Here is a 288,358-nt window from a genome sequence, read left to right as displayed (position 1 = left end):
ACAAAATGCTTTATTCAAGTACAACAGATCTCTATCTTACCACAAAGATCCAGCTTGTTAAATTATACCCAATAATCATTTGTTTCGATTTTTTGGTTTTTTAAAAATTTTATTTTATCATTTTAACATTTACTTACATGAGTACACATTATTTGGGGCACCTACCCGCCCCCAACAATCACTGTACATTGTAATTCTGTCAACCCCCTTTAGCCTCCTAAGCCTCTTGCCTACCCCTGACCTCAGCACTGTACGCTGGACCTGGGGATAGGAATTTCTCACAGCAGCCTCAATAAATATTCAACCCCAAAGACTGATACTGCCTCTACTGTAGAGCTGACTCACTTTCAGTCTAGTGAAAGTGTGTTCTTCTCTTAATAAACTTTACTATCACTTTTAAGGCAGGATAGATAGAAGAGGAGATAGGAATATTATATTTTTTAATAAATATTAAAAGGACCAGACTCAGACATTGAAACAAAGAAGTAAAAACTGAAAAGTCAGCAAAGCTAGTCCCCTCCTTCTCCTTTTAGATGCTAAGTTACAAGAACAAGGAGACTTACAAGGGTTAACAGTGGCTGCCTTTCTCTTTGAGATGTTAACAAGCTGCTAGGCTCCTTGAATAAGCAGAGGGAAAAGGGAAGTCCTAAAACCCACCTATTGTGCTTGTGTTTTGGGTGGGCCTACATAACATCTCCATATTTTAAAATAATAAACAGCACCCATCTTGGACACCTAGAATCATTGTCTAATGATTAGGGTTGCGAGACTTCTGACGATGTGAATTCCCCTAGCTCAGAAAAGTACAGGACCACTGATACAGGACCACCTTTTTGAGCCTTTACTCCCATTTCCTAAGTGGGGAGCAGGATATGTGTCTCCCTATTTTCCCTCACTTCTTCTTACTATATACTCTCATACTAAAATAAATCCTTGCTAAACTTCTACCTTGTGAGACACCTTGAAATACTTCTCACCTTTGTGGATCTCAAGGACCTATGATAGTACATAGAAACTGGGTAGCTGTGAGGGCTCCTCACCCCTTCTCTGGTAGCAACTTTCACTATGTGGCATGTCTTGCCTGAATTCTCTCACAAAATGCAGGAAAAATTGAGGTAGCTGTGTATAAGATGCTTGATAATAACTTCACCCATCAGAGAAATAGAACAAAGAGATCTTAGAAAATTGTAACACAACGTGTTCATTTTCTTTATCTGTAGCTAATATTACAGTGGAGAAAAACCACAGACACCAGGAACTTCAATCCACAGTAGAACAGGAAAAAAACCAACTAGACCTGTTTCACAGAAAAACACCTTAAAGCGGCATTCACTCCATCCTTTGGAAGAAACAGGGTTCATTCACAGTTCTGAACTCACTGGGAGGAGCACAATGTTGCAGATATTCACTAAATGTCATTAATTTCTTTTCTTAAGTGATTATTACTCGTGGAAGTGAAATTAATCAAATATTTGATGGAAAAGGAAACTGAGCTGATACAGGACTGACGATCAGAAGGAGTGTTTGGAATTTGATTCGAGTAAAATAAATGGCATTGTTACCTGGATGAGTGGTCTAAGAAGACACGAGACAAGAAGATTCCAATATTTTATGTCACCTGTACAGAGAACTGGACAGAGACACACATTGCAAAACAGTGGCAAAACTTTATTTAAAGAAAAGAGTAAGAGGAAGCACCACAGGAGAAAAAGTGATAGGCTCCTTCCAGGTGGCATAGAAGCATTGGTCTCTTTGTTTAAAGACCAGTTTATAAGTTGTAAAGCAGGAAAACTCTGGGCAGTCCTTTGGCAGGGGCTAGGGTGGCTGGCAGGTTTACTTAACACAACCTTATCACAAAACACAGAGTATTCTTATGCTAATATATGAGGTAATTAAACTGCTTTTGCCGAAAAGCATGGACTCCTTGCTCAGGCCCACAAATTAACCAAAAATAGTGAAAGGAATATGAGGTCTCAGCGGGCCCCAACCCCCTTGTTGGAGAAACCAGTACCAAACATCCCATGTAGATAAGATAAGCAATGAGGCAGGGCTCAGTTAGGGCATATAGAATGTGAGGAATGCAAGATGTGAGATACGAGCAAGATGTGAGATACGAGCAAGATGTGAGGTACGAGCAAGATGTGAAGTACGTGCAGGATGTGCTCTGCCTGCTTGTCTAATGTTGATAACAAAAATATGCACGCCACTGCAGTCTATATAAGATTTCCCCCTAAGAGGCTCAGGGTCTTGCTTTCCTAACCGGTCCTGCGTGTCCGTGTGGGAGCTCGACCCTGGCTAGCCAGTCCAATAAACTCTGCTTTGTTGATTGCATTCACGCCTGGCTCTCTGTCTCTCGGGGGAATAGGATTCCGGGTCCTAACATTTGGAGGTCCCACCGAGATTTCATTTTCTCGAGAGACAGAACCTGCCTGCGAGAAAGCAGGGGCGATCCCAAGTCCTAGGCGTTGGGAGGGGATCCCAGACCCTCATTTGGAGGAACTTGAGTGTTCCATTTGGGCCGCGGCGGGGATTCGGCCAATCCCCAGGGAGATTCATTCTGGGAATCTCGCAAGGAGGACCACAGGGTCCTATTGGGAGAGGCTTTCCTCTCATTTGGGCTCGAGCATTTTAGGAACCCTGGCGCCAGGTGAAGAACTAATTGAGCTAGTCGACCGACCACCCGTCAAGTAGACGCCTTTCGGCCTGATATCCCAGTTGGACGGTGAGGAGGTTGAATGGGGTGCGCACCAGTGTGAGAGAAGGACCGGTCCGAGCGAGTGCTGGAGAGTGTTGTGTGTGTGTGGAATTATTGTTGCCTTTACCCTTTTTGTTCTATCTCTCTTGGTGTTTGAGTCTCCTTCCACAATGGGACAGGGACAAACAACCCCAAAGTCTCTGATCCTTTCTCACTTTCCAGAAGTTAAAGAAAGGGCCTTAAATGTGGGTCTGGTCATCAAGAAAGGTAAGTTCGACACCTTTTGTTCTGCAGAGTGGCCCACCTTTGGAGTCGGGTGGCCCATTCAAGGTTCCCTCTCCCTAGACCTGATCACTAAGGTTAAAGCAGTCATTTTTCAGCCAGACAATCGAGGCCATCCAGACCAAGTTTCTTACATTTTGGTTTGGGAGGATCTGGTGAGGAACCCTCCCCCTTGGTTAACAGTTTTTCTGACCCACCCCTCCAGTTCGGCCCCCGGGGCTAAAACCCCAGTCACGCCCGCCTTGGTCATAAAGGAGGAGGAAAAACTTCCTCTTCCCACCTTGACCGGTCCTCAAATTAGGGCATCTCCTTCACCATCTCCGGTCTTACCAGAGAGTTCCCCCCTTTACCCATCCCTCGCAGGGGCAGAGGAAGATCGGCCGCCTCCATACGTGACTCCCCCTGGCCAAGCCAGTGCCCCGGAGGAGGAAATTTCCTCATCCTCCTCAACAGGACTGGCAGCAGGAGGAGGAATGGGTCGAAGACTTCGCCCCCGAGGGATCCGGGAAAGGGAGGGGGAAGACGGGCCCCCCTCATCAACACAGGGGGAGGAAACTGTCCCTACACTTCCAGTCCGGATGGTGGGCCAAGGGGGACCGGGAGGAGGGCAACAGTTTCAGTACTGGCCCTTCTCCTCCAGTGATCTATATAACTGGAGGACGCAGAACCCGCCCTTTTCTGAAGACCCCAAGTGTCTCATAGATCTCCTGGAGTCCATCATGCATACACACCGCCCCACTTGGGATGACTGTCATCAGCTGCTCAATACTCTTTTTACGACGGAGGAACGAGAGCGCATCCTCAACGAAGCGAGGAAGAATGTCTTGGGGGATAATGGGAGACCCACAACTCTCCAACCGGCCATAGACGAGGCTTTTCCCCTACGCCGCCCTGATTGGGATTTCGGGACCGCAGAAGGTAGGGAGCGTCTTCGGATCTACCGCCAGACTCTGATGGCCGGTCTCCGAGCGGCCGCTAGAAGGCCCACCAATTTTGCAAAAGTAAAAGCAGTCATTCAAGGGGAAAACGAAAGCCCAGCCGGTTTCTTAGAGCGCCTCTATGAGGCATACCGTCAGTACACCCCGATTGACCCTGAGGCGGACCTCCACCGGTCTGCTGTGGTACTCTCATTCATTAATCAGGCAGCCCCAGACATTAGGAGAAAACTCAATAAACAGGAAAACTTAGGGGAGATGACTATAAGGGAAATGCTACAGGTAGCAGAAAAGGTCTTTACCGCTAGGGAAACTCCAGAAGAAAGGGAGGAAAGACAGAGAAAGGAAGACAGGGAAGCCCAGGAGAAATTGAGAAAGGAGGACCGGGAGTTCCAGGCTAAGGAAAACCGAAAGCAACAGAGAGAAATGGCTCGTATTTTCCTAGCGGGTGTCCGGGACCAACCCAGAGGAGGGGGCCACGCCAGGACCCCGGATAAGGAACACTGTTTTTACTGTAAGGAAACGGGGCATTGGAAGAGAGAATGTCCTAAGTTAAAGGGAAGAAGAGGGTTTGGAAGGAGACTGGGGGAAAACAGGGAAAGGGAACGAGCAGTAGAGCAGGCCAGAGTCCTACTAGCCGGAGAAGAGGACTGAAGGAGACGGGGCTCAGACCCCCTCCCCGAGTCCTGGGTAACAATGCATGTGGAGGGGAAGCCGATGGGGTTCATGGTGGATACCGGCGCCCAATATTCGGTTTTAAACAAGGCACATGGACCTTTGAACAAGGCACGAACAAGTGTTGTTCAGGGGGCCACCGGTACGCAGTTATGTACATGGACTACCAAAAGAAAGGTGAACTTAGGAAAACACCAGGTCACACACTCCTTCTTGGTCGTCCCTGAGAGCCCCGCTCCCCTGCTCGGACGGGACCTACTCACCAAAATAGGGGCCCATATCCATTTTGAACCAGATGGAATAATTGTGACTGATCGAGAAGGGAGCCCGATTCATGTCTTGTCCCTATCATTGGCTGACGAGCATCGTCTGTTTGAGAGTCAACAGGAACCAGGAGGGGACATGACTCATTGGGTAAAAAGATTTCCCACGGCCTGGGTGGAGACTGCGGGAACCGGCCTCGCCAAACACCTCCCGCCCGTAGTTATACAATTGAAGGCTTCTGCTCTCCCCATTCGGGTGAAACAGTATCCTATGCCTGAGGAGGCCCGAAGAGGCATAGCCCCTCATATCCACAGGCTAATAAAGGAAGGAGTACTGCGACCTTGTCAGTCTGCCTGGAATACTCCTCTGCTCCCTGTCCGAAAGCCGGGAAGCGGGGACTATAGGCCTGTGCAAGACCTACGAAAGGTAAACGAGCGGACGGAGGACATTCATCCCACCGTTCCAAATCCCTATACCTTGCTCAGCCACCTACCCCCCTCGCAAGTATGGTATACAACCCTTGATTTGAAAGATGCTTTCTTCAGCATTCCATTGTCAGAAATTAGTCAGCCGCTATTTGCTTTCGAATGGCAAGAAGATGGGGGCCAATCCGGACAGCTCACTTGGACCAGACTGCCGCAAGGATTTAAAAACTCTCCCACCCTGTTTAATGAGGCCCTGAGCCAGGACCTGGAAACTTTTCGTCGGAGCCACCCACGAGTCACTCTATTACAGTATGTTGATGACTTACTGTTAGCGGCAGAAACCCGAGAGGAGTGCATCAAGGCTACTGAACACCTGCTAACGGAATTAGGCCCCTGCCTTAGCCTTGCCAGATCCTACAAGACCATTCACTCTGTTTGTAGATGAGAAAAAGGGGGTAGCCAAAGGAGTCTTGACCCAACAGCTAGGTCCCTGGAAGAGACCAGTGGCATACTTTTCCAAGAAATTAGACGCAGTAGCGGCAGGATGGCCCCCCTGCCTCCGCATCATAGCGGCCATTGCCGTGCTGGTGAGAGAAGCCGATAAACTAACCTTTGGACAGGCCCTCTGGGTAACGGCCCCTCACCCGGTGGAGGGAATCCTTAAACAACCCCCTGGGAAATGGATGACGAATGCCAGGCTCACCCACTACCAGGGGCTCTTGTTGGATTCCCCTCGGATCACATTCACAGATCCCGTAATCCTGAACCCTGCCACCTTGTTGCCTAACCCGGAACTGCAGACACCTGTCCATAACTGCAAAGAATTCCTCTCCGAAGTTACACAGGTACGGGCTGACCTAAAGGATACCCCCCTGTCCGGCTGCAAATTAAACTGGTACACGGATGGAAGCAGTTTTTTCCAAGATGGAGCCCGAAGGGCAGGGGCAGCTGTAGTCGACCAAGAAGGAAATACGGTATGGAGCAGCGCCCTCCCACCCGGAACATCAGCCCAAAAAGCGGAATTAATTGCCTTGGCAGAGGCCCTGGAGAGGGCAAAAGGAAAGCGAGTCAATATCTACACCGATAGCCGCTATGCTTTCGGTACCATCCATGTCCACGGGGCCATCTATCGCGAAAGAGGATTCCGCACAGCAGAAGGAAAACATCTAAAGAACCTAGCCGAAGTCCAGCGTCTATTAATGGCAGTGGAAAAACCGAAGGCAGTGGCAGTGATGTATGTCCCAGGCCACCAGTCTGCCAAGACGCCGGAAGCTGTCGGTAACAACAGAGCAGATCAAGAAGCAAAGAGAGTAGCAATGGTGAGTCCTCCCATGGAGACAGGGCAACCTTCCACGTTGCGGCGATAGACGTGCCGGTCCCAGAGCTCCCTCCGCTACCCCCCCGACCAGAATACTCCACAGAGGATTTCACTTGGATGAGAGCCCACTCCCCCTTTAGAGAAGGGGAAGACGGATGGAAAAGCGACTTGGAAGGCAAGTTAATTCTGCCTGAAAAACTCGGACGATTCCTGTTGGCTAACTTACATAAGTCCACCCATTTGGGGCGGAGAAAATTACTAGACTTGTTGACATCTGCGCAGCTCCGATTTCCGAACCAGACCATAGCAGTCCGCCAAATTGTGGAAGATTGTGCCAGCTGCACAATCATGAAACCAGGACGAAGGGAGGGGCACCATACAGGTACTCGGGAACGGGGGAGGGCTCCGGGAAGAAGTTGGGAAGTGGATTTTACTGAGGTAAAACCGGGAAAGTTTGGGTACAAATATTTGCTGGTATTCATAGATACCTTTTCAGGCTGGGTGGAGGCTTTTCCTACAAAGAAGGAGACGAGTCAGGTAGTGGCAAAGGCTTTGCTAGAGGAAATCATACCCAGATATGGGGTGCCCGAGGCAATTGGGTCAGATAACGGTCCGGCTTTTGTTAGTAAGGTCCTGCAGGGACTAGCCCAGACTATGGGGGCCAATTGGAAGCTACATTGTGAATATAACCCCCAGAGCTCAGGGCAAGTAGAAAGGATGAATAGGACACTAAAGGAGACTTTAGCCAAATTGGCCCTGGAGACTGGCGGTGATTGGGTGACGCTCCTTCCCTTGGCCATCTTCCGAGTCCGGAACTCCCCCTATGTCCATGGGCTAACTCCCTTTGAGATCCTGTATGGGGCTCCACCCCCCATCATTCAGAGGACCTTAAGCCCAGAACTAGGTGATCTGGCTCCAAATTACCTGACCATGTTACAGGCTCTAGCTAAGGTGCAACAACGGATTTGGCCCTTAATTCAAGCATACCACGCTGTTAAGAGGGACCCGGCTCCGGAACATGGCATAGTCCCGGGTGACATGGTATGGGTTAAAAGGCATCAGTCCAAAACCCTAGAGCCTAGATGGAAAGGACCTTATGTTGTACTGTTTACTACCCCTACCGCCCTCAAGGTTGATGGCATCGGACCTTGGATCCACCACTCCCACGTGCGTCGAGCCAATCATCAAAAACAAGAAGGGGTCAAGGAGTGGACTGTACGGCGGCACCCAGACAACCCATTAAAGCTAAAGCTTTTGTGGCCCCGGGAACATGCAGAGCCTTCAGGAGCAGCCACGGATGGGGTGGCTGATCGCTCTGATCTTGCTCAATGCCCAGAGCGGGAGCCTCGCAGAAACCAACCCTCACCAGCCCTATAAGCAAACCTGGATACTCACCGATGGGGAGACTCATACCACCCTCAACGAGACTACTCGCACTGCCCCCATAGGAACTTGGTGGCCGGAGCTTCAGTTCTGCTTCAGAGACATCAATCCTGCCTACAAGTCTACTGCCCCGGAGTCAGCCTGACGTTATGGGTTTTATGCCTGCCCCGGCCACAAAAAGAACCAGGAATGTGGGGGGATACAATACTCCTTCTGTAGGTCATGGGCATGTGTCACATCCAATGATAGTGAATGGAAATGGGGGATATCAAAATCAGACCTAGTCAAATTTGCCTTTGTAAATGGGATATTAAGGGGGCACAGAATTCCAATACCCACCCATAAATGCCAGCCCACGGATCTAGATAGAATCAAGGTCACTTTCACTGAAACTGGCAAGAAGGACACCCCTGGGTGGATACAAGGTAAGGTATGGGGACTTGTATTTTATAAATATGGTGGACATGCTGGCTCGACCATAGTGGTCAGATTAAAAATTGAGCCCATAGGGCCACCGTCCACAGCAGTAGGCCCCAATAAGGTACTTAGGCCGCCCAATGTAAAGCCATCTCCCCAACCTTCCACAACTCACCACCTTCCCTCAACCATAGCTCGGGCTAATGTTACAACTCCAAGACCATCAGAAACCAGCCCTCCCCTGGTGAGGCCCAGTCTCATGACCGCATCTAAGGACCCCCTCTGGGAGCTAGTGGGTGCTGCCTTCCTGACGTTAAACCACACCAACCCTAACATGACTAACTCCTGTTGGTTATGTTATGATGTGAGGCCCCCATTCTATGAGGCAATAGGGCTAAACACCACTCACGATACCTCATCTGAGGAAAACCCTAGTCAATGTTCCTGGGGAGACCGTAAGAGAGGTCTGACCATACAGCAGGTAAACGGCCAAGGAACCTGCTTAGGAAAAGTGCCAAAGAACAGACGGGACTTATGTACTGTTATTAACGCCAGTTCTACCTGGGGAAATGCTATTAAATGGGTAATTCCAAAGGACAATGGGTGGTGGCTATGCTCGCGGTCCGGACTCACCCCATGCCTATCAACTAAGGTGTTTAACAGCTCTAAAGAATTCTGTGTTATAGTGGTTGTGCTGCCCTGCATCCTCTATCATTCGGAAAAAAGTCTATATTCATACTGGAATATAAAAACAGGTGAGAGAAAGAAGAGAGAGCCTATTTCTACACTAACCATTGCTACCCTACTTAGCCTAGGGGTGGCTGGGGCAGGGACCGGCATAGCCTCCCTGGCTACTCAACATAAAGGGATGTCTTCACTGCGCGCAGCCATAGATGAAGATATAGAGAGAATAGAAACCTCCATTAGCCACCTAGAAAAATCCCTCACTTCCCTGTCTGAGGTAGTACTTCAAAACCGACGAGGTCTGGACTTGTTGTTCCTCCAAAAAGGGGGACTATGCGTTGCTCTAGGGGAAGAATGTTATTTTTACGCTGACCATACCGGAGTTGTTCGTGACTCCATGTCTAAACTTCGAAAGAGCCTGGAACAAAGAAAACGAGAAAAAGAGGCAGGGGAAAGCTGGTTCGAGTCTTGGTTTAACCAGTCCCCATGGTTGGCTACCCTTTTATCTGCACTGGCAGGGCCAATAATAATCATCCTACTGCTTGTTACCATAGGACCCTGGATTCTAAACCGACTTATGACTTTTGTCAAAAGTCGAATTAATACTATCCAACTTCTGGTCCTCCGCCAACAATATCAGGCTCTTCATCCTCTCGAGGATGATTCCTCAATTTAGGCCATAAGAAAGGGGGGAATGAAAGGAATATGAGGTCTCAGCGGGCCCCAACCCCCTTGTTGGAGAAACCAGTACCAAACATCCCATGTAGATAAGATAAGCAATGAGGCAGGGCTCAGTTAGGGCATATAGAATGTGAGGAATGCAAGATGTGAGATACGAGCAAGATGTGAGATACGAGCAAGATGTGAGGTACGAGCAAGATGTGAAGTACGTGCAGGATGTGCTCTGCCTGCTTGTCTAATGTTGATAACAAAAATATGCACGCCACTGCAGTCTATATAAGATTTCCCCCTAAGAGGCTCAGGGTCTTGCTTTCCTAACCGGTCCCGCGTGTCCGTGTGGGAGCTCGACCCTGGCTAGCCAGTCCAATAAACTCTGCTTTGTTGATTGCATTCACGCCTGGCTCTCTGTCTCTCGGGGGAATAGGATTCCGGGTCCTAACATTAGGAGACAAGTATGGCATCTGTAAGGATATATAGGCCCCAAAATGTCCACGTGGAGAGGAGTGATCTGGCCAAGAGATTCTTTATTGCCAGGTGGGTGAGGGAGAGAGCAGAGAGAGCCGAGAGAGAGAAGGAGAGAGGGGCAGGGGCTTAAATACCCCTCAGTGAGACTCAGCATGATCTGATTGGTTAGGATCTTATGGTTCACGCTGATTGGAGGATGGGGCAAAAGGAGGATTCAAGCTAGACTTGAGGCTGGACTGTGACCCTAGAGAACAGGAGCTTAAGGGTGCAGTAAGAACTGAAACCTATCGGCGCCATTATTGCTAACATTCCTCCCTTTTTTGTTTGTTAAGGAAGGGGGACGTTGTGTTCGCTCTGGCTTCTTTGAGCTGGCAAGGGGTGGCGTAGGGGAAGGGAGGGTTAGTTGGCAAACAATGTTGGGGTGCTGAGCCTCATGATGGCCTACACCCAGGCTCAAAAATGAAGATTTCCTCTTCCCTGAAGTTGATGAAGGTCTCTTGTAGCCATAGGTCATAAAGAGTCTCGAGCCAATCCTCTGACCTCTGCATGGTGGGTGTCAGCCAACTATCCTTGTGTTTCGGAGAGGTTGGTATCCCTGGAGGTACAACTGGTTAAACTTTTGATTAGCAATAGCAGACATGTGTGTGATACAAGGGTGGAAGCTTAAGAATAGGAGAGCAAGAACACAGGCATTAGGATGGGCATTGGCCAGGAGAACCACTGTGAAATGTTGTTCCCTAGACAATTTCAAGAGTCCTCCAATTCTCTTCTCCATTTTCTAATTGTTTCTTGAGAGGTGCCACCATTGGGGGAACCCATTGAGCTTGACAGCAGTGGGTGTCATGAGAATGACCAGATGAGGGCTGGTCCATTGAAGTCCCAATGGAGAGGGTAGAAGATCCTTTTGGAGAACAAGATGCCCTGGTTTAACAGAAATTGTTATAGGGTGGGGCAGGATCTGGTTTGCGTGCTCTCCGAGAAGTTCCCTGAGAAGGCAGGTAGTCAGCCAGAGGAGCAGAGTCTGTTGGAGGCAAGTTTTCTAAGAGAAATGGGTGGTCATACATTATCTAAGACCCAAATAGGAATATTAGGAGGAGCATAAAAAGGTGTCTGCTCAGGGACTGCATCCTAGGGATCTAAATTCTGCAAAATCCTATAACTGCCAGGAAAGCTGTAAGCTGTTTTATGGTATGGGGGTTGGGAAATGGAAGATTGGGTTGATGCATTTATGACTCAGGGAGTGAGTCTGACCCTTTAAGGCCACACCTAGTTAGGTGACCTGTGGGAGGCAGGGGCTGTCAGGATTTAAATGTAACACTCTTGGATAAAAGAAAGCTTTAGCTCATTATTTTATATAAATTGACACTTTTAACCTTTTAAATGTTCGTACCATATTTAGATAAAGTATAATAACATAACACTGTTACAAGGTGGTCATTTAAGCACATAAGCAAATATGTAAATGAACTCTGATTTAGTAGTACTTAAAGTTTGACAAGATCAGCAGAAAACACAAATAATTTCTTTGATAAAATCTTTCTCTGTAACAGTTTTTTATAGATGTTACTCAGAGCAGAACAATATTAAGATAACCTTGTTATTTCATAAACAGAGGATTTGATTTTAGTTTGACATGATCCTAAAAATCTTTTAAGCACCTCATAGATTATATTCAACTTTAACTTTATCACACATCAAAGTGTTTTATTATACACTTTTAAAATTTACTCAGACCTTCATACAACATACTAAACCCTTTGATGGTTTGTCCTTATCCTTCCTATTTGAAACAATCTTTAGGACAAACCCTTTTTTACAAAATCCTTTCTCATCCAAAAACCATTCCTTTTTCCTTTAACTTCTCAAAAATACATTTATTACCTATCTATATGCTTTCCAGTTGTTTACTTTGTAACTTGTATTTTAAAATTAACTTTTATAAGAATTTTAAATTTATTATAGGGGCTGGAGCAACTAATTAGCAGCCCTTGTTTTTTAAGGAATTTATGATCGGCACAAGGCCTCATCTCCCTCAGGCTTCAGGGGATTTTGTTTTGGGTGTGGAAACTGTGAGGGATTTTTGAGTTTTACTTGAATAGGGAGGGCCATCCTGGCTCACCCTACACTCTTCTCATCAGTCCACACTGTGGAATCTTCTTTGTTTCTGAAGGAGGGGGCAGCAGAGATAGCTGCCTGGGGGGAGGAGAATTTGAGCTTTTAATTGAGATAGTAAATCCTGTCCCAGAAGGGACACTGGAGTTTCAGGTACTATGAGGAAAGAGTGACAGAAGAGGAGGTCTCCCCAAGAGCAGGCCAGAGGCCAGGTAAACTAGTGCTCTAGGGGCTGGCTAGATTTGCCCCGAAGGATAACTTTTGTCATTGGACTGGGGACCAGGAGAAAAAGGTAAAACAGAGAAATGGGCTCCACTGTCTAGGAGGAAAATGGCCCTTGTTTTCCTGCCATTATGGCTTCTCAACATTGATGCCGAGAAGTGGAGTGTGGCCAGGAGGCTTGGACCCATAAACCCATAGGAAGAGGCACCTCGCCTTCCATCTAGTGACAGGGGCACTTAGACCTCCAGTGGTTACCCTTGCAAAGAGGGCAGGGTCCTGGATGGGGCGGGGCTGTCTCCCGGGATGTCCCCCTTAAGCATTCTCTGCAGAAGTGCCCCTCCTGTCCACCACGGTAGCAAGTTCAGGATGCAGGCCCCAGTCGGGTGGGGCCCTCTCTGAGAGCAGCAATAAGGCCATGGTGTCTCTTATCTTTTTCTCTCCTGTTAGTAAGGTCCCGGACATACAGATGTAGCCATAAATACAGACGTGGCTAGCTGTATTACGTGGTTCAATGACTTTTCCCTTCAGCCACAGTCCAAATTTTTTATGAATATCTGGGGCTGACTGTTAGAAATTTATCTTTGAGGAGAACCTCAAAGTCATGTTGTGATTCTGAGTCCACCGTGGTATGCTTTCTTATAGGTTGTTGCTGTAAAGTAAAGTTGTTATTTTACATTGACACCTGACACTCTGGAGAGCAAATCTCTGAACTGTTCTGGGCCTCAGTTTCCTCACTTGAAGAATGAGGGATCTGGTCTAGGTTAAACTACGTTTTTCCACTATGAGATGGATTTTATTTATTTTATTTTTTTTTTTAGTAATGCTGGGGAATTGAACCCAGGGCTTTGCACATACTGGGCAGACATTCTCCCCTTGAGCTACTTCCACAGCCTCAAATATTATTATTATTATTTCTTACTTTGGCTGTACTGGGCTTGAACTCAAGACTTTCTGCTTATAAAGCGGCACTCTACTGCTTGAGCCACATAATCATTTCCAACCTGATGCACGGATGACACGAGCAGGAATTTCAGATGCTCAGGGTTCTTGAGCCTGCTCTGAGAATGAAAGCACAGACAGACTCTAACAGCACAGGTCGGAAAGATTTTCTTTATAGAGAATTCAGTTGGAGAAAAGAGAAGAGAAAGACTGCAAATTGGAGAATGCATGGGGACCCGGAAACCATCGTAGGTCAGGGTGGGGAGTGGGTTTTATAGCCTAGTTTGCATTGCCTGAGGGTGGAGATGCCTTTCAAATGCAAACAGGCATTTTCCTAGGGAGGAGAAGTGTCTCCTTGACCACTCATCGCCCTTTTGGGACCTCCCGCAGTCTGTACTTCAGTCCTTCAAACCTGAGTGGCCTGGGCCAGAACCCATTGCTTTTCTAATGAGAGAAATTTGTATAGGGGACTTCAGTTTACCTTTTTTTTTTTTTTTTTTTTTTTTACTTTTATAGAAAAGGTTTATTGTAATTTAAGGAGCCCTGTGAAACCACTTCTCTTGGTCACCCAAGGCATACTGAGGCCAGGCTTCAGTACAAAGCTTCCAACATCTACCAGCCAGAAGACTGGAAGATTCAGATTCCATCTAGAAAGAACAAAACGTTAGGATCCTGTCTTTTAGCTAACAGCAGGCAGCCTCTTTAATAAAGGCTATCTTTTTAACAAAGAAATCATTTGTAAAGTTAGAGAAGGGCATTCAGAGGGCATTTCAGGCCACTAACAGTGCCATACGGGACAACTAGTGTTAATATTTGGAGGGGAAAATTTATGCTGAGGCCAAAGGTATAGAAAATTCTAAATGAGAAATTTAGAGACCACAGTAATGTCTATTTAGTTATTTCTGGAACTATAACCTTGAGCTAACAATTGACTCACAAGGGTCTAATGCCCTGAGGTGTGAGGTGGGGCTAGGAGCAGGACTTGTGCATCGCACCACTCCCTCCACACACACCTGGGACAAATGACCCTGACTGCCTTGGCCTGATCCTGCGGCCTGTCGCCCCTCCCCACTTCCTGTGTACTCTGCGTGCTTTTATTCTAGGGGAAGTGGTGGTGGACTGCAGCCATCGCCACGTGTGGCTGGCAGCCAGGATTTGCTGGGTCCTCTCTATGGATTTTCTTAGCTATGGCAGGCATTTTTGCTGTGTCCAGAAGCTGGCATCCTGTGCACAGGTGCGCCTGTTTGCTTTCCCTCCTCCCCTTGTGGGGTTGGAGTTAGAGCATGAGCATGGCAGCCACAGTTTTTTTGTAAGTGCCTTTGTAAAGCAGCTGATTTAAAGTTATGTTAGACTGAGAGGCCTGGCAAGCTAGTTGGAATAACTTAAGTCATAAGATACCATGCTACAGGTTTTTCATGGGAGGCAAGGTCCCAGTAAGCTCAGGGAAGGGAAGGCAGACAGAGACAAAGGACATGTGGTGAGACCATGGAGGAGGCAGAAAGGTAAGGGAGGTAAGGGAGGGGAAGGCAGAGCCTGGAGGCATGATACAGGCTTAAGGGATTAGCCATCACCTGTGTCTCCAGGTTGCTCCCATTGATTGGTACTGGCAGGCTTTCAGCAAAATGAAACCTCCACTCTCAGGTCACCGAATAAAGCATGAGCTCTCTCAGAGCTGGAATCGCCTTGAGGCCAGAATTGGCAAGGAGTGGCTTGCTTAACTCCATGACAGGGAAAGTTTTTCAGGAAGATAAGAGGAGATAGGTATTGTAAGCAGTGCAAGAAGTCTGCTTACATGGGGAAGGAGGAGGTTTGGAGAGGAATTGGCTGATTTAGAAACTGGTTTACAGGATGATAGAATCTGTGCAAGGGAACAGAAAGTACAGAGGGAGGATTTGAAGTCAGAGAGCCAGATTTAGACGGAGGTATGAAAAGGCTTGGACATAATGGAATCTCTCCCCATTGTCCCGATCGCTCACAGTAGTTATATGTCCCATAAAAGGTTGGGATTTAAAGACCCAAAAAGGGGCCAGTGACTGGTTGTCTAAAGGATAAGTGGGCCAGGTTTGAGTGCAAAAGCGGATCAATTTTTTTGGTTTTATCTCTGGGGTCAAACCCAAGGTGTCTAAATTATTGAGGAGGCATCTCAATGGGGAGTCAGATGGCAAAGAGGATGTAGAGGCACCCATTGTGTGGGATCTGGTCCTGAAATGGGAGAGGAGGATATTATGTACTGTGAAGTGTCCTTACACAGCACAAATACCCAACAACAGCACAATGCCCATGAAAATCAATCGTAATTGAGTTCTCGTGGCATGCTGGGCCGAATGGCCGAGAGCTATGGGTCACCTGGGCCCAGGCTTTTTGATGAGGGGTCTCTGAGACCCATGACAAAATGGATCCAAGCCCAGCAACTGAGGGAATCCTTCTGCCACCTGAGCCACCCAGAGATAGCCAAACAGGGGGAGTGTTTGAAAACCCCGGAGACACCAAAGGGAGAGACCACAAAGGGAGCCCGAGAAGGGTATGTGGACTCACCAAAGAATGTCCAGTGTTGGATGCAAGCAGGGCGATCGGGAAGATGAGTCCTGGCCAGTCACGTCCTCATGTGGTCCTGGGGTGAGTGGAATCGGGGTCCCACCAGGATTAGTGGGGAAACCTGCCCCGAGTCATGGCACCAAATGTAAGGAAGTATAGGCCCCAAAATGTCCACGTGGAGAGGAGTGATCTGGCCAAGAGATTTTTTATTGCTAGGTGGGAGAGGGAGAGAGCAGAGAGAGCCAAGAGAGAGAAGGAGAGAGGGGCAGGGGCTTAAATACCCCTCAATGAGACTCGGCATGATCTGATTGGTTAGGATCTTATGGTTCATGCTGATTGGAGGTTGGGGCAGAAGGAGAATTCAAGCTAGACTTGAGGCAGGACTGTGCCCCTGGGAGGCAGGACCATGACCCTAGAAAACAGAAGCTTAAGGGTGCAGTAAGAACTGAAACCTATCGGCGCCATTATTGCCAACAGCATCTGTCCTTCATTTTGTATGTCTTTGCTCTAAGCCATTCTTTTCACACTCACCTTGAAATCACCTCAGATTCCAGGAAAGACAGATGATAACATCTCCATGACAAGGGACCAAAACTACCCCCAACAGTAAAGACTCCTCAGGATGGGCCACTGGCTAGGCAACAATGACTCTAGATTACAACTCCAGAACCTCTCCCAGAACAAGGACTGAAATAATGACCACCTAGACCACACCTCTGACTAGAACTGTTTAGCTATTCGTACCTTTTGTCCCCTGCTCCCAGTTCTCTTGTCTACTTAAACAAATAGCCATGTCTACACCCCAAAGAAAGCTAATGATGGGCTAACTTCTTACTATGCCTCTTCCCACAGAAGGTCCTGAGCTTCATAATAAGTCTCCTTTGTCTGCTCTTCAGCACACCTCTTTATTTGGCTGAACCTGAATTGTGGAAACCCAGAAGTTTGGGTCTTGGGTCTAAAACTCCAGTTTCAGCTTTTTCCATATTCCAAGTTCCCTGAAGCATATGAAAACCATTTTGTCACAAACCAAAATGAAATTAATAGTTACCCCTGGACAATGATATTAAAGGTGAGTTTTACTTCTGCCATATTTTCTCTTTTTAAATTTTCCACTTGCAGAGTGGCTCAAGTGGCAAGAGTGCCTGCCTAGCAAGCCTGAAGTCCTGAGTTCAAACCGTAGTGCAACCAAAAATACATATATACATATAAATTTATTTTTATAAAGAGAAAAATAACATGTAGTTTTTAAGAAGATACATATATAAGGGACCTCAAAAATGTATAGAACTCAAGTTTATAATTCTTATTGGGGACAAATAAGTGACAAATTGAAGGACTTGTTTTGCTCACTTTGAGGCCAGTTGGGAATAGAGGATTGCAGGAGAAAGAAATTTGGCCTTTCTGTGTGCAAAGGCTCATGTTTTCACTGAGAGATGTCAGTGGTATTTTAACTCTGCCCTGGATGGCAAAGGTTCCTGGTAGATGCAGGCATCATGTGGGCTCTCCTGCTATTTAAAATCCACAACTCATTTTGCAAACTCTGGGAGCTCTGTTACTCAGCTTTTTGGGCACCAGGGGTGGCCCCTCCTGTGTGTGGTATAAGCTGCTTGCAGCATTTTCTACCTCAAGTCTGTTCTGCCCTTTCTCTTGCTAATGCAACATTATTGCCTCTTAAGCTCTTGCCAGCCCCTTAGTTCAAGCAGAATTATCTCCCAGTGCTATTTCCTAGATTATTCCCCCGCCCCTTCCCTACCACCTCTCAATTCTGAATTCCCAGCAGGCTACAACCAGACCACAATTTGGGAGGTCAAAGTGTCAAAAGTGTGAGTGTGCTATCACAAGGTAAAAACCTAGGAATTATGAAAGTACTCACTCTGCAATATAGATGGATCAGGAGGACATTATGCTAAGTGAAATAAACCAGGCACAGAAAGACAAATACCATGTTTTCTCTCATTTGTGAAATCTAAAGATGTTAATTTTGATAGGTAGCAGTTACACATAAGTGATGGGGATATGCAAAGGGAACCTAGAATGGAGGATTCTTTAAGGTCTTGAGTCCTTGAGGTGGTGGGGGAAATGTTAGATAGCAGGTGGAATGTAAGTGTTGGGTCTGGGGACCTAAAAGACAGATGTGTGAGTCAGTATCCCATCCCCCATGGCAAGCACTAGGGCCCTGCACTGTGAGGAAGCTCATAAATCTGCATTCCTGCACCCTGAGGAGGAGATACAGGGTCTCATAAATCTGCCACAAGGCTGATAAACAAAACGCTCTCAAGGTTGTTTCTCCCCAGTAAAGGGTAAACAGACCAGCTCATCAAAGAGAGCCCATGCACATGAATCCACAGCCAATGATAAGAACCCACCTAACACCCTAACCCTAAGTTAAAGCATCCATAAAAGCCCCAGCCTTCACCTGAGCAAGGAGCCACCGGTTTCTGAGCTCCACTGCACTGCCCTAGCTGTAGCCTTTCCTTTCTCTACAATAAATCCTACTTTGTGTACCTGCCTTGTCTCACAAGTCAATCTGCTGCCTCACGAGCCAGTTCTCTGGCCTGTGAAGGCAAGGACCCTCAACACTGGCCTGCATTTTACACTGGCACGTAACATAAGAGATCACAAAGTCTCTGAGGGAAAATATGGTAATTGAACTTTCCATCTCACAGGTTAAGATCAAAATAGTTCACCAAGGTCACAGGATGTCTGTCGCAGGATGTTTTTGAGTCCCCCCACTCACCTAAGGCTTTACTGAAGACTAAGATGAGTGACAGCATCTTTAACTTAACAAAACAAAGGGCTGGAGGCATGGCTCAGGGGTAGAGCACCTGTCTAGCAAGTTGAAAGCCCTGAGTTCAAACCCTAATACCACCAAAACAACAACAGCACCAACACTAAATCATTCAACTTAACAAAACCAGGACCCAGGGCCTAAACTGTACCATAGGAGTCAGGTGAACTCTATGTACATTGTAGTTCCACAAATCTCCCCAGCCTCAAGCCACGGTAACCAAGAAAAATAGGTTGCCAATTTGCTTAATGTGACCTCTGCCTTGTGGACTGGTCCTGGAGAAGGACCTAATGCTCCAAGCCCCTAAATGTCAATAAAAACCTGTGCCAGGGTAAACATACTGTTGTTCTCACCATAGAGACTAGTCACTTTCAGTCTATTGAGAACGTATTCTTCACCAGGCACTCATGGCTCACATCTGCAGCTACTTGGGAGGCTGAGATCAGAAGGATTGCAGTTCAAGGCCAGCCCAGGTAAATAGTTCACAAGACTCCATCTCCAAAAATGGACTGGAGGTGTGACTCAAGCAGTAGAGGGCCTGCTTTGTGAGCACAAAGCCCTGAGTTCAAAACCTTAGTCCCACCAAAGAAAGAGAGGGAGGGAGGAAGAAAGGGAGGGAGGAAGGGAGGAGGGAGGGAGGGAGGAAGGAAGGAAGGAAGGAAGGAAGGAAAGAAGGAAGGAGGGAGGGAGGGAGGGAGAGAGGGAGGGAGAGAAGGAAGGAAAGGAAAGAAAATGTATTCTTTTCCCAATAAACTTTATTGTCACTTTCACTATTTTGTGTCTTGACTGAATTCTCACTGGATGTAAGAATTGACATAGCTGTGCAGAGCTTCCTGTAAGAATTTCATAGAAGTAGTAAAATAGTGGGTCACTAAAGACTAGGAAAGTAAAGGGGAAGGAGAGATGAGGAGAAGGAGGTGGGATAAGGAGTTCCAAAATTCAGTTAGCTAGGAGGAATAAGTTCTAGTGTTCTACAGCATAGTAAATTGACTCTTGTTTACTATTGCTTAGTATATATTCTATTTTAAAAAACTAAAAATGAGTTCAACTGCTCCTAACACAAAGAACTGATATATGTTCAAGGAGATGGAATGCTAATTATCCTGATTTGATCATTACATGTTGTATACGTGTATCAAATTATCACACCACATCCTAAAAAGATGTATAATTACATTTCAATTAAAAATGTTTAGGGGGGCATGGCTACACATGCCTACAATCCCAGCAATCAGAAGGATGAGTCAGGAGAATCAGCCTGAGGTAAGCCTGGCTACACAATGAGATCCTATGTCCAAAAAATTTTTTTTAAGTTTACACTTTTGAATATCAAGTAGTGAGTTAAGCAGTGAGACAAGAGTCCTTGCTCTGCCATTTACTTGCTGCATGACTTCTGCCAGATAGATTACAAATCTTACTAACTCAAGCTTCCTTCCTTCCTTCCTTTCATTTTTTTTTTTAAGATGGGTTCTCAGTAGCCTAGGCTAGCATTGAACATCAATCTTCCTGCCTTTGTTTCTTGAGTGCTGGGATTACACACTTGGCAGGTTTTTCATTTTTAAAATGGTAATAATAAATAAAACCTGCTTCACAGGGTTGCCTCACAGCTTGCTGTAAGGATTAAATGAGATAATATTTTAATATGTTCTGCATAACATATTAAAAACCTCAAAAAACAGCTGTTTATTATTATTACCTACTGAAATTCTAGAGGAAGGGATGTCCTGACCGAGGAACCAAAAAGAGCCCTGGATTGTTTCAGGAGACCTAAGTTCTTCTTGTTGAACCTCTGTCTGTGTTGAACCAGACAAGGTCCCACCAGGAAGCAGATGATGCATTCAAAGGGTGAATTACAGTCTTTCATTGATGGCTTACTTACAGAGGTATTGTGTGTTAGGTTTTTGTCACTGACAAAATACATCAGAAAATCAACTTTTAGGAGAAAAGTTTTATTTTTGCTCACAGTTTCAGAGGTTTCAATCCATGATCACTGTTGCTTTGAGCCTGTGGAGGGGCAGAACATCATGGCAGAGCATATGTACAGGAAAGCTGTTCACCTCATGGCAGCCAGGAAGCATGGAGAGACAGAAAGGAGCTAGGGTCCCAGTGAGATATTAGGAGTCGGGAAGATAGGGAAAAGCCAGGCAGATAGGGAAAAAGTTCAACACACTTTTGTGTTGACTTTTGTGTTTAGAGTCACACACTAAAACAAAGAAAGAAAGTTAGTCACAAAATGTTTTCATTCCTGTTTTACCTTACAACAAGTGTTCCAGAATGGGGCAGTAAAACAGGATGATCTAAGGTTCACCTATGCAGAAGGGGAGTCAACGGGTGGTGGGAGAAGCAGTTTGAGGACTATTTATGGGAGTTTGAGAACCAACCCCTTCCAAACCCCGTAGTTCACTCAGGACATGGCCATAGAAGAATCCAATAAACCTGCATTGGTTCAATAGCTAGTCAACATATGAAAGTGGGTAACACCTTACTCTAGTGAATAAAAACCTCCTAGACACTCTGGACCCTTAGTGAGACAAGAACCTAGAAAATTGACTCTCCCTCTGGCTAAACACCTAAGCCTTGCAAGGTCAAGTGGAGGCTTTCAGTCCTGCATAAATCTCCCATTTCACCAATATCCCCTTAAGGGCAAACCCCAGTGACCTAAATTCCTCCATTTTTAAGCCCTACCTCCTAAAGGTCTCACCAACTCCCTGGATCACTACTGGCTGACCACCAATTCTTTAGCATATGGGCCTTTGGGTGACATTTAAGATCCCAACCATAACAGATAGGCAGGGCTAATGGAACCATCAGAAGGCAGTGAGCATCCAGGGTCTTGGGACAACAGGGAGTCATCTCTACCCACACTTGCCTGAAGGAGAAAGATGTTACTACACACTGGTATGAGCTGGAGCCCTGGAAGAGAAGCCATTCCACAGGTGCTGTGGTTAGGGAGGAATTCAGGCACTACCAAAATTTCAGTACAGCAGGAATAAGCAAAGGAGTGTTATTTAACAATTTGTTTCCCCTCTCTTAAGAGAGACCACCCCTAAAAAAGAGGTCTTTTTCTGTTTGATGTTGCAGAGCCAAAAATGAAAGGAGCCTGAGCAACAAGAGCACAGGGTTATTCAGTGGCCAAAGAATGGAGAAGTGAGGGATCCTATCTCACAAACCAACTTGTCAACCCAGTTAGGAGTTAGGGGCAGGGAAGTCAGAGAAGTAGAACAAAAGAAATGAGGGTTCCAGGGGTTCTTGGATGAGGATGAAAGGTAGGGACCTGGGGCCCTGACTGCACCAAGGAATTATCAGGACTTTTTAAAATAGGTTCAGGCACCCTCTTACACTGTTGGTGGGAATGTAGACTAGTACAACCACTCTGGAAGAAAATTTGGAGGCTACTTAAAAAGCTGGACATCGATCTACCATTTGATCCAGCAATACCACTCTTGGGGATATACCCAAAAGACTGTTACTCCAGAGGCACCTGCACATCCATGTTTATTGCGGCACTATTCACAATAGCCAAGTTATGGAAACAGCCAAGATGCCCCAGCACTGACGAATGGATTAAGAAAATGTGGTATCTATACACAATGGAATTTTATGCAGGCATGAAGAAGAACGAAATGTTATCATTCGCTGGTAAATGGATGGAATTGGAGAACATCATTCTGAGTGAGGTTAGCCTGGCTCAAAAAACCAAAAATCGTATGTTCTCCCTCATATGTGGACATTAGATCAAGGGCAAACACAACAAGGGGATTGGACTATGAGCACATGATAAAAGCGAGAGCACACAAGGGAGGGATGAGGATAGGTAAGACACCTAAAAAACTAGCTAGCATTTGTTGCCCTTAACACAGAGAAACTAAAGCAGATACCTTAAAGCAACTGAGGCCAATAGGAAAAGGGGACCAGGAACTAGAGAAAAGGTTAGAACAAAAAGAATTAACCTAGAAGGTAACACCCATGCACAGGAAATCAATGTGAGTCAATGCCCTGTATAGCTATCCTTATCTCAACCAGCAAAAACTCTTGTTCCTTCCTATTATTGCTTATACTCTCTCTACAACAAAATTAGAAATAAGGGCAAAATAGTTTCTGCTGGTTATTGGGGGGGGGAGGGAGGGGGCGGAGTGGGTGGTAAGGGAGGGGGTGGGGGCAGTGGGGAGAAATGAACCAATCCTTGTATGCACATATGAATAATAAAAGAAAAATGAAAATAAAAAAAAATAGGTTCAGGCAGAAACTAAGCCAATTAAATCTTGAGTCTTTGGCGGTGGTTTCTGGGCTGGCATTTTAATGAAAATGGTTCTAGATCATTCCAAAGGCAGCCATGGTTGAAGACCCGTGGGTGAGGAGTTCTGGCTGCAGATGAGATAGTTAAAGTGGGAGTCAGCTCACTTATTTCTCCAGAGCCTGGAGTCAGAGCAGCTCTTAGAATTTCAAAGCTTCTGCTTTTGCTGGGTAAGCAGCCCTGACTGTAGGTTAGGGAGTGGGGCACGGTGGGGGACACCCATGGCCTCACCACAGGGTCCAGTAAGAGGCCCAGAATCTCTGGCAGCCAAAGTGACCTGTGAGCTCCTGCACCAGCACCCTTCCTGTTTCTGGCAGATGCTGTAACTTTGGGGAGGGAGAAGCATTCACACTTCTTCCCCACTGAACCAATGTGACCCCAGAGGCAGATTCTTTGAGCTGGTTCTTTGTGCCTGGAGTTGCAGCCCTTTGTGCTGAGCAGCCACTTTCATCGTGGCGACAGCTGCATTTTAGCGTACTCCATCACTTCCTAATGCATCCTCTGAAAGAGTCCAGCTGTTCCTTTCCATCAGCCACTGAAAAGGATGCCTTTTATTTGAGGAAAGTACAAATGCATTAGGACTTGATGTCTCCCAGGAAAAAAGGGAGGGGAGAGGGAGACAGTGCAGGCTGACGTTGACATTTGCTGCTAGAAGTTGGGTTCACTAATTATAGCTATTTAAAAAAATGTTTGTAGGAGAGTGACAGGGCAGGCCATGGAAACACTGCTAGGTATGGTAACAGATATTTCTCACAATGAAGCTCTAAAATACTCCATTGTTTTGCCTATGTGACTGCTATAGTCTGAATGTGTGTGTGTTCTGCCAAGTGCTTATGTCAAAATCTAATCCCCACTGCAAGGTGATCAGGTCGTGCCCTGAGTGAAGAGGATTAGTACCTTTATGAAAGAGGCCTGGGCCAGGGTTGTTTGTCCCTTCCACCATGGGAGGTAGAAATTGCCATCTATGGAGTGGAGGGTGCCCTCACCAGACACGGAATCTGCTAGAGTCATTGATCTTACTTCCCAGCCTCAACAACTATGAGCAATTCATTTCTATTATTCAATCTCCAGCACGGAAGGAAGGAAGGGAGGAAGGAAGGAAGGAAGGAAAAAGAGGGCTGGAGGTGTGTCTCAAGCAGTAGAGTACCTGCTTTGCAAATGCAAAGCCCTGAAACCCCAGTTCCATTTACAAAAAAAAGAAAAAGAAAAAAATGATGTTTCTGTTGTTTTAAAATTACCCAGTTGTCCAAGGTATTTTGCTGTAGTACTGAGGACTAAGAACTAAGTCAGTGGTCAGCATCACTTCTACGAAAGGTTATAGGACAGTGATGTTTGGAATTATCTTTCTCTTTTCTTTTTTTCTTTTGGTGGTCCTGGGGTTTGAACTCAGGATCTCATCCTTACTAGGCAGGTTCTCTACCACTTGAATCACTCCACCAGTCCTGGAATTGTCTCTTGAAGTAGAACTTTGTATCAAAATTCTTAGCTTATAAAACATGTTTTAAACAATATTATATTCTAAAACCAAGGAAATGTTGCTCAGTTACAACAACAAGATCTCTTTGCCCAAAGACACTCAACTACAGAGGTTAAAAAAAAAGTGTCAAATTTTGGTTTGCAGTAGAAGAAGAATGATTTTGACAATGTAGACACTATAATTGTGAAGTAAGTTCTGTTATCAACTGTTCAAAGTTAGCAATTTGCTACTGTTGCTTTATACAATTTGTGTAGGCCTTAAGAGTTCAATAAACAATGAACAACAACATCAATTCTTGAAATTAAAATTTTAGTGGAGAATATGATGTTAAATAAATAATTCATTACAATAATGGTAAGAGGTCCAAACATACATGATCATCTCTTTTTCTTTTTCCTTAAAAAACAATTATTTCCAGGCACTGGTGGCTCATGCCTGTCATCCTAGCTACTCAGGAGGCAGAGATCAGGAGGATCAAGGATTGCAAAACTCTTTTTGAAAAATGCCCACACAAGGCTGGTGGAGTGGCTCATGCAGTACAGCACCTGCCTAGCAAGCATGAGGCCCTGAATTCAAAACTCCAGCATCACTAAAAAAACCGTATTGCCCTGACATCAGCCCCCAGTACCACTGAACGTGTATATCACACACACACACACACACACACACACACACACACACACACACACACACTTATTGCCTTCCCTCCTTCCCTCCCTTTCTCAAAAAGCCATGAAGCAGGGTAAAGCAAGGCAGGGTAGCCCAAATGGAGAAGACAGGCCTGAGCAGAGACTGCAGTCTGCACAAGAAGGGACAGTGGTCTAGCAGGGCCGAAAGATACAGGAGGACTGAGCAGCTGAGTAAGTACAGTGAGAGTAAACTGGAGCCAGTTTTCTCACAGGGCATCATAAATATAGAAAGAAGAAGTCCTTTAGATATGGAATTGGACTTGGAGGTATTTTTATGAGCTCTTGGTTTTCAAGATAGATAGATGATATATATAGAGAGAGAGAGAAAAAAAAGAGAGAGTTATAAATTGTGAATATGTGTACATGCATATACATAGTTCCTAGTTCTGTCAACTGAAAGGAACTAGGAGCAATGGTGCACAATGAACAAAAAGCAAACCTATTGTCCAGGTCTTGGCACCATGGTCTGTCCATCCTCTCTTATCCAGGGCTCCTTGAAAAAAAGAATGGCTGCTTCTAGGACTGAGGCAGGGAAATGACAAGCTGAGCCTGGACTACTAAACTTTTTATGCCCAATAGCAGGGAAGTGCTCCTGAATGACGCTCTCATCAAAGGATGCGAAAGCTTGAAGGGGCTCCCACTAGCCAAAGCTGTCCAAGCACCAAAACAAATGCCAGTGCAACGAATCATACGCTACTGAACTGAATTAGGAAACTGTGAGTCCACACTGGCATAAATAGATGAATTAATAAGTGTGAAGAGAAAGTTTCTCTTCACAGTACAAAGCTGACTAGTAAATATAGAAAACACGGTAGAATTGGAAAATAACCATTTGGGATGGGGGCCGTGACTCAAGTGGGAGAGACCATGTGTTCAAGCATAAGCTCTGTGTTCAAAGCCCCACATCATGAAAAAAAAATCACCGTTTGTCATCAGTAATGATTATAATTAATTAGACAAGATCCATCAATGGATGCTAAAACTCATGTGTGAAAATGGAATCATTAGCAGGCAATCCCATAACCTCAAAATTTCTCTGCACGAAGTTTTTAATTCCTGATATGGTAGGTAGAATAATAGAGCCTCCTCCAAGATGTCCATGTGCTCTTCCCCAGGACTGGTGATCGTGTTACCTTCCATGGCAAAAGGGACTTTACTGGTGTGTTAATGGTTTTGAGGTGGAGAAAATATTCAGGGGTGTCTGATATGAGGTCCTTATATGTGAAAGAGGACAGCAAGAAAATCAGTGGACACAATAAGATGGAAGGGGAGCAAGGATCAGAGTTAGAGAAAGTCTGGAAGATGTTCTGCTGCTGTCTTTGAAGATGAAGAAGACAAGAGCTGAGGAAGGTAAATGGCTCTGGAAGCTGGAACCAGGGCTGGGGATGTGGCTTAGTGTCAGCACTTGCCTAGAAGCTGGAACCAAGGCAAGGAAACAGATTCTCCGCAGAGTCCCCAGAACCCCAGAAGGGACACATGAGACCTATTTCAGACTTCTAACCTTCAGGACTGTAAGATTTTTCTTTAAAAATGTGTTGTTTTAAGTCACTAAGTTTGTGATCATTTTTTACAGAAGCAAAAGGAAACATAATCGCAAAAGGAAAAAAGTAACTTCACAGTAGAGAAATCTGACAGAAATTACTGTAAAGTGGTCAAAATTAAAACAATATCAGAAACAGACACACAGTGTGTGACCCCAGATAGGATGCAAAGAAAAAAACACAGCATCTGTTAGGTTTTAGCCAAAAATGCATAAACTGAGTTTTGTGAGACAACATCAGACAAACCCAAATCAAGGAACATTTTACAAAATGGCTCTTAATTCTTTAAAAATGTCGAGGTTATGAAAGTCAAGAAAAAAAAAAAGAGAGAAATGTTCCAAATTGGAAGACACTAAAACAAACATGACAACTGGAACACCATATGACCCTGTATCGAATCATCTGGTATAAAGGAGCTGCTGATTCAATTGGAAAAACTTCAATGACGTTGCTGAGAGGAGGATATAGGGGAATTCTTGTAGTATTCTTGTAACTTTTCCATAGGGAAGTATTTCAGTTGGAAAAAAATTAAGTAGATGACTGACAAGATAATATGTCTTGTGCAAGCTGAGGGTGTGTCTGAAAGGAGTCAGTGTTGGAAATGTGGACCCCAAAGTGACCACGCGGAGAGGAGTGATCTGCCCAAGAGACTCTTTATTGCCAGGTGGGAGAGGAAGAGAGAGAGAGAGAGAGAGAGAGAGAGAGAGAGAGAGAGAGAGAGAGAAAGGGAAAGAGAGAGAGAGAGAGAGAAAGGAAGAGAGAGAGAGAGAGAGAGAGAGAGAGAGAGAAAGGGAGAGAGAGAGAGAGAGAGAGAGAGAGAAAGGGAGAGAGAGAGAAAGAGAGAGAGAGAGAGAGAGAGAGGGGCAGGGGCTTAAATACCCCTCAGTGAGACTCAGCATGATCTGGTTGGTTAGGATCTTATGGTTCATGCCGACTGGAGGTTGGGGCAGAAGGACAATTCAAGCTAGACTTGAGGCAGGACCGCGACCCTGGAAAACAGAAGCTTAAGGGTGCAGTAAGAACCGAAACCTATCAGCGCCATTATTGCCAACAATCAGAGTGCTGGGTGGGAGGTGGGTGGGAGGCGGGTGGGCAATCTGAAGCAGGTGGCTCTGGACAAGATGGTGTGTCTGTAGGATAGGGTGAAGACTACTTTAGGGATAATTAGTTTCCCTGATTTGACCCTTGAGGGCCTGGATCCCAAGCAGGAATTAGATTCCAGCAGTGTTTGCCTGAGCACCTTGCCTTGCTTCTTGTGGCACTGGCCTGTCTGCTTATACTACTGGGATGATGCCCCTCAAAAACTCCTCAGAAAGCTGGACTGAGGCACATGGGAGTCTTTTTTTAGAAAACTGGTTTAACATTAATGCGATGCTGATTTTAACTTCATATGGCCAGCAGATGGCAGCAGACAATTCTGGGAAAGAAAGCAAGGCACAGGAGAGGTGAAGGCCTGGCTGCCCTGGGCGCTGTGCCCTCTGTGAATTAAAGGCTCCTGCCAGGCAACCTCACTCTTGGGAAATAATGAGGGAAGGAGGAGGAGGGCTGAGAGGAAAGTCTTCACTTCATTTTTAAAGAAAGATGCTTGTATTTCCTTCAATAATGTAAAAGAGAAAAAAACCCATCATTTATTGGAAGCTGAATTAGATGCCTGGAGAGTCCCAAACGTTGAGAAAGAGTTGAGGGACAAAAATAATAAAAATAGAAGACTGGCCCTGGGCTGGTGGAGTGGCTCAAGTGGTAGAGCACCTGCATAGCAAGTGTGAGGCCCTGAGTTCAAACCCCAGGGCCACCAAAAAAAAAAACAAAAACAAAAACAAAAATAATAAAAATAGGGACTCGTTTATTTAGTTCTAAAATGGGGGCACAGGTTGTGAGAATTAGACGAGCCATATATGTAGAGTTTACATGTGGTAAATACTCAATAAAAATCAGCTGCAATTATTGTCATCTACTGAGTACTTACTATAAGCCAGTAGTGTTTTATACGTGTTGCATCATTTATTCCTTACTCTAGTCTTATATATATATTTTATTACTTCGATTTTAAAATTTCAGGGTCAGAACATATAAGTAGTTCTCTTAAATACATTCAAGAATTTACTAGAGGATAGGACAGAAACAGTGCACATTCAGTAAAAGTTAGCTTTTAAAAAAAAATTATAACAGTCAGTAGAAGCAAAGGTTTTGCATCAGATTTAACTGGGTTGAAATCCTGACTCTGTTCCTAAATAGCTATGTGACTCCCTGGACTCAGTGGCTGTCAGTCTGTCATCACCTGATGTGATACTAGCATAGAGGAGTATTCTCTAAGCATAATGTGAGTATTGTTCCTTCTAGAAAGACAAATAGTTGTGGTTGTTGACTGTGTCCTACACCACATTCTGGTCAAGTTGAACTGTTTTTTCTGAACCTCTCTCACTCTTTTTAATTGTTTTGTTTTGTTTTTTTTAACTCAGGGCCTCACACTTGCTAGGCAGGTGCTCTACTGCTTGAGCCATTCTACCAGCCCTTTTTGTGTTGGGTATTTTCAAAATAGGATCTCTGTAACTATTTACCCCACTGGTGTTCTTGCACCTTCTCATTTTGTTTATATGTTTTCTTATCCTCATCAATCCTAAATTTTGAGTTGGATTCCTTTATTTTGCTTGGTGAAACTGGGGTTTGAACTCAGGTCTTCATGCTTGCAAAGCACACCTCAAGTCTGTTTTGGGCTGGCTATTTTGGAGATGAGGTCTATTTGCCTGGTGTGGCCTTGATCTTCCTGATCTCAGCCTCTCAAGTAGCTAGGATTGCAAGTGTGAGCCACCAGCTCCTGGCTTTTTTTTTTTTTTTAATTATTATTACTGGGGGCACATTGTGATATTTACAAAAGTTCTTATAACATATCATAGTTGAATGTGCCCCTCCCTCACAGGTCTCATTTTCCATTTCCATACACGTGAACGTAATATCTCCACCATGGTCACTCTCCCGCACTCTTTTCAAGACAACCTGTTGCTACGCTGTCCAGGATGACTTCAAACTCGGGATCTATCTGCCTCAGCTTCCTGAGTAGTTGGATGTAGTTGCCACTGCACCTGGCTAATTGCATTCTTTATGTCAATGAAGAAGATTGGTAATCTACAGAGGAAATACCATATTTGGAAATTTTAATCAATAGCAAAGATGAATGCTTGAGTGAATTACTTAAAAATCTGAACCAATAGAATCTAAATGAATGTGAATTTATTATATTTGGAAACAAGCACTTCTTCTCCTTCACCTTCTCCTCCTTCTTTGATAGGCTCTCACTGTGTAGCCCAGGTTGGCTTTGAACTCATGACCCTACCTCAGCCTCCTGAAGACTAGAATTAGTGGCCTACCCCACATGGTAGTGGGAGGGGGAGCAGTTCAACAGTAAAATTTACTTTAAGATTAACCAAAGTAGAATCATCCAATACATTAACCAATACATTTCTGTGGAAATCCTTACTGAAGTATTGATACTGAGTCATCTTTAATTTTGTAGGCTGTCTCAGTGTCTGAAAGTGAGCCATCCTGGGGAGTGGTGTTCCCCCAAGAATGAACACAATAGGTAAATTCCTCATTTACTTGTCTTTTCCTCATGAATCTGTGAAACTTTTTTTTTTTTTCAGCACTGGGGTTTGAACTCAGGGCCTACACACTTGGTAGGCAGGTGCTCTTACCACGTGAGCCATTCCACCAGCCCCTTTTATGTGATGGGTTCTTTTGAGATAAGGTCTTGGGAGCTACTTGCCTGGCTGGCCTCAAACCTCCTTTGATCCTCCCGATCTCTGCCTTCTGACTAGCTAGAATTACAGGTGTGTGTCACAGGTCTGGATGAATCTGTGAAATTCTTGACACTTGGGTTCAGGCTGTATATCCAGGGCCAATTTCAGTCCAAGAATAGTTGAGATATTCCATAAATGTTTATTAAATGGAAGAGTGAAAGAAAAAGCAATAATAATTGGGAAAACTATATTTATCCTTTTATATATTTTGAGAAAAAAAAAACCCAGGTGTCAGTTATTGTGCTGTTTTTCACCCATTTCTGCCACATACACACACACACACACAAAAAAAAAAGGAGCACTAAAATAATTTCTGATGAAGGGCTTTGGTTCCTAGGCTGAAAGAAGTCTAGCCCTGTCACCTGTGCCTGGCATTTAGCAGACATTCAAGTCGTGTGGGAATGGATATGAAAGTGGGTTAGGAAACACATTAGAAGAAATTCTTGAAAGAGCCAGTGAGAAACAGAGAGAATTGCAAACTAAACCGAAGGCAGAATAACCCTCAAAAGGTTACGATTCTACTTCAGGAACAAGAAGCTCCTTCAATGTATGAATCAAAACTCTGGGATCGTAGTTGGAAAAAAAATTGGCAGCAGGAAGCAGATAGGCAAAAATGAAAAGGAGGCAACTTGCATCAAGGTAAGGCCTGATACTGAAATTAAGAAACAAACAAAAAACAGTGACTTTTGCCACCCATAGTCATCAGCAAAGGACAGGGAAGTCTGCAGAGAAGACTAAATCTATGCAGAAGGTATACATCAAGACACTGAGGAAATTAACCAGCTTCCCTGCCTCAACCGAAGGCCACCCCAGGGGCTTCCATATCACCAAATGAAGAAGGAAGTGAAGGTGCTTCTTAGAGCAGTTTCTAGGACAGAGTCTAATAGGAAGCGATCGCAGGAGTTGCTATCACTAAAATTAAGTCACAAGAGAAGAGCACATGCAGAAACAGCAGGAAGGGGAGCCTCACAGGACAAAAATCTGTTCTGACCCTCTAGGAGATGCAATCTCCTCCAGTGATGAGCGCCAGTGCCCACTGCTGTGTCAGGCATCACTCCGCACCTGACCAAGCAGCTCCCCACAATGTCAACCCAAAAGGGGGAGGTAGACACCCCAGAGGTTGGGGTCTCAATATTGAGTGTAAAATATGCAGCAGACTTTGGAAAAAAGTGGTAAAGCAAAATGTGGAGCCATCTGGGGTCAAAGTTACTTCATTTCTCAAATTGGCTCGAAAATGCAAGGCAGTGGAGGTGCACCCTGCTGTCATTGCAGCAGTGAAGCCACCCAGCTGCAGCAGGAGAGCCCCGCCAAAAAGCTGTTGTCTCATTCCTCCCTGAAGACCAATTAGTCAACATGCATGAGACAGAAAAACCTGGAGACAGTTTTCTACTGCCTCCAATCCAGTCTTCTTCAGATCCCTCACCCTGGAAGTATCTAGCCCTTCGTCATCCCAAGTGGCCACAAAAACTCACTGACTCAGCTCTGCCTCAACAAGAAAGTCCCACTGTCTGTGAAGGATGATTTCGAGAAACTAATATGGAGATTTTAGGAGGTAAAGTAGAAGCTGAGAGTGACCTGGATCCTGGGAAAGATCAAGATGACCTGCTTGAGCTCTCAGAAATGATTGACAGCTGAAAGTTGTAATGAGAACACTTTAAAAACAAAAACCTGGCAGGACACCAGTGGCTCACACCTGTAGCTGCTTGGGATACTAAAACTCAGAGTATCGAAGTTGGAGGCCAGCCCAGGCAAATAGTCTGAGACCCCATCTCCAAAATAATCAGAGCAAAATGGACTGGAGGTGTGGCTCAAGTGGTAGAGTCTCAGCTTTGCAGGTATGAAGCCCTGAGTTCAAACCCCAGTCCCACCAAGAAAAAAAAAAGGAAACAAAATCAAACCCCAGACTTCATGTATTATGATATTTACATGAGGCCATCATTTCTTTAGTCTCAAATTTGCTCCAAATCAGAAGTACACCTCTGAATTATATATATGTGTTCTGAATTCCTTGGGATCAGATTTTTCAAGTCTCTTTGTTAACGACAATGGTACAATCTGTGATCAGAAGACTTCCAAGTTCTTTGTGTCCCACTTGGAGGAATCCATGGCAGTTTATTAAAAGTTAGGGAAGGGAATTACAAAAGGGAGTATGGTGAGGTCCAGGTGGAAACTGGAAGCAAAGAGAGCGTGCTTTCCCTTTTCAGGTGCTTTTAAAACTTATGCTGACCTATGGGAAGGGAAGAACCTGGTGATTCTCAACCAACAATCAATGAGTGGGGAGTGGCAAGGGCATTCCCTGGGCCAGGTGAGGAGGACATATAAATTAATTGAATAGAAGGCTCAGAGAGAGGAATTTTCATTCTGAAATAGAATATTATGTCATACATTTTCTCTGAGTCCTGAACTTTCCCTAAGTCTAGCCTGCCTCACCTTGATGACCATTTTGTCCATTTGATGCCACTGTTTAGCATCTTAGAGAAAAAGTTTTATATCCTTCTCTCCACCAAAAAGAGGCTGAGGGACACCTGAATGAAAAGGATATAAGAGAAATTTAGTAACTCCTTGAGGCGTTTGTCAGTTTGGGACTGTTTTCCTCTTTCTTGTATATATTATCTTACATATTTAACATCTGAGTTTGAAATGGATAAAAACAGCTGCTACCATTGTGAACCAAATTTTATACTACCACCAAAGAAAAATCCCTGTCTGTATTAAGTTGGACGTCTTTTTAAAGGTATTTGGAGACTCATCTAATCTGTAAGGAGGGTTGAGCCGCTCAAGAAACCTGAAATATAGACACAACTCTTTGAACCTAATTTTGATGCTTCAGCTGCTCTGTAAGCCTCTGAAGAGCAATACCTAACTTATTATTGCTGTAATTTTTTAAAGGCTTTAAAGTGTCTCTGGGGTTGCCAAAACTAATTTTCTACTTCTGGGATCCCCTGGATTCTTGATAAGAGATGGAAACATATTAGAGGAATTCTTTTTCAGCATGAAAGTTGTCTTTTCTCTTCAATACTTGCATCCTACTGGCATTAAGTTATCATAGAGACAAAAATTGGTAATTTTTTAAATTAAAAGTCTCCCAGAAAATTCTTCTTGCCTTGTATTTATTTGGTGCCTTTTTGCTACCAGAAGAAAAAACAAACTCATTAGAGCTGTCAACATTTGTCTGTGGACTGTAGCAGTACAAGGACCTGTACAGTAGCAAGGATGTTAAGATGCTCTGACACGCACTGTACACCTTACAGTTTTCTTCTTTCCTGAATTGAATTTTCTTGATGTTGGTCTCCTTCATATCACCTCAATGTTTAGACTTGAGAAGGAATAAATGCGATGGGTATAGTAATCTTGAAAGGAGACATACTGTACATAATCAGAGGGAGGAAAAAAGAACTCACCCATTTTGATATTTTGCTGTAGGTGGCCAGTTTTTTTTCTCATGGGGAAAGCTAAACCACTGGTCAATATTGGCTCCTAAGGAGCTGCTGTTGTAAGAGTCGAACTTGGTATAGTCTTGTTAGAAATATGGAAAAGAAGAAAGTCACAGGACTGCTCATTCAGTCTTGGGAAGATCTGGATGGTTCTGCACAAGCAAAAATGCCTTGAAATTTCTGTGTAGACACACCTCTACCAATCCACCTTCAGCTGACTGAATATTATATGATAGCCCTTCTCCAAAGCAGGTGTGGAATGTTCTGGTTTCACTGCAAATTTTATAAACTTGTTTCATTTTTTGTGAGCCAGTGTATAGAATCTGGGACTTTTCTATATAACCTTTATTCTTTTTTTAAAAAATAATTTTTTGTTTCATATTTAAAGTTTTTGCATTAGTCAATGATTCATCCTGAAGTTTTGTTTGAACCATTTGCCATTACAGAAAGAGAAATACTTATTTGTGCTTTAAATAAAATTGGTATAGGAAAGTAAAAAAAAAAAAAAAAAGTAGAAATGGGATAGGTAGATCTAAGTTTACTGTGCATGGAATCATAGATGCTAAAGTCCTAATAGATTATACAGTCAGAATGAAATGTTACCATTCGCTGGTAAATGGATGGAATTGGAGAACATCATTCTGAGTGAGGTTAGCCCGGCCCAAAAGACCAAAAATCATAAAAAATCGTATGTTCTCCCTCCTATGTGGACATTAGATCAAGGGCAAACACAACAAGGGGATTGGACTTTGAGCACATGATAAAAGCGAGAGCACACAGGGAGGGGTGAGGATAGGTAAGACACCTAAAAAATTCAGCTAGCACTTGTTGCCCTTAACGCAGAGAAACTAAAGCAGATACCTTAAAAGCAACTGAGGCCAATAGGAAAAGGGGACCAGGAAGTAGAGAAAAGGTTAGATAAAAAAGAATTAACCTAGAAGGTAACACACATGCACAGGAAATTAATGTGAGTGAACTCCCTGTATAGCTATCCTTATCTCAACTAGCAAAAACCCTTGTTCCTTCCTATTATTGCTTATACTCTCTCTTCAACAAAATTAGAGATAAGGGCAAAATAGTTTCTGCCTGGTAGCAAGGGGGTGGGGAGGAGCAGGAGGGGGTGGAGAGGGGTTAAGGGAGGGGGCGGGGGGAAGGGGGCAGAAATGACCCAAACATTATATGCACATATGAATAAAATTTAAAAAATATATTGGCAGAGATCTTGGAGGTCTGTAGTTCCATAGCTAAAAAAACAAATATACAAACAAACAAACAAACTTTTTATCTTTCATCTTTTTTTGGCAGTACCAGGATTTAAACTCAGTGTCTCATGCTTACTAGGCAAGAGCCATTCTGCCAGTCTAGTCCTCTCTTATACTGAATATTTTTGAAATGGGTTCTCCCTTTTTGCCTGGACTGGCATGAACTGCAATCTTCATGATCTCTGCCTCCCAAGTAGCTAGGATTACAGCTGAGACCCACTTGCACCTGGCTAATCTTTTTTTTCCTTCCTTTTTTTTCAGGCACTCTTATTCTTTACATATTAGACTTAAGAAGAAGCCCAATAGAAAGCAATGGAGATGATGTGTTAGGATGGATGCAGAGGGAGCACTTTTTGGTGCCTTTTTGCTCTGTGGCAGACTCCAAGGCATTCCCTATGTTCTACTGAACACAGTTTGAAAATCACTGGTGTTGAATCTGTCTGTTTTACAGTTGAACAAACTGAGATTCTACAAGTAAGTAAGTAACTTTCTAAAAAGCACCAAGTAAGTAGTGGCAAAGCTGGTAGATAGGTCAGGCCTCTGGTCCCCACCCCAGTGCACAAGCATCCTCCAGGCAGTAAAAGTGCAGTAAGGAGTTCCCAGATATGAGGTTCTACTAGATTGGAGAGGCAGGACAGCATAGTTTGTTTAGAGTTAGGCAGATTTAGGTTCCAGTCCTCTGGGACTTAGAGAGCAAGTTTATTTTTATGGTTTTCTTTTTTTGGTGGTACTGGGGTTTAAACTCAGGGCCTCGCAGTTGGTAGGCAGGAGCTCTACCACTTGAGCTACTCTGCCAGCCCCTCTTTTTTGTTATTTTTGTTGGCTTGCTTGTTGAGGTGCTGGATATTGAACCCAGGGCCTTCTGCATGCTAGGCAAACACTGTACTACTGTGCTGTATCTTTAACCCCTCAGGACATGTCTTTTATTAAACCTCCAATCTGTTGTTGCATCATTAGTAAAATGGAAATTAAAAATGCCTGGTTTATAAGAGCTGTTCAGGGGACACACATGGTAATGTTAATTAAGTGCTTACCATAGTTTCTGGCACCAAATCTCATTATACCAAATCTCATTAATACCTTGTCATCATTACAAGTGGTGACTGCCTAACGGTGTCTGAGATGACAAGAGTCTCACTGACATGCCTTGAGAAATGTCCAAGGTCAGAATGGAAACAACCCTCAGCTGAAGGCAGCAGTATTACAATGACCCAATTGTTATTTGGGGCTTCCTAGCATCTTTACCCTTGGAGCACCACTTCCTTGCTCTGTCTAGGTGTCTTAGATGTGGCTGCCACAACGACAACACCAGGGCTGATAGTGTGACCCAGCCCAAGCCAGACAGTACAATTCTGTCCAAGGACTGGTACCTCACCTGAGTTGTGAGGTGAGAATAAATTCAAGGGCTTTTTCAAGAGTTACCAGAAAGGCAATGTTCTTTTCAATCAGGGCTATTAGTAGACAGGAATATTAGCATGGAATGAAGCCTGAGAATAAGGTCATCCTAGGAAAAGATCATAGCCAAGAGATGGCTGGCAAGAGAATCCTGATGACATCATCTCAGTCCTGGAGCCAGGAACTGACACATTTTTCTGGAAAGGGCCATACCATAAATAATTTAGGTTTTATCAGATATAAATATTCAGGTTTTATCAGATAGAAGGTCTTTCTTGCAAGGACTCAACTTCAGTTGTGGCTTTAAAGCAGCCCTAGACAAAATGTAAAAGGAGAGGTGTGGCTGTGTCCCAATAAAACTTTATTTACTGTTGCTGGGCCTGCCTGGGACCTCAGAAAGGCAGCTGCGGATGTGGGCTCAGAGGTGTGTGTGTTGGTGGGAATGGGGTGGCGGGGAGGAAGTGCCATGTGCTGGGCCACCATGGGGCTCTGTAGTCCTGTGGCGCTGCTGGCCACCCACGTGGTGATTGCATTGGAGTCCCTGAGTTTGGTGGTCCCCATCTGGGCTGAGTCAGCCCTCACCTGCCACCTGTCTTATACTGACTTCTACAGCTTTGCAGAGTGCTGCCATCATTGTAGCGTGTTGTCACGTGAGTGTGTGTGCCAGCTCTCTCTTCATGTCTGATGAGAGCATTGATGCCATCCACCCCTTTCTACATGACTACAAGCAAGTTGATGGAATTTATTACCACAAAGTCATCTTTATCCTTCTCAGCAACACAGGTGGGACCTTCTAAGGCGGCTCTGAACTTCTAATGGGCAGGAAGAAAGAGGGAAGAGATCCAGCTGCAGGACCTGTAGTCCATGCTGTCTGTCTGGTTTGTGCATCTGTCAGGCCGGAGGCACAGTAGGCTGATAGACAGATACCTCATGACTACTTTATCTCTTTCCTGCCCCTGGAGTATACATGCAGATGTGTGTATGGACAGAAATGCTGTTGATGAAGACATGGTCACCAACATGGCAAAGGAAATGACACTTTCCCCCGAAGATGACAAGGGCTTCAAGACTGTGCAGTCACAGCTAGATTTCCACCGACTGCTGCTGGTGGGGTAGACAATCCCGGAGGCTCAGCACATCAGGGCCTTGCCTGGCAGAAGCACTTTGAGATCGCTCTGGGTTTTGCACCTTTGCACCTGTGGACTTTTGGAAACTAGAAGCTCCTGAGAGTTGGTTTTTGAAAAGAATCTAGTCTGTCGGTGTAGTGTGACAGCAGCTGGACTCTTACCTGCAGTTGAAGGTGAGCTTTTAAAATGTCCTTCACACTCATGGCACTAATCTGGAGTCGAGTGCCTGAAAGCAGCTGTGCCCCTGAGACCAAGCATCCTGTGTGATCAGGCACCCCACATGCTTCAGCAGCCACTGCCACAACTAACGGAGTTCAAGAGCCCTCCTGCAGTCTGCTGAGCATCAGGTTTTCACCCGCCAAAAGCATCCTTCTGCTGTGCTGTTCCTTTGCATGGAGCATTCATTGATTTGAAACTGGTGGCACCAGTAGGTGTCAATGGTGTCTGTGGGGAGGATGTGGCCCTGCACCCTGACACTCTCAGCCTGAACTGTACTGTCAGCATTGAGTGGTGGGGCTCCCTCTGATGCCCCTACAACAGAGCAGGACAGACAGTTGCCTGGGGACTGTTCCTTGCTCTGGCTTCTGATGACAGCCCTGGCCATGGGGTTCCCTTGCCCATCCTCCACTTTGTATTGGTCCCAGTCTTCTCCATGCATCTCCTGAGCATTGGTCACTACCATGTTTACTCCCAACCACCTCAGAATGAGACTGTTGGCTTTGAATTGAAGTCCTTGGTAGTTCCCATGGTAACACATTTGCCTGTAACACTTGATAGGAGGGTCAAGCTCTACCTGCAGAACCATTGGAGTCCATAGGACAGGCTCCTTCCTCACAGCTCAAACTGAGTTTCAGCCTGCTGATTGCATTGCCAAGAGGTAGCCTGCTACACAGAGATGCTTGTGTTTGCAAGCATATGTGTAGTCTAAATAATGCTTTTACTTCAGAATCTTAGGTGATAAAGGATAAGATACTGTATATTTTACCTGGGAAGGACACAAAGTGGAATAATTGCTTATTCTCTTCTCAGGTTCTCTTAAATAGTGTACATTTCTATTTGTAAATGCATCATAGTACAATATGCTCACAATCTTAGATCAAAACAAGGTCACCTGAAACCATGGCTGGTCCTGGGTGACCAACCCTGTATGGCAGCACCAGGCTAGACTGCCCTAATCGCTGGGAAATAAAACTTAGATTCTAGCTGGTGTGGATCCTTTTGTCCTGTAGTTACAAACATGTAATTATAACAATATGTAGCATCTTTATATATGTAAAGTGGTAGAATGACTATTTTTTTTCACAGTATTGGCATATGAACTCAGGGCCTCATGCTTGCTAGGCAGGCACAATACCTCAGGAGCCATTCCTCCAGCCCTTTCTTATGTTGGGTATTTTCTTTCTTTCTTTCTGTCTCTCTCTCTTTCTTTTTCTTTCTTTCTTCTCTCTCTCTCTCTCTCTTGTGGGGGTACATTGTGGCATTTACAAAAGCTCATAAAATATATCAAATATATCATACTTCAATTCACCTCCTCCATCACTCTCCTTTATGCCCCCCATTCCTGGAATAGTTTCAACAGGTCTCATTTTTCCATTTACATACATGTGTGCACAGTATTTGCACCATATTCACCCTCCTACACCCTTTCTCCACATCTTCCCTCCTCCTACTGGTCCTGCCCTCCTGTTCTCTAAGTATGTAAAAGAAAAAAAAATGACATTTTTGTCTGTTTAAGATAGGTGTCCGGGGAGTTTCCTTGTGACATTTGCACATAGATATCTGTATTATATCTGTTGGGTATTTTTGAGGTAGGGTCTTGCTGTCTTCCACCTGAACGGTGATCCTCCTGATCTCTGCCTCCTGAGTAGCCAGGATTACAGGTGGGAGCCGCAGCTCCCAGCACAGAATGACTATTTTCACAACGTGGAAATGCATCTTAAGGTATCACACTTAGTCTTTTAAAATGCCAAGGAGAGACTTAAAAGTTTTGGGATAGATTCTTCCATTGGAGTTAAGTCACCTTTCCTTTATAAACTTTTGGGTATCTGGTCAAGAGGAGATCAGGTTTACAATTATGCAATAAACTCAGTATCTATCAGCCATTTGGGACTGTGCTACTGATTCGTAAATTGAAAAGGCCTCAGTTGGCTCTGAACTAGCCTTCCTGCCCCTCAGAAGATGTAGACAAGAGCTTGAATTGACCGACTTTATATCAACTAATGAAGCCTGTGTTATGCTGCAAAATGAGTAAATAAAACTTTATTTACAAAAGCAGGCAATAGGCTATGGTTTGTCAGTTCCTGCCTTTGGCCATGCCTAAAGTCAGACAACGTCTCTGGGCTTTTCAACTAAATTCTCTTTTGATTTAGGCTAGATCAGTTACATTTATATCATTATATTGGAAAGAGTCCTGATTCAAGCTTCTATTTGATAAAATATGGCCTTAATTAATCTGATAGGTTGCAGATTGCCTAATGGTAGAGAAATCGGTCATTCCTGTCATCAAATGGAAAGTTTTGGAAGAAAAAGAAATTCTCTTTCTTTGTAAGTTCATTCTGCAATTGCTAGCTGTTTGAGGTTATGTGTTGCTGTCACAGAAGTTGGATTTTAACTGGCATTTATCTCCTTCTTGTCACAAAGGAGAACAAGCACCCTCATGGGTCTTTGCTTTAGAGCAAGCAGTCCGACAAGAGACCAAAGTGAATTACTGCAGACAAAATGATCCCAGAAGCTGTCATCCACAAATATTTAAGAACCCTGTAGAAAGGTTCTTATTTAGTTCCCGTAAAAGGGGGGTGAGGCTATGTGATATGCAGGGGAGGATGGCATCTTTACAAAAGACAGGTCCAAATGTTCCTGTCAAGGGAATTTATCACCTTCTTAGGAGATGACTTTGCTATATGGAGGAGCTCATGTTCCCTGGATCAGGCTGCTTGTTCTATCCTGTCTAATTTCTTGCAGTTACTCAGACTTTCCTGGAATTAAGCTGATTTATTTGAAAGCTGAATGTTGCAGTCCTGATCTTCAAAGCACAATGGAGTTCTTGCTGGCAAGTTGCATATATTATATCTAAATATCTACTTACAAGGACTTTCAGTGTTCACTGAGCCAAATGTGCTAGGACCAGCAAAGAACTGAACAGATGACAGCATCTTTCCCTGAAAATTGAAAGACTATCAACAGTGTGGGATATAATCAGAGGCTAAATTGTATAGTGCAGACTTGTAACGTCTCTGTTAGAAGAGTGAGATTAATGTGGACTAGAGGATTTGAGCAGGCTTCTTGAAGGGATGAAGGCTGAGGACATTCCAGGTGGGGAGGATTACTGGAGTAAAGACCTGGCCCTGTGGATGAGCACTGCATTTAATTAAGCAATACTCCTTAATTAACGAAGCTCCTTTGTTGGTGGACCCTGGACCAAGTCCTAGGAGAACAGAGCTGTAAGAAGAGGACTCTGCACTTTTTGTCTAACAGGCTATGAGGGAATGCCACTTTAAGGCGACAGAATTTATTTCTATCAATTCTTAGTTGGAGGGAAAGTGCAGGTCAGTGAACTCTAGGATAACGGAAATGATGCTCCTGCTTCCAGGAGAGACTTGGTGGGAATCGCTGGTATTTCCTTCTGTAGTCTAAGAAGGGATGGGGAGAGGGGAAAATGAAATCAGAGAGGGCAATATGAGTGCAGGAGAGTGGTCAGAGGGCTGAACTTAGGCCTTGTTTCATCTTGTATTTGTTTTGCCTGATGTTCTAACAACTTGGTCCTCACTTATTTCGAGATCAGAGCAGCAACTGTTTTGTATGTTTAAAACCCTGCCAGACAAGGACCAGTGGTTCTTGAGCCAAACTGAACTGGTCCTGCTAAGCTGGTCAGGCCCCTGGTACCACCAATCCCATCCTCCTACACACAAACACACGCACCTCAAAACTAAAACCAAACCAAACTAAAATGAAAAACCCTCTACGATCTCTGGATGAAAAAAGTAAATTCTTCCCTTCTTGTGAGCTCTGATGTTTCCTTGAGTTCTGTACAAATGGTCGGTGTAGAGGGTCAATAAACTGCTGGTGGGTGCCACAGGGAGGAGAGACCCTTAGAAGGCATGGAGGTGACACTTCCAAGTTAGAGAAACAGAAAAGGGAGCTTCGGAAAACTTTGAAGATAAAACTAAGGTCACTTAGTGAAAGGTAATTTGCATCATGTTGAGAAACAGATGTAAAGGAGCTTCCAGGAACATCTATTTTCTGGACTGAAAGTACATCATGTTGGGCGACTTACCCAAGGCCCCAGAGCTCAAAATAAGGAATGATTACTGTTTTATTATGCAGGGGCTAAGTGGTATACAAAATACCCTATAAATGGGCCCTGATCTCAGAGTGTTGGACAAGAAGTGGAGCGCTCTGAGAACAGCTCTGTCACTTTATAGCTGTACAGAATGTCCACGAAATGGTTTTTGGCCAAGGCAATGCTTAAAAAGTTGTGGGTGTCTTTATATGGGAAATGTGCTTTCTTTTTGCCAAAGTTGTCTTTGCTTCCTGCTAATCCTAGCCAATCTTTGTGTTACCTGCCTGGCCTGTCCCTGTTGCCATTTGATTTCTGAAACTTGAAAGAAAGGGGGGATGACAAGGTAACCTTGGCATCACTGCAATAGCACTGGAGTAGGCACAGGAGTAAACAGTGAAGAAAGATGGAAGAGAACTAGGGAATAGTGTTTTGGAAACAAATGGTGTTTCAATATAGCAGAGAAACTGATACATATTCAAATTGAATGAGAGCCAAGGATTAGTAATTAGGAGACTATCGATGGGAGGAAAGTTTCTGTGACAGACTTGCAACAGAAAGTATATTATAATTAAATGTAAAGAACTGAAATAGGACTAATTGCTAGTGCAGCTTTTAATCATGTATAAAATCATGATTCAGATGTGGATCCCAAGTCTTCTACTGATAAAAAGCAATCACCATCAGGTTTGCGTTTCCAGAAAAAATAAACTTTTAGTGATGAATTGTAGCTACATTACATACTGACTCTGAGGCTGATGGAAGGACCTTAAGTAAGATCACTGGAGAATATGAAAGAGACGCTAAGTAAAAAACATGTTACTTTCTTGGCTCAACGAAGCACAAGGTGTTCTAGAGGCTGTTAGTGCATTTTACATGGTTTCTTAATTTCAGGAAATTCTGACTCACTGCCCCATAGTGTAAGAAGCAAAGACTGGTCTCAAGTTACAATTCTGCAAACCAGCTTTGGGCAGAACATAGTTCTTCCTGGAGAAATGTCTGTTTAATTCTTATTTAATTTGAAAATGTATTGTTATGTGTACATTTTCTTTTCTTTGAGGAAAACCAGGCTTTATTTGGGATGTTCTGGAAATAGTTAAGACTAAATGGGCAAGGCAGCACCTCCTGGCTTAACTTTTAGATGGGAAATGGATACCATCATCCAATTGCCACAACCTCTGAGGTCTTGAAAAATGGTCCATGAGGAGCGTGAACAAAGTAAAACTAGAAAGAAGTTAGAAGAAGTTTGATAAACCATGATACTGGTGTTGGGTAATCCAAGATGCTGCTAATATCACTGAAATCTTAGCTATTTTCCTATTTAATGTTCACAATAACGTGGTGTGTGCATAATAGCTACCATTAACTCTATTTCACATAGGACAATTACATAACAAAGAATAATTAGATAACTTAACCAAAGACACACAGTCAATAAAATGAAGGTCCAGAGTTAGACTCTAAATAGGAAGATCAGTGAGGCACCCGTGGCTCATGCCTGTAATGCTAGCTACTCGGGAGGCAGAGATCAGGAGGATCATAGTTCAATGCCAGTCCAGGCAAATAGTTTTTGAGATCCTATCTCGAAAGTACCCAACACGAAAAAGGCCTGCCAGAGTGGCTCAAGTGGTAAAGTGCCTGCCTAGCAAGCAGTAGTAACTAGCAATGCCCAGTACTGCCAAAAAAATAAAAATAAATATAAAATAAATAGGAAGATGAATCCATTTTCTTCTTCCACTTTCCCCTGCAATTCTTGCAAAACTTCTTCACAAATCCAGTACTCAACACCATCTGCTCTCCAGGCCTGATGAGTGGCCTAGCTACTATGTCACTGAGCAAGGTGAGGCCTTCCACCTTTCCATGTCAGAATCCCACCATGTTTCCATGGGCTTCCCCATCCTTACCTCTTTTTCTCAGGCTCTCTTCCTTTTGTCTCCTTTATACTTTGACCTCACACATCTATTTCTCTTTTTTTCATTGGGCTCTTCTTAGTTTATAAGTATACGTGTTCTTCTCCGTCTAAAAAACTCCTCCTTTGATGCTCAAATATAATCAAGTTCTTCCCTATCTTATTTCAATTTTTCCAAACAATTGTCTCTACTTCCCAACTCTTAATTTCTCTTCAACTAGCATCTCTCCACTTCCCTGAAATCTGGTGTATGGCAGTATCATGGGCTGAATTATGCCCTCCCCCCAATTCATACATTGAATTTGAAAAGTTACTTGCTAAACTAAATTAAGCCATAATTTAAATACACTAAAATTAGGCTTATGAAGAAAAGGACATAATGTGCTAGTCCGTGAAGATTTCCTTAAGAATGTAATTCCTTTCTTATTTATTGTTTAGAAATTGTGGGTGGTGGGATCTTAATGAGGGGTAGACTAATGTTGATCAATCATGGCGAAGGAAGAAAGAAGTGTTGAAAAGGTAAAATCCAAAGAAATTTTTCAACTTCAACTTGTAGAACTCTTGGACAAGAGTACAGGGGAGACAAACCTCCAATGCACTCAGTGGCTATCAGAAAAACAAGTATGAGGACAAATGGTAAAAACAGAGGACAGAGGGACTACCTGTGGAGATGACTGGTACCAAGAAGTAGAAGAGAAAGGAGCCAATTTATAGCTTCGTGCTGAAGTCACAGGGAGAGCAAACAATAAAAGTCAAGCACCAATGGAAAAACTTAACAGGCAGTAAGGCAATCTCAGTTGTAGCTACCTTCTTCTCCCACTCTGAGCTACTTGCTGCCAGGTACCATGATTCTAGCAAACACTATATTATTGTGGAAACCTGAAGATGTCACTTGCTTTGTTCTATACTGATAGTGATCTATTGAAAGTTATTCAGAACAAATCCTTCAGTATTCTCAAGTGCATCCACTTAAGAACTGAGGTGTTAGATCTATTTTTTTTCTAGTTTGCAAACATCTATGTAATGTCAGACAGGATAAAACACCCAGCTACACTGAGGACAGATTACATTCATCACTGCCTTCTGTTCTAACAGACCAATAACTCTGTTGAAAAAGATTATATTAATTTGACAAGAGGTGTTTCTTCCAGAGCTAGTTTATTACCCAGTAACTTTTTCACTTTGGTTTGTAAATCAATTATAAAATATATTTTCTGCACTATTGTTCTGACTTTCTGAAACTTAAGAACCTATCACCATTGTTTACACTCAAAAGGACTTTTAAAACAAACATCTGAGAAGTCTTTCCTTGTAAACAGTGTTAAGTGGCTCATTTAATCAGCTTTGATGGTATATTCTATGTACGCCAAACATAAACACAACCCCATGTGTTACTGCTAATGAGAAAAACACAGCCTCTTTAGTAAAGGTGGCTCTTGAGAAGGAGCTGTCAAGTCTGTTCAATACCAGACTGACAAATCTTGGAACACAAGTCGTATACTGAACATAAAATAGTCTAGGCTTATGTTCATCTTTTTCTTGCAATCTTTGTAAGTGAAGATTAGTCATTTATGCACAGAATATTGCAAGAGGTGACCTCATCAGTGTTCGCTGGAGAAACAGAACCAACAGAATCTGTCTAGCCATATAAATTCTAAGGATTTAATTTTTCTGTCTTAAGGAATTGGCTCATGCAACTGTGGGACTTGGGAAGTCTGAAATCTGAATCGGCCAGAAGGGTGGAAACTCAGGCAGGGTTTCTAAGTGGCAGGTTCAAGGCAGAATTCCTTCTAATTAGGGAAACCTGTCTTTGTTCTTAAACTCATCGACTGACTGGATGAGGCCTAACTACATTATGGAGGAAATTTGCTGTACTTAAAATCTGATGATAAATGCTCTCCACATCTAAAAAATACCCTCACAGCAACATCTAGTATTTGACCAAACACTTGGGTACTATAGCCTGATCACGTTTGGGAATGTTAAATTATTTAAAGCAAATCTGCACCATGAATATAATGTTTGTTTCCACCAATTACAGATAAAGTGAATGGACATAAGAACTACTGACTTGTGCAGGGAAAGTGGGAAGGTGTCTACCACCTCCAAGTTAAGGTTGAGAGGGTCTTGCTAATGCATTAAAAATTACCTTAGCAGTACAAAGCTGATTTAGTTGCTGTGTTCAAATTAGAAATCAGGGAGGAGCCAGGTGCCAGTGACTCACACCTGTAATCCTTCATGCTGAGGTGGCAGCGATCAGGAGGATTGTGGCTCAAAGCCAACCTGGGCAAATAGTCTGTTGAGACCCTATCTCAACACCCAACACAAAAAAGGGCTGGTGGAGTGGCTCAAGATGTAGGCCCTGAATTCAAACCTCAGTACTGCAAAACAAAAAACAAACACCAGGGAGGTTAAGTTCTTGTACCCAGTTAAATCACTAGAGTGCCTAACTATTACATCTGGAGGTACACCTAAAAACTCAATTTTTCAGTCTGAAAAGTTACGATTATCGCAGACGGAAAAAACTGTTTAAGGCAAAAGAAATGTGGAAGTTTTAAATCATGCCTTTTGATACCTGCAGTAGTTTGAATCTTGAATGAAGTCTTGGCCCCTAGCCTGCAGCACTATTGGGAGGTGGGGGAAGCTTTAGAAGGTGGGGCCTGGTAGAAGGAACTTAGGTCAGTGGAGGTGTGCTGTGGAAGGACATATTGGAATCCCAGCCCTTTCCTGTCACCTATTTTTCCTTCTTTTGCTTCCTGGCCACCATGAGGTGAGTCATATGCTAATCGCCATGATGTACTGCCTCATCATCGGCCCCAAATCATCAAGTCAGGCGACCATGGAATGCTGTATCTGAAACTGTGAGAAGAATAATCTTTCATCCTTCATGTTATCTCGGGTTATTTTGTCACAGACTCAAAGTTAACACAACACCCCTCTACTGAGCCTATGCCCCTTTTCTTGAATGTAGATTTTGAGTTCTTGACACGTAGAAGATGGCAGAAGTTTCTGTCAGTCTGGGCCCAGGCCTTAAGGAATTGGCAGTTCCTATTTGTAGGATGCTTATTTTTGGAACCCCAGTCACCACCATGCTGTGAGGAAGCCCAAGCTGCCCAATGGAAAGTAACTGTCAGCTCATCAACTGTGTAAGGTATCCATTTTGGAAGTGGATCCTCTAGCCCGAGTTGAGCTGCTCTGTTGATGACTTGTAAACCAGAGGCGAACTGTTCTTGAGGATCCCTGCCCAACACTACAGATCTGTGAATAAAAGAAATAGCCATTGTTTTAAACCATTAAGTTTTGGGGTGGAAATGCAGCAATAGAAACTTGGCCTTTTTTGGGGGTCTTTTTTGTCCAAAGCAAGTTGATGAGTAGTTTTTATAAAAAAGCAAATTGTGTGGGGCTGGCAGAGTGGCTCAAGTGGAAGTGCCTGCCTAGCAAGCATGAGTCCCTATGTTCAAGCCCCAGTACCACAAAAATAAAAAATATACAAAAAGCAAATTGTATAGGTTGAGCTCTTAAAGAGGTTACTGATTATCACTGACTGCATTAGATAAAGCATTTAATTGTTTCCACAGGCATAACTGTTTGCTGATTGCCCAGGATTGTCAGTTGATCTTACCGGATTTTGTCATTCCTTTGTTTAGGGGTTTTTCTTTTCTGGTTTTGTTCTAAAAGTACTTTAGAATACAGCAAAATTCTTTTTATTTTTTATTTATCATGTTATTGTACTGGGGGTACATTGTGACATTTACAAAAGTGCTTACAAAAAACACTTTTTAAATTTACCGCCTCCATCATTCTCCTTTATCTCCTCCTCCCCCAGCAAAATTCTTGATGGTAAAAAATGTATCCTTCTTTGCCTACCTTCCCAGGCTTATTTCCTACTACTCTTTTGCCTGGCTTATTGGGCTCCAGACATGTTGACCTTCTTCTAGGTGTGTGACAATGCTAGATTTTCTCCTAGATGAGATCAGAGTGGTTGCAAATCCTCTTCCTTCACTAGAAGGTGTTTTAACTTACTCTCTTCCTGAGAACTTTGGTTGATTTTTTTTAGACCTCAATTTAAAGGTCACATTCTCAAAGATCTCTAAACTTTTTGTGTCTTCTTTGTAATTTTCCTCCTAGCAAATTTTTAATATTTACTTTTGGCTGTGTTGGGGTTTGAACTCACGCCTCATTCTTACTAGGCAGGCACTCTACTATTTGAGCCACTCTGCCAGTACTTTTTTATGTTGGGTATTTTTGATGGAGTCTCGCTTTTTGCCCAGGCTGGTCTGGAACCTCGGTCTGATCTCTGCCTCCAGGGTAGCTAGGATTATAGGCACGAGCTACCAGTGCCCAACTGTTGTTTTTTTTAAACCATAACTGTTAATTGTATGCTTATGCTTTTGAGCTGTTTAAAGGCTGCCCCCTGTCTAGAAGTTGACCTCAGCCAGATGTGAAGACTTTTTTTTTTCTTCAATGACTAAAGCTGGGGGAGAGACAAATGAATAAAATGACAGCAGAGGAGCAAGTAAAATTGAGAAAGCTATAAATATCAAAGATTTAAAGAATACCAATCTGAAGACTTTAGTGGAGGGCAAAGTGCTTAATGCACCTAAATAGCTCCTGAGGATATGACTAAAATCATGAGTGTTCTTTTCAACACATCAAGAGACTCTAGGATGTGCCCTTGGGAATGCAAAATGACTATAGGCACTTTAGAAAAACCTGACACTTCCTCAAAAAGTTAAACATAAGAGGGGCTGGAGATGTAGCTTTTATGTGCACTGCCAAAAAGAAAAAAAATGTCAAACATAGTACATAACTCAGCAATTCCACTTCCATTTATGTTCAAGAGAAAACAATTACACCCAAAAACTTATACATGACGGCATATAACTACATTACTCAAAACAACCATAAACGAAAACCCAAATGTCTACCAAGTAATGGGTGGTCTATTGATCCAATGGGTACTACGCAATCATAAAGAGATGAAATACACTGTATTGTGGATGACAGTGGATGATACTTGAAGACATACTAAGTGAAAGATGCTAGCCACATGACTGGTGGACTCGGTGTGGGGAGTGGCCACTAATGGGTACAGGATTTCTTTTTGAAGTGATGAAATGTTCTAATTTTGGTTGTGGCAACAGTTGCACCACTCTGAACATATGCACCTGGGCATCTCTGGTCACACTGCCCCAACCTATCAACACATAACCTTGTTCCATGTGTTTGGTTTTTTTTTTTTTTTTGTCTCTTTTGGCGTTGGGATCAAACCCAGGGCATCGCATATGCTAGGAAAGAGCTCTACCTCTTGAGCCTCCACGAACCCTTTTTTGTATTGGGCATTTTTGAGAGGGTCTAGTGAACTATTTGTCTGTGCTGGGCTTGAACTTTGATCTGCTTAATCTCAGCCTCACAAGTAGTTAAAATTATAGGTGTTAGCCGCCAGCACCCAGCTCTTTGGGACCATTTTAAAGTAAACTCACAAACAAAAATGTAAAAATAGGTTAAAATACCAAAAATGATATTTTAATTTTCAAGAAATACTTACCTAGCTATGCAGATATATCAAATCCGTACTATTTCCTATGTATTTGTAAACATTTCACTAGTTACTCCCAATTTTACTGTCCATAATTTGGTTTTTTTTTTTTTGTGGTGCTGGGGCTCTAAACCAGGGCCTCCCTCACACATACCAGGTAAGTGCCCTAGCACTGAGTTTCAGCCCTAACCTTTAGTTTCTACAATTTTGCATTATCTGCTTTCAAAGGCATTTTCTGTATTTTATTAATTTTAGAAATCCTTTTAAAATAGAATACACCAGTTTCTTTTTTGGTGGGACTGGGGTTTGAACTCCGGGCTTTGTGCTTGCAAAGCAGAGTTCTATAACTTGAGCCACACCTCCAGTCCATTTTGCTCTGGTTATTTTGGAGATAGGGGGGTCTCACAAACTATTTGCCCAGCTTGGCTTTGAAACTGGATCCTCCTGATCTCAGCCTCCTAAGTAGCTGGGATTACAGATGTGAGCCACTGGTACCTGGCAAGCTCTTGCTTATAGTCCTCATTAGAGGCCTTTGCTAAATTTGAAAATTTAGAGGTAAATTAACTATTTTAAGTTATAAGGAATACAATTTTGATGCGGGAACAAAGTCACAAGTATCAAATGACTACTATATATCCATGTTTGTGAACTTGCATAAGCTTAATCAAATGTCAGAATTTGGCTAAGACAGTGCTTTTTAGATCGGTATTTATACCCTTTTCTTGGTAATCAGCAGTTTTGTTTCTTCAAAAAGCTGTTCTTTGATTTCAATTGCCAAAAAACCACTCTGAATTGGCTAATTAACTTGAACCTCCCAATTAAAAAAGTAGGGCTTGGCTTGGTAGTACCCTATTATTCGTAACTTGAAAACTTGAAGCTCTACGATGCTGTGTTCTTCAGCTGCTTTGATCTTGCATAATAACTTAAACACAATAGACTGTTAAGGTCACCACCCCCATGTCAGATACTCATTTAGCTGGCTCTTCTTGCCTACAAACCAAGACAATTTCTATGCCAATCTGAGAAGTTTTGAAGTTTCATCCTTCAATACCACTATTCTTCTGCATGTGATAGAACTCTTCTTTATTTTTTTCTCCCCACTGACCACAACAGGTTTAATCTCTCTCTTGTTCTGAAACAGCAGTAACTATTAAGGATCAGTCCATTGCTATCGATGATCAAATTAGACCACTGTCTGCTTGCCAGGATTTTACACTACTTTGAATAGTCAAACAATGCAGGATTATATCCATTCTTTTTACTCTCTTTAAAAATAGACTGCATTTTAAATGAACATGACACAAACTGCTAGTAAAGACTAATACTGACTCTGTTGCCAGCAATAAGAAGTTACGATAGGTTTTAAACAATATAGCCATTTTCACATTTTGGCTAAAAAAATGAAGCTTATATGAAAAATAAGAATGCATTGAGAAACTTAACATTTTTACACATGAAAGGATAAACCACGATTTCAAACTCATACAGAGTTTTGAAATTTTTTATTTATAATTTGGTCTTACAAGAGATCATTTTTAAATGAGACTTTTCTGTAAGAATATAAAGCTCAAAAATTTGCCAAACATTAGATCTACACAAATCCTTAAGAAAGGTTTTCTGTGTAGCCTTCATTAATGCAAACCTTTGTGAATATTTCATTCTTACTGAAGATCTCAAATTTGTTTCCTAACAATGAAGCTACAAAGTTTTTATGCAGTGCATTCGTTATAAACTATAAATATTTTGACTAAACAGAAAGCTGGGGAATACAAAATGAGAGCTTTGAGGCACAGGTAATCTGTTGAGGCCTGGTACATCTTACTCGCTTTGTGGTTTTCTTTCATTACTTTAGAAAGAGCACACTGCACTGAAGGAATATTATCTCCCTTATTAACCCCTCTAATTTAAAAATCTGTTGTTCATAAAACTGGGCCAATTATTACAAACTATCATTTGCATAACTAACCACAAGCCTGTTTCAAAGCATTTCATTAGTAGCATCAACAAATGCAGAAGGATAAAAATTTATAAGAAATGGGTTTAGTTAAACTTGCCAACTCCTTACATATTACGGGCTGTGTGCCTCCTCAACTTCTAATTAGATGCTTAATGCTTCACAGTAAAAGCTCATCAACAGAAGCAAGCAGAACTAAAGTACTTTCCAGGTGCTATAATATTTCATTTGATAAAGAACAGAAGGACAAAATTGAAGCAAGATTTATATGCGTTCCAATTTTTCACTCAGAAATTCTTCCACACTATCTGTGTTCCACTTGAGGATGCTCAGTTCTTCAGCAATGTTCCCGTTGTCGTCCAAAAGCTTTAGCACAGGGTCTGAACCACGAACATACTACAAAAAAGAGGGACATCGTTATGTTATGAGCTTCTCAGTCTCCACCATGACCAAAACAGCTTAATTAAATATTATAGTGATAAAAAAAACCTTTTAGCTATAACATCATAATCAAAAGATCTGAAAGGAAGTCTTTAAGTTAAATATAATTTCCTGAGTGAGAACTGAAACAAAATTACATTTTACTTTCAAAGAGAAAAATATATTGATATCAAGACGTGATTTAAGAATTATGAATGTAAAAAATAATTACTGAATACATGATTCTTTCAAACTCTAATGAGCTTAAAAATCTAATGGTGGAGGCAGACAAATTCAAAACATTTAGACAGGATGATGACACAAGAGCCATGTTTCGAAATAAGCTATGCATCAATTACAGAATCACACTGTGGATCATAAATTTTCCTTGGCTTAAGAAATCTAATGATTTTGCTGTAATCAGTTTAGAACTAGGTGGTGTTCACAAAACTTCACATTCATTAGTTGGGCCAAATATATGGAGAATTCTGAGAAATTCTGAGAAAATATGAGAATTAAAATTAACTTGTGTGTTAGGAGATCAAATCTTTGGTTTTCAACTACGTACAGCCATATAAACTAAAAATATAGCAGATGAGTAAGGGAGCTCTTAGAACCTCTTTCAAAAATTGTGCTTTTTTTTTGTTTTGTTTTTAGGACTTCTGAGGTTAATACACTTTTAGAGATTGAGACAAGTTTGTTTTTTTTTGGGTGGGAATGCAAAGCTCCACTGGTCCTGGAGACAAATTCTGGTACAATTAATTATTAATATTTAGTGTATTCCCAATCTTTTTTCTTTCTTTTTTTGTGTAGCACTGGGGGATTGAACCCAAGAACTCACACATATGAGGCAAGCCCTCTACCACTGAGCTACATCCCGTCTTTTAAAAACTTTTGCTTTGAGACAGGGTCTCACAAAATTGCCAGGCTGGCCTTGAACTTGCAATCCTATTTCCTCAGCCTTCCAAGTAGCTGGTTACAAGCATGTCCCATCATGCCAGTTTATTCCCAACCATTTGTGGAATTAAGAAATATGGGACCTCTGAGCTAATGAATCAGTTATAACAATAGCAATAATATTCTTTCAGCATTTCTGAGCAAGTTATTACATAAACTATTTCTAAGTTTTGATTACTAAAAAACTTATTTTAATCCAAAAATGTTAAAGCAGTTACAAAATATTAGCAAATCAAATCTAACAATATGTAAAAGGAATTACAACAAGCCTATTTTATTTGCAGGTTTATTACATGCAGTTTTGACCAAATGAGGCTTAAAAAAAATAAATCAAAAGAAATGTCAACAAAAAATTTAAATTCCCATATGCCCATTAGGCAGCTCAGTTGATGTGGAGAAGTTCTCAGTCCTGTGCTATCCTTAGTTATGTTCAGATCATTGTGTGACCTGCTCAAAATTTCCCTGTCCTTCATGTTGTGAAAATCTGCCTCCCAAAAAGTAAGTGGTGCCCAAAAGGCAAGGTGAAAGTGAATGTGCTTAGCCTGGGGAAGAGGCTCAAGTGGTAGAGCACCTGCCTAGCAAGCATGAGGCCCTGAGTTCAAACCCCAGTACCACCACCAAAAAAACCCAAAAAAACAAAAAAAACAATTAATTAAGTGATAAAGTGAAAATTTTAGATTTGTTGAAAGGCAGCAGGTCTTTAATGGAAGTTGGAAGGCATTATGGGAAAAATGAATCAAGCATCTGTAGTACAGTACTGAACCCTAAACAGATGCAGTTTTTCCCTCAATGGCGGTCTCCTTGGAACCATACATCTGTGTGTGACTCATTGGGATTTGTTACTGGTATGCAAGTCTGGTGTATCATTTAAAAATTAATTACTATAATCCAATACTATAACAGGTTAAATAAAGAAAACCATATAATCACATTAATTTGTGCACAAAAAGCATTGAACAACAATAAAAAAAAATCCATTACCCATTCATGATACACATTCAGCATAGTAGGAAGGGGACTTGCTCAACTTGATAAAGAATACATAAAAAGCTAGACTCATGCCTGTAATCCCAGCTACTTGGGACATTGGGTTTGAAGTCAGCCCAGGCAAAAAGTTAGTGAGAACCCATCTCAACAAATAAGCTGGGTATGATGCATGACTGTAATCCTAGCTAGGGAAGGAGGATCACAACCTGAAGCCAGGCTGGGGGTAGGGTGAGGTGAAATCAGTGGCACAGCACTTGTCTAGCATGCCAGAGTCCCTGGGTTTAATCCTTAGAGCAGTAAACAAACAAACAAGAACCCTACAACTAAAAACCATACATAACAGTGAAAAATCAGATGCTTTCTCCCTCAGAATGAGAACAAGGCAAGGATGTCCCTCCTCACTACTCAGATCGAACACTGTATTGGAAGTCCTACTAAATGCACTAAATCAAGAAAAGGAAACAAATTATACAGGTGGAAAAGGAAGAAATACAACTTTCTTTGTTCACAGATGGCACCGTTGTCTCTAAGGAACACCCCAAAGAATCAACAACAAAAAACCCCACATGGAGCTTAGTTAGGGATTATAGAGAGGTTTCAGGATACAAGGTTAATATGAAAAAATCACCTGTCTTCCTACATAATAGTAATGGACAGGTAGGATTTGAAATGAAAAAGACAACACCATTTAACCAGCACCTGTTACATTTTGGATCTAATATTCCCCAAAGGTCCATGTGCCAAACCCTTACTCCCCAGGTTGGCACCACTGAGATGGTGGAACCTTAAAAGGTAGAGCCTAGTGAGAGGTCTTCCACTCATTGGGTGTGTGCCTTTAAAGAAGAATGTGGGACTCTGGTCTCTTACTCAATCCGAGTCATGAGTTGAACAGCTTTGCTTCGCCATATGCTCTTGCTATGATGTGTTGCTATAGGCGTAAAGCAATGGGGTCACTCAACTGACCATGAACTGAAACCTCCAAAACACTGAGCCAAAATAAATCTTCCATGTTGATTTATCTCAGGCATTTGTTATAGTAACAGAAAGATGACTAGCACAGCACCAAAATCAGGAAGGGGAGAAAAAAAGTCCTAGAGAAATTCTTAGGTATAAATGTAACAAAATATATGTAAGAACTATATGAGGAAAATGACAAAACTCTAAGTGAAAAATAAATCAAATAAGACCTAAATATAAAGGAAAGACATCTCACGTTCGTAGCTAGAAAGACTCAGTATGATTAACAGGTCAGTTTTTCTCAATTTGATCTATAAATTAAATGCAATCCCAATCAAAATTCCATCAAGTTATTTTGGTCCAGAACACCTAATACAATATACAAAAACAAAGTTAGAGGACTTATACTACTTGACTTCAAGACTTACAGTCAACTGATCTTTGATAGGTGAGAAAAGGTAATGTAATAGGTGAAAGGATAGTCTTTTCACAACTGGACACCTACAGGCAGAGTTGGGTATGGGGCTGGCAGAGTACCTCAAGCAGTAGAGCACTTGTCTAGCAAGTATGAGGGCCTGAGTTCAAACCCCAGTACCACCAAAACAAAATAAAATAACCCCAATGAACCAGACTGTAAAAGACAACCTATGGAAGGGATGAGAGAAGAAAACATTTGCAAATCATGTGATAAGGGGTTAAAAATCCAAAAAATATACAGAACTTCTACAATTCAACACCAAAAGAAACAACCCATTAAAAATGGGCAAGGGACAATGCTCCATGTAAGATATATAAATGGCTAACAAGCAAATAAAGCAACAATGAGATACCACTATACATGGCTAAAACCCTAACAGTTACAATTCCCAGTGTTGGTGATGAAATAGCATAACAGGAACTCCTTCTTGTTCAATACTAGTGTTAAGTGCAGCATCATGCAACCAAATTGTAAAACAGCTCTGCAATTCCTTACAAAGTTAAACAATCGTAACTGCACAATCTAGCAGTCAGGCTCCTAGGTATTTCTATGTTGAAAATGTATATGTACACACAAAGTATATAAAAATGTTTATAGTGGTTAACAGCCAAAAACTGCAAAGGATATGTCCTTCCCACAAGTGAACAACAACAACAACAAACAATCTGTGGTACAACAGAACATTGTTCAGTAATAAAAAGGAGTTACTGAGGCATGGAAAATAGTATTTGTTTTAGTTAAAAAAAAATACTGGAAAAAAAGAGATTTCATTACTAGCACCTTACCTTGATTTGTAGTCCTCTGAACAGTTTGGGTTTATCACTTCTGACGAAAGCTTAAAAGGAAAAAAAGATTCAAATGGTTCACGTCCACATCCAAGTTAGCTACAAAGATCAATATAAAAAGTGAAAATAAACCAGACACTATCGTACATGAAAAACTATTAAAGAAATCTAAACAGACAAATATATGGAGAGACTTACAATATTTTTGATGGGAAGACTAAATATTTTAAGACATTAATTGCTTCAAGTTAATCAAAAACCCAAATTCCAACAAGAGTTTTAGGGCACAACAAAATGATAGTAAAGTTCAGCTGTAAGAGTAAATGTATGAGAACAGCCAGAGCAGCTTAAAGCAGTGAAATACAAGGAGAGAATTTGTTTATTAGTGTCATATGTGATACTGATAACAGAACAGTTAAAAGGATTAGGAAAATCAGAGACAGATACCATATGATCCAGCGATACCACTCTTGGGGATATACCTAAAAGACTGTGACACAGGTTACTCCAGAGGCACCTGCACACCCATGTTTATTGCGGCACTATTCACAATAGCCAAGTTATGGAAACAGCCAAGATGCCCCACCACTGACGAATGGATTAAGAAAATGTGGTATTTATACACAATGGAATTTTATACAGCCATGAAGAAGAATGAAATGTTATCATTCACAGGTAAATGGATGGAACTGGAGAACATCATTCTGAGTGAGGTTAAACTGGCCCAAAAGACCAAAAATCCTATGTTCTCCCTCATATGTGGACATTAGATCAAGGGCAAACACAACAAGGGGATTGGACTTTGATCACATGATAAAGCGAGAGCACACAAGGGAGGTATGAGGATAGGTAAGACACCCAAAAAACTAGATAGCATTTGTTGCTCTCAATGAAGAGAAACTAAAGCAGATATATTAAAACAACTGAAGTCAATAGGAGAAGGGGACCAGGAACTAGAGAAAAGGTTAGTTCCAGAAGAATTAACTTAGAAGGTAACATACATGTACAGGAAAGCAATGCGAGTCAACTCCCTGTATAGCTATCCTTATCTCAACTAGCAAAAACCCTTGGCCCTTCCTATTATTGCTTATATTGTCTCTTCAACAAAATTAGAGATAAGGGCAAAATAGTTTCTGTCTGATAGCGAGGGGGTGGGGAGGAGAGGAAGAGGGTGGGGAGGGGTTAAGGGAGGGGACGGGGGCAAGAAATAACCCAAACACTGTATGCACATATGAACAAAATTTAAAAAAATATTGGCAGAGATCTTGGAGGTCTGTAATTCCATAGCTAAAAAAACAAATATACAAACAAACAAACTTTCTTTTATCTTTTTTTGGCAGTACCAGGATTTAAACTCAGTGTCTCATGCTTACTAGGCGCAAGAGCCATTCTGCCAGTCTAGTCCTTTCTTATATTGAATATTTTTGAAATGGGTTCTCCCTTTTTGCCTGGACTGGCTTAAACTGCAATCTTCCTGATCTCTGCCTCCCAAGTAGCTAGGATTACAGCTGAGACCCACTTGCACCTGGCTAATCTTTTTTTTTCAGACACACTTATTCTTTACATATTAGACTTAAGAAGCCCAACAGAAAGCAATGGAGATGATGTGTTAGGATGGATGCAGAGGGAGCACTTTTTGGTGCCTTTTTGCTGTGTGGCAGACTCCAAGGCACTCCCTATGTTCTACTGAACACAGTTTGAAAATCACTGGTGTTGAATCTGTCTGTTTTACAGTTGAACAAACTGAGATTCTACAAGTAAGTAAGTAAGTAGTGGCAAAGCTGGTAGATAGGTCAGGCCTCTGGTCCCCACCCCAGTGCACAAGCATCCTCCAGGCAGTAAAAGTGCAGTAAGGAGTTCCCAGATATGAGGTTCTACTAGATTGGAGAGGCAGGACAGCATAGTTTGTTTAGAGTTAGGCAGATTTAGGTTCCAGTCCTCTGGGACTTAGAGAGCAAGTTATTTTTATGGTTTTCTTTTTTTGGTGGTACTGGGGTTTAAACTCAGGGCCTCGCAGTTGGTAGGCAGGAGCTCTACAACTTGAGCCACTCTGCCAGCCCCTCTTTTTTGTTATTTTTGTTGGCTTGCTTGTTGAGGTGCTGGATATTGAACCCAGGGCCTTCTGCATGCTAGGCAAACACTGTACTACTGTGCTGTATCTTTAACCCCTCAGGACATGTCTTTTATTAAACCTCCAATCTGTTGTTGCATCATTAGTAAAATGGAAATTAAAAATGCCTGGTTTATAAGAGCTGTTCAGGGGACACACATGTAATGTTAATTAAGTGCTTACCATAGTTTCTGGCACCAAATCTCATTATACCAAATCTCATTAATACCTTGTCATCAAGATGCCTAATGGTGTCTGAGATGACAATATGAATTAAAAAATAAAAAGAATTTTTTAATATGGTAATGCTATTCAAAGAAAGGGGTGAAGGGAGAGAGAGAGATGGTTGGGGGTGTGTGTGTGTAAGTATTTGAATTATTCAATAAATTCTTTTGAGAAAACTGCTAAACTGTAACATAAGTAAAATAATATTTATATTACAAAGCATAGTCTTATGTTGTATTTTATATTTAAATACATTCCAACACTGGTGGTGGTGTTCAAGTGGTTGAGTGCCTGCCTAGCAATTGAGATTCCTGAGTTCAAACCATATTACTACCCCAAAGTAAAAACAACAACAAAACAAACAAAAAAACCCCAAGAAACAAACAAACAAAAAACCCTCCATATAGGGTAAAAATTTAAATTAACACAAAATTATTGATTGAATATCTTATGTGCCAGACAACAGAGATATAAATTTTTTCTCCTAAGCATGGTCCTAAAGGAAATGTTTTATACAAATGTTTACAATAAAAATAAAAACTTCAGAGCAGAAAAACACCATCATAAACAAAATTAAAGAGTAAAACAAAATGACAACTTGGTACAAGTCATCTCTAACATATGTACGAGAACTCTTAGAAATGAGGAAAAAAACACTGAGGATGGGTACATGCAACATATGGATATAAAACTGGTCAACAAATACTTGAAATAAATGTTTACCCATACTAATGATAATGTAAAAAGACAAATTCAGAATGACAAAGATTTTACTAAAAGGGAGCAGGGAGTGACTTACTGGGGAGAGCTGTGGGAGGAAATATAAACATCCTTCCTGAAGGGTATTTAGCAAAATGAACCCAAAGTCTTTAAACCTTCAAGTCTACTCCTAGGACTGACCATGCTGAGAAAAACAACTGAAACATTACTAAAAGGTCCTGATAACAAAATCTGGAAATTTGGAAATAATTTAAATGTGTTAAAGGTGGATAAATACTGAGCCATAAACAGTTTCATTTCAAATGAAAAAGCCCAGAAGCCTAAATGTTAATCCGTATGTGTGTATGTGTGCTGGTGGGAATCAAATCTAGCAGGTCCTCAGGCTTGTATTATACGCAAGCTCTCTACCACTGAACTATACCCCCAGCCCAAATGCTGTTAATTTACCAATAAACAGAAAGTACTATGAGTTCAGAGAACGGAGATTTTGGGAGATTTTACTATGTTGGAGTAACAAAGGAAATAGGCAATACAAATAGAACTAGAGAACTGAAAATTTAAAAGTTACTCAAATTTAAAATGCCTTACTGGGGTTTGAACTCAGGGTCTATACCCTGAACTACTCTACCGGCCCTTTTTTGTGATACCTTTTTTCAAGGTAGGGTCTTGCCAACTATTTGCCTGGGCTGGCTTCAAACCACGATCCTCCTGAGAAGCTAGGATTACAGGTATGAGCCACTGGTGCCTGGCTCCTTTTCAGTTTTGGATGTAGCAAATTATTAAATTTTTCAATATAAATATATAGCAGGACACAATTATGAATGAAGGAAAATTCTCTTGTGTTGAGAATTATAAGAAAATCATGAATTTTAAAACAATTTTTAAAAAAGTGGGATTTGAATATGCAACATTGTTATCTGTTGTTATCCTGTTAATGACCATACATTATAATATAACCAAATTTCATGAGTTCTAGAGCTGCAGAAATCGTGAAATATGCAAATGAAGTCCAGAAAAACAAACGAGGCACTATGCACCTTTTGAGATGCATTTTCTTTTAAAAGATTCTAGAAGAGAAGAGTTGGAGCATTTTAACTTTAAGAGAATAAGAAAAAACAGTCATCTCCACTTACCATCTGGGTTAACTGGATGCCATTTATATTTTTTAAATGATTTATGAATAATTTTACAAAATAAGAAAAGGTAAAGTGAAAAAAATCTACGGGAAACTTTAACAAGAATTTAAAAGCAGGAGGCACATGCAGGACGATCCTGAGTTTGAGGCCAGTTTGGGCTATAGAATGAGACCCTGTCTCAAAAAAGCATAATAAGACATGACAAACCATAAAAAATAATTTATTTTTATTTATTTTGGCAGAAATGTGTTTTGAACTCAGGGCTTCACACTTGCAAAGCAGGCACTCTACCACTTGAGCCATACCTCCAGTACATTTTGCTTTGGTTGTTTTGGAGATGGGGGTCTTGTGAGCTATTTGTCTGGGCTGGCCTGGACTTGAGATCCTTTGAAGATCTCAGCAAAGGGTAGACCACTGGCATCCAGCAAGAAGTTTTTACTTTTTTTGTTTTTTTTTTGGTGGTACTGGGGTTTAAACTTGGGACCACTTGCTAGGCAGGCATTCTACTGCTTTAGCCACTACTCAACCTGACAAAAAAGAACAGGTACACTAAATTACAACTATTAACTTTCCTTGCTTTGAAGGTACATGCAACCACAATGGGCAATGTGCTGAACTGTTCGTTGGGTGTCATATCTAAATTTGGAACAAAGTTACCATGGATATATTCATTCTAGATTTCAAATGTATTTTTAATAGGTTCTAGCTTATTATTGTTCAGTTTTTCTTTTGAAAACCAGATTGTACTTTTGAAATTGTTTATGGCTTATTTTGTTGGAGATAAGATGGCTATCTTATTTGTAAACATTTATTTTTAGGTGTTAAACACAAATTAGAATAATCCAGTAAATTTTTCATGTCCTCATCTTTTTCTTTTTGTTGGTGCTGGGGATTAAACCTAGGATCTCAAGCATGCTAAGTATATACTTTACCACTGAGCTAAACCCACAACCTACATCATCCAATTGTTTTTTCCAATCATATATACACATACCTGCTTTTGGCCATCTGCCAATTTATAAAGCTTATCAAATCATAATAAAAATTAAAGGAATGTCACATGATCCTTTTAGGAAAACAGAATGGTCCAAGTTTCTTGTTGAAAATATGCTGTGACAGACAAAGTGCTTGCTGGATGACTAATAAGATAAAGATGTATTTCCTTTCTGACCTTTGTATGTATTGTGCACTCACTGATTTCTAATTTTCAGAAAATTCATTCAAGATATTGTTAAGTGAGGTTTCATAGTCTAAGACTTTGTTTATAAAATTGAGTTTACTCTTGTTGATCTAGCAGCAAGGTCCAATAGAATTTCAGTATTAATGGTAATATTCTATATCTCATCAGTTTGCTTATAATGGTTATTCAGCATTTGAATGGCCAATTGTGACTAAGGTAGCTAGTGGCTATCTAATTGGATAATTCAGGCCGAAAGTGCTATTTTTATCTCTCTGCATTCATCTTCTGATCTATTTAAAAATTATGAAATATTTCTGTCAGTTATCTTCTGTATCATCCTGGGCAGAAAACTAAATTTTTTGAAATCTAAACTATGTCTAATGAGAGCCAAAGAAAACCCTACCCTACTATGTAGGCTACACAATAACAAAATCAAAGAATGATGTAATATAGCAATGATTCATTTTATTTTTCCATCACTCTCTGTATAACTTTATTCTTTTTAGTGTAAGCCATAAATAACACATTTAATGATCCTATAATAGATCTTAGATATAAAAGGATTCAGTCAACTGACAGACTAACTACAAAATAGAATAAGTTTTATTCCGTGAGAATGTATGTAAAATTTCTCTTTATTCTTTGAGCAACTTCTAAGAAGAAAACTGAGCCCACTGTATTCTGATAGAAGGGTTAAATTTGCAAAAGATCTTATGAAGGTGATTTGTTTTCTACTTTCTGCTATTTTCAAAGTAGCTCAGTGATATCAGATTAGAGATTAATTGATTTGTTAATTATGAAGACAATTTTTTGTCTTCAAAATGATCAAATAAATATACACAAGTGACTACAAGATGGAATGTTTCATTCAGCTTTTCCCTTGGGAATCTTAGCATGTCACTTTTGCTGCCCTTAAGAACCATGTTTTGATATATACATTGCTTAGAAAGTCAAGGGCTCTTCAAGATTTACAGCTAACATTCAACACCTACATTTACATTCCTTGATGTATAAAGGTGGAATGTGTAAGTAGGGATGGGGATAATAAGGAAGTATGTGTCTTGAAATAAAAATGTTTGAATTGTGTTATTTTAAAAATCACAAGGAAAATATAAATGAAAATAGACAAAATCTACTCAGCTAGCTCTATTTTGATCACATTACAAGGAGTCATACGATGTACTACACTGATTTAAGATTTAATGTGAGTTAAGAGCTTAAGGCAGTTATGATTATGTCTTGTGAACTGTCACATAAAATTACATGAGTAGATAACCAATGTTTTCCCATTGATTAGAAAGAGTACATGTGAATCAGAATAAACTCTAAATAAAAATGTCATATATACTCATGTCATATCATTGTTTCACCTAACAATACAAAAATAGCACAGCAAATCGCATGTGAATTCTCACTGTGCCCAATGAGAGCATCTGGATATAACTGGGGCATGGCTCAAGTAGTAGAGCGCCTGCCTGCCAAGCATGAAGCCCTGAGTTCAATCTCAGAACTGCAGAAAAACAAAAACAAAAACAATTTAGAGAAGGGGAACTTAAATAATTAAGAGAATTTGGAGAATTTGTCCTGTCCTGTGAGGCTAAAAAGTCTGACTTTTCAATAAAGAATAATAAAGTCAAAAAGGGAATGTTTGAAGCCTATAAATTCACCAACAATAAGTAACAGATGTAAACACAGGTTTTTCACCAGATTCCCCATTTGTCTAAAGGGGGGCATTACTGGAATTAGATAAAGTCAGTGAATCAATGTCTTCATTTAATAAAAGTTTGAGTTCCTATTAAGAATAGTGTTATGGGCTCACACCCATAATCTTACCTATTCAGGAGGCAGAGAACAGAACTGAGGTTTGAGGCTAGCAGGGGCAAATAGTTCACAAGACCCTACCTTGAAAATACCCAACATAAAAAAAAAGGGCTGGTGGAGTAGCTCAAGCAGACAGTGCCTGCCTAGCAAGCATGATGCCCTAGTTCAAACCTCAGTACTGACAAAAAAAAAAAAAAAAAAAAAGTATTTGGGGGCAGATGTATGGCTCATATTGTAGAGTATTACCTTATAAGCATGAGGCCCTGAGTTTAAACCCAGTACTGCTAACAAAAAGAACAGCATTTGGTAGATTCTGGGTATACATTAGTGATAAGAAATAAAAAGGGCTTTAAAGAGCTCCTTGTTTGTGGGGGAAAAGACTGGTATGTCAAATATATTATAGTATCATGTGGGATCTGCTAATGGAATATAAGGGGAAGAGTAAAAAATTCTGTCTATAGATCACCCAAAAATGCTGGAACTAAATTTTGAGTGAATACCAGTTTGCATAAAAATTAGGAAGGGCACAAGTTAGGAAGAATATTCAGTGTTCAAAGACAAAGAGGCCATAGCAGTTCTGCATAATCTATATTCTGTGTATACTATAAAACTGTAAAGGGTTTTAAGCTAGAGAGCAATATAAATGGATTTGTTTTACGGAAAAGGTCTTTTTTATTTTATTTTTTTAATTATCTTTTTTACTGTTGTTGTACTGGGGGTCCATTGTGACATTTACCAAAGTTCTTACAATATGTCATAGTTGAATTTGCCCCCTCCAACATTCTCCATTATTTCCCCTTCTCCCATTCTTGGAATAGTTTTGGCAGGTGGAAAGGCTTTTTTGGTGGGGTACAGTGGTGCTTGTCTACAATCCCAGCACTTGGGAAGCTAAGGCAGAAGGGTCATGAATTCCAGGCAAGACTGTGTCAAAATCAAAACAAAACAAAAAAAGCAAACACAAATAAACAAAAAGAAAAGGAAACAGACAGGTAGAGCAGGTAATAAATACTAATCCTTTTGGATAAAGATGTTAAGGGCTTGAGTAAAAGCACAGAGGAAGGGACTGATGTGAATGTTATGACGGAGGGAGAAGACATACAAATTATGACTGACTACTCGGGCACAGAATGTGAAAGACCAATCATGACTCTTGCATTTCATATTTATGCTTTTGCCTGTCATTTGTGGAAATAGCAAAGACAATGGCACTTCACCAAGACATTCAGTTTCTGGGCAAGCTGGGCTTAAAGGTTTCCCACTTAAAATGTGGGCCATACAAACACAATAAGGGGATTGGACTTTGATCACAAGATAAAAGCGAGAGCACACGAGGGAGGTATGAGGATAGGTAAGACACCTAAAAAATTAGCTAGCATTTGTTGCCCTCAATGCAGAGAAACTAAAGCAGATACCTTAAAAGCAACTGAGGCCAATAGAAGAAGGGGGCCAGGAACTAGAGAAAAGGTTAGATCAAGAAGAATTAACCTAGAAGGTAACACACATGCATAGGAAATCAAGGTAAGTCAACTCCCTGTATAGCTATCCTTATCTCAACTAGCAAAAACCCTTGTTCCTTCCTATTATCGTTTATACGCTCTCTTCAACAAAACTAAGAGATAAGGGCAAAATAGTTTCTGCTGGCTATCAAGGAGGTGGGGGGGAGAGAGGAGGGGGAGAAATGACCCAAACATTGTATGCACTTATGAATAAAAAGAAAATGTGGGTCATAGTCTGCAGGGCTGTTACCAACGCAGACTCCTAGAACTCATTCCAAATTTACAGTCACACCTGTCATCTTAACATTCTTCACGCTGGATGAGTCATATGTACACTGTTTAAGGTAACTATGAGATCATCCAAGTGGAAATGTCCAATGGCAGCCAGAAAGTCAGAGACATGATTTCTAACAGCAACAGAAAGTTTGAGCTACACATACAGATTGAGAGTCAACAGGTGAGCACCATCACTGAAGCTGAGGGAGTGGAAAAGCATTCATTCAAGAGGAGAAGAAAATCTGAAGATAGATCTTGGCATCTGAAGAATAGGCAGCTAAAGAGATACTAGGGAGGAAACTAAGAGATAATGCAGTCACACAAGTGAAGGGAAGTATCAAATGCTAGTGAGTCAAATAAGATTTAGTAGAGAAAAGAAGCCTGAGGAAGGTTGGTGGTGGATATACAGAATTCTGCATCTAATTTTGAGACTAACAGTAGCTATAATAGATACATTAACAAAAACAGGAGGCCAATAAGTGAGACTCTAAATAAATATTTAGTTGTAATTGAAATGTATTAAACAAAGAGGGAGTGTAAGATACAGTAGCAGCAATACCTACCATTTAGTATCCTTGGTACTAGAATAGTGCTTAATATATGCTATAAATGAGAAAAATCAATGAAGACAATGCTAACAGACCAGCATTGTTTCCAACTCCAATGCAGTATCATAATCTTAGGCATCACTACCAACCAATGATAGTGGGTATAAAAAACAAAAAGCCATCTGCCATCTCAGTTCTAGATAGGTAGCCCAGGCAGGCCTCCAAGTTGGGATGCCTCTGCCTTAGTCTTCCAAGTAGCTGGCCTTACAGGTATATGTTAACATGCACGGCTGTTATTTCAGTTTTATATTATTCTAAAACTCCTTTCCATGTCTGAAAGTTTATAATTCTAATACAGGGGTTGGCAAAATAGAACCCATATGTAAAATTTGACCTGCCTGCTTTTCATTAATAAAGTTTTATTGGAACATAGTCACACGTCTTCATTAAAGAAGTACCTATGGCTACTTTTACACTGTAATAGCAAAGTTTGATAGCTGCATCAGAAACTATGTTACCCCTAATGCTGAAAACTTTTGCTATCTAGTCCTTTATAGAAGATGTGCCATGCTCTATGAAATTAGGGAAAAATATATACAACATATCCAGATCTAATTTCTTACTTCTTTTGGAATAATTTAAAATTTTTTATTAGCATACATTAATTATATCAATGGGTTTCACTGATATTTTTATACATACATATAATGTAATTTAATTCTTTGGGAATAAATTTAATATTAATTTACTGTTGCTTTATGAAATGGTTAATTTAAATTATGTGGTCGTAAAAACTTGTAATATATTAACAGATAAAATATTATGAGGCTTTTACCATGATAATCCCAGAAGCTACCTGATGTTGAAGACAAGGAATACAAAGTAGTGATGACATGAAAGTTAGTTTGGTATAAAAAGTGACAATTCTCCTCATGCTCTATTTCAGAATATTCTTAAAACAGAAATTATGAAAGTAGGAATATAATTGTTTTGTCAAAAATATACGAACTTCTTATGGGCTCAGAAAATACTGGTATTACACATAAATGTATTAAAATATGGTTATGCACTATAGAATTAAACAACAGTTTTTGCTTTAAGCTAGATTTTTTTTTTATTATTCATATGTGCATACAATGCTTGGGTCATTTCTCCCCCCTACCCCCACCCCCTCCCTTACCACCCACTCTGCCTCCTACCTCTCCTCCCTACCCCCTCAATATCCAGCAGAAACTATTTTGCCCTTATCTCTAATTTTGTTGAAGAGAGAGTATAAACAATAATAGGAAGGAACAAGGGTTTTTGCTAGTTGAGATAAGGATAGTTATACAGGGAGTTGACTCACATTAATTTCCTGTGCATGTGTGTTACCTTATAGGTTAATTCTTTTTGATCTAACCTTTTCTCTAGTTCCTGGTCCCCTTTTCCTATTGGCCTCAGTTGCTTTTAAGGTATCTGTTAAGCTAGCTTTTAATCGAGTAAATATATACAAAAAATTAAAATTCAATTTTTTTCAAAAAGAAAAGACAGTATGATAACATATACTCCAAGGATTGTTAATTTAACACACGTTAAAGGCCTGCTTGTAGAGCACTGAGGAGAATGAAGTAGGAGGACAGTAAGGTCGAAGTCAATTCAGCACAAATTTCATGAAACCCCATCTCAACCAATAAGCTGGCTGTGGTGGTACACACCTACCAACCAGCTATGTGGGAAGCATAACTAGAAGGATTGTGATCCCAACTGGCCTGAGCATAAACACGAGACCTGATTTGAAAAATAACAAAAGCAAAAGGGGATAAGAACATGGCTCAAGTAGTAGACTGCAAGCACAAGGCCCTGAGTTCAAATCCTAGCATCGCAAAACCAAACCGAACAAACCAAAAAACAAACAAAAAACCAGCAGTTGCCAAAACTAGGAATAAGAATAATCACACTATTATTCAAATAACTAATATTAAAAAGCCAAAACTGTGGTGCTTGAGGTAACAAGGAAAACAAAACAAAAACCAAAATTGAAAGACAAAACAAACAAAAAACCAGAGTGAAGATTTTTTCCCCCTAAGCAGAAATTGAAATTATATTCTGTGCTACATCAGAATACATGCTTAAGTTAACAAAGAATATATTTAATTAGATGTGTATCTGCCTTGGGCCTCATAAAAAGAATGTCCCTGAGTTAAACTACTATATTACATTTCTGAGCCAAAATGAACATTATTTTATAAAAAAAAAATTTTAGGTCAGCAATAAAAGGCATGTGGTGATACAAGAAATTTTATAAAATACCAAATCCAAGAAATTCTTTTGCCATAAGTAAATAAAGCATGAAACCATAGAAAGTCAGCAAAAATCAATATAGAGTAAGTATACAGATACAACAGTTACGCATTTAAGTTAAAAAAAAAAAAAGAGCTTTATAATTGACAGCTCACTTTTATAAAACTGATTTTCAAGTGACATGCATGGACAAAAAGAAAAGCTATAGTCCAAGCCTTTCCTGGAAATGCAAAGCTCATTACTATTTGATATTAAACAAAAGAAAACACTTTTATATCTTTTAACATATATATCATTAAAATTCCCCAGGGAGAAAAATATATTATAACCTCTCTTATATACCCCAAATTCTATGGTAATTAATTCTTCTCTTGGTGATTTTTCACGTTGGGTCTAGCCTAACTTAATTCAATTGTTCCTTAAGCAACTCACATTTAAAATACACTAGAATGGTGTGAAAGGAAATTACATCTACATCTGCTAAATGAAAATCTCTCATAAGATTTACCTGGCAAATGAATCTCCTTTTAAGAAAATAAACCACTTCATGTGTTATATTTTAAATCTAAATTTCATATATTGTTTGTTTATAGTAAAGTAACCTACTAGTCATCAATTACTATAAAATGTCACCTACATAAAAACAAATGTGAACAAAATTCATATACTGTTGAGAAAGTACAATTCTAAAAATTCTTATTCCTGGAAATATTTAATGAAATTATTCTTGTGAGATGGAGATTTTAAATGATTAAGCAGTTTACCACATACCTTGGACTTGAGGGAACCTCCCTAATTTTCATCCACAGACTTCAAGAATAGCTCCTGCATACAGCTACAAAAGAAAAATAAGAATTTAAACTGGTATAAAACTATGTGGGCTGAGAGTATAGCTCAGTGGTAGAGAATGCTTGCCTCACATTTGTGAGGCTCTGGGTTTTATCTCCAGAAGCACCCCAAAAAATAATGACAGAAAAAAAGCAGTGTAAACTTATATTTAAGCAGATAAATAGGTCCCCTATTCTGCCCCCCACAAAAGTCAGAGCACAATAAACCATATAGCTCCAGTCCAAACAAAGAGGAAATGGAGGCCCAGCTACAATAGAAATACCCTCTTATTTGTGGTTTCAGTGATTTCAGTTACCCACAGCCAACTGTGGACTGAGAATATTAAATGTAAAATTCCAGAAATAAGCAATTAATGAGTTTTAAATTAAGCACTATTCTGAGTAATGTGATAAGATTATACTCCATCCTGCCCAGGCCATGAAATCATCCCTTTTCTCCAGTGTATCCATGCTCTGTATGCTACCTGCCCATTACTCACTTTACTGTGATATCACAAGGCTTGTATTCAAGTAACTCATTTTATTTAAAAATGGTCCCAAAGTATTACTACCAATTCATAAATGCCAGCACACTGCTACAACTGTTCTACTGGGAGTCTTGGAATATGGATAAGGAGAAGTGTCCCTACCATTTATTACATGGCAGAGGAACCTAAACCCTACTTGGGAACAGTCTTAGCTAAAAAGACTGAAGGACATAAGAGGACTTGACAATGAACATTAATAGGCAAGATGTCCTAGGAAAGTCTACAAAATGTTAAAGGTTTTCTAAAGTTTCTTTAGTAAAAAATTGAAAACAGGTATATATTTATCTACCCAAGATAAATACTGAGAATTCTTTCAGGTTGTTTTTAATATTATGTGATCCATGATTTAAAATTAAACAAAAGTCCCACAGCTTTTAAAAGTAATTACTGTAGAAAGTACTACGTAAAGATATTATAGGAAAACCATTATAAAGGACTCAAATGCAAATATTTTTCTTTAATGAAATTCAGCTGAAATAGATTTAGTGGTAAACACTGCTTTTCTAGCTATAGAACTGGTACCTTGTCTTTATAGTAAAAGCTTATTATAAAAAACTCAAATGCAAATATTTTATTGTAATAAATTCAGCTGAAATAAATCCAATGGTTAAACATCATTTGTGTGTATGTGTGAATTGTAGCAGTCACAGTCTGCCTATTCTTTCTATAGGCAGAAACATGCTTGGGAATGCTAAGACTTGAAGAGAAGGCCAGACTTTTAACAACATAACCATTTCATTTCTTCTTAGTTTTAATTTGCTTTTTATGGAGGTCCAATCACTAAACATGGATTTTGCTTTTAAAGTTCTAAAAGAGCAATTTACTTGATTGAAAAAGAAAAAGAAGAAACCACACAGACTATGAATGTTAATTTAAACTACTTTGAAAATACAGAAACACCTAACAAAAGATAATGACTTAACATTTTGATGATTCTGGGCTAGATGAAGAGTTCTTCAGTAGCTGGTTGCTGGTGGTTCACGCCTGCAATCCTAGCTACCTGGGAAGCTGAGATCAGGAGGACTGTGGTTAGAGGTCAGCTCAGGCAAAGTGACATGCTCATCTCCAAAACAACCAGAGCAAAATGGACTGGAGGTGTGGCTCAAGCAGTAGAACATCTGCTTTGCAAGCACAAATCCCTAATTCAAATCCCAGTCTCATCTGACAGACTTTTGCTTTAATGTAGGCTATTCATGGACTCTGAAACCACCGATAAGACTTCATAGTAAGAATTTCTGATGATCTTTAAGGTAAAGAACAGCAAGAAGTTTAAGCAAAAGTTGAAGATTAAGTCAGTCTAGGTCTATAAGAAGATTTGCTTTTGAACAAGATTTCCCTTAATCTTGGTTAGACAACTCCAGAAAAAAAAATCTTAAAAAATACTGGCCATATATATATTATCAATAAGTTAATGAAGAAATGGTCAGTATCGCTAGCCATTAGGTAAATGTAAATCAAGATGATAATGAGAAACCACTTGACACGTATTAGAATGGCTATTATCAAAAGGCAGAAAACAATACTGGTGAGGATATGGAGCAATTGGAATCCTTGTGCACTGCTATTAGGAATGTGACTAGAATTACCATATGACTTGAGACTTTACTTCTGTGTAGGTATATCTATACACACATTAGAATATTATTCACCTTTAAAAAGAAATTCTAACACATATTACAACACAGATGAACCTTAAAGACATTTTGCTATGGATAAATTTTGAAGACAATTTAATAAGGCAATCACAAAAGGTCAAATGCTGTATGATTCCACTTAAATGAATTTACTAGAGTAGTCAAATTCAGATACAGAAAGAATAGTGGCTATCAGGCTGGGAGAAGGAGGCATGGGAAATTATTAATGGGTATGGAGTTTGGGAGAAAGATGGTGAAAAAAGGTGGGTGGGGGAGAAGGAGGTTAAAGGAGTCTAATAGAGGGGGTAAACTTGTTCAAAGTACACGGTACCAGCCATCTCAACCGAAAAAAAGCTGGCTGTGGTGGTGCACGCTTGTCATCCCAGCACAGCAGGAAACTTAAAATAGGATGGCAGTACAGGCTGGACTCAGCAAAAAATGAGACTCCCATCTCCAAAATAACCAGAGCAAAAAGGGCAGGAGGCATGGCTCAAGTGGTAGATCACTTGCCTAGCAAGCATGAAGCTCTGAGTTCAAACCCCAGTACCTCTTTCCTTCCTTCAAATAGAAAAACATATCCTAGAACCAGCTGGGTTTATGTTGAAGCAGATACGCCTTCCTTAATAAATCATAAATGAATACACACATAATAGTAAATAAATAAAACAAACAGGACTGAAAAAATAGCTAAAATGATGACATTTATGTATTTATAACTTACAATTTTTAAAAAATTAAGAGCATATTAAGATTTGGCTATTAGATTTATCTCTTTGTTCTGATCCTTTCGGAACTCTTGATGGAGATTCCATTACTTTATGTTATGGCATTTGTCTTCACCATTACTTCTCAATAATCTTCATATCATGACACATGTGGAAAACGGAAATAAATGTATGAGGCCTGGGGCAAAAGGAAGAGGCTGCTTATATCCAGGCATAACAAGACTGGGAGGCCTGCTTGTTCCAGGCACCACTTGATTATCTCAAGGGCTGAAGCACAGCAGTAACCCATCCATAGAAAGCATCTTCTGTACCAAAAAATACCAACTGATTAATTAAAAATATTACAGACATATCCCTCAGTAAACAGACAGTGCTCATACGACCTTCTATAGGAAGACTTGTTGGTTTCCTAGTCTTGATTAGAGACTTCACAGTCAACTTCCACTGAACTCTGCTTTTAAAGTGTATCATATCTCTATTAGCCTGACTATGGGGAGATAATGTCTTAGGTTAATTTCCTCTAGAACCACATACAACCCTGCTCAATATATGCTCAATGACTGCAGAGATCATTCACTTAACAGAATTAAATGACCATTTCATGGCGTAACTTTAAAACATTTCAAGGTAAAAGAAAATTTAACACAAAGTTGTATAACATTATTAAAGTCAAATTCTAAAAGCATTAATTTGTGATGCTAAATGGCATTTTACTTATGAATTTACAGTTTTCATAGGAAAATGTTTCATGGCAAATAAATAATTAACTACAGATTAAGGTAAACTTTAAATGCCTTATAAAGTAATCGTGAGCATCTTTGGCATCATACCCACAAATTTATACACATGAAATATATGCCACTTATAATTAATAGGAATTTTTTAAAGCATTTTTACTTTTTAAAGTGACTGGTACACAAAAATGTTAACCTTCACACATTTAGGGTAAAATATTAATGTAAGTAAAAATAAGACCAGTGGACTAGCTCAAATGGTAGAGTGCTTGCCTACTAAGTGTGAGGCCCTGAATTCAAGCCCTAGTGTCACAAAAACAAAAAAACACGTTCTAAAGGAAAAATAAGTATAGCAAGTTGGTAGGTCTCTTTTATACGCATTAAGTAAGCCTTATTTGTGCCATGCAGGGTGGCATGCACCTGTATCCCGGCGCTCAGAAACCTGAGGCAGGAGAATCAGGAGGTCCAGGATGGCATCAGCTACAGAGCAAGACCCTATCACAGACAAAGAGAACCAAAATGAAGCTTTGCCTATATAGACAATCTAATCTGCAGGTAGTAGTGGTCATTATTTCATTAGGATTATATTAAACTAGCCCAAATAACTTAAAAGGAAGTAAGTGGAAATTTTTAACTTCAAATACTGCTAAGACTATTATTTGCATGTATCTCAATTTAGATTCTATATATCTTACATATTTTGCTAAGATTTTGGGACAACATACTCCTTTTTATATAGAAATACATTTCTTTTCTTCTTTTTTTTTGATACTGGGGTTTGAACTCTGGGCCTCATGCTTGCTAGGCAGGCACTCTTATCACCTGAGTTATTGCATCATCCCTTTTTGTGTTGGGTATTTTTGAGACAGGGTCTCAAGAACTCTTTGCCAGGGGTTGGCTTTGAACCACAATCCTCCTGATCTCTGCTTCCCAAGTAGCCAGGATTACAGGTGTGAGCCACCAGCACCTGGTTAGGAATACACTTCTTTCATGCTGTCATCAGATTATTGTAACCATAGCAAATCTATAAATCTGGTCTCTAAATCACAAATATTCTGCTACTTTCCATCCCTAAGAACTTAATATATATTTGCTAGTGACAATAACTGTGGCTCTAAAGAAAGACAATGACAAAACCTTGAAAATAGTATTTAAGCTGAGTCAAACTGAATATTAAATTTTCATACAGCATGGTATAGCAAAAAGAGCTCAAGTTATAAAATCAAGTATGTATGTGGTCCAATTTGGCTTTGCCATTTACAAGCCTTGGGTAAGTCATTCTCTGAGTGCCCATTTACTAGATGAACAAAAGTGGTATTACCTACCTTTCAGAGTTGCTTAAGGATTTAAAAAACAAAACAAAACAGGGGTCGGGGGGCAAAAAGCCTGGATTCTTGAGATACTCAATAAATAACAGCTACTTTTATGGCACTTTCTTTCATACCATAGATTAAGTAGAAATTGTGTATGTGGAACTTATCTTTATGCAGTTAATAAAGTTTTCTAAGAAGGGACTATTCAGGGGTATCATTCATTATTCTCCTGTAATTGGAATAACCACTCCAAAACTTCCCAAGCTTTTAAATTACCTTAGAACAGTGTTCTCAGCATTGATAGTCACCTAGAATTATCTGAGAAGGTTTTGAGAATTATTGGATCCTGGAACACACCCAAGATTAATTAGGGTATTTGAGGATGAGATCCAGGCACTGGTATTTTAACTACTACTACTACTACTACTACTACTTTTTAAGGTTCCCAGCTGATTTTAATGTGCAGCCAGGGATGAGAACATAGCCTTGTATTATACTCTACTAGAAGAACAAAAGATGCAAAATGATTAAACATCAGGGTAATGAACTGATTCTAAAAGGCAAACTAAGTAAGCACCCTAAAGCAAAGCAAATACGTTCTCCTTTCTTTATGAAGTATAGTTTAGAGCTATACAGTCTTATTTTGAAAACTACTTTTTAACCCCCCACAAATTTATTTATGTGCTTCTTCATACATTTACTATTTCTTTGTGGTGAAAATGAACCATCTTTTATTCAAAGCCAAAACTTTAAAGATCAACAATACCATTGGAAAAAACTGAAAAAAAAAAACAAAAACTCAAAAATATCTGTAATTAAAATTCATTTTATTTTCCTAAAGTGCTGGTTTTATCCATGTCAAAATAACTTAAAAAAAACTAATTTAACATAACTATTAACATAATTATGCATATATTAAGTAATATGAATAATGTCCTTAGATGAACAAAAAGCAAAATGCTGGGAGAATTCAGATGTGAGGAGAAAAAATATATATATACATATACATACATAACATATATAATAGGTCTACTGAGGATTTCCCTTTTTGCCTTTCAATAAAATGATGGAATTTAAAAATAAGTTAAGGATGGGCCTGGGGTGGTAGAATGGCTCAAGTGATGTGCACTACACATCTCTAGCCCAGCACTCAGTGTAACTATTTCTTAAGATCAACTTTATTTCCTTCATGCAGCAAAAAAAAATATGCAGAAAGTATTTCTAGCAAAATTTGGCCAATTAATAACTCAGGAAAAATGTTTTCCCTAAACCATGTTGCTGATCTGCTATTTTAAACTTTAAAGGGCAGAGGATGTAGCTCAGTGTTAAGAATGCTTGCCTAGCCAGCATGCACAGGTGCTGGGTTCAATCCCCAGCACCAACACCAAAAACCAAAACTAAGAAACACCCCCCCACCCCCAAAAACAAAAAACCCCCATCAAAACAACAAAAATCCCAAAACTCTATTTTCTTCGAGATAAATATATATATAAATGAAAAAAAAATTTTTTTTTTGGTGGTATTGGAGTTTGAATTCAGGGGCTGGGAGTATAGCTCAGTGGGATAGTACACATCCAGAACACTCAAGGCATATGAGTTCAATTCTCAGACCCAAGAAAAGAAAAACAGACCAAACCATTCTAACTTTAACAAAATTTGTGTGTAAATCTACGTTGTAGTAAGACTTAATGATGAGACTTTCACTTAGAAACCACTGACATACCCCACAGGACATCCTACTTCCTTTTCCTCCAACCCATACAAACTTCAGCTATAAGTATGAATGGTCTAGGGTCATCACTTGGAACAATGCTGTTAATTCTACCTATACTTAGGAAACATCACACAATAAAGGAAATAACTTGGGAAAATGAGAAAAAGACCACTACATTTCCTGAGGTTTAAGTCTCCAAAGAATTGGTAAAAATAACTCTACACTCAAGTATGTTACAAAGTAGTTTTTCAATGAAACCAACTAACCTCTTGGCTAAAAAGTAGATATATTTTAGAAAATAGCAAACTATTTTCCATATAGTGTGCAGTAAGGAAAAAAAGTCTTCTTGGCTCCCAAATGTCTGAAAAATAAAATCTACATTCCTCTTAATTTGAAAATTGAGATTTATTCCAACATGGATCAACCACTGATTGCCACAAAAGGGGCAAATATGATCATCTTTAAGAAATGCTACAAGTCGGTTGCCAGTGGCTCATGCCTGTAATCCTAGGTACTCTTTAAATATTTTTCTGAATCTCAAACATAACTCATGCCCGTGAGCACCAGTGGCTCACATCTATAATCCTAGCTATTCAGGAGGCAGACATTAGGAGGATCTCAGATGGAGGCCAGCCCATGGCAAAGAGTTTATGAGACCCTGTATCAAAAATATCCAACACAAAAAAGGGCTGGCAGAGTGGTTCAATGATAGAGAGCGTGCCTAGCAAGAGTGAGGCCCTGAGATCAAAAAAATGTAAAGTTACAAATATTTGAAGATAATATAATAGCAGGCACATGAGTATATTTTCTTTATAGTACACATCACATTGATGTTTTAAAAGAAATCAGTGCATCCGAAATTGTAATCGAAAAGAAACAGTCCAGAGGGAATAAGGGAAAGCCTTCCTCTGTCGCTCATTCTCCACAAAGTAACTTTTAAATTGATTTTAATTCTTCCATTGGTTATTTCCATAATAATTAATATGGCTGTTCTGGTGTCTAAGATATATCAATTTTATAAAAACTTGAAGAACTTTTGATTCTCTCCTTCTAACATTGTTTTAAACTTTAAATTCTTTAAGTGGTTACATTCCTAACATAAGATATTATGTTTTAGCCTAGTAAGCATGTAATATCCAGCCAAGTGTATTTTGGCAGGTTCAAATCTCTAAAGAGAGATTTAAAAAAACACATTTCTTACATGTGTATTACTGATACTCCTAAAAGATAGTGATTTTAGCTTCTTTTGGCATTCTTAGAGACCATCCTGAAGAAAAATAATTTAGCATGTAAGTGAAAGGTTTATTTTGATGTTGAGGTAAGACATGTCTAGGAAATGTAGTTATAAGGGTTTATTTCCTTTTTAAATATAATCTACAAATGGGACTGAATGTCTTAACACGCTTATATACAAGCTAATCTTAATTTGTAAGACTACATTTATTATTCATATTAAAGGCAGATGTAAAAATAAACTTAGGTATTTTCAGTTTAAATAAATAACTCTACAAAATTAACATTAAAATTTATTAGTGTATGATCTCAGGTAGGATCTGTTGGCCTCAGCTCAACCATGAAATGGGAGTTCAGTATACTGATACCTACTATGAGCATTATATTATATAAATCAATCACTTAAACAGCTTGCAACAGTGCCTTCACATAGTAACAACTTAATGAATGATTTGTGTCATTATTTAGTATTGTTACTACTCAATTGTCTTAGTGATGTTTACACAGAATCTCAACTGTTGGCAAACATTCATATCCCAAAAAAGTCCCCTTTGTAAAGAATGTTTTTATACTATAATTAAAGTATCTGTTAAAGATATTTATATTTTTTTCTTTGAAGAAATCAGTTCTTTATGAAGTCACACAACTATAAGCAACTTATCTTTGACAAAGGAGCTAAAAATATACAATGGAGAAATAGCAGCCTCTTCAACAAAAACTGCTGGGAAAACTGGTTAGCAGTCTGCAAAAAACTGAAACTAGATCCATGTATATCACCCTATACCAAGATTAACTCAAAATGGATCAAGGATCTTAATATCAGACCCCAAACTCTTAAGTTGATACAAGAAAGAGTAGGAAATACTCTGGAGTTAGTAGGTATAGGTAAGAACTTTCTCAATGAAACCCCAGCAGCACAGCCACTAAGAGATAGCATAGATAAATGGGACCTCATAAAACTAAAAAGCTTCTGTTCATCAAAAGAAATGGCCTCTAAACTGAAGAGAACACCCACAGAGTTAGAGAAAATATATGCCAACTATACATCAGACAAAGGACTGATAACCAGAATATACAGGGAACTTAAAAAACTAAATTCCCTCAAAACTAATGAACCAATAAAGAAATGGGCACGTGAACTAAACAGAACTTTCTCAAAAGAAGAAATTCAAATGGCCAGAAAACACATGAAAAAATGCTCACCATCTCTAGCAATAAAGGAAATGCAAATTAAAACCACGCTAAGATTCCACCTCACCCCTGTTAGAATAGCCATCATCAGCAACACCACCAACAACAGGTGTTGGCGAGGATGCGGGGAAAAAGGAACCCTCTTACACTGTTGGTGGGAATGTAGACTAGTACAACCACTCTGGAAAAAAATTTGGAGGCTACTTAAAAAGCTGGACATCGATCTACCATTTGATCCAGCAATACCACTCTTGGGGATATACCCAAAAGACTGTTACTCCAGAGGCACCTGCACATACATGTTTATTGCGGCACTATTCACAATAGCCAAGTTATGGAAACAGCCAAGATGCCCCAGCACTGACGAATGGATTAAGAAAATGTGGTATCTATACACAATGGAATTTTATGCAGGCATGAAGAAGAACGAAATGTTATCATTCGCTGGTAAATGGATGGAATTGGAGAACATCATTCTGAGTGAGGTTAGCCTGGCTCAAAAAACCAAAAATCGTATGTTCTCCCTCATATGTGAACTTTAGATCAAGGGCAAACACAACAAGGGGATTGGACTATGAACACATGATAAAAGCGAGAGCATACAAGGGAGGGGTGAGGATAGGTAAGACACCTAAAAAACTAGCTAGCATTTGTTGCCCTTAACGCAGAGAAACTAAAGCAGATACCTTAAAGCAACTGAGGCCAATAGGAAAAGGGGAACAGGAACTAGAGAAAAGGTTAGATCAAAAAGAATTAACCTAGAAGGTAACACCCACACACAGGAAATCAATGTGAGTCAATGCCCTGTATAGCTATCCTTATCTCAACCAGCAAAAACCCTTGTTCCTTCCTATTATTGCTTATACTCTCTCTACAACAAAATTAGAAATAAGGGCAAAATAGTTTCTGCTGGGTATTGAGTGGGGGGAGAGGGAGGAGGCGGAGTGGGTGGTAAGGGAGGGGGTGGGGGCAGGGGGGAGAAATGACCCAAGCCTTGTATGCACATATGAATAATAAAAGATGAAAAAAAAAAAAAAAAAAGAAATCAGTTCTTATATTGATGCTACAGACACTAGAAAAGCAAAGCTATTTTAAGCAACTGTGAAATTCTTTAGTGACTACAATTTCATGCAGTTAGCTTAACTTCCATTTCACTCTTTTGTGTTTTACACAGCAGTAGCAGTCTGTCTCTGACAGGTTAAAGGTTAAAATTTGTCACTGTCTTGAATAATTCTGTTTAATATGACTTCACTACTGTGAAATTGGCTACAGAACTGCCATGTAAATTAAAAACAACTAGATATTTTGATGCCCCTATATCAAAATTAAGAAAAGTTATGTCACTTGTATGTTAGGGCCTTAAATAAAGCCAAAACAGGTAACATATTCCTTAAAAATATCAGATAATGGCAGTTATAGTCTGTGATAAACTGAGACAGAGATTTGATAATTTTAAATGAAAACTAATAATGGAATCCTGATTAATCATGTCAATTATATACATGTAAAAGAGACCTCTAGGTCAGTCTGGTGTTTTATATTTACCTAATTCACCTTCCTACTGAAATTCTATGAAGCAGGTATTACTATCAACATTTTCAAGGTAATAGGAAAAAACAGTGTAGAAGTTTAAAAACTTGAGGCTCTTGAGTCAAACAAACTAACATGAAACCAGGTTCTGGCACGTAAATGTAAGAGAACTGTGGGCAGATTAGGCCCTAATTTCTTTTTCTGTTAAATAGGGATGAATGTATTTACATTATAGGTTTCTTATAAGGACTAAAAAATATAGGCAAAATACTTAGCATATAACTAGTGTAAAACACTTAAAAGGTGACTCAAAACAATTGAGGATTCCAGAGTAATTTGCTAGTTTACAAAGTCAGTAAGCAATGAAGCTGAGTTGAAAATTCAATTCTCTCAAAACTTTTTTTTTTTTTGTGGTGCTGGGGATTGAATCAAGGTCCTTACACATGCTAGGCAAATGTTCTACAATTGAGCTACATGTCTGGCCTCTCAGAAACTTTTATAGAAGAGAGAAGGGGATAGACTTCAAATATATTATGTATGTATTAATATTACCTCTGTACTGTCTTTGGTCTGCTTGAAGTGCATTTAAGTCTCAAGGCAGAGTATAATATACATTGGAAATGATACTACTATTATACAAAGATGGTGAATTAAATCAGTCCAATTACTACTCTAAGCTCCCTTTTGGTTCAATCAAGTCAGAACGAATAGCAAATTAACTTGAAATAATTTATTGGTTTATACAGGTGAGTAATTTAGCTAAGCATATTCTTATCTCTAGAAGGTACTGTGATTTGGTAATAAACTTGACCTGTAGAATGATAGTTTAGAGCCAGGTACCGGTAGCTCATGCCTGTTATCCTAGCTACTCAGGAGGGAGAGATCAGGAGGATCAAGGTTCAAAAACAGCCTGGGAGAATAGTTCATGAGACCCTATCTCCAAAATATCCAAGACAAAACAGGGCTGGTGGGCTGGTAGAACACCTGTCTAGCAAGCATGAGGCTCAACCCCCACGCTTCAAACCCCAGTACTATCAAAAAAAAAAAAAAAAAAAAAAGTTCAGAAATAAGGTAAGGTATGAATACAAAAGAATGAAAGTACTAAGGCCAATTAAATGAAGTATTTTGAAGGAAAAAGAAAAAAGAAACTAGTGTTACTACAAGGATCCTAGTGAAATAAGTTAAAAAAAAAACAAAAAAAAAACCAAGATTAGGTACAAGCTAAAGAAGCAGAGGTACACAGTCAAGGAGAAATATGAAAGTTCTACAACAACAATGACTGAAATAAGCTGAAATCATTAGTTAGGTATGAAAACCTTAAATGAATGAAAAGATGGAAAAAAGCACCAAGAGGTCATAGCAAGTTCACAGAATGAGAAAGATTGTAAAAAGACAAGAAAAAAAACCAATCTATTCATGCTTAATCTTATAATTCATGCTTAATACTATGCTTAATCTTATAAATCTTAGAAAACAGGAGTTCAAAAGTTTTTAACAGAGAAAAAAATAAACTTGATTTATGCTTATCTTCAGGAAAACCCTAGGAAACTATTTTAGTCTGATGGCATGCACACTTTGATAAAAACATTAGCTGATGCCAGTGCCTCACACCTGCCATCTTAGCTACTTTGGAGGCTGAGTTTGGGAGGATTCAGGTTTGAGGCCAGCTTGGGCAAACAGTTTGAGAGACTCCATCTCCAAAGTTACCAGAGCAAAGTGGACTGGAGATGTGGCTCAAGTGGTAGAGCAATTGTTTTGCAAGCATGAAACCCTAAATTCAAACCCCACTTCTACCAAAACAAAAGACTACATATATGTATATTTAAAAAGGTTGGTGGTCAGATTATAATATCACTAAAAAGATATGGGGTGCTTATGATATTCTTACAAGTAAAATGTAGAAATGAGAGATCTATTGTGTTAGATAATTATAACCAAAGAATTTTCCTCAGTTTATAACTGCTAACATGGGAGACAGCTCCCTTATTCTTTCAAGTTCTTAAATATCTTTTGTAAGTGTAATATATGAAAAAAGATATTTATCAGGCAAGAATAAAGTTCTAGAGTATTCTCAACTTTTTGTTATGAGATAGGGTCTCACTATGTAGCTCAAGACAGCCTTGAACTCTTGATCCTCTGGCTCAGCTTCCAGAGTGTTCCAAGTATTGTGAATACGGGCCTGTGTCACACCTGGCTCTTAACTTTCAAAAAAAAACTGCAGGGTTAGGTGGCACATGCCTATAATGCCAGCTACTAGGGAGGTGAGGGGGTGGGGGTCAGAGGTTTGTGAATTCACAGCCAGCCTGGGCAAAAAGGTAGACAGACACTGTCTCAAAAACCCCAGTACCCTCAAGTCTACCAACCAATCAGTCAAAATGGCTGGAGGTGTAGTTCTAGTGGCAGAGTGCCTGCTTAACGTGCATGAGGCTGTGGGTTTAAGCCCCAGTAACTGGGGGTGGGGGTGGGGGTGGGGGTGGGGGCGGGGAATCACCTTTTCCAACTTGTTTTTAGTAAAAATGGCCTCATTCAAGAACAAAAAATTGTGAAATACTGTGTGCTAAAGATTAGGGATTTAGACACACACTGTAAAACAGTCTTAGACTTCAAAAAGCATAATTCATTGGAAGAGAAAGAAAAGAGGAACCATATATGTACCACAGTGAAAATTCAAGTATGCCTAAGTGCTTTAGGAATCTGGAAGTATAGTGGGAGTTTCGTGGTGGTGGCTAATATGGAAGAAACCAGGAGGGTTTCTCAGAAAAGAAAGCAAAATCTACAAAAACAGCAAATAAAGTGGTTTACTCTAGTAATTGGGGAATGAAAAATATAACTTGTATGGAATTGCTTACCTAAAGAATCTACCCCTGCTCTTTTGTTGAAATCTGCCTCATTTGTTGCTTCCCAGCACACTACTCTACAAAGCTACCATGAGAGCAAACAGCTTAACCCTACCTAATCATCTGAGTTAATAACAGTCCTTGCCCAAAATATTTAAAAAATGTAAACACAGATGAATTAGTCCTTTTTTTGGTGGAAGAAGCTGTAGAATACAAAACTCAGGAACGGGCAGTTGCTATGTTATCTTACCTCAAGGAAAAAGCCAGTCAGTGGGGGAAAAAAAAAAAAAAAAAGAACAGAACTAAATGCAAAAGTATTGACAAATGAGAGAGATTCTAAGATTCTAAGATCTAGTCAGTCTCTGATTTCTAGCTGTCTGGTCTTCCCACGGTGGTGGCTCATATTTGTGGAACTCATGAGTCAAAAGATTCAGTACTTTCTCTAAACTAGGCAGCAAAAACTGATTGCTGGTCAGGGAAGTTCAAATAGAAGATCAATGGGAAAAGCTCTACTCAAGAGGACTCGGTGTATTTTCAATGTTTTCCCTTCCATCCTAAGATTCTCTCTATAAAGCTGAAGTTGATTATGCTAACCACTAGCCATACAAAAACAGCACTAAAATGTTCTTTGATCAGCATACATTTTTCACTTAGTATATTTTTCATACTTAATATCCTTACTAATGTTTGCAAATCATACATAGTTATAAGCAAAACTAGTTAAAACAGTAGTAAAATAACTTAACAAAAAAACCTATTCTAAAAACAAAGTAAGAACTTAATGTAGGCTGGGGATATAGCTCGGTGGTTTAGTGTTTACCTAGTATGCAGGAGGCCCTAGGTTCAATTCCCTAGGTACACACACACCTAAATAAATAAATAAATGAAAAAAAGAAAAAAACTCATCCCACATATGCTTAGTAGGTCTTTATTCTGACTATTTTTTAAAACAAAAATTTTATGTTTCTGGCTATCAAAGGTTAACATGAGTCTGTCAAATGGTTAACCATTACTTAAAAAAAAATTGGTATAATTCTTGGATAGACTGCACCACATACAACTAAACAAGTACCAAGATGAGAGCTGGGGGTGAGACTCAAGTGAAAGAGCATCTGGCTAGCAAGTTTGAGGTCTTGAGTTCAAACTCTGGTACTGCAAAACGGAAACAAAGAAACAAACCCTTCACCAAGAACCAAAACGAATGTTCTAGTAACATTTCTTTCTTATAACATAAAAGACTAAAACATTTTTGGGGGGATGGTACTTGGGTGTGAACTCAGGGCCTCATGCTTGCTAGGCAGGCACATCATTTGAGCCACACCTCCAACCTTACGAAAACATTCTTGTATATAAACTATAGTCTCTTCTAAAGAGCTTACATTCATAATGCTTTACACATAGAATCACGTTTACGTTTTTTGGTGGTACTGAGGTTTGAACTCGGGGCCTTGTGCTTGCCAGGCAGGCACTTTACCACTTGAGTCACATCCCCAGCTCTTTCTGTTTCATCTGTGTTTCAGAGAGAGTCTCACGTTTTTACCTGCCTGTTTTTACTATGATTGTTGGTGATCCTCCTAATTATACCTCCCGAGGAGCTAGGATGACAGTTGTGCAGCATCACCTGCCCAGCTTTAGAGATGGAGTCTCACCAACTTTTTGCCTGGGCTGGCCTCGACCCGTGATCCTCCTGAGTAGCTGGGATTGCAGGCATGAGCCACCACACCAAACTATTTAAGTATTTTTAGTGTAAGATGTTATTTTTATATGATAGATTTTTACTCTTAAGGAAATAAGGACTAAATATAATAATGACTTAAAAATTAAGCCTTAGCCTGAGTTAAGTGAGATAAGAGAATATTTATTATATATACTGTTACCTATGATTATGTACCAGTAATCTAGACAGTAATACTATACAGATTAAGTCAAGTATACTTTTATCCTTGAATGTGGTTTGCATGTTAATGGGGGCTTGCCTACCAGGCTATACTTTCATATTTGCGGTAGTACTTCTGTTTCTTTCTGCTTTAGTTCCACCAGGCTTATTAAAGAAATCTATTCACTCATTTTGGGCAAAGGTGCTAGTAAATGCTTAATGAGAAATACATCTTTCTCATTTGCTCCTAGAAGCAAAGAGAAAAATCCACTGGACTTATTACAAAAAAAGGTTATTAGGATACAAACTCACTTGTACTTCGATTATATCAAACACATTAGCTTATAATTAGGTGGGCATATATTAACTGGCACACTACTTGTCTTCTGTTATTCCTGAGCTATAACTGCTGAGAGATGTCTACATATAACATATAGCTCAATTAATAATGAAAACGGAGCAGGAATATAATTAACTTTAGAAGTATATCACCCAAACTTGGTTTCACTAAAATTATACCACAAAACTGGGATATTATGAAGGAGTTCTGAAAAAAGGCAATAGGTAAAAGTAGTTCTTATATACACTTAGTTTATACTTTAAGCACATTTTATTTTCTGTCATTCAAAAGGACCTCTGAATTTATTCTTAATTACAAGGGAGAGTGTGTGGGATAAATGCCATTTATTATAAAATTCCCCATGCTATTCAATCCTTCTAAGTTCAGAATATCAGTGAAGAGGAGATTCCAAGATGGCGGCTAGAGGTAGGAAGCAGAAAGCGACCCTCCTATAGTGAAATCTTGGAGAGACGCTGGAGACACACTTTGCAGGCATAATCACCGAGAAAAGGCATAACTTTGACCACTCCACATCTCCAGCCGGCGCAGAGAATCTCCACTTCACGTTAAACGGAGAACCGAGGAGGCCCCCGGGCCGCCAGTGGCCGGCGCCCATACGGCTTGGGAAGACGTGGACCAGGTGAGCTTCGCGGTACCGCGGTTCCCCCACAGACAAGCCTGGGCCAGAGCAGCATAGCCCCCTGGACAGACTGACCTCCACCAGGGGAAAAAAAGAGAAACTGAGTACTAAGCAATAAGAACAGTTAAAACACGCTGGAAAGAGGGTGGGGCGCCCTGAGCGCTGAAGATTGGGGGAAGGGAACCCTTCCCGGGACTGTAAAGAAACCAGCCGGGCCGGCGGAGAGGCTCTGGCGGGAGCGGGGCGCGCCAGCAACCAGGAGCGGGGACGCTTGTGAGAGGAGGGAAGACCCACTTCCCACGTGAACTGTAAATAAACACGCAGGCCTGACAACGCGGGGCAGTGTCGCCTTTCCCAGTGCTTGGAAAGGGAAAAGCCTGTAGTAGAGGCCCCCCCCCCCCCCCCACAGGAGAACTCTGAGCAAACAAAGCCTGTGGGACCAGGTGAGCACTAAGCTCACCCCAGAGATCTGCATAAATAACGCCGCCAGCTACAGGCGGAGAGCAGCAGGCAGGCAAGCCACAGTTGCAGATACCACTCTCAGAACTGCCTCCAGACGCTTTTTTTTTTCTTTTTCTCCCTACCTTTGATGAGAGAACAACCGAATTACACCTGCAAGCCGAAAAACTTACTGAAACTGTATTGCATTTGAACTGGGGACACTTGGTGGGGCTTTTTTTTTTTTCTTCTGTGTGTGTGTGAGTGTAGTTTTGTTCTACTTTATGCATCCCCTTTGATGAGACAACTACAGAACAACATCTGAGGCACCAACTCCAGGACTGGAGATTGTGACGGACATCCAAATTATTAAGACTGAAATTGCATTGCATATAAACTTGGAAATTTTTTGGTTTTTTGGTTTTTTTAATTTTCTATTTTCCATTTTATTTTAATTCATTTTTATAAATAGATATTACTTTCATATACTTATTTTTTATTTTTTTTATCTTTGATTTTCAATCCTCTCTCTGTCACTCTATTGTCTGTTCAGCTTACTGTCGATTAGTACACTAACACTCCCTGTTTATACCTTTGAAACTCTCTTGTCTGATACCTTGTTCTGCTTTCTCCCTCTTGTCTGTATATTTGTTTTCCCCTTTTCTTTAACTTCTTGCTTTCCATCTCAGCTCACTCTTCCATTCTCAATATTACCATTGTTATTATTACAAGCTAGAAAATACTTAATTACACACAGTACAGGGCCAGTAACAACACCAAGGACAATGACAGGAAGACAGAAAAAACAAGGAAACCAGTTTCCCCACAGCAAAAAATTAGTACAGGAACCAGAGGGGAATGAAGAGAACAGAAACTCAGAGCCAGACTCCAACAAAATGAAGATAAACTATGCCAAAGGACCCAATGAAGCCTACAAGAATAATTTAAAAGAAGACATACTACAAGTACTCAATGAGAATTTTATAGAGATGATACTGGATAGGGTCAACCAAAATGTACAGGAGACACTCAAGAAATTCCAAGACAATAAAAATAGAGAATTTGAAAAAGCAAAAGAAGAAATAAAGGAAACCATAGAAGCACTGTATAAACACCAAAGTGAAAGAGAGAACACAATGAATAAATGGATAAATGAACTCAGGACAAAAATAGACAACAATAAAGAAGAAAGCAGCCAGGATATGGAAAACCTCAGAAAAAAGAACGAAACAGAACTGCAAAACAAAACGGAAGGCCAATCCAGCAGAATAGAACAAACAGAAGACAGAATCTCAGAACTTGAAGATGAAATGGTAATTAAAGGAAAAACTGAAGAACTACTAATTAAACAACTCAAGACCTGTGAAAAGAAAATGCAAGAACTCACCGACTCCATCAAAAGACCAAACTTGAGAATCATGGGCATCGAAGAAGGAGAAGAGGTGCAAGCGAAGGGAATGCGTAATATATTCAACAAAATAATAACGGAAAATTTCCCAAATCTAGAGAAAGATATTCCCATACAAATGCAAGAAGCCTCCAGGACACCAAACAGACCAGATCAAAATAGAACTACTCCACGACATATCATCATTAAAACAACAAGTTCAGAAACTAAGGAAAGAATATTGAAGGCTGCAAGAGAGAAAAAACAAGTAACATACAAAGGTAAACCCATCAAAATCACAGCAGACTTCTCAACAGAAACATTAAAAGCAAGAAGAGTGTGGGGTGAGATCTTCCGGGCACTGAATGAAAATAACTTCAACACCAGGATACTCTACCCAGCAAAGCTATCATTCAAAATAGATGGAGCAATAAAAGTCTTCCATTATAAGCAGAAACTAAAACAATATGTGACCACAAAGCCACCATTACAAAAGATTCTGCAAGGGATCCTGCACACAGAAAGTGACACCCAACTTAACCATGAAAAGGCAGGCAGCACCAAACCACAGGATAAGAAAAAGCAAGACAGTAGAGAGTAACATCAAGTTAGGTACACACAATCAAACCTTCAAACAACTAAGATAACTAAATGGCAGGAATCACCACATACCTATCAGTACTAACACTTAATGTTAATGGACTTAATTCACCCATCAAAAGACACCGTTTGACAAAATGGATTAAAAAAGAAGATCCAACAATTTGTTGCTTACAGGAGACTCATCTCACCGACAGAAATAAGCATATGCTTAGGATGAAAGGCTGGAAGAAGATTTACCAAGCCAATGGCCCCCGAAAACAAGCAGGAGTAGCAATACTTATCTCTGACAAAGTAGACTTCAAACCTACATTGATCAAACGAGACAAAGAAGGACATTCCATACTAATAAAAGGGGAAATAGACCAAAAGGAAATAATAATCATCAATCTGTACGCACCCAATGTCAACGCACCCAATTTCATCAAACATACCCTGAAAGACCTAAAAGCATATATAAACGCCAACACAGTGGTTGTGGGAGACTTTAACACTCCATTATCATCAATAGATAGGTCATCCAAACAAAAACTCAATAAAGAAATCCAAGATCTAAAATATGCAATAGATCAAGTGGACCTAGTAGATGTCTACAGAACATTTCATCCAACCTCTACACAATATACATTCTTCTCAGCAGCCCATGGAACCTTCTCCAAAATAGATCATATCCTAGGGCACAAAGCAAGCCTCAGCAAATATAAGAAAATAGAAATAATACCGTGCATACTATCTGACCACAATGCAGTAAAAGTAGAACTCAACAACAAAAGTAAAGACAAAAAACATGCAAACAGCTGGAAACTAAATAACTCATTACTTAATGAAGAATGGATCATCGATGCAATAAAAGAGGAAATTAAAAAGTTCCTAGAAGTCAATGAAAATGAAAACACAACCTACCAGAACCTATGGGACACAGCTAAGGCAGTCTTGAGAGGAAAGTTTATAGCCATGAGTGCATATATTAAAAAGATTGAAAGATCCCAAATCAATGACCTAATGATACATCTCAAACTCCTAGAAAAACAAGAACAAGCAAATCCCAAAACAAATAGAAGGAGAGAAATAATAAAAATAAGAGCTGAAATCAACGAAATAGAAACCAAAAAAACCATACAAAGAATTAATGAAACAAAAAGTTGGTTCTTTGAAAAAATAAACAAGATCGATAGACCCCTGGCAAACCTGACTAAAATGAGGAGAGAAAAAACCCAAATTAGTAGAATCAGGAATGCAAAAGGGGAGATAACAATAAACACCATGGAAGTCCAGGAAATCATCAGAGACTACTTTGAGAACCTATATTCAAATAAATTTGAAAATCTAAAAGAAATGGACAGATTTCTAGATATATATGATCATCCAAAACTGAACCAAGAGGAAATTAATCACCTGAATAGACCTATAACACAAAATGAAATTGAAGCAGCAATCAAGAGTCTCCCCAAAAAGAAAAGTCCAGGACCTGATGGATTCTCTGCTGAATTCTATCAGACCTTTAAAGAAGAACTGATACCAACCCTCCTTAAACTGTTCCATGAAATAGAAAGGGAAGGAAAACTGCCAAACACATTTTATGAAGCCACTATTACACTTATCCCAAAACCAGGCAAAGGCACCTCCAAAAAGGAGAACTATAGGCCAATCTCCTTAATGAACATTGATGCAAAAATCCTCAACAAAATAATGGCAAATCGAATTCAGCAACACATCAAAAAGATTATTCACCACGACCAGGTAGGCTTCATCCCAGGGATGCAGGGGTGGTTCAACATACGAAAATCAATAAACGTAATAAACCACATTAACAGAAGCAAAGACAAAAACCACTTGATCATCTCAACAGATGCAGAAAAAGCCTTTGATAAGATCCAACATCATTTCATGATAAAAGCTCTAAGAAAACTAGGAATAGAAGGAAAGTTCCTCAACATTATAAAAGCTATATATGACAAACCTACAGCCAGCATTATACTTAACGGAGAAAAATTAAAACCATTCCCTCTAAAATCAGGAACCAGACAAGGATGCCCACTATCTCCACTCCTATTCAACATAGTACTGGAATTCCTACCCAGAGCAATTAGGCAAGAAGAAGGAATAAAAGGAATACAAATAGGTAAAGAAACTGTCAAAATATCCCTATTTGCAGACGACATGATCCTATACCTTAAAGACCCAAAAAACTCTACTCAGAAGCTTCTAGACATCATCAATAGCTATAGCAAGGTAGCAGGATATAAAATCAACATAGAAAAATCATTAGCATTTCTATACACTAACAATGAGCAAACGGAAAAAGAATGTATGGAAACAATTCCATTTACAATAGCCTCAAAAAAAATCAAATACCTAGGTGTAAACCTAACAAAAGATGTGAAAGACCTCTACAAGGAAAACTATACACTTCTGAAGAAAGAGATTGAGGAAGACTATAGAAAGTGGAGAGATCTCCCATGCTCATGGATTGGTAGAATCAACATAGTAAAAATGTCTATACTCCCAAAAGTAATCTACATGTTTAATGCAATTCCCATCAAAATTCCAATGACATTCATCAAAGAGATTGAAAAATCTACTGTTAAATTTATATGGAAACACAAGAGGCCACGAATAGCCAAGGCAATACTCAGTCAAAAGAACAATGCAGGAGGTATCACAATACCTGACTTCAAACTATATTACAAAGCAATAATAATAAAAACAGCATGGTACTGGCACAAAAACAGACATGAAGACCAGTGGAACAGAATAGAGGATCCAGATATGAAGCCACACAACTATAAGCAACTTATCTTTGACAAAGGAGCTAAAAATATACAATGGAGAAATAGCAGCCTCTTCAACAAAAACTGCTGGGAAAACTGGTTAGCAGTCTGCAAAAAACTGAAACTAGATCCATGTATATCACCCTATACCAAGATTAACTCAAAATGGATCAAGGATCTTAATATCAGACCCCAAACTCTTAAGTTGATACAAGAAAGAGTAGGAAATACTCTGGAGTTAGTAGGTATAGGTAAGAACTTTCTCAATGAAACCCCAGCAGCACAGCAACTAAGAGATAGCATAGATAAATGGGACCTCATAAAACTAAAAAGCTTCTGTTCATCAAAAGAAATGGTCTCTAAACTGAAGAGAACACCCACAGAGTGGGAGAAAATATTTGCCAACTATACATCAGACAAAGGACTGATAACCAGAATATACAGGGAACTTAAAAAACTAAATTCTCCCAAAACTAATGAACCAATAAAGAAATGGGCAGGTGAACTAAACAGAACTTTCTCAAAAGAAGAAATTCAAATGGCCAGAAAACACATGAAAAAATGCTCACCATCTCTAGCAATAAAGGAAATGCAAATTAAAACCACACTAAGATTCCACCTCACCCCGGTTAGAATAGCCATCATCAGCAACACCACCAACAACAGGTGTTGGTGAGGATGCGGGGAAAAAGGAACCCTCTTACACTGTTGGTGGGAATGTAGACTAGTACAACCACTCTGGAAAAAAATTTGGAGGCTACTTAAAAAGCTGGACATCGATCTACCATTTGATCCAGCAATACCACTCTTGGGGATATACCCAAAACACTGTTACTCCAGAGGCACCTGCACATCCATGTTTATTGCGGCACTATTCACAATAGCCAAGTTATGGAAACAGCCAAGATGCCCCAGCACTGACGAATGGATTAAGAAAATGTGGTATCTATACACAATGGAATTTTATGCAGCCATGAAGAAGAACGAAATGTTATCATTCGCTGGTAAATGGATGGAATTGGAGAACATCATTCTGAGTGAGGTTAGCCTGGCTCAAAAGACCAAAAATCGTATGTTCTCCCTCATATGTGGACATTAGATCAAGGGCAAACACAACAAGGGGATTGGACTATGAGCACATGATAAAAGCGAGAGCACACAAGGGAGGGGTGAGGATAGGTAAGACACCTAAAAAACTAGCTAGCATTTGTTGCCCTTAACGCAGAGAAACTAAAGCAGATACCTTAAAGCAACTGAGGCCAATAGGAAAAGGGGACCAGGAACTAGAGAAAAGGTTAGATTAAAAAGAATTAACCTAGAAGGTACCACCCACGCACAGGAAATCAATGTGAGTCAATGCCCTGTATAGCTATCCTTATCTCAACCAGCAAAACCCCTTGTTCCTTCCTATTATTGCTTATACTCTCTCTACAACAAAATTAGAGATAAGGGCAAAATAGTTTCTGCTGGGTATTGAGGGGGGGAGCGGGAGGGGGTGGAGTGGGTGGTAAGGGAGGGGGTGGGGGCAGGGGGGAGAAATAAACCAAGCCTTGTATGCACATATGAATAATAAAAGAAAAAAGAAAAAAAAAAAAAGAAAAAGAATATCAGTGAATAATCATTATTGCTTGAGCAGTGGTACAGTCCAATAAACCAATAAAGAGAGGACGGGTCACACAAATTTGTTCAGCAATTTGTCCCATGTGAGTATCTCACCAAAAAAGGGGGAAGATATACTAAACTTGTTAAATCCTGTCTTAAATCTATTTAAAATAAAAAATTTTAAAACTTGTTGCTTAGATTATACTTACATGCATAAGGACTAACTTATATGTCTGGAAATCTAGACACATATGTGAATTAATAAAGTGAAAAACATATTAGAAAAACATGTTAGCCAGAGTCTTTGGAACACTGAGAATTTCAGGCTCATCATACTAAGAAACCAAGTGTTAAATTTTGGCTGGGCTCAAATAGTAACACTTTAAAAGCCTGTTTATATAGAAAAAAGATACCTGTTGAAACCATTTCTTGCATGGGAAGGGGGTGAATAAAAGAGAATGTTGGAGAGGGTGATTCAAATATGATATATTTGATATACTGTAAGAACTTTTGTAAATGCCACAATGCACCCCTAACCCAGCGCAACAATACAATAAATAAATAAAAGCCTGTTTGTTTAGAACTATATAATGAAGTCTGTTGGAAATAATCCTTAACTATCTAACCATGAGAAACCATCACTACTGTATGAAAGCCTTACAAACTGTAACGCCTCAAACAGAATTTGAAATGTATAGGTGAAACAAACTCAACACTCAACACTAATTCCTTTCTTTTTTTTGGGTGGAGCTGGGGATTGAATACAGGATCTTCAGCATGCTAGACAAGAGCTCTACTACTGAGCTACACTCCATCATCCCTTAATTTAGCCTTACTTGGATAACACAAATGATCTTTTCAGGCTATTTTAGAATTTAAAACAACTAAGGTGTTTTCTTTTTGAAAAATTAAAAAACTTGAGCAAGCTCACTATTAGTTTGTTTGAACAATGGGTTCCAGGGTTCAAAATAGCAGGTCTTATTGGACAGAACTGCATATCCTTCACTCAATTTTCAGATGTTAAAGGTAGGTCAGATATCTGGTACTATTATTATTATATTATTATTTTTGGTAGTATTGGAGTTTTGACCTCAGGGCGTTGTGCTTGCTGGGCAGGCATTCTATCACTTGAGCCACTCCACCAGTCCTTTTTTCTGTGTGGAGTATTTTCAAGAGAGGGCCTTGAGAACTATTTGCCTAGGCTGGCCACCAGTACCAGGCTTGGATTATTCATAACAGCTGGGTAAATTAACAGTTCTTTATTAACCAGATTTAGAGTTATATTTATTGTCTGCTGTATGTACCAGGTAAGACATACCTTGTACTCATCTAAATTTTTTCATAAAACTGGCCTCATTATAAATAAACAAAAGCATCTGATTAATTATTCTTTGCCGTCATTTGGCCATAAATTAAGGAAGACTAGACCACTACAGGATCCAGGCATGCTACAGTCATTCTGCTGGACAATCATAGTGGAATGGGATCCTGGTATGTCACTAGACTTGTCCTGCCTAATTGCTTTTATCAATCTAGTGAGCCACCCAAAAAAATCAGTTGAGTTTTACTAAAAATGAAAACTAGAGACTTATATTTATTTAAGTTAAGCAACTTATATTTTACCTTTCCCAACTAAACCAGCTAATGGAAGAGACACATTAGAAAACCATACCTTCTTGGTTTCAAATTGTGCTTCTTCCTGACAGCACCCCCTGCAATCAGGATCCAGCTGAAGTAGGCTGAACTGTCCAAGAAGGTCACAAGAGCTGCAGAGCAAGTTGCTAGAGAAGCCTAACTCTCTGCATGCCTCCGATGAAAACTCTGCCCCGAAAGCAGACACCTGAAAATAAAAACAAGGAATAAAACACAACCTCATGTTTACATTATAAAGCTTCCAAAAAAAGAGAGAGAGATAATGAGGTTGTTAAAATCTAACACACTGGAGATGAGTAACTGAGATGTTTCATTTGGAGATAAATTCTTAAGTATTTTTGACTCTATAACATTACACAAATGCTTGGTCCTTCCTATCTCTCCTACAGTCTTTTTCTTAAAAATAAGACATCTTCAGTGATAGATGAATAAAAAGACCTATCATTTTTATATGTACATTACACGTCTTTCACTAAACATTCAGTAGCTTTTTAAAAGGAATTTCCTTACAAGAAAAAAAGAATCCTTATTTAATTTTAAGGACTTAGCACCTGTTTATTTGGATATATGGAAAAACATAAACTTATCTGCAGACACATCCAGTAGGGGAAGGAAAAAGATGGGGTCAGGGAAGCCAGGAGCACATCAGAAATCAAACTTTTGGTTTCAGGTATTAGCTCTACCATTTGTAAGATGTGTAACCTTGGGCCAGCTATCCTGCCTAAGTTTTAATTTCTACCCCGAAAAGCCAAGGAGCAATATTTTCTACATATAATACTGCTGTAGAGATTAAATGGAATGACTTAACACAAGCAATCAGAATGACAAAGGCAGGTTTTGAACCCTCAGCTCTCTTCTCTCACTCACCTTCCTCTCATCTCTCAGTGAACAAGGTCGCTCATTTGCCTAAAGCCAATTCTACCTGTACCTTGGATTCTATCGTCGCTCATATTTGCAGGGATTTAATTTGATCGATAACTCAGACCTACAATACATTCCAGACCTATGGTTTTAATTGCTATCACCACATTCTGTCATTTCTGAACTGTTACTGTAACCTGGTTTCTTATGTATCACTTTACTAAAGTTGCCAAAAATTGTCAAATGCAAAGACATTCAAACCTGTTCTACTTTGGCTGTTCTTTAAACAGGCTTGTCCTCCTTTTCTTCTTTCTTCCATACCATCTCTTAGGCGATGTTTCTTCCCACTGTTCTGTTTTTGGCTCTCTTTGCTTTACATACTTTTTATGGAAGATCACAACTTTATCCATGGCTTCAAACACCATTTACTGAAAGCCCCCAAATCTTTCTTGAGTATCAAGCTTCCAGAGCCAACAGCCTACTTGATTCTGATTTAGATGCTGCATATGCATTGCAAAGTTTAAATCTCCAACAGTGAAATTTGTCTTTTTTAAGTTTAGTATTCAGTATCTTAGTAAAATGGCACCATTTCCCTAACTACCTAGTTTCCCACGTCAGTTACCCTACTCTTTGTGATTCTCACAACTAATTACTCAATGCATTTCCAAAATACTGTCCTTTAAAGAGCTCTCAAATCTTTTCCTTCCTCAGTGGCTTAAAAGATCACTGCCTGTTCTGTCTCATGACTTTCCCAATCCTATATTTCTTAGCTATAATGAATTCATGTAGTACCCCGAAGTATAAAATTCCTATTCCAAACCTTTGCCTACACTTTTCTCTACATCTAAGATTCTTTTATCACTTTTCCACCTTGTTAATTCCTACTTCTAAGAACCTTGTCAGTGACTGTTTTCTAGGAAGACCGCTCTGTAAGAATCAGACCTCAATTTTAGTCATATTACTTTTCTTCTTTTAGAAATTTGTGCATGGCTGTAAAACAGTACAGTCCTAACACTGTACTATATAAACCTAGAGTTTTCTGACTTCCCAACAATACTGTTTTTCTGACGACAAGCACTAAGTTGTTTCTCTGTATTCCCAGCACCTATGCTAGTTCTTAGGTTTGCTGAATAAATGAATTGGTCAAAACCATAGTCTCAAATAGAGGGAATTTCAGATTTGACTGCAACTTTAAATGAATGGCCAGAGAGCAAGGATGTTAGGCCTTTGGTGGCGACATGGCTTGTTACGAAGACTCAACTACTGCAGTACAAAAGCAATGGTAGAAAGCACGTAAGTGAGCCGGTGTGCTGTGTTCCCTAAAGGACAAATATGGGCGATTTGGCCCACCAGCTATAGTTGGTCAACCCTCTTTTAAACTGAGTAGATAAAAATTCATTGACATGCAGTTTCTGGTGTTTAGGGCAAAAATTCTGACTTGAATACCACAGACCAGGCTGGGCCAACCATGATAAGTCATGGTGAAGAGCACAGAAAGATTTATTCAATGTTGCATGTGGGAAGGACAAATAAAGGGTGACCCCAATCTATCTACGGGTACTGATATGATCTTTAGAATTAAATAGAGGAAGAACTGTGGTAGGGGGCAAAAGTATTCACAATTATGCAGTGTGAAGGACAAAGGTATGGGGGTCTGGTTCATCATTATCTCAATAGTGGTCAGGCAGAGCCTGAACAAAGGTGACTACAGAAAAAATGGCTCAGAACAGAAAAGACAAATGCAAAATGGAGGCAAAAGATGCCAAGTTTTTATCTTGCTTTTAGCTATCCACTAGACATTTGCAGGCCCAAGTGAAGAGTCAGTGCTTTTAGTAAAAGCAGTTTCTAAGTACCTGTTATAATTTTCCAATGAAAATATTGGTAGCATAGTTATGCAAAAACTGATTATCCCATTGGTCTTATATTAGTCAATACTTCTAATGTGACACCTCACATTCTTTTGCCCTATCGCTGTAATAATGTAATAATCTTCAAAGTGGGAAGGACCTTTGAGTTTATTGACTATGGCTGATCCTCTAGTTTAACTAAGGAACTTGTTATTGTACTAGTACTTTAGGTCATTTTCCATGAGTGAAGTGATCTGCAAAATTCCTTCACAGGTTAATTTGAAAATCAGGGGTAGTAATGTGGCAGACTGTACTTTCTAAAGATGGCTGCATCAAGTGTATGTATCATCCCACATGTTCTTACAATGCAACTGGCAGTTTTCCAATGCGAAGTATATGCGGGTCTATGTTCCTTTCTCTTAAATGTGGACAGTTGCTGACCAAGGCAGTACAAAAACAGTGACAGTATGTGATTCTGGGGATACATCATTTAAAAAAAAAAAAAAAAAAGAAAAGAAAAGCCTGTCTGACCAGTCTCTCCCTCTCTCTCTGGGAACATCAACTTTGGAACTTAGCCAAAGAAGCCTAAGAGACAACATGGACAGGCCCATGCAGAGAGTGACCGAGAGCCCAACTGACAATCAGCATCAACTACTGCAGGTGGGAGTGAAGAGCCTTCAGAGTTCAACTGAGGTCTGAGGTACCATGGGACAGAAAAGCCATCCCTGCTGTGCCCAGCCTGAACTGCTGATCCACTGAGTCTGAAAGCAAAATAAACTGTTATACACCACTAAATTTAGGGTAATCTGTTTTGCAGCTATAGTTATGAAACATGCAATAAAAATGAATTCACCTTGAAAACCATGAACTGCCTAAGAAATTTATGAAACTATTATCAAAGCTTGTTTAACAAAATGAGAATCTCAAAGGAATAAGCATGCAATTGTACTATTTGGTTTTATTCTGGCATTTCTGAGGCAGAATGAATATTTTGAAATCTGAAGACAAACTTGACTCAAATGCTAACTTTACCCTTAACTTCTGAACAGAGAATTATCACTAATTTCAGTTTGGGAGATTAAACAACAAAGTGCCCAGTACAAAAAGAGTACTTAATAAGTGTTAATATTATTTCCACCTTCCACAGTGTGGTGAAAACACACTCAATTTTAACCATTACATAGGGGATTCAGCATATGTACAGGGGAGATAAAAGGTATCTTCAGTTTCAGGAGTGAATGCCTTATTTTTTAAAAAGCTATTCATTGGTTTTGTAGATTCGAGGTTTTGAAACTAAAGAACATTCAGAATGTATGTTAAAGCAACATCACAGATAACTACCAAATGCTAAATAATATACAAAAGTTTAAAATCATAAATTATGCCTTCTATCCTTTTATTGCCAAAAATAACTAAATAGTATTTACATTTGCACATTAAGGCCAAATATTAAATTTTAAAATAATTAGCCATGTTTATAAAAAAGACAAGATTCTCAGGACAGGATCCTGACTGGGATAACCATTTAAACTTTCTCCATTTGAAAGTAGGATCAACAAACTAAGAGATTCATTCCTTTCTTTTCTGTATATATGATGTGTATTACTTATCTCCTCACTGGTCTTTTTTTCTTTTGATGGTAATAGGGTTTGAACTCAGAGCCTAGTGCTTGCTTGGCAGGCATTCTACCACTTGAGCTATCACCCCAGTAATTTTTGCTTTAGTTACCTTTTTTGATAGGGACTTAAGATTTTCCCTGTGGACTGCCTCAGACTGCAATCCTACCTATACCTCCAGTGAAGCTGGCATTATAATTAAGTTCTACCATACCTGGATTATTGGTTGAGATGGGTTTTTTTTTTTGGCGTGGGTTGGCTTAGGACCATGATCCTCCTGATCTCTACCTCATGAGTAGTGCTCAGGAGCAAGTACTACCACATCTGGCCTCTTTACTGATATTTACTTTGGGGAAACTCACAGGTTACTCGCATAATTCTAAACAGATTTCAAATCTGAGATAAAAGCAAATAAATGGGTTTAGAGAATGAACACCAACATAATGAATACCAGAAACATAGCCATTGCAGGAAGTACCAGATATTTTGCTAAGCACTTTACATTATATTCCACTGAATTTAACCACCATAGGGAATAGGTATTAATCACTCCCATTTCACAGAGAAGGAAATAGTGGTTTAGGATACATAATTTGCCTAAGATGACACAAGAAACATGATTAATATTAAGATCCTAATCCTGGCCTGCCTCAAAACCTAAGCAATGATTTCAATAGCTTATCTCTACCAAGGCTCAAGTAGAGGCTTAATTCCCCCACAGAGCAGTGTTGGGTGATATTGGGGTCCTCAGCCTTTCCTATAGGATAGGTTAGGTATTTGCAGGAGTTTTCTCTCTTTCACATGCTGCCACTTCCCCTTCTGCTTTCTATTATGAGTTGAAATAGCCTAAGGCTCTCACCAGATGTGGTCCCCCAAAACTTAGCCTTCCCAGGTTCTAGAAGTATAATTCAAAATAAGAATATTTTCATTATAAATTACCTGGTCTCAGGTATTGTGCTATAGTAACAGAAAACAGACTAAAATAACCTCTAACTAACCACTGTTATTGATAATCATATTACATGAAATCCATGACCTGCCCTAGTTACACATCATTAAGAATAACAAAAATGCTGGCAATTTTAATTGTACCACCTGATTGCTTTTAAGACACATTGAGATATTTTCATCTGTAAAGACATGGGGTGGGAGTGGAGTGTCTCAGAATTAATGATACACACATCATTCTATAGTGCTTTTCAAAACAGTGCCTTTCTGAATGAGGAAATATTGTATATGATCTGAATGAAGGATTGAATACCACTTAGTTTTGGGGAGCTTTATGAAACAGCTCCCTTTGGCCACACCAAAATATCATTTCTCTAATCCTTAAGCACACTCAGAATATACTTTCATATTCTCCTCCCTGATGTCACCTCACTGAAATACAACTAAAATACTGTTAACCATGCATTGCCACTAACTTGAAATGACAACCACTCAAAGGCACAGATAGTTAAAAAAAACCTTCAACTTGCCTAGTCTTGAGGATACTCCTCCCATGGCCTTGGGCAAGCACTCTACCACTGGAGCTGTCTTGTTTTTGAGAAAGGGTCTCACTAAATTTGCTAGGGTTGGCCTCAAACTCAAGATTCTCCTACATTACCTCCCATGTAGCTGAAATTAGGCATGAGCCTAATTTCTATTGCCTTCCAATAGTTTCATCTTTTATCTATAGCAGTATCCCCACCACAAGGTGTCAAGTAATTGTTCTCTTACTCCTTTTTATATGTCAAATTCCAAAGATTTGGCTAATTTTTACTACTGCCAAATACTATTTCTAGTTGGTCTTTTCCCCCTTTGACCAACTGTGAAGTGCAAGAGCTTTTTGTTGTTTTTTAACTTCTTAATGCTTTTCCAAAAATGCTCGATACTCCTTTTCATTTTTCAGGTTTTTATCTCTTCTCTTAAAAACATCAGCCATTACAGAAGAGACAGGAATAAACCAACTGTGTGTGTGTGTATAAATATATACACACACACACACACACACATTTTTTTTTTTTTTTTTTGTGGGACTGGGGTTTGAACTGAGGGCTTTTCACGTACAAAGCAGGTGTTCTACTGCTTGAGCCACACCTCCAGCCCACTTTGCTCTGGTTATTTTGGGTGGAGTTTCTTGCATCTTTGCCTAGGCTAGCCTCAAACCTTCATCGCCCTGATCCTAGTCTCCCAAGAGGCTAGAATTATAGGCATGAGCCACTGGTGGCCACTGGCTGATAATAGTTTATGAGTAGGTTTCAAACTTCCTTATGTGTTGTCAGCCTTTTGTTTGTGGATTCCCTAATTCATTCATCAAACATCTTACATGTCAGAGAACTTGTCCTTCCTTATGGTGGAGTCCAGTTAACCCAGTGGGAAAACGCCATGTATCAAGAAATTGTAATGGAAAACCCAAAAAGAACCTGAGAGAACAAGATCTTATCATCATTGGAGCACAAGAATGCCTCCTAATTTAGACTTGGCGTATAGAGACGCTTTTCCCGAGGAAGCAATTTCTTTGCTGAAAACTGAAGGAATAGAGTTGAGTAGAAGACAGCTATGCTTTTTGTATGAAAACAGGAGGAGAGGATGGGAAGCAATACCTAGAAAATAGAAGCACCATGTTAAAGGTCTGGTGATGGAGAACACATTATATAAAATATACTAAAAACAAGCGATTCCCCAATTCTCCATTTCTACCTTTTTGCTCTCCCAGTAGAAGCAAATACTAGAAATAAGCCTTGATAGACAAATAGTGTCTCATTAAGGAACATTTGGACAGACTGTACCTTAGAAGAAAGGGGGAAAAAAAAAGAAAAGCAAGAGGGAACTTCTGAAGAGTTTTAATCATGATAGATTAAAGTTTTAAAAAGACCACTCTGAATATACTGTAGAGACTCCAGAGAGAAAATGAGGAGAAAGCAGTTAATAAAACTCTTATGGTAATTTCAGGCAAGCAAAGACACTGGCCTGAACTTAAAGCATTATCTCCAGAAACAGAATTAAGTGGACTGGCTTAGAGAATCTTAAAGGTTTAATCACTAATTTGATTCAAAGTAAAAGGAAAGAGAATTTAGGAGGACCAGTTTCTGCCTTGGGCAATTGAGATTAGTAAAGTCTACCATTTAGATTCTGAATACAGACAGAGATAATTCAAAGTGCAAAAACCAGGAGGCTGTTATTTCTTAGGAGAGATGTCTGTAGCCTGAGAGCTTAATAATTAGTTAACTGATTTCAGAGATAATGAGGAAGGAAAACCAGCAAGATTAAGTAGTTGCTTGAATGTATGTGAATTACATAAGGTAAGAAAGGAGTCAAAGATGACCTCCAAAGTTTCTGACTTGGATCCTGTGGATGATCACTGTGGTATACGGTTTATCAGTCATAAATTCCTTCTATCCTGTTATGCACACTTTCCACTGTGACTCTGTGACTTCTCCATGTAGAGATGGAGTCTATTTTAAACATGGACTTTTACATGACAGAAGTGATATATATGATTTTCAAGGCAAGGCCTTAGGAGGCATCTTGAGCTTTTGCTCTTTTGGAGCATTGTCTTCAGACAGTGTGAAGCATTAGTGTAGTCTGAGGATGAGACATCAAAAGGAGGACCAAGTGCCCCAGCTGGCAGCACCAACCATGAAAGAAGGTGCCCTTGGACTTCCAGTTCAGCTAGCTTAGCTCAGCAGTGCATAAATGAGGCTGGAGGAACTGCTCCACTGACCCACAGAATGGTGGGAAAATCGTTGTTTTAAGCCAATTTTAGCTAAGCATGGTGACTAATGCCTGCAACCTAGCTACCCTGTAAGAGGAGATGGGGAGGATCATGGTCAGATCCCAAAACGCGGGATCCTACTAGAAAAATGCCTAAAGCAAAAAGAGCTGGGGGGGTTTCAGTTACTGAGAACCTGGAAAAAGGAAAAATAAAGTAAGCCTTGATTTCAAATCCCAGTATTGAAAAAAAAAAAAGTCACTAACTTTTTTTGGTGGGGAGGTTAATACAGCCGTTGACAAATGAAAGTCCAAGACATAGTGAAATTGGGAAAAGGCAGCTTGAAATATTGAAATATTCCTTTTTTATACTTCTATGGTGGAAATGGTGAATTCAAAACCCTGCAGGGTACCTTAAAACGTAAAGTAAGTTTAGGGAGGGATGTCTCAGTAATTTTCAAGTACCAAATCCCTAAATAACAGTACTGTATTGGAATGTTAATTAAAGAAGTAAAGAATTCACCTTTTGGGCGAAAGCAGAGAGGACAATTTCAAACTGCTGCATAAAAGCAAAAGCCGAAGTGATTAGAGCCTGTGGCATAGTCCCAACTTCCCCAATTAAGTCAGTTAAAGGAGGTCGCCTTGCAGAAAAATTCTTCAGTAGCCTGAATTCAGCTGAAGAAGCTCCCAGAACAGAACCTAAAATTTTACCATCCACGTAGAAAAACATGGATCGCAAACTTAGGAAGTAACCAATTTTTAGGTTTTCCGTTAGGAAGTAAGTAAAAAAACTAAGTTTTCGTCCTTCAGAAATTAAGAACCCACCTATTTTGTTAATGGAGAAATACGAAAAGAGAGAGAGGGTGGGGTGAGAAATAACTGCTCACTCGCCTGGATCGAAAACTTGAGGATTTCCCTCTAAGATTTGGAAGTCTTTGTGAGAATCAGTAGTTAACGTGTATTTCTGCCTCACTAAAGGAAACTTCCCTCCCAACCGTTACTGCGATTCTCCCGCCCACCGTGTGGCTTACAAGGCGTTTTTAGCTAGAACTGAGTAAAGCAAAGTACCCAGAACAGTCTGAAGTCAGAAGAGTGCCTGCAGAAACAACCAGGAATCACGCCACGTCGCATCCCGGCCACCGCGGTCCCTAAAGAAGCCCATCCTCCCGCTCTTTCCTCCGCGGCTCCCAAAGCCGACCGAATGCTTCGCCTTTTTCCTGCATACCGCTTCCTACTCTTAGCAGGGCAGTGGCGGAGGTGACCCACACTCACCGCTTGAAGCACAGTCGCCAACAGCAACCGCAGCCGGAACGCCGGCCCCAGCCACCCACCCTCCCCGGCAGCCATCGCTCCCATCTATCGTAAATCTCTGGCCATGCGGAGGACCCCCCCCACCCCCCTCAGCTAGGGGCGTCCATTCCAGAGCCTGATCCGAAATAGGTTACGAAAGGCCGTTGCCATTAAATATTTTATTTTGCAGAGACGCGTATAAACTAAGAGAATATAAGAGCTTGCAGGTGGCCGCAGATAAAGGCAGTAGCTACGTGTTTTCCATTACCCAAATCAGGCACTTTATTAAATCCCTCACTCCCGTGCTTCTCTTGGGCGCCTTCCTCTCATTCACGACATTTCGTCGAGCAGCCAAGAAATTCCGCCTTCGCCAATTTCAGCCCTGCCTCCTTCCCCAAGTTTATCCAATCGACTGCCGTCTTGGTTGAGTCCTGTGGCAGAGGAACCCAACCGTAAACCGAATCCTGAACGAAACGCTGGAGTTCTTCGAGCCAATGAGCACAACCGAGTGGGAGGAGGGGGTGGAGCTTCTGGTTGCCGAGCAGCATACGTAGATGCGTGCGCGTGGTGGAGGAGGGGGATGGGAGGGGGCGGGGCCGAGGGCAGCGCAGCCGCAGCGGTGGTGGAGGAGAGTGCGTCCGCCAGCGAAGGAGGGAGGGAAGGAAGCCGGAGAGAGAGGCGGGCGGGCACCGGGGTCGGGGACTGAGGCAGTAGAAGCCGGCGACAGCCCGACAGCTGCTTCGCGCTGTTGTTTGCTTGCTGCGCGGGCTTTTGGAGGGGACGGCCGTAGAGTCGGCTGCGGAGAAGCAGGCACCGGCGGTGTCGGTGCTGGCGCCTGGGGGGCGGGGGGACCTGAGAGGCGAGAAGGGGGGTCGCTGCGGTGGTTCTCTGCCGGTGGCTCTCCTTGCCTCTCTCCCCGCTCTGTGGGCTCCTCCCGGCGTCTGCCTCGCCTCCGGGGCCCCGCTCCCCGCCCCCCGCGGTATGTCTTGATCCCGAGCGGCGGGTTTCATGGGGCTCCTCAGGATTATGATGCTGCCCAAGTTGCAGCTGTTGGCGGTGGTGGCCTTCACGGTGGCGATGCTCTTCTTGGAGAACCAGATCCAGAAACTGGAGGAGTCCCGGTCGAAGCTAGGTGAGGGGCCGAGCCACTCTGGGCTGAGCGGTGTTGGAAGGGACGGGGCCGGGGAGGCTCTGCAACCGGAGCAAGTGGGCGTTTGTCTAATACCGGTTCTGGCTCCGGGGCTGAGGGGTTTCAGAGAGGGAGAGAGCGGGAGCTGGGACCGGGGAGCAGGAGAGCACAGGCTCCAACAAACCGGGCGAATGGAGCTTGAGTTGGCATGCTGGGCTCGCGAGGTCACGGGCCAGAGGTTGCAAGGTTGGAGTCCGAGGTTCGCGTTCCTGGGGAGAGGAAGAGAGGACCAACTCCGGGTTGCTGGTGCTTCTGGGGGAGACAGAAACACTCAGGTTCGTGTGTGCTGCTTTACAAGTCGTATCGAAAGCCCAGGCAGTGTCAGGAACGGGTTGGTGGTGGTGGTGGGGCGTGTGTTGTGGAGGGCGGGTTCTGATTTGGGATGTGGGCACCTGGGTGCGGAATCTGGTGGGACTGGCGGGCGCGGGAAGGCTCACGATGCGCAGAAGTGGAAGGAGACGCCTGGAATGAGGGGGAGTCAAAGAAATGCCCTGTAGATGAGTTGCACCCCTGAGCTGGGGGCAGCCAGGGACCTCACAAATGACGCCAGACGTGGGCTGGCCAGGTGGACGCGAAAGCGAGTGAAAAGCTTTAAAACCAGCACCATAGCGAGGCATCCGGGGATTTATTTATGTCCCTTATTAGTGGCGCTCTGCTGATTAACTTGGGTTTCAGAATAGTTAGTGTTGAGTGTGTAGGATGCTTTGCTGCCTGTTGGTTTAGTGAATTTAGAAGAGGAGGGAAAGCTGAAGTTTACGTTTGTGAAAGGAAAATAAGATTATGGGGAAAGGTCCTTAACGCTGTGGTTAAAGTGCTTCAGTGGGTGAAGGGACCTGAAACAAAAAGTGTGATGTTGTGAGTAGGTGCTTTCGGAGTAGTAGGGAACTTTGGCATTTGGAAGGATGAAGAGGAAGTTTACAGAATGACAGCGATGAATTTTGTTTTGAAAACGTACTGGCACTTAAAAGTCGGCTCAAGAGGTGGTAATTTGAACTGGAAGGTAATTTGAAGTATTTTTTGCATACCCTTTCACCTCACCATTATCTTAACCACTTTTGGAAAAGTAAGCAAAAGCAGTTCAGCAGTACAACTACTACTAGGAAGAGCTACATTCTAGAATTTTTTTTTTTTTTAGGAAAAAATGTACCAGAAAATAATTGTAATTTTACCTATAGTGCCCTACTACTTCCAAGTTTTGTAGACTTTGCAAACCTTTGAAGACATTTTAAAGAGCATTGTGTCAAGGAATATGAAATAAATCTGATTGAAGTGCAACTGATTCTGAAAGAGGAGCTAAAGATACTCCCAATCTTAAATTCTAGAGTAAAATTTGAAGATCTCTCCAAATTCATTTACTATAATTTTATTAATACGTTTTGATGAAAAATGTTCACTTTAGATATTGAAGGTTGTACGATGTGCTTTTTTCTTTTCAGTTGGATCTTTATGTAGCATTCAGAGTCATTTCAATGACCTTGTTAATTATCCAATTTTACAGAAGTAGCTCCTCCTAGAAGTTGAAAGTTAATTAATTCAAAATTTGCAGTTATTTGTATTGCTATTTGAATTTCTCTGGAGTTAATTTCTTAGACAAATTGGGCTAAAATGACTTAAATTTTTTATTTTCCTTCTTACCTAATATTTTTTCCATAGTACTTGCAAATGGTTTCCATAGAAACAGCCCGAATGATTTTAAAAGGAAAGTAGTTACTTGAAGATACAGAGTGCCACAGGTAGAACATGACATACTTCCTCACAATTTTCTTTTAAAAAAGAAAATTCCATTGGGAATAGTAAGTATTCATCAAAATAAATAGTTTGCATCAGAAAATAGTAAACATGAGTCAAGTAACCCTCAAAAATAATCTGGGGCCAGGTGTGGTGGTTCATGTCTGTAATCCCTCCATTCTCGAGGCTGAGGCAGGCCGAGGAGGGCAGTGAGTTCAGCTTGGACAATCTAACATTCTGTGTCAAAGAAAAATCCAAAAAAAGGAGCCTCAGATGCAAAACACTTGAAGTGTTGAATCTGGAGATAGGATTTCTTGCTATGTTGCCCAAGCTGGCCCAGAACTCCTGGTTTCAGTCTTCCTGCCTCAGTTTCTGTAGTAGCTATAAGTGAGTTCACTTGGTTTTGCTTTTTTTTTTAAAGTAAGTCTTATAAAAGGCAGTACTAAAAGAGACATTGCCCGTTTGTAATCTGACCCCTTAGGAAAGAAAGACAGAAGGTATACTTTCATAACCAGACTCCATCACTAGGACACTTCCATCTGGTACTCTTCCAAGGACACCATAGAAAGCTATTTTTGTAGATACAGGATAATCGCGAAATTATATAATTTGTCCAGGACACATCACTAGTAATTGCTAGAGCCAGGATTAGAACTCAGGTAGTCTGATTCCAAATGGAAGGTTCCTTTAATTATGATAGACTTCTTGAAGCTTATTTAGTGTAATTTTTTGGTGGTACTGGGGATTGAAGAAAGAACCTTGCGTTTTGCTAGGCAGGTGCTCTATCACTTGTGACACAGCTCTTTTTGCCTTGATGTCAGGGCTTGATGTAGGGTCTTGCTTGATGTCAGGGCTGACCCGGACTGTAATCTTCCTGTTTGTTCTTTCCCAGGTAACTGAAATGACTGGTCTTTGACACTGCACCTAACCATTGGTTGAGATGGGGTCTCTTGAAATTTTTTCTTTTTTCTGATTGTCAAACCACAATCATCTCAATCTCTGCTTCCTGATTAGCTAGGATTATAGGCATGAGCCACTGCATCTGGATTGGGGCTTGAGATTCTTATATTGACATTACATGAACATTTAGTGTTTGAATAGAATTCTAAAATAGTGGTATCAATGTAATTATTGCTAAGAATGAGTACCATTCTGAGAAAATTCAATTTCTGACACAAAGGAATACGTTTAGTGAAATGACTGCCCCTTGTTTATATCCATGTAATGAACATAATTGTATTATTCAAGGACATGACTGAAAGAGGCTATTTCAGCTACTGGAGAACAAAATCTTTGGTTTTTTTTTTCCTGTAAGTATAAAATTATAACATTAAAATGCATTTTAAAAAAATTTAAACACTTTGCCCTTAAAAGTAGTTTATTCTTTTTCTGTTGCAGAAGACTCCAAAGGATTGAAATGTCTGATAATGCCTTTACTTTGCTTGATTAAAGGCATTATTAGATAATAATATCTTACTGGTGAGACCTCTAATAGAGCAATAGGTGCATTCAGAACTAAGGCACATTCATTGACATTTGGGAAATCAAGTATGTAAGAATTTCTAAAAACCTCATTATTACAGTTTCCTGTTATATAAGTTTCTCTTTTAAAAACAAATATGAAGTGATTGTATGCATATTACCCTGCAGTTTGCTTTTTTTCATTTAACATCATAGGCATCTTTCCAGGTGAGTCCATATAAATTTGAATTACTCTAATAGTATTATAACACTCCAAATTATGCATGTATTATAAATTATTAAGTCATTTTGTCAGTAATAGATATTCAGTGTGTTTTCAGAAACCACCCCTCCTTCCTTTTTAAGGTTTCTTTCTTGGTATTAAGAACATTATAATAACTATCCTTATGTATCTGTTTAATTCCTATATATCAATGCTGTTTTCATAGACAAATTCTGTGATTGCTGGGGGTAAGGAATTCATGATTTTATGATTTGAACAGATTTGAAAATTTATTTTTCAAATTTTTTTGCTTATTTTCAAAAGTTACAGTAAGCTACCCAGCCAGCACACACAAGTAATGGAAGCTCTCAGCTTTTATTTTTTTAAATAGAAAAACTGTTGGCATTGTTGTGGACTTGAAGTCAGGACCTTGTGCTTGCTAAGGCAGGTGCTCTACCACTTGAACATGCCTCCATCCTCAACTTTTAATTTTTTTGCCATTCTGCGGCTGTGAAATATGTTGTTAAATTAATTCACACTTCCTTAATTTCTAGTTAAGGATTGTTCACATATGTTTACTGCCTTTGTACTTGGTAGTTCATTTTCATTTGTCGATTTTTCTATTAGGTATTTTATTAGTTTTCTAGTTTGGGATTTTTAAAAGTTAAAATTAATAGTTCATCTCTTTTACGTCTTATGGCTTTTTCTTGAACTCATTTTGTCTCTCAATTGTGGTGAACTTTGCTTATATAGAAATTTTAATATTTACACAAATCTATCAGTTTAAGCAAGTAGTCTTCATATGTTGCTTAAGACTTCCCTGAGCCAAGATTGTGTATTTCTCTATATTTGACTAGCGTATTTTATAATTTATTTTTTACATTTAGCTCTTTAAACCCTCTGTAGAGATATGTTGTAATTTCTCTCAATGAATAGCCATTTATGGCAAAGATTATTTTAGTAAATAATCCCTCTTTTCTTAATGTATGTTGATCCTTTTACTCATGTATTAAGTTTTCATATATTTTTAGGTGGATTTTGTACTCCATGTTTTCCACTAACCAAGATTGTTTAAACTTCAGGAACCCACATAGATAGTTTTCAAGGCCATTCATGAATTTTCTAAAATTATGTGCATAGCTTTCATAGATTGTGGAGGAATATGTAATCGCCTTAATGGTAAAAATTGCAGATTTCTTGTACAGTTTGAGTGTTCTAAGTCAGAAAATCTGAAATCCAGAATGCTGTGAAATCAAATTCTTTGGGTACTGGCATGATGCTACAAATAAATAATTCCACGCCTAACTTCATGATGGGTCACTTTCAAAATGCAGCCAACACTAAAATTACATTCAGGGTATGTGTGTATGGTGTATATGAAACATCATGAATTTTGTGTTTAGATTTGGGTCCCATCTCCAGATATCTTATTACGCATGTGCAAATATTCCTGAATCTGACATTTGAAACGGGCCTTCCAGGCATTTTAGATAAGGGACACTCAACCTGTAGATGTTTCATATTTAATGGAGTGAATGTGCTGCTTGTTTCTTTATAATAACCTAATACAATGTGTAGCTCATGGGTTACATTAAGATACATGGTTATGAAAAAGTTTCTCTGGGAAGTTGTATTGGAAAACTTCATTTTATTAAAATGTACACATAATTTTCTAGGAAGATACACAAAAGGATAGGGAGTTAAAATGAAAACTATTTGCTGTTAGTGTTAGAATTTGTTACTTGTAAAAACTCTTAGGAATCTCAAGAGCATACCTTTTGCTAATGTTGACTGAGAAACTGCAATGGAAGCTGCTTTTCTTAATAAACATTAGAATTATGTGCTTGATAATTTTATTTGCTATAGAATCTAAGCATTTTAAATGATCTTTGTCAGTCACATCCTTGTAAAATTGCTATATAAGTTTATGAATGCATGCGGATATAATCTTTTAAGTGAGGAAAATAATTCCAAATGGATTATACGGCCATCTCCGTTGGTAAGGATTATGGTACTCATTATGTCCTCAAAACTCTTACTAAACTAAACTAATGCCAGGGCCAAGTTTCAGACTGCTCTTGGGAATTTGGTAGTTTTTACAAGTGCTTGAAACCATGCAAATGATGTAGGAAAGCCTCACACTAGCTATTGTTTGTAGTACTTAAGGTTAATAGAAGTACAGTAACTTTCAAGTTGCTAATTGGTGCCTCACTTATGAATCTTGAATAGCGTATCTAGTGCCTAGTGGTCATATGAAGCAGTTGATCTCAATTAAGATAATTCCAGGATGTCTGTCTACCAGTCTGTTAGTCATTTCAATAATTTTTAGCATTATGTAAAAGTGAGATAATAATGAATATTCAAACACTGCTCTCCACAACACCACTTCAGAAGAATGTAAACTTCATCATATGGTTCTCAACAGCCTAATTATTTACAATTATCTGCCCACCTATCAGTACTTGCACTTACGTATTCTGCCTTTCTGCCTGTTAGCTATAGATTAACTGCCAGTGCTCCCATTAAGTCACTTACTTCTCTTGATTTTATCCTCTCATCTAAGGATGTAGTTCTAGAAGTGTTCCTCTTTTTCTTATAATTATCATTTCTCACCATTCTGCTGGATTGCTTTCATTTGCATATGAACATGATTTTATCTCTCCCATGTAAAAAAAATATGAAACCACACTTTCTCTTGTCTCCCCCCTTTTCAGCCAACCTCTGACCCATATTTCTGCTCCCCTTTCCAGAAAAACCCTAAAAATATATTTATACTTGTCTCTAGTTGCCATAGTCACCAGTAATTTACAAGTTTTGGTCTTCATCTTCAGCTTTATATAAAAGCAGAATTGGGTGCAATTGATCACATCCTCTTTCTTGATAGACTTTCTTTACTGATTTCTAAGACAGTGTGCTCTTGGTTTTCTTTCCACATTACCACTGGTTAGTTCTCTCTGTCTCTAGTGTTAGTCTCCATTTCTCCCTATCCTCTTAATATAAGAATGCACAAGGACTCGGTTTGTGAAACTCATCTTTGTCTATTCTCCCTTAGTTGGTGATTTCTAAGCTGACAATTTCCAAATGTAAATATATTTGTAGTTTATTCTGTTTTCTAAACATTAGATTTATGTAATTCTGCTTATTTGACATTTTCTCTGGGTGATAACAGACTTTTCCAACACTTTACATCCATAACAGATCTTCTGATCTGTCCCCTTTCTCATACCACCCAATCCCAACTTTTTTGTCTTTCGAATTTTAGTTGATGGTAAGTCCTCAGCTCTTCAGTTTCTAAGGTTTTCCATAAGTTTTCTTTTTCTCAAACTCTGCATCTAATCTGTTAGGAATATTTTGTTAGTGTCACATTAAAAATATTTGGAGAAATGTGACTTTCTCCACTGTTACCACCCTGATTCAAAATACCATCATCCTTTCCACGTATTACCACCACATTTTAACGACTCTCTATGCTTCCACACTTGCCTTTCTGTGGACTATTCCCAACATCTTAGCAAGAGTGATCCTTTTAAAATGTGAATTAAATCTTGTTATACATATGGAATGAGTTTATAAACCACATAGCTAACAAAGGGTTAATATTCAAGATAACATAAGGAACTCAAACAACTCAATAGTAAGAAAATAGCCTGACTTAAAAATGGGCAAATGTTCTGAGTAGATATTTTTCAAAAGAAGACATGCAAATGACCAACAGATATATGAATAGTCAACATTACTAATCATCAGAAATAAAAATTAAAACCACAATGAGATACTACTTCACACATAGAAATTATAGAAAGTTATAGAAAACAGTATGGAGGTTCCCCGAAAATATAAAATAGAATTGCCATAAGATCTTGTGGTTCTACTGATTCTATACCATAAAAGAAAGAAATCCTGTCATCTGCTACAATGTGGATAAACCTAGAGGAAATTTATTAAGCGAAATAAACCAGGAACAGAAAGACAAATACCTCATGATCTCACTGATATGTGAGTTGTTAACTGAAAGTTAGAGGCAAGACTTAGTCACGATAGCTGGACCCTCCTTCCTTCCCCATAAGTTTCAAGTGATCATCAGTTAATTCTTTTGAGTGCTACCAATTTTATTTGATCTCAAGAAAACAGGCATTCATTTTAGTTGAGTTAGAGACTGTAGGCTCTTTCAAACTGACCAGTGAAGAATTTAGCTTCAGGAGAGGTTTCTCCTTTTTCTGTTCGTATTGCTGTTGAACTAATTGCTCACATTCTTGCTAGGTGTGGATGGATGGCTAGTGCTCTTCTAGGAACGGTTTTCTGTGTCCTTTTGTAATACCCTTGTTCCACGTGGTGGGGTAGGGAATCATAAGGAATGGTTGTGCTACTGATCCTCCTTAGTAGCTGGAATTACAGGTGTGTACCACCATGCCCAGCCAGGAATGACTTCAGACACTCAGAAGATAATCTATCAGTGTGGAAAGGGCAACTCTGGAAAACACCTTAAAGTTTGCTCATTGTGGTTATGGATTTAATGCTAAGTGACTATGCAGGTACAAACTAACTCTTTTGTCATTTATTTCTAATTATAAATTATGCTTAAGTTGGGCTTAATGAATGTAATATAGAAATGTTATTGGTTCGTTGATAACACACTCCCCTGGTATGTATTTTCTGTGCATTGAAACAATAGTATAATGGGCTGATCAATCTAGTCTAATATTTTTCTGCTACGTAGGAAATAGATTAGTAAGTTTGATATCAGAAACTCGAAAGCTTATAATTAGACAATGAATTCTGTATTCAGTACTTGGTTGCCATCATGTTTTCAAAATAATGCCTTTTTATAGTATGTCTTTTGTTTTAGTTAACAGTAACTATTTTTTTGATGGTACTGGGATTTGAACTCAAGGCTTTCTGCTTGCTTTGCAGGCTGTCACTTGAGCCACCCTGCCAAACCTTTTTTGTGTTGGGTATTTTTGAGATAGGGTCTCAATAACTATCTGCCTGGACTGGCTTCAAACTGCAGTCCTTATCTCTGCCTCCTGAGTAGCTGGCATTTCATGCCATGGATGCCCCATAATAGTAACAAAAATGAGGTCTTTAGAGAAAACTAGTTGCATAACATAAACATCACAACTAAAATCTGACTGCATTGACGAATTTTTATTTAATATTCAATAAAGAAGCTGCAAATTCTACCATTTTCATTCTTTCTAAGAGCTTGGTGATTAATAAGGACTGTTTATGGCTCCTTCAGTTTTCAGGGTGTGATGAAGTGAGAGTATTTTAAATATTCCTAGGTGAGAAATACACTAATTTCAGTATAGGCAGGAATGTTGGAACTTGGAGTAAAATTGAATTATTGACTTAAAATAAAATTGATAGAGCCAGGTGCAGTGGTGTGTAATCATAGCATTGGTGAAGCTGAGGAAGGAGGATGGTGAGTTCAAAGTCATCTGGGCTACATAGTGAGAACTTGTCTCAAGATAATAAATACTTGTCTCAACAAAATAAGTAAAAATCCTTTTTCAACTTTGCTTGTAATATATTTAGTGTTTTTGGTATTGGCATTTGAACTCAGGGGTCTCACTCTTGCTAGGCAGGTGTTCTACTGCTTGAGCCACTCTGCCAGTCTTTACTTAGGTTTTTATTTGTCCTACACTGAGACTATTCAGCAGTCAGTTTTGACATGAAGATTCTTGATCAAATAACGTAGAAACTCAGTGTTATTCTTTATTTGGATATTAAGCAGCCTGCCAGCATTTTAAATTTCAGCCTAGTTTTAATAAAACATATTCAACTCTTTCATAAAATGTTGAATGTTTCTGGTATACCATATACCTTTGGAGAAAACAGCCTAATTGTTTCCTCCAAAGAAGAACAAATTACAAAGACTAGCTTGAGGATTAGGTGTTGGTGTTATGCACCTGTATGCAGCTAGAGGTAGGAGGATTGCAGTCTAAGGCTGAAATGTGGGCAAAAGTGAAACCCTATCAGAAAAACAAATTAAAGAAAAAAAGGATGAAAGCATGGCTCAGATAGTAGAGCTCTTACCTAGTAAGCACAAGGCCCTAACCCTAGTACTGAACACCCCCTCAAAAAACTGCTTGACATGATTTTAAGGCTTATTTCAATAGCTTTATTTTACTAAATAGGATAGAATAAAAGCCATCTGCCATTGTCCTCTAGGACATAAATTTCTTATGTTCATGTTTGAAGGTTAAAAAAATTTGATATTTTGGTGTCTTGCTGTATGTTCCACAGTGAGCAAAATTTGAGGAATATGTGAATTTTGCTCCTGATCTTGGGATTTGATAGTGAGAGTCTGATTTAGAAATGAACCTGTCTGGGATGTTTGATAGACGAGATGTTATGTATGACCCTTTTCTTTTGTCCTAGCTTGGAACTTTGTGATTAATCAATCCTGTGACTCTTTGCAATTTAGTCTTTCTCTTGACCACTCTGACTTCCCTTTGGTCTCTTTTTACTTGTTTTGGCTGTATTCTTTGCCATTAGACCCATTTTTCTCAAATGGATTTTTGCTTTTCCTGCCAATGGCAATCCATAATGGTCTTTGAACCTTCCTCTGTGATAAACAATTGGTGAATAATTACTATGTACTATACTTACTCTAAATATAAATAATATAAAGTTAGAATTTTATTTAATATAAATGATGCTTATTCTTCTTTAGAATTGCTGTGAAGATAAATTATCCTCCAATCAGATAATTAATATGAAAATGTAAAAACACAATAGCTTGAAGTTATTTATGGTCAAAGTAGTCTATAACTACTTTCTCTTGGCTGCTGTTGTCTTACGGTTTATTATAGTCCACAGTGTACATTTCTTGCTGCTGTAGACTTTCCTAGTCCCTCACCTATAGTATAACAGTTGTGTAAGTGTTCAGATAAATCAAATAAAGTTATTTGAATTAACAGATTTGACATTTAGATTAGATGTTTCTTTCATCTCCAAGTAAGAAGTAATAGCCACTGGTAACTACTACTGTTAGTTGTTTCTAAAGATAGTAAGCTATTTGTTTTCATGTAAATAATAGAAACACCTTTTTTTTTTTTTTTAAAAAAACAGTACTGAGCTTTTTATTATTTCCTACTAATCCTTGCCAGTCTGACAGTTTAAGGTTAGGTTTCTATAAAACACAAATTAAATTTGAGTTGTGACAGATTTCTACGTGTATACATATGTGTGTGTAGATGTGTGATTTATTTTTTAAAGCATTAATCATAGATGACTATGAGTATGAAAAAAAAAACCAAGCCAATTTCTCTACTTTTGAAAAAATTTTATGTATTAGTTCCTTTATTATATTGTCAGTTTTTCCATTGTGATTCACTGTCTCAGTGTCAAATAGAGGATAGCACACAAATGTGTAGGAAGTTCAGCTTTCCTTATTTTTTCACTTAAATACAGGATAATCATAGGTTGTATTGTTACAGTTACTGCTGAGATTATAAGAATGACTTTAGACGACACACACATGTACACAAGACCAATTCCTGAATCTTACACAGCTTCAAAAGGTATTAACTCAGGAGAACAGTTACTTGCCATTCTACAATCATGGTGGGATGCTCTTTAGTCCCAGCTCCTCAAGGAGGTTAAGGTAGGATCGCTGGAACCAGGAGTATGTGGCTAGCCTGGGCATTATTGCCAGACCCCATCTATTTTAAAAAGAAAGGAAGGGAGGGAAGGAGGGATAGAGCGAAAGAAGGGAGAAAGGAAGTGGGGAGTGGGAGGGAGGGAGGGAAGGGAAGAGTTGACGGAGAGAGAAATTTTGGGAGACTAGACTGCTACAGACTATGAGAGAGAAACTGTTTTGATCACTTCTCATCATTATTATACTCATGTTTTCATAAATACTTGTTTTCTCTTGATGGTGTTCAGATCCAGAGCCAGGCTTTATGGCTGTGGGCTTTGGTGATACAGGGATATAGGAATACACTGTGTGTGTGGACCATCTTAGTATACTGCTTTGTCTGCTGGTTCTTTTGCAAGGATTATACTACTTTTAATTCTTATAGCTTTATATTCTTTACTTACTGATAGGGCTTATCTTTTCTGCATTGTAACTGGAGTACTAGGCCAGAGTTTAGGGATTCCAGCATGTCAGGTCTGACCACTTACTTGTTCCACAGTGCCAATTAGAAGAGTAGTGAAGGGCCGAGAAAGGAGATTTATTTAACATGTGTGACCATGGGAAGGAGGAGACTAAGTATTTCAGTTCATCTTCAGGGTTCTGACATTAGCTTTAGGTTTAAGTAGAGGAAGAATTGGGGCAGCAGTCCTAGTCAGAGTGTGGTCTGGTTGACATTATCTCAGTCCTGGTCCTGCCAGGGTAGTTATAAGAAGGCCTTATTGCTTAGGAATCCAGAGTGGCTGCAGGATTAGAACAATGGCTGGAGACTTTCAGGAACCCTTTTTGGGGATCTGGAATATTACCTTTGAGCCTTTAGCCTTAAAGGAGATGGGATAGGTTAGGTATCCCCAGTTTTTAGACAGACACTGTGAATGATTAATACATCCATCTGCAGAGTTAAGCAGGAGTCTGATGAGGAAAGTTTTAAGACAAAGGAGACAGATGCAAAATGGAGGCAAGGATGCTAAATTTTTTCCTGCTTTTAGTTATCATATAGGCCCAAGTGAGGAGTCAGTGCTTTTTTAGCAAAAGCAGTTTCTAAGAATCTGTTACAGCATAATTCTTTACTTCCTCTTATGTCTGTTATTACATATGAACCTCAGAAACATTTTGTCAAAATTTAAAAAGCGTTGGAATTACAAATTGTACTATTTAAGGTTAATATGCTTAGGTTGATATTGTTACAATATTTAGAAGTCTTGTTAGAAACATTTCCTTTACTCACATCTTATTTTGCATTTTGAAAATTTTATAACTTCCTTTGTCTCAGTTACACATGTCTTTGTGATACGTATTTTCTGCATTGGAAAAACCTTTTTATTTTGATACAGTTTTAGGTTCACCTAGAAACTTCACCTGTTGATGATGTCTTGTAGAAGTATAGTATTATAGTTAAACACAGGGAATTGATGTTGACATATTACTATTAAACCTGAAGTATGAACCTTACTTGGATTTAGTCAGTTTGTATAGACACTTTTTAGTATGTATATTTTTGCTGTTATTATTGGTATGGGCTTCCACTACGTACATTCCTGTCTTTTTTCTCAGTCTCTTTCCCCTCTCTCCCTCCCAGATACTCAGTTCTAAAAGGTTTTCAGTTGATTTCATTGAATTTTTAGTCAGATAGTAATGTTGTAAATTACATTTGCTAGTAATGTTTGGTTTCTTTATATTGTATGTCATACTGTTTTGGCTATGATTGTCTTTGAGTTCCACCTTTAAGAGAAAAATTAGCTATTGTGTATATTAATTGGTTTCTCTAATACCTGATATTAAAATTATCCATGGATATGTAATGAGTGCTTTTAACATGTTTAAGGAATTTTAATTACTGCAGGTGAATTATTGCACTAATTCTTACAACCTCCTAAGATGTCAGTTGCTATTTATAAGATGAATAAATTGGGTTAGGTTAAATAATGAACTTGTTCAAGGTCATGTGGCTTAGGGCATGCAGTCTATGGAAGTAGCATTCTAGAACTGAGTAAGTTAATTTTAAAAGTAAAATTCAGGTTAAGTATTGTTGCAACAGATGCTCCAGTGTTTTAATAGACTTATCAGAAGAGTGTGTTTAATATTTAAAGGATGATATAATACTAAGTTTGTCCTTCCCTCCTTCCATCCCTCCCTCTCTTCCTTCCTTCCTTAAGTATAACCACCACCGAGAATCTTAGGTATGTCAAATTTTAGTTAGGTAGATAAGGAATTACAAAGGAATTAATATTTATACTTAAATATGAAGGAGAATATAATTACCTTTTTGAGAAACATAAAATGTTAATTTTTCCATAGTATTTAGAGTGCATTTTTTTCTTATTTCTCATTACTTTATGATAAGAGGAGGAGAGAGTTTTACTGTACACAGATTGAATGATCTTATTTGAAAGAGGGCTTAAAGGACATTTCACTCAGCTTCCTTCTCTGTGTGGAAATGCCTTCCTTTCTGACAGTTTTGTATAAAGTTATTTGGGGTGAAGGATTTCATTTTTTATTCCTAACTGTTGTCTTTAACAGTTTTTTTTTTTTTAAAGTTTTGGGTCACTCTTATATTTAGTTTTCTATCTGTCTATGCACCCACCCATCCATCCATCCCTTTCACAATGGAGCTAATAAAGATTGTATATTCTGTTGGTAGGAGTATAAGTTAGTACAAGCTTTATGAAAGACAATATGAAGGTTCCTCAAAATATTAAAAATATAACTATCATGATCCAGCAAAGGAAATGAATTTTTTTTTTTTGTGACACTGGGGTTTGAACTAAGGGCCTCATGCTTGTTAGATGTACACTCTACCACTTGAGCCATTCCACCAGTCCAGAAATCAGCATTCTTAAGAGATATCTGTACTCCTAAGTTTATTGCAGTACTATTCAGTAGTCTAGACACAGAGTCAACCTAGGTGCCCATTAATGAATGAATAAAGAAAATGAGGAATGTAGGCATGGCAGAATACTATCCACTCATAAAAATGAGTAAAATGTTGTCATTTTATCCACAAGTGTAGAGAAAATTATGTTAAGTGAGGCCAGGCATAGAAAGACAAATGCTGTATGATCTCACTCACAGATGGAATCTAAAGAAACTGATCTTATAGGAAGACAGAGTAGAACAGTGGTTATCAGAGGCTTGGGTTGCTAGGGGGTTGAGGGTGAAGGTGAGATGTTGGTCAAAGGACATATAATTAGAGTTAGTGCAAAACAAAAACTCCAGATAGAATAGGTAGATATAGTTTAGTAGATAGAGTTGGCAAAATTATATAGAGACAGAAAGGAGATAGGTGATTGTCTTGGACCAGGGAGTATTGGGGAGAATATAGGTGGGATATATGTGAAGGGGAGAAATTGGAAATGATTGTTAGTGTTACAGATTTTCTTTGTTAGGTGACCAGTACTCCGGAGTTGATTGTGGTGATGATTGCACTAAAAACCATTGGATTGTATATTTAAGTGGGTGAATTATATCTCAGTGGAGTTGTTTAAAATAAATGTGCTAATGTGCTCTATGAATTTTTAAGACACTATCAGAAATAAAAATTACTATGTCAAAAAACTCAGATAATAATCGTTCTCTGATCTCTAGCCAGATCACTTGTTAAAGCATGTTTAGCTTTCATCCCTTGCACTGATCTGTTTGTGTAACATTGGCATTCTGAAATGCTGTAGAGGACAGCTATAAGAGTATATTATTTCTTCTTGTCAGAGGACTTAACTGTAGAACAGGGTGCATAAAGTATGTTCTCTTTTATATTTGGAGTGGGGCTGCACTTGGAGACACCCCTCCTTGAAGTTGTGTTCCAAGTTAATCAGAAGTTGAGTGGGCTTTTTTTCTTATAGATGCAAATAGCTTTAGTTTTGAAAGTAAAGTACGGGAATTTTCTAGACTTCATTAAAGCACTGTTGCTTATTTTTTTAATGAGTTTCTTTCCCAATACTTACAATAGCAATCATTTTCAGTTAAGTTCTCCTGCCCTTCTCTTCAGCTTTTTCATTCTCTTTCCCAGTTGAATTTTTATTCTTTTTTTTGTTTAGGAGTGGCTGTGTAGCTTTTGTGATTGCCCACTTTAAAAAACAGTGGGACTGGGTGCTTACACCTTCCATCCCAGCTACTTGAAAGGCAGAGGCCAGAACCGGCAAAGTTAGTGAGACCCTATCTCAAAAACAATAGAATAGAAACAAAGGTACTGAGGGCATAGCTCAAGTTGTAGAGCGCTTGCCTAGCATGCTGAAGGCTCTGAGTACAATCCTAATACCATAAGACAGTGGGATAAATGTTCACATGCTATAACTTCCTTCTTTGTGGGGGGTGGGGTATGAAGGGGAGAATTAGTAAAATAAATAAACCAGTGAATATTGGCAAGTATTCAGATACTTCTTTTATGTAATCTAACTTGGCACAGGTCAGTAACTCCATATGAGTAAGCTTTTCACACAGTCGTTTGAAAATAAGGATTTGCGGTAAGTGTGGGTAACCAATTAAGTGTCCACCCCACAGAAGTGTTGGCTGGATTAATTGCTTCTTAGAGAGCCCAGGAAATGAGAAAACGGTATAAATGTAATCTGTTATGGTAAAAAATCCCACTGTTTTGGAAAAAGAAAATCAGCTAGTAGAAGAAACTTCTTTAAGGGTGAGACAGGATTTGATTTTGTTTATCAGTTAGTACTTGAAAATATGTAAAACTTAAGTGATTTTTTTAATACAGTTGTGAAGTATTTATGCAAGTAGATTCAATTTAAATTTCTTGACATAGAAAATGTGTAGGAAGGCTTCTTGAAAGTTTGCTTTCAGACATGGTGTTTTCTCACTAATAAGGATGATCCGTTTTCACCATTACTGTTCGGGCTTTTAAAAAAAATTGATGAATGTAAAATTTTAGTATGATAAGTGCATTTAGTTTTCAAATTTAAAAAAGCAAAGAAAAATTACATTTATAATACATGTCATTCGTGCCATGATATTCATTGGAGGCATTCATAATTTTTCTCAAGCATGGGTTCTCTTAGGTCTTTTTTTGGAGACAGTGTCTTGGTATGTAGCCCAGATTGGCCTTGAACTCTGACCTCTTGCATTAGCCTCAGTGCTGGGATTATAGAGTATGTCACCATGCTTGACTCTTTATGTCTTCTACGGGCATAACTTTGAAAGATCTCCCACTTGGATGACATTCATACAGTTCTCCCTTGTGATACCATTCAGACTTTTAGGACAATAGTTAAATGTTAAGTCCTGAGGACACATTAAAGTTTCATCCTCTCACACTTATGCAAGGTAAAGACTAGTTTCAGGTAGTTCTTACAGCTATAAAAAGATGTTTCTATTCCTTCTTAGTTCTTAAAACTTCTCTCTCTTTTTCGAGCAATTTATTCCCAGTTTGTTTCTGTGAGCTGAATTGTGTCGGTATCACTTAGAGATAAGTTACTATATATTGTTCCACAAAAACTGCTGTTTTAACTTTTAAAAAATTCTGTATCATGGATGTTGTATGTGTTTTCTTTTTGTGAAATGCTGAATCAGGTTTATACTGTTCAAGTGTTAGAGCAGTGTTTCTCAGCCTTGATTATATATTGGGGCCACATTAGGTTTAAAAATGCTTCTACCTGAGTCCCACCCTCCAAAGATTGGATTGATTGGTTTGAGGTATTGTTTGTACTTGGGTTTTGCCTATTTTTTTTGGAGTCCTTTTTACTCTGTCTCATACTGTCCCTCTTACTTGCTTTGTATAAAATACCGGAATTCGTCTTCCTGTTAAATATATAATATTCCCCAAATACTTCTTCTCTTCCTTTCATCAGATTTTTTTTATTAGCCATAGAATTTCCATTCTGGAGGAAAGGTTGAGAGACAAAAATAACTTCCAACATTTTCCTCACAGTTACATATTTACGATAAGCCTGTATGCCTCCCACACAGCTTTATTAAATATTAATGTGTTTCTGCATTTGCAATAAAACACAGATACATGAAACCCCCTGGCACTTCACATCGAGCCTGTTTTCCTCCCTTCCTCTCACAGGTAACCACTATGTGGAGTTTATCTTTTTCAGAAGAAACATTTTCAGAAACCAAATCAATCTCCTAACATAATAAATCTAAATGAGTGAAATTTAAGAGTGAAGTGTTATGAGCAGAAACTTAATACCCATTTAAAGGTTTTAAATAGTTGATAGAAACCAGTTCTGCATCTGGAATTTTTTTTTTCCTTCTGTATTTGAATGCTCACTACTGATTGTTTAAAGACTTTTCTGTTAAAAATTATTTGCAAATGCTCGCAGACCTAGGCTCTAAGGGGACACAAAGGATTAAATCTGCTTTGTAGAAATCTACTAATATGTGTGGAAATGTGATTATGGCTTGTTGACAAGGAACCATTGGAAGAACAGAATTCAGTGTTTATGGAACTCCGTTGTTGGCAGGCACAATTAACACTGCCAGCATCACTCAAACCAGCCAGCTCTTTTATCTATAGTAAATACCCTGTCAAACCAGAGGTCAATCTCTTTAAATTTTACATAATGAATAGAATTCATTTCAGCTTTAATTTACAATGCACAGTTAACATAGGCTCTCATTGATTGGATTATCTTGGTTCTTTATCCTATCCTATTTGGTTCAGATGAAAAAGGCCGAAATGACATGGAAGGGGGTGGAAGATAGCATAAGCGTTATTAGAGTTACAAAATACGAGAAATTATCTTAGAAATAATGAAATTATTTCTAAGAAAAATCAACTTTGAGAGGGGTCTGTTTTACTTGAGCACTGTTTAGCTATTTATTTGTGGCAAATGAAAATGAAAATCTGTGTCCTGGGGTGGATAAATTGATTTCTTACTTCAAGTTGAGGCAATTCATAACTCTTGTGTCCTATGGTTTGAATATAAAATGTCCTCTGCAGACTTTGAATGCTTGGTCCCCAACTGGCAGCACCATTTTGGGAGGCTGTGCAAACTGGAACATGGGGTCTACCTGAAAGAAGTGGGTCATGGGTTTTGGGGATGGGAGGAGGCATGCTTTTGAAGGTTATACTGGACCTGCGTCCCCTCCCTCTCTCTGCTTCTTGTCTGCTCTGAAGTGAGAACCTCCTGCCAGACACTCCTGCCACCATGGTCTTGTCTGCTCTGAAGTGAGAACCTCCTGCCAGACACTCCTGCCACCATGGTGTTCTGCCTAAGTCCGTGGGGCCAAGCAACCCTGGACTGAACCCTCTGAAACTGTGAGTCAAAATACAGCTTTCCTCCCTGCGTCTATCAGGTATTTTGTCACGTGATTAGAAAGATGACTAGTATATCCCTACACCCCTGATCTCCTTAAGAAGAAATAACCTTTTTTTTCTCTCCACTGATAAGTAAAGTTAGCTTCATGCTAGTCTATTTTAAAACAACAGCAGTATGCCTTCGGGGTTCTGTTGCCTCTTTTCACCCCCAAATTAGCTTCCTTTCTGAGCTCTACTTCAGTCAGTGACTGCTTAATACTTCCATACCTGAGGCTAGGGTATACGACTCAGTGGTCATTTGCCTAGTGTACACAAGGCCGTGTGTTCCATCCTTAGCACCATGGGAAAAAGAATCCCATATTTCTTAGGCTTGAAAACTAGGAGTTATCCTTGATTCTTTCCTTTTATACATGATCAGTTATCAGACTTTCAGATTCTATCTCTGAGTCTTAAAGGCTTGCATTAAGATTTACATTTCATAACAAGCATGAGTTGTTAGAGGTTTCATCCTTCTTCAAAATAACTTTCATGACCTTTAATATCTTAAAATTAAACATTGAAATGTAGAACTAAAGACTTGAAGGTTTTTCTTTGACTGTTTTTGCAGTACTAGGGTTTGAATTCAGGGCCTTGCACTTCCTAGACAAGCACTTTACCACTTGAGCCAGGCCTCCAGCCCTCGAAGGTTATTAATAATAAAATTTGAAAAAAATGCTAATTTTAGATTACTCCAACAGAAAGGACCCTAAAACTTTGGAATAAGACATTTAGAACTTGTTACTTGGTGTGAGTTGCAGTATTAATATTACATACAAGCCATTGAATATTAATGTCCTTTAAATGTCTGATACTGAGCTATGAAACTTTAAAGTGACAGAGGCCAACAGGAGAATGGGATCAGGAACTAGAGAAAAGGCCAGTTCTGGAAGAATCAACTTAGAATGTAACACATTTGTACATGGAAGCAGTGCGAGGAATCGCCCTGTATAGCTATCTCAACTAGCAAAAACCCTTGGTCCTTCTTATTATTGTTTTACTCCCTCTTCAACAAAATTAGAGATAAGGGCAGAACAGTTTCTGCCTGGAAGCAAGGGGGTGGGGGGAGAAGTGACCCAAACGTTGTATGCACATATGAATAAGTGAAAAAGAAAATACTGAGCTATGCATCTGTTTCTTGAGGAAAAACTCTGGATTCTTATTGAAGAAAGAAGGGTAAATTTACTGTAAGATCTCTTAATCAGCAGCTGGGCAAGAGGAACCCTCTAGCTACTGACATTGGGAAAACTTGATTGCCTAACGAAGTAAATAAATTTTTTTGAATTAAAATCCTCTTGAAATCCTTTTAATAAAGGATTTTGAAAGGCTCTTTGAAACATTTCATGTATGTTATTTATTTTCTTTGAGCATCATAAATTGTAAAAAGAATCTATAGTATATAGTTTGGTCCTATTCAAGTACTGTGAAATTAAAAATTTTATTTGAAAGTGCAAAAGAGATGTCCACGGAGTTGATAGGAAACATAAAGTTCAAAGACAGGAAACTTTTGAGGATGTAAATCTTTTGAGGTAGAATGGGAGGTAAATTTGAGCAAATTAGTCAGAAAAGGTTAAGTGCCAAACTGATAAATTTTTTGACTTAGTACTTTAAAAAATGAAACATTAGTAAAATCTTGATGTTTAAGAAAGATTTTTTTTCAGATCCTTTGCCCACTTTTTATTAACATTATTATACACTTTAATGGGTTTTATTGACATGTGCATTGTGCATCAATCATGTCCACTTTCTCTTTTGCCCTCTCTTCATCCTCCTCCCATCCCCTTTCCTAGTCCCTAAGAGTTGTTCTGCTTTCAGGTTGTCTCTTTTAGTTTTTACACATGAGAAAAACATTCAGACTTGTCTTTGTGTGTCTGACTTCACTCAATGTGATGTCCTCTAGTGCCTTTCGTTTTCATTGTTCTTTATGACTGAACAATACTGTATTGGGTATGCCATATTTTCTTCATCCCTGTATCTGTTGACTGTACTTATTGATTCCTGAATCTTAGCTGTTGTGAGTAGCACTACAATAAATTTAGGTATGCAGATATCTCTTTTGTATGCTGATATCATTTCCTTAAGATATATACCCAGGAATTGTACAGCTGGATCATATGGTAGTTCTATTTTTAATTTTCTTTTTTTTTTTTTTGGTGGTACTGGGGCTTGAACTCAGCCCTCATGCTTGCTAGGCAGGTGCTCTACCACTTGAGCCACTCCTCCAGCCCTTTTTTTTGTGTTGGGTATTTTCCAGATAGGGTCTTGAGAACTAGTTACCTGGGCTGGCCTCAAATCAAGATCCTCCTGATCTCTGTCTCCTGAGTAGAGAGAATTACAGGTATGAACCACTGGCGCCTGGACTATTTTTAATACTTTGAGAAGATTCCATAGTGTTTTCCACAATGGCTATATGACTTACATTCCCACTGACAGTATATAAGGGTTCTTTTTTCTCCACATCCTTACCAGCATTTGTTATTTTTTGTTTTTTTGATAATAGTCACACTGACTGGGATGAGATGGAATCCCAGTGTGGTTTTGGTTTGTATTTCCTCCATAGCTAAAGATGTTAAGCAGTTTCTCATATATTTGTCAGTTGTACTTCTTTTGATAAGTCGGGTCATTTACCCATTATTTGACTGGTTTACTTATTTTCCTGGGGTTTTTTTGAGTTCGTAAATACTCTGAGTATAAATCTGTGATAAATGACTACCTGATAAAGATTTTCTCCCATTCTGTAGGTTGGTAGATTGTCTCTTCAGAAGAGTCTCTTGATTAGGAAACTTTTTTTTTTTTTTTAAATGCTAGAAAGTATATTTGCTTGAAGGCTATAAAGGCTATAATGAAACTTTCCTAATGTAACCACCCAAGTTTCTGAATCTATAAAATCATGAAAAATACTATTGTTGACTTTCCAGGTATTTTTGCTTATATTCTTTAACTCAAATTGTCAAAAGGCAGTTCTGTGTGTACTAGACATTGCTGTCTTTTCCTTGCTTTGTTAGCTTCAAACTAAGATTTATTCCTTAGGTTTATTTCTAATACTCAAACTTCTACATTCTGTTTTCTACAAAGCCAGCACTTACTATCCTGGATAGCCCCTCAGTTTTCTTAGCAGTTAGTATGTTTTCCTTTGAGCACCACCAGCAAGCACCAGGAATCTGACCATATGAAAGGATCAGGTATTTGAAATTCTCTTGAAGGAGAATAAAATTTATTAAAGGATTTTCTGAATGGATAAGAATTTGATAGGGAAAATTCCATGGAGAGGATGTCATTGTAAAAGTATGCAAATGGAGGTACATGAATTATATTCAACAGACATGATGTGAAATGCTAAGAATGTAGGGTATTGTTAGGGTATAGTAGTGGATAGCATTAAAAAATAGAGAAAAGATCACACTCAGTTACAGGTCATCTAGTAATGTTATCTATCATTTAGTGAATGCTTACTACATGTCCAACTTGGTTAGACATGAAGGTTAGGTCCTTCATGAAAAAAATGTCATTTAATTTTTACAAATAACTGTCTTGTGTGGCAGATACCCTCTGAAGACACTGTGTGTAGGGAGGTAAATAGGTTGATAAGACTTAAAAGAGCTAATAATTTAGATTTAAATTGATATCTCTTTAAAAATATGCTGCCCTTATTGGCTTCCTCTACGTAAGGTCACTCTCAGTGACCCCTGGATTTTATACAAAAAGAAATTTGCAACAATCTTAAACTTGTCTACATGGGCTAAGTCATTACCATTACATTGAATAAGGGAAGAACCATGATTAATTAATGTGTCATTTATGTTTGAAGATCAACTATAAATTCATTATTACAGGAACATGAATTGCAGGTCTGAAAAATAAGGCTGTATTAATTTTGGTGGTGATAGTAGTGTGTGTGTGTGTATGTGTCTGTGTTTGGTGGGACTAAGATTTGAACTCAGGACCTTGTGCTTGTTAGGCAGGCATTCTACCACTTGAGCCACACCCCTATCTCTGTTTTGCTTCAGTTATTTTCAGATAGTCTCTCATATTTTGCACAGGGCCTAAATCCTTTTACCTATTCCTTCTAAAGAGCTGGGTCTACAGATGTACACCTGCCTGGCTTATTAGTTGAGATAGGGTCTTGCTAACTTTTTTTTGCCTGGGCTGGCTGTGAACTGTGATTCTCCTAATCTCCACCTCCCAAGTAGCTGGGATTATAGATGAGTGCCACCATATCTGGTTGACTGCATCCATTTTGGATAGCAAAATAATTTCTTGATATTGGAAGCTCTTTCCCCCCCACCCCCCCAATGCTGGGATTGGAAGCCAGGGCCAAAATAAAGTAAAATAAAATTCTCTGGGACAATTGCTCAAAGCTGTATGTATTGAGCTACAACAGTTTTTTAGTAACTGATACCATGTGTATTAAAGAATTTAGCTTTGAGGTGATCTTAGTAATTAGTAAAGTCTACTTGTTCGCATAAGGAAACTTGTTCACACCGAGTTGGGTAGATACCACTGCAGTTACTCATTTCCTACGGTTAAGACTAGAGTTCTTTCATCAGACAGTGCTGCTTGCAGTGTTTATAAAAGAGTATATACAGACTACCACCCTTAACAGTACATGAATCTTTGATTGGTAACAAGGCTGCCTTGCCCAAAGCTGGGTGAAGTAGGTATGGTTACATATCAACAACTGCTGGGATCCTTTTGCAAACTATATATATTGACCCCTTAATTAAAGAGGCCATAATATCAAGAGCGTCATTAATCAGTAAGCACAGGGGCTAGAAAACCATGCAGAATTGTCTTGTGTCTAGAAAATGTGTTGCAGATACTTACCATAAAGATTCCCTTCCCAGTGTTACTGTCAGAACATTCGATCTGACCGCTGTGTATGTTCTGAAGACTATTAGTAAAATGGACTTAGGAAACCTCTAATTTTTCTCCTTATTTTTATACATGTATACAGATTCTCCTTGTCAGGAATTGTAAAGGGTCTGAGATCATTTTTGCAAGGTAATAAATTAAATTGCCACATGTTCATGGATGCTGGTAAGAAGACAACAATATCAGCATTCCCACAGCTGTTTTCTGAGCTCAGCAAGCGTAGGATGACAGGAAATGGGCTCGATGGCACAAGTACATGGACTGCATGCATTGCTCTCCATAGAGACACTGTCTTTATCGTTCAAGGTTGTTGCTGTACAACCACCCTTGGAAAGACACTGTGGAACAAAGAGCATTCATTCATCCAGTGTCTCTGCTCGCAGCAACACAGAAGTATGAGAGACCAATGGATAATTGTCTTCCCAGTATGCGTCTTATTATAGTGGACTTGCTAGGTTATTGTTTTTGCTCAGTGTAAATGAAGTAGTTTTAAAAATTCTTAAGATGTTAAGAGTGTAACCTCTGTCCGCTTTGTTTTTAATTCTAGAAAGATTTTGTTTACATATCACATACCTTTATAACTAGAGTAACACGAAAGTTAATTTGCTTAGTTTTGGTGAAACTGAAATTTCTTTTTGTATATTCAAGGTCCTTTATGCCAAAACGATTTGTCCTATTCCAGTCTCCTGCCCCTCTTTTTGGCCCATATTTCCTAGGTTTTTTTTTTTTTTTTTTTTTTTTTTGGGCCTGGGTTTTGAACTCAGGATTTGAGCTTGCAACGCAGGCACTTTACCATCTGAACCACACTTCCAGTCCATTTTGCTCTACTAATTTTTGGAGATGGGATCCAGATACTATTTGCTTAGGCTGGCCTCAAGCCATGCTCTTCCTGCTCTCAGACCTCCAAGTAGCTAGGATTATAGGCATGAGCCACCAGCACCTGGCTCTCTATGTTGTATTAATTTCAGCAAGTACTTACAATATGCCTGTCAAGGTCCAGATACTGTGTACTACCTGAATATATTACTGTGAAAAGCAGTGTGTTCCTCTAGTCAGTATTATATGCCAGGTGTTTTCATTTTTATTTAATACTCATTCCAACCCCATGCATTCCCTCTGAGGGCAGGAGGCAGGGTAGGCTAAGGAGAAGAGAGAGAATGTAGACAGGGTACACATGGAGTTCCAAAGAGGGTGAATGGTATGCAGAGGCTTTGGAGAAAATGGGATCGGCATAAAAGGACATCCCAAGGAGAAGAGGAATCCATCAGTACATGTGAAGGTCAGACAGAAAGTGTATGATTGTGAGTATTTCATGACATTGATACTGACCTATTTTTTAAACTGAAGTTTCAAATTTAAAACGTTTAAATTCTTGCAAGTTCACTCTGTCAGGGAGTGAAGATCTGATTTTATGGATCTCAGAAGGCTTATGAAGCCTTTGATGCTTCATTAAAGATCTTTGGGGAAGGGGGTATCTCACTATATCCATTAGTGTTAGAATGCTATAAAGAAAATACCAGTTTTTTTAAGGAGACTGTTTGCTGTGTAAAGTATGGTTTTTGTTTTTATATTATCAGTAATGAAAATTTCAAAATGTCTTCATTTAAGTCAAACCACTATTTTGCCTGTTGACTATAATTGTGATTTAATTAATTTATTTTCGGTCATACTGGGATTGAACTCTTGGCCTCATCTTTCTAGGCAAAGGCTCTACCACTTGAGCCACACCGCAGCCCTTTTGCTTTAGTTTGGTTTTTGCCTGGGTGGGCCTAGCAACTCAGATCCTCCTACCTCTGCCTCTCCAGTATTTGGGATTATAGACTTGTGCCACGATACCCAGCCTGTGGTTAATTTTTTCACTTGAAACATTGACTTGCTCCAGGCACAGTGTGGTTCTTATTCTTGAACGCTCTGATGACATTAGAAATGAAAGTTTCCCCTGAGCCATTTATTTTTAATTGGAATGGTAAAAGTGTTACTACATTTAAATAAACTGTCTAGCAATTGGAGGTTTTCGTTAACTGTTAGTTCCCTTCAACTGGTACTTTGCCTTTGGTATTAAAATTTTTAACAAAGCACAGATTATATTAACAATTTATATGACCCTAGTGTGTGTTCAAGAGTGCTAGGGTATAATCACATGTTAATTTCTCTATGAAGTATTTCTCAAAAAGGCTTGATTACAGGTTCATAGCTAGGCTTAAATGAGAATGTATGTGAGGTACCTGATATAAAATGTGGCCTGGATGTAATAAAATGATAGGTACTACAGGTGAGGATCCCTTATCCAAAATGCTTGGAGCCAGAAATGCTTGGTTTTCAGATTTTTGAGTTTTGCATATACATGATATCTTATGGATGGGACCTGTCTAAACACAAAATTCACTTATGTTTCTCATGCTCCTATACACATAGTACAAGTAACTTTATAACTTTTTAGTGTACCTGTGTTTTGACTGGTCATGTCAGCAATGAAAAAGTTTCACATTTTGGACGATTTCGAATATCTTAAGTGGGGTTTGAACTCAGGGCCTCACCCTTGCTAGGCAGGCACTTCACCTCTTGAATCACACCACAGCCCCAGATTTTGGAATTTTTAGATTAGGAATGCCCAACCTGTATTTCTTGGCATAATATTTTTAAAAGTTGATTGATTGTGTTACATGTACAGTCGGCCCTTCATATCTATGCGATCTGCCTTTGCAGACTCGATGTATCCATATACTGAACATAGTGGGGAAAAAATTTAAAAAGTACACACAGTGAAAAAAATCAAACCAACAAAAGAAATAAGAACAAACCAACCTTCCCAAAACCAAAAAAAAGAGAGAAAATAATGGAGAAAAAAGTTGCATCTGTATGCAAGTGCATGCTATTCCCTCTCGTTTCCTATGGAATATACGGTATGGCAACTTTCTGCACAGCATTTACATTGTAGGAGGTGTTTTAAGTAATGGAGGGATTATTTAAAGCATATGGAGGATGTGTCTAGGTTCTGTGTAAACAGTACACCATTTTATATAAGGGACTTGAGCATCCATGAATTTTGGCAGCCGAGAGGTCCTAGCACCAGTCTCGCCTCCCTTGAATGATGAGGGATGAATGTATTTATATTTAGGTAGAAAACTATCCTAAAAATGATGGTCAATATCATGAAGGGGAGATTCTTTAAATTTCTACTGTCCATTGTAGTAGCTACTAGCCATGTGGTTGTTTAAAATTTCTGGTCCTTGGTCCTACTAGTTTCATTTGAAGGGCACAGTAGCCACATGTGGCTAGCCACAATTTTTCATCTTTGCAGAAAGATACATTTGTACAGTATCGTCCCCCAACCCCCGTTATTAGAACTTTTTTTAATCATAAAATTTTAAGCAGAATTCCATATGAAAAGGTAATATGAGTCACATTTGCTGCTTAAGAGATTTACAGTCCACTACACATAACCATCTCCATGGCTACAGACCACAGGTCTATTAGGACCATTGTTTGTTGGAAAATGACCATTTGCTCTTTCCTTAACCCAACTAATAAATACAGAAAGAATTGTAGGTATAGAAAATCCATAAATAGATTTAAATATTGTAGAAATATTTGATTGGGATATGAAAGCCTTAGATGAAAGTTTGGGACAGAATTTGGAGCAGTATAACCAGTTGAGCTAAATGATCAAGCTTAACAATAACATGGGGAAAACTGGCATATGTATGTTTCTTAGTGTGATGTGTTGAGAAGAACACATTTCTCCTCTGCAGTATCCTCCTGATTTTTATTCCAGAACTTCATAAAGAAAAAAATGAGACAAATTCAAATAGAAAAGCTAATGTAAAACAACTATTTTGGACTCTTTAAAAATAGTAGTGTCATGAAAAACTAAAATAAGCAGGCAGGGAAGTAGGAGACTAAAGAGGCATGGCAGTTAACTGTTGTGTGATGCTTCCTGCATTGGCTTAGATTAGGTGATAAAACAGATATGAAGGATATTGATGGGGTTTTAATTTGCATTTGTCTAATGATTAGAGATTGAAAAAAAATTTTTTCATGTATTTGTTGGCTCTTCATATGTTTTCTTTTAAGAACTGTATTCAGATTTTTTGTTTTTAAATTTTTGCAGTGCTAAGGATAAAACCCAGGTCCTCATGAATACTATGAAAGTACTGCTGAGCTGAGCTACACCCTCTGCCTCAAGATTTCCTTTTTTCTTGTGGTACTGGGTTTGGACTCAGGGCCTTGCTAGGCAGTCCACATACCACTTGAACCAGCTCAATATTTCCCTTCATGTCCAAGAAAGTCTAACATTCAGAGACAACTAGGCCAATAGAGAACCTGTAGGTAAGGCCATGATTTTTCTGAAGGAACAATTCTCTGTCTGCATCGGTGAATCAGTCAGGTCCTTAAAATTCTTAAAGACATACCATGGCCTTGATACTTTTAGCCAGATAGTTCAAAACAAGTGTTTGCAGTTAATCACCTTGGCTATAGAAAACTGTCAGCAAGGCCTGCATAACAGTCTGGTTTTGAGCAATGTGAACCTGCCCAGAAGGAACTGATGATAAGAGATACATTTTGTACCTTCAGATTCTCTCCCTGTGATGCTCACTCACTCTGATCACTTGTGTGACTTTTTTTTTGTTACTACCTTGATTTCTTTAGAAAAATCTACATGCATGTATGTACCTATGCTCTTCAATTTATGATGAAGCTGTTTCCTGAAAAAGTGTTTAAGTTGAAAATATTGTAAGTGTAAAATGCATTTAATCTAAACCTGCTGGATATCATAGTTTAGGAGCATAGCACACTGCAGAATGTTGCTTGTTTACCCTTGTGATTGCTGTGTCTCCACTACTGCTGCCCATAATCTGGAATCAGTTTGCAAGCCTGGGAGTAGATCAAAATTCAAAATTTGAGATGTGGCTTCTGAGTATTTATCACTTTTGCACCATTGTAATGGTGAGAAATTGTAAGTCAGACCAGATGGATTGGCTTTTTTCTTGGGCAGTACTGGTTAGAAAACATACATTCTACTGCTTGAGCCACACCTCCAGATCTGTTTGCTCCAATTATCTTGGAGATAGGGTCTTTTTGCCCATTCTGGATGGCAATCCTGTTTCAGGTTTCCTGCCTTGCTAACATGATAGTTGTGTACTACCATGCCCAGCTTTTTTCCCTTGAGATGGGCTCTCATAAACTTTTTTTTGCCTTACCTGGCCTAGAACCACCATCCTCCCAATCTCAGCCTTGGGATTATAGGTGTGAGCCACAGGTACCCAGCAGATTTGTCCTTTTTTATAGAGTAGCCTCAAGAAAACTTTTCCACTAGGAAAAATACCCCTATATTCTATGGTGCTTGATGTATTCCATTATAAAGTATTCTGCCTTTGGAGAAGTTTATACTGCTACGTAGTTTTCTCTGTTTAGACTTTAAGTAATATTTTCTTGCTAACTTAACTACAGATCCTTGCTAGTTGAATTCAAAGAATTAGAGAATATATTCAGAGACTGCAAAATCAAACTTCTTTCCTCATTGAATCTTTGGACAGTAAAATTGCACTGTATTCAGGCTGGGGGCATCACTCAAACTGTAAAGTACCCTAACATGGACAAGGCCCTGGCTTCAATCCTTAGTACCACAAAAGAGAAAGAAAAAAGAATACATTGTATTTTATGTTGAAATAATTCACAGTTTTGTCACTTGAAATTCCAGATGGTAATGCTATGAAAAGATCTGCCACATTTTGTTACTTGTGTTATGAAGAGAGTTATATTAACCAAATTAGCAAGCCAGTTTACGGGCTACAAACTGTCAGTATGTGTAAAGTGAAGTTTTAGGTAATAAGCAAGTTTCAAACATTTATTAGAGTCTTATATTTCTTGAAAAAACTATTTAAAAAGCAGTTGCAGATCTGGAAGTATAGTTCAGGGTTAGTGTGCTTGCCTAGCATAATTAAGGCCCTGGGTTTAATCCCTAGCACCATTTAAAAAAAAAAAAAAAAGCAGCAGTGGCACATTATTAAAGAAAAAAAATGTCTGTTTTCTATTTACATTTTTTAACATGAATTATGTTAATTTGACATTTTAATCTATAAAACCTAATAAGGATAATATTAATCATCTCATTTCACAGAAGAAACATATTCCTATAGGATAAATGGCAATCGCACACCTTAGTAAGTGATGGAATCAGAATTCAAACCGTGGTAGTCTTAACCAGTATGTTACGTTTCTCAAGATGTATAGAGTGAATACTATTACAACATGTTACATCCCATCTCTTCGGATTGCCAAGGTGCCTGATCTTTCATTTGTTTTACTTCCTTAATTTTTGCTTATTTTAATAATGATAAAATCTAAAAGAAATAGAATTAGTGTTAGAGTTAAACATACTTGAGTTGAAAGACTGAATTTTCTATTGTAGAGTGAATAAAAACAATTTGCTTACTTCATTTGCGCTTACTATTTAAAGCTCTGTAATCAGGAATTAATAAGGAGGTTAATAACTCATACATTTGTTGAAAAGACTATATCTGTGTGGTCTTCAAAGTATTTTTAAAATATTAGAACTATTAGTTACTGTTGTATTTTTAAAGTATTAGAACTATTGCCTGGAAGAGATACAGTGCACCCTTGGTTTCCACAGGTATGTGGTTCTAAGAAAACTGCCATGGAGTAAAAACACAGATGTTCAGGATGCATAGAGTTCAACTGTACTGAGATGTGGATTCATTTTTCCATAATGGTGCCAAACTTCCACTAAAAGCATGTTGCCTTTTGAAAAATCTTAGAATTTTTCACTTTATCACTTAAATTAAGCACATTAACAGTTACGCTGCTTTTTGGGAGGCAATTTTCATAAAATTAGGGCAGATCACATAATTATTTAAATAAAACTGATGACAGCGTAGGGCTGACTGAGAGTTTCTTTGTGTCACCTGAGCTGTGTAATATATGCACAGGAATTAAAATTTTGTTTCTGAAATTCCTTTTGATCTTTTTTTTTTTTGAACATGCTTAGTCAGAACTTCGTGTAGTAAATCCACAAATAAGGTGGGCTTACCATGTGGGTTCAAAAACAGACAACTGCTGGGTACAGTGGTACATGCCTGTAATCCCAGCTATTTGGGAAGTGGAAATCAGGAAGATCATGGTTCAATTGAGGCCAGCCTGGACCAAAAAAGAAAAAAAAGGTTGGTGAGACACCTCCCCCATCTCAACAAATAAGGCAGGCATGATGGTACATGTCTAAAAATCGTAGCTACATGAGAGGTGTAGGTAGAATGAGGCTGTCCCCATGCAAAAATGCAAGACCCTGCCTGACAAATAACTAAAGCAAGAAAGGTATGGGGTGTGGCTTAAGTGGTAAAGCCACCTCCCAGCTAGTATGAAGCCCTGAGTTCAAACCCCAGTATCATCAAAATTTAAAAGCTCAAAGTAATTTCTATTGTTTTGCAAAGTAACATTTTATATATTACATTTTTACCTTCAAATCTAAATGTTTTATCTTTTAAGATTTCTCTGATTCTACCATACATTTAAGGAAGAAATTATACAGTTTTCTATGATCTCTCTGAGAAAACAGAATCAGAACGCTTTAAGACTTTTGAGGCCACCATTACAAACCAGATATTACAAGAAAGAAATACTACAGACTAACATTTCTTATTAATGTAGATGTACAAATCCTCAGTAAAATATTTAGCAGTTGAACTAAACATTAAAAAGAATTATATACCAATTAGGATTTATTCCAGGTATAAAAGACTGGTTCAACATTCAAAAATCAACCAGTGTGAGAGCTCATGCCTATAATCCCAGCTTCTTGAGACACAGAGATTGTAGTTCAATGCTAGCCTTGACATAAAGTTAATGTGACCTCATTTCAACAAACAATCTGGGTAAAGTGGTGTATGTCTGTCATCTAGCTATGTGGGAGGCAGAAGTAGGAAGATTGTGTTGGAGGTCATCTTGGGCAAAAAGTGTGAGACCCTACCTGGAAATTAACTGAAAGCCAAAGAAAAGTGGAAGGGGTTCTGGGGGCATGGCTCAAGTGGTATAGAGTACCTGCCTAGCAAGTACTAAGCTCTGATGTCAAACCTCAGTACTGTCAGGAAAAAAAAGAAAAAGATCAGTTATGTAAGTACACCAACAGGTTAAATAAGGAAAATTATATGACCACATCAATAGATGTTGAAAAAGCATTTGAAAGAAAAACCCTAATATCATTCATGATAAAAAAAAAATCTAAGCAAACTAGGAATAAGACAACCTTTTTAAACTTAATTAAAAACTACTACAAAAAAAATCTACAGCTAACATCATACTTGGTGGTGAGACACTAAATGTTTTCCTGTCACAATCAGGAAAAAGGAAGGTACAGTCCCTCTCATTACTACTCTTCATTATCCTGGAAGTCCTGGTTCATGTAGTAAGCAGAAAAGGGAGACACAAGGCATACAAATTGTGAAGAAAGAAAGAAAATTTCATTCACAGATGACATAATGGTATGTTTAGAAAATCCTAACAAATGAATCAACAGAAACTCTTCTGGAACTAATAAGCAATTATTGCAAAGCTGTGGGATACAAGGTGAATATACGAAAGTATTATGCTGTGTAGATAATGGTAGTGAACAATTGGGACATGAAAAGCATAGCACTATTTATATTATTACTAAAAATTGAGATCCTCAGGTATAGAGCTGGCAAAATATTTTAAGAGTTACATAAGGAAAATGACAAAAATCTGATGGGAAAAAAATCAAAGATGAACTAAATAAGCAGATGTTCCATGTTTATGTTTAGGGAGACGTGATATTGTTAAGAAATCAAGTTCTTAGCATGATCTATAGGTTGAGTGTAGTCCCAATCAAAACCCTAGCAAGCTGTTTAATGGATGTTGACAGACTGATTCTAAAGTTTATTTGGAGAGATCACAGACCCAGAACAAAGTTGGACAACTGACGCTACTGGACTTGAAGTTCATAGCCTCATAGTTTACAATGATATTATAGTAACCAAGGCAGTGTGGTATTGGTGAAAGAATAGATGAATAGATCAGTGAAACAAAATAGCCTGCAAGTAGACAAATACAGCCAACTTATCTCTGACAAAGGAGCAAAAGCAATTAAATGGGAAAAGGATGATTTTTAAACAAATGTGCTAAAAGTACAGGATACCCTCATGATGTGGGGTGGGGGGAGTGAATTTAGAGATGACCATACTATACCTTTGACCTTAATGTTAAACATAAAACTGTAAAGAGAACATAGAGAAAAATCTGATGACCTTTGGTTTGGTGTTACATGTTAGACAAAACACCATCCATGAAAGAAGAAAAATTGATTAGCTGGACTTTGTTAAAATGGAAAATGGCTTTGTGAAAGATACTGTTAAGAGAATGAAAAGGCAAGCTGCAGACTAGGAGGAAATCTTTGTAAAATACATGCCTGTAAAGGTTGGTATTAAAAATAGAGAATAAAGAACATTTAAAACTCAACAATAAGAAGACAGCCCCATCAGAAAATGGGCAAAATATCTGTACACCTCACCAAAAGAAGTATCCAGATGGCAAGTAAACATATGACAAGATGTTTGATTGCTGTAGTTGGAGAATCGCAAATTAAAAACACAGTGACAGCTGGGTGTGGTTGTGCATGCCTGTGTACTCGAGAGGCAGAGGCAGGAAGATGAAGAGTTTGAGACCAGTATCAAAACAAAACCATAGGGAGTTATATATGCCCTGTGCAGTCTTTTAGAATGGTTAAAATCTCAAACACAATACCAAATGCTGGTGAGAATGTGGAATAATAGTTCGCATTCATTGTTGGCATGAATGCAAAATGATACGCTTGAAAGACACTTTAGCAGTCTCTTACAAAAAAGGCATACTCTTACTATATGGTCCAGCAATGGTCTTTACCCACATGAGTTGAAAACTTTTGTTTATACAAAAATCTGTGCACAAACATTTGTAGCAATTTTATTCATAGTTGCCAAACCTTAGAGGCAAACAGGATGTGGTCTCCTGCAACAGGTGAATGTATAAGCAATTGTTGTATGTCCATACAGTGAAACATTACCCTCAATAAAAAGAAATGAGCTATGAAGTCATGAAGAGACTTGCATAAAGTACTAATTTTGAAAAACCTTGAACTATGCAAGCAATAAAATACAGATATATCTTAACAATGTGAAGAAACAAGGCAAAAAGAATTCATATAATACAAATTTTTACTACACTGTTCATGGTTGGGCATGAAGATGGTAGAACAATACAAGCTAGGAAATGATTACTAAAAGTCAGGATAGTTTTTATTTCTGTGGAGAAAGAAGAATCAGAAAGTAACACTTCCAGAGGTTTCTGCAGGTGCTTACAGAATTTATTTGTCGTTCTGGTAGTGGGTTATACAGGTGCTCATTTTTTAAATCTTTTAACTTGTATATATAGTTTTTCTTCACATACTTTTAAAAATTGAAGTAAGAGTCATATAGCATGCAATTAATGATTTAAAAAATTTCCTGGTGGTACTGGGGTTTGAACTCAGGGTCTCACACTTGCTAGGCAGTTCGCTTTACCACTTGAGCCATTCTGACAGCCTTTTTTGGTGTTGGGTGTTTTCCAGATAGGGGCTCCTGAACTCTTTGCCTGGGCTGGCTTCTAATCGTGATCCTCCTTATCTCTGCCTCCTGAGTAGCTATGATCACAGGCATGAGCCATTGGCGCCTGGCAAAAATTAATAATTTTAAAGTATACTATCCAGTGTGTTTATATTGATGGTTTCCTCACCTCATACAAATATCCCATATTACTCCCCAACACCCTCTTCCTTAGTAACTTTTAATCTGCAGTTGGCTTCTGGATTTGCCTGTTCTGAGAGCCAAGTATGGTAGTGTAGTAATCCCAACACTCTGGAGACTGAGACAGGAAGATTGTGAGTTCAAGGCCAGCCTGGAAAACATATAGTAAGATCCTTTCTCAAAAGCACAAAGAATATGAACTCATGTTTGCATTGCTAAAAGTACCAAGTTTCATAGTTTTGATTTAAAAATGAGAACTTGTTTATTGTCCATCACTCTGTTATCTCACATTGGTTCTTTAGATAAGTGCTGTCGAGTAACTAATGTTCTCTGTTTGGTGATTGTCAAAACAACCTCTCAGGATTCACACTTTTTTTTTTTTACCTGGTATTGTTATTGAAGGTTGAAGCTTCAAGAAATTGTTCTAACTTTTTTCTGCCTCCTTTTGTAGAGTTAATCTTCTGGCTGCTAGTGTCTCTAATCTTGGCTCCTTCATCTACTGAGTGGCTTTTGTGCCTGGCTCTTTTCTGATGTTTCTGGGCTCATTCTCATTGCTACAGCTCACTGCTTGCTGGTTTATCTCTGCTTGGTTCTTTACCATTCGTTCATTAGTTCCCACTTTAGGCATGGCATTTCTCCCACAATACTTGAATCTCAGTGGGGCCTTCCTAGCCAACTACTCCCTCCTTAGTAGTGTTTTCTCCTATGTGGCTTTCCAAAATAGCTCCCTACTGCCCTCTTCTGGCTGAGACATTAGGGTGCCATTGAACAAAGTTTAGTTTTTAGTCTTTAGAATTCCATTAGTGTCTTGGGTAGACCATTAGTTCCTAAGCTTTGCTGCACATTAGAATCAGTTAGGGGAGTGTTTAAAAAAAAAAAAAAACTCTCAGTACACAGGTCCCCACTTTTGGAGATTCCAATTTAATTGGCCTGGACGTGGGGGAGGGAGGTTCTGATCAGTGAAATTAAAAAAAAAATAATTCCTTGGGTTATAAAAATCTCTAGCCACTGATTAAAATCTAACCATTGGGATAAATGGCCCTTAGACTCCTGTAGGACTTGGACTACTCAGATACAATCCTCCCATTTAAATATCATGATGGGTTTAAAAAACAGTGAAGTTTAGGAAAATAGGACTGTTTCCACCTTCTTTAGGAAAAGCATAATTAGGCAAGGATGTGCTATGAATAAGCAGTACAATATAAAGGGCTGCATGGTATCTACTAGTAACAGAGGCACTCTGTTATCTTTTGCTTTTTCATCCATTCAATTTTCACCTCCTTTTTTCTATTTTAGAGGCTGAGTCCATAGGCTTCTGCTTGTATTTAGCTTTTGGAAAATACTAGTGGGAGATTGCAGGACAGGTAGAAAGAAGAAGCCAGGGTTTTTAGTTTTGTTTTTGCTTGTTTTGTCTCAGTTGCCTTCTCTGCCAAAGGCTGTGTGCCTATGGGAGTGGCTACAACTCCTTTGTGACTTTAGCTCTTTCCAGAAAGCCCTTCGCTCCATGGTCCCCGTGCCTGCTGGAATGTCTCCTGTTTTAGTAGTTGCATCTTCTCTATTTGAAATATTCTGAGCTATTCCTGTTTTTCTCTTTTGGTGGCAGTGGGATTTGAACTCAGGGCCTCAAGCTTGCTAGGCAGGTCCTCTTACCACTTGAGCCACTCTGCCAGCCCAATTTCTGTTTTCTTGATTGGACTCTTTCTGATCTAGTCCATAATACCTTTTGTTCTTCAACTTACTCTGCTTACTGGTTTATCTCCATTTGGCTCCTTACCACTTATCTACTAGTTTCCATGGGCAGCATGCTATTTGTTTCTTTATCTTTTTTTCTATGCATCCTTGGTACTTCTCCAGCAATACCCACCAGAATTATGAACAATATTTATTAACAGTCAGGTCTAAGGGGAGTTACCTCTTAAGGTGGAGTCTCTAATTTTATGGAATGTTCTTTCCCTCTTTATGTTTTACTTTCTGAAATGCATAAAAGTCATTCCAATATTATTTCTTAGTTGGATTAGAAACCTGATGGGAAATATATCTTTACCATGAACTTTTTGAGTACAAGTCATTGTTAAATACTATTTGTAGGCATCATTTTTTTTTTAATTGATGCTTTCTTAGACTGGTTGTGGTAGTGAATGTTTGTAATCTCAGCTATTCAGGAGGTAGCGATCAGAAGGATCATGGTTTGAAGATAGCCTGGGCTAAAAGTTAGCCAATTACAAGCAAGCCAGATGTGGGATTGTACCCAGTATTCCTAGCTGTGTGGGAGGCATAGGTAGGAGGATTGTGGTTTGAGGCCAACTTGGGTAAAAAAAAAAAAATTGCTAAGTTTTATCTGAAAAATAATAAAAGCAAAAAGTTCTGAGGGCATGACTCTATTAGTTCACTGGGCAGGTAGAAAGCCTTAAGTTCAAACCCCAGTATTGCCAAAAAAAAAAGCTTGTTCACCTTCCTTCTTTCCTCCCTCCCTCCTTCCCTCCCTCTCTCTTCATGGTACATGTTAACTGTTCTCGTTTACATGGAGACATAACTATGAAGTCATTAATATCATTCAGGTGAGTAATGTGGAAAACTGGGTTTTTTTAAAAATGAAGGAATGGAATAAAATATTTTCTCAAATTATTCTTCCTACACTTTTTGTTTAAGGTAGTTCCATGCATCTTGGGCTGTGCTTAAGTAGGAACATTGGTCTCTCTCTCTCTCTCTCTCTCTCTTTGAAAAACAATTACACTTTTCCTCTTTTTTTACCCCATTACTTCCATCATTCTACTCTCCTTCATTGTGGACTTCTCTCCTTTATCCACTTAGCTATGTCTTTGTGGAGCAAACACTTCCTAGGTAATAGGACTCTTACTGTATTCCTGAGACACTTCTGATGCTGGTTAAGAATGTATGAAATGATAAGGAAAGCAAGAAAGGGAACTTTTGGTTTCTGAGCACCTAACAAAAAGGTTTCCTGACATTTTTGAAATTAAATAAAATAGTACAGCCTGAGTACTATCCAAAATACTTGGAAACAAAAATATCTCAGATTTCAGAGGTTTTTTTGGATTTTGGAATATTTTTATAAATTTTATTGGGTTGACATCTCTAATTTGAGGATCTGAAATTCAAAATGCTCCAAATCTCCCAGTTTTGAGCATCATGTTGGCCCTCAAATTTTTTCAGATTTTGGAGCATCTCACATATCCTTAGCTAGCATCAGAATCCTAGATACTCAGGAGAATCGAGGTTCAGAGCCAGCTTGGGCAAATAGTTTGTGAGATCCTATCTCAAAAATACCTAACTCAAAAAAGGGCTGGTGGAGTGGCTCAAGTGGTAGAATGCCTACCTAGCAAGTGTGAGGCCCTGAGTTTAAACCCCATACCGCCAATAATTAAATACATACAAATTTTTAAAAAGATTTTTTTAAAAACTTCTGTAAATGACATTTTTCTCCCTCCTTCCCTTCTTTCTCCCTTCCTTCATCTTTCTACCCCTAGCTTATTTCTTTTTACTCCAAAGTGCCCCAGTGCTGTCCATTTCTATTTGTTTTTTTGTTTTTGTTTTACTTCTGGGATATTTTTTCTTTTACCTGGAGAGTCTTTTTTGGTTTTATTTGATGATACTGTTTTTTTTTTAAACACAAGTTTTTACCTTGCTTGATATTTCTTGGGCTTCTGTAAATTTGTGGCTGTATGTCTTACTACTTTAGGAAGATAAACAGCCGTCATCTTTTCACATATTGCCCTTGCCTCATACCTGCTTGACTCCTGAATGCCTCCTAAACGTGTATTGCAGTGCCTCACTGTTTATGTCTTAGGTGTGATTTCTATTTCCCCTTCCTTTCACAATACAGTGTTTTGCCCTTTATGTGCATAAACACTTCAGATTGTCTGACTTGCCGTTTGGCTCATCCATTGAACTCTTAATTTCAGTTATTTTAGTTGGCTCTTTTTCAACTATGCATAATTACTTCTTGGAGGGGTTTTTTTGTTTTGTCTTGGTTTTTTTTTTTTTTTTTTGATACAGGGTTTGAACTTGCTAGGCAGGCATTCTACTTCTTGAGCCATTCTGCCAGCACTTTTTGCTTTGGTTAATTTTGAGCCTGGACCGTGATTCTCCTATTTGTGTTTCCCTGTGCAGCTAGGATGACAGACATGCTCCATCATACTCAGCCATTGGTTAAGATGGGGGTCTCACAAACTTTTTGCCTGGGCAGGAAACTATGATCCTCCCAATCTGTGTCTCCCAGGTCACTAGGATTATATGTTCCAGCCACTGTTCCCAGGTTCTTGAGTTTTTAATTGTTTTTCAAATGTTTCCAATGTTAAAAAGCTCCTTGAATATTGTTCCATCTACAATAGATAATTGCAATATGTGGTGTCCTGGTAGACAGCAGTTTTTGTTGCTTTTTTCTCTACTTGGTCGTGGTTTTTTTTTTTGCAGTACTGGAGTTGGGACTCAAGGCCTCTAGCCTGCTAGGCAGATACTCTGCCACTTGAGCTGTGCCGCCACCTCTGTCTGGTTGTCTTTGAATCTATACTGGGCAGTGTATTTTTTTAATTATTTGTGGAAATAATTTGAAGCCTGGATGTTATTCTACCCTAGGGAGGATTTTCCTATGTTTCTTGCTAAGCACCTGAGAACTATCAAAGTCACCTTCACTTTGGGAACTTGAGATTTCTAGGCCCTCTGATAGGTCTGAAGGCTGCGGTCTGTACAGGGGCTCACCTGTACTCCTCAGGTGCAGCCCTTTTGGGTTTCAGCCCAAAGTACTGATCTCTTTTCTGAAGTCTTCTTTCACATAATTCAAATTTTTGTGAGGTCAAATTGAGGGGCATTCCACTTCAGCATTCCTTCCAGCTGTTAATCAAGGCAATCAGTCAGTATCCCAAAAGGAGCCCTTCTCTTACTGAAAGGATGGAAATCTGACCTTGAACCTTGGAAGTAGCTGTTTTATAAATGCCCCCTCCCCTGCAGCTTTCTTTTCTTGCCTTGGTTGGTCCTGATACTTGGGCCCAGAGTCCTTTTTGTCAGTGTTCCCCTTATCTAATGTTTGCAAATATTCTTGGTTGATGACAGGACCCACTGAAAAACCAAAATTAAGCCCTCCCCTAGATCCTCACTAAAGCTGTGACCCTCTAGCAGGATATAAAATCAACATAGAAAAATCATTAGCATTTCTATACACTAACAATGAGCAAACTGAAAAAGAATGTATGAAAACAATTCCATTTACAATAGCTTCAAAAAAAATCAAATACCTAGGTGTAAACCTAACAAAAGATGTGAAAGACCTCTACAAGGAAAACTATACACTTCTGAAGAAAGAGATTGAGAAAGACTATAGAAAGTGGAGAGATCTCCCATGCTCATGGATTGGTAGAATCAACATAGTAAAAATGTCGATACTCCCAAAAGTAATCTACATGTTTAATGCAATTCCCATCAAAATTCCAATGACATTAAAGAGATTGAAAAATCTACCGTTAAATTTATATGGAAACACAAGAGGCCACAAATAGCCAAGGCAATACTCAGTCAAAAGAACAATGCAGGAGGTATCACAATACCTGACTTCACACTATATTACAAAGCAATAACAATAAAAACAGCATGGTACTGGCACAAAAACAGACATGAAGACCAGTGGAACAGAATAGAGGACCCAGATATGAAGCCACACAACTATAACCAACTTGTCTTTGACAAAGGAGCTAAAAATATACGATGGAGAAATAGCAGCCTCTTCAACAAAAACTGCTGGGAAAACTGGTTAGCAATCTGCAAAAAACTGAAATTAGATCCATGTATATCACCCTATACCAATATTAACTCAAAATGGATCAAGGATCTTAATATCAGACCACAAACTCTAAAGTTGATACAGGAAAGAGTAGGAAATACTCTGGAGTTAGTAGGTATAGGTAAGAACTTTCTAAACAAAACCCCAGCAGCACAGCAACTAAGAGATAGCTTAGATAAATGGGACCTCATAAAGCTAAAAAGGTTCTGTTCATCAAAAGAAATGGTCTCTAAACTGAAGAGAACACCCACAGAGTGGGAGAAAATATTTGCCAACTATACATCAGACAAAGGACTGATAACCAGAATATATAGGGAACTTAAAAAACTAAATTCTCCCCAAACTAATGAGCCAATAAAGAAATGGGCAAGTGAACTAAACAGAACTTTCTCAAAAGAAGAAATTCAAATGGCCAGAAAACACATGAAAAAATGCTCACCATCCCTAGCAATAAAGGAAATGCAAATTAAAACCACGCTAAGATTCCACCTCACCCCTGTTAGAATAGCCATCATCAGCAACACCACCAACAACAGGTGTTGGAGAGGATGCGGGGAAAAAGGAATCCTCTTACACTGTTGGTGGGAATGTAAACTAGTACAACCACTCTGGAAAAAAATTTGGAGGCTACTTAAAAAGCTAGACATCGATCTACCATTTGATCCAGCAATACCACTCTTGGGGATATACCCAAAAGACTGTGACACAGGTTACTCCAGAGGCACCTGCACACCCATGTTTATTGCGGCACTATTCACAATAGCCAAGTTATGGAAACAGCCAAGATGCCCCACCACTGACGAATGGATTAAGAAAATGTGGTATCTATACACAGTGGAATTTTATGCAGGCATGAAGAAGAACAAAATGTTATCATTCACTGATAAATGGATGGAATTGGAGAACATCATTCTGAGTGAGGTTAGCCTGGCCCAAAAGACCAAAAATCGTATGTTCTCCCTCATATGTGGACATTAAATCAAGGGCAAACACAACAAGGGGATTGGACTATGAGCACATGATAAAAGTGAGAGCACACAAGGGAGGGGTGAGGATAGGTAAGACACCTAAAAAAATTAGCTAGCATTTGTTGCCTTTAACGCAGAGAAACTAAAGCAGATACCTTAAAAGCAACTGAGGCCAATAGGAAAAGGGGACCAGGAACTAGAGAAAAGGTGAGATCAAAAAGAATTAACCTAGAAGGTAACACCCACGCACAGGAAATCAATGTGAGTCAATGCCCTGTATAGCTATCCTTATCTCAACCAGCAAAAACCCTTGTTCCTTCCTATTATTGTTTATACTCTCTCTACAACAAAATTAGAAATAAGGGCAAAATAGTTTCTGTTGGGTTGAGGGGGTGGGGGGGAGAGGGAGGGGGCGGAGTGGGTGGAAAGGGAGGGGGTGGGGGCAGTGGGGAGAAATGACCCAAGCCTTGTTTGCACATATGAATAATAAAAGAACAAAAAAAAAAAGCTGTGACCCTCAACCTTAGTTCTAACTAGAATTATCTGAAAAACTTGAAAAATGTCCAAGCCCCATCCTCAGAAATTTTTTTTGGTGGTAGTACTGGAGTTTGAACTCAGGAAATTCACGCTTGCACTCTCCCACTTGAGCCACTGCCAGCCCTTTTTTTGTGTTGGGTATTTTTGAGATGGGAGTCTCAGAAACTATTGCCTGTGCTGGCCTTGAGCCAAGATCCTCCTGATCTCTGCCTCCTAAGTAGCTAGGATTACGGATGTGAGCCACCAGCTCCCAGCTCCATTCTCAGATTTTGATGTAATTGGACTAGGATAGGGATGGCTCTTAAATGAAAACTCTGGTGTTTGGACCTGGGCATTGATAAGTTTCAAAAGCTTTCCATATGAATTATTAATATCCAGCCAAGGCTAAGAAGCATTGACTTACTCAAAATTCTTTGCAAAGTGTTTGAATATCATTTGTCTTTGCTTTGAGTGAATATTTGGAATAGATAATACAATGGAAGATTTAAAAAAACTAACTAAACAAAAGCTTTTGAAAAATACTGAAGCTAGAACCCAGTTCAGAAAACGGTAACTTAATATATGTAAAACAAAATGTTCTAAAATTACTGACATGATTACAGCTCTTACAGTGTTGCTGGAGTTGTGTTATCTCAGTTGGCGATTATTTTAACTAGTATTTTATTACACATTATTTGTAGTTTCTCAGTGCTATATAATATTGTGATATGGAACCATTTACATAAATGTTTATATGCCTCTTCAATTCTTAGGAGTAGCATTAGTTCATCAAACATGTTTGAAACATTTGGGCTGGGAGTATTAAAAGGAACTTCTTAGAAATGTCTGCTATGAGGGTTGTCTTATTAGGTTTGTGTGGTCATTGTTCATCCAGGAATAACTAATTGATATTTAGAAAAACTCCAGAACGGTGTCTTTAATGTTAAAGAAAAAATCCTCGTGCTTTATCAATTTAAAAAAAAATCACTAGGCTGGTCAAGGTGGCTCACATCTATAATCCCAGCTACTCTATAAGCAGAGATCAGGTGCAGTCCGAAGCCAGCCCAGGTAAAAAGTTAGCAAGACCCCATCTCCACAAAAAAGCTGAAATATAAGGTGAGCCATATCCAAAAGAAATTTGATTTCACTTCTTGGGCCCCAAAATCTGGTACTTTTTTTTTTTTTTTTTACTTAGAACAGTTTTACTTTGGCTTAACCTGCAGAAGTTATCTATTAAAAGCCTGTTCTAAATTTACATTAGTCTTTCAGGTTTTGAACATTCATTCTAAGCTTAAAATTTTATATGGTTTTGTACTTAATTACAAATCATTGGTTAGAATTCCTTAAAAGAGTCTTCTTAAAAGATTAAATTTTCTTTCTATGTCTTTTCTTTCTGAAGCAAACATCTTACCTATGAAACTCTTTTTTCCACTTCTCACTTGCTGAGGTAGGTATCCTTGGGTGGGTGAATAAATGTGCAAATAATTGTAGCAAGGTGTACCTCAAGTCATCCTTTTCAGCTCATTTTATAGAATTCTTCTCAATTTGAAGATTGTCATGACTTCGCGGTTTCCTCTTTTAAGGTTTAGACTTTTATAATAATGTTGTATGTTAAAACACACATTATAGGGCTGGCGGAGTGGCTCAAGTGGCAGAGCGCCTGCTTAACACGGGTGAGGCCCCGAGTTTAAACCCCAATACGGGAAAAAAACAAAACAAAAAACCCCCCACACCTTACAAAGTTACTTGTATTACTGAAATTTAGAATTATGATTATATGAAATAGACGAGTTAATTTTACAAATTTGTAAAAAACAGTTTGCTTAATTGTTTTCTGTTTAGTTGACTTTTTACTTTCAGCTGTAAATTTAGTAAATTTATTTACTGGCAGTCTTTTAATTGTTAAGATTGTTTAGCTGAAAAGACAATTTTAACATTTCATAACAATTATTAAATGTTGTTTAAGTTACTCTTTCCACTGATGTACATTTTATAATTAATAATGTATTAATGCAAATAAACATGATTAAAATAATTTCCTATGTAAACAATCTAACAATACTGACAAGAACCTGAAAGAAATATAGGTCAGTGTGAATCCAAACACTGAATGAACAAATCTACTTAATGGAACCCAAATTAAAATATTTTAAGTCTGATTTTTATATATGCCTTTTATTCAGCTTTCCCAGGGATGGCATGAATGGTGAATGCATACACTTAAAGGTATTTTAGTTCATACATGGTTTTTGGCTATTTATGAGAAAAAAAATTATACAAGTAAATTAAAGGGTAAAACAAGTATGCAAACTTGGAAGGCTTAAGTATACATAAAAACTTCTTTGTTTTAGGATGATTTAGAGATCAAGAAATAATTTAGTGGGGAGGAGGTGTTATAGAGGTTTGAACCCAGGGCCTCATGCTTGTTAGGCAGGTGCTGTACCACTTGAGCCACACTCCAAGGCCTTTTTTGCTCTAGTTATTTTTTGGATAGGGCCTTGAGTTTTTGCCCAAACTGGCCTGTCTTCCCATGGGGGTGAGGAGAAAAGGGAAGAGAGAGAGAAGAGAACTTGCACTCCCATATTGCAGTACTATTTACAATGGCCAAGAAACATAGACAACCTGTGTCCATGAACTGGTGACTAGGTAAAGAAAATGTGGTACATATGCATGATGAAACAGTGTTCAACACAAAAAGAACAAAAGCCTGTTGTTTACAAAGAACAACATGGATAGAACTGGAGATCATTAAGCAAAATAAACCAGGCACAGAAAGACAAGTACTTTGCGATCTCACTCATGTGGAACCTAACAAAGTTGATTTCATGGAAGTTGAGAGTAGAATGGTAACTATCAGAACCCAGGGAAAGTTAAGGGAGTGGGAGGAATGGGGAAAACTTGATGAAGTTCTGGCATGCTATTGCACAGTAGGATGACTGGATAGCAGTAGTGAACTGTATCAAAAAGCTAGAAGAAAGTAAATTAGAAATTTCACCATAAAGAAATGATAAATGGTTGAGAACATAGATACATGTTTAACTTGATTAAAAGATTATACAATATATGCATGTATCAGAACATCACATTGCCCCATAAATCTGTATAATTTTTATGTTATCCATTAAAAATTATCTAGAAAAATAAGTAGTTTTAGACTTACAGAAAATTTATAAAAATGATACGCAGTATATATATCCCTTACCCAGCTTTTTCTAAAATTAGATTTGGACAGTAATCAAAACTTGCAAATTAACACTGATACAATATTATTAAGTAAACTACAGGCTTTGTTTGAATTTCATGTGTTTTCTTTTTACTAATGCCCTTTGTCTTGTCAGGATCCAATTTAGGATGCCACACTGGATTTGGTTGTTATTTTATCTTTATTCTTTGTAATAGTTCCTCAGATTTTCTTTGCCTTTTTTGTCCTTAATTTGGGTTTGGCCCATGTTTTCTCATGACTGAACTGAAGTTATGTGTATTTAGATGCTACAGAAAGGATATGCATTATTTATCATGGGGTCCATGATGTCAGTGTGTCTTATTTCCTGGTGATGCAGGCCTTGTCATTTGGTCAACGTGGTTTTGGCTGGTTACAGAACTACTGTAAAGTTACTGTGTTTCCCTTTGTAGGTGATAATTTACTTGGGAAATACTTGAAGAAGGCATATAAAATCTAATTATTTCTCTTTCTTTGTTCCTTTTATTTAGTTATTATGACCTATTGATTTATCATTTAAAAATGAATCTTTTTGTTGGGTTTCTTTAAATTTATTTCATGATTCAGAGGCTAAGTATGCAGAAATGCTAGGAATGCAGATAGGAACAAGACTTAAAATCTGTAGTATCTCCTAACAGAAGAGATAAACAGATCTGATTTTAAATCCTAAATTCTAATCTTAGAGTTGTCCACATTGCTTAACCTCATGCAGTGTCACATTATCTCACAAAATTATAAACAAGGGATAAATAGGAAATTCTAGAAAAGGCAAAAGTACTCTGTAATGACAGTGTATTGTTATTTTCTTGAGGCTAAGAGTGGAAAATTGACTTACTGGGATCTTTTTGAGATTAAGAAAATACTCTATATCAAAGTTTTTATAAAACACATCATACTATGCATTTGAAGTTAGCATATTTTATTGTATGTGAACTGTACCTCAGTGAACCTGATGTTCCATTTAGGGGCACAAAATATGATATTGGGAATGGATTAAAAGTTCTTTGAGTTTTGAAAACACCTAGCTCTCCCTTATCCAGAGGAGCCTTGTGACACCTTTGTGTTTGTGGAGCAATCTAAGAGTTTAGGTCTGTAGTTATTACATATTTAGAAATATAGGACTGGGCAAGATGGCTCATGCCTGTAATCTCAACTACTTGGGAGGCAGAGATTGGGAGCATGGTGGTTTGAGGCCAGGTTGAGCAAAAAATTGGTAAGACCCCTTTTCTGTTCGCAACAATGGTGCTGATAGGTTTCGGTTCTTACTGCACCCTTAAGCTTCTGTTTTCCAGGGTCGCGGTCCTGCCTCAAGTCTAGCTTGAATTGTCCTTCTGCCCCAACCTCCAGTCGGCATGAACCATAAGATCCTAACAAACCAGATCATGCTGAGTCTCACTGAGGGGTATTTAAGCCCCTGCCCCTCTCTCTCTCTCTCTCTCTCTCTCTCTCTCTCTCTCTCTCTCTCTCTCTCTCTCTCGGCTCTCTCCCTCTCCCAGCCAGCAATAAAGAATCTCTTGGCCAGATCACTCCTCTCCACGTGGTCACTTTGGGGCCTACATTTCCAACATTTTGGTGCCATGACTCAGATCAGGGCTCCCCACTAATCCTGGTGGGACCCCCATTCCGACTCGCCCCGCAACCACCCTGAGGATGTGACTGGCCAGGACTCATCCTCCCGATCGCCCTCGCTCGCATCTAACACTTGACGTTCTTTGGTGAGTCCACCTACCCTTCTTGGGCTCCCTTTGTGGTCTCTCCCTTCGGTGTCTCTGGGGTTTTAGAATACTTCCCCTGCTTTGGGCTATCTCTGGGTGGCTCAGACAGTAGAGGGATCCCCTTCTCCACAGGACTTGGATTTTACAGGGTCCGGGACCCTACAAAACCTAGGCCTGGGTAGTCCAAGCCGCCAGACTCTGGCCTGCAAACCACCTGAACTCAGTGACGACTGATTATCATGCGTCTTGCGTTCTCGGATATTTGTGCTGCGCGGGGACACTCCACAGTACATAATATCCTCCTCTCCCGTTCCAGGACCGGGTCCCTCATAATGGGTGCCTGTACATCTTCTCTGCCGTCTGACTCCCCACTGAGATGCCTCCTCAATAATTTGGACACTTTGGGTTTGACCCCAGATATAAAACCAAAAATTTGATCCACTTTTGCACCCAGATCTGGCCCACTTATCCTTTAGACAACCAAAATCACTGGCCCCTTTTCAGGTCTTTAGATCCCAACCTTTTACGGGACATATAACTACTGTGAGCGATCGGGATGATGGGGAGAGATTCCATTATGTCCAAGCCTTTTCATACCTCTGTCTAAATCTGGCTCTCTGACTTCAAACCCTGCCTCTGTACTTTCTGTTCCCCTGCACAGATTCTATTAGCCTGTAAACTGGCTTCTAAATCAGCCAATTCCTCTCCCAAACCTCCTCCTTCCCCATGTAAACAGACTTCTTGCACTGCTTACCATACCTATCTCCCCCTATCTTCCTGAAAAACTTGCCCTGTCATGGAGTTAAGCAAGCCACTCCTTGCCAATTCTGGCCTCAAGGCAGTTCCAGCTCTGGGAGAGCTTATACTCCCTTCCTGTGGGCTGAGACCGGATTTATTTGGTGACCAGAGAGTGGAGATTTTGTTTTCCTGAAAGCCTGCCAATACCAATCAATGGGAGCAACCTAGAGACAAAGGTGATGGCTAATCCCTTAAGCGTGTGTCATGCCTCCAGGCTCTGCCTTCCCCTCCCTTACCTAAGATGTCAGCACACCTTTTCTGCCTTATCCATGGTGTCACCATGTGTCCTTTGTCTCTGTCTGCCTTCCCCTCCCTGGGCTTACTGGGACCCTGCCTCCCATGAAAAACCTGTAGCACAGTACCTTATGACTTAAGTTATTCCAACTAGTTTGCCAGGCCTCTCAGTCTAAAGAACTTTAAGTCAGCTGCTTTACAAAGCGCTTACAAAAACCTGCAGCTGCCATGCTCATGCTCTAACTCCGACCCCACAAGGGGAGGAGGGAAAGCAAACAGGTGCACTTGTGCACAGGATGCCGGCTCCTGGACACAGCAAAAATGCCTGCCATAGCTAATAAAATCCATAGAGAGGACCCAGCAAATCCTGGGCCACCAGCCACACGTGGCGATGGCTGTGGCCCACTACCACTTCCCCTAGAATAAATGCTCGCAGAGTACACAGGAAAGGGGGAGGGGCGACAGGCCACAGGATCAGTCCAAGGCAATCAGGGTCATTTGTCCCAGGTGTGTGTGGAGGGAGTGGTGCCTTGCACAAGTCCTGCTCCTAGCCCCACCTCACACCTCAGGGCGTCAGACCCAGCCCTTGTATGCCAATTGTTAGCTCAAGGTTATAGTTCCAGAAATAACAAAATAGACATTACTGTGGTCTCTGAACTTCTCATTTAGAATTTTTTATACCTTTGGCCTTGACATAAATTTTTCCCTCCAAATATTAACACTAGTTGTCCCGTATGGCACTGTTACTGGCCTGAAATGCCCTCTGAATGCTGGGATTACAGGTGTGTGCCACCATGCCTGGCTTCCTGCTCTTCCTAATTGAGTTCTAAACACTAAAGATATTCCTGATCTCTTTTGTTGTCTTTAGAGTCTTTTAAATAGATTAGCTAGAGGTTCAAATTGGCCCTTCAAGTGTAGAATTTTATTCTTTCCTGTGTAACTAGTACTGGCCACAATCTGGCAAGCTCTTTGGTAATCTGTAGTTAAGGTCTATTCTGTTGACTTGCTCATGAGTATTTATGTAAGTCTTACATTTAAATTATTCTCTTCCAAGTACTTAAGGACTTTGGTAGAAAAGTAAGTTTTAAATGTGTATTTTAAAACCATGGTACTTTCTGTGTGATTTAAAGGTCATATTCTATGTTGAAGAAAGCTGTGCTTTCTCAATCTTGTTTTTTTTTAAAGCTCTTCCTATTTTGATGGTAGGCAAAGGAAGGAGTACTGTAGTTCTCAAAATACTAATTGGCCACATAAAAAAAGGCAACTTAATTTTGTTTTTCTTATTTTTTTTTACCTCTTCTCTGATAAATTGGATGGTAGCTCTTCCCCTAGAAAGATCAAAGACAAAGGGAGAAAATACAAACAATGATGTTGTTACTTGAATAGTAATATATTTAAGTAGAAATTCTGAATCTGAGCTTAGCATGATGTAGCACACCTGCAATACCAGCACTTGGGAGACTGGGGCAGGAGAATCATGAATCTGAGTTCAGCCTGGACTACATAGCAACAACCTGTCTGAAATTAATTAATTAATTAATAAACTAAGAAAATCCAAAATCTGTAGATAAGCTACTAAATGAGACTCCTTAAAGCCGTGGCTTTTGATGTATATGTAGTGTTTAATAAAATTTTGTCGATGATATCAAGATGACCTTGAACTGTGTTGGATAAGTTACAAATATGTTTTCTAATTTAAGTTCAATATAGTTTTTACCCCAGATAAGCTTAAGGTATTGTTTGTTCTGTACTCTACCAAATACTATGCTATTCTTTTCCTATTAGCATATTATAGTTGTATAAGGGATACATTGTGGAATTCACAATAGCGCTACAATATATCTGAATTAGATTTGCCCTCTTCATCTTTCTCCTTTTTATCCTCTTCCCCCGTCTTAGAACAATTTCAGCAGATTTTATTGTTCTATTTTTGTACATGAGTACAAAATACTTTAATCATATTTGCCTTCCTTTCCTTTCCTTATGCCCTATCCCCTACACCCCCCCCCCCACTGGTACCCAGTTATGCTTTCTGTAACTCATTTATTAAAAGAATATTCGTTAGTTTATGATAGTTGTGCAGGGTGTTTTATTTTGACACTTCCATATATACATGTATTGGGCCCGGAATTGGTTCATCCCCTCCATTATTCTCTCTCCTACCCTTACCCCTTCTTATGGTCACTTCAAGTTTTAATGTTCCATGCTCATACTTGTATAGAAAGTACATCAACCACATTCACACACACCCCCATCCTCTTCATTTACCCTCCCCTTCCCATCAGTGCCTTTCCCTTTAATATGACCTATTTAATGTTCCTGTCCTTCATTGTTTAGGTATCTGTTTGTTGTTCAGTAGGAATTTTGCTTTGGTATTTTATGTGTAGATATATTGTGCTTAAGTCAGTCTAACCAACCTCTACTACTCTTCCTCACCCTTCCCCCACACCCTGTGTTGTTCAGCAGTCTTCAGTGTTTTGTTGTGTCTTGTTCCTACACAGATGTGATGTATTTCATTATTACTCACTTTCTATCATTCTTTCCCTTTTTCCTCCTTTAGTCTCCTCTAACAGTTCCTCTTTTGAAAATGTGTTCTGTATATATTTTTATATGTATCATAATGCTTGTATTTGTATTGGATCTATCTTTATTCCTTTAAATACAACTGATGACATTTAGTAAATGTTTATATATATTTAAAACCATTACTGAGCTGGATGTCATGATACCTGTCTGTAATTTCAGCGTTTTGGAGGCTGAGACAGGAGGATTTTGAGTTCTCGGCCAGCCTGGGCTGCATAGTGAGACCATGTTTCAAAAAAAAAAAAACCATTATTGATTGAAAAAGCTTATAAATTTTGTTTTCAAGGTATTTTGCTATGAGGCTCTAACTCTTTTGGGATGGAATACTGGGGTTATTAATTAAAAATTCACCATCTTTCTGCTGGCTGTTCTTAAGCTATTCATTTTGACCAAATACTATGGAGGATTTAAATAGCTCTCATAATATCAACCCAGTTTCATAAACCAAAACTTAAAATGCCATAACAAATGTGTCTTTGGGATTTTTTTTTCTTTTGCTCTGACTCTCTAGAATGAAAATAAAGTAGAAGATTCATCAAATACATGATTAAGATGGCTGGAATGCTACACTTTGTTATCTGTAGCAGAAACCTCATTGGCGTTATACTTAAGCTTCCGTTTCTGTTCCATGGTAGGTATTGTCACACATTCCAAGTCGGAAATCCTCCTGATAATAGATTTTGATTGAGACCTTGTCAGTCATTGTAGCAGCTGCTTTTGACTGTATTTATATTTAAATAGGAAAAGTGATCTGTTTAGAATTTTAAAGTTGTTGCCATGGCAAAGTAAGTTGCTATCTCGTCTTTTTATCTATGCCATTGAAGTGATCTGTCTAGCTGCCTATTCCCAGGAATGGGAGGGTGAACTGTTCTGTTGGAACGGTTTCATTAGGACAATGCTGAATGCTTACTAATGGGATATAAGTTGGAGAGACTAAAGCTTTCTAAAACCATTGGCTCTGGTTGGAGAAGAATTGATTCTTCTCAATTAAAAACAGGCAAAATAAAGCCAGAGCATTTTTTAAAGAAGAAAAATAGGAGCTTCATTTAACAAATTGAATGAATAACATATCCAAATTATATGGTATGAAAAGAATTTTTTTATGTGAGTCTGTTATTTCTACACCACGAGACTATGTGTAAATTGATCCTGTCTTTATAAAAGTATGTATTTATGTTTTTAAAAGAAAACAACATGCAGTCTTCTTGCTGCTCATTTTTTCACTTACTCTCTTGAAAACCATGGCATCATAATCTGATTGATACAAGTGATTTTTTTTTTTTTTTGGACGGGGAAGGGTCTCACTGTGTAACCCACATTGACCTTGAACTCCTCCTGCCTCAGTTTCCTGGGTACTGGGATTATAGGCATGTACCACCAAGCTTGGTTGGTATAAGTGATTCATAAAGACTATTTTGTTTCACATTAGCTTTATTTTTTATTGTATTAAATCTTCTCTGTAGAAAGAACAATTCAGTTCTTGCCAGATTCATAATTATAGTGAATATTAATCCCAAACTAAAGCCTACTCTTTTTCTTTACCTGATTTTGTCATTAGAAACTGAAAAACTACTAGAAGAACTCTTCTCATTCTCTTTTGTATGCCTCTGGAAGTCTTTTATTTATTTAGTTTTTTAATTAGGACCTTTGTTGACCAAAGACTCTTTGCCATTTACCCTCAATTTGTATGGCTTTGATTATTAATATATACTATGAGCTACGTGCAATGTCTGGGTGTATTGTAGGCTAACAGACTTGTCTGTGATTAATTTGAATTACAGTTTTAAAACATACTACAGATTAGTAACGTCATAGCCTGAAAATAATGCAGCTGTTGTGGTGAGAGAATTATGATTGTTTGGTCATCTGAGCATGTGAAAAACCATCTAAAATACCAAAAAAGTTTTGTACTTAAAAGGATGATACTGACTTCATAATTAAACAGCCTTTCAAATAGGAGCAACTGCAATCCCTTTGCAAGACAGTGTCATATCTATTTGTCAAGCCTTATCTTTGTTTTATTGATTTTTTTTGGTAATGTTTTTATGGCTAGTTTCTTGAGCGAATTGAACATACTAACTAAAGATTATTTTCTAGCTAAGTTTTTTTTACCACCAAGCTACATACCAAGCCCCATTCCCTTTTGAGAGTTCTTTGCCTAAAAGGTGAAATCTTTTTTGTTTTTCCTTTTTTTTGGTGGGACTGGGGTTTGAACTCAGGGCTTTTCACTTGCAAATCAGGCCCTTTAGTGCTTGGGCCACATCTCCACTCCATTTTGCTCTGGTTACTTTGGAGATGTGGGTGTTGGAAAGTATTTGCCCAGGCTGACCTTGAACCATGATTCTCCATACCTCATCCTCCCAAGTGATAGAGTAATAATGTCGCCATTTTGTGAATTGCAACCAAAATGGCAGCCCTGTCCCTTAGCAGAAATGTCGGGCTCTAAGACAGCCCCACCCCTACCAGAGACTACTCGCTAAGCCGCGCCTAGCCCAGAGTCTGTGCTGCACCATCTTTCCCCGGCCAGCCTGGCAGTTTGAGCCTGCCATTAAACTTTGCTCTTGGATGTGAGCCTTTTCTCCTGAGCTTTCTTTGTGAGCGGCGTTTTTCCTAACACCAAGTAGCTAGGATTGCACATTTGGTGCCTGGCTAAAGGTAAAATTTTTTCATTGAAATTACTGATTCCTAGAGGTTTTTCACATAGCAAATTTTTATCTTTATTTGCCTTTTTAAAATTGTGAAAAATATACATAACATAAAAATTATTTTTTAACTAGCTTTAATACAGGTCTGTGATATTAAGTACACTCTAGGGTTATGCATCCATCATCACTTTCTGTTTCCAGAATTTTCCATCATGTCAAACTGAAACTGTATCCATTAAACAGTAACCACATTTTTCCTTCCCCATAGCCAGTATTTATCTTTTTGTTTCTGATTTTTTCACTTAGCACAGTATCTTCAAGTTTCATTCATATTGTAGCATGTATCAGAATTTCATTACTTTTTAAGGCTGAACAATGTTACGGTGTATGTACATATCAGGTTTTGTTTATCCATTCATCTAATACCTAGTATTCCTAACCCTATAAGGGTGGATATTATAGAGAACTGAAGCCTAGCAATGTTACCTAGTTTTTCCAAAGTCACAGTTCATACATATGTTTGAGATTTTTTTTAAAAATGGTTATTAAGAAACTGAAGAGGATTGGGACTGTGCCTCAAGTGGTAGGGCACTGAGTGTAAGGTCCTGCCGAATTAAGACCACGCCACATGTGGAAAGGAAGGATTTATTAAGATCCAGACTGCATGGCTGCATCCCCCCCACCCCCCAGGTCAGGGAGCAGCAACTTGGGTGAATTGGGTAGTGGGCTTTATAGGAAGGGCCAAGCCATGGGGGAGGGAGAGAGTCTCTGGTCTCTGATTATCTGCGATCACCAGATGGAACAGGTCAACATGCCTGGCTAGTTGAGTAACTGGAAGTTCCTAAGCTGTTTTGCAAGCCGAGAAACAATCAGGCAGGGAGAAACAAGCAGTCATAAATCAGGGGGTCTGGTTTTAAGGTGTAGCCTCGGGTCCTTCTGCCCGCCCCAAGAACACCAGGGACCTAACATTCCAGCCTTTTGTTGGTATTATGGGTGCCGATCAGTCTAGATCAGTCTAGCTGCTTTGTGCTGAGTGGGGGCATCGTTAAAGGGGCTTTAGCTGGAATTTGGAAATTTGTGAGGTCCCCAGGGGCAGAGGTTGATGGTTTGTCCCAGGCTTCATTTGCAGACAAGGCCAGTTGTTGGGAGAAGGTTGTAGTAGCATCTGGTGGGAAATCTGTCTGCTGAGTTCCCCTAGGTGATCCTGGAGGCATCTAGGGTTAAAGAGCATTTTTTTGGTTTAAGGGTTTGTATTTCCATAGCATCATTACATATGCAGCTGTGTTTCTTTCTATAGTAGCCTCTGTATGGACCTAACAGATCGTATCACCAAAGGAAGGAAGCAGGGAAGTAGTATGCATGCTCCCAGAATTAGGCCACTGCCCCCACCAGTGTTTTAAATCCACCTATGGCAGAAAACCATCTGTCCCTGTGTCTAATCAGATGGCTTGAGTACAGTAGAATTTACAGGGTTACAAGTGCCTTGGCTGCAGTTAGGGGAAGTAGTGCCTTTTTGAAGGAGGGCTAAATGTGTAGCCCCGTCCCATGTGGCCCATGAAACACAACTCCAATAAGGGCAAAAATGATAACCCTCATTATTACACGGCCAGGAGTTGTCTCCCCGGCACATATACTTCTCATTTGTTATATAAGTCCTTTCCCAACCCAGGCCCCCACAGCCACAGCCTGTACCTCCACATAGTTTGTCTATGGCTGCACAAGCATCAAATAATGACAGTGGTTTTTTTCAGGATTGAACACCTGGGTGTGAGTAACAATGTTCCCAGTGAGATGGCCACTCCTGAGTTCTAACCATTGCTCCACAGGACAATAAGTGGGGTTGAAGCAGGTAAATTGATTATTATGGGAGCACACTTGATAGACAGTGTGATTGTGAGTGCATGACCCGATAAGAGACCCTGCACAGAAATAGTTTAAGTGTGGAACAGTAAAGTCTTAGTAACAATACTTCCTGACTGCACAATGCGCATGCATGGGTTACAGGAGGAGGATTTCTGGGCTGTGAAGGGAAAGCAGATCAAGAGCCAGATGAGGACTAAGAGCTTATGCAGGAGTGGAAGAGGGAGAGAGTTTGTAGGGGAGGTGTAGCCACGTGGGGCCCAGCAGTACGCAAGAGTACTCATCCTTTCTTGTAGTGGAAGAGTCTGAAGTTGGTGGGCAATGTTTTATCCTTGAGAGGTGCTGTCACTGGGGGATCCTGTTGAGCTTGACAGCAGTGGGCATTGTGAGGATGACCAGATGAGGGCCAGTCCACCGAGGTCCCAGCGTAGAGGGTCGAAGATCCTTGAGGAGAGCAAGATCCCCTGGTTTAATTAAAATTGTGACAGGGCTCTCTGAGGGGTAGGGCAGTATCCGGTCTGCCCATTCTCTGAGAAGTTCCCAGAGGAGGTTAAGATAAGGTAGATAAAAGGTGTCTGCTAAAGGCTGCATATTTTTTGGGGGGGATCCAGATTCTGTGAAATCCTGTAACTCCCAAGAAAGCTTTAAGCTACTTTTATGGTATGGGGGAGTAGGAAACGGAGGATTGGGTTGATTTACTCATGACTTAGGGAGTGAGTCTGTCCCTTTAAGAACACATCTAGGTAGGTGACCTGAGGGAGACATAATTGAACCTTCTCTTTAGAGACTTTGTATCCCCAGAGGCCAGAAAGTTTTAAAAAGGACTCAGTTGCCCTGCAGATGAGGGCCATTGTGGCTCTGCATTGAAGAAGGGTGGCCTCTGGGTAGTACCAATCTAATAAGTCTTTGATTAGGGTTTGTCCACAAAGATGTGGGCTGTCTTTAAATTCTAGTGGCAAAACTAACCAAGTTAGTTGCTATGAAGCATTTGTGGGACCTTTAAAGGCAAATAGAGGCTGACTGTCAGAATGCAGGTTAAATGGAACACTTTTGGATAAAAGAGAGCTTTAGCTCATTATTTAACTTTGTAAAAGTTTGTATCATATTTAGATAAATATAGACACAGAACACAGTTATAAGGTGGTTATTTAAGAGACCTTTGCATAAGCAAATAGGTAAATGAACTCTGATTTAGTAGTACTTCAAGCTTGACAAGATCAACAGAAAACACAAGTCGTATAACAGTTTTTTTTTGTAGATGTTACTCAGAACAGAATAATATTAAGATAGCCCTATTATTTTATGGACATAGAGAATTAGATTTTAGTTTGACATGACCTTAAAAATCTTTTAGGCAACTCTTAGGTCATAGGCAACTTTAACTTCATCACACACTGAAGCTTTTATTATATACTTTTAAAACTTACTCAGACCTTAATACAACATACTAAACCCTTTGATGGTTTGTCCTCATCTCTCCTATTTGAAACAATCTTTAGGACAAACCCTTCTTTACTAGATCCTTTCTCATCCAAAAAACCATTCCTTTTTCTTTCAACTTCTCAAAAATACATTTAATACCTATCTGCATCCTTTTCTAGTTATTTACTTTGTAACTTGTATTTTAAAATTAACTGTTATAAAAATTTTAATTTTAAATAAAATTGTTTTTCCTTTTTGGCTGGTGGATGAGACTGTCCGCCCCCACCATGGAGATCTGTGAAGGATAAAGCTTACCTGAGAAGTCAGGTAGCACCAAGTAGGTGATTGAGGACTACCTGCTACTTGGATGGTTACCCTGAGGTCCTCTGGGGTGATCTTGTAGAGGGCCGAGGTTCCAGCGCCACATCAGTCTTCTGCCACCAGGCCCAAGAGGTCCGTGAGGCCTCACTCTGTCGAGAGTGGGAGTGGGAGACTGACCTACCTTCCAGAGACAAAGAGGGGCAGTCGTCCTTCCAGTGCCCATTCTGGCCACATTGTGGACAGGGTCCTGGCGGTGGGTGAGGTGAAGGGCAGTGTTTTGCCCAGTGTCCCATCTGGTTGCACTTGAAGCAGGCCTCTGGCGGTATGTGTTGTCCGGCCTGTCTCGAAGTTGGAGGAGGTGGCCTCAGGGCAGCCGCCAAGAGCTGGGCCTTTCACTGGTCTCAGACCTCATCTCAGTTATTAAATACCTTAAATGCCATTTTCACAAGATCTCCCTAGGGGGTTTGAGGGCCACCCTCTGACTGTTTAAGTTTTCTTCGAATATCAGGGAAGGATTGGGAAATAAAATGAGAGTTGAGAATAATTGGGTTAGGAATTTAAATTCTTTAATATAGGCGACTGAGTCATTAGAAAAGGAGCCAAGTAGCAGGTGGGGAGGAGAAGTGTGAGGGTGTAGCACGGGCTGAGGGCAAGGCTGGTGGTGTTGGTTCCTGAGGAGCCGATGGCTCAAGATCAATAGTGACTACTGTAGAAGGGAAATAGGGTGGCTGTTTGGGAGAGCCAGCAGGGGTGGAAGAAGGAGGGTCTGAGTCATGGGAGGATGAGGTGGGAGAGGAGATTGATGTAGAGTACTGGCAGGAGGAGTTGGGAGGTGGGCAGACAAAGCCTGTGAGGTCACAAGTATGAGTTTAGTGGGAGGGAGAGACAGAGACTTTGAGGGGGTTTTATCACTGGCAAGGAGTATTTGAACAGCGTTACAAGACTGGAGCAGGGAGGGTTGAAAGCAGAGAGAGAGGAAAGCTTGGACAAATGGAATTTCGGATCACTTGGCGTTGCGATGGTAGAAATTGTCAAGACCTAGAAGTGTGTGAAAATCAGAAGTACCATTTTCGGGCCATTGTGAATGATTGTCTAGCTTGTACCGAGGCCAAATGGTGTTGGAGTAATAAATCAGTCGCTTAGGTTTTATATTGTCTTGGGAGACCAAGGGGGAGGGTGCGGAGAAGGCATCCCAGTGGACATGTCTAATGTAGAGTAGGAGGTCCCCACAATGTAGAAGAGAGAGGGAGAGCAAGAGAGAGAGCAAGGCAGGTGCCTTGGTGAGTTTTCTCTTCAGGCCAATATAGATCTAGGTCAAGATCTAGCCTCCCTTATGTGACTCAGGCAAGGGGAGCAGAATCATCCGGTTGCCTTTTGGTCAAAGTAAGCTGGAGGGGCTGTTGAGCTCTCACCCTAGGCAGAGGAAAGGAAAATAAGGAGGGAGAGCAAGAGAGAGTGGGAGTGTCACCAGGACGGGTTCCCAAGGGCAGGCGTTCCCGTGCTAAGTGGTGGGCACCCCAGCGGGCGGGAAGAGAGGCATACCTGGCATAGCACTACGACTTCTGGACCAGGTCCAGGTAGCCCCGGCAGGAGGGTGACACCAAGTCTGAGGAGTAGGTCAGGTGGAGAGCAGTGGAAGAGAAAGGCTAATGATGGATGGAAAAGCTGGCAAGGCAGTAAGGCCCGAAATCCACCGTCCGGAGGCATGAGGGGTCAATTCAGCAGTCTGGGTTCAGGAGAGGGCAGGGCACAAAGGCCAAGGGAGCAGCCCTGGGCTGGAGCATCCTGTTAACCTCTCCGAGGTTTTGGCACCAGACGTAAGGTACTGCTGAATTAAGACCACACTGTTAGGGTCCGAGAATCCTATTCCTCCGAGAGACAGAGAGTCACGCGTGAATGCAATCAACAAAGCAGAGTTTATTGAGCTGGCAAGCCAGGGTCAAGCTCCCACACAGACACACAGGTCCGATTGGGCAGACAAGACCCCGAGCCTCTTTAGGGAAGATCTTATATAGGCCCCTACCAGCCGTTACAGCAAAAGCCCGCACAGTACATAGCCAATGAGTTTGTAACACCACATACATTTCCAGCCTATCCATTTAAGAGTACATTACTTCTTAGCCTATAGATTCAAGGGTCAGTATTCGCGCACACGGTTACATTTAGCAAGAAGGCAGGGCACATCTTGCACGTACTTCTAGTCGTCTTTCACAATCTGCTCACATTCCTCACATTCCACCTGCCCCCATCCTGTTTATCTTATCCTGCACGGGGCATCCTGTGCTGGCTTTACTGGTTTCTGCTATGAGGATCTGCTGGGGCAAAGGGCATATCCTTTCATTGCCCCCTTTTCTTTGGGCTATATTGAGGAATCATTCTCAAGGGGATGAAGAGCCTGGTATTGTTGGCGGAGGACCAGAAGTTGGACAGTGTTAATTCGGTTTTTGATGAAAGTCACAAGTCGGTTTAGAATACAAGGTCCTATTGTTAGAGTAGAGACTGATTGTCGCACACGCCTCAAGGTAAAAAGGGCTCCTGGATGATTTGTTTTGTAGAGTCTGACTCCCCAGGATTTACCCAATTCCCAATTTGTCGCCTTTTTTCCTAAATCAGTGAAATTTATCATAATGGGATTACAATTGGGGGGAGTTGGGCATCCCTTATTTATAGGTCTAGGTTGGTGGTATGTAATACCAGATTGAGAGACTCTACTTAACTGAATAAGGTTCCCCTGTTTGGGGGGTGGCCACCATATGTCCCCTGAGCTCTCACAACCCCATGACTTACAATAATAGTCTGCGATTCCTCCACATTTTTTTCTGTGGTTGGGTTGGGGAGCGGGGCAGACATAGAAGTAACTTTGGCGCAAATCCCATTGTCCCCTGCCAGTGAATAACGCCCTTAAGTCAAAGTATAATTCTGGGAACCAGATGCTGGGAGGGGTCACCTTGGAGGTCTGGTTAAGAATGTCTCCTGTGGATACATCTACAATCATCCAGGTCAGGTTAAAAGGTTGATGTGGATTTGTATGCCCCAAGCAAGTGGTGGACAGGGTTAGAAAAAGGAATAAGGTTACCGAGGTCCAGTTTGCTGAAGTTTGAGTTTGAAGGAATTGTCCTTGTGGTGGGACACCCTTCTTGTTGGCAGGAAGTCTTCCTTCACAGCTACCGGGTCTGCTGGTCTGATGTGGGTGTAGTGGACCCAGGTGATGATCCCATTCTAGGAGGGCTGCGGAGCATCTGGGGTGTTTTCATTTTCCGGAGCATCCCGTATCAGCCGGAGCTTGAGTGGATTTGTGGGATGCTGTTGTGCGGTCCAATTTCCCTGCTCCTCCTGAGGACGTGCCCATCTCACATGGGAGTGGTGTACCCATGGTGCAATTCCATCGACCTTGAGGGCGGTGGGGGTAGTAAGCAGTACAACATAAGGTCCTTTCCATCTAGGCTCTAGGGTTTTGGACTGATGCCTTTTAACCCATACCATGTCACCCGGGACTATGCCATGTTCCGGAGTCGGGACCCTCTCAGTAGTATGTTACGCTTGAATTAAGGGCCATATTTGTTGTTGCACCTTAGCTAGAGCCTGTAGCATAGTCAGGTAATTTGGGGCCAGATCACCTAGTCCCGGGCTTAAGATCCTTTGAATGATGGGGGGTGGAGCCCCATACAGGATCTCAAAGGGGGTTAGCCCATGGACATAAGGGGAGTTCTGGACTCAGAAGATGGCCAAGGGAAGGAGCGTCACCCAATCACCGCCAGTCTCCAGGGCCAATTTGGCTAAAGTCTCCTTTAGTGTCCTATTCATCCTTTCTACTTGCCCTGAGCTCTGGGGGTTATATTCACAATGTAGTTTCCAATTGGCCCCCATAGCCTGGGCTAGTCCCTGCAGGACTTTACTAACAAAAGCCGGACCGTTATCTGACCCAATTGCCTCAGGCACCCCATACCTGGGTATGATTTCCTCTAGTAAGGCTTTTGCCACTACCTGACTCGTCTCCCTCTTTGTAGGAAATACCTCCACCCAGCCCGAAAAGGTATCTATGAACACTAGCAAATATTTGTACCCAAACTTCCCTGGTTTTACTTCAGTAAAGTCCACTTCCCAGCTTCTTCCCGGGGCCCTCCCCCGTTCCCGAATACCTGTGTGGTGCCCCTCCCTTCGTCCTGGTTTCATAGCTGTACAGCTAGCACAATCCTCCACAATTTGACGGATGGCTGCAGTCTGGTTCGGAAATCGGAGTTGTGCAGATGTCAGCAAGTCTAGCAACTTTCTCCGCCCCAAGTGGGTGGACTTATGTAAGTTAGCTAACAGGAATTGGCCAAGTTTCTCGGGCAGGATTAGCTTGCCTTCCAAGTCGCTTCTCCATTCATCCTCCTTTTTTTAGTGAGGGAGTGGGCTGTCATCCAAGTGAAATCCTCCGAGGAGTACTCTGGTCGGGGAGGTAGCGAAGGGAGCTCGGGGACAGGCACATCTATAGCCGCGACCACGGAGGGACTCACCATGGCTGCTCTCCTAGCTTCTTGATCCGCCCTGTTGTTACCGACAGCTTCCAGAGTCTTGGCAGACTGATGGCCTGGGACATACATCACTGCCACTGCCTTTGGTTTTTCCACTGCTATTAATAGACGCTGGACTTCGGCCAGGTTTTTTAAGCCTTTCCCTTCTGCTATGCGAAATCCCCTTTCGCGATAGATGGCTCCATGGACGTGGATGGTATCGAAAGCATAGCGGCTATTGGTGTAGATATTGACTCGTTTTCCTTCTGCCCTTTCTAGGGCCTCGGCCAAGGCAATTAATTCTGCCTTTTGGGCTGAGGTTCCGGGTGGGAGGGCGCTGCTCCATACCATGTTTCCTTCTTGGTCGACCACTGCTGCCCCTGCCCTTCGGACTCCATTTTGGACAAAACTGCTTCCATCAGTGTACCAGTTTAATTTACAGCTGGACAGTGGGTTGTCCTTTAGGTCAACCCGTACCTGGGTAACTTCGGAGAGGAACTCCTTGCAGTCATGGACAGGTGTCTGTAGTTCCGGGTTGGGCAACAGGGTGGCAGGGTTCAGAGTTACAGGATCTGTGAAGGTGATCTGAGGGGAATCCAGCAAGAGCCCCTGGTAGTGGGTGAGCCTGGCATTCGTCATCCATTTCCCAGGGGGTTGTTTAAGGACTCCCTCCACCGGGTGAGGGGCCGTGACCCGGAGGGCCTGTCCAAAGGTTAATTTGTCTGCTTCTGTCACTAACATGGCAACAGCCGCTATGATGCGGAGGCAGGGGGGCCATCCTGGTGCTACTGCGTCTAATTTCTTGGAAAGATATGCCACGGGTCTCTTCCAGGGACCTAACTGTTGGGTCAGGACTCCTTTGGCTACCCCCTTTTTTTCATCCACAAACAGAGTGAACGATTTTGTGGGGTCTGGTAGGGTCAAGGCAGGGGCCTGGAGAAGGGCGGCCTTTAGCTGGTCAGAGGCCCGCTGTTGTTCCTCTCCCCACCTCCAATCCGGAGCCTCTTTGGTGGCCTCATATAGGGGTCTGGCTATCTCCACAAATCCCGGAATCCAGAGTCTACAGAACCCTGCGGAGCCCAGGAACTCTCTCACTCCCCTAGTGGATGTGGGGGGTGGAATAGTCAAAATAGTCTGTTTCATGGCATCAGTCAGCCATCTTGCCCCATCTGCGATCCGATAACCCAGATATGTCACTGACCTTTCACAGATGTGGGTCTTCTTGGCACTCGCCCGATATCCCAGCTCACCTAACTCCGTTAGCAGGTGTTCAGTAGCCTCGCTGCACTCCTCTCGGGTTTCTGCCGCTAACAGTAAGTCATCAACGTACTGTAGTAGAGTGACTCACGGGTGACTCCGGCGAAAGGGCTCCAGGTCCTGGCTCAGGGCCTCGTTAAACAGGGTGGGAGAAATTTTAAATCCTTGTGGCAGTCTGGTCCAAATGAGCTGTCTGGTCCGGCCCCCATCCTCTTGCCATTCGAATGCAAATAGCGGCTGGCTGATTTCTCACAATGGAATGCTGAAGAAAGCATCTTTCAAATCAAGGGTTGTATACCATACTTGTGAGGGCGGTAGGTGACTGAGCAAGGTATAGGGATTCGGTACAGTGGGATGAATGTCCTCCGCCCGCTCATTTACCTTTCGCAGGTCTTGCACAGGCCTATAGTCCCCGATTCCCGGCTTTTGGACGGGGAGCAGAGGAGTATTCCAGGCGGACCGACAAGGCCGCAGTACTCCTTCCTTTATTAGCCTGCGGATATGAGGGGCTATGCCTCTTCGAGCCTCTTTGGGCATAGGATACTGTTTTACCCGAATGGGAAGAGCGGAAGCCTTCAATTGTATAACTACAGGAGGGAGGTGTTTGGCGAGGCCAATTCCCGCAGTCTCTGCCCAGGCTGTGGGAAACCTTTTTAGCCATTGGGCTATGTCCCCTCCTGGCTCCTGTCGGCTCTCAAACAGTCGATATTCGTCAGCCAATGATAGGGACAGGACGTGTATCGGGCTCCCTTCCCGATCAGTCACAATTATTTCATCTGGTTCAAAATAGATACGGGCCCCTACTTTGGTGAGCAGGTCCCGTCCGAGCAAGGGAGTGGGGCTCTCAGGGATGACCAGGAAGGAGTGTGTGACCTGGTGTTTTCCTAAGTCTACCTTTCTTTTGGTAGTCCATGAGCATAACTGTGTACCCGTGGCCCCCTGAACGACACTTGTTCGTTCCTTGTTCAAAGGTCCACATGCCTTGTTTAAGACCGAATACTGGGCGCCAGTATCCACCATGAACCCCATCGGCTTCCCCTCCACACATACAGTTACCCAAGACTCGGGGAGGGGGTCCGAGCCCTGTCTCCCTCAGTCCTCTTCTCCGGCTAGAAGGACTCTGGCCTGCTCCACTGCTCGTTCCCTTTCCCTCTTACCTCCCGGTCTCCTACCAAACCCTCTTCTTCCCTTTAACTTAGGGCACTCTCTCTTCCAATGCCCAGTTTCCTTACAGTAAAAACAGTGTTCCTTATCCGGGGTCCTGGCGTGGCCCCCTTCCCTGGGTTGGTCCTGGACACTCGCTAGGAAAATACAGGCCATTTCTCTTTGTTGCTTTCGGTTCTCTTTAGCCTGGAAGTCCCTGTCCTCCTTTCTCAATTTCTCCTGGGCCTCCCTGTCTTCCTTTCTCCGCCTTTCCTCCCTTTCTTCTGGAGTTTCCCTTGCGGTAAAGACCTTCTCTGCTATCTGTAACATTTCCCTAATGGTTATCTCCCCTAAGTTTTCCTGTTTGTTGAGTTTTCTCCTAATGTCTGGAGCTGCCTGATTAATGAATGAGAATACCACAGCAGACCGGTGGATCTCCGCCTCGGGGTCAGTAGGGGTGTACTGACGGTATGCCTCATAGAGGCGCTCTAAGAAACCGGCTGGGCTTTCATTTTCCCCTTGGACAACTGCCTCTACCTTTGCAAAGTTGGTGGGCCTCCTAGCGGCCGCTCGGAGACCTGCCATAAGAGTCTGGTGGTAGATTTGGAGACGCTCCCTACCTTCTGTGGTACCGAAATCCCAATCAGGGCGGCGTAGGGGGAAGGCCTCGTCTATGGCCAGTTGGAGGGTTGTGGGTCTCCCGTTGTCCCCCAAGACGTTCTTTCTAGCTTTGTGGAGGATGCGCTCCCGCTCCTCCGTCATAAAAAGAGTATTGAGCAGCTGGTGACAGTCATCCCATGTGGGGCGGTGTGTATGCATGACGGACTCCAGGAGATCTATGAGACACTTAGGGTCTTCTGAAAAGGGTGGGTTCTGCGTCCTCCAGTTATATAGATCACTGGAGGAGAAGGGCCAGTACTGAAACTGTTGCCCCCCTCCCGGTCCTCCTTGGCCTACCGTCCGGATTGGAAATGTGGGGACAGTTTCCTCCCCATGTGTTGATGAGGAGGGCCCATCTTCTCCCTCCCTCTCCCGGACCCCTCGGGGGCAGAGTCTTTGACCCATTCCTCCTCCGGCCGTCGGTCCTGTTGAGGAGGATGAGGAAATTTCCTCCTCCGGAGCACTGGCCTGACCAGGGGGAGTCACGTATGGAGGCGGCTGATCTTCCTCTACCCCCGCGAGGGATGGCTAAAGGGGGGAACTCTCCGGTAAGACTGGGGGTGGTAAAGAGGGTGTCCTATTTTGAGGACTGGTCAGGGAGGGAAGGGGAGGTTTCTCTTCCTCTTTTATGACCAAGGCAGGCGTGACTGGTGTTTTAGCCCCGGGAGCCGAACTGGAGGGGTGAGTCAGAAAAGCTGTTAACCAAGGAGGGGGGGTTCCCTGCTAAAATCTTCCCAAACCAAAATGTAGGGGGCCTGATCTGGGTGGCCTTGATTGCCTGGTCGGAACATGACAGCCTTGACCTTAGTGATCAGGTCTAGGGAGAGGGAACCTTGAATGGGCCATCCGACTCCGAAGGTGGGCCATTCTGCAGAACAAAGGGTGTCGAACTTACCTTTCTTAATGACCAGACCCGCATTTAATGCCCTTTTTTTGACTTCTGGAAAGTGAGAGAGAATCAAAGACTTTGGGGTTGCTTGTCCCTGTCCCATTGTGGGATGAGAAGCAACCACCAGGAGAGATAGAACAAAAAGGGTGAAAGCAACAATAACTCCACACACACAGAACACTCTCCACCACTTGCTTGGACCAGTCCTTCTCTCACGCTGGTGCTCACCCCATTCAATCTCCTCACCGTCCAATTTGGATATCAGGCTGAAAGGCGTCCACTTGACGGGTGGTCGGTCGACTAGTTCAATTAGTTCTTCACCTGGCGCCAGGATTCCTGAAATGCTCGAGCCCAAATGAGAGGAAAGCCTCTCCCAGCAGGACCTTGTGGTCCCCTTAACGAGATTCCCAGAATGATTCTCCCCCCCCCCCCCCCCCCCCCCCCCGCGGCCCAAACGGGAACAATCATCTACCAATTAGTTCCCTCCAGATGAGAATCTCAGACTATCCCAATGCCTAGGACTTGGAATCACCTCTGCTTTCTCGTGGACGGTCTGCCTTGTCGAAAAAGGGTATCTCGGTGGAACCTCCAAATGTTAGGGTCCGAGAATCCTATTCCTCCGAGAGACAGAGAGTCACGCGTGAATGCAATCAACAAAGCAGAGTTTATTGAGCTGGCAAGCCAGGGTCAAGCTCCCACACAGACACACAGGTCCGATTGGGCAGACAAGACCCCGAGCCTCTTTAGGGAAGATCTTATATAGGTCCCTACCTGCCGTTACAGCAAAAGCCCGCACAGTACATAGCCAATGAGTTTGTAACACCACATACATTTCCAGCCTATCCACTTAAGAGTACATTACTTCTTAGCCTATAGATTCAAGGGTCAGTATTCGCGCACACGGTTACATTTAGCAAGAAGGCAGGGCACATCTTGCACGTACTTCTAGTCGTCTTTCGCAATCTGCTCACATTCCTCACATTCCTCACATTCCACCTGCCCCCATCCTGTTTATCTTATCCTGCACGGGGCATCCTGTGCTGGCTTTACTGGTTTCTGCTATGGGGATCTGCTGGGGCAAAGGGCACATCCTTTCACACACCACATGTGGAAAGGAAAGATTTATTAAGATCCAGACTGCATGGCTGCCTCCCCCCTGCACCCCCCCCCCAGGTCAGGGAGCAGCGACTTGGGTGAATTGGGTAATGGGCTTTATAGGAGGGGCCAAGCCATGGGGGAGGGAGAGAGTCTCTGTTCCCTGATTATCTGCGATCACCAGATGGAACAGGTCGACATGCCTGGCTAGTTGAGTAACTGGAAGTTCCTGAACCATTTTGCAAGCCGAGAAACAATCAGGCAGGGAGAAACAAGCAGTCATAAATCAGGGGGTGTGGTTTTAAGGTGTAGCCTTGGGTCCTTCTGCCCGCCCCAAGAATGCCAGGGACCTAACACTGAGGCCCTTTGTTTCATTCCTAGTAGTGAAAAGAAAAACTTAATATTAACTTCTAATGAGGCCCAGAAATAGATGTTTTTGAAGAATTTTAACATCTGATTCAAAGTTACTAGTTACATATTGATCTAACCTGCCTGGTTTACAAGATGGCTGTCTTTGAATTCATTTTATGAACATTCTCTAGATGGAAGTTTTCTTAAGAGCACTTCCCCTAATAAAATAAGAGAAAATGGAGGTATGATGACTAATTAGGGCTTAACTGGAGGAATTCAGTAAAAGGAAGGGAAATGAGAACTTGAAGAGAGACTCTAATCCTATTTTCTTATGGGATTTAAGAAGTGTCTTGTGAATTGAATGTTTAGAAGAAATACAAGTTATGCCATGCCATTTCTTACAGATAGTAGTTTAATACAAATTGGATAAAATAAATTATTTTTTAAAGTATCCTATTAGCATTTTCAGGAAATTAAAAGATAAAACCTCCTCAGTATCCTAAATATTGGAATCCTTTTTATCTGTTTTACTCTTTGAATGTTAGTATTTATTAAATACCAGTTAAATACATTTTAGTTCTTTTTTCTTTTTTTTGGTGTGTAGGTGCTTACTGAAATCATCATTGAAAGATAGTAAACATTTAAGTAACTTGCAAAGCCAGAATGATGTGTTTTGGGTGCTGATAATGTTTCACATCTGTTCTTACAGGTCAGAGACTGAATTACTTCAAATTCAGTTATGGCCTTGTCACTATATCCTAAGTTGTGTTTACATAGTGACTGTCACATGACCATTTGAATCTTGGTAAGAGCATGAACCTGCCTAACTGATGTACTGTTTTATGGAATAAGTCATCTTGATGAGAAGGAATTTTAAATAATAGATTATTTTGTTACCTTCTAAAAGAATTTTTGTCTTGAAATTTGTTTCTTTAGAAGTTCCACATGAAATTGTTTAATTTGTTAATAAATGCTTTGTAAAAGTAAAAAAATAACAACAGCCTACATACATTATTTTCTTTGACAAACTGGCATTAGAATAAACAGCACTCTGAGATTTTATTTGTAAGGATAACATTTCAAGGGCTAAAGCTTCTAAGTCTTTTATGATATTTCATTGCATGTTTGTTCCCCTTCTACCTTAATTCATACTCCTTATAATTTTGATCTTCAGCAACTATACAAAGTAAACCCACCATTTCTATTTATCTAGAAGCTAAGAATTGACACTTATTTTTAGAAAGTAACACAAATCATTCTTTCATAAAATCACCTTAACATTAGCTAAATATTCCTTTGCTTTCCTCTTAAATTGATTTTGTTAAAAGTGATTTCCTTAAGTATGTAACCTCCTGCTTCGGACTCCTAAATGCTGGAATTATAGATGTCTCAGCATGTGCAATCCCATGCCCCTACTTAAAAGAATTTATATATAAGTATTTACTTATGTAAATTCACAACAGGAAAAACCATTTCTGGGTCATGTTTACTATAGTCAACCTGTTACACTTTGCCAGTTTAGGGCTGCATTAGTTCTGTTAGGTTGATATCTTATTGCTACATAGTCTGTCTTCCAGAGCATCCTGTTACCCAGCCAGTGTGTCCATTCTTTTATCCACGGTAGGCAAAATAGTGCTCGCCCCCCCCCCCCCCCCCCGCCAAAATGTTTATACCTCGATCCCTGTAATTTTTTAATATATTGTGTTAGGTGACAAAGGAAATTAGCAATAGCAGATGAGATTAAGGCTATTAATCTGCTGCCTTTAAAATAGGGAAATTAGTTTGGATTATCCCTCTAGATCAATGGAATCATTCAGAATTCTTAAATTGTGGAATAGGGATGCAGAAGTGCTGTGTTTGAAAGACTTTACCAAACCATAGCTGGCATGGAAGATAAAAGGGAATATGTACCAAGGACTGTGAGCAACCTATGAAAGTGGGAGAAAGCAAAGAAAAAGATTCTCCCAGAGATACTTCAGTGGGAAATATCCCTGCTCACAGCTTGATTTCAGCCTTCTTATCCACAAAACTGTGAAGTAATAAATTGTATTGTTTTAAGCCTCCAAGTTGATGGTAGTTTTTGACAACCATAGAGATGTAATACAGCACCTAACTCCCATAATCATTGCTATTTTCATTAGTCACCCTAGGCCTAAATAGATACTCCCTATTTTGTCTTGGACTGCTCTTATACCCCTGATTTCAGAGGTATAGTGGCTTTTCTCTACTCTTACAGTGGTTGTTAGTCACAGACAAAAAAACCCACTGTAAGTCTTAGCACAGAGGAATTTTTTAAAAAGGTTTCATAGCAAGAGGAAATTGTTAGGAATGTTGAAGGAACAGACTAAGGTTCCAAGAAGGGCTTTCAAAACACACTGTAGGATTAGACAGCCTTATCTTTGATCTGAAAACGACAGAATCGGGACTGCTACCGTGGCTTCCAAGTCGGTTTGCCTCTGCCATGACCTAAGTCTACTATGACCCACATTGCTGTAGACTATCTGGCCATGGCTTTGTGTTTTTGGTCTTGTCTCATGTTACTTTGTCCCTGTTCACTTTGGTCTGGGAACATTCTTTTCTTGATGATCCTAGTCATATAAGTTATGCTACTGCTATAGAGTTTTGATTTGGTATTTTATCCACTCAGATCCTGTCCTCAGTTGACCTGGATGGTTTACTTCCTCACCATCCAGGTCACTGTTGCAGTGAGATCTTCTCTGCTGTCTGATTTAAAATTGCAATGCTATCCTGAGTACATTACATTTTCTTAACATTATTTTTCTTTTTAGTATTTACCATCTTTTAATATAGTGTGCAGTTGTTCATTTGGATTTTTCTTATTAACTGTCTTATTCAACTAGAGTAGTTATTTTTATGCCTTCATGCAATTTCTAATGCCTAGAACAGTGCTGAGTATTATGTATGCTCAATAAAAATTTGTTGAAGGAATGAGAATTAAGTGCTTTGGTTTTCAAGAATTGGAAACACTTGGTGGCCCAATATAACCTTTGTAATGTCTTAAGAGTCCTTGGTTCTAAATAAAACTTCAATTGAATGTGGTTTTAAGAATCTTTAGTCTCTAGATTTAACGATTACTACAAAGTAATGACTATTAATGTAAAATATAAAATGGGTCTTTTTGTAGCAGAGGAACTGCTTTTAATTTTATTTCTGTGACTGTTGTACTCATGCTATGCTTATGTAACTATTTAGATTGGGGTCACTTTTCAGTCTTTGCACACAGCTATTTACTATTATTGTATGTGTGTTTCTGTTCATTTATGGAGAATAGAAATCTCATTTTGACATGATTTATCAAAAGGACTTGATTAGGTGTGGATTTTTTTAAAAAATTATTTGTCTACCCTGGAGTAAAAATAAGAAATACCAACTCTCATTTCATGGTAGACATATAAAGTGAACTGTTACTTACTGGACTTATCCAAACTGTAGATTAAAAAAAAATAGAACCTGTCTCTTCCTCTTGTTATCTGCCTATGCTTAATATTCACTCAGTCTTACAACTTCTAGCAATGTTCATGAAAGATTGGTGATTACTAAATTAGAAGGTAATGGTCAGAATTAGAAGATTTCGTTTATATAAAATTTTAAATTATTTTTCCCTATTATGGATAATTGAGTTGATTAGAAGTCCTTAATTGTGTCTCTCTACTTTAGTTCCTTATTTGAATTCCTTCAACTCTGCCTGTTATATAGTCTGTAACTGAATGAACACTGCTTATCCTGTTCTTAATTTTCTTTCTTTCTTTCTTTTTTTTGGTGGGATTGGGGTTTGAACTCAGGGCTTCACACTTGCAAAGCAGGCACTTTAACTGCTTGAGCTACACCTTCAGTCTACTTTGCTCTGGTTGTTTTGGAGATGGAGTCTGCAAATATTTGTCTGGGCTGTCCTTGAACCTTGATCCTCTGGATCTTAGCCTTCAAAATACCTAGGATTACAGGCGCGAGCCACCAGCACCTGGCCCTGTTTATTTTCTTAAACTGTTGCTTGCTGTGTGTATAATGTTGTCTGTTAAGCCAGAGAAATAATGGTCAGAAACAGGTTTATTCCAAATCTCTCTAAACTACCACATGTACCAAATAAGAAAGCATTCAAACTGGTGGAGTGGCTTAAGCAGTAAGAGCCTGACTTAGCAAACATGAGGCCCTGAGTTCAAACCTCAGTGCCACAAAAAAAAAAAAGCAAAAGCATTCAATACTGAAAGCTACTTATTTCATATACCAGAGAAAGAGAAAAGATTACCAACTGTTCTTGTTCCTACCACTGTTTTCAAGGATAAATAATATTAAACTTAAGACTGTTTTCTTTATAAATGTGGTAATGTGAAAATATGCTCCCCCAAAGCACATGGTGCCCCAAAAGGTACAGTAATCCTGCCAAGCCAAAAAGCTTAATCTAAGTGATGAAGTGAAAATTTTGGATTTGTTGAAAGACTGCATGTCTTTAGTGGAGTTGGCAACATTATGGGGAGAATGACTGAAGCATCACAGTATTTGAGATGAAGAGCATGAAATAAAGGTTAGCTTTTTGTGAGCAGTATTAAATGTATACAGTGATAGTTTTTATCACAGTAATGCAGTTTCAAGTTATGGATGCTCAGATCTATTATATGTATGGTACAGGTAAATTTGAGTAGTTTTAAGAGTACTGAACTGTATGCATCCTGTACATTCATGATTTTTCCTCAACAGTGGTCTCCTTGGAACCATGTGCCAGTGGATACCAATAATCTGTTGTTGTATCTCCTTTGTAGTGTTTATTTGCCTTAACCCTGGAGGTCTTTGCTCTTTACTTAAGATGTTCCTTTTACTGTCTTTTGTAACACTCAAGAAAGCATCCTTTTTAAAAAATTAATTTATTTTGCTATTCTTGATTGTTCCCTTTTACCCTGTTCTTCCCCAACCTCATCATCTCAGTGTTCTTATATCTGAGTTACGTTCATTTTTATTTTGTACTTTAATCCATTTACTGGATTGGTCACAGTTCTCTTGGGGTGGTAGATTTAGAATGACTCTGATACTCACTTTAATATATCAATAGAAGAGGACAAAGGATATCCAAAATATTCCTTTACAGGAAGGAGATTTTAGTAATCAAAATGATTATACTTTGAGCCTTAATGAGGTTAGGTTTTATCTGGAAAACTTTCCTAGCTTGAGGGAGTCATACTTTGAAAGTTCAGGCTAGTTGGATTTGAACCAAGATCCTCCTGATCTCTGCCTCCTGAGTAGCTAGGATTTTCAGGTGTGAGACATCAGTGCCTGGCTACAAAATATTCTTTTTATTCAGCTTATATTCATTTGCTGGGACCCCTTAAAAGACAGATCAACAAGACAAAGCATAGAATTTTATTTTAATATAAGTTTTACATGATACAGGAGTTTCCATAAAGAAATGAAGACCTGAGGAAGTAGCTAAACCTGTTTTTATACTAGGTTTAATGAAGTCGAAGGTTGTTGAGAAACGACTTAAAATAAAGAAAAAACTGAGTTAAGTAGAATAAACTAGAGGCATTTACAAGAACCTCTTGGTTCAGATTCCTCTTGGTATCCTTTTGTCTATGGAAATAAGGATCCTCCTTCTACAAGAATTGCTCCCAGCTGCTCAGAAACTTCCGCGCCCTGTAGTTGCCAGGTGTGCGTGGGGATAGCATTCCCTGATGTTTCCTCTTCTTACAACCATCTCAGCCCACTTTACCAGAGACAAAAGATCCTAAATAGGCAGTAAAGCTACCTGGATGAAGCCTTATTGGGGCCTATGTTTGCAGCACAGGTGGATAGTCACAGGAGGATTGTCTCTTGGACAGACCTGCTGAGCACGAAAGTGTGACAGCTTACATAGCCAGTCATGCATGTGCATAGTCTTTCTCCTGCCTGCTAACAAAAAGTTACTGTTTAGTCTTACCAGTTGTTGGAGGCATACTGGGTCGGCCTGTTAGGAATGGGAGAAGTACTCCCCCTCAACCAGAGTGGGTACTTCTGCAAAGTGGGGAGACATCCAGGTAAACTTCACATGGAGTCATCTAAAGCTGTCTGGAAGTTGAGTCTCCCAGAGTCATCATAGGGCATCTGGAGTGACTGACTGAAGCAGAGTCTCCTAAAAGGAAGGCTGTTTACGTGGTAGCCCCTGGAACAGACTTGGCAGCTCCCAGCATCCTTGACAGCTGCAGTGGTTTCTGTGACTAGAATGAACTGTCTTGCAGGCATCCTCAACTGAAGTATTGTCTCTCTTAACAGTTCTGGGGTATTTAAAATAGCCAAGACTCCCATGGCTTCTGTGGAAATGGTGGGGTTGAAGTTGTGGTTGATACCACCTCCAATGGGACTTCAGAAGGTATCAGGTTGTATCTCACAGTCCATCCAGACTCAAGGTCTACCAGGATGACAGTAACCACCACCCCACCACCCAACTTCCGGTCTCTGCCTAATTTAGGACAGTTGTCATTGTGCCTGGGAGGAAGGATTTGACAGCTCTCAAACAAGCAGCCTGCTTACCCTCCCAACCTCTGATTCATTTAAAGGTAAGACAAACTATTGAGAAGTGCTTGTAACCAAGATCCAATATAAAAACTTCCCCAGTTTTTTAAAAAAATCCTCTTAGGGAAGGTCAAATCTCCCTTAATCTGTTTCATAGGGAGAGTACCTCTTATATAAGAGTCCTATGACCTGTGTCAAGGCGAAAGTCAGAAAACTTTATTGTATATGGTGTTTCTCAAATGCCTTCAGGTTAAAATTCTATATGTCCATTGCCATATTTTTAACTGGCTTTCATTTAGAAAGCTTTTAAATCCTCTTTGATAAGAGGTCCTGTTTGTAATTTATGCAGCCATACTTACAAGTGCTTAGATCAAACTCATTTCTCTTTGTAAAAATATAGCAGTACTTTTTTGAAGGGTTCCAATTTACTTGTCTGCTGGAACATACTACTTTAAGGTTTTTGTCATTCTAGGTAATTTAAGAGCTTCTAAGTGTGGTCTTATCCCTAAGATATACTTTGTCTATACAAGTCATGTCCTTGTGTCTTAGTAGTATGCAGAAAATCAATATTTAACAATTTATAAATGCAGTATTATAAAAATACTGTAAAAAAGTATGTAGTATTGTAAAAAGTATGTTTTAAAAGTGCCTAATTCTCATTTTTGTGTCAGTTATGTCATCTCTGAAACATCATTGCACATTTACATAAGCTCACATTTGCCAAATCATGCCAAGCGAGATGGCTAATACAATCATTTCACAATCATATAATCTGTTTAAAGGATTGCATTTTCTCTAGATGTAATTTGGTTTTGGTGCACAGGTATTTATGTAAATGCACAGTAATGTTCCACAGAAGTCTTACACAGTTTGTTTTTAATGCTCTGGAGTTAAGTGTTAGTGACTGGTGTGGTATACATAGCAGTCATCATGTTTCTCTGTACCACTTTGTGGTGACAAAATTCCCTTAGGGGACCTGGCTTACTAGGTTCTATAATAAAAACACTTACTACTTGAGTGTTGACTAATTCCAGAATACCAGAGTACTTAACTACATAAGAGTTGTAGGGTGAGATTGAAATTTAAAACTCAAAGGTATCCTCTTCCCATTTTGAGGTACTCAGCCTCTTCTTCTTTTTTTTTTTTTTTTAAAGTAAACATTTGTGGTGGTTTCTGAAGGAAAAAGTGAGGTTTAATCTTTAATAGTGAGATGTGAGCTGGGGCTGTGGCTGAAGTGGTAGAGCACTTGCCTAGCAAGCAGAAGGCCCTGAGTTGAAACCCCAGTGTCACAAAAAGCAAAACAAACAAACACTCAGTGAAATATAAGACTTTATAATGTGGTGGTAGTGGTTAAGGCTAATGCTGGGGCAAACAAAGGGCCCTTATTACAGAATGGAAACTATTAGTTTTAAAGAATTAATGATATTATTGTAATAAGCTAAAGATTGCATGGTTTTTGCTTAACACTTTGACTTGCAGTGTTTTGACTACTTATCTTTAAATAGCAGAAAATCCATACTATTGTGAAATAAGTTAGTTAATGCTTGCTTTAAGAATACTATATGTATCCAAAATAAAAAGTTTCAACTTGATAAAATGGTAGGTGGCAGGTGTCATAATGTGGGCTTGTAATTTTATCTACAAGGGAGGGCAAAGGAGGAGGATCACGAGTTTGAGGTCGGCCTGGGCTACATAACAGTACTTCAGAAAAGGAAAGTTGACGTTTTTTCCCTTTCCCGACTGCCATTTTATCATTGCTCTTTGAGATGGAACAGTCCATACCTGTATTGTTATGTAACTGTTGAATTTCTTGTTTCTTACTTGGGAAAATAAAACCAAAATCTTCAGTTGATTTAATAATTGACCTATTTGTTTTAGGAAATGTGCACATAAATATAAAATTTTAATTCTAAAGCTGGGTGCTGGTGGCTCACGCCTGTAATCCTAGCTACTCCAGAGGCAGAAATCAGGAGGAACACAGTTCCAAGCCTGCTCAGACAACTATCTCAAAAAAACCTATCACAGAAAAGGGCTGGTGGAGTGGCCCTGGGTTCAAGCCCTAGTACCACACACACACACAAAAATCTAATATTTACCATTTACTCTAAACACTTACATGTTTATGTAAAAATAGTTATTCTTATTGCATGGATGATTGATTATTTTAGTATTTAAGAGCTCTGATGAGTATTAATCTGTTTACCAGGATATGATCTAGGTACATTTTTGCAGTCTGATATTTGAAAGCTCTGAAAAACACCATCATAGCCAGGCACCAGTGACTCATGCCTGTTATCCTAGTTACTTGGGAGACGGACAGTGGTTTGAGGGCAGCCCAGGAAAATAGTTTTCAAGACCCCATCTCCAAAATAACCAGACCAAGATGCACAAGAATGATTCAAGCTATAGAGTGCCTACTTTGAAGTTCTGAGTTTAAACCCCAGTCCCACCAAAATAAAAATAAAGTAAAATATACCATCACCATCATCTCACACACATGCTACAGGGTTTTAACTTTTTTCACATGATATATATATTAAGCATTCTCTGTATATCAGTGTCTTCTGGTACAGTGAATTGTGGAGGGCTGCAGGGTTTTCTTAGATGTACAGAGTGAGGTTCTGCATGGCAACACTTGAAGTTGGCCCCCTGGCCAACAAGTGACTCCTGTGGAGGAGAGGACTCAATAGCTTTTGGTAAAAGGGCATCACTTCTGCAGTCAACCACCAATCACTTATGCAGTCATTCACTGGCTAGATGATCTTTTTTTCCCCCCAGTATTGGGGTTTGAACTCAGGACCTTGTGCTTGCTAGGCAGCTGCTCTGCCACTTGAGACACTCCAAGAGCTAGATAATCTTCTGCTCTTATTGTGCTTTGGGAGATAGGAGGTTGTCCCCAGGTTACAAGTAGCAAGGAGTTAAATACAGTTCTTCTGAAAAGTACCCCAGTATACTGTTCTGGGATAGCAGGTGAAAGAGCTTAGTATCAAAAGGTATATGATATCAAGAACCACTATTCCTTGCAAAACCAGAAACTGAGGTGAAGCAGAACAGGCCACATCCCTTTGCTAACTTTGCTAAGCCTTTAAAAACGAATCAAATAGGTGCAGAGCGGTTTTATTTATTTATTTATTTTTCTGGGACAACTGGTCTTTATTGAAAAAGTGAAGTCATCACATTAAATGTTCTACCTGTATCCTTCCCCTTCCAGTCTTACATAAAGAATCTAAAAATCTAAAATGAACTTGGGGAATATATCAGTACCTGATTCACATGGCAATTAAAAAATAGATCCTCTTTATATCTGTTACCTCTTGCAATGTACTAACTCCTGAAGACGTGAAAAAAACTGATGACCCCATTTTTTTTTATTGCTCATACATTTATTCATATGTGTATATATTGTTTGGGCCACCTCTCCCCAACCCCCCATCCTCCTTCTGCTACCCTCCAACCCCCTCACTTCCAGGCAGAACCTATTCTGCCCTCTTCTCCAATTTTGTTGAAGAGAAAACATAAGAGATAATATGAAAGACATAGCGTTTTTGCTAGTTTGAGATAAGGATAGCTATACGGAGAGATTCCTAGCATTGCTTCCATGCACATGTGTATTACAACCCATATTGGTTCATCTCTACCAGACCTCTTCACTACTTCCCGGTCACCTTCCCATAGTGGCCTCTGCCAGTTTAAGATTACTGTACTCCAGAGCATTTTTATTAATGCTGCATATTTGACATATTTATACTCTGAAGTTTTTGGTAGATCTGGGCCTAGGGTTCCTTAGAAAGTCACAGTCTGGTGATAGCCAGTAACTTTCAGTTATTTGGGGTCTAAAGTGGAGCAAAGGCCAGATTCACAGTGAGCTATGTGGCAACCTACTTTGGAAGTGGCCTTCTTTAATCTGCTCAGAATTAACAGCAGAACTGGGTCTTGGCAAAAGTTGGGCATCTGGTCAGTCTTACCAAGATTCTCCCAGCTCTGATCTATACTTGCCAGAGAGAGAAGCAAATTCACAGAGAATGACATCAATGTTAGTTATAAAAAGGCTTTGACTGAGCCTGTGAATAGTGGAGAACTCATGGGCAGCATTTTCAGAGAGGCTTATGAGAGAATGCAGTGGCGAGCCTGCCCCTCAGGGTCCTCCTAAACTCACCCACCCACTCCTGACCCCACTCCCAGCGTGAGGGAGACTGAAGTTTGAGATTAGTGAGACTAGATGAAGACCTACCTTCACAGCCATATCACAGCCTTCCTTAATGTGGTACATGATGACCAACAGTATACTTTCTCTATATAGCAGTTTCTGGGTAATAAAAGCAATGACATGAAGAGTAAGAGAGTTTAGATTTGGCCACTTGAGATTGAGCTGTTAGAAATTGTCTAAAGTGACAATGAGGTGAAAGTTTTTGGGGGGCGTACTAGTTTAGGGAAATCTCAAATTTGTATTTTTTATTTAATATGTTTTTAATATGTTTAATATTTATTGGAACAATATACTATGTCAATAACCATGCTATATAAATTTGGGAAATCTAATATAAACCTTATAGAAAGCTTCTTTCTGTGAGGCAGAACTGCTGGCAGAGGGATCCCTGCTTATTTGAGTTTCTATTCCATTCAGGGATAATAAGAAAACAGGACAAGGCACTTCCATTAGTGGCAGCGGGAATTAGGCTGCTTGGCGGCGCCTAGGCTTCTGATGAAACAAATCGAGTGTGAATCCGAGCCAGCAGAACCGCACCATGACTGTGGGCAAGAGCAGCAAGGTGCTGAAGCACACTGACTACAGGATGAGATGCATCCTGCAAGGTGGCCACATATTCATCGGGACTTTCAAGGCTTTTGACAAACATGAATTTGCTCCTCTGTGACTGTGATGAGTTCAGGAAGATCAAGCCAATGAACTCCAAACAGCAGAAAGGGAAGAAAAGTCCTCGTATGGTGCTGCTGCGAGGGGGAGAACCTGGTCTCAGTGACAGTAGAGGGACCTCCTCCCAAAGATAATGGCATTGCCTGAGTGCCTCTTGCTGGAGCTGCTGGGGGCCCAGGGATTGGCAGAATTGCTGGCAGAGGGATCCCAACTGGTGTTCCCATGCCCCAGGCTCCTGCAGGACTTGCTGGACCAGTCTGTGGGGTTGGTGCGCCATCCTAACAGGTGATGACCTCACAAGGAAGAGGCACTGTTGCAGCCTCTGCAGCTTCTGCCATAGCCAGTATTGCAGGAGCCCCAATCCAGTACCATCCTGGCTGTGGTGGTCCTCCCCAACCTACGGGCCAAGAGGCACCCCCTCCAGGCATGATGTCCTGGCATGAGGCCTCCCATGGGTCCCCCAGTGGTTATTCCTCCCCTCCCCCCCACCAAGGAACTCCAATGGGCGTGCCCCCTCCCCCAGGAATGCAAGGGCCCCCTCCCCTGGGAATGCATCTACCAAGGCCCTAGACCCTGAGTCCTCCTCAGCTTCCTGCCTGTTTCCCGAAAGACTATACACAGTCCTTTTATTTTCTGTGGCTTATGAAACTGGTTTATAATGAACTCTTAAGAGACTATGATAAATGCAACAACAACAAAAAATAACAGGACAGTTCCATACAGTAATAGTGCTTTGAAGGATACAATAGAAGGTAGAATGATAAAGAGAGACTGGGGGGAGTTATTTTATGTGCAAGGTGCAGAGAAGGTCTGTGAAAAGTTAATGAGAAGGGACCAGTGGTGTCTAGTTTTGTGAAAGAGTAAGCTAAATTATTCAGATGAACTTTTTCACAGAAATTAATGAAACTTACTGAACAAAATGTGTTTTTAAATGCTTTAAAAACACTTGTTAAGGGTTTAGGGGCATGGCTCAAGTGGTAGAATGCCTGTCTAGCAAGTTGCGAGATCTTGAGTTCTAACCCTTAGTATGGCTGTGGGAAAAAACACTGAAGTACTGAAGAGATAGACACTTTTGCGTGTCATCCTATAACTAAATAGGGACTAAAGGGGGATGGTTTAATGCTGAGCAAAACAGGACAATAAAATGAAAATATTTTTAAAAGAAGCAACAGAAGTGTAGCCACAGACTGCCTTTCATACATATTTGTATCACAGGTGTGTGTAATCCAACTTGGCTGGAGACGATCCAATCTGTAGTATTCCCCAAAGCAAATGTAAGCCTCCAAAGATGAGACACATTATCCTAGATCTCAGAGAACCCCTTCAAATACAATTTCAAGAAAGTAGTCAAAAGATAAAAAGGCGTAAAGCAAGATAGGCAATTGAACAAAAATCGGCAAGAATAGATGGCAGAGTCAGAACTCCATAGACTTCAGATACTGAAATTATTAGATTTAAAACAGCTATACTTACGAATTATGACTTATGAATATATTTACAAAGGAAATCATTAAAAAGCAGCATAGTAGATTTAGGAAGCAAACAAAATTTCTATAAATGAATACTGCAGTAACTTGAGCCTTTTGGTTCTGCTTATATGTTAGTTTGTGTCAAATGAACCCTGCTGCTTAAACAGATTGTACAAAGTTGGGCCTTGTTTATGCAGCAGCTGCATGAGGCCTTCAAAAGCTACCAGAGACATCTGGACTCAAGACTTTTGTTCTTGAGAAAAGGGAACCTCATGAAATGATCTCCATCTTCGTTTTGACTTTGAGAGAATTTTCCAGTTCTCAGTGCTGGATGGAGCTCAAGCAGAAACAATTTTTTTTTTTTTTTGGATGAGAATTCCATATAGGAATGAGGAGAGAAAACTGCAGAGATGTTCTGTACCTGACATCTGCATATAAATTCTCCTTCAAGTATGATAGAGTTCTATGCCCAGAGCAAATCCAGCAACTCTGGGAAACATACTGGATTTCAAGTTCATTAGAAACTGTGGGTGGAAAACAAAACCTAGTGAGCAGCTCACTGAAGCCATTATCTAAAAGTATATATTGCCAGGATATATTCATCTGTATATAATTACTTTGACTTTAAGAGCTAAAAATGAAAATCTGTCTGAAGAAATACAGTAATAGGCCAGGGACTGTCATCTTTTGTCTTACAAATATATGGAAGAATGAGTTAGGTTATGTCCCAAATGCAAATATTGTTTGAGGTTTTAGAGTCTAAAGTAAATACACGGTTTGTCCATTATCAGAATGAAGTAATACATTATCCTTGCTAACTTTTTGTTTGTTGTACTAGATTGGTACAGGAGGTAAGAAGTTCTTAGAGGTCAAGATGGCCTCGTGTTGGTCTACATAATTCTTCATGCATCTTTGTGCTTTTATCTTGCTTAGGGTTTCCAATATATCCTTGCTTTCACACACAACTGGCTTTTAAATGGTTAGGGAAATTTGATGTAAGTACTAAAATGTCCTCGGGATTGACCAGTATGCTTGAATGCATGACCAAATGCATTCAGCATCCACAGGAGCATATAGCATGCAGGAGCAAGTTTTTTACAAGTCAATGAATTTTCTTCAGCACTATTGCTGAGAATTATTTGTAAAGTACCTCCTCAAATGCGCTTGTCTAAGTCATCTCTCGTAAATACATTGCACTAGAAAGTTTCCAGGCAATAAATAAAGCAAAACACTGAACAAATTGTTGTCTCCAGTTACATATGTCTTTTTCTTATTGTTCACAGTACTTTAAACACAGAAGCACAAGTTATTCCTTTTCTCTTACTGAAATTACTACTTTTAGATTTTTTAATAAGGTGCATTTTACTAGGTTTTGAGATCTTGAATTTTCTTGTTTCTTTTTCGCTACTCACATTTAACATGACTTTTTGAAAAATTAATGTCTTTGCTATTAGAATTTAGCCTTAGCTTCTCCATCTTGATAGCATCTTCTGTTGAACTTTTTAATGAAATTCACAGATGTAACATTTTGCAGCTCCTTTACCAAAATCTAACTTACTCTCCAAGCCATTGTTTAGAAATTCATCTAAAACCTTGCTATTCAAACTGACCCATAGACTAGGATTCTCTGGCCATTACCTGGGAGATTTCAGAAATGCAGAATCTTGGGCCCTATCCAAGACTTACTGATTTATAATCTAAATTTTAATAAACTCAAATGATTCATGTACACATTAAAATTTGAGAAGCATTGATCTAAAGATCTAAAAGCCTGTTTCCTACTGCTTATATTTAATCTCCTAACCCTTTAAGAGTTAGGACAAACTCTGCGTCAGAAAATATATAACACATAATCAAAGATGAAGATGATGTTAAAGCTTTCAAGGAATATCTCAGACTCGTGACCTGTACTTTTTAGAAAATAATATTGACTTTTTCTTAGTGTTTTACCATGTCAGCTGTTACACCTCTTTCTTTTGGTTTATCTAATCTAGTTTCACATCCTCAGCTCTCTGCTCTTTGCTTTTTAAAAACTAATAGCTCTAACCTTTCCTCTTGAACTCGTATATTTATAACATTCATCATGCCCAAAATAGAATATACCATCAACCCTTTCAAATTATGTCTACCCAACCCAAGTTCATTTTGTTAATCATAAATCATAAATCATCTGTTTTAGGCCTAGTAAATTCTCATTCTCCAAAGTCATTATAAAACTTTTCTAGAATATACAATGATTCCCTCTTCCTTTACTTCTTTAACCCTTTTCATATCGTCTATACAGACATGGCAGTGGAATTTACGTCTTCAATGTGATTCTCTATTTCTACTTCTAGTAATAGTTTATGACAATAAAATGTGTCTTGGAATGTTAGAACTCATACTGTAACAGCCAGTTGTTAAAAAAATTTAACTCATTAAGAAACAAAAGCTAAATGAAAACCCTAGCAATAGATCAGTTCTAGTAAAGCAAATAATCAGTGTGTTCTCCGTCAGGTGCTTAAGATACAAAATTAACATTTATATTTGATGGCTTAATATCAAATGTACAGGTAGCTCCTTTTTTATTTTATTTTTTGGGACATGATCTCTCACTTATACAGTATAGGCTGGCCTGCAACTTGCTGTTAACCTGAACTGACCTTAAACTCACAGTCCTCTGCCTAAATCTCCAAGCGCTATGATTACAGGCATGTACCACCAGGCCAGGCCACAGTTACTTATTTCTTGCATTAGACTGTACAAATGTAAATCAGTGAACACTAACTTTTAAAAACCCAGTTTTAAAACTGAGGAATGTTCAAGATCATATCCTGTGTACAGTAATGGAAACAAGACAGAAATTAAAGGCCATTTTCTGTTTTTTACCAAGTAGTATACACCAGCATGTCTCTCAGCTTTTGATTTTTAGTACAAACTCCAGAATCTTGAAGATGACAAGCTTACACGTGTTCACTTCCAATTTGGAATAAAAGGTCAGCACTAGGATTAAATGGCATTTGGTACCAGCCTGCACATGAAGAGCTTTAACGCAAAAGGTTTGCATTTCCCAAAAAGTCAGGTGTACTTGGTAGTTTGCTGTAATAGACTGTTGGGGACATCTAAAATTGTTCATAAAAGCTTATGAGCGTTTCTCATGTTTCACTCTATGGACCTTTTCTACTGTCTTTTTCTTTATAATGCATGACAAACACTTTACTTTTTGTAGCTTTTGTGTTGCTTCAGCTACACAGCACAGTGGGAGCACACTCAATTTTGTACTTGGGAAACTACTATCCTGTTTGCTTGGTTGGTACTGCCGAAACAATTTTAACAAATTCACTTTCTGGTGAAAGTGGCCAAATTACTCTGTCACTCTAAAGTGGTAAGAGAAGCAGTCACTCAGAATCCAAATTACTGTCTGTAGCATTAGTTCTCTTTTGTAGTTTGTTTTCTACAAAAAGTCCTTATACTTTCTCCTGCCTTTCAACAAAATAAATATCAGTTTCTCTTTCCTTCTTCCACGGAATAGTCCACTTTTTTGGTCACTGATAACCTTGAAAATCCTTGTTTAACTCCTAATTTAAATTTTGGGAGGTCATTTGAGACCATTTAGGAATCAATGGTCAGTATAAAATGTAGCCAAGAGTAGCAACTTTTTAACATTTTAGCATTGAAACTCTTCAATTACAATCGTTCATAGATGCTTAGTATGTACAGTTGTAAGACACAGAAACTTACTGTTCTTGTAGAGCAGAGGTGGAGTTTAGGCTCTGCCTACTCTTGTGAGTAATGGGTATTATGTGGTCCAAACACCAAGAGCTCTGTGGACCCCAGTCTACACCAAAAGAATGGTTCTTTCCTGAATGATGATGGTTCTGGTGAGGCAGGATCTTTGAAAAGGAAAGCATAATGTTACTGCCTCCTAAGTTTTAATAAAAGTCTTGATTGGCTGTCATTGATTTCTTAGAAGACAGGAATTAATATTCAGACACAAAAATAAAAATCAAGCTATTTAAGATGCATTGTGTGTATTTTGTGTTAGGTATGAAATTAGTTGTTAAGGTTCAGGAGCAAAAAATAGAATAATTTTTAAATAGTATTGACCCATTCATGCTAGATGGGATTTTATAAGCGGTTACCCAAAGCCAAAAATAATGCGGGAGTGGCTCAGTGGTATAGTGCTTGCTTAGCATGTTTGAGGCCCTACATTCATTCCTTAACACTGTATAAATTATTTAAGTTAACAAAATATACTTTGAATGTAGACAGTATTCACAAACAAAAGCCATTGAGATCTTTTTTTCTTTGTGAAATAGTGCTATTAAGTTGTATTACCATGGACCTGTTTTATCAGATGCACTTAGGAGTACATATTCTGGATTTGTCTTAGAATAAAATTAGTTTTTGTAGATTTTAATGCTTGTCTTTTAATTTTGTTTGCTGCTATTAACCTTTATATGCACTGTCAAATCTGTAGTTGTTTTTAGTCAGAAAAATTGTTTTTAGCAATAGGATTCTTAGTATGTGGTTCAGGAAAACGTTTGCTTATGTCATCAGTGTAATTCTTGAATCCTTTTTGTTCATTTATAGATCCAAAAAAGTTTTTTTTTCATTTTTCTTTTATTATTCATATGTGCATACAAGGCTTGGTTCATTTCTCCCCCCTGCCCCCACCCCCTCCCTTACCACCCACTCCACCCCCTCCCTCTCCCCCCCCTCAATACCCAGCAGAAACTATTTTGCCCTTATTTCTAATTTTGTTGTAGAGAGAGTATAAGCAATAATAGGAAGGAACAAGGGTTTTTGCTGGTTGAGATAAGGATAGCTATACAGGGCATTGACTCACATTGATTTCCTGTGTGTGGGTGTTACCTTCTAGGTTAATTCTCCAAAAAAGTATTTATTGAATGTTCTTCATACATCATAACATCTAACTTTGAGATCTAAATATGTAGTATTTACTAAGGAGGTATTTGTCAGAGAAATGCATCATATAGCAAATATTGATAAGCATTTATGAAGTGAATAGTCACTTTGTATTGGAGTCACTGTCATCTGAAGAATGACATACTTTTATGACTTTATGTGCCATTGTGAGTGTTCCCAGAACTAACTCAATGGATAACTTGATAAGAGAATATTAAAGAAAAATATCCATCCTAGTAATATCGATAACGAAATCATGGTGAAGACTAAAGGTGCTTTATAGAGCTGTAAGTATTTTAGAGAATATTAAGAGTTACAATGAGACTTAGAAGCCACATAGTCCGTTCCTTCAATCAGCATAGAAATCCGTCCTTATCTTTTTTGACAGAGCAGCATTAGACCTTTACCTAAAAGTTTTAGAAATGATGTTAGTAAAGAACAATCAGTGTCATTCTTAAGTAGCTCTCACTGAGAATAAGTAGTTGAACTAGAGGTGCCTCTTATTGTCCTATCACCATCCTGGCTTTAACCTCTGGCCAGCATTTAAAAATTTTTTATAGCATATAATAGTTGGATGGGGGATACATTGTGATACTTACTTATGTGCTTACAATATATCTGAATTAAATTCACCCCCTCTGTCGTTCTTCCTCCTCTCCCATTCCTAGAACAATTTCAATGGGTTTCATTATTCTGTCTTCACATATGAATATAGAATACATCCACCATGTTTACCCTCATTCTCTTTTTACTTATGCCCTCCCTAAAGTTAAATTTTAAGCCTAATCTAATCTGGCTTTTCACAGGATGGTAGTTGGCACATTTAAGATAGTTATAATGTTTCTACAGTAAGCTTTTTTTTCTTTATACCAATATTTATTAAAGTTGTTATCTTTTGCTATAAACCTCAAATTCAGAAGGCTTTTCTAATCATAGTATGAATTCCCTTTTGCCCACATAGAGATAGAATGTTCTTCTGTATTTGTTGGTTTTGTCGTTTTACTTGAACTTTTCATGTTTTATATCTTAATAGCTTGAAAACTTCTTTAGGGTGCCTGATCCTGTAATTTTCCTAAATGTTAAATAAGTCAATCCTGGTATCTTTTTTAAAATTATAATTGTTCATTCTTACTAATTTTACAAATTGATGGGTTTGGTTGGTATTTCCATATGCCTATACCATGCTTTGATCTTATATCCCCTTCCTACTACCTTTTCTTGTCCTCCCCACTCTCTGCACTCCCTTTGGACCTATTGCCTTCCCTAGTAGTCCATATTCTATTTTCAGGTTACCTTTTTTTAAGTTTCCACACATGAGAGAAAACATACAATACCTTTTTGTCTCTAATTTTGCTCCACATGAAAATCCTCAGTTTCATTTCTTTTTCTGCAGGTTACATGATTTCATTCTTTAATGGCTAAGTAAAACTCCATTATGTATATATACCAAACTTTTTTTAAAATCTATTTGTCGATCAGCATCTAGGCTGATTTAATATCTTGGATATTGCAAGTATTACCATAGTAAACAAGAGTATGTAGGCCTGATACCTTTTTAAGCAAAGAAAATACTTCAGTCTTTTTTGTGTATTTCAGAATTGATTCTTAAAATCATTTAATGTATGGTAAATATTAAGATACATCCCTTGAAAAAATTAACAGTAAAAGGTATTAGATTTAAGGATTAAATAGATGTCAGTGATAAATACCTTTGGCAAAACAGTAAGACTGCAAATAAGAACACTGTAGCAGTGGTAGGGTAAATAATTAAAGACTGAAATGTATGTTTTGCTAGCTTCCATTAGTAATGTGGAGGAAACTAGGCAGAAGGAAGAATTTTGGGAAGATAACACAGTAACTATAAAGAAAGAATTTTAAAAATACAGTAGCAGTTAATTGGACAGAAGTGTTAATTATAAGGTTCTGTACATTTGCCTCTAATGTTTTTCCACCCCACTTAGTCATAGATTGTACATGACTGAGATAAATATTTTAATGCTCTTCCATTATAAGTGATTACTTATTGGGTGCATTAATATTCAGATGGTTTCTGTGGCATGTTTAAGAAATTCTCTTTTACTAGTAAACTGACGTGCTATTGAAAAGTAGTGAAAGACCTCATGTGCCAATTCCTGTTTTCCTGTAACCAATATCAATTTGGAAGGATTCTTCTCTGATGAAATAACTTTTTACTGGGATTTTTAGAATGAGTACAACTATTGCAGAAAAGAATGAATTTCTATTAGCAATTTTGTGAGCAATACAGACTATAATACCTTTGCCTCTACATCTTCCATGTAAAGAAAATGTTTTATTACATACTTAATTGAGTGAAGAGAAGAACATATTTTTAAAACCTTACTACTTTTGCATAAAAAGTAGGATTTTCATAATATATTAAATGTTAAGCAGAACAGGAGATATTCTTGTTAAATCCTGTCAGGAAGACAAAATTACATATAAACTTTTTAAATTAAACTTTTGAAATACAAGTGGCAAGATATATAATAATATATATTCCTGTGAGATTTAGGGACATGCTTACTCTTTTTTTTTTTTTTTGTAATGTTTTCTGTTATCTTAAAATGCACCACTAATGCCTAGGGAAAGTAGTGAATTGTTGAAAAATTTCAGCATTGACATGACCCACTCAGCTTATTTTTTGTTCCCAAGATATTTAGAAGATAATTTAGTAATACTATGAGCCAGCCACAGGAGTTGCTGAGTAGTTTACTCTTGCATCACAGCCCAGATATGCAGGGAATCCTTAAATAAAAGAAAAGGCATCAAAGTAAATAATGCACACAAGAGTATTTAGTCCTCTATAGGACCTGGTTTGCATATATAGGTAATGCCTGCCAACTGATGGATGAGGCCTATTACCATGAAGCTGTATTTATTAAAAGAAGCACTTCAGTAGTTCTATGCACAAATGATTAATAGCCAAATGATTATAGATTTTAGTTAATTAGAAATGGTCAAGTTAAAATGAAAATTCTGAAGGAAATAAATGAAATCATTTCTTTACATTGACTCATTTTTCATGAAATTATTAAGGCTTAAGATTGCTATGAGCATTCTAACTAGAATTTGAATCATTTTAGTTGATTCTCCTCCATATTAACATATTAGATCTTCCAGTAGTTACTAATGTAAGATACTGGCTTAATCCTTCCATTAGCAATAATTTTTGTTAACTAGCAGCTTCTGAGTTAAGAACAAGTCCTTACTGACACTCTGTTACATAATTTCTTCTGGTCCTTTCATTATATGGTTGTTAGTACTTCTTTTTATTTTTTAACTACACTGGGTTGAATGAAGTAGTAGTCTTAACAAAAGGGAAGGCATTTTACATGGGTACTTTTAAACTTTATTAGTGGACTGCTTATAGTGGAGTAGGAGGATTTCATTTTCAACAATAATGTAGGGAAATGTTAGTAAACATACCTAAATAGACTTACAAACTTAATCCCTTTCCTTCAGCTTTTTTTTTTTAATTGGTGAGACTAGAGTTTGAATTCAGGGCTTTGTGCTTACAAAGCAGGAACTTTACTGCTTGAGCCACACCTCCAGTCCATTTTATCATGGTTATTTTGGAGATGGGGTTTTGTGAACTATTTGCCCAAGCTGGCCTCAAACCCTGATACTCCTGACCTCAGCCTCCCCAGTACCTAGGATTACAGGCATGAGCCACTGGTACTGGCTCTTTCAGCCTTAAAAATCACACTGGAAGCCATTTAGAAACTCAGATTCATCAAAGTTTCTTTCTGCACAGGGGCATGGCTCAAGTGGTAGAGCACCTGCCTAGCAAGCTCCAGGCATTTAATTCAAACCCCAGTATTGACCTCCCCGCCACCTCCACCCAAAAAAAAATGGAATCCTTGAGTTGCAGGTGTGGCTCAGTGTGGGTGGAGCACTAGCCTAGCATGCACCAGGCCCTGGTTCAATCCCCAGTAAACATTAAAAAAAAAAAAGAAAAAGTATACATGCTCCTAATCAGATTAAGTGTTTTTCTTGATTCCTGGCTCTTGGCTCCCAGGCTCATGGTCCTTATTTGATCCTACCTCAGTGACATTTTTACGTTCTTCAGTACAAGCAGTCAAATGATAAAAGAAGCATAACCTTTCTACAGGAACAGGCCCATTAAGGGAGGAGCAGCAAATGGTAAGACTGTGTAATAATTATGCTGGGGTAAACATTTCTGTCTCCCACCCCTCACCCTTCCCTGTTTATGGCGGAAAAGTACGGACTTTTCGGGGTTTTTTTTTTGTTAGTTTTACATGATTCTTGATTTTCTTATTAATTTCTATTTATGTATTATACAACAGGAACTAGGAAGTAACATTAAAATCAATGACACTGGTAATACAGAGCAGTTAGCCTACCGAACATTTCATATCTGTACTGCTGACTTTTTCTAGTTGCTACAAAAAACAGTTGACAGTAATGTAGAAAATTTTATCTTCTTTTTGTATAGAGTAACCTAGTGATTACAGAATCAATATAGAAATTTAGATTAAAAAATTTGAGTACAATTAGAGTACACATTTAAAATTTTTTTTGGTGCTGCGCATATTACGCATTTTTTATTAAGTATGTTTATAAGTGGACTAAAACTAGATGTTCTGCTTTTGTATTCATGTGGCTATAAATTTGAAATATTTTGAAGTAACAAAGCTTTTGAAGTAAGATTTCTTATTTAAAAGGCAGTAAAAGCACATAAAAGTAGACTTCCATGCTTTTACTCTGATAAATGCACAATATACATCTTTTATTGTTACTTCTTTTTGAATTACCCTCTAAAAACTAACCCTCATTCCATTTCCAGTACTTAATTATTACTGTAGAAATGTTACTGTGACAATTTGAACTGACTTTAGTGTGTTGCTCGTGCATCTTAATGAAATATTCGATCAAAATGGTTTGTTTGCATGATGCCAATTAAGCATTTATAAAAGGGCAGTACTTTAACTTCACTGATTAAGTGCTTAAAATACAAACCACTGTGCCTTGGAAATTGTCAAGGACAATACAAGTTCTGCTTAAAAAGCATACAAAACAGTACATCTTAAGATGGGTCCTACTTGACTCATAGTTTGTGGTGTCTTAATTTTTTTAGCACTAGAGTGGTTCTTTGTATTCTTTGTTGAATTTTTTCCCATTATCTAGTTTGGATAGCATGAATTTATTTTTAATTTGAAGAATTATTTTTGAATTTTGCTTGGTTTGCATTTAGTTAGTTTAAAATCAACTAATATGTTTTAGAAGGTAGAATATCTCAAAAGTGCTCTGTGAAGTATAACCATTCATTAAGCAAAGCTTGATTGCTTACAGTGTTTTAGGTCATGTGTTGTAGCTACCTATGAAAAATTCAGTCTCCTGAGAAAGTCAAATAGTAAATACAGAATGTAAGAGCTACAATGGAGGTTTATAGTGATTTTTTATACTATAAAGCCAGGTTCCAAACATTATTATGGCTTCATATCTCTGTGTGAGTGCTCAGAACTACCTCCTTTAGACCTTGCCAGCAGTAGGTGTGACATTTCTTTCCCTACTGTGAAATGGAAAGTGCCTCTTATATCTCCAAAGATTGATATTATCACACTCAGGTCATCCCAACAAAGTCATTCCAATTAAGCCTGTAGGTTACCCCTCCACATACAGTGACAAGCGGCTTGATATTTATGTGGTTCAGATTTTCCTGGCTCCTGTCCCGCCATAGAACCAGAGGTGATGCTGAATGTTTCTTGAGTTTCCTCCAATTAGAGAACGAAATGGTCCTAAGATATTGGGTACATACAGAAAACAAAGTTGGAGGTGAAGCATCAGAATAAATCACATTTTAAATAAATAGCTTTTTTCCCCTTGATTTTGGCAAGGGAACTGTACTGGAGTTTGAAATCACAGCTTTGAGCTTGCTAAGCAGGCATTCTACTACTTGAGCCACACCCACAGTCCTTTTGCTTTAGTTATTTTTCATATAGGGTCTCATGTTTTTGCTTGAGGCTGGCCTCAAACCATGATCCTCCTACCTATGTCTCCTGCATAGCTGGGATTACAGCTGTGCTCTACCATGCCTGGCTTATTAGTTGAGGTGGGGTCTTGCTAACTTCTTGCCTGGGCTGGCATTGAATAGTGATCCTTCCACTCCACCTCCCAAGTAAACTAGGATTATAGTACCATCACACCCAAAGCAAAACCTGATGTTTTTATTTAATAACTTGTCAGTATACTTAAAGTGTTAAAATTGTAATAATACATACTAGGTTTAGTTACAGGATAATTGAAAAAGAATTGTTGGTTTATTTGATGTGGTCTTCTCTCTAAAATTAAATTACTAAATTCCAAATCCCATTTTACATCACTGCAGAATAGTATCCAGTTAATCCAAAATATTGGTGGAAATTAAATATCTTTCAAGTAATTGTATTTTAATATTTTTTAAGTTTTTAATAACTTAATAGGTGAAGATTTTGAAGCAATTTGTGGGGAAAAGGCAGTCTAGACTCCAAAATTACACTAAGATAATGGTGAAGGGAAAAAAGTGGGTGTTCATGTAAATCATAAAACTCACATTGTTTATTGTAAATAGCTTTAAGACAAAAAAGTGTCTAGAAATTCTTTAAATAGCTTTTGCATTATTGTAAGTATTAACGTACTGCATTGAGAATGCTAGATTTTCTGTTTAGAATTAAAAACATATTAATATATTTGCTGCCTAATGAATGCAGCCTAATGAATGGACTTTGGGTTCTAGGATAGAAGGTTACGAAATGACAGGAGATGGTTAGTCTATGGAATGACAGAATGATAGGACTTAGTACTAGTGTGTCTAATGTTTTGGTTACTTTTTGTGAGGAGATTTGGTACAGGATATATAGTCATATGCTATATTAATGTGAAATACTAGATAAATAAAATGCTAATTCAATTAGAACATAGCATACTAAAGACTGGTAAGTTTTACTTTACTAGTCAATCAGTAGGAATATAGTTATTTTAACATTTGATGTGTGGCACTAATGATGTCTGGATGTCCAAGGTTATCTGGGTCAAAATAGTGGAACTCAACAGATTACATTAGAAATTAGCAATGTATGAATATTATATTATAAGCTATCAAGTTTATAAATGACATCTAGCTTCATAGTTTACAATGCACTTTGTTTTTTTTTTTTTTGCATTGTCTTATTTGAGACAATGTTGAACTTTGGGAAGGGTTTGAGAGCTTGTGTAGAGCCCCTAGTTACTTCTTTTTCTGTCTTAATGAGAGAGCCCATGACAGGAGTTCAAGCTGGATGATAGGTTATTCTATTTTTGGTAAATCAAATTTCCTAGTCATTCTTGACTTACGTAGTGAAATAATCTTTGCTTCTAAGAATTCCACAGAAAGCTGGCTCTCTTCTCTCAAAATATGATCCAGGATCTAGGATATCAATTCTCATCTCCAGTGTCCTTCCCACTGTCCCTCACCTGTGGTGAAAATGAGCCTCAAGCTCCTCTCGAGTATACAACCCTCACTAATACAACAGACTTTTTTTGTTCTCTGCTCAAATTGTACGTATGCTTCCTTGAACTTAGGTATCCTATTCTTTTTTCTTTTTTTTGCACTGGAGTTTGAGCTCTGGACTTTGTGTTTGAAAGGCAGATGCTCTAGAAACTTCCCCTTAATAACAACTTGACAGAGTTTTTATGCCAGTTAGTATCACTTCTTTGGAAGTTGTGTTTGCTTAAATTTTTTCCCTTTATAATATTACACATTTCAGTTTAGCAATCTGAACCTCTGAATAGTGCCAAGACCTAAAACAGTTTGCCCTTTCCCAAGCATAATCTGTAGATAATCCCTAAACACAGTATCAACATTGTATTCTTTTTTAAAAAGTGATTAAAACGCAGTTAACAGGGGATCTTCCCTTCATAACATGAGATCTACTCTGTTGACAAAACTTAACGCACAGTATTGTTTACTGTAAGGATAATGTGGTGTATCGATCCTTCGAACTTTTTCATCTTTCATGGCTAAACCTGTCCATTGAATATACTAACTCCCATTTCCTCCTTCTCCTAGCTTCTAAAGCCACCATTCTACTCTCTCCTTCTAAGAGCTTGACTATTTTAGGTTCCCCATCTAATTGGTACCATGTTGTATTTGTCCTTCTGTATCTAGATTATTCCACTTGATGTAATGTCCTCTAGGCTGATCCATGTTGTCTCAAATGGCAGAATTTCTTATTTTTTAAGACTGAATACTATTCCATTGTGTTGATAACACCACCTTTTCTTTCTGTGATGACCATTCATGAGACTTCCTTGTTTTTGCTAGTGATCCTATTTTGTTAGGCTACCCAGAAATGGGATTGCTAGATCAAATGGAATTTATATGTGCAATTTTTTAAAAAAAATCTCTGTACCAGTTTCCATAATGGCTATAAAGTGAAATTGTTCTCATTTCATTGTGCCTGTTCTTAGCTTTTTCTCACCTAGGATACTGCAGCTTTTTAACTGGATTGTGGAATGTGAATAAAGCTATTTGGGTTCATAGATGGTTGTAAAATTGTAAAAATATGGGGGAAGAAGGACTGAGACTTCCCATTCCCTCTTCTTACTGTTTCGCCATAGCATTGTACTGTTAATCCTATAAAGAAGGAACGCTAATGAAGCACTGAAGATTTGCCAGACTCTGGTCTAGAAACCATGCTCATAAAAACACCTAGAAAGAACTCCAGTGGCCTAGAAGATATACACATAAATAGCTAATCCATGTAAATTATGCTCCTTTGTCATCTAGCTGGAAACAGATTACTGTAACTTAATGTGTAGAAGAGTATCTTCAAGGAAGGTTGAGCTGGACCTTGAAGATTAATTAGGAAGGGCATTCACAAAGGATCATTATTTAGAGTAGAGGGAACCATGTAAGCCTATTTAACAGGAAATAGGAATCTACTGAGGGGAAGGAAACTGACAGATAAACCAAAAATAGTCATTTGGGCAAAATTACAAAAGGATTCATTTGCCAAACTAGGGAATTTAGGTTTTTACCTTGTGGCATCAAGAAGTTTTATGTTGTTTTTGTTTTTTCTTACATAGAATAAAAAATCAACTATATTTTTAAAGGAATAATTCTACCTGTCTTATAGAGTACAAATAAGAATAGTTACTGCTTTTGAAAGCTAGTTACAAAATTCAAATCAGGAATAAAAAAAAAAGTGTTACTATGATAGCACCTTTATAAATGGAAAGGTAGGAGTTGGCAAAGATTTCTGGAATGAAGCCAAGAATTGCTAACCAAATGAAAGTGGGAAGTAAAACAGATATAAAAGGTGCCCTTTGGGGCCAGAGGAGATTACTAGAGGCAAGGAAAATGGAGAGTAAGAAAACAGCAAAGTAAGAAGCAGAGATTTCATATCAGAGGTAGATGCATTAGAAAAAAGAAAACCTCAAATTTTTGTTGCTTGCTCTTATTTTCAAGTTTTGGGAAGCCTTCAAAATGAAAGAAAAAGAATGAAATAAACTGTAACTTATTGTGTGTCTGAACCAAACTGAATTGAATGATGTGCCAGCCTAACTGAAAAGCATTTATTTTACTGTAATGCCACCCTGTGTAGTTCTGTGTTCAGAGTTCCTCCAAGATGCCTACCTGAGTTTTACTCCCCACAACATTACGTCCAAGACAATGATATTATGAAATAAAGAATTCCCAAATTACCCAAAAAAGCTTTAAAAAGTTTATTACTTATTTATGATTCAAACTCTATTTTCCTGTGAAAGTTTCATTTAACTATCACTATCAGTTTCCCTGGAAAACTGTCATTAATAGTAATTATACAGGAAAATGGAAAGGATAGAAACCAGAAACTTTTCTTTCTCTCCTCTGCTCTTTACCAGCTGTGCCATACTGAACATGTTCCTAAACCTCTCCTCATCTATCAAATAAGGATAAAAATAATATCTATCTTGTAAGGTTGCTGTTAAGGTTTTTTAGGACAATTTTAGGCAAGGTAGGATCCTGGTAGATTAAAAAATTACTGTGTCCAAAAAAACCATTTAGGATATAGGAATAGTGACAGTACTTTAATTTAAAAATTGTTCAGATTTGTTGCAGAAAAATATTCCTATTAGTGAACACCATTCTGAACATAAAATAGATCCTGAATTTCCTTCATGTCAAATCAATAACCCATCAGTTTCATTATGGTTTTTGTTCAGTTATCATTTACTATGAACCAGAATTTTGGCCCTAGTATTTTTAATACCATTTGAAAGTTTTGAGTCTACAAACAGATTATATTTCCTTGTCATTCTTCAGTCATCAACAATAGAATTAATTATATATTTTTATTTTCTATGACAGCCACCATCAGTCTTATAACAAACTCAGCATAATTTAAATTTTAAGAGTGTATTGAGAACCTCTGTCAGGATAACAAGAATTTTTCTTGTTTTGTCCAAAATCAGATGTAATTTGTAAAAGTGACAGATTTTGGTCTAAGATATATAACTTGAGGAAGTGATGCTGTAACTTTCTTCGTTATGCCTAATTTTGGAAATACAAGTAGCACACGTAGGCCATACTAATTTTTCTATCTTTTTTAATGGCTGGAGAATGTTAACTTGAAATCTTGCTCAATTAGTTTTTAAATCTGCATAGTAACATGTAATTATCAAAGTATTCCTTCAGTGTGTGTACAGTGAATTCATTCTTTACTAATCGAGTCCTGTTACCACAGTATTGTCTTGGAGTACTTTCAGAGGTTAGAAACTGCCAATAATGCTTCTGTGGTTTCCATGGTTTTTTCTTCATTGTAGATTGGCACTAATATCCAAGTCACAGATTTCCTGTCACTATCAACACTCATTTTGCAAAAGAAAATTTTGGAGCAGCTATATAACATGCCTTTCCTTAGCAGTACCTTCATTTGGAATAAGTTTTCATGTTAGAAGGGCATTTGAAAGAAATAGGTGTCATATCTTACTAATTTAAAATTTATGGTTTAGAGTGATGCATTTTTAAAGTTCTACTATAGACTTGAAAATTAAAGCCAATGACAAGTAATTTAGCTCTTTGTCTCAATGAAAATGAAAGTTATCTTTCTAGTTATCTAACCCACCCTGGATGTACCATTAAAAACAGAATGGTATAGCATTCAGGAATCTTAGTTTATATTCAGTGACATTTGATCTTGAGATCACTACCTCTTTTATTTCCCATTAGAAACCTGTGTGGGAGAAGTAAGCTTTAGTCTGTTTTCCAAATCAGTTAACGTAAATTAATCAAGCATTACATTCTTCACCCTTCATGCTTTCTTTTTTCTTTTGTCACTCTTTTTCTTTCTTCTTCTCTTCCCTCCTCCCCTTCTTCCTTCCTTCCTTTTTCAAATAAAAATTTATAAAACAACATAATGTATTCTACTACATTGTTCATTTTAGAAAATAATTTGGTTTGTACACAATTGGTAAATAAGAGAATAAAACTTCAGTGTATTATGGAAGTGTGGTTTACAGTGGTATTTCCCAGCACCTCTCAGTTGCAGCAGATACATGAAATACACTGGATGGAGTACTGTGCCTGCATGTCAATAGTTCCATCCCACCCGTACCCAATCCTGCCTTTTATTTCTAGTTGATCACATTCTTTCTTTAAAAACTTGTGCTCCACAGTTTTTGTTTGCTTTGTCCTTTTTTTAAACCTCTTTCTTCTTCTTTCTTTCTTTTTTTTTTTTTTGGAGGTATTGGGGTTTAAACTCAGCCTGGCACTTGCTAGGCAGGCACTCTACCACTTGAGCCATGCTTCTAGTCCTGAACCACTTCTTATAGTCCCTTCTGTCATGGTGTTGTCACTTAAAAAAAAATAACAGATCCCTTCGTTTATTGTCATACAGTCATGTGAGGCTTAACCACAGGATAAATTCGGCAAAATGCAGTTAGTTGATTTCATCATTTTGTGATCATCATAGAGTACACTTACATAAACCTAGATGATATGGGTCAAATCATATGACATGGCCTCTTAAGTTTGTTTATTGGCAGTACTGGAGTTTGAACTCACAGCTTAGCACTTGCTATGCAGATGTTCTATCACTTGAGCAATGCCCCTTGCCCTTTTTTGCTTTAGTGATTTTTCACATAGGTTCTTACATTTTTGCCCAGGGCTGATCCTCCTCCTCCTTATGGCCACCTGCATGGCTGCCATCACAGGCATGCACCACATCTGCTTTGTTTGTTAAAATACAATCTCAATAACTTTTTGCCTGGACTGGCCTTGAATCATGATCCTCCCAATCCCCACCTCCTGGGTAGCTGGGATTGCAGGGATGAGCCACTGCACCCAGCCTGTGGCATGGCCTCTTGATACAGTCAAAGACATGGTAAACACAAGATGTATGAGGCTGCTGTCATTATAACAAGGAATACTATTTTACAGTAAATTTTTATAAGTTGAAGGAGTATACATTAAAGTTATAAATAGTATAGTAGATATTTGAATCAGTTAACACAGTTTGTTGTCATTACTATATACTATTGATAATTATATTTCTGTACTTTTATAATGTGTACTTATACAACTGACAGTACATTAGGTTTGTGTACATCAGTGTCATCAAAACTCAGGAGGCTACCAAGTCAGTAGGCAATAGAAATGTTTCAACTCCATTATAATTTTATGGGACACCCCCCCCCCTTGTATATGTAGTCCATCATTTACTAAAACATCATTATACAGAACATGATGATAATTACTTACTAGGAATTTAACATTTATTAGTTATTGTGCCTGTTAGTTCTCTGGTTCAAATGGCATAGACTTTGAGTGGGCTGTCCTAATACCAATTATTTAAAGTATATGACTTTGATTTATTATACTAAGGATTTTTATACCTATATTAATAAGTTATATCTGTATTTATGATTCTTTTATTGTACTATGTGTCCAGTTTTGTTTTTTAAGTTTGAATAAGGTATTACATGATTCAGAAAATAGCATTTTCCTGCCCTTTGTAATTTGACTTTTTAAAAGATAGGTGTAGCATATCTCACTTATAAAACCATCTGGATCTGATGCTTTTTAGGACAGGGTCTGAATGGAAATTTGGGAACAGTGTAAGCGAAAATTTTGGGACAGGGTATGAGTGGGAATTTTTGACTACCAGTTTCTTTAATGGTTACCATTTTTATCCAGTTTTTTCTTTATTTTGGGAATCAGTTTTTATAACATTTATCTAGGGATTTGGTCATTTCATATGGTGTGTTGTATTTCAGGTGTCTTTAAGAGTCTGGAACTTAGGGAAAAGGTGAGCATGGAGATGAAGATTTAGGCATCAACATGGGAGTAAATGAGGTTTGTAGACAAAGGCTTGGAAATTAAGAGGGAAAGGAACTAAGAACAAAATTTGTATCTGGTGTGGAAGCCCATCCCCTCCCCGGTTGTCATTTTCACAGCCTCTAGTTAAACCATTGTAATCTGTTTGTTACATTTATAAGGCAGGAGGGAATGTTCTATAATTAGCTAATCATGCTTGGTAGGCCTGGTAGTAGAAATGGAGGTGCTTACTAGGTCTCTTTATCTCAACAAGAGTAGACATGTTAACAACATTTACTTTCATATTTGTGTAGTAGCTAGATACTAATTTTTTTTTTTTGGATGTCCTTTCTCCCAGCTTAAGATTCAGAGGGAAACAAACTGCAAATCAGAGATGTTAAACTTTGAATTTTATCAGTCTATCCTCCCACAAAGATATCTTAAGTATGAATGACTATTCTTTCATTATTAAATTAGAGAAACAGAGGTCTAAGGAATAAATTTTACCTTAGGTTTTCCCATACTTGACTTACTGACTTGGATCTTTATTTTCAAGTTTTTCAAGGTAAAATATATAGCAGTTTGGGATTCTAGCTGAATTTGCCACTCATCAATTTATAGCCTGTCAACTCCTTATTCACCCATCATTGCCCACTCTAAGAAAATGGAGATGGATCCTTTAATTATTGTTCCTTTGCCAGTTGACATTCTTAAGTTTTATCAATTAAGGGCACTGGAACAGTGTCATTGAAGGAGGGGACCTTTTTTCCTGATTCTGGAGTGCTTCTTTCTAGGTTCATGCAATGCACAGTGATCAGCAGAACCCAAAGGCTTATAGCTTTCTGTAGCACCTATAGCTACAGTTTCTGGCTCCTGTAGTACCTTGCAGCCAGTAACAGCTAGCAGCTTCCAAATGGCTTTGTAGTGGAATTCTTCTGGTAAGACACTCATGTTTCTTTTTTTGGGGGGGTGGGGGGGAACTGTTCTTTAGAGTTCTCTTTGCTTCTTAGTAGTCAATCTTTTATTACTCTAATGATCTGTTAGGTTAATAATTCTTTTTTGTCACCTTTTAAGTTCCTATGTGATTTCTAATTTTTGATTGGACCTTGTAGGTTTATAAAAATGCATGGAGTCTTATGCATATAAATTACCAATTTTTCTTCTAGGGGTTTGAGGGTGTGGCTCAGTATTAAAATATGTGCCTATCACACACAAGACCTTGGGCTCAGTCTACAGCACCAAAAATAAAGATGTGTCTTTAGCTTGGTATTCTTGAACACATTAGTTGGAAATATATTTCACAGTAATGTTAATTTTGATGTATTGATTTTCACAATTTCAAGTTTAGGACTAGAATTTTGGATTTATACTTCAACAATGTGATCTTATATTATGTGATTAATAGGCTAGATATGAGTTAAGCCCTTCTTTAGGAATTTTATGAAGCATGTTACAAGTTTCATCATCCATTTCCATGACTGAAAGTTAAAGACCCTCAAGTTCAAAGGGTATTCCTAATAGCCTTGGTTATTGCCTATTAAATGTTATGTTCACTGGAATTCCTTGATCAGCTAGGAAAATTTTTTGGTGGTACTGGGGTTTGAACTTGGGACCTTATGCTTACAGGTTGATGCTCTACCACTTGAATCACCTCCCCAGCTAGCTAAAAGCATTATGTGCCATCAGAGCTGGGGGGCAGGGCTCAATGGCCGACCACTTTTGCTGTGCACGAGGCCCTGGGTTTGTCTGTGCAGTGTCAGACTGTGCCTGTTGTAGATGCTTTACATATCACCCTTTCTCCCAGCCCTGCTCCATCTCATCATGACTAATTTTGTGTCATACATTTTAATATTTTTCACTTGAAGGCCACAGTTCCTAAAATTGAAAGTATTTATACTGTATGTCACATTACCGTCACTTTAGCTTACTAGATAGTATTTTGTTTTTAGTTGGTTGCAAATGTTGATTTTTCCTCTTTCAGTTTGCAAAACTATATGACAGAAAGTCTGTAGCTAAATATCACTTTATGATTTCCATCTGTTCAAGTACAATAGTGTTTATGGCATAGTCCAGATTGCAGTGTCATAGAAATATCCTATTATAGCAGATAGAATTTGAAATGATCATTGTACATTCTAATGAGAAAACATTTTTAAACAAGTACCTCACTTAATTTCAAAGTAGGGTAACTGAATACTACAATTTGATGACAGCATCTGCTTTTCAGAGTGTATTTGTGCTGTCAGCAATAAAAACTTTGTCTGACTCCCACAGAAATCTACCAGTTTGCTTATATGTGAACCAATAATGGAAACTGGGCAGGTAGAGATGATTTGTAAAAAACAATTCAAATAGCTTAAATTCTTTTATTAGCATAGAGGCTGTCTTCTATCATTTGGTGTGGTGTGACTTTTGGGGTAGGATTACAGATGTTACATATTTTTAGATGACCTTTTTATTAGGTGATAGTATGATTTTTGCTAAGTTTTATTCTGAGAAAAGGTTCACATTCCCTAAATTTCATTTCAAATTTTTCTGCTATTAAACTTGAGGGGTAGAGAAAAGGAGGTAAAAATGATGATTCTGGAGCATGGTGAAGTGTTGAGTGTTTCTGAGGTTCTAGTTCCAACAGTATTCATTTGCCTCTATTGCACTATTACAAATGAGTCTCTCGTTCTCATGTCTGATCAGATGCTGTTACTTTTTGCTTCATACTCTAGTAGATACAGTGCTGAAGGGAAAATGGGAAATATGACACTGAGTTAACTCACAAAGTTGCACTATCTCCTGAGCTTCAAACTAATTTTAGAGAGAGTTCTTAATTTAATCGTTCTTACTGCCTCCCTCTCTTCAGTTATTATTTAGCTATTCGTTAGCTAGGGCTGCCATACGGGGTGGATTGCACACAAAATTTCACAGTTCTAGAGGCTAGAAGTCAGAGATCAGGTGTCAGCAGAGTTGATTTCTTTTGAAGCCAAGGTTGTCTTGTAGATGGTCTTTTCTGTCTTCACATGGTCTGTAATAAGTAGTTGTCTGTAGTCAGTAGATATATATTAATGATGATACCACAGGTTTCATCAACTCTGACTATATTTCAATCAGAAGTTTTGTTGTGATTTATTTTATACTACATTAGAAAGTCCTGCTTCGTATGTGATAACAGAACAATCGAAAGGTAAGAATTTTGTGCTTTGAGATAATTTATTTATACGAAGGACCAGATACACTGTTTTGGCCCAGGACTCTCAAAATTCTTTGGAGAGATTAAAAGGGAAAATTAGTAGAATAGTTGAAGTTAGTAGGCCTCTATTGACTGATTTTTTAAATTGCCTAATTTTATTAAATGGAAAAATGTGGATATATTTACTTTTTAAAGATAGTGTTTCTTTACATTAAAAATTATAATTAAGTACAAATTGGTCCTTAATAGATATCTTCCTTACCTATCATATTAAAAAGTTTTATTAATAAGATTTTTAAAGTTGTCAACACACTGTTTTCATGTTTATGAGAAAACAGACCTCATTGTTATGAACAAGTACAGTCAGTTCTGCCATAACTCACCATATGTGTTACTAAAAATCACTGTGCTAGGAAAAATAGTGGAATGAAGCACAGAACTTGTGAGAACAACAAGATTGGGCAGAGTGCTTAGAAACTTCAAGGAAAGGACACACAAAACCTGAACTTTGCTTTTCAAAGTGAGCTTTGGAATGGTTCTTCTTATTGTCGAGACAGAAGGCGGGTCATCTGAACCTGGGTGGAGACGGTAGAGGTGGATGTGTATGGCTCATAACACGGGCAGTGAGCTGGGGTAGTTGTTCAAGGTGTGTGTGACTTATCCATTCCTACCCTGTTCAGTTTAGCTGGGCACAGGTTTCTGCATTTATCTAGAGTTTTGGGGGGATAAAATTAAGCATAAACAAACACAGAATTTGTGCTATGCTGAGATTGTTTCCAGTGTATCAGCTGTGTTATATTTCAAAGTTAATGCTCTAGAAGAACTGATTAAATTGATCTTTTATGGAGAATAATTTGGGTATATATACATAGGTATGTTTGTATTCAATTTGGAATTTTCCTAAAGATAAATAACTACTTATGTAAAGTGTTATATTTCTAAGGATATTCATTGCAATAATTATTTGTTATAAAAAGATTATAAATCCTGAATGTCAATAGATCAATAGTTAAATAAGTTCATGCATTCTGAGCAGCACTATACTGCTATTAAGGACAATTACTTATACAAAATGATTGATAATGTTCAAGATACTGGTTTTTTTTATAAAGCATGGCTTGGAATAGGGTATATAATATAGCTACCACCAGCATAAAAAGTACAATTTATAATCATCCAAGAAAATTTAGAAAAAAGTTGTTTCTCTACTAAATATGTGTAGACTTTTTTCTTGTTATTCCCTGAACAATACAGTATGACTGTTTATCATTTACATTGTATTAAGTATTATAAGTAATCTAGAGATTTAAAATATATGGGAGAATATACACAGGATATGTGCAAATACTGTGCCATTTTTTATAGTTTTATATCTGTGAGGAGATAACAAACCAATCCCATGGACACTGAGGTATGACTGTGCTTGTACATATCTATGAACAGAATAAAAGGCTTAGACATTGCTAGTATCTTGACAGTGCCAGAGTCTGAGTTCCTTGAGGATAGAACTGTGCCTTACCTTTCTCTCCTCAGAAGGTAGCATAGTACCTAGCTCATATCAGGCACTCAGTGTATTGAATAGGATAAATTAGCATGTCTTTTAACATTTTGTCTCTTAAAAACATTAAACTGAGGATGATTGAATCAGTTAAGGTGTTCATTTCTGTTAACTTTTTTTTCCCAAGCAATTAGTTTTTCTGTTCTTATTAGCATATTGTTTTCTGGGTTTTGATTTAAAGGTGTCTTTTGAGTCATGCCCCTGGAGCATGTATATGCGTAATAGATAGCTGATGGAGAGCCACTTGAAGACAGTGGAGAAGGGTAATAGGACAAAGAACAGACATGGTAAATTTTTAATAGTTGAAGCGTTAAGAAGCAATAGATTCTGTATTTCTTCAAAGGACAAAAATAGAATTAATGAATATAGAAGTTACAGGAAGATAAATTTTAGCTTAATATAAAAAGGCTAACTACCAGTTATTAACAATTGAGAGAGCAGTGCCATAAAGGCTTTTGGGAATAGTTGTGCACAATCCCTATCAGTTTAATGAAAGGGGGAAACTTGGTGAAATGGAGAGATTAGTAGTGCTTATCTCTGATGAGTGTGTGGGGTTGAGGACAGGACTGCTCTCAATAAATGTGCCTGTTGCTATTGAAATAGGATTTTTTTTTGGACAGAAGGTTACCAAACTCCATTCTAAATTGATATCTGCTATGTTTTATTTTACCTGTTGTTTTAAGTAAGTACACTTATGTATTATGTCTGTGTTTGGATGTAGTTTTACATTAGAAGGTTAATAAGCAGAATGAGAGCGTGGAGGTTACTGAGTGATAATACCTTGTGAAGCAGTTGCCCCTTCTGGAACTTGAGAAACAAAGAGGAGCAGGGGACTCAGAACTGGAGCTCAATGACCTGAGGACATGGTTCTGACTGATAACACTTTACAGGGAGCACATTTGTCATGCTTTGCAGTCTCCCTCCAGTGTTCCTTGCTGACAGAGCCTAGCTGGAAGCCAGGTGGCAAATGAGAAGTTTCGTTGCACATCTCCAGCCCCAGGATCACAAAGCAGAATAGTTAAGGGTGAATTTGGACTTGCAACATAGTAGTAGCTTGGGAAGTGAACAGACACCTCTGTACAGAATAGCTCTAATATCATAACTACAAATCTTTTTCTCTCTAGAAAGAACTTTTCTTTAAAAAAGTTTTTTTATGTTTCTAATCTCTACTGAAATATGGTCCTGTTTTATACAGCGATAACAGAACAAAATTTGTCCCAATGTTCTCTTCCCTGTTGAAATACAGGGATGTTCTTAGTTTGGACAAAATCAGCTTGACTTTGCAATGATAAATAATCCAAAGAGGTCCGAGTCACATTTTCTGCTTTGAGATTATTATATAAATTCCTTGAAATATAATACAAAATTGTGGTTATGGTATGCTTTACATCTTGGTTTATACATGCCCCAGGTCCCCTCTACTTTAGGCTCTCTCTGTGGAGAATTAAATATGGGCATGCGTTGGTTTTAAGCTGTTTTGTTATTTGGGGTATTTTTTCATAACTCTTCCTGAAAGTTATGTTGCACAGTTTTGCCACACTAGTCTTAATCTTTTCCTTTTGTCACTGATTTGTTCTGTAACATTTATTACTTACTTATTTCCTGTCTAATCAAATCTTAAGTTAACTTTATTGACATTCTATAATCTTACCCATTCTTTTTATCCACTGGCATTTATTTTCTCCTATACTCTTAGGCTCATTGAATCTAAACAGGTCTTTGCCTGATCCTATTAACATGCCATATTCATTACCACTTCAGTGCTTTCACAAATCGTGTTCCTCCAGGAATATCTTGTTCATGGATTGAATTATAACCTCTCCCCCACATTCATATGTTGAAGCCCTACCCCTCAATTTGGTGATATTTGGAAATGAGGAGTCATTGGGAGATACTTATGTTTAGATGAAATTATGAGAGTAGAGTCCTCATGATGAAGGTGAGAGCGTTTATAGGAAAGAGACCGTAGAGCTTTCTCTCTGCCATTTGAGGGCACAACAAGAAGACAGCCATCTACACTGCTAAGAAGGGGACTTTACCAGGAACTGAATTGTCTGGCACCTTTATCTTGGACTTTTTAACCTCTACAACTGTAAGAAATGTCTGTTGTTTAAGCCACCCAGTCTATGCTATTTTATTACAGTAGTCCAACCAGAGTAATAAACCCTGCTGGCTTTTAAGACAGAGAACTGTCTTAAAAGTTTTACCCAATTTTCAAAGGTCAGGTCAGATGCCATTTTCTGTATAAAGTAATCCCAGGTCTTATTTACCTCTACTCCTTCACAAATGTATAGTTTTTATTTTCTGAGCCACACAGTCAAGTACTTAGTTATGTGCTGCCTTGAGTGGTTCCATGTATCCTAGTTAAAATTTGCTATTTTAAGGAATTGCCACCAGTAAGTGTTAGAAAGAATATGTCGGATAAGCTGGGCATGGTGATTCATGCTTGTAATCTCAGCACTCAGGAGGCTGACACAGGAGGATTGTAAATTTGAAGCCAGCCTGGGCCATATAGTGAGTTCAAGGCCTACCTAGGTTATATAACAAGACCATGTCTCAAGAAACCTTTAAAAAAAAAAAAAAGGAATATGTAAGATAGATTTTCCTTTTTATTTGGGATGTGCCACTGATTTATTGTGTGAACTTTGAAAACTCATTTATATTTATTGAGTCATAGTTTCAAATTCTTACCTATATAGTGATGGCAGTAGATCTAATAATTTCTAAAATCTTATTCAACTGCAGATTTTATTATAGTTATTAACTCCCTCCACAGCTCTTTTTAAACTATATTATGAATCTTACCTTCTTTGGCTAATTGATTTAATAAGACAAGGCCAAGGTCATGAATCGGTCCTCATATGGACCATTTTCTTCACTATTCTGAAGTACTAGATTTCATCCTTATCTCTATCTTAGGTAAGTACCATTGGGTCAGAAAGAAAACCAAGAAAAAATCCTTTATTCTTACTGGACAAAACCATTTCCAACCAATAAGGGAAGCATGTATTGTAGTTCAGATCATGAACTTATTCTTAGTGGTCGAAGAGTTCTCCACAAGATAATTTTGTTTTCATTTTTGTGATAGTCTTGAAAATATATGTATAAGCTTGTTTTCAGTTACATAAAAGTACCTGTGCTTATTTGAAAGTGATTTGGAAATTTACTTATACAGTGGTGTGGGCTTTTCTTTTAATATACTTTTACAGTAGATGTGGTTCATGTTGCACAGAAGTTCAGATGGAGAAGAGCGTTGGACAAAGTCATCACACAGGACGCAAGCTAGGCTTCCTGAACTTAAAAGAAGCTGCCCTGTAGATTAAATATAAATTTGGAGCAGCAGTTTTTCTAGTAAAATAAGAGAATACAGTATTAAATTAATGTTTCCTTAAATTATACTGGTGTTATAGGTAGATCGGTATTAAAACATTTATTTTTTTTTCTTTTAACATTGTATAAGAAGTCTTATACCTAGTCTTATACCCAGTTTTGTGTTTTTTATGTAATTAGGAAACAAAATAGTGTAAGTCGACACTGGAGGTTCGCAAAGAATATTTTAAAGCAGGTCATAATAACTTAAGTTTCTCAAGTTAGGATTAGGATTTAACCCTAACCCCAAGTCACTAACATCTTTTACTTACCTAATGCACTAAGCTCCTACCTGTGTCCCTCCTCTGTTTCCTACAGTCATTTACTACACACCATCCAGGTAGTTCTACAAAACACAAATTAGATAATATTTGAAATAAATTTCAGTATTCTGAAAGAAAATATTTTGCTTTAAAATATTTGCCATTGACTGGTCATAGTGGTTTGCTCACAACTATAATCCTAGCTTCTCTGTAGGAGGCAAAAGTAGGAGGATCAGAGACTATATTTCAGAGTATTAGTATAAACCTTTTTTTTTCCTCAGTATGTGGGGGTTGAACTCAGGACCTTGCATTTGCTAGGCAGGCACTCTACCACTTGAGCCAGGCCTCTGTCCCTTTTAATATCAATTTTGTACTCGTTTATATTCCCAGTTTGATGAAAACTTCAATGCAGCAATCATGTAAAATTTAAGCCCTGAGTGAGGGCAAGAACTCTAGCCTCTTAACCGCCTTGGTGCTTGATGTCCTCAGCGCCCTCTTCAGAGTACCTCTCCTTATGAGTGGCTGTCTGCTGAGCCACCAGCATGTTTCTATGTGTGAATGGTCAGTCTGAAGTTTAATCACACTTTTTCTTGGTCTCCTAGAAATGACTCCGATTTTCATTCGCAAATAGCAGTTGAGCAGAATCTTCTGTTATATATTTAACTGTTTTATCCTTTTCCCTTTGTAAATTGACCTTTCTCCTGTGGTGGTAAACATTTTCCACCATATTTTTGAAAGAAGGGAGAGGGGAATATGAACAGAGATGGTAAAAAGGGGGAGTGGAAATGAGGTGGAGGAGAGGAGAAAGGAAGGAAGAAATGTAGTTCATTTTATAGACGGGATCTACCTGGAAGAGTTGACGATGGGAATGTCCCAATCCTAAAGTTGGAGGGGACGGATCTTACATTTGAAGGGTGCATATAATCAGCAAAAGTCTGTTCTATCAGAAACTGTTGTTTTTTGAAGTATGAGTTGGTGATGAGGACGCTAAACTTAAGCAGAGTCAGTAGGAAGTACTGACGATGACAGTGGGGCTTACTCTCTAAGGAACTGGATACGTTTTGTCTGTTTGAAAGCAATGCCTGTGTTCTTAGGGCAAATGAAGTGACTGAAGCTCAGCACGATGCATGCGAGTGGGTGGCTGCACGTGGGAGGCGTGCACTCTCGAAGGAGTTAGCAGTGCCTTCCCGGAGGAGGGATGTAAGCTCACCCTTAACAAAGGAGGACCCTTCCATGGAGCTAACTAGAAGAAACTATGCAAAAGGCAAGCAGACAGCAAAGTGCTCGTTGTTGGCAACTGCCTAGTAAAGCTCAAGTTTCAGAAAACTTCACTAAAAAATGAGACTGCACTGAAACACTTGTCCTAAGCCATTGTGCATTCGGCTCTCAGAAACCGTGCTTAGAAGTAAAAGTTCCTGGACTGAGGGCATGGCTCTAATCTTAGAGCCTAGCAAATGTGAGATTCCAAGTTCAAACCCAGTATTGTACCTCCCTCCACCACCAGGGGGAGGTGGGGGTTGGGCGGGGAGAGCTATGTAATTTGCTTTAAAAGGTCCTGCCTGATAGAAATCCTGTTATCTCAGAAGTCATTTATGAAAGTACGTATGAAAATATTAAAAATATTAGCAAATCACCAGGTGCTGATGGCTCATGCTCATCATGGCTCCATGCTACTTGGGAAACTGAGACCAGGAGGATCCAGGTTCACAATCAGCTCAGACTGGAGGTGTGGCTCAAGTGATAAGAGTACCTGTCTTTTGAGCATGGAGCCCTGAGTGCAAACCCCAGTCCTGTCCCACCCCCCCCCCACCCTGCAAATAGCAAATCAAGTCTAGCACTGTTTTCAAAGAATAAATTAGGACCAAGTACATACTGGAATTCAGGGGTGGTTTAGTATTAGGAATTATGTTTAATGTAACTCAGTACATTAAAAGATTGAAGAAAATGTTATATGAATTACAGCTTTTGCCACACAGCTATAATGTTTTAACAGTTAGGTAAAAATAACCACCTTCTTTTGACAGTGTCATGTAAATTATTCCATCTCTCATTAGAATTTCTGCATGATGTGTTACTATTGTACTATTTTAACATTTGTTACAATTTTTATTTTAATTTGGTTTATATCTTTTAACAACATCACCTAGTAGTGCTGTCAGAAATTGTTAACTCCCAGAAATGAGTAGTATTTACAGAAATTATTAACAGTAGGAAACAAGTTATTTCTGCTAAATGGAGTAAAGACCAAGTCAGAATTTCAGTGAGACATTACAAAACATTTATAAGGCTAGGAAAGCAAAAATCAACATTAAGAATGCAATGTTATATTGATTATAACTTTACATGCTCTCAGACCATATCACCTATACCTCATTTCTTTTTCCTGTGGGAAAATTAGTATCTTTTGACATTTGACTTAGTAAAATGAGACATTCCTCTATATATTCGGGAGTAAAAATACATAAAAAAGAGACATCTAATTCATATGGGACAGGACAAGAAATTGGTGTTAAAGAAAGTGACTAGAGATTTATCCAGATGAAGCTGAAGCTGCAAAAAGTGAAGAAATGTATTCCAGGACATACATAAATGGGTTTAAATGTAATGGTCTTAAAAATAGAATTGAGATAGACTTTACAATATGTACACTACTTTTGTTTTCATGCCCAGAAGAAAAGTATTTCAGTAAAAATGAAAGCAAATTAGTACAGTACAGTTTTTCTTTCAAATGAATAAGAAATAAAACACCCCAGCAGTTATAAGTACTAATTTCAGCTAGTTCCATCTTTGTTTTTGCCATTTTTTTAGGACTTGCTGAAAGAGTTGCATAGATCCTTATTTAACCAACACATTCTTGTCACTGACCAGGATGTGCTGGTTAGCTGGTTATGGTAATCATTAAGTCAAGAGGGGAAGAAGTAAAAGTTTATGTTTGTAGAATCTTTTCAAATGGAAAAAAACAATGCCTTTTGCACTTGATATTGAAATACTGTAGTTATTTTGCTAATATAGCAGTCTCCCTTATATAACGTTTTGCTGTCCTAGGTTTCTGTTACTTGCAGTCAACTTGGTCCAAAAGTATTAAATGGAAAGATTCCAGAAATAAACAATTCATAAGTTTTAAGTTGGCTCTCCTCTGAGTAGCATGACATAGTCTTCTGTAATCCCACTCACATGTGACTCATATACACTGTATGGACCACTTACCCATTTGTCACTCAGAAGGCAGCTCTTTATCACATCTCCTGTCATACTATTGAAGTGAAGTAACCCCTGTTTTACTTAATAATGGGTCCCCGGGTGTAGTAGTAGTTTTTCTGGCTTTGCTCTTAAATGTATTAGTCAATCAGTAGACATTATTCTGCAAATAATTGAATTCATACTAAAAGGATATGAACGGACTGAGAATATCAGGCTCATAAGAAGACTTTGCCTATGTTTGTTTTTTTGTTTGGTTTTGTTTTAAGGCATTTAGGGCTGGCAGAGTGGCTCAAGAGATAAAAGCACCTGTCTAGCAAATGTGAGGCCCTGAGTTCAAACCCCAGTGCCACCAAAAATTTTTTTCAAAAGTTAAATCTAATTTTGAAAAAAACACTTAAAATTTTTTATAAATTTGTAAACTCTTATATTTGAAGATAGATAGTGGTAACAAAAACAGCAATGGGAGCTGGCTTTGTTAGCAACATATGCCTGTAATCCCAGCTACTTGGGAGGTAGAGGGAGGTGGGTCTCAAGTTTAAGGCCTATCCAGGCAAAAGTAGGCAGACTGTCTTAAAAACAAAAACAGAATTGCTGGTTGCATGGGTTCAGTCTCCAGTAGTGCCAAATAAATAAATAAATAAATAATAAAAATGAAACAATATTGGGTGAAAAGCAATCTATCTTGGAAGTATGATATGTCAGGTCTCTTTCCCAACCCTATGTAAAACATCCCTGAATATTAAATGCTGATTTAACTAAAAGTCCATTCTCAACCTTCCGCTAATTTTTAAAACAAATTCAGGGTCATCATTATTTCTTTCTTTGACACATTTAACACTTTGTTTAGTTATTATGATTCATTTATAAATTGTTATAGGAAGTTAACTACCTCAGGGCAAATATTTGTAGATTATTGTAGATTGACAGTGATAGCACTTTACTGTCAGATAATTTCCAAAGTAATTTGGATCTTTTAGCTTTGGTTCTATTTACTACTTACCTACTTTGAGTTCTTATTTTTAATAAAAATACATTTTGCTTTCTTCTTCCTTTTATTGCTTTTTGTTTATTTGTTCTATTTGGAGACAGAGTCTCACTTGTTAGCTTAGACTAACCTTAAACTTAGTATATATCCCAGACTGGCTCAAACTTGCATTCTTCCTGCCTCCGCCTCCCAAATGCTGGGATTACAGTCATGTACCATCCATGCAACTCCCTTTCATTGCTTTTCAAACATCAATTATTTGAAGGCAGGCCCAACAATAGATGTTCTGGCCTAAAAAAAAATATATTATCTATATGAAGAACCTTTGTAATTAAAAGTTTTGAATAGGGTTACTCCCACAGATTTTCTGGATGAACAGCTGGTTTAGTTTGACCCTCTGTACTACTGTCTTTTCTTTAAAAAGTGGACTGGTGGAGTGGCTCAGTGGCTCAAGCCGTAAGAGTGTGCCTCCCTAGCAAGTGTGAGGCCCTGAGTTCAAACCCAGTGCCATGGGGGGAAAAAAAGCTTTATTCCTTTCATCTGAGTTATTTGCAGTTTTGGTCTTTTCCTAATCCATTTCATGTTTTATAATCCTATGTTCTAATCATAACATTGAAAAATAATAAATACTGTCATTTAAATGCTGTAATAAACCATAAGAGCTGATTATATATATTTATGACTTATCATGGCTATTTTCAGGGTATGCATGAGTAGAATAATAAAATGGATCCCTGTATATTTATCACCAAGCTATAGCAATTATCAATTCATATCTAACCCTGTTTCTTCTTTTGGGTGGCACTGGGATTTGAACTCTGAGCTTCACACTTGGTAGGCAGGTGCTCTTACAACTTGAGCCATTCTACCAGCCCCCCCGATAATTTATCTATACTTTATCCCACTGCAGCATATCCCAGACAGTAATACCATTTTATTCATAAACATTCCTCAAGGGAAGTGAAACATAGTGACCTAGAATGGATGAAGTCCAAGAACCTGGTTGAATGGTCACACCTGTTAGGTAATGGAGAAAGAACAGGAAAAGAAACTTGTGTTGGAGTGCAGCCTGTGTCACATAATAACTGTTGCTAAGATTCTGTGAGTATCTCATAGCAGCTCCACAGAAGGTTCTGAAATCATCTTCTCTGATTAATGCACATTTTTATTTAAAATGTTATTTTACCTTTCATGGTACTTTCACTTGCAGTGGGTTTATAATTCCTGTACTGAATAATAGTATACTACTACAGTGAGCAGTGTTGAATTTAATAATGAAAGGCAGAAATGGAAAAAAATTAAGTGGACAGGGTGGTACATGCTCAGCCTGGGCAGCATAGAGAGGTATAGGCCAGCGTGGGCTGCATACATAGTAGGACCCTGCCTCAAAACAGAAGAAAAAAGCAAGTTTTTAAAAAAAGGAATGGGAAAAAAATTACAGTTTGTGGTTTATCAGATGTGACACAGTGGTTGAACAGATTGTGTTACTTATCTAATAGTATTTACAAATAGGCAGAGATTATTAATTTTCTTACATAAAGAGGTAGTAGTCCTTAATCTTAGATAAATCTAAAAAATGAGTAGGCCAGCTATCACTTAATTAAAACAAAAATGAAATTAGTGTTAAATGGTTTTGAGGTACCAGTGAGGAAGTTTTCAAAATTATTCCATGACAGATGAAAGTATGAACTCTTAAATTGCGAATAATAATATTACAAGAGAATAACAAATATAATGAGCCTGCCTTATTCATGGATTTATTACATGTGGTTTTGACCAAGTATGGTCAAAAACATTAACAAATTTTAAAAATCAAAAAATTTCAAAAACAAATTGTAAATTCCTACTCATGCATTACAAGCTCATTTGACCCAAAGAAGCTCTGTCAGTCTATTATTGTCATTTGTGTCTCACTCATTGTGTGATCTGTTGAATGTTTCACTGTCCTTCATTTTGTGTAAATATGTGCTTTGCCAAAAAGCAAGATAACATTATGGCAATCCTTCAAGCCAAAAAAAGGGCATACCACTATGCTTAATTTAAGTAAAAAAGTGAAAATTTTAGATTTGTTGAATAGTGACATGTCTTTAGCAGAAGCTCAGTGGTGTTTGGGGGAAATTTTCAAGTATTTGAGATAAAGAATATAAAATAAGATCTAGTTTTGGCTGACAGTATTAATGTGTACAACAGTAATTTTTGTGACAGTAATGTAGCCTATTCCATGTGATTATGAGTACTCAGACTTGCCGTTCAAACAGTAAATTTGAGTCATTTAGAGTAGCAAACTATGCATTCTGACCATTCATGGTTTTTCCTCAGTGTTGGTGTTGGAATCATATACCTGTGGATACCAAGGGTCTACTGTATGCAGCATATACTTGGAGAATTGTTATTGCAGAGCACTTGATTTTTTTTTTTCTCTTCAGTTTTTGTGGTCTAAGGCCACCAGAATAACTATTATAAATGGTTCTTCCAGATTCCGAAAGGGAGAAAAGTTAACAATGAATTGATAATTTTGTTGTTCAAGCTATAGAGATGCTTTGCGTTACATGATTTTCAATTATACAGTGTAATTCTTGTATTATAAGTGTGCCGATAAGTGTGGCCATTCAGAGAGCTACATTTTCAAAAATAATAATATAGTATGTCAGCCTGTTGGAATGAGTCTCTAGAATGACATTTTGAAGTAATCTTTAAGTTTTCAAAAACTCTTCAACTGTATTAGCTGAGAAACTTAGAGTATCGATGAATATATACACTAAGCTTTTCCTTCTAAAAGACTATTAAATTGGATTAAAGAGTAAAAAGGATCAGTAATCTCTAAAGTTGTAGAGCTAAACATACTGTTGTGTTAGGCTGATGTCTACATCCTAATTCCCAGAACCTGTGAATATGTTACTTTAGATGGCAAACAGGACTTTCCAGCTGTGATTACCTTAAGGATCTGGAGATGGGGAGTGTATCCTGACTTGTCTGGGTGATCTTTGTGTAATGCCAAGACTCATAAAACAGGCAGGAGAGTCAGAGTCCAGTGACAGAAGCAGGGGTTGTGTCAGTGTGAGACAGATCTGAAGATGTTGTGGTGCCTGCTCTAAAGGAAGAGGAAGTAGCCATCAGCCAAAGAATGCAGGTAGTCCCTAAAAGCTGGAAACAGCATCTAGGGAGTGGATTTTGTTCTAAAGCCCCAGAAGAAACAATCTTGTCAGCATGTTGATTTTGGAACTTCTTACCTTTAGAATTATAAGATAATAAATTTGTGTTTTTATGAGCCACTAATATCTTGGTAATTTGTTACAGCAGCAATAGAAAAATTATAGTATTTATATACCATATGAATTACTTCCTTATTCCTTTAAAACAGAAATTCCTTTTTAAAGGAATAAGGAAGCTTTATGCTTTAATAGGAAAGATCTTGACAGTATATTTAAGTTTAAAAAGTAAAGGCAAGATGAAGAAATATATATGTTATCCCAATGTTTGTGTCCTAAAAGAGCTAAGTAGTTATTTCTTTTAGCTTGTATATATATAAATGATCTCTGAACTGATAACTGACAATTCCTTCTTGAATTGTAGAGGATGAGAATTGGGCAGATGGGTTCCAGACAAGAAAGGAACTTTGTTACATACCTTTCTAAAAATAATTCTTCAGAATCTCGGCACTAAGGAAGCTGAGGCAAGAGGCTGGAGCCTGTAATCCCAGCCACTCAGGAGGTAGAGATTGTGAGGAATTTGTTTCAAGGCCAGCCATGGCAAAAAGTCAAGGAGATTCCCCCAACTCAACAAACAAGCCAGACATGGTAGTGCACATCTGTAAATTCCAACTGTGTGGTATAGGCATAGGTAAGAGGATCACGGTCTGAGGCTGCCCAGACAAAAAGCGAGAGACCCCATGTGAAAAACAACCTAAAGCAAAAAAGGCCTGGAGGTGTGGCTCAGGGAGTAGCCCTGAATTCAAATCCCAGTACCACCCTGGGCTGAGGGTGTATTTCAGAGAAAGAGTGCTTGTCTGGCATGCATGAGGCCCTATGTTGCAATGCTGGAGAGCATTGCAAACAAAGTAAAATTATACACTGTGTAAGTGGTTCTGAGTATGCCTTTAGCTTGATCCATTTTTTGAGACCACATAAAATTGTTTAAAGTAGGTTATGCTTCAACTGATTGAATAAGAAACAATTTTGGAGGGTAGTAGAAGGGTTTGAACTCAAGGCCTCAAGCTTGCTATGCAGGCACTCTCCCACTTGAGCTATATTTTTGTTTTGTTTTTACTTTACTTATTTTTCATGTAGGATCTTGTGTTTTTGCCTGAGGCTGGTCTCAGACCATGATCCATCTACCTTCTCTTCCACATAGCTGGGATCACAGGTTCATACCACCACACATGGCTTTTTGGTTGACAAAGGATCTCACTAACTTTTTCCTGGGCTAGTTTTGAGCCTCTATCTAACCAATCTCTTCCTCCCAGAGTAGCTGTGATAACAGACATAAGCCACTGCACCCAGCCCAGTAAGTTTCTTATTCTGAATTCATTGTAAAGCAAAAAGACTATTTGAATTTATCTTTTTCCTATCCTGAAGGACCAACTGGTAGATATTTGTTATTTATTGTTTAGTACATTCTAATGTGGTCAGAAAGAAACTGAAGGCTATATTATTTCAGACCTATTCTACATTCTATATGCTTAGTCCACACCCTGCTACAAGTGTGGCTATTTAAAATTGAAATGACATATTTTATTGTTGAAAAACTAGATGTGTATGTCTTTGTGTGCATAAGAAATGGTTCTAAACTATGACTCTACTAAATTCTTCAAGTCTGTTTCTATATATCAGTCACAAAATGCACATGTAGTAATACACTATAGATTACTGAGTTCATTTCACTCAACTTTATTCTCTGTTCATAATGGAATTGGTTTCTAGTTTTTTTAAATGTCTGTCTGATTTTGGTACCAGAGTAATGCTGGCTTCAGAGAATTAGATGAGAAGTGTTCTTTCTTCAGTTTTCTTAAAGAGATAGTTTGGAATTAGAATTTTTCATAAATGTTTGGTAGAATTTTCTAATAAAGCCATTTGAACCTATGGTTTTATTTGTGGGAGGGTTTTGTTTTTGGTTGCTTTTATTTTTCTGTGGGATTAAATTATTTATGTAGTAGTTTAAGTTTATTCTCTTTGGCTATCTGTTCTTGTGATCTTTCTTAGGTTTTGCTTTTTGGGGAATCTGTTCATTTTATTTAAGTTACCAAATTTGTTGGCATTCAGTTATTTTGTAGTATTCTCTGTAGTTTCTCTCCTTCCTCATTTCTGATATTGATAATTTGTCTTTGTTTCTTTCCTTAGACTGGCTAGAAGTTTATTAGTTTTTTTTTTTTCCAGAAAGAACCAGATTTGATTTTACTTATTTTTCTGATTTTACTGTATTTGTTCTGTTTCCTTGATTCCTGCTTTTCTTTGTTCGTTTTCTAGTATCTTAGGGCGAAGAATAGGTCATTTAGATTACACTGGACCTCTTATCTAATATGGTCATCTAGTGGTGTAAGTTTCCCTTTAAATTTTACTTTAGTTACAGCTCTCATTTTTCATATGTTTCAGTTTTATTAGGTTCAGAATACTTTTCTAATTTCATTTTTGCTTTTTTCTTTGTCTCCTGAGTTACTTTTCCAAGTATTTTGTCCAACTATTTGTGATTTCAATTGTCTTTTCTGTAGATTTTTAATTTTATTCGGTTGTAGTCACAGAGCATACACTGTATGGTTTGAATCCTTTTAAGTTTATTGAACCTCGTTTCATGACTCAGAGAGTGGTCTGTCTTTTTAAATGTTCTGTGTGTGCTTGAAAAGAATGAGTATCAGTATCCTGGTTAGAATATTCTGTAAATGCCAGTTAGTTGATAGTATTATCCAAGTGTTTTATATGGATTTTCTATCGATTTTTATCAATTATTAAGGAAATAATGCTGAAATCTCTAATTATACTTAAAGGCTTATCTAGTTTTTCCTGTGAGTTTTTCATTCCTTTTGGGATTCTCTTTAAAAGGTACACAAGTGTTTAGGATTGTGTCCTTTTGGTAAACTGACCCCTTTATCATTATAAAATCATCTTTTCCCTCTTGTCAGAATCATTTGCTCTGATATCCATTTTATTATTAACATGGCCTTTCTGACTTTCTTTTGATTTGTGATATCATAATATATCTTTTTCCATCGTTTTTAACTCGTGTTTCTTTCATTTAAAGTAGTTTTCTTGTAGGCAGTATATAGTGGAGTCTTTTTTGTTTGATCTGACAGTCTCTTTTCATTGGATTATTTGGACCTTTTAATGTACAAATTTCACATTTCATAATTATAAATAAGGATATAATAGTGTGAGTAACTTCTTGGTTTCCATCAAATAATCTCATTCCTAAAATTTAATTCTCTCTAAAACTACCTTGCTTTATTTAGACTTACTATTTCTAGGTTATCTTAGACCACCAAAAATAAAACGTTTAGAAGTGGGACTACATTAAAAATAAAATTACTTCCAAAGATGAAAAATCCTGCTACAGAGAATTATTCCTTAATACATTAAGTATAAAAGGTGAAATTGAGAGTGATATCGAGAAAGTCACAAACTAGAGTCATCAAAAATGTATTAACCAGATTCCACTGATGATCTACTTTGCTTTATAATGGCTCCTACTTGGCACAGATTTTACGTCACTTATGTATCACCTCAGAGATTTTAAAACATAGATTCCTATTACCTTCCCAGCCCTATGAACTCTGTTATACCCTGGAATCTTATCTGAAGATAATTCTCCATATTGTTCTGGGGGCACAGTTCAAGTGGTAGAGCACCTGCTTAGCAAGCGTGAGGCCCTGAGTTCAAACCCCAGTACTACAGGGAGAAGAGGAGACCTCTTAAGATTTTTAGATTTTCTCTGGGCTTGGAAAGTTCTGTCCTTGGGTGTCTACCACTTAAATCTATGTGGGAGGCACAGTCTTGGCACCATTAGAGGAATAAGCCCTGAAGACTAAATGTGACAAACTACCCTAGTGTATCCTACCTTCCAGAAACAGTATGTCATGTATGGAGCTTTAGTTTTACTGTTGCTATGTATAACATTGCTAGATTAGTAGAGATCAAATTGTTTTAAACCCTCTCTTACTTTTTTTAAATTAACTGTTCTTGGATTGCTCTATGAAGAACTCTTAACTCCTGTGTATACAGTTTAATTTAATTTTGCAACACCATATTGTTTTCGTTAAGCAAATTTGAGTGTTGTGTGTAATGGTCATTACCTTTGTTTTAGAGGTAGGTTTCTAAGTAGTTGTGCCCCACTGACACCAAAGTCGTGTTAATTCTGTGTGATTTTTCTGTTTCCACAATTTGGTTGGTTCCAATGTGGAATTAAAATGCATTTAAATTTATTTTGCCCAATTCAAGTAGACTAATGAATTTACGTAAACAGTTATGAGTAGTTGTTACTCTGCCTCATTTCCTATCAATTTCATCAACCCATATGTTTTCACAATGCTTATAGTTTTAGTTTGAGCATAGGGAAATTTTTGCAGGAATCTCAGGCTGAGATACAAGACACTGAAGCAGCTTAGCAGGTAGTAATGTTTTATTGTGCCGACACAGACCCAGCGGACTCGTGTCCAAAGCCTAAGCCCCGAGAACAAAGAGATCTCACCTTCTATACCCTTGCAAGCAGGTTATAGAAGCAGAAAGCAAAGCTCAACACACATGTGGTTGCATGTGACTTTATTGAATATTTCATTTCCCCACTGTTATGTGACCTTCATGTTTCAGTTTTTTAAACTTTATCTCTCTACTTTGCCATCCCTTCCTCCTGCCTCATTATCAGAACACAGCCTGTCTGTTTCTTTTATGGCCCTCCTCCCTGCTGCAAAATAAGCCAAAAAACATTAATGGATTTGAAAGTTAATCTAGCATATGTACAGATTTTGTAGTACCATAATTTAAAGTAAATATTTAAATATCATTAATAGTATTGTATGGTAAATGTTTAGTTATCTGCAAGATAGAGACTATGCTACTTGAGAATTTTATCCATATGATATTTGAATTACCAGTGTTTCATATAATTAAGGTACAATAAAACATACAAGACCCAAATGATGAGTTATTGGTCTTTTTTGACTTATGTGGCTATCTAGAATTTTCATGTATCTAAGTCATTGCTGAGAATACCAATTATCATTGCATTGTGGGTATGTGGAAGTGTCAACTAGTAAAGAATATAATCCAGGCATGCTGGAACATGCCCATAATCTCACCCTCAGGGGTCTGAGACAAGAGAACTGTGAGTTCCAGCCCAGCCTGGGATATCTAGCAAGTTCCAGGCCACCCTGTCTCAGAACACCAAAATAAATAAATAATGAAAAATTAATAAAAAGTGCAGTTATCAAGATGATGGGTAATGGCTTGGACTTATTTGCTTTTTTTTTACACAGGACAAACTTCAAAGGAAGAGATTTTTGAAAATTGATGTTTAAAAATGAACTTAGAAGCTTAAAACCTGTAACAATTTTTAAATATCCACTAAAGTCACGCATCCAACTAAACAGTTCCTCAGAAGATATAAAGTTATATATAAAATAAATTTTAAAAACTCACTTTTCAGTCTTAAGAATGAATAATGTGCAGGTTGCTTGAACTTGTTTTAAAAATAGTTTAGTAAATGGGACTAGAAACTGTAGTCGAATCAAAATTTCTTTGCATGTAGGAAAATGTTGCAAAATTAGTATCTTTACAGAATTCTTGAATTAATGGTAACACCCCCAAAATTATATTTTAGTCTAAAAGGGGAGAGGGGAGTGGAAGTCATTCAAAATGAATAAATGAACCATTTTCAAAGGGTTTTGTGACAGTTTATCATTAAGAACAATTTAAACATTTCACTGTGCTTCTACAGTGATGCTTGTATCATCATTTAAGAGGGACTGTGAAGCCTTAGGAGACTTAATGGTTGGCGGGGAGCAGTGGAGTAAGATGGAACATCCACCCAGCCCAGCAAAGCCAGTGTTGCTGTGTGACTTAGGGGTAATAAATGTCATGTCCAGAATACTCTCACAACTAGTTTATGCCATTAAGTTGAACAGCCTTGTTTTTTGCTCATCTAAGCTACATCTAAAATTATCAGAAATTCCAAGCTAATGGGGCTGCCAGGTACATAGAAACAAGAATGCTCTGCATCTGTCTTCTTAACAACCCAATAGAAACTTGATTCTCATTGTTCCTGGATCATCTTATCAGCCTCACCTGTGAACTTGATAAGCAAATTCTTAGCCCCTGAACTAGTAACTAGAGAAGGTGGGAACACAGGAGTCTGTATGCAAGTGATTCTGATGTACTTCTCAATAAAGAAGTTCTATGTACTGTAGAGTATGGTTCATCTCGAATTCCAGTGTAATAACAGCAAGTTTTCAGAATTGCTAATTCTGATTTTCCAACAGCTGCTGCATTAGGTTTTAGATAATGATCTGCAGTCCCAGCTGGAGTTGAGTCCTAGTTACTGTTTATTCTTTTTACTTACTAGTAAATGGAACACCAGGTGCAGTTGTTGAAATGTGAAAATAATTCATCTTTGGCGACAGTGCTGGCATTTCTTTCTTGATTTTGAAACTTTTAATCTTGGTATGGTATTTGCTTCAACAATCAAAGTATATATCTATATAAGCCTCTCTATATATATACATATATATATATTTTTGGGGTGATGTTACTGGGGTTTGAACTCAGGGCCTCTGCTTGCTAGGCAGGTGCTGTACACTTGAGCCACGCCCCCAGCCCAGCCCTTTATCTTTTTTTTTTTTGAGATACGGTCTTGCTGCTTCTTGCATAACTGGGATGTCAGATGCACACCACCACACCCCGCTTTTTATTGGTTGAGATGGGGTTTCCATGAACTTTTTGCCCCAACTGGCCTCAAACTGGGATCCTCCCAATATCTTCCAAGTAGCTAGGATTATAGACATTAGCCACCATGCCTGGCCTATGCATATCTTTTATTGACAGCTTGGACTTCTAAAAACTGAGGAAATTTCTGAAGCTTCCTATGAGTTTAATATCAAAGTTAATTTTTAGCTGGATTATAAAGCTTATACTTAATTGAATCCCTACCATTGAGTTTTTTCACTGGTGTTTATATTTTAAGAAACAATTTTATGTGTCTTCCCAGAATAATTTACTTTCTATTTTTCTCATATATTGTGCATTAGCATATGTTTATTTTTACTGTGGAAAAAAATGCCAGCTGAGATTTACTTTAGTTAAACACATTCTGTAATTGTAAGGTCCTAAGACTCAGATGTGTGCTTTGTGAGTTACAAAACCCATCAAGCCTGCAAAAAACATTCCAAAGGCAAAAAAGGAAGCATACATGTTTTACAGCTGCTTTACCTGCTATCATATGCTAAATACAGATATTTAATAGTAGCAACTTGATCAGAAGCATTTAAAGTGTTTATTCATAGATAAACACGTGATCAGCATTGGAGGTTTGCTTTTGGTTGTATTACACATATGTTACAGGTAGGGTTGGCAGGACTGATCTTTTGACCAAAAGCTGGTGGTCTCAAAATCCTGCTTTGAAGCTCTTTTTTTTTTAACTCTATACCTTCCTGAATTCATTCACTTCTTTGACACCAGCTGATGTCTTTGTGTTATGACTTCTAAATTTGTTCCTATTTTTTTGGTCATCACTGTGGTTAGAACTCAGGGTCTCTCACTTGCTAGGGAGGCACTTTATCACTTGAGTTATGCCCCTATCCCTGTGACTCTTAAATTTCTATCTTCAGTTCACAGCTTTCTACTGAGTTGTATGTTTTCAGCAATCTACATGTTACCATATGATGTTCTGTAGGTACCAAAAACTCAGTTTGTGTAAAACCCATAATCCAGTTTTCCCTCCCACTTACCCTGTGAATGTGTATGTTAGCATTAGTAATCTGTTTCTCATTTGGTCTCGAGCCCAGATCTTTACACAGGGTCTTATTTTCCATTAAAATTCTTTCTAAGCCAGGTGCTGGTGGCTCATGCCTATAATCCTAGCTACTTGGGAGGCTGAGATCAGGAGGATTGAGGTTCTAGCTTGGCTGTACCAAATAGTTCATGAGAACCACATCTCCAAAAATAACCAGAGCAAATGGACTAGAGGTATGTTTTAAGCAGTACAAAGCCCGGAGTTCAAACTCCAGTCTCATCCAAAAAAAAAAACCCTTTCTAATGTTTCTGGAAATCTCCCAGAGATGTCTCATATATGCTATTTTTTTAAAAGTGTAAAGTGGGAGTGTTTATTGAGATAGAAAAGTGGAAGAATAGAGTCTCCCAGAGTTGGAGGGGTTCCCAAGAGAGGGTGCCTGAGAAGTGGTGTAGTCTGAAGTTTTTATCCATTTTCTCTAGGGTGTTGCTAATTAGGTGTGATCTTCTGTTTTTAAGAAAGAAAATGCATCTGCTTGGTCACCTGGTTGTCCACAGGGCAACCTTTCTCTTCCCTCTTCTCCCTTCCACTCCAAGTTCTGTCTCTCTTCTTTTCTCACTTAAGCCTCTGTGCCATTAACCTGTCTTCTTCCAGTCCCTATACTGCTTCCCAGTTACAGTTGCCTTCCTTCAGGTCTTGATTCTCACTATGTCTTTAGGCCAGTGATACTCACCTTGAAGAGGTATCATTCTATAAAGTGATTCCTTATGGAATCTTGCTTTGTGGAAGTACTAAATAAGCTGTTACATAAAACTATTAAAAGGGCTATTGGTTTTAAGTTGTTTTTAAAGTGCAGTCCATGCTCTCCTAGGTGTCTTCCATGCTTTTTCAGAGGATTCACAAAGTAGTTCACAACTATTTTCATAATAATTCAGAAGTGTTAATTGACTCTTTCACTAATGTTTGTGCTTATGGTGCAAAGGCAATGGTGGTACCAAACTGTATTGTAGTTATTTTTATTCTTTATTGACTGCTTCTCACAGTCCCTCCCCTTCAAAAGCCATTTCTATTTAAGAATGTCCTTCATAAACCAATAAAGGAAATTAACTTTATTAAATCTTGACAGTTTAGTATAGGTCTTTATAGTCTCTCACAGAATGGAAAATATATCAGGTACTTCTGTATGTCAAAGTTTGGTGGTTGTCGTGAGATTAAGTCTTTGTGTGATTGAGTTGCAAGCTCATCAAGTCACTTTTTTCATAGAATGCTACTTTTAACTTGAAAAAACAACCATATGTTCTATGTTTATTCAGACTTTTAGGTAGTTGGCAGCTATTTTCTCAAAAAATGAACAAGGGCAGCTGTGTCCAAAATACCCACAACTTTTAAAGAAGGAAGGATTTATTTTGGCTCATGGTTTCAGAGGGTTCAGTCCATGATTGCTTGGCTCTGTTGGTTTCTGGGCCCGTAGTGAGGCAGAACATCGTAGAGGTGACAACATGTGAGGATGAAGCTCCTCACGTCATGGCCGACAGGAAGCAGAGAAAGAGAATACAGGAAGAGGCCAGGGCAAGACACAGCCCCCATGTACTCACACCACGCCACTTACCTGTTGTAACCAGGTACCACCTTCTAAAGTTTTCACCACTTCCCAAAATAGCTCCACCAGCTGGGGCCAGTGTTCAACACAGCCTGTGGGGGACATTTCATATTCATTCATAGCATGAACTTATTACTTTAAGGAAAATAACTCACAGTGCTAGTTGCCAGTTACAGTATTTGAAACGGTCTTGTATTTGTCACCATGAGTATAACAACTTCCCAATGAAATTGGTGGTGATACAGTAAATGGGATTTTTTTAATTATATAGTTACATGTATTAACATTTGGATCTGCATAACTCCACAAACCCAGTATTTTTACACTGTCAGGTCACAGTGTAAACTCAGTATAACAGTGTATATTCATTAATATGATAAGCAATGTGTATTCATTACTGTGGTTTTATATCACATTATAACCAACCTTTAAGAAGTAAACACATGTTGAATTTTAGAGTAATGTCAAAAAGAATATTCCTAATTATCTGAAAGGCTATTAAAATGCTTCTTTTGTCTGATTTTCTTCATAGACTTCAACCCAAATAATAAATGGTAATATTATTATTGAATGGAGAAGCTTATATGAGAATCTAGTTGTTTACTATCAAGCCACACATTTAAATAGATTTGCAAAAATGTAATGTTACTAAATTTTTTTGTTTTGGTAAAATTTTTTCACAAAAACTTGTCATTTGTGGTAACATTGTTATTTTTAAATGAGTTAATAAATATCTTACATGTCTCAGTTTTAATTTCTAATATAGATGTAATCCATATAAACAAAAGTCCCTTGGAAGTCTTAGTAATTTTTAAGCATATAATGAAGTTCTGAGACTGGTAAGTTTAAGAACTGTTGGTTTATAAGATAGGTTTGTAGGACATTGTTCATATTTCTACTGTCTGCCTTACATTTTACCTTGCTCACGTCCTTACCCCTCCTCCCATATTCTAAGCTTATTGAGAACCACTTTTAGGACCTAAGTACACCATTCAGAGTCAGGCCCAAGGGCTTTGCTCATGCTTTCCCTATGCCTAGAATGCTTCCTTTGGTGAGTGGCGGGGAGGGGGAGTGCAGCAGCAGGGATCTACTCTGAAAGTACTTTTTCTTTACAGTAATCTCCTGTGAATCCTTTTGTAACCCATCCTAATTTTGGAATCTTACATATACTTTTTTTTAAAGAGTTGGGTCTTCCTATGTTGCCTAGGCTGACCTTATCTCCTGGGCTCAAGCGATCCTGTCAGCCCCAGCCTCCTATCTGCTGGAACTACAGGTGCATGCCACCACACCCAGCTTGTATGTAATACTATAACACTGAATCTTCCAAGAGTAGGTTTATCTCCATAATCTGGTGCAGTACAAATTAATAGCTTTATTGAATTTATTTAGTGGTTATGTACCCCAGATGTTCCCTGATTTTAGCCCTCATCAGTGCAAACGTCCTTTCTGTATCATTCTTTGGCAGGCCCCATGCAGCCTTTTATGTATCTCCAGAGATTAATAGTTTACCACCCTGTAAACCATGTATGTGTTTACTAACTATATGAAAGTTCATTCTCTTTTGAGCCACAGTCTCCCGTGTTTTCTGAAATAATACTATGGATAGGATGCTTCCTCTTTTTCATATTAACTTTTCAAATATTTCAAGATAGTTTTAGTCCTTCTGTGGGTTTCCTAAACTGTTCTTTGTGTGACATGATCCATCCAGCTCATTCTCATTATAGAGGTACTCTAGCTGAAATGATACATAATATTCCTGCGTGCTTGAATACAAATTTCTTAGAAACTGTTCCTTCCTGTGATTTAAGATGGCAATTACTGTGTTCTAGTTAGGAATGTAAGCTTTGGTGTCAGATGAAAGTTTGAATTCTGACTTTGTTCCTAGCAGGTGTTAATTAATCTCCCTGAGTTTACTTTATACAGTATCTTCATAAACAGGACTGTTGTAATAATTAAATGAACTAATTTACATTTAAACATGTAACATTGTTCCTGGTCCATAGTAAAAATAGGAGCAGAAGCTATTCTGATAATTGCGCTAATTAGCCTAGCCTGAAGTTCCTATAGATTTTTTTGAAGCTGTTTAATTACATTGCTGTTGTTAAGTAATTTGTTACTTCATCAACTTTGCCACTACCCAGGCTTTCATGCTTCCCCCACTAGCTATCTCCATATTTTGAAAGCCAGCCCCATCCTTTGAAGGGTCAATATATACAGTGTGTTTTCCAGAAACTTTTCCTTCAGTTCTTGTGTTTGGAAGTATTTTTTTTCTAAGGGCATTTGTTAGAATGGCAGTAACTCAATTTTGTACAACATGGAAATTGAAAATAGGTACAGTTCACTTGAGAAGTTTATATAAAAAGGTGACAGATGATTTAAGATAGAATGTCTTAGTAAAGCTTAAGAAAAAGAAACAGATTAGTTGGACTCCCCATTTTGAATCAGAGTATTCATTTCAAGTGATTGAAATGTAAAAAGAATGAAGCTTAAAGTCAGCACCTGTGATGTTTAACTATAGTGTTTTACATTTTAAAGATACATACCTGGCACAGGCATTATTGACAGGTAAAAGTAAGAGGTCAAGGTAAATGGTCATTGGTGTATATAAAGAATCTTTTACTAGAAATGCTATGCTTTTGAATGGCAAATCCAAAAGGATGGTGGCAAATCTAACCCTGATCTTGCACCTCTGTTGTGTTAGACACAATAAAATTTTGTTTTCAAGGGTCTTAGAGGGCTTTGTTTTGCATCTCTCTCTTCTTATGTGTTCCCATGGGTTTTTTTTTTTTTTTAGACTACTTCAATTTATATTTTATTTATTTGTTTGCAGAACTTCAGTCTAAGTTCTTTTTTTTCCCCCCATGGGTTTTTTTTTAATTATACTTTTATTTATCTAGAGTGTTTTTGTAAAGCTTCTTTCATTGAATGTTTCATTTTATAAATATTGTGTATCAGTTTACTGATATCATTTTACAAAGTGAAGTGTAGAAAACTTACTTACCTCCATTTATAGCCCTTTATTCTCTATTTACAGTGTAATTGTCTTAAGTATTTGCTTTGCATTATCTGTCAAACATACTTTGAAAAACTCCAGGGAAGTATAAAAATTCATTGCATTGTTTTTTTCTTTAGCCAATCTTATAGGGTAGTTCTGGTGACAGTTTTTAAATTTTTTCTTTCATATGAGTTACTTTCCCCTTTGTTATTGAAAATTATTGTCTGTGGGTATAGAATTATTTTATTTCAGCACTTGGAAAACATTGTGCCACTTCTTCTAACTCCATGCTTGCTAATGAGAAATGTTTGGTAGCTCCAGTTTTCATCTATATGTAAGGCTTCATTTTCTCTAGCAACTTTCAAGATTTTTTTTGTTTCTAGAAACTTAATTATGATGTGTCTTCACCTAGATGACTGTCTTTTGGTTTTATCATTCAAAGTTCATTCAGCTTCTTGAATCATTACGACTGTGTCTCTTTCCAAATGTGTAGTTTTCATAATTCCTTTGAGTAATTTTTAGCCCTGTCTTCTTTCTTCTCTCCTTCTAAGACTCAATGACACTAATTTTAGATCTTCAATTACAGCTCACATTTCCCTAAGGCTTTTTTTGTTGCTGTTTTGTTGTTTTCATTTTCCCAGCTTATTTTCCTACTGCTATTCAGATTGAGTGTTTCTTTTACTCTTCTAGTTCACTAAACTTTTCTCTATCGTTTCCATTATGCTATTGAACACATCCACTGAACTTTTTTTATTTGAACTATTATAATTTTGAGTTTTAAAATTTTCCATTGGATTCTTTACATGATTCTATTCCCCCAAGCCCCCAGACACTGCTGTGGTTTGAACTCAGGACTTCACTTTTGCTAGTCAGGTGCTCTACCACTTGAGCCTTTCCACCATCCCCTTTTATGTGCTGGGTGTTTTTAAGATAGGATCTTGTGAACCGTTTGCCCGGGCTGGTCTTGAACCATGATCCTCCTGATCTCTGCCTTCTGAATAGCTAGGATTGCAGGCATGAGCCACTGGCGTTTGGCTATATATTCTTTTTTTTTAACTGAGACTGTATTTGATGAGGCTTTCTACTTTTTCATTTGGCTCAAGCATGTTCATAATTTCTTAAATGGTGTTTTTATTATAGCTTCTTTAAATCTTTCTTTGGGTTTTATATGTTTGTTTTTTGGTGGTTATAGGGAATTGAATTCAGGACCTCGAGCTTGCTGGACGAGCACTCTACCCATTGAGACATGCCCTCAGCCTTGCTTTAAATCTTTAATAATTTTTGACTAAAATGTCATAATGATGTTGTCTTTTTTGATTATCTTTATTTATTGAATTCAAGATCTTCCTGGTTCTTAGTATAATAAGCAGTATTTTATTGAAACTCAAACATTTTTGTATTACATATGAGTCTGTTATTTAAATCTTCTGTTCAGTTGGCTTTTTCTGATACTACTCTAGCAAGGAAGAGGCGGTACTGTTTTGTTACTGCCACGTGGAGGTATAAGTCCTCCATCAACAGGTGGGTTCGGCCAGTTGTGGTAAAGAGGATGAGGCAGGAGTATCATGAATTTGAAACTAGCTTGAGCTTCCCTTTGAAGACACAGCTCAATTGGTAGAGCACCTGACTAGCATGCACAAAGCCCTGAGTTCAAGCTCCAGTACCACGAAAAGAACAACAAACAATATAATGTAATGGCTGTAGGTGTATTCTTTAAGAAGTCACTGTCAACTTTTTTAATAGACTGATCCACATAACCATAACTTACAAGTATCTCCTATTGACTCTCTATAAACCACAAAAGAAAGCATTTACTATCAGAGACCATCCCTTAACCTTGCATATAGAAAAAATTTATTTTGTCATTCCCCATAGTGATTAGTTCAGGGAGAATGATTTGGGTAACAGTATCAGAAGAACAGTATTACAGCTTTTCTTTATCATGTCTTTTATGGATAAAATGGGTACCAATTTATGAGGTAACATATAAAATCTGTTTTACTTTCCAAATGGTTGGTTTCAAAAGAAAAAAAAAACTAGTGAGAGTAATAAATTCAGCGTTGTTGACTGTAAGTGAATTTTTGAATATTAATTCCACACATATCTGGACTCCAGGAAATCTCTCACACTTTTGTGAGCAATTGAATGTCAACAACACTGCTATAGGTCCTCTAGTTGTGGACATAACAATATCGTAAATGTTTTAAAGTGTGATAACAGTTTGAGATTTTACGGCATTGTTGAACAAAATAATGTTTATAGATTCTCAATAAATTTTTGTTGAACTTAATCTAAGACAACTTCCAAAGCATGTGTGATGCTCATAGCATCTATATCAGCATTATCCATAAGTTTATATTTAAAGTAGTGTTGATTTGAAGAATATTATGGTAGACACTTCTTAAAAGGCTCTCATGGCACCTTTCTCTGACTGTTTCTTCTGAGCCTTTTTTATGGATTGTCTTATTCTACCTGCCTTTTAAATATTGATATTTCCTAAGTCTATCCTGAGGTCCCCATGCTGTATATTCTGTATTATGTAAGTGGCTTCATCCATCCTCATGGTTTATACCCAGTTGTCTTCTGCTAGAACCTTCGTTTTCAGCTCTAGACCTATGCATAGCATCTCCTGGATTTTCCAAGCAGTTCAGTGGTGTGTTTAGCATTAAGCTCATTATTTTTCCCTATTCCTATCTTCCTACCAAAAAAAGAAAGAGTGTGTGTGTGTGTAGAGAGATACCTATATGTGTGTGTGTGTGTGTGTGTGTATATATATATATATATATATATATATATATATATAGGTATCTATATATATATACATACCCACACATATATACATATACCATATGTGCTCTTCCGCTATTTTAGAAAGCACACTGCTAGTAAGTAGCAGCCCAGAACTTTTAATTCAAGTCTTTTGCATTTGAATCTTCAGCGCAACATGGTGACCGAATCTGCTGAACCAGAATTTTAAGATGTGTGCTCCAACAATATTTGAAGCCTAAATTTGAAATTATGTTACATTGCTGTTTCTTATCACTTTATTAAATTGCCAGCTATATAGGAGGGAGACACAAATAACCACACATATAATGTAAAAATCACAATTAGGATAAATAAAACAAACATGACAAACTAGTTGAGGAGATCAGAAAATGGTTTCCTGGGAAGTGGTAATGGAATTCAAATGCAAAGATTAAGGAGCTAGCAGGATTGAGTTAAGGGGAGAACAGAAGAGTGTTAAAGGCAGGTAAGACATCTTATACAAAGATAAGGTGATTTAGTACACACCATGTGTGAACAACTGTCCTTGTCTACAGTAACTTATAATCTTTTTAAAGATATCTTCCCCCTCATTTCCTTCTTCGTTGTCCTTCTTCTATTTCTTGCTTCCTTATTCTAACAAAATTTTGAAAGTGAAGTTTACATTAAATAGAAAGTAAAATGTAACTGGTTTTGGAACCACATAGTTGCCAGTGATTGGGATTAGAGGAACAAGGCATTTTAAGGAATGAACACAGCCAGGGTTTATATATCATGCAACACCCAAAAAAGAAACTGTTTGGAGTTGGTGGTATTTCTGATCTTGTTACCTAAAGTCATATTAGCATTTGTAATTGTTGCCCTCATAAATTTTGATGAATCAGGGAGTGACTAAATCCTAAGTTATAAATTTTAAAATTCTTGCTATATTATAGGTAATTTCTTTTCTTAATGCATTTTTACTGAGAAGTTTAGCATTCCATACAATCTGTCTTTCTTTGTATGCTTGAGAATTAATTCAGGTTGCAAAATTCTGTTAGAACATAAAGTGACTTTGGAACTGCTCTAAAGTATTCTCTGGTCTCTGCTGTTCTCAACTTGATGACTGTTTAGTCTGTTCTTGATATGCATTCTGTACTATCCTTTTTAAAAGTAATCCTGAAACTTTGGTCCTCATAGCGGTTTTCAACTTCTCTTACACAGTTTTTGAATGTGCATGTTGTGTTCTGGGCTAAAACTGTTTTAGAATTAACTGATTTATCCTCTCAAAAACTCAATTTCACCCTATTTCCTATATGAGTTGGTCCGTTGCTTTTGTTTTTCATTTTCTTTAGTTTGTTTTTCTCTTTTCTTATCACAGTCCAGATTTCATTGTTCATAACTTCCTTATAGTTTCATAGTTGTCTTTTTCTTTGCAGAAAGAGCAATTGCAAGGCATGAAGTCCGAGAAATTGAACAACGACACACAATGGATGGACCTCGGCAAGACACAGCATTAGATGAAGAGGATGACATGGTGATCATTTATAACAGAGTTCCCAAAACTGCAAGCACCTCATTTACCAATATCGCCTATGACCTATGTGCAAAGAATAAATACCATGTTCTTCACATCAACACTACCAAAAACAATCCAGTGATGTCATTGCAAGATCAGGTAATTACCCTTTAAGGAATGCACACAGGTTTTGAGGTACATCTTCAAATTTCACATCTCCATGGGATAAAGTATTTGAAAGGAATATGTACACTGATCTCAACTAACTTTTGTATAGTCTTATAATCTTCATGGTTATAAGACTATGGTATTTTGTTGTATACAGTATACAAATATTTGTGAAGTAAACAAATTGAATTTTTGAAGAAAATGTAGGTGTTCTTCAATGTAGTACCATTTTTTAAATGTGAAATATTTTGTAAAGATGCCCTGTAACAAAAACTATTGTCTCAACACATGATAAAGAACTATTTATTGACTGCTGGTAGAGTGATTCAAGTGGTAGAGCACCTGCCTAGCAAGCGTGAAGCACTGTGTTCAACCCCCAGTACTGCAAAATAATACAATAATAATAATAATGATGCTAAGAACTACTTATTGAATACTTACACTCAATTTTGTGTCTAAGCTCCTGAATCTTATCTTCAATAATTTATGTAAATATTATCTGTAAACCTCTGGAGAATAGGGATTGTGGCTTATATCCTTAATAAAATCTTGCCTTTTAAATTGTCACAAAATTTTAGGTAAGCAGAAGGACAGATAACTGTATGAAATAGTTTTAAGTCGAGGAAATTATCTTTATGAATCTAGTTTATTCATCTCTTTATCAGCAGTAGCATACATTTCCCCCATACCTGAAGTTCTGACTATATTTATAAGTAAAGTTCTTTGTATAAATGTTGAAGAGGATGGGAATTTGACCCTCATAAAAATAAAATATTTTAAAACACTGTTTAGGATCAAATACCATAGCCTTATTAGAAAGGTATTTGGTATAATCCTAGTATAGGTATTTATATGTTTGAAAGCAGCTAAACTTTATTATTACAAAACTGACCATTTTCCCATTATTAAGCTTAGCTGTAATCCCTACACCGAAGCAAGAGAGTAGCATCAACACATGAGGTTAAGGCTGGCCTTCTTGCCAGACAGCTATTTGTAAATGCAAATGGCAAATGGTAAATGTGGCATATCATCTGCCCATATGGTTTTTGACTCTCTGCAGGATTCTCTTTTTTTTTTTTTTTCATAGAACCAAAAATATACATGTCAGCCAAACTAAATAATTCTGTAAAATAGAAGAAACATGAGCTTTTTTAGCTAAGTGGGTCATAAAAAGCTATTCATTATGCAATATTGTATATCTCAAGGGCAAACATCCTTAATAATGTTTTTTGTACAGTATGCAGTAGGTTTTAAATCTACTTGCACTATATCCGAAAAAGCAGTCTTTGGTTCAAAAGAATCATGTCTTAATGCTCACATAAGAATTTCAGATTTTCTCAGCAATATTTTTTAGAAAAATGTTAACTTATTTGTTCAGAGTTTGGTAGTGATTTTGTGTTCAGCATTACAAAATTTTCTGGCAGCTATATAATATCTGGCAATGACCTCAACCATTTATTTATGAACTATAAATCTGCAGAGGCTCACCAAAAATGACATTCATAGGCACCATGTAGTACATTTTCTTTGTTGCACTTGGATGAGATAAGGATTCTGTTTTTCTTTCAGTAGTTTGTTAGCCATATGTAGGACAGAAGAAGAAAAGAAGCATAAATGCTGTCTTAAAAGCAATTGGATTACATAATGACCAACACTTAAACATGTTTGTGTCAAGCAGAGTAGAGGAATAGTCTTAAACATTAGTTGACATATTTCCAAATGTCAGCTCGTAGTTCAAAACCTGGTCTTAATTAGGCATGACTTATATAACGTATGTTCTCTGATATACTTTATCTAATTTACTTATCCCTTGTTCTATGTAGAAGCAGTTTTCCAAAACAACATATTTACCTTTCCTCCTCATGACATATGAGATTGCATTTTTACTTCACTTTCAATCTAGGAAGCTTCATCTAAATGTAAACTTTTAAAATTGTACTATAATTACTTCACCATATTTTGTCAATATTCCCTGAACCATGTCTTATATATTATACTTCTAATATCATATTTTCATTGTTGCTAGTGCATTATTCTCAGCTGATTAAATAGGAATTAAATGACTTCTTCTCTAAGAAATAGCTTCTAATAAGTATCTAACTCAAGTGAGACTTGAAAGAAGAGATTTTTATTAAATTTGTTATCCAAAGCTTCCACTTAAAGTCCAATTTACTCATAGAAATACATGGGGATATAATAGGTGACTATACTCTATTCATAGTCTCACGGATTAACCTGCTTAATATCTGCCTTCACTGTATATACTATACTAGACACTGTGCCAAACAGTTTGCATGGCTAATTCTCTCAAAAATTTTAGAGGCAAAACTCAAATATTTTTAGTCTGGTATAAAACTGTTCAGTTTATTTATTGAGTATGTAATATACAGAGATTATACTGCATTCTTTGGGGGTGATACCAAAGAAAAAGTAAGGCCATTATCTTTCAAGGAGCTTATTTATATTTTATTTGAAACCCTAAAACAGATACAGGAACTATGAGTACAGTTAAAAGAAAACATTAGGTCAGATGCCTGTGGCTCATGCCTGTAATCCTAGCTACTCAGGGGGCAGAGATCAGAAGGATTGTGGTTCAAAGCCAGCCTGGGCAAATAGTGCATGAAACCCTATCTTGAAAAATATCCATCACAAAAAAAGGACCGATGGAGTGGCTCAGGGTGTAGGCCCTGAGTTCAAACCCCAGTACTGCAAAAAAGAAAAAAAAAACATCACTTTATGGTAATCTCACCAAAATGTAACCAAAATTGTTTCTTACTAAAATGTTTTGTATGGACCTAATCCTCAGGAAGCAGACAAATTCATGTTCTACAAAACAACTATGCTGGTCTTTTCTAGAGTATCAGTGTTAGGACAACCAAACACAGGGAAAAGGGAGCTTCTCCAGTCTGTAGGAGACTAAAGAGACATGGAAACCAAATGCAATGTATGGTCTATAATTGGATGTTTGATTTAAAAATGATAATGTCCTTGCTTATAGACAATACATGCTGAGGTATTTAAGAATGAAGTATGCATATCTGCTAATTACTTTTAAGTAGTTCAAAAAATTAGTATGTACATGCATATGTATGTGGACAGAGAGAGGGAAGTGGCAAAATGTTAGTGAATAGGTAAAGAATATATGAATGTAGACTGTACTATTCTTTCTACTTTCTGTAGTTTAGAATTTTTTTAATTTAAAGATTGGAGTAAAGGAAATGCTAAAACAAATAGATTAACACTTGAGAATATAAGGCATAGGAAACTAAGTAACTAGAATGAAGTGTATTAAGTCGTAAGAGTTATATTTTTGAGTTGGGCTCTACTTGGTTAATAAAAACGAATTAAACTGGGCACCAGTGGCTCACGCCTATAATTGTAGCTATTTGGTAGGATGAGATTGGGAGGTTCACATCTCAAGGCCAGCCAGGGCAATATGAACAGAGCAAGATTGACTGCAGGTATGGCTCAAGCAGTAGAGTACCTACTTTGCAAGTACAAAGTCCTGAGTTCAAACTCCAGTTCCACGATAGATAAATGGATAGACAGACAGACAGACAGGCAGGCAGGCAGGAACTGACAAGAGACAGGTAGTCAGCTCTTCTAGTTAAAGAGTTTGCTTTGTGAACATGAAAATATCTTTGCATTAGATAACATCTTGTCATTAAAGTAATTGGCAACATCTATTATGATGTTTTTTAAATCTTTTCTATCATGTGTTTAGGTCTGTGATCTTGTTTAACTCTTCTGTGTTAAAACGCTGAAAATATCTAAGATTTGCATTCTCTATAGGACAATATATGTGTGTATATATTAATATGTGTGTGTCTGTTTCTTCAGTTCACTCTCAAACTAACTTCTGGTGGTTTGCATTAGAGCCCATAGTTTGCTATGAGTTACAGAAACTTTTCAGAGCAATACTTCAGATGAATGCTGTCAGCCTATCATGTGTGTTAACCCCTGGTTATATTTGATTCGGAAGGACCAAAATAGAGCTTGATATTCTGAATTTTTAAAAACCTTCCACTTGATACCAAAACTGATGTTATTTGGCCCTTCAAGCACAGTTTGAACAGCAGTGACCTAGACCACAATTGTCAGTGGCAATCTGAAAAGACACATAATCTTCCCAAGATTTACTTATCTTTAAATACATATTCCTGCTTCCACTACGAAATCCAAATTCCTTACCTAGGCCAACAGTCCCTTTTTAATCTAGCAAGTCCATTGCTTCAACTTCTCAACCACTAGTCACACTAGCATTTTAGTTCATTAAATACCCAGCCTTTTTTGAAGCCTCTGTACTTATCATTTCCTCTTAGAATACACTTCTCCTGACTTCTCCCTCAGTCATTTTTGTGTTATCCATTTAATGTTTCAACTTAAATGGCATTTTCTTAGAAAAACCTTAACTGGTCATCTATATATAAAAAACCTCTTCCAGAGTATTGAAACAGTGTCACTTTTATTCATAATACTAATCAGCTTATAATGTTACTTTACACATTGTTTTTACTGCTGACTGTCTTTTCCTCTGTTATAATATGAGCTCTTTAAGAGCAGGCACCTTGTCTGTCTTGTTCACCACTGTATCTGTTGTGCTTGGAATAGTGGCTGAGACATAGTAGATACTCCATAAATTTATTGTTACATAAATGATGAATGAACAAACAAGCCAGTTTAGATTCTAATAGTATTTCTTCACTGAGCATGACACCATGATCATAATTACTGGCAGAGTGAACCACTCTTTTTGATGGTAATATGACGCCTCCTACTTCTTAGGTGATTTGGGACTCCCCCGCAACAACAAAAAAAAGTTGAACACCACCACTCTGAGCTTCAGTAATGATATCCTTTATTATTGTTGAACTTATATTTTTATCTAACTGCTACAGTTTTCCCTGTAGTATAGAAAACATCCTTTCTGGTTTAGTCTCATAAAAGTATCCATGGCTATCCAAAACATGTTTATGGGATGTGAGGGCGATCTGGCTGCGACATCTGTCACCCCATTGATCGCCAGGGTTGATTCGGCTGATCTGGCTGGCTAGGCGGGTGTCCCCTTCCTCCCTCACCGCTCCATGTGCGTCCCTCCCGAAGCTGCGCGCTCGGTCGAAGAGGACGACCATCCCCGATAGAGGAGGACCGTTCTTCGGTCAAGGGTATACGAGTAGCTGCGCTCCCCTGCTAGAACCTCCAAACAAGCTCTCAAAACATGTTTATGTTAAGCAAATGCATAAATTTGGTATATAGTAACCACTCAAGCAAATAGTAATATTCATTCAATAGATTACAAAGTTGGAATTTGGCCAGAATGTTCAGGATGACATTTGTACTTTTTTTTTTTTTAAAGTGGAAATAGTTTTTTTTGTTTTGTTTTGTGATCATAGTTGTGGCGTACATTTTTAATCTATTAAAAATGTAGGAGGCCTGTAGTGAGGTGGTGTTTTCTTACCCTTTGTCTTAAGCTACGGATTCCCTTCTGATTCAACAAGCGAAGGAGACACAGCACCACTACCAACACAGCTTGTGCATTCCCTAAGGTGCGTTCTGATTACTTGCTATCCTGACTCTGCTTGAGTTAGAAAACCTAACAAAATCACAGTTTAGGGTGTGCTCCAGGCTAACCATAAAAAACAGTATTGTCATGTACTATAATCTAACTGTCATCAAGATAGCCATCCTTGTATCTTGATAGCATATTTCAATCTGAGTATGAAAATTCTGCTTGAATAAAGTCACTGTGTTGGCTTTATTTCTTCTCCCTAAGCCAGAATTTTCAATTTCCTAAACTTTATTTGATATTATTAGGTTTTGTTTCTTTTTACCTCTAACTTTCCCTTTCGTTAGTGCCAAATGAAGTCAGTAAGAATCCATAAAATGAATTGAAGTTGGCTCACCTAATCTGTTTCCTCTTCCTACTCCTTTGCATTTCCAGAGTCTTATGTCATGGTCTTGGCATAATGCTCCAGTGTAGAGAAACAGAAAAAAACAACTGCACAATAAAGCAAGTAGTGCAGGAGAAGCAAAAAGGCAGAAAACAACATAGAAGGAATTGGGACTGAATTGATGACAGAGCAAAATGAAGGTGAAAGAGTAGAGACAGAAGATTTTGTAGAACTAAGAGAACAGATATTAGACATGATGTAAAAGGAGAAGTAAGTTAGTACTTTAAAAAGAAAACCTTTTTTCTGAATACTGTTTTCACATGGCTGCTTATATTTCTTTGGAAAACAGCTTTGAAGAAGAGAGAAATATGGAGTGAAATTTTGGAAATATGTAAATTATACTTCTAAATGCTCAAACTGTTTTCCAGATTAGTGTGAATGACCATTTAACCTTGCTGACACATCTGATGAAGTAGCATTCGTCCTCAGGACTGTTTATTGTAATACTGACCATTGTTAGGAAGGTTGGAGAAAAAAAGAATACTTGACGTTTATACCTGACTCTTATTTCTACTAGTCTTTCACCACAGTATACGCCATATTTGTACTATGGGTCTCTCTAACATTTGGCTTCTGTTACAGCATTTCTCAGACCTCATTCTATGATGTTCTTTCCTATCCCTCATATACCACTGTGTCCACATGAAATCTCAGCTTCTGGAGAACAGAGCTGAGTTGCTAAATATGACTTAATCACCCCCTTTAAACACCACTCTAACTTCTTATTCTCTTTACTTTCTATTTCCCTCTTATTTTTGTCTGAAATACTGAATCTGATTTTCATAGAACTAAAGGATTATGTGGAGTAATTGACCATTATGTGCCAGTTGTAAGGACTTTTCTTGTTCAATTATAATTGTCTTTAAGGATGCAGATTTTGGATTATCTAATATTTTGGATTATTTAATATTTTGTTTGTTTTCATTTGTCATTTGGTATTTTCATTCTCTGGTGTCTTATTTGAATAAGAAAGAACACGAGGACTTTAAATAACACATTTATGTGACTCTTAGTATTGTCACCTCTCTTAGTGTATGGGTATATGCTTAGTATATTAGTATATGCTTCCCCTTAAAAATAAATTCTAAAACCTTTTTTTTTTTTTTTGATTTTCTGTTTTTGTTGTACCTGCCTGCAGTCTCCCTTCCATGCCCTTCCTCCAGTAGGCCTTATCTATGAGTGTTTTGGTGGTATAGAGGTGAGCACAGCTGCCTTCCAATAAATAGACCTTATCTAGAAAGCAGCTGTCCTCATTCATTGCAGTTTACTTAATGACACTAATCTAGTAGTGAGTGCTCAAGAATAGTTCCATGTGACTACCTGTTTTCTAAAATGTAAATATGAAAGACTGATAACATTGTCCAAAGTATGTTGCTGGCAGCTTCATACTTGTGACTGGTGTCATGGCTTGCAGATGTCATCATGCAGTGTTGAGTGATGAGTCTCACCACCCATGCTCACTGCACTCTATCTAGTCTCCAGAAGAGATCCTTAACCACATGCTATTTATCATGAAGAGATTTGCTTATCAAAAATCTATACACTTTCCTTTGAGAAACTGTATATCATAGCTAGGTAGCTAGCTGGTGATACTTAGATTTAGCAAATTCTGCATTAACCACTTCTTTTAAAATAATATATTTATACGTTCAGCATATTTTCTATTAACTGACCTATTGTATACTTTCAATTCCAGTAAATTGAGAAATACTTAAATATTTTAAAATTTTTATTTGATGTATATTACATCTCTAATTTTATTGATATTTTAATTAGCAAGCTTATGTCTGATCTTAACTCTTTAAAAAAATCTTTAAAGAGATGATAAGCATCATCTTTAATCATTTTGATCATAGTACTAATTTTGTTGAATCATGAGTAAAACTGAATTTGAGTAATGTGCCTCTGAGAAGAAAACATTTATTTTTTTTTAATTTATTTTATCATTTTTACATTTACTTACATGTGTATACATTGTTTGGACAGCCTTCCCCCTCCTACCTCCCATGAGAAAACATTTAATATGCATAGAATGTGCCTGTATTGCTTGCTTGCTTTAGTATGTGTGTTGGTAGGAGGTAAATATACACTTACCACCACCCTCCTCCCACCCCATGTAAATAAGTGTACTCTGTATACAGCATTGCAAATGGTTGCATTGTGCAGTTTCAATTTCAGAATCATTACTTTTTTCTGAATGCAGTGATAGTAACTCTATGATAAATTAGTAGTTACAGATTACACTATACTTTCTTTAGGCCAAACCTGTATATCCAGCTCCATAATCATTAAAACGGTGTGACTGGTTTTAAGTTCCTAAGTGGAAATTATTTTGTTCTCATAAAATTTCATTTTCTTTAAATTGTACTAAAGTAATGCGTGTTCTTCTTTTTTAGGTGCGTTTTGTAAAGAATATAACTTCCTGGAAAGAGATGAAACCAGGGTTTTATCATGGACACATTTCTTATTTGGATTTTGCAAAGTAAGTTATACCCAAAATGACACACTAGAGAATACATTGTACCTCAGCAACTTAAAAAGGAATAAATTCATTAAATTGTTATGATTTTTACTTTCAAAAAAATAATGTACAGACTTGCCTTTGCCGCTTTTAGATCTATAATTTAAATATTCCTTCTAGTGCTTTACTGCCCTCTAGTGTTCAGAAGTTGACAGTTCTCGTGTAAAGTTATTTAGCATTATTGTGTGTAATTTTCACGTACAACAACAAGGATACTGTTCCGGGAGAATTTAGGTTTTCATCTAGTTGATCAGATTATGGTTTGCTATATCATTGACTGAGAACTAAGAGAGTTAAGAAACTCACTTGGTCATTGGTGCTTCAATGCCTGCTCCTCAGTCAAGACATGGTAAAGTACACTTTTGCTGTGGGCTTCTTGGTTTTAATTTTAAAATTATGAGGTATTCGGGAGTGACTTTTAAAAATTATTTTCTTTTATTTTTAAATTTGAGTGTGGACTTATAAGACTTATCTCCTATTTTTTTGGGGGAGGAATGGTGTCACAATATATTTCAAAATTCTCTCAAGAAAAGTTTAAAAGAAAAAAAACGATAGGCCTATATACAGTATTCAAACACTGGCCTCCCCTAGAGTCTGTGCCACATGAACTATTGGTCAGAAAATTAAATAAAAGAAATAGTCTAAATAGAAGTCTTGTGAACCCATTTGAACTTTTTTTTACAATGCACATAGTGCAATTATAGTAAAACCTGAAATCAGATGTTCCCCTAGAATATTCTGCATCAACTTCAGAAACACCAAAAATTTTATTAAGCTTAGACAGTCATGATTTAAAGGAATGCATCTTCATATATTTGTTAACTTTAAGGAATAATATGTATGAAATTGAAAATGTTAGTGATATCTTGCTTTCAATTTAATCTCTTAAATTTGAAAAAGAGTAGAATGAAATGTTACCAATTCAGGTAGATAATCTTAACTTTTTTGGAAATCATATTATTAGAAGTGAATCATCCAAATATTACATATATGAAATGATATATTCTTATTTTTAGTTTTTCTCATAGTACTAAGGTCTTTCAATAAAATAGTAGCTTTAAGTTTAGACATACATTTTTCTATAAATAATTCATACTACAATATTGAAAACATTTTATAGGCAGCTTTAAAATGAACTAATTATTTTTTCTTTGCAGAGGCCTTGAACCAATTTCATAAACTTCCTTCATATGCATATTTTCCCTCAGGGCTATATTATTCTTGAATTGAATGTTTGTTACCCTTTCACCTAAATGATTTTTTTTTTTCACACACAGCTTGGTTTCTAATACTTTAGTTTTCATTATTAAAATTATATATTGAGTGCTTTTGCTTTTGGCAAAATCTCGTACTTAGAACGGAGCTCTTGATATATGCTGAAGTATTTACACTTGAAAAGTATAAGGCCTTTTTAAAAGAATAATATTATTTATTAAATACTGACACGAATGTTTAAGGGTTTGAGTATTTTCATAGTTTCATATTATCAGAAATGAAAAAAGTATTGTGAACAATTTTAATAGACTTAAAAATTATAAACCAATACCTAACAAAATCAATTAGAAAAAATGTGTTGTAAAGTTATATATATGCACACACTTAGATATACACACACACACATGTGTGTGTATATAGTGAAGACCTGTTGTAGATTTAACTAGTATCTTTTTCATGAGTGAAAGAAGAAAGAAATATCACCTAACCATATTCTTCAAGACATATTCTTGACTGGCATAGTACTTTGTGAAGTTCATTAAAATACTTGGGGCCTTCAGCAGAAAATGATGAATGTGGTAAAAGAAGTATTTAATCACATAATCTTTCAATTACCATAGCAAAGACATTAGAAAGAGTTAGAACTCCAGAAAACCTGGGAAATGTAGTCCTTTCTAGTTTGGATTGATTTCTAAGAAGCACATTACTTACAAGACTGGGTCTTGTTCGAACCAACTTCTGCTTCTGATGTTTTTCCCAGAACTTCAGGATCATAACAAAAACTGTCCTTTGTTTTTTTGCATTCCTATCCTGCCATTTTTGTTTTGTTTGGCAGGACCCCAGTACCACTGGAGTTTGAACTCAGGGCTTTACGCTCGCAAAGCAAGAGCAGTACCACTTAAACTGTTGCAGGAATCTCAAGCTGAGTTAAGGGACACTGAGGCAGTTCAGCAGTAAGCAACATTTTATTGTGCAGCACAGATCCAGCTGACTCATATCCAAAAGCTGAGCCCCAAGAACAAAGGGGTCTTACCTTATATACTCTTGCAAGCAGGTTACAGAAGCAAAAAGCAAGGCCTAATCCACATACGGTTATATACAATTTTATTGGCTACTTTACTCAAGTGTTACATGACTTTCCTCTCCCAGTGCTATGTGACCCTCTCCATGTTCAGATTCCTCAGGTTTTATCTCTCTACAATGCCAACCCTATCTCCCTGCCACTTTGTCAGAACTCTGGCCTAGTCTGTTTTCTTCTGGTCCTCCTCCCTGCTACAGAACCACACCTCCAGCCCTCTGCTTTTCTCCTTTTTATCTTAATCATATTCTTTGACTTTTTTTAAAGCATATTTCTTAGTTCATTTTCCTTTCCATTTTCCCTTTAAGTTCTACATTGTTTTGTTTTCTTTTTAATAGTGGATATTTTTTAAATCATGTAGATATGACAAATTAATGTTACAGACTAAGAAGTTTTCTGTTTTAAAATTCGTATACGTTGGATATTTTCAAAAATCCAAATAGGAAGTTGAACAAGTTGCAGTTCTAGACTTTAGTTCACTGAAACCCAATTTCTTTCTAGATTTATCAGTTCATTATATTTCATTATAAACTATGGAAATATTAGATTACCCTTCCCCTTTAAATTCATGTTCATATATTCGCATGTCAGTAGTATCTGTTAAGTTGGAGCCATTCTAATAAGTGCATAGTTGATGAATGCCCTTTTTAGGAAATTAGTTATTATTCACAATAGTATCCTCAGTGAGACCAACAAATACTAACAAGTCATCCACTTTTTCTGAAACAAGACAATGGCAGTTTCCATGAGGATTAAAGCTAAGGAAGTCCAGAATAAATACATGCAGCATAGGTATGAATGTCTCCAGTGAGACTAATGTTTAAATAGAGATGTTAAACCTCTGTTTAACATCTGTGTGGCAAGAATGAGATCCCTAAAACATCTTTTAACCAACCTGCTAATCAGATTATATTTTTTTCTTTTTTGATACTCATCTTTATGTTCCTGCCAAATGTGCTGCTTTTCCTAGAAAATTATCTGACAGGTCAGTAGTTTATTTTCCTTGAATAGAAATGGATTTTCTATTCTTCACTTGAGTTCACCTGAGGAACAGTGCAAATGATGAGCCAGGATTAAAGATGGAGTCTACAATGATAGAATTTACTTTTCCCACTAAATAAAATACTTGGTTGGCAAAAGAATTAAACCAACAAACTTTGTTGACTTTGTCTCCTAACCAACTGAGCTGTATGGCCCAGATGCTGTTTTTATCATGCCCATTTTCTGTTACAGTCCCTTGCCTCCAGCCCTTCATGTCTGTGTAACCATTCCATAATTAACAATAATTTGTTTACATTTTTAGAATGAGTTTACAGATTATCTCATTAAAATCACTCTTCATACATAATAAATGCCACCCAAAGCCGATCCACAGACAGCCATTTATTGGGCAGCAAGAAAAGTTTTGTAAAGTTTTTTGCTGCTACCTTCTAAGAACTGCTGTCTGCTCCACATGTCAGGGAGAAAGGGAAACAAGGAAACATTTGTGGAAGATGTCCAAGGGAATGTTTCAGTGTGGGGCGGTGGCTTGTGAAGAGTTACAGGGGATTCCTGAGGAATCCCACAGTCTTTAAGAACGAAGTAGTTATCCCATTGTGCTGCCCTCTTCTTACTACAAGACACTCAGCTCTGTCAGCTAAGGTAGCAACTGTGTTTTCCTGATGCCGCCCTCTCTTCTCACTACTGAGTGCCTTCTCCCATGAATAGCTTTTGTAAGTGGCTAGTTTCACAACAGTGCAGTCCACCCTAATTACATTAATGTTCAACATCTATGTGTTCGGCGTGGTGCTGAGCACTACTAATAAAGTTATGAGCAAGAAAAAAAACAGTCCCTGCCCTTATGGAGCATCTACTAATACCTATGTAACAAGGCTATACATTTGCAACATTACGTTTTCTTCTTTTAAAACATTGTAAAAGAAGGTTTTGCTGGCCAGGCACCACCTGTGGCTCATGCCTGTAATACTAGCTACTTGGGAAAGGCAGAGAGAGATCAGGAGGATTGTGGTTTGAGGCCAGCCCATGCCAAAAAAAAAAAAAAAAAAAAAGACACTATTTCAAAAATACCCAGCACACACACACACACACACAAAGGACTGGTGGTGTAACTCAAGTAATAGCCTGCCTGGCAAGTGTGAGATCCTGAGTTCAAACCCCAGTACTGCCTCCCCCCACTCCCCACCCCCCACCTCTCAAAAAATTTTTTTTTACTACATTATTTTTTTTACTACATTATTATTTACTACATTTTTTTTACTATATTATTTTTTTTACTACATTATTTTTTTTTACTACATTTTTTTTACTACATGTATTTATAATACATGTAGTATTTTTTTACTACATTATTATTACTTTGCCTTCAAGTAAGTTGAGATGCTGCTGGAGAGAAAAGACTTGCAGGAGAAGCAATGGTAGGGCAAGCTGAGGGTTGAACAGCCTGATCACAATAGCTCCTGAGTATAGGAGATATCAAATGAAAGCAGATGCCACTATATGCTATAGTCATCAGGAAGAGGGGTCATGAAATTTTGTTATCACTCCTCTATTCCAAAACAGTAGCCAGTGGCCCTTTAAAATAAGTCATATTGTGGCACTTCTATGCTTAAATTCTCCAGTGCCCTCTGTCCTGACTCTCTTTACAAATTAATGCTTATAATGGTCTACAAGGCCACCATGATCTGAATTGACCTCAGGCTACTTCTGCCTCTCTACTCTCATCCTGTTACTATTCTTTCTGAGTCTGCAACCAGATCTTGCTGTTCCGCAAAATGTCTGGTACTTTGAAGCTTTGAGCCTTTGTTCTTGGAAGTCCCATGTCCCAGAGTACTTCTCCAAAATATCTGCATGGCTCCCTCCTCATTACATAATATCAGTGATGCCTTCCTGAAAAACACTTGTTTTGAATTGTTTTCTGCCCTCACTGATCCTGGCAGACTATTCTGTTTCACTGCATTTTATTTTTCTCCTTAGTGCTCCTTACTGATGTCTATCTCCTCCAAGTAAAATGTTAGCTCCATAAAGACAAGGAGTTATATCTTTTTTTTCCCTCCACTTCTGTATCCCTAAGTAGCTAGAATATCACATGGCATATATTAGGTACACAAAAGGTATTTTTTGAGTTAATTAATGTAGTGGAAAAAGAATAAAGAAGTTCAAATGGCATTCTAGTAAAGGAAGACAGAAATAAAGGCATATACATTGTGATATTTTAATACAATGTGTAATGATTAGCTCAGGATAATTGGCATGTCTGTCATCTCAGACATTTATCATTTCTTTGGTAGCTATTTTGAATATTCAACTTACTGTTATTAAACCTATTTATCCTACTGAGCTATGGAACATTAGAGATTATTCCCCCTCTCCAATTGGGCTCCTGTACCTCTTAACCAGCCTCTTCTCATTTTCTACTTCCCTACCCCAGGGTCTTGTAACCACTGTTCTATTTTCTACTTCTATGAAATAAACTGTTCAGCTTCCTAATTGAGAACAAGAGATACTTGCCTTTCCGCACCTGGCTTATTCCACTTGATCTAGCAGCAGTTCCATGCTGCTGCAAATGATGGAATTTCATTCTTTTTGATGACTGAATAATTTGTGTGCATGTGTATGTGCACGCACAATTTGTCTTTATCCATTCATCCATTGATGGACGCCTACTTTGATTTCATATCTTGACTATTATAAATAATTCTGCAATATGCATGTGAGTGCAGATGTCATTTCTACGTACTGATTTTATTTCCTTTGACTATTTACCCAGTAGTAAGAATGCTGGATCATAGGATAGTTATATTTCTAGTTTTTTAAGGCGTTTCTATACTATTTTCCACTATGGCTACACTAATTATTATTCCCTCCATGTATGAGAGCTCCTTTTTGTCTACATCCTTACCAGTGTTTGTTATTTTTTATCTTTTTGATAATAGCCACTCTAACTGGGGTAAGCTGATAACTCATTGTGGTTTTGATTTGCCACTTAGTGATGTTTAATACATTTATTGGCTATTTGAGTCATTTGCCCATTTTCTAATGGAATTTTTTGTGTTGTTTGAGTTCCTACTTATGTATTCTGGATTTAATCACTTGTCAGATGAATAGTTTGCTAATATTTTCTCCCACTCTGAGGGCTGTCTTCACTCTGCTGATCATACAGAAGCTTTTTGATTTGATACCCCATTTGTCAATTTTTACTTTTGTTGCCTGTTTTGGTGGATCATATCCAGAAAAATCTTTGCCCACACTAATGTTCAGAAGTCTTTGTCTTATGTTTTCTTCTACTAGTTTCATAATTTTAGGTCTTACATTTAAGTATTTGATTCAATTTGAGTTGATTTTTGAACCTTGGTATTTCTGTGATGGCAGTTTGTAAGGTCTCTTTCATCTTTGATTTTTTTTGAGTCTTCTCTCTTTCTCAGATACACACACACACACACACACACACAGTTTCTCATTGTGCTGGTCAGGCTGGTCTTGAACTTGGGGGCTCAAAAGTGATCCTCCTGCCTCAGCCTTCCAAGCAGCTGGAACTACAGGCATGTAGTTCCATGCCTGACTTTTTTTGGGGAGAGGTGTGTTGTTGATTAGTTTAGCTAAATTAGGATTGTTAATTTTATTTACCTTTTCAAAAGCTAATTATTTGCTTCATTGAATTTTATATCTTTTCAGTCTATTTTATTTCTAGTCATATCTTTGTTATTCTTTTCCTTCTAGTTTGGGGTTTGGTTTGTTCTCGCTTTTCTTGTGTATTTTTGTTGTTTTGGTTTGGTTTTTTGGTGATACTGGGGCTTGAACTCAGGGCCCCATGCTTGCTAGGCAGGCACTCCACCACTTGAGTCACTCCATCGGTCCTTTGTTCTTGCTTTTCAACTTTATTGAGTTGTATAATTAGATTATTTGAATTTTTTTTTTTCCTTTTTTTTTTTTGATGTTGGCACTTTTATGACCTCTCTTAGTACTGCTTTTTCTGTGTTGCATAGGTTTTGGTATGTGTTGTTTTCATTTTCCCCTCCTGATTTCATTGACCATTCAAGAGAATGCTATTTAATTTACATGCATTTGTGCAGTTCTAAAATTCCTCTTGTTAATTTCTAGTCATATTCCATTGTGGCTAGAGAAGATACATGGTATGATTTTGATGTCTTTGATTTGTTGAGACTTGTTTTGTGGCCAAATTATGGTCTATCCTGCAGCTGTTGGATCACTTATTCTGAGAACATCTGTTAGCTTGGTCTACATTATAGTTTAATTGAAATATTTCTTTGTTAATTTTTTAGTCTTGATGACCTATTAATGAAAATGTGTTGAAAATCTCTAGGAGTTACTGTATTAGTCTGTCGCTCCTCTTAGATCTAATAATGTTTGCTTTATATAATTGGGTACTCCAGTGTTGGGTACATACATATTTATATTTGTTATTATCTCTTGCTGAATTGATCCTTTTGTTATTATATTATGGCATTCTTTGTCTCTTACTTTTTTTGTTGTTGTTGTTTTGGCGGCACTGGAGTTTGAACTCAGGGCCTCACGTTTACAAGCTTGCTAAGCAAGTGCTCTTAACACTTCAGCTACTCTGCAAGCCCTTTTTCTGATTTTTTTTTGAGATAGGGTCTCACAAACTATTTGTGCCGAAAGCTGGCTTCAAACCACGATCTCCTGTTCTCTCTCTCCTTAGTTGCTAGGATTGTAGATGTGAGCCACCAGTGCCTGGCTTTGTTACCATTTTTTAAAAATTAAAGTCTGCTTTATCTGATATAAGTGTAGCTGTTCCTGCTTGCTATTGGATTTCATTTGCATGGTATATCTTTTTCTGGTATAACTCTTAGTTTCAGTCTCTGTGTTTATTGGTAAAGTGAGTTTCACGTAGGCAGCACATCACTGGGCCTAGTGTTAGCTATTCAGTAGACTATATCTTTTAATTGGATTTAATCCATTTATATTTAGTGTTATTACTGATAATTAAAGACATACTCCTGCCATTTTTTTTTTCTGGTTGTTTTGAATAGTCTTTGTTCCTTTCTTCCCCACTTGTTGTTCATCTTTCTGGTTTCGTAATTTCCTGTATTGGTAAGGTTTGATTTCCTTTGTCTTTTGTGTATTTCATGTACTAGTGAGTCTTGTCCTTTCATATGTTTCATTATAGTAGTTTATCCTTTCACTTCCAGTGAAGAACCCCCTTAAGCATTTCTGGTGGTAATGAATTCTATCAGGTTTTGCTTGCATTGGACTTTTTCACTTTCATTTCTTTAGATATCTTTTATGGGCATAGTATTCTTGGTTGGCAGGGGGGTTTTGTTGAGTTTTTTTTGGTTTTCCTTCAAGACTTTGAATATTTTATCCCACTCTCCTGGCCTATAAAATTTCTGTTTAGAAGTCTGCTATCAGTTTAAAGAAGGTGACTTCATATTTTTCTCTTGCTTTTTTTCAATTCTTTGTTTTATTCTTCTGACAGTTTGACTATACTATGTTTTGGAGATGATTTTTGTCAGTTTCATTTATTAGGAGTCCTTTGAGCTTTCAGGGCCTGAATAACCAAATCTTTCCCAAGATTTTAGCAGGTATTTCATTAAATAGGCTTCCTATGCCTTTCCCCTTCTCTTCTCCTGACCAAAATGCAAAATACTCACTTGATGGAATCCTGTAAATCTTGAAGGCTTTCATCATTCTTTTCATTATTTATTTACATTTCTTGTTTGCTTCTTTTCATTTTGATTGTATTAGAATTTTTAACGCAAGGTCTTAAACTTGACAGGCAGGTGTTCTGTCACTTGAGTCATGCCCTCAGCCCTTTTTGCTGTAGTTATTTTTCAAATAGAATCTTACATTTTGCCCAGATCAGCCTAGACCACTGTCCTCCTATTTTATACCTCCCATATTACTGGGACAACAAGTAGGCACCACTCTACCTAGGTTACTGGTCTATATGATCTTGCTAACTTTTGCTCATGCTGGCCTCAAACCATGATCCTCCCAATCACTTCTCCTGAGTAGCTGGAATTATAGGCATAAACCACCAATCCTGGCTTGTTTGGTTCTCATGATCTCTGTTTACTGAATTTCTTAACTCATATCATGAATTGTCTTCCTGAAATGAACCAAGCCTTGTATGCACATATGAATAATAAAAGAAAAATGAAAAAAAAAATGAATTGTCTTCCTGATTTCATTGACTTGTCTGTTTGTAGTAAGTTTCCTTTAAAAAAAATTTTTTTATGGTACTGGAGTTTGAACAGGTGCTCTACTGCTTGAACCACAGCACCAGCAAAAAAAAATAATTTATTTTGAATTATTTATCAAGCATTCTTCAGTTTCCTTTTCCTTGGAGTTTGTTGCTAAAGAAGTTGGATCACAGTTTGGTCAGTATTTGTGTATCTGGCCAATCATTTTCCTCAACCCATTTTATAGGATAGCTTTTGTACCCTTTGCCCAGATCAGCTTAGACTACAGTCCTCCTATTTATGCTTCCTGCCATGCCTGGGATGACAGGTGTGTGGCACCATACCAAATTTTTTTCCATTGAGATAGGGTCTTGCAAACTATTTGCCCAAGCTAGACTGGAACCACCATCCTCTTGATCTCAGCCTCCCAAGTGGCAGGATTACAGGTGTGGGCCACCAGCACCCAGCTCATAATTTTTTAATTTCTTCTTTGCCTTATTATAACATAAATAATCATGAAATATTTCCCAGTTTTCACATATTCTATTTTATTTAAATTAATTCACTTTCTTCTTTTCATAAGGATCAGTACTTCAACTTCTACATAGAATCTCAGGACCTTCCTAAACAGAAGTAAAATGTTGATTTCACCATACTAATCTTGTTCTATTTCAGATTTGGTGTGAAGAAGAAACCAATTTACATTAATGTCATAAGGGATCCTATTGAGAGGCTAGTTTCTTACTATTACTTTCTGAGGTTTGGAGATGACTACAGACCAGGATTAAGGAGAAGAAAACAAGGAGATAAAAAGGTAATATTTTAGCTTTAAGATTTTCATAGAGACAGTAGTTTGCTAAGAGCAATGGACAGTGTGCTTTTTAAATTCATTACTGATTGTGAATGTACTGCTTGCTTATTGTGATAAAAAGTACCCCAAAGTATGTAGAAGCAAAAATAGAACCACTAATATAGTTGATACCTTGTAAGATATGTAATTTTTGTGATTTTAAAAATATTTTTCTTCTGTTTTAGGACTGAATATTTACTTTACTATTGTCCTGTTAACAACTTTCGAGGAGACCATTATAGTAATTTATTAATGTGATTCATTTTCATACATATGTTGGTTCTCTTAGTGTTAATGGTGGTAATTTATATTTACTTACAGTCATCAGTTAGGGATACTATTTTACTAAAACAGCTATTTTTTTCGGCAAAGAGAGAATAATGGTTCAATAAAGTTTGGATCAGGTTCATATTCTACTTGTCTTTCACTTCAGTGCATCCTTTAGAGTATCACCAAAGTTGTGTTTCTAACAATATTGATTTTTCACTTTTCTGATGGAACACCTTTACTGGGATCTCATTGCTCACAAAATTACCCAAGGCATAAGGAGACACAATCTGACATGATGTGACATCTGCCTCTCCTGCCTAATTTTCCCCCACACATCTAGCCCAGTGCTTCTGCCACATGAATGTGGCCTAAACTTGCTACTGCTTCATAGTTTTTGCATACATGTTATTTCCTCATACTTAGGATGCCAGTTTCTCTGGAAAACTCTTTGTTTACCTTTAAGATCTAGCTGCAAGTTATCTATTCCATAAAGTCTTTTCTGTTGCTCCAGGCAGTCACAGCTTTCAAGGCTCCCTGAGTACTACATTCAAATCTCTGTTTTTAAACATTTTACTTTATGGCATTTGGGTTATCTGTTTACATATTGTCTCCCCCAGAATGTGGTGAACTTTCTGAAGTATATATTTCATTCATCGTTGAGTCCCTGGTATTTACCATAGTGCCTAGTTTACCTGTAAGAACTTAATAAATGGCTGAATGTGTGATTCAGACATTTGAAACATAGTGTTGCACAGTGCAGATGCTAGATTCATGGCATATTATGATAATCAGTGGCCAAAAATTTTTTTCTGAATTAGATGTTGCCTCTTTGTCACATTGGAGCACAATGGTGTTTTTGTTGTTGTTCCTTATTGGTTTTCCTTTTTTGTGTTTTGTAGAAACTGCTGCTTCCTTCCTCAGTCTCAAAACTTTAGGTAGAAAGTACTGATCCAAGCATAGATAAATGCCCACATTCATCTATCTCTCAGCATTACTTCATCTTCTAAAAGGGATTTTGTTACAAAGATTCTGCAAAATTTGGAGATGTCTATTAACATTACTCTTTTTTGACCTAGTACTTCAGAATTTGGCCTTTATTTTAAATTCACTTTAGACTGAATTCCAAGATGGCGGCTAGAGGTAGGAAGCAGAAAGCGAGCCTCCTATAGTGAAATCTTGGAGAGACGCTGGAGACACACTTTGCAGGCATAATCACCGAGAAAAGGCATAACTTTGACTCCTCCACATCTCCAGCCGGCGCAGAGAATCTCCACTTCACGTTAAACGGAGAACCGAGGAGGCCCCCGGGCCGCCAGTGGCCGGCGCCCATACGGCTTGGGAAGACCCGGACCAGTACAGGGACAGTAACAACACCAAGGACAATGACAGGAAGACAGAAAAAACAAGGAAACCAGTTTCCCCACAGCAAAAAATTAGTACAGGAACCAGAGGGGAATGAAGAGAACAGAAACTCAGAGCCAGACTCCAACAAAATGAAGATAAACTATGCCAAAGGACCCAATGAAGCCTACAAGAATAATTTAAAAGAAGACATACTACAAGTACTCAATGAGAATTTTATAGAGATGATACTGGATAGGGTCAACCAAAATGTACAGGAGACACTCAAGAAATTCCAAGACAATAAAAATAGAGAATTTGAAAAAGCAAAAGAAGAAATAAAGGAAACCATAGAAGCACTGTATAAACACCAAAGTGAAAGAGAGAACACAATGAATAAATGGATAAATGAACTCAGGACAAAAATAGACAACAATAAAGAAGAAAACAGCCAGGATATGGAAAACCTCAGAAAAAAGAACGAAACAGAACTGCAAAACAAAACGGAAAGCCAATCCAGCAGAATAGAACAAACAGAAGACAGAATCTCAGAACTTGAAGATGAAATGGTAATTAAAGGAAAAACCGAAGAACTATTAATTAAACAACTCAAGACCTGTGAAAAGAAAATGCAAGAACTCACCGACTCCATCAAAAGACCAAACTTGAGAATCATGGGCATCGAAGAAGGAAAAGAGGTGCAAGCGAAGGGAATGCGTAATATATTCAACAAAATAATAATGGAAAATTTCCCAAATCTAGAGAAAGATATTCCCATACAAATGCAAGAGGCCTCCAGGACACCAAACAGACCAGATCAAAATAGAACTACTCCACGACATATCATCATTAAAACAACAAGTTCAGAAACTAAGGAAAGAATATTGAAGGCTGCAAGAGAGAAAAAACAAGTAACATACAAAGGTAAACCCATCAAAATCACAGCAGACTTCTCAACAGAAACATTAAAAGCAAGAAGAGCGTGGGGTGAGATCTTCCGGGCACTGAATGAAAATAACTTCAACCCCAGGATACTCTACCCAGCAAAGCTATCATTCAAAATAGATGGAGCAATAAAAGTCTTCCATGATAAGCAGAAACTAAAACAATATGTGACCACAAAGCCACCATTACAAAAGATTCTGCAAGGGATCCTGCACACAGAAAGTGACACCCAACTTAACCATGAAAAGGCAGGCAGCACCAAACCACAGGATAAGAAAAAGCAAGACAGTAGAGAGTAACATCAAGTTAGGTACACACAATCAAACCTTCAAACAACTAAGATAACTAAATGGCAGGAATCACCACATACCTATCAGTACTAACACTTAATGTCAATGGACTTAATTCACCCATCAAAAGACACCGTTTGACAAAATGGATTAAAAAAGAAGATCCAACAATTTGTTGCTTACAGGAGACTCATCTCACCGACAGAAATAAACATATGCTTAGGATGAAAGGCTGGAAGAAGATTTACCAAGCTAATGGCCCCCGAAAACAAGCAGGAGTAGCAATACTTATCTCTGACAAAGTAGACTTCAAACCTACATTGATCAAACGAGACAAAGAAGGACATTCCATACTAATAAAAGGGGAAATAGACCAAAAGGAAATAATAATCATCAATCTGTACGCACCCAATATCAACGCACCCAATTTCATCAAACATACCCTAAAAGACCTAAAAGCATATATAAACGCCAACACAGTGGTTGTGGGAGACTTTAACACTCCATTATCATCAATAGATAGGTCATCCAAACAAAAACTCAATAAAGAAATCCAAGATCTAAAATATGCAATAGATCAAGTGGACCTAGTAGATGTCTATAGAACATTTCATCCAACCTCTACACAATATACATTCTTCTCAGCAGCCCATGGAACCTTCTCCAAAATAGATCATATCCTAGGGCACAAAGCAAGCCTCAGCAAATATAAGAAAATAGAAATAATACCGTGCATACTATCTGACCACAATGCAGTAAAAGTAGAACTCAACAACAAAAGTAAAGACAAAAAACATGCAAACAGCTGGAAACTAAATAACTCATTACTTAATGAAGAATGGATCATCGATGCAATAAAAGAGGAAATTAAAAAGTTCCTAGAAGTCAATGAAAATGAAAACACAACCTACCGGAACCTATGGGACACAGCTAAGGCAGTCTTGAGAGGAAAGTTTATAGCCATGAGTGCATATATTAAAAAGATTGAAAGATCCCAAATCAATGACCTAATGATACATCTCAAACTCCTAGAAAAACAAGAACAAGCAAATCCCAAAACAAATAGAAGGAGAGAAATAATATAAATAAGAGCTGAAATCAACGAAATAGAAACCAAAAAAACCATACAAAGAATTAATGAAACAAAAAGTTGGTTCTTTGAAAAAATAAACAAGATCGATAGACCCCTGGCAAACCTGACTAAAATGAGGAGAGAAAAAACCCAAATTAGTAGAATCAGGAATGCAAAAGGGGAGATAACAACAAACACCATGGAAATCCAGGAAATCATCAGAGACTACTTTGAGAACCTATATTCAAATAAATCTGAAAATCTAAAAGAAATGGACAGATTTCTAGATACATATGATCATCCAAAACTGAACCAAGAGAAAATTAATCACCTGAATAGACCTATAACACAAAATGAAATTGAAGCAGCAATCAAGAGTCTCCCCAAAAAGAAAAGTCCAGGACCTGATGGATTCTCTGCTGAATTCTATCAGACCTTTAAAGAAGAACTGATACCAACCCTCCTTAAACTGTTCCATGAAATAGAAAGGGAAGGAAAACTGCCAAACACATTTTATGAAGCCACTATTACACTTATCCCAAAACCAGGCAAAGACACCTCCAAAAAGGAGAACTATAGGCCAATCTCCTTAATGAACATTGATGCAAAAATCCTCAACAAAATAATGGCAAACCGAATTCAGCAACACATCAAAAAGATTATCCACCACGACCAGGTAGGCTTCATCCCAGGGATGCAGGGGTGGTTCAACATACGAAAATCAATAAACGTAATAAACCACATTAACAGAAGCAAAGACAAAAACCACTTGATCATCTCAATAGACGCAGAAAAAGCCTTTGATAAGATCCAACATCATTTCATGATAAAAGCTCTAAGAAAACTAGGAATAGAAGGAAAGTTCCTCAACATTATAAAAGCTATATATGACAAACCTACAGCCAGCATTATACTTAACGGAGAAAAATTAAAACCGTTCCCTCTAAAATCAGGAACCAGACAAGGATGCCCACTATCTCCACTCCTATTCAACATAGTACTGGAATTCCTAGCCAGAGCAATTAGGCAAGAAGAAGGAATAAAAGGAATACAAATAGGTAAAGAAACTGTCAAAATATCCCTATTTGCAGACGACATGATCCTATACCTTAAAGACCCAAAAAACTCTACTCAGAAGCTTCTAGACATCATCAATAGCTATAGCAAAGTAGCAGGATATAAAATCAACATAGAAAAATCATTAGCATTTCTATACACTAACAATGAGCAAACGGAAAAAGAATGTATGAAAACAATTCCATTTACAATAGCCTCAAAAAAAATGTTTGTAAACCTAACAAAAGATGTGAAAGACCTCTACAAGGAAAACTATACACTTCTGAAGAAAGAGATTGAGGAAGACTATAGAAAGTGGAGAGATCTCCCATGCTCATGGATTGGTAGAATCAACATAGTAAAAATGTCGATACTCCCCAAAGTAATCTACATGTTTAATGCAATTCCCATCAAAATTCCAATGACATTCATTAAAGAGATTGAAAAATCTACTGTGAAATTTATATGGAAACACAAGAGGCCACGAATAGCCAAGGCAATACTCAGTCAAAAGAACAATGCAGGAGGTATCACAATACCTGACTTCAAACTATATTACAAAGCAATAACAATAAAAACAGCATGGTACTGGCACAAAAACAGACATGAAGACCAGTGGAACAGAATAGAGGATCCAGATATGAAGCCACACAACTATGAGCAACTTATCTTTGACAAAGGAGCTAAAAATATACGATGGAGAAATAGCAGCCTCTTCAACAAAAACTGCTGGGAAAACTGGTTAGCAGTCTGCAAAAAACTGAAACTAGATCCATGTATATCACCCTATACCAAGATTAACTCAAAATGGATCAAGGATCTTAATATCAGACCCCAAACTCTTAAGTTGATACAAGAAAGAGTAGGAAATACTCTGGAGTTAGTAGGTATAGGTAAAAACTTTCTCAATGAAACCCCAGCAGCACAGCAACTAAGAGATAGCATAGATAAATGGGACCTCATAAAACTAAAAAGCTTCTGTTCATCAAAAGAAATGGTCTCTAAACTGAAGAGAACACCCACAGAGTGGGAGAAAATATTTGCCAATTATACATCAGACAAAGGACTGATAACCAGAATATACAGGGAACTTAAAAAACTAAATTCTCCCAAAACTAATGAACCAATAAAGAAATGGGCATGTGAACTAAACAGAACTTTCTCAAAAGAAGAAATTCAAATGGCCAGAAAACACATGAAAAAATGCTCACCATCTCTAGCAATAAAGGAAATGCAAATTAAAACCACACTAAGATTCCACCTCACCCCTGTTAGAATAGCCATCATCAGCAACACCACCAACAACAGGTGTTGGCGAGGATGCGGGGAGAAAGGAACCCTTTTACACTGTTGGTGGGAATGTAGACTAGTACAACCACTCTGGAAAAAAATTTGGAGGCTACTTAAAAAGATGGACATCGATCTACCATTTGATCCAGCAATACCACTCTTGGGGATATACCCAAAAGACTGTTACTCCAGAGGCACCTGCACATCCATGTTTATTGCGGCACTATTCACAATAGCCAAGTTATGGAAACAGCCAAGATGCCCCAGCACTGACGAATGGATTAAGAAAATGTGGTATCTATACACAATGGAATTTTATGCAGCCATGAAGAAGAACGAAATGTTATCATTCGCTGGTAAATGGATGGAATTGGAGAACATCATTCTGAGTGAGGTTAGCCTGGCTCAAAAGACCAAAAATCGTATGTTCTCCCTCATATGTGGACATTAGATCAAGGGCAAACACAACAAGGGGATTGGACTATGAGCACATGATAAAAGCGAGAGCACACAAGGGAGGGGTGAGGATAGGTAAGACACCTAAAAAACTAGCTACCATTTGTTGCCCTTAACGCAGAGAAACTAAAGCAGATACCTTAAAGCAACTGAGGCCAATAGGAAAAGGGGACCAGGAACTAGAGAAAAGGTTAGATCAAAAAGAATTAACCTAGAAGGTAACACCCACACACAGGAAATCAATGTGAGTCAATGCCCTGTATAGCTATCCTTATCTCAACCAGCAAAACCCCTTGTTCCTTCCTATTATTGCTTATACTCTCTCTACAACAAAATTAGAGATAAGGGCAAAATAGTTTCTGCTGGGTATTGAGGGGGGGAGCGGGAGGGGGTGGAGTGGGTGGTAAGGGAGGGGGTGGGGGCAGGGGGGAGAAATGAACCAAGCCTTGTATGCACATATGAATAATAAAAGAAAAATGAAAAAAAAATAAATAAATAAATAAATTCACTTTAACTCTTACTATTTTCTTGTTTTATTTTAGCCCTATTACTTACACTGTCTGGCATGTGTTAGTACCTTTTGACTGAGGGAATAGTGGTGGTGTTAAGAAAAAGATGTACAGTCATGTGAGTTCCTACATCCATCATTTGTCACTGTCAGCCTGGGTGGTTTTGTGATTGCTGTTCTATGTAGTTTGAAGGATTGTACAATACAAAATACTTACTCTCACACTACTTGTTTGTTGTGTTCCAAGCAATGTCTTAAGTTATTGATATATTTTTTAGGTAGCTTGCTAATTCTGTGCTAATACTGCTATTGTCCCATCTTACAAATAATGAAACAGACACAGGAAAGTTAAATGCCTTCCTTGCTTAGTGTTATATAACTAGTAAGTAACGGAGCTGGAGTTGAAACCCAGCCACTCTTAATTCCAAAGCCATAGTCTTAACCCCTCATATTTCCTGTAAAAAAGAGGAAGAAACATCTCATGCTGCCCAAAATATATGTATATTTTGGGGAGCAGGGCTGTGGTTTAAACTCACACTTCCTCTTGAGCCACATCCCAGCCCTTTTTGCTTTAGCTTATTTTTCAGGGAGAGTCTCACACTTTCACCCATGCATCCTAGAATTGTGTTAGCTTCACCTCCCACGTAGCTGGGATTATAGGTATGCACCATCACATCTGACTCCATGATGCTCAAACTTTTATGTGAAAAATGTTCCAAAGTTGCATACTCAGTACTCATGGAACTCTGCAGGCTGGTTATGTAGTTATAGTGTTATAACAACAGCATAATACTCTTACATTATCTTAACTCTCATGTGAGAATAGGGCCATGTGCAAGTAAGTTATAAATATAAAATATTTTGTAAATATAAGTATTTTATAAAAAAAAATTAAATTATTTTGTGATAGAATGGAATTTTTCAGTCTTGAAAACATTAGACATCTTAAATGTCTTCTCACGATACTAATGTTTTGAGTTAAATGATGTTTTATTGCAAATATCTACTCTGTCTTTAACTGGCAAGAGTTCTCATTAAACTCATGTCTCTCAAATATTCACGTAACATTTCTAAAAATAGAGGAGTATTTTAAGATGGTGGAAATTAAAGGTGACCAAGATTTTGTTGGAAATACCTACCAATGCCCCTTATTCTCAAAAAGTCTTATCTAGACTGTCTATCTTCACTCCCATGAAAATGTGTATTTGCACCTCAGGTGACACTTTGAAACATATTTAGATAATCAGTTCAGTGCTAAAGGCAACGGTCATGTTTTAAACTGCATAACTCCAGTAATCTGAACTGCTTTCTGGTACTGTTTTACAGTAATTTTCAACACATTTCAGATATTTGTACATCTAGGATAGTGTTCAGTTGAGCTTGTAATAACAAAAGATTTACTTGGGAAATTTCAAATGTTCTGCTTTACTTATTTACCTGGAAAATAGGGATATTAAGTGATCCAAAGGTGAGCATTGAGTACCAACAATCAGTGGTTCTCAAAGTTCTTTACCTTAGAACTCTCTTTATAGTCTTAAAAATTATTAAGGAACCCAAGGAGCTTTTGTTCATGTGAGCTAACTCTATTGATATTTATCAATATTAATAAATTTTCCTAAACTGGACCTGTTGATGCATGCCAATAATCCCAGCACTAGGATGGCTCAAGCAAGAGAGTCATGAGTTCAAGGCTAGCTCATATCTGTTTCTGCATTCAATCTATTAAATTATGTTCTTTTGGTTATAGTCTATAAAGAAAATCCAGCTTCTTACAGATACATAATTGGAAAAAAGAGATTTTTAATAGCCCTTTCAGAAAAAATGTGACTGTTCTTTAATACTGCACTAAAACTTGGTAAATGTTTCTTAGTTATAAAGTGGAATCTGAAACCATAGCAGTGAACTTTCTATGCCGATACATTAAAGTCCATTGATACATTTTATTTTATACTATGTTCTTTTAGGCAAGCATAATTTTGGAACAGCATACATTGATCATTTGGAACATACTAGTTATGTAGACCTTTCAAATGTTGACAAATTGTTACACATTATCAAAAATTCATTCTCATTAATATCACCACAGAGCTCATCAGAAGCATCTCTTAAGTATTTGGAGACTGTCAGGTTTGTGGTGGTAAATAGAAGTTTTCCAAATTTATTTTTTGCATGAAAGTTTGACTGTTATCATTGACTACCATAAGATTTCTCAACTTTGACACTGTTATTGTTTCAGGCAAAATAATTCTTTGTCATGGGGAACTGCCTGTAGATTAGAGTATACTTATAAAAGATTGCTGGCCTCTTCTTGGAAGCATCCCCTACACCTCATTTATAAGAACAAATACGTCTCCAAACATTGCCAAATGCCATCTAGTCAAAACAACTCACGGTTGAGAACCACCCAGCTAATCAGCACTGTCAGATATTTTCTTTCAAGTGCCAGCCACATTTATTCATTCTGAGAAAATATCACCAAATACCCAGTTTAAATAGTCATAGATTGTCTCTCCGATGTTCTTTCAGCATAGACCTTATTATGGCCTCTGAATATTAGGCACCTATAATTGTCATCACTCATCCAATTTCATCTTTGTACTGCCTGAGTAGATTATTAAATATTTTTATTAATTATTTTACCAGAAGAACATCAAGAGGGTTGTACCTGTACAAACAGTGAATATGTATGTGCTCTAAGGAAATTCCAAAGAGAATCAATCAGTTTATATGAACTAAAAAGTATTTACTGGCTCCAGAGGTCACAGTTCCTACCCCAATTTGCTTTTTATGGGCAGCTGTAGGAATTATGGTAAATTTAGTATATCCTATTTAAACTGGATATAAATTTGCAAAAGATAGTAGTAAAGTTAGAAGAAGCTCATACTTAGTGCTACCTGACCCATAACTATTGGCTTACAAACTATTTCCTTTGAGTCCTGAGTAGTTCACAATTTCTTGACCATGTTTTGCTTATAGAACATGAATTTTACTGTTCTGTCTCACAAAAGCATTTAAGAGTGTATTACTGTTTGCCTAGGAAGTATTTTATTATAAAAACCACAGAGAATCAGTATAATTTTGCAGTTGGCATAAGGTTTGGTAACTTTTCATTATGGACCAGTGTTTTCTATCTTAGTAAAAGGAATCAGTATCCATGTAGTGGATACCATGCAGACTTGACCTCTCTTCTTAGAGTCCTAATTGGACCATAAGTAATTTTTTTCTTTTTTTTTTTTTTTCACCGAAAGAGAGAAAACAATAGAGTAAATTGTAATGGAGTTGAAGGAAAAGGTAATGGGTTCCAATTGGACATAACTCAGTAATTACCAAAGGTACAGGTATGTAGCTCTGGGGAATGCTAACATTTAAGGAGTAGGGAGAGAGAGGAGAGGAGCATGCCAAGGAAACTGGGGGAAGAGAATCAGAAGACAAATCTGACAAGTTCTTGAAATAGAGAGGAAAAGAGTTTTGATTTCAAAAAAGCTAGTGAAATGAGGATTGAAAGCTATTCCTTAGATTTATATGTGGGGAGATCATTGGAGACTTTAGAGAAAGGAGTTTAAGTGGAATAACTAAGAAGTGAAGAAGTTGGGACTGAGAGGTAAGACTAGTCCTGGGAGAGGAGCTTGGCTTTGAAAGGAACCAAAAACATTAGGAAATATTTCTCATGGATGACAGATACAGAATTAAAAAGGTTAATGGTATAAGAGATGAAAAAAAAAATTTGATGGAGCAGGATCTCAGAAGGGGATCAGAGTGGTATCCAGAGATAGAAGGAAATAACCTTCTTAAAACTAGAAGTAGATATACTCTCTTCAACAAAATTAGAGATAAGGGCAAAATAGTTTCTGCCGGGTATCGAGGGGGTGGGGGGGAGAGGGAGGGGGCAGGATGGGTGGTAAGGGAGGGGGTGGGGGAAGGGGGGAGAAATGACCCAAACATTGTATGCACATATGAATTAAAAAAAAAAAAACTAGAAGCAGAAAGAGACTAGATGGAGATAGCTTTTATCTAAGCAGAAAATCAAGGGAACTCACTCTACCCTTCAGTTATCTATGTAAAATATGAAGCAAGGTCAATTTGAATGTAAATGTAATTGCCATCGTTGTTAAATATTGAATTTTGGTTAATATTTTTAACCTTCAATTTTAGAAATTAAATATCTAAACTAATAATCTGGGTGATCTAAAGAACATTTTAATATTTCATGGTTTTTTAAAATATTTGTGTATAGTTCACAATGAGCTACTTTTTCATAGCACAAATGGTTTTTAAGTAAAAGGTCTGATCATATCTCAGAAACTTCATTTCTCTGGTATGCTGAACTGGGTTTTATGAGAGAAGAAAAGAGTCTGGAGTGTTTTTGTTGATTTAATTTATTTGTTTTGCTTTTTATTTTAAGGACTTGACATTTTGTAAGAAAAATGATTCATTTATAGAAACTATTTCAAAAATGTGACCATAACATTAAAGAGATGGGTAATGAGAGTAAGCAAAAAGGTTTTGATGATGAGACATTTGTGTTGCAGTCTTGTGGCATGAGAGAAGCCGGAGTGCTGATGTCACTGTGGGAGGCAGTGCTGCAGTTCATCTTGACCAAGGTCTTAGTGGCTTGATCCACAGCATTATATATAATGAAGATGGTATTCAGTTGTCTTAATTTGATCTTTTTCACTAGAACATAGCTGGTTTATTTCATCCATCAGTTATTTATTTAGAAATGGAAATTTTCTGTTGTATGCTAAGACCTGGTACACTTCTATATGCAGTGAATTTTTGATTACTCATAGGTTTTTATGTTACCATTTTTCCTCAAATCTTCCCTCCTTCTGGCTGTCTTTAGGTTCTTTTTTTCCCTGCGGCACTGGGGTTTGAACTCAGGGTCTCGCACTTGCTAGACAGGTGCTCTACCACATGAGCCACTCTGTTAGCCTTTTTTTGTGTGTGTTGGGTATTTTTGAGATAGGGTCTCTTGAACTATTTTCCTAGGCTGACCTCTAACCATATCCTCCTAATCTCTCCTACCCAAGTAGGTAGGATTATAGGCACGAGCCACCAGTGCCTGGCATATTTAAGTTGTTAGGAAAGAAACCCTTTTCCCAAATATAAGAATCCACAAAGAAGACAAAATCTAAACTATTTTTCTACTTTTATACTGTCTAATACAACATTTGGTGGGTGAATTAAGGTAAATGCTATTAAGCTGCTAAAACAAAGAACCCCCAAATAGTTGAAATACGATTATTTTTCTCTCACATAGAAGTCTAGAGAAGACCAGTCTCCTGGGCAGCTTTGTACCACACTGTCCTTTAGGGACCTAGGTTCCTCCCATATTGTTGCTTTGTCATTCTTTAGGGGGTTGTTCTTACATGCTTTGTTGGATTTGGGTCACTACCACATCTCATTCTAGCCATGAGAAGAAAAGATGTGGAGGACAAACAATTACCTTCTAAACAAGTGACCCAGAAGTTGCCCACATCACTTCTGCCTCCAGTCCACTAGCGAGACCTTAGTTATATGTGGCCACTTTCAACTCACCGCAAGAAAGGCTAACACTCTGACCTATAAAAGAAAGGAAGGATGGAAGAATGGATTTTGGAGGCAACTTTTAGTCTGCCATATTGAATTAGCAGATTGAAAACTACTGTCCAAAAATAGGTTTGAAGATTTTCTAAGTAATCATTGCTTGAAGTTCTAAAATACTTCAAGATCCCTAGAACTAGGAGTTTGTTAGTTAGAGCATATGAGTTAAAATAGCTATCTTGCATGCTTATTCATTTTTAATTCAGTTTTAATTCTAGTAGTGTACATTTAAATACCCGAAGTTGTCTACATGGTAATTTTATGGGAACTTTTAATATTTCAGCCTCTTTTAATATTCTGGTTTCTTAAATTTAGGCAAATCTTTTTAATGTCTCATGTAATCACATGAACACATAAAATAGCAGTAGAGATGTGAGTTCATCACAATCACTTCAGTAACCTTCCTTTTTCTGTCTTACTGTCCAGTCAGAGACATAAAGAAAGAGTACCTCTGCTGAGCTGCAAGCAGCATTGCTATGAGCTAGGTCCTGTTAGAAATTGGAAAGACATGGAATCTGAAACCTTCGGATCTATCATCACTCAGTTCATTGAGCCAAAGACTTCATGGAAACTGGAACATGATAGAGATAGATAAATAAGGGTTTTTTTTTAGCTAAGTTCGCATACATGATAAAAACCACTTTTTAATAAATGGCTTAATTGGATAAATTAAATCCAATTAAGAAATCTAAGACCATCTACAAAAATTCAGAAATAATGTAATGGCCATGGAAATGGGGCTTAATCAGGCTTAAGTATAAGTCAAGGTGTTTTTACTTAAAAGGTAAATTACACACACATAAAGAGAATTTGACAGCACTGTGAAGCACTGTCAAGATGCTTCATGAAAAAATGTTTCTTTTTCTTCATCTCTACTAAACTGGGTTTTTAATATTCATGTAAGTCTCAAAAGTACAGTCTTTCCAATAGTAGTTTACAGATACTAATTATGCAGTTTTTTGTAGTACTATATACTTTGTGCTATGAAAAACATACATACTTCATGATATTTTCAAGTTTACCATAGTTGAGATAAATATAACACACATAAAAATGTACATACTAGTTATGAAGATGAAAATATATGTATACATACCCAAATCCTAAGAGCTGACTGTTAAAAGGCCAGAGACTTAAAAGAAAAATAAGTGACTTTAGGCCAGAGTAGTCAACTAGAAAGTTGGTCTCCATGTAACCTAGACTGGTAGAATGAACCTACCAAAGGGAGAAAATGTTGTCAGCAAAGTATAGAGATTTAGAAGTACACATGACATGGTTCTAAAACTACAAAGCAGGTTAGGTTGATCAGGTAATGATAGACGTTACTCACAGAGATAAGGCAAGACTGGCACATTGAGGTTAGATAAGAAGCAGTCCTGAAAGGTAGGCCAAAGAGTTTGGATTTTTAAGGTATTAGAAGCAGTTGAAGGTTTCTCAGTAGTTGTTAGAAGTAACTACTTAATTAAGGAAGGGGTGAACTTGTTCAAATTATTGTATGCATCTCTATGTAGCTATCACAATGAAAACCCCTCACCATGTATGCTAATTAAAAGGTAAAACTTTAAAAAAAAAGAAGTGACTACTTAGGCTCATCTAGTAACTGCAGATTAGAAAGGAAAGTGGGAAAGGAGCCCAAGTAAGAACTGTTGCAGGACTGGCGGTGGCTCAAGTGGTAGAGTACCTCCCTAGCAAGCATGAGGCCCTGAGTTCACACCCCAGTAATACCAAAAAATAAATAAAGACACTGTTGCAAGACATATTATGAAATCCTTGTGAAAGTAAGGATTGAGAAAGAGGAAATGGATTGGAAAAACATTACCTCAGAGATTTGAGAGGAGGAAGAAAAAAGATTAAGTAATGTTCTGAAATCTTGGGTCTGAGTTACAAGGGACAGCAATATTAAATAAGCAATATTCTGGGGATTCAAATAAAAATGCACAGAAGGTATTAAAAAATAGGTAAGAAGTGATCTGGTAATGCTCACTAGTAAGTCTTTTGCTTGGAAATTATATATTACACCAAAGAAGTGGTAAGTGGGCAAAGAGAACATAGCTGAGATAAACTGATAAATTCTCGGTAGAAAGACCAAAATATGCCTTCAAAGAAAATAATATAGTACATTCAGAAAGATACAGAAAACCAAAAAAAGAAGACAAAAAAGAGGAGTGTTCAAAGAAGTAGAAAATAATATATTAGTGGCAGGAGAAATCAAAAACTTTTTAGAAAGGAGGAGGGTGGGATTAAATGCTAAGAAAGTAAGAACCAGCAAAACATCGTATTTGACCATTAGGGGACAAGAGGTGGGGAAAGAGACACAAGCATAAAGACATATCATTTACTGAATGCCTGCTCTGAACCTATCATTGTGATAGATTCATTCCTCAAAGTAAGATTATGCTCTCATTTTTTAAATGAGGGAATTAAGATTCCAACCCAAATCATGGATCTTTTCACTATATCATGTAAAAGGTCATATGTAAAAGAAATGGCTAAATCGTAGGTTGTAGTTTGCTGTTGCCTCTTGAATGTTGCCAGAATAAGGAGAATTATTCCAATGTAACTCTGCCAGATCTAAGGAATTTGGGGCCGCCTTCTCACAAAGTTTTGGTTAAATGGGCCCTCTGAGGTTATCTAATTGTATAGATTAGAAAAGTACGACCTGGAAGCAGGAAAGACTTGCTTAACACAAGTGTTATTTCATACTTCCTCTTTCAAAAATAACAGGTGGCATTTGTAGATTTGTCACAGCAACAACCAACCTCCCGTGTTTGTTCTCTGGTATCTCTTATGTTATATCATCTCAAAGAGACCGTTTCCTTTGGTAAGAAAATATAAATAACACAAATTCAAAATAAACCAGTACTTATTTTCAAAGACAAATTATTATCTGGAAGAGTTTCCTTGCATCTAGCAAAGAACTCTTACAAACAGTGGCATAAAACAAGGTTGAAACATTAAGAAATTTGATAGATGAGACTTGGATTCATGGCTTACCAGTGCTCCTTTGTCTTTCTTCCAGACTTTTGATGAATGTGTGGCGGAGGGTGGCTCAGACTGTGCTCCAGAGAAGCTCTGGCTTCAAATCCCATTCTTCTGTGGCCACAGCTCGGAATGCTGGTAGGGAGATAAAGTTATCTTAAATTGATTATCTTCTTTACTATTTCTGAAATCTGTATTTTACAAGTATGAATGTGTTAGTTAAGGACTTTAAGTGTAAGGGAAATCAGTGAAAGACAGGTCTAGATTAAAGGAAGCATGTAATTAAGTAATATCTAGTTTGTGTTTACCTTTAACTGCATTTAAAACATTCCTCACATACATTATTCTGACAGCTTTTTCAAATGCTGTTTAATTTCTTGTTTGTTTTGGTGTTCTGTTTTAGCCATTCAAGTTAGATCAAGGAAGGGCTTAGTGGGTAAATTTTTTTTACCTGGTTTTACTGTTAAACTGATTTTGACTTTAAGAGAAATCAAGGTTATAGTTGTGGTTTAGTCTACTAAAAAATATGATATGGATAATAAGGATATTTTTCTATAATAAAGAATTACTCCCTCAGATTGTGTTGAGTATTAAATTTTTAAAAATAATTGTACACATTTTTTTCTAGTCAGTCTTTGTGTGTGTGTGTGTGTGTGTGTGTGTGTGTGTGTGTGCATGCTCGGTGAGGGATTGATCCAACCCAGGGCCTACAAGCATTCTACCACTGAGCAGCATCCCCAGACCTTGGCTTTTTTGAGGCAGAGTCTCTCTATGTATGCCTTACCTCCCAAATGTTAGAATTACGGTATGCACTACCACAGCCAGTTTATTCAGTCATTTTAATAAGTAGAAACAATAAGAGTACATGCAAAGTTAGTATATTCCTTAAAACCATAATGAAAAATGCAAGGAATTTATTAATTATTTGAGACACTAGATTACTGTGAAGTTTAAGGTCCTTCTCAGTAGATTATTTCAAAGCATCATATCATAGAAGCACAAGAGGAATTAGAAGCATAGAAGTCAGTTTTTCACCATTTCCTCAGGATAGAGATTGACAAATTAACTCATTTGGCGTGTTACGTGTTTCTTTGGGTTTGTTTGGTTTTTTTTTTTTAATGAATAAAGCTTTATTGAAACTCAGCCACAAACACATCTTCACTTGTTATCTGTGGCTGCTTTCATGCTGCAATAGCACAGTTGAGTAATTGTGATCTAAACCTTTTAGCCTGTAAAGCCTAAAATATTTACTCTGACCCTTGATGAAAAAGGTCAAGCCCTGCCTTGAAAGACTATAGTGCTATTGGACATTACTGAGAAGATTTTAGATGGAGAGGAGGTTGGGTATGTTTTATACTCATGGAAGTGGGGAAGACCTTAGAAATCAACTAGTTCTCTTCTTCCTCCACCAACCTCTTTTTTGTTTTTTAATAGCCGAGAAAACACAGCTAGAAAAGTGAAACTATCAGCTCAGAATCATACGGCTACTTAAAAAGGCAGAACTGGAATTAGGGTTATAGTGTTAATGCTGAAACAAATCCAAAAGTGTAGTGTGTTTAGGGTAAAATCTATTAACAGCACTATGTGTTAATATAAACAAAATAAAGGATTCTTAGCAGAGCCATTCTTATTTTCTGTTCCTCAGAAATTTTAGGAGACATCACCAACAGCAACAAAAAATACTAAATAGCACATTAACATAAGCACAAATTACTTAGACCTTACTAAAGAGCTCTTAAACAAAGTTTAGAGTAGTTTTGGGGCTGATGGAGTGGCTTAAGCAGTAGAGTGCCTGCCTAGCAAGCATGAGGCCCTAAGTTCAAACCCCAGTACCACCCACCAAAAAAAAAAAAAAAAAAATCTGAAGTAGTTTTAAAAAATTAAATTCACAGTAAGTCAGATGAGAGGAATATATAAACCACCCTTAAAGTTTGTTCATATTAAAAGTCCTCTAGTAAAGTCTGAGCACTGCCTATGAGCAGAAACTGGATGTGGAAACAAAGGAAATTAAAAACAGGTGTGCCTCCCAAAAGAACTTAATAAAAGGGCATTAAAGCTTTGGATGCACATGTGTTTTATCTATTTTCTCTATAATACAAGTATCAGAGGCATCGGAAATACTTAATAGACTTCACAACCAGGCTTTTAATTCCTTTTCTTTGGTTTCAGGAATGTGGGAAGCAGGTGGGCTATGGATCAAGCCAAGTATAACCTAATTAATGAGTACTTTCTGGTGGGAGTTACTGAAGAGCTCGAAGATTTTATCATGTTACTGGAGGCAGCTTTGCCCCGGTTTTTCAGGGGTGCTACAGAACTATATCGTACAGGTACTTAAATGATAGGTTTTTTTTTTTTTTAAAGCTATCCCTAATGTTTTTTGTTTGCTTACAACTTGAAAAATGCATGATTTGAAATTTCTTCAGGAAAATACAACCAGTAGCTCCAGAAAGGCAGGTATAATGTTTGTGTTCACTATTCTGTTCGATGTAAAACAGCGCCTGCCACACAGACAGTCTTCAGTAAATATTTTTCAAGTGAATAAATATGGATTAGATGAGAAATAGAAGTCAGTAGGAATAATGTAATAATTGAAACTATAGGACCGCCTTAGAAATGTGTCATATTCAATAATGCCTGATACCACACATCAGACCTTGAAACAAATCTTTGGACCTGCCTATTATCATTTTAAAGCGGGTGTGGAATGCTGGACTGAACCACAGTAATACAAACAGCATGTGCTATATCTGTTATGGAATGCCTGAAAGTGTGTTTCAGCACTTCAAACGTATGGCATGTCTGAAAGCGACTGTGCTGGACAATCTATTCTAAATTTTTCTCTTTTCACTGTTACTTAATAAGATGCGATCATAGAAACTTTTTTTGTAGAGTACGCATCTGTCCTCCCTTCTACATGATGATAGCAAATTCAGGTTATTGAAAATTAGAATTCAGTTTGGCAACAGATAGTCTAATCATATTTTTTTTTTTAAATAAACTAGTCTTAGTGTACCAAGCACTTGAGAATAACGGTGTGAGAGCTGACAGCCTACGTTTCACTGAGTGCAGAACTATGTATTTTCTGTCTACATGTCATTAATTCTCTTAAGGGTTTACAGTCCAAAGGAATAAGTCACAGCTCTGCTATTGTTAGACCTCCAGTTTTGGCTAAATTATATGAATATAAGACAATCATGTAACCTGTCCTTCAGTGTATATTAACTTAAGCCATTTCTTCAAATAAAGAAATGATCTTTTGTGTATTCTCTAAGAATTTTTTACTTTTCCTTTTTTTTCCTTTGTAAGTAGGAAAGAAATCTCATCTTAGGAAAACCACAGAGAAGAAGCTTCCCACCAAACAAACCATTGCGAAACTGCAGCAGTCTGACATTTGGAAAATGGAGAATGAGTTCTATGAATTTGCACTAGAGCAGTTCCAGTTCATCAGAGCCCATGCTGTTCGAGAAAAAGATGGAGACCTCTACATCCTCGCACAAAACTTTTTCTATGAAAAGATTTACCCTAAATCAAACTGAGTAGAAGGTGTGACTAAAAGGTTTTTGAACTAGAACGTTGACTCTGTCTTCACCTTCGTCCTCAGCTTCAGGACTTGGATTCCTGATATACGTATAAAACAGTTTATATTGAGCTGAGTTAGGAAACAGACAGTATCATCAAGGAATTAGATACTGGCTGGTATGTCAGTGTTGTGTGAAGTTTTAAGTTTCAGACATTTTTGTTTTTCTGTTTAAATTTTGGTGGTAGTTTTAGCCTCTGTCTAGGTTGAGGGGGAGCTTACATCACCTAAAATAAACATGGCAGGTCTAATCAAGTTTTAAGTACAATTTCAGAGAAAGTTCGATACTCTTGCTTTTAATAAAGCATTTTTTCAACTGACCGTGAAAGAAGGTGAATCCATTTGCCACTTTGACCTTCTCCAGAGGTCTGAGATATACAACTATTGAATAGTGTTAATAACTGTTTGGCAGTGATAATTTGTTTTTGTGAATCGTGTCTCATGAAATTTATTGGAATGTTTAATCATGTTTACTAAGAAATGTTTCTACTGTAGTTGGATTTGCCCATATTTATGTAGGTGGTCTTTTTTTTTTTTTTTGATCCATCAGTATTAAAAACCACAAATAATCTGTAAAAAGATAAAGAATTAAAGCAGTATTTCTCATTCCTGCTTTCCCCCAATTCTAATATTGGGAAGATATTTCTAAGAATATTGACATTATCAGAGGTTTTAGTTAAGACTTTCACACATTAATATCAAAAGGGTAAGCTTAGTATTTGTTTCTCCATGGGTTATTTGTAAAGCAGTACACTGCAGTATCAGTGATTACATATTATGACTCCATTAGTGAGCTGTGGTATGAGTAGGATTTTCCTACTTCTTCTGTACTTTTACTTGTAGACTATTTTTACTAAGGTGCTTTATAATGTGTTTTAAAGCATTGCATTTACAAAAAAAATTAAAAGGAAAATGCTGTAAATATTGCATATTTTATGTATTTGGACCAAAAGGTTATAAGTAATTAAACAAAAATGGTTTTGCACCAGTTTTACTGTGTCAAGAAAAATCAACAGACCTACTGTTCTTGTATTTCTCATTTAACTTTACTGTTGAGACATCGATGAAATGAATTTCAGTAACCTTTCAGTTTTCATAGAGCACCATTACTCATCACTAGAAGCTATGGTGGAAGAGCTCTAGACAAAGGAGTCAGAGCAAATTGATTTCTGGTCCTGGCTCTGTATCTCCCCAGCTGTGTGATCTTGGGCAAGTCACTTAACCGCTCTTTGCCTCAGTTTCCTCATCTTGAAATGAGGATAATAATACCTGCTGTACCTACCTCACAGGGCTGTTGTGAGGACTAAATGGGATGGTATGTGAAAGCACTTTGAAAACTTGAAAGCAGTGTAAAAATGTAACGTGTTAACTATAAAAACATCTTTAACATGTAGTTTCATACTGTTCATTTTTTAACAACAAAAAGGAAAAGTCTGCTTTTAAGCTTTGTGGGGGAAAAAGTCTATCTTGATATAAATTTGTGTTTGATAAATATCTTCTCAGTGTTTTATCTTCCATGTTTCAACAACTTTTGAAAAGTGAAACACCTGTGAACTCTTAACTATTCAAGAGCAGCTGCTTAAGTTCAGGAGGTTCCCGTGTTGGAAATAGACTTCATTAGCTGAGTAGGAGCAGGAAAGTCTTGCTCTTCAAATTCGAAAGATGTTTTTGTTTCTACTTTACATTACCATTCAGAAATTGTAGCTATTTTTTAACCTATGATTTTTAAAGTATGTTTTGCAGAGTTTAATTTTCCTGTGTGTTCTTTACCTTCTTCCTCTTGGAGTAACAGATAAAGAATTTTAGAAACATTTTTAACAGAATGATCTTTAGTATGTTTACTTGAAGTACGTATTTGTAAATAAGGCTTCGCCAAATTTAGCATTTTAGGCAGATTGCCTTAAAGGTTAACAGTGGTGTGTGGTGGGGGAGAAGGTGTACTATATGTCTGCAAACATTTATAAACCAGCTAAAGAAAGACTAAAGGAATGATAAAATCATTTTAGCAACCACTTCCCCACCAGTAATATGAAAATATTAAGAGAACATAGCCAAATCACATACTTTTCTTACTTTTTTTTCCTTATTTCCTTTATTTTTTTTTTCAATTAACTTTTACAAGTATTTGCTGAAAACTTGTACACCTGTTTCCTTGCTCAAAAGTAAAACACCACTTCAGGATGGGGTGTTTGACATTTACCCACTGTTGAACAAACCCTAGGTTATTCTTGGAGTACATGCTAAAATCTTCTTGAGGTGCATTAACTCTTTTACCAAACTAGAGTAGCACTTAGTACACTAGATCAGGGGGTCAGTAACCTTTTTTTTGTGTAAAGGACCAGGGAGTAAATACTTTTGTCTCTGGCACAGCCCCAACTGTGTTATTGTTGGGGAGGGGGACAGAAGCAGCCATAGACAGAATGGAAACAAATGAGCGTGGTTATATTCCAATAAAACTTTATTTACAGAAGTAGATGACATGCCAGATATAGACCATGGCTACTCCCCACTGCACTAGAGAAATCATTTATGGAGAAACTGTTTTTGTATCTATACTCTAGTGTCCTAAAAGAGTTTATATACTTCCAAAAGCTCCTAACTTATATCCAAAGAATTGCTTTCTGTCTCATGCAGTCTCACCAACAGATTCTTAAACTTTTATGTATATTGCTTTCAGGCGGGCATGTTTTCTTTCCTAGTTTACCAGCTCAAAATTGGGACATTTATTTTATCCTTCAGGATGAATTAGAAATGTCCTTTCTGGAGACTGAGAAAGGGGTGGATTTGGATCCAACTGATCCAGTACAGTCCTCGGAGTCCTTATAGTACATAACTTTATAGTCACTTCACTAAATAGAAACACTGAGATAATATGTACTTTTTTTAAAGTGGCAAATGTGTATGTGTGTTTGTTTGTTTTTTTTCTTTTTTCAACCTTTGTGCTTTTTCAGTATTTTAACCATAGGGAGATTTTTTTTTTAAATAATACAAAATAACTACTTTGAATTTTAAAGATAATGTCATATGTGTATGTGTACCTATATCTATGTTTATAGTGAAAGAGGAAAAAGAACCTTTTTGTTCAACTTATATCAACTCCTGTTTTCTAACTGCTGTGAAATGGCAACTGTTGATAAATTATTGTGACTGTTTTAAAATGTAATGGGGAGGATACATTTTGATTTTACCCAGCTTTGATCTGTTAAGTATCACTTAAATATATCTAATAGCAGCGTTTAAAATATTGCATGGGAATTACTTTTCTGTCACCCATATGCATTTGTACAATTTCTGACATATTGGCTGCATCTGAATTCCTGATGATTGGATTGAAAGTCATGAAAATCAGAAATTTATTGACTTTCAAATTTTTACTTTTATTTTCTATTTTAAAAGCTAAGCTAATAGCTGTGATTTGGAATCTATTGTTCTTTCTCTTTATATGTCCTATTTCCTATTGGAAATTCCTAAAATTGTTAGTGCCATCAGTTATTTATCAGACAGTATTTTGATACTGCAGATGATTTGCTCATTGTATTTGCATAGTTAGAAACAAAAAATAGTTTGTAGAGAATGATTCTTTTTTAATAAAATGAAATAAAAATTCTAAAAGCACTACAGAATGCAACTAAAGGCTGATTCCCAAATGCATAGCTGGTATTTTAATTTAGATTTAAATTCTACTTAGAGAATATCTGTGCAGATCATCTAGCTGGATTTTCCCACTGGTCATTGTCAAACGTAAGCATGGCTTGGAACCCTTTTTTATGCCACACACAGTGCTGTGGCCTTTCACAAGGCCTGTCTCTAAGAGGCCCACATGCTTCTGCTCTATGATTTGAAAGTTTGTCTCTTCCTAAATTAGTGCTGTTTTCTTTAAGTGGAAGCAGGTCAGTTGTTAAGTTTTTGCATCCTTGTACCTGATGCAAAGTTGCTGTGTGCTGCCACCTGAGCTTTTTAGGCAGTCTTCTGAGGGGAAAACAACCCAGTTTCAAATGCACTGCCAATTGAGCCCCTCTGGAGGGGAGCCTACTTGCTCATTTCCTGGAGTGGGAATTTTAGAGATTGAAATGAGCGATCATTTAGTCAGATTTGCCCTGTAATTTAAGTTGTTGCAGCTTTGTGGCCTTTGTGGTACTATTTATAAGATGGCCCCAATGGTAATAATCTCTTTAAAACTCATTACTGATAAGCCTATGACACACACTGGTGCAGTCCATCTGATTTTTTAGACAGCTTTTGTAGCTTTCTATTGAGAGTCAGGTATGTGAACATCTCTAATGCTTGAATGTAATTTAGAGAAACATGGATTGTCTATTTTGACTTTTGTTTTATAGACAGCTGAACAGTGCCTTTGTGCCTCTCACAGTCCTGTTGAAAGATGCTCATTACTTTCTGTCCCTTCTCTCTCTTTTTCCTACCCTCCCCATCCCCCAGTTGATTTTTTTTATGCAAGACTGTTTCCAATTTAAAATCATTTTGTCACATCTGTTGGAGAGATAATCACTCCTTTTCCTCAACATTCTGCCAGCTTTCTGTTGTTGAAGTGTTTCAGTTGACTACCTGATGCGAAAGCTATAAAATAAACACTCAGTGGGAAGGGGGAAATGGCTCTGTGTCCTGTCTTACTATATTCTTCTGTGGCTTTGATGCTAGCATTTTCCAAGCTGCCTTGGTATTCTCTGCCACCACCAGAAAGGCATGCGTCACCATTGGTCTGCATTGATGCATCTTGTGACAGTACTTTATCCAGACGGACATACTCCTGCTTTTGCCTGTATTTAGTCATTGGTATTGAAATTGCAGATAGAAAATTTACCAGGTACACTTTAGGTATACACTTAATTAGAAGAATAAAATGGGGAAAGGGCTATTAGCATAAAAATGCCAACAAGAACTTGGTCTATGCCCACAGAGGCAAAACACAGGTCATGGATTGAGAGGTAGACCTGTTTAGCAGTATGACATCAGTAAGTGCAGTGTGCCTAGTGCCCAGTAAAACCCCATGGCTTTTATGTTGAAATATCATTAGAAATCTGACCTCCCTTCTCACCCTGCAGGATCTTAGTTGTGTCACTTCATAAAAAGAATTTTTTGTGGGGGTGGGTACTGGGGTTTGAACTGAGGGCTTCACACTTGCTATGCAGGCACTCTTACCACTTGAGCCACTCCACCAGCCTTTTTTTTTGCATTGGGTATTTTTAAGATGGGGCCTTGCATGCTGTTTGCCCCAGTTAACTGAACCGTAATCCTCCTGATCTCTGCTTCCTGAGTAGCTAGGGTTACAGGTGTGAGCCACCAGCACCTGGCTCAAAAAAGGTATTCTTAATATCTTTGAATGCCACTGAATAATGCACTCTAAAGAACATATTATCTTAATGCCTCCTTACATACCTGTAGCATAGTGATTCCTGGTTCTGACACCAGTTCTTTCCATACCCAAATTTCCCATGAGGAAAGGGGTGTGGGTGCCAGTTCTAAAGGAAATAGGATTTGCTTATTCTAGAAGTGGCTTTATCTATATTTTACTGCATTTGAACAGTGTGGACTGCCAGATAGTACAAATATACAACTCAGGATGCCCAGAGCAAAATAATTTGTACCCTTCCAACAGAAAGGAAACTATCTCTGTGAGAAGAGAGGACTCTTGCCTTAGTTATAAATTAATTGATCACATTAGAATTCCATGTTTTGAGAATATCTGAAAAACAAACTTGGTATGCAATAATTGTTGCCTAAGCCTGCATGTTTTTGTGATATTCTTATGATTACTAGCTGTTTTTAAAGTACGAATTGTTCTGAACTTTCTTCCAGTAGTATCAAGTACAGCAATGCAAACCCCAAGTCGCTGTCCACCTGTTTTCTTTCTCTGAAGAATTCACCCGGGTCCTTACCCCAGTCACTGGTCTTCATTACAATCTTTCACCTTTGTTGCTGCAGGGCACAGTTGTGGCACCTCACAACAAAACAAAATAAGCATCAATAACGACTTCAAACTGCATGTTTCCTACCTTTCTATTTCAGAAATAACAAGGAAAGAGTTTATGAAGTCAGTGTTCTCTTAAGTGTGCTATTCTTCTAATAGCATGGGACTGAGAAGATAAAATTCTGAAGTGTTTCAAGGCCTTATTTAGTGTGCAGTGGACTTGCAGGTAATATATGTAACATGTAAGACTGTTGAGGGGAAACAACAGGAAAATGTAAAAGGATTATTTGTTTTGCTTTTCACTTATTCTACAAGAAAAATCCCTTGAATTGATTATTTTTTGGTTTGAAAACTGGGGATTCATGAAAAGATCCCTAAGAGTTAACTAATTTTTTTTCCTCCCACTGTGAGGCGCGGATCATGAGGAGCCTCTGAGAACTTGACATAAGCACAGCTGTGCCCAATAATCAGCTGGCTGAGTTTGGCAAGGCCCCAGCCCCAGAAGAGTGCAAAATGCAGTACAGCTGCTTTTCCTAAGTTTTATGTTCAGAGAAGTAGAATGCAGGTTTCTCTTGTTACAATGTCACACCCCTCCCTGAGAACTGTTGCTCCACCTTTACCACTGGGTATAAAAGAATCCCTGAAAGAGGACACGAGGTTTTTTGATGGGGATTCTGATTGGCTGCCACTGACACTGCTGTGTCTCCACCAGAGCAGCTTTCTGCACCGAGAACTTTATACATAGGCTTTAGAAAAGCTAAGCTAGAGAAAAAGAGAACATGGGACAGTTGCAAGTCTAAGGACTGAGACTTTAAGAGTTATGCTAATGCTGTTTATAGATGTGGCTGCTGTTGTTTGTCTGCAGGTCTGAGCACCGAGACTTTAAAGGGAACATGGGACAAGTGTGAGTCTGAGGGCAAAGACTAAGAGAGTTATGCTAAAGAAAAGCTAAGAAAAAAACGGACAGAGCGAGTCTAAGGAAAGAGACTTTAAGGAACAGAAAAGAAGACTTTAGAAGTAAGGTTTTAAAGATAGAGAAAAGCAGAGTAAAGAGAAGAGAAGTAAAAAAGCAATGAGGCTGTTGTGCATCTCCATCCTAGCGCCCAGCACACCTGGCCCCAGCTTTATGCATGTTTGTCTTCTATTTGTCCTTCCTGAGTCTTCCATCACATCTAGTTAGGTTAGTAGAACCAGAAGCAAGAGAAACTCTACACCCACTCTTTAGCCCTGTGTTTATAAAGCAAGAGAAACTCTACACCCACTCTTTAGCCCTGTGTTTATTCTAAGTCAGATGAGGCTATCATACCCTTTTTAGCAAACTTTGTTTTGTTTTTGCAGAAATGGGGATCAAACCCAAGGCCTTGCACATACTAGGCAACTGCTCTACCACTGAGCCACATCCCTGGCCCTTGACCAATGTTGATATCCTTGCTTTTTGCCTGGAAAACTCAAGTGTCAGCTTTCACTGCTAAGATTTCCTAACTTCCTAACTTTCCTTTCTCTAGAGCCCTTCATCGTATGCACGTTGCTTCTGGAAATTCTCGTATCTGGGCAACAGGCAGTCACTTTTGGAAGGTGTAGAGAGATCCATAATTGGCTCTGGAAGAGAGGCAGTTTGTAGGATTGCTAGAACATGGGCACTTCCTATCTGATCTTGAGCAAGTTAACTCCCCTAAGGCTGGGTTTCCCCATCTGTAGAACAAGACTAAATAATAACAGCAGTTTGAGAATTGAGACAATGTACGTATGTGTAAACTCAGTGCCTATCACATAGCAAGCCCCAAAGATACCATTATCTCCATGGTAAATATGAAAGAACAGGATAAGGAATCTATGTGTACATACTGTTGTGGTGTATATCCTCTCATTCATTAACAGGTGCTAGGCATGAGGACCGTGGAAGATGAACAAAAGAGGCATGGGCTTCATTAGGAAGAGATGGGCAAAGAAGAAAGAAACCCTGGTGCAGAAGTCCCTCTTTTGAGCTGGGCTCATACCCATAATCCTACTCCTGGGAGGATTGCAGTTTGAAAGATAATCTGCAGTGCAGAGCAGGGGCCCTCAGACTAAAATCTAGGAATATGAAAACCTCAGACAATGACTGCAGTGGCCAAGACAGGTGGTGGTAAGGTTGGGAATAAGCAGATGGATTTGAGGGCAGAAACTGCAATATTTGGTGATGCGTGGGATCTGACTAGTAAATAGAGAGTGGGGGCGATGATGGGTTGTAACACAGTGTCTGTACAAATTTTCCACATCACTTGCCCTTGTCTCTGCTATGGCTATTTTTTAAGCCAAACTTTATAAAACTTATCTTTCCCCAAAGAACCTAGGATCGAAAAGCAGGACCCCCTAGCTTTCTATTTATACGAAAGTTTAATTCCCTCACTTCTTGCTCATTCGGTCTTTGTCACCTAATTTAAGATTTAGGAAAGAACCCCCTAGAAACTGCCTAATTGCCCTGCAGATTGATGATGAAGGTTTCTATTGAAACACGCCAATTAGCTGTAGCCTTAGCTTTACTGCCATGACTCCTCTAAAAGCTGAAAGCTTAAAAAACTAGAAAGTTCTGCCTGGAAGCATTTCATGTCATCAGCTCTGAGGCAATTACAAGGAAAGAGAGAAAATGGTTGGGTCAATTTTCATTTTAGGGTCTTGGTCAAGGTTTGGCAAGTAGATTATTATATCATTTGGCGATGCTGATAAAGGAACAGGATGAGCTGTGGATGCCATAACCAATCCCCATCTGACTTTGCTGCTAATCAGTCCCCATCCATGAACGAAGCAACATAGTAACCTAACTAAGAATGTTAAGAAATCTCTCAGGCTGGTGGAGTGGCTCAACCGATTAAGAGTGCCTGCCTAGCAAGCACGAAGCCCTAAATTCAAACCTCAGTGCTGCCAAAAAAAAAAGAAAAAGAAAAAAAACCTCCCTGAGCAGCAGATCCAAGAAGTTATCCTGAGATTTTAAGTCATGTAGTTCTTTCTTGGCTCCCTCTTTTTTCCAACTTAAATCACTGAGTCTTTCATAGCAGAATCTTAACATTACAGAAATTCTGTCCATTAAACTCCTAATTTGTGATTTTTAAAATACATATATGCCTTCTTCTAGTACAAAGTTAAAGCTTTATTAAAATCTGGCTAAGACTGGATGCACGGGAGTCCCCAGGTGGTCTGGCATTATTCAGAACTTTGGTTTGTTTTCACAAATGTGAAACAATTTGACCTACATCTGGGTATTTCATGTAACATCCCTAGATAATTATTGTTTGTGGCAATCACATTTAATTTTTTCCATTTTATCAATCCTGGGTGCCCCCTTGATATTGCAGCCAGGTTAGGCCAACAAACATAGAGGGCTGGAGGTGTGGCTCAAGTGGTAAAGCCCTGAGTTCAACCACCAGTACTGACAACAAAAAAAAAGATGTAACGAGTTTTCAGAGTCACCGTTCTGTGTTTTTATGCATCTCTGACTAGCTGAAATACATTTTTCTGGGTAACTGAGCTCACCAGTAATTCCATTTGGAGTGGGCAGAACCTTCCTGAAAATGGCTGACTGAGAATAAGCAACATTTTACTCGACAGGAGTAACCAGAGACTTATTTTTTCCCTCTTAAAAGTCATTTAAAATTCTCCAGAGGGTTGGTAAATTAGGCCTCCTGGCCTGGCATGGTAATCCGATCAGACTTTCATGCCATAAACAATGAGAATGTGGACTGTTGACTCATTCCTGCACATGTTTAAAGGAGGCTGTGGCACTGAACTCCCTTCTCTCCTAGTCTGGCTCTGTTTCTGTCTATTTCGTATCGGGGCTCTTTAAATAACACCTCAGATGAGACCAATGTTTCCCTATTTTCTACTTCACTTAAATACTGCTCCAAATCCAGATGGAGTTAGATGCCCCTTCCTGCTGGTGGCCCTGCAGTCAGACAGTCTGTAATGTTTGATACAGATCTTCTGAGTGAAGATGAGATTACATTGGTCTCTCTGGGAGCCAAAGGATTCATTGTGTAAGACAGTTATCCCAGAGGCCCTAGGTCTGCCAAGAGCAAAATAGAAACAGCCCAGCCTTCTCTTATGAAGATCCACAGTTGGTTCCCCATTAAGGAGGGGAGTGCTCTATGGCAAAATGACTTGAATAATGAATTGGATCAGAAGCCAAGATGGAGGTCCCCGCCACCCACAATTACCATATGAATTTTGTGTGTTACAACTTTATTATCACTTTCTGTTGTGATGTGTGACAAAGACCAAAGTCTCCAGTATGGAGTAATGGCTATTTTTAGTAATGGTGAGGTTTTCTTCATGTTTATGGGTCCCCCTACCATGTGCTGGGAGGGCACTATAAGAGTCTGTCACCAGGAGCCTTCCCTTTGCGATAATCCTCATAGCTAGTTCTTCACAGTTGTCTACGACTTTAGAACTCTACAGCAGACTTTCACATTTCTCCTTATGGTAGATGTTCCCAGAGAGCTAGATCCATTATCCTCATTTAACAATCGAAACTGGGGCTGCTAAGTGGAAGATGATTTTCTAGCCTGCAAACCTGAGGTCCTTCATGCTGCGTGCCTTCCTCTGCAGGTGAGCTAGGGCTCTAAATGCAGACTCAACACTGCAGCAATTCTTAGGCTGCAGCCCAGTCTCTAAGCGAATGGCCTCAGCATCACCTGGAAATAATTGTGCTCCAGACCGTCTGAATAAGGTCCAGCAATCTGTGTGTTAACAAGCCCTCCAGGTGGTTCTGACTCAGGCAAAAAGTTCAACAAACCACTGGCCCAGAGCACCAGGTCTGTCTGGCTCCAATGTCATCTGTTTCCTACTTTGGACTGCCTCATAGACTAGAGTTTATCTTACATATTCCGGTCTTGGTTATTCCTTTCTGAAACATCTTTTGAGGAAAAGGTAAGCACATTGATATGTGTTCTTCCAGAGTAAGGCACAAATTCTGCCCTTTTAGTGAGTTCTGCTCTGTGTGTGTGATGACATAAGGGCAAGAATGGACCTCAAAATGCCTACTAGAATGCCTAAGGAAGGAGGAAGGCCAGGAACATAGCTGAGAGACCAAAATGGGCATCCAGAGAAAACCCATCACATGCAAGCCTTTCCTGTGGTGGTTTGAGTCTGATGTTTCTTAGTCGTGCCTAAGATTTTACTGTGATGAATTTCATAGCAAGAGGGCTCCTTGCTCTGCCTTGGCATTATCTGCAGAGCTGTATGGGTTGACATTATGTGGGACACCTGCAGATATGTGGCAATCCTTGCTGCTCTCCTCCTGAGCTGTATTTCCCAGCCGAAATTCCCAGTTGATAGTCACATGTGAACTCTTCCAGCCATGTGGTTCAAACAGAAGTGCCCACCTGTTTCACATGAATTTCATCTGCATTTTTCCACCTCAAAGACCACAAACTGAGGCTTAGTCTAAGCTCCAGGGACCTCCAGGGAACTCAAAACTGTCCCCTTCTAGTAAGCTCTCATCTCCTCAACATTTTCTTGAAAGAGGAAAACTTGCCCATGTGTAGAGCCCTTCCTTGTGTTGGCATCGCATCAAGTGCTAAGCCTTTTTTTTTTTTTCCTGATGATACTAGGGTTTGAACTCAGGGCTTTATGCTGCAGAACAGGCACTCTACCACTTGAGCCACACCGCCAGTCCATTTTGCTCTGGTTATTTTGGAGATTAGACTTCATGAACTACTTGCCTGGGCTGGCCTCAAACCACGATCTTCCCTATTTCAGCCTCCCAAGTAGCTGGAATTACAGATATAAGCCACTGGCACACAGTTATAGTCATTAAAATAGGGTCTCGATTTATGCCTGGGCCCACCTAGACTGAGATCTTCCTGTTTCTGCTTCCTGCATAGCTGGAATGATAAATGCAAGAGACCACACCCAGCTTTTATTGGTTGAGATGGGGTCACACGAACTTTTTGTCCAGGCTGGCCTTGAAATGCAGTCCTCCAGATCTTTGCCTCCTTAGTGGCTTGAGCCACTGCACCCAGCCCCAAGTGCTATGCTTTTGAGATGTCATTTCATCCACCTAACCACAGGAAGAAGGTGCAACTCTCACCTACATTTTACAGATGAGTACCAGGTCCACCACAGAGATAGGAAGTGGTGGAGGCAGGATTCAAATCCAGAGCTGACTGCAAATTGTCTGCTCTTAACCACTGTGCCATACAGGCTGTGACAGCTGTGACAGGCCGGGACGGGGGATAGCTTGTTTTAAAAATCTTGCCACATGTCTTTTTCAGCCTCTTTCACATAGCCCCACAGGGCTTGGCAACAGAAGTGGGACATGGGGCGGTGGCACTCACCCATGTGGGCTACAGCTGTGGCTTTGACTGTAACTCAGCCGTGGCCTCCAACTACAAGCCCTGGAGTTGGGAAGAGCAAATGTAGGTCATTTTGTTTTCTTGTAATGCTTCTGAGTTTTTTTTTCTAACTTCACACACCATTCTCAGGTCAGTAAATGATAGTGCTCTTCTTATCTAAAGAGTAACCAGATTCCCAGATTCAGTGCTGGGAAAACCCAGGGGCTCTGCCTCTGCCTCCCTGTGAAACCCCTGGCTTTTGCCCAAAAGTAGGAGGCTGTTTGGGCTGCTCTGAGGATGTAGAAGGTGCTGAGTAGCTGGGTGCTGCACGGAGCAGACTTGGCCCAAATCCAACGTGGGCATCCAGGAAAGTGTGATTGTTCCCTAGAGTCTCTGCAGCCCCTCCAGCCGTCCCATTTCTCCCTTCTGTGGCTTGTGGCCCATGTGCGGTCTCCCTCCACATGGCCCAGGGCCATGCTGCAAAGAGGAGTCTAGAGATATACAAGGCTGAGCCAGAGAAAGAAGACCTCTGTAGTGGGCGTGTCCAGGTGTCCTGAGGAAGGAGAGTGGCACAATGGTGAGAGGGTAGCAAGGCCTCCTGCCCCAGAAATCTCTCCTTGTAAGTGTTACATTGTACCTGCTGTGGGCTATCCAGGGGCCCTGGATCTGGTTTGTACCCCCTGTGACTGCCTCACCCCTTGGCCCCTCAGCATTCCTTTTGTGTTTAGGGAGATTTCCTGGCACCTCCCTGGCTAAGGGATCTGATTCCTTTGAGTCAACACTGAACCTCCCATTTAGTCACTTAGGCCTCTGGAGTACGGGTGGCCCAGGCCTCATGCCAAACCCACTCCTGCTAATAGCAGTGCTATTATAATGGCTTTTATACTTAAATTGCCTTTCTTCCAAAGGCTCCAAGGTCTTTAACAAATTGAAGAATTATGCTGCAGGCCAAGAATTAGAAGCTGAAGGAAGATATACACCTTATTCCAATTCTACTCTTTCAGTGGCTTTGCATAGTTGCTTTGAAGGGTGAATCTTCAAAGATTTATAAACTTGGGTGGGAAAGTGGGGAGGATAAAGGAGACTGAGGCTCTTCTTATTGCTTCAATCCCCCTTCCCAGGACCCACCCTCCTTTTTTTTTTTTTTTTTTTTTTGCATTTACAGCTCAAAGGCCCTGGGAATGCATCTGGCTGAGCCCAGTAAACAGAAGATCAAGGTCAACATGACCTCGGCCAGTCATGCCTCAGAGGCGTGAGGCTAGCAGGTGTTGGATAAGCCCTGATTTTTCTCCTGTGACTTAGGACAAACAAGAATGACCTTCAATAATGCTTTGAAGGATAGCATTGGCTTACAAGGGAAGAGATAGGTTTTGGTCACATACATCCATCTGCGGCACCTATGAAAATCTCAGGTGGCCGAGAGGAACAGCCCACAGCCCGCTCCTCTGTGGCACTGTGCCTGGCACTGCGGGTGCTAAGGGGGAGAGGAGCACCAGAGGGAGGTCTGGCTAGGATCCGCCATCCTTTCAACGGTCTGGCCACCTTGTTTAATGTGGTCAACCCTGACTGCCCTAACTCACCAGGGGCTCCAGGAATGTCCATGAGGTTTTGTTTTCTTTCTGTTGGAGGAGAGAATGTTATCTAAGTACAGGCTGAACATCCCTAGTCCAAAAATATGAAATCCAAAATCCAAAAGGTTTTGAGCACAGACAAGACACCACAAGTGGAAAATTCCACAACTGACCTCATGTGGCATATTGCAGTCCGAATGCAAGGGTGCTACAAGTACTGTGTGATATTGGCATGAGGCTGAAGGACTGAAGGACAGACTGCAGGAGGTCCCAAAAGGTGATAAGTGGTCAAGGAGACACTTCTCCTCCCTAGGAAATGCCTGTTTGCATCTGAAAGGCATCTCCAGCCATCAGGCAATGCAAAAGTAGGCTATAAAACCCCACTCCCTACCCTGGCCCAGGGGATCACCAGTTTCCAGGTCCCCCTGCATTCTCCAAGATGCAGTCTTTCTCTTCTCTTTTCTCCAACTAAATTCTCTACAAATAAAATCTTTCCGACCTCTGCAGTTAGAGTCTGTCTGTGCTTTCATTCTCAGAGCAGGCTCAAGAACCCTGAGCACCTGAAATTCCTGCACGTGTCATCTGTGCATCAAGGCTATGTGTGAAAGTTACATACGAAGCAAATGAAAAGTTAAGATTTGGGTTACCCTTTGGGCTGGCAAAGTGGCTCAAGCCGTAAGAGTGTCTGCCTAGCAAGCAAGAAAGCGGCCCTGAGTTCAAGCCCTGTGCTGCCTAAATAAATAAATAAATAAAAATTTAAAATATATATTTGGGTTCCCTTTTCCCAAATATTATCTGCACATATTCCAAAACAAAAAACAAAACAAAAACTGAATACTTGGTCCCAAGTATTTTGGATAAAGGATATTCAAGTTTGATCTCCTGACTCACATTCACTCTTCACACCGATAACAGAATTATCTTTCAAAGAGAAAAATTTCTTGATTGTTCCCTCAGAAAGTCTTGATGGCTCCTCACATTGAGTTTCAGCTCCTGTATGCAAACATTTGACCTTCTAAGATAATGTCCCTAACTCCCCTTTAAGCTTTGTTTACCTCTACAGGTCCCTTATAACCTGTGCACACCAGACCCTATGCTGGCGTTCATACCTTTGCCATGTTTTTCTCTCCATTCCCTATGGGAATCCTCACTATCCAAGACCTGGCTCCAGTGACATCTCTTTGGGATGCTGTCTTTGATCCTGAGAGTCAGAATTTAGTTAGTTCTTGGCTCTGCACCCACAAAGCCCACTGCTTGTGCCTATGTTCAATCACAGTGACAGGTAACGCATATGCCTTTGGAATGAAACAGACTAGGATTTAGGTCCTTGCTTTCTCACTTACCTGTCATGTGACTTTTGGAAAATGACACTAATTCATTTCTTCATCCTACAAAAAAAAAAAAAAAAATCAAATGAGCTAGGCATGGTGGCTCATACCTGTAATCCCAGTTACTCTGGAGGCAGAGATCTGGAGAATCTCAGTTTGAGACCAGTCCAGGCAAAAAAAATTATCATGATCCACAGTCTCAACTAATGAGCTGGGCATAGTGGTGTACTGCTGCAAGTCTGTAATCCTGGCTATGTGAGAGGCATTTTGGGCTGTCTCCCCAGGCAAAAACAGGTTAGGGCTGCCCTGGGATAAAACACCAGAAAATAACTAAAACCCTTCTGGCTCTGAGGGCATGGCTCAAGTGGTAGAGTACCTTCCTAAACTGGAGGCCCTGAGTTCAAACCTCAGTACCATCAAAAAAAAAAAAAAAGGAATGCCAAGCCCTGCTTGACCTTAAAATGTATAGATTGAGTGAAGACTCTTGGGAGAAGAAAAGCGTGAGTGAGCTTCAGTCCGCAAAGGTGTGGGCGTTGCCTAGCACCCTTAGGTCTTGTCAGCTTACCCCTCTCCCCCATGTGCTGCAGTCATCAGGATTTACACCAGCCATCTGGCAGACCCTATCCAATTCCAACCCCTGGTCCTGTATGTAGTGAGCACTTCCTAAATATGTAAAACCTGGTAAGCACTTACTGTCTTGCTTCCTCATTTTCTCTATTGGGACAGCAGTGACAAACAGTAAAAAGGAACATTCTGGGCTCTAAAGAAAAACCCCCAGGACAGAGCCTATTGTTAATTGGAAAATAAATAGCTCTCCACTGAGTGCCTTCTCCTTGGCGGGGGTGGGGGGGCTGCAAGGCAGGTTGGGAGACAGTTACACCTCCTTTGAGGATAATAATGACTGCCCCAAACTCCTTTGGAAGAACATTGGGAAGATAAATGAGGCAATACACCTGACAGCTCTTTGAGCTCTTATGAGAAAGATACCCTTGAAATATAAGGTACAGGTGTTCTTTGCTTCAACTTGTGAATTTGGAGAATTTTATGAAAATCTGAACCTACAAAACAGGCAAATTAAGGGGTGAAAATTAGCATCACATACAGCCTCTTGGTTTAACAAAAAGATTCACAGCAGGATTCCTTTAAATAGTCAGCTCCCCTGGTGCATTCAAAATATGACTCAATTTACAAAGAATTTGATTTACATATACACAGGAGCTGGGCTACTACTGAAGGGGAGGCACATATGGTTGTTTTTTTTTTAAGCATTCTTTATAATAAAGATCGATAACTGTGGGATTTTAAAAGTACAAAATATTTCCTTTTTCTCGTCCTCTTTAATCCTTCAGTTAACACTTCCAGTGCTCAGAAGCAGCTACAACAGAGGTTGGGTGAGGCCCTGCAAACTCATTGCCAGGAGGGCACAGGCAGGAAAGGGTTGAAATAAATAAAGAACTGGCTTCACCTGGAGGCTCCTTGGATGAATGAAAAGAACAAAAGGCCTGTGTGGCAAAGGGAAATCCTGAAAGCCACCCACTGTCCCTGTGTGTTGGGTGGGCCTAGATGGCATCTCCCTGCTTAGCACCCATCTTGGTTTCCCAGATCCAAGCTGTAATGATTTGGTTG

The 288,358-nt window shown here is 38.5% G+C and overlaps 4 protein-coding genes and 1 pseudogene across 9 annotated transcripts; 3 read left to right on the top strand and 2 right to left on the bottom strand.

The window, feature by feature from the left end:
- The first annotated feature begins 2,865 nt into the window (after positions 1-2,865).
- On the top strand, positions 2,866-8,254 carry LOC141424857 (uncharacterized). The gene is made up of 2 exons (XM_074079515.1): positions 2,866-6,976; positions 7,726-8,254. The coding sequence occupies exon 1, from the start codon at positions 2,866-2,868 to the stop codon at positions 4,564-4,566; it is 1,701 nt and encodes a 566-aa protein (XP_073935616.1). The 3' UTR covers positions 4,567-6,976; positions 7,726-8,254.
- Positions 8,255-51,042: 42,788 nt separating this feature from the next.
- On the bottom strand, positions 51,043-102,906 carry Selenof (selenoprotein F). The gene is made up of 5 exons (XM_020153169.2): positions 102,770-102,906; positions 93,500-93,667; positions 68,659-68,722; positions 56,096-56,145; positions 51,043-51,907 (listed from the first exon to the last, which is right to left on the bottom strand). Exons 1-5 carry the CDS (start codon positions 102,851-102,853, stop codon positions 51,776-51,778), a joined length of 498 nt encoding a protein of 165 aa, XP_020008758.1. The 5' UTR covers positions 102,854-102,906; the 3' UTR covers positions 51,043-51,775.
- A 753-nt stretch (positions 102,907-103,659) lies between these two features.
- LOC109682068 (heparan sulfate 2-O-sulfotransferase 1) lies at positions 103,660-272,992 on the top strand. Of its 6 annotated transcripts, XM_074079513.1 has the most exons (8): positions 103,791-103,919; positions 122,100-122,240; positions 233,210-233,448; positions 241,805-241,890; positions 252,058-252,196; positions 268,063-268,160; positions 270,192-270,349; positions 271,329-272,992. In XM_074079513.1, exons 3-8 carry the CDS (start codon positions 233,260-233,262, stop codon positions 271,556-271,558), a joined length of 900 nt encoding a protein of 299 aa, XP_073935614.1. In that variant the 5' UTR covers positions 103,791-103,919; positions 122,100-122,240; positions 233,210-233,259; the 3' UTR covers positions 271,559-272,992. The 6 variants fall into 6 exon arrangements, with proteins under 6 accessions (XP_073935612.1, XP_073935610.1, XP_073935614.1 ...); XM_074079511.1 differs by lacking the exon at positions 122,100-122,240 and having other exon boundaries at positions 103,660-103,919; positions 271,332-272,992; XM_074079509.1 differs by lacking the exon at positions 122,100-122,240 and having other exon boundaries at positions 103,660-103,919.
- Positions 161,870-165,650, bottom strand: LOC141424854 (uncharacterized). Its single transcript, XM_074079507.1, has 2 exons — positions 164,151-165,650; positions 161,870-163,401 (listed from the first exon to the last, which is right to left on the bottom strand). The coding sequence occupies exon 1, from the start codon at positions 165,648-165,650 to the stop codon at positions 164,349-164,351; it is 1,302 nt and encodes a 433-aa protein (XP_073935608.1). The 3' UTR covers positions 161,870-163,401; positions 164,151-164,348.
- On the top strand, positions 168,896-187,295 carry LOC141424855 (small nuclear ribonucleoprotein-associated protein B' pseudogene; annotated as a pseudogene).
- Positions 272,993-288,358: the final 15,366 nt, after the last annotated feature.

Source organism: Castor canadensis, chromosome 7 (assembly GCF_047511655.1).
Source record: "Castor canadensis chromosome 7, mCasCan1.hap1v2, whole genome shotgun sequence".
Lineage (NCBI taxonomy): Eukaryota > Metazoa > Chordata > Mammalia > Rodentia > Castoridae > Castor > Castor canadensis.
This window is presented reverse-complemented; position numbering and strand designations above follow the sequence as displayed.

What these genes read in the sequence shown, in the direction of transcription:
- LOC141424857 (XM_074079515.1), top strand. Translation starts at nt 2,866, where the DNA reads ATGGGACAGGGACAAACAACCCCAAAGTCTCTGATCCTTTCTCACTTT.
- LOC109682068 (XM_074079508.1), top strand. Translation starts at nt 104,125, where the DNA reads ATGCTGGGCTCGCGAGGTCACGGGCCAGAGGTTGCAAGGTTGGAGTCC. An exon ending in TGATGTCATTGCAAGATCAG is followed by an intron (nt 233,449 to 241,804) that starts GTAATTACCCTT and finishes CTTCTTTTTTAG; the next exon opens with GTGCGTTTTGTAAAGAATAT. An exon ending in TCTTATTTGGATTTTGCAAA is followed by an intron (nt 241,891 to 252,057) that starts GTAAGTTATACC and finishes GTTCTATTTCAG; the next exon opens with ATTTGGTGTGAAGAAGAAAC.
- LOC141424854 (XM_074079507.1), bottom strand. Translation starts at nt 165,650, where the DNA reads ATGAAACAGACTATTTTGACTATTCCACCCCCCACATCCACTAGGGGA.